The 288,358-nt window shown below is 43.8% G+C and overlaps 3 protein-coding genes across 7 annotated transcripts; 2 read left to right on the top strand and 1 right to left on the bottom strand.

Moving 5' to 3' along the window:
- The first annotated feature begins 28,175 nt into the window (after window positions 1–28,175).
- On the top strand, window positions 28,176–29,186 carry LOC140196988 (probable G-protein coupled receptor 160). The gene has a single exon (XM_072256921.1). The coding sequence runs from the start codon at window positions 28,176–28,178 to the stop codon at window positions 29,184–29,186; it is 1,011 nt and encodes a 336-aa protein (XP_072113022.1).
- An 8,996-nt stretch (window positions 29,187–38,182) lies between these two features.
- On the bottom strand, window positions 38,183–217,286 carry LOC140196163 (polyhomeotic-like protein 3). Of its 3 annotated transcripts, none has more exons than XM_072254914.1 (15): window positions 217,144–217,286; window positions 216,976–217,003; window positions 165,327–165,506; window positions 145,230–145,388; window positions 140,547–140,609; window positions 131,279–131,437; window positions 123,373–123,649; window positions 113,452–114,059; window positions 103,986–104,142; window positions 92,032–92,282; window positions 73,168–73,336; window positions 68,286–68,400; window positions 57,478–57,628; window positions 47,188–47,416; window positions 38,183–43,604 (listed from the first exon to the last, which is right to left on the bottom strand). In XM_072254914.1, the coding sequence occupies exons 3-15, from the start codon at window positions 165,441–165,443 to the stop codon at window positions 43,450–43,452; spliced, it is 2,610 nt and encodes an 869-aa protein (XP_072111015.1). In that variant the 5' UTR covers window positions 165,444–165,506; window positions 216,976–217,003; window positions 217,144–217,286; the 3' UTR covers window positions 38,183–43,449. The 3 variants fall into 3 exon arrangements, with proteins under 3 accessions (XP_072111015.1, XP_072111014.1, XP_072111016.1); XM_072254913.1 differs by having other exon boundaries at window positions 216,937–217,003; XM_072254915.1 differs by lacking the exon at window positions 216,976–217,003.
- A 9,241-nt stretch (window positions 217,287–226,527) lies between these two features.
- LOC140195839 (epithelial-stromal interaction protein 1) lies at window positions 226,528–256,972 on the top strand. Of its 3 annotated transcripts, XM_072254476.1 has the most exons (6): window positions 226,528–226,906; window positions 228,813–228,871; window positions 236,168–236,248; window positions 238,670–238,740; window positions 248,272–248,398; window positions 256,828–256,972. In XM_072254476.1, exons 1-5 carry the CDS (start codon window positions 226,569–226,571, stop codon window positions 248,395–248,397), a joined length of 675 nt encoding a protein of 224 aa, XP_072110577.1. In that variant the 5' UTR covers window positions 226,528–226,568; the 3' UTR covers window position 248,398; window positions 256,828–256,972. The 3 variants fall into 3 exon arrangements, 2 of the variants coding, with proteins under 2 accessions (XP_072110577.1, XP_072110578.1); XM_072254477.1 differs by lacking the exon at window positions 248,272–248,398; XR_011885552.1 differs by lacking the exons at window positions 236,168–236,248; window positions 238,670–238,740; window positions 248,272–248,398.
- Window positions 256,973–288,358: the final 31,386 nt, after the last annotated feature.

Here is a 288,358-nt window from a genome sequence, read left to right on the forward strand (position 1 = left end):
GTGGTACGAACAAACGTCACCAACTGGGGTCTTCCTTGTTGCAGTGGGTGATCATGGTGTCTTCTGTACCTTGTCATGCCCTTCGCTCTCGACGGAGTGTTGCAGTGCCATCTTGTGGCTGTTGGATCTCACTGCAGATTCCATTCACCCAGTCCACCGAAGCTGACTTTGTTTTCTCGGGTAGACTTGCCCCTATCTCAGCAGGGTATGAGGCCCCCAGCTACCTTTGCCTGTCGAAGTAGTGTACTGGGATGTGGCCACTGTTGCATGCAAACAGCGACTCCAAAGTTCGAAATAAATTTTTATTATCAAGTTACATATACGTCACCATATACAACCCTGAGATACATTTTCCTGAGGGCATACTCAGCAAATCTATAGAATAGTGACTATAACACGATCAATTGAATTATCTCATTGAAACGCTTTGAATGTTGAAAGGCCTAGACAGAGTAGATGTGGAAAGGATGTTTCCCATGGTGGGAGAGTCTAGGACAAGAGGGCACAGCCTCAGGATAGAGGGGTGTCCATTTAAAACAGAGACATGGAGAAATTACTTTAGCCAGATGGTGGTGAATTTGTGGAATTTATTATCACAGGCAGCTGCGCAGGCCAGGTCATCGGGTGTATTTAAGGCAGAGATTGATGGGTTCTTGATTGGACGTGGCGTCAAAGGTTATGAGGAGAAGGCGGGGAATGGGGTTGACGAGGGAAGAAAAGGATCAGTCATGATTGAATGTGCAGCAGACTCAATGGGACAAATGGCCTTGTTTTGCTCCAATGTCTTATGGTCTTTATGGTCAATGAAAGATCAAGCAGATGGCAGAAGACAATGTACTGTGCAAAAGCAAATATAATCCAGAATCCCAAAAACCTGCAAGTCAGTTGCATCCTCATCCCCCTCCTGTACTCCCTGTACACTCATGACTGTGTAGCCAGATTCTAGACTAACTCCATCCACATGTTTGCAGGTGATATCCCCATAGCGGAATGTATTCCAAGCAACAACAAGTTCAGGAAAGAGATAGAGAGCCTAGTGACATGGTGTCATAGCAACAACCTTTACCTCATTGTAAACAAAAACAAAAGAGCTGGTCATTGACTTCAGGAAGGGGGAAGTGCACGTGCTCTTGTTTACATCAACAGCTTTGAGGTTGAGAGGGTTGAGAGCTTCCTGTTCCCAGGTGTGAACATCACCGATAGGCTGCCCTGGTACAAACACGAGGAATTCTGCAGATGCTGGAATTTCAAGCAACACACGTCAAAGTTGCTGGTGAACGCAGCAGGCCAGGCAGCGTCTCTAGGAAGAGGTACCGTCGACGTTTCGGGCCGAGACCCTTCGTCAGGACTAACTGAAGGAAGAGCTAGTAAGAGATTTGAAAGTGGGAGGGGGAGGGGGAGAACCAAAATGATAGGAGAAGACAGGAGGGGGAGGGATGAAGCTAAGAGCTGGACAGCTGATTGGCAAAAGGGATATGAGAGGATCATGGGACAGGAGGCCCAGGGAGAAAGACAAGGGGGAGGGGGGGGAAAAAACAGAGGATGGGCAAGGGGTATAGTGAGAGGGACAGATGGAGAAAAAGGAGAGAGAGAAAAAGAATGTGTGTATATAAATAAATAACGGATGGGGTACGAGGGGGAGGTGGGGCATTAGCGGAAGTTTGAGAAGTCAATGCTCATGCCATCAGTTTGAGGCTACCCAGATGGAATATAAGGTGTTATTCCTCCAGCCTGAGTGTGGCTTCATCTTTACAGTAGAGGAGGCCGTGGATAGACATGTCAGAATGGGAATGGGATGTGGAATTAAAATGTGTGGCCACTGTAAAATGCGTAGCCTCCAACCTGATGGCATGAACTTTGACTTCTCAAACTTCCACTAATGCCCCACCTCCCCCTCGTACCCCATCCGTTATTTATTTATACCACATTGGTTTCATGGTTAAGAAAGCTCACCACTGCCTATACCTCCTCAGGAGGATAAAGAAATTTGGCATGTTCCTATCGACTTTTTCCAGTTTTTATCAAAGCATCCTGGCTGGATGCAGAACGGCAAATGCTCTGTCTGAGACTGGAAGAAAATGCAGACAGTTGTGGATGCAACTCAGAACATCACAGTAACCAGCCTCCCCTCTTCGGACTCTGTCCACACTTCTTACTGCATCAGCAAAGCAGGCAGACCCCTCTCTCCTCCAGCCCCCAACCTCCACACCTTCCTACGGGCCCACCCCCCCATAGACCCGGGCCCTCACCCCCCATAAACCCTAGTCCTGTCAGGCCCCACTTTCACTCTCCATCCCTCTCCCCTCCGAGCCCTCACCTCCATCTCCCAACCGTACCCATAACCTTAACCTCCATACCCCCACTCTCCTACAGACTCCCACCTTCTGTCCCTAACAGTAACCTCCATATGCCCACAAAACATAGCACACAACCCCATGAACCTTGGTCCACATCTCCACAAGCCCTGACTGACACCCCCAAAAGCCCTAGCCAACATCCCCCACAAACCTGCCCCAACAGGACCACCCCTCTCTCTTCCCACCATGCCCCAGGCTCTGGCCTCCATTCTCCAACCCTAGACAACCCTAACTCCACACCTTTCTATGACCCTGTCTCAGACATCTCACCCTGCAAAAACTCATTTCAGGGAGGTCTCAACTGGAAGTCTCAACCTCATAGCAGTCTTTGTCAACGAATTTGTTAATTTTGCAAGACATCAGTCACAAGTGTTTTGTCAGACAGCTGACTTCTGAATTCTGTCTTAATGTGCCATGTTCACAATAGCTGCTCTCTTGGTTGATGAGCAGACATAGTTTTTTGCTATTTCTGAATCAGGAAACATTTTCCTGAATAGCTTGCCTGTGTGCTTACACACCCGGAATGGCAGGTTATGCTCAATGATGAAAGATGTAAAGTACACCTCAGCTCTAGTGACCTTCTCTGTCAGACTTTGGTTTTCTGCTGAAAAGAACTGTGAAATACTTGAGCAGACTTCCTTGCGATTAGCCTCCCTAATATGTTGTGGTCCCTAAAGGAAATAAAAGCATAAGGTGTATCCTTATTACAGGTGTGCACTGCTTAACGTCCATCCAGACAACGTCTGATCGCATATACGTCCGTAGTCACACACACACACACACATATTGCCTGCAATAGTCGGGAACAGAACTTACTTTTTTACATTGAGATGGGGAATCTTAAATGAGTGATTTAGAAGTTCTGTATCTTCAAGTTTATTGTCACTTGGCTGATTGTCCACAAACAAAACAACCTCTGTCTGGACCACTGTGTAGCCACAATACATATAATCACACACACCACATAAAACAATATATTACCATGTTATTTAATAAAGTGTAATTCAAAATGCATATAAAGTGCGTAGCACAGGTAAACGGTTCGCTGTCCTAAAGACGAGACCTTGGTGGGGGCCGGGTATTTATTAAAATTGGTTTTTCTTCTGAAAACGGCTGCGCTTGAACCCAGCCCATCGCTGGCTTCAATGTACTTGTAAGTGGAAGTGTTTCAGGAGAAAACCCCAAAGAATTTGCTTGCTGTGAGCGCGTTTTTAAAGATGTTTTAGCGGACGATTTTGGAATTTCACTCCAATCTAAACCCCACTCTAATCCCCTTGAAGACGCCAACGCGCCCCACCCATATAGGACAGCCTCGCGTAGTCAGGTTGTCACCGCCAGCCTTGGGAATTTCTTCGCCAGGCTTTTGTACTTCATCACCGACAGTTGTCCGGATGATTTCAAAGTCATTACAGATGGCAGTAACTGAACTGATGGAATATGGAAGAGAGAGAGTGGTCGACTGTAAAACCCGCCCACAGAGAAAACTGATAGCACAAAGAGAGATCAAGCAGGATTCATTCATTTTCTTTCTTTCTTTTTTTTCCCCCTCTCCCTCTCCAAAAAATCGAGTTCCGGAATATTGTATATAATTTGCGGGCGTAAGGGAGCCGCTATCGATATGTGGGAGAGGTGGGATGTCTGCTGTCTGGTCCCACTTCCACTCCCCACCCCTCTCCCCTCCAGGCCCTGACCTCCACCCCGCCAACCCTACTCCTATACTTAACTGTAACCTCAACACTCTCACAAAACCTGGCACAGAACCCCACAAGCCCAGGCCCACACCTCCACAAACGCTGGCCCACAGCCCGTCAACCCTTGTCCCACATCCCCACAGACACATACTGACTCCCTACAATCCAACCCCCAACACTAACCATAAGCAATTACCCCAGCATCCTCAGCCACCACCCTCCCAAACACGTAGCATATTCATATCCCTAAATCTTAATAAGATAATCCTGTTTGGCATGGGTGACCAAAACAAGAGAAAAACCATAAGGCTGTGATTTCAGCCTGTATAGCTTCTGGGTCATACTTGTTCAGCGAATTTTCCAGTAATTACTGTACCATTCCTCCAAGAGCATCACAATCTTGTTGTAGTTTGGAGGCTCGCATACCTCACTGACCCAGAGAGCTATGTTGGCTGGAGTCAGGGCTTGCTCTTACTAGGGTAACACATGCCAAACAGGTCAAAGGGTAGAGGCCAAACTAAGAGTGGTCCACCAGTTCTCCAGCTTCAGGATTCAGCTCAGAGCTAACATTCCTGACTGGACAAACAAAATTGTTACGGAAACAGCGATGAAGAATCCCTCTACATCTGAGTGTGACGGTTTACCCGAGTCTCCGCCCGGTACTTGCATGACTGACAGTAGTGAAAACTGAGAGGATGCCTAGAAAACTGTCAGAGATGGAGGACCTTCGTTGCTGCCCTAAATGCCAATGGTGAAATAGGCAGTAAGGCAGTACAATTGCTTCTGTATTTTTCTGGAAACTTCATAGTTTTCAGTAGCAGTTGTCATGCCACACTCAGGTTGGAGGAACAACACCTTATATTCCATCTGGGCAGGCTCCAACCTGATGGCATGAACATTGACTTCTCTAACTTCCGTTAATACCCCACCTCCCCCTCGTACCCCATCCGTTATTTATTTATATTCACACATTCTTTCTCTCTCTCTCTCCTTTTTCTCCCTCTGTCCCTCTGACTATACCCCTTGCCCATCCTCTGGTTCCCCCCCCCCCACTTTTCTTTCTCCCTCGGCCTCCTGTCCCATGATCCTCTCATATCCCCTTTGCCAATCACCTGTCCAGCTCTTGGCTCCATCCCTCCCCCTCCTGTCTTCTCCTATCATTTCTGATCTCCCCCTCCCACTTTCAAATCTCTTACTCACTCTTCCTTCAGTTAGTCCTGACGAAGGGTCTTGGCCCAAAACGTTGACTGTACCTCTTCCTAGAGATGCTGCCTGGCCTGCTGCGTTCACCAGCAACTTTTATGTGTGTTGCTTGAAATTCCAGCATCTGCAGATTTCCTCGTGTTTGAGATAGAAATTTATAACATTATTAGATCTTCCAGGGTGGCAGGGAGAAGATGTACCTCTTTCCAAGGAGCTTTAAGGCACACTTTTCCTCTGCTAGCCTGCAGGTCACTCTTGGACAAGGTGTAGCACCTGCTTAACCCCCTCCCCTACCTCCAATCAGGGTCATGTGAAGCCATGGGAACAGGTGGTGGACGATCGTATGAGCAGCTGGTGTACATCACAAGCCCTAGTTTTGCAACCACTGATACAAGGCAGACAATCTCTGAAGAGTATTGATAATGGCTGAGGTCACCCATCTTGTAAAGCCACTGCCCAAAAGGTGGCAATGGAAGGCCACTTCTGTAGAAAAATATGCCAAGAACAATCATGGTCATGAAAAGACCATGATCACCCATGTCATATGACACGGCACATAATGAATGAACAATTTAATCCACAGATCGGTCAGACAGTCAGAATCTTTATACCTAGGGTAGAAATGTCAAATAATAGAGGGCATGTTTTTAAGGTGGGAGGAGAAAAATTTAAGGGAAGTGTATGGAGTGTGATTTATTTTTTTTTATTTTTTTTTACACAGACAATTGTAGGTGCCTGGAATAGCGTGATCAAATTTCAAGGTAAAATTTATTATAAGAGTATATATTTGTCACCACATCCAACACTGACATTCTTTTTCTGCAAGATGTGGGGGGTCGTGTTGGAAGCAGTTATGACAGTGGTGTTTAAGAGGCTTTCACTGAGATACATGATTATGTGGGGAATGGAGGGATATGGACCATGTACAGACAAGAAGGCATTTAGTTTAATGTGGCAAAATAAATAGCATAGACATCGTAGTTTGAAAGGCCTGCTCCTCCAATGTACCGTTTTCTGTTCTAGACTCAATGGCCACTTTATTAGATACCTCCTGTACCTAATTTAGTGGCCACTGGGTGTATGTTCATGGTCTTCTGCTGCTGTAGCCCATCCACCTCAAGGTTAGAGATGTTGTGCACTCAGAGATGCTCTTCCGCACACCACTGGTGCAACTGTCGCCTTCCTGTCAGCTTGAACAAGTCTGACTATTCTCCTCTGACCTCTCTTATTAAACAAGGCATTTTCAGCCGCAGAACTGCGGCTCGCTAGATGTTTTCTTTTGCTTTTCGCATGGATCGCTCTAAGCTCTAGAGACTGTTGTGGGTGAAAATCCCAGGAGATCAGTAGTCGCTGATATACTCATATCATCCCAACTATCACCAACAATCATTTCCCGGTCAAAGTCACTTAGATCACATTTCTTCCCCATTCTGATGTATGGTCTGAAGAACAACTGAACCTCCTGACCATACTGCATGCTTTTATGCATTGAGTTGGAGTTACATGATTGGCAGATTAGATATTTGCATTAATGAGCTGGCATACAGGTGTACCTAATAAACTGACCACTGAGTGTATAATTTGGCATTGATCACATAGTTAAACTTTGCCCGATGTGTTTTAAGTGTGGCTGCTAAGTTTTAGTCCTGGTTGGTCACTATAACTGAAGCAATTCAACCCACATAGAGCAAGGTCTCACAAACAGAGTTGAAATCATCATAGCTTCAATGATGTTAATTGTATGGCAGTGAACTTATCAACACAGACACACTGCTGATCTTTGATTTCATCGTGTTCAACATTGTCTCCAGGATGGCACTGGTGACCAACGGCGACATTTTGCTGGCAGCTCACAAAACTACTAGATACTCTAATAGATGTACTTCTGAACCGTGATTGCTGCAATTTTCCTTTAAGGGGTGTACTTTCAAGCCATCTGAATGAGCTGGTGTTTTTGCAGTCTTCTGGGAGATTCAGCAAACAATACTTTCGAGAGCACTGGTACATTGGGCCAGCCATTGCTGGGAGTGGACAGTGCGGCAAAGCCTGACGGCGGAAGACAAACCCATGCTGGGCTCCATTACAACACGCAGATTAGCGGTTCAAGCGAGATTAAAACCAGCGAGGCTGAGAGTAGAAAACGAGCAGGTGTTCAGTGCTGTCTGCCTGGATGTGACCGGTCTCTCTCTATTCCCACCACTACCATAGGGCGAGAGGTGCAAGAGTCTTGGATGCCACACAGCCAGGTTCGGGAGCAGTTGTTGGCCTGTGGCCCAATGCTGAACGGGCTCCGCAGCCATGAAATCACTTTCAGGAGCCCTGTAGTTCATGTCTCACATGTTATTTGTTTACCCTTTTTTTAAAACTTTACGATTTGTCTTCTTTTGCACATTGGATATGTGGTGGTTTTTGTTGTGTGTAGCTTCTTGTGAGTTCCATAGTGTTTATTTTGTTTTGTGGCTGACTGCAAGAAGATGAATCTCAAGATTGTAAATAGTATGCATACTTTGATGACAAATCTGAACTTTGATGTTTCTCTGTTAACATTTTCCTCTTGCGAACCATTTTAAATCTCAGACTCTTCTTTTCAGAGGATGTATTTACTTTTAACCCAAAAAAGCATTTTATGTTAAAAGTTTCAAAGATGCGAAGTAAATTTTATTATCAGAGTACACGTGTGTCACCACATACAACTGTGAGATTCATTTTCCTGTGGGCATACTCAGCAAATCTACAGAATAGTAACTATAACAGGATCAATGAAAGATCAAGTGGAGCATGGAAGAGTTGCAGGAAGTATGGGATACAGAGAGAGATGATGAGAATTAATCTAAGGGAATTGGGGGTGCAGGAATTCACATTAAAAGGGTTGCTGGGCATGGGTGAGAGAGCACAGGTCAGGGTATTTTTAGCTTTCTTAAGGGATACAGGGCTTTTTAAAAATATAGGATATGATGGATAAGCAGGAATAGGGTACTAGGATGGCCAAAGATGGGAGGATAAAGTGTAGGTTAGGGTGGGGGTGGGGGTGTGAGTGTGAGTGTGAGTGTGAGTGTGAGTGTGAGTGTGAGTGTGAGTGTGAGTGTGAGTGTGAGTGTGAGTGTGAGTGTGTGAGAGAGAGAGAGAGAGAGATTGGGTGAAGGGATTTAGAATGTAAATCCATTGCACACTCTGGAGCAGAAGGTGGCGGTAATGCACCATTAAACTGGGTGCCAACGGCCGTAAAATGAGACAGAAGAACAACAAACTGTGAAACTGCAACTATAAATAAATAGCAATAAATAACAAGTGCATGAAATAACAAGATAAAGAGACCTTAAAGTGAGAATATTGGCTGTGGGAACATCTCAATAGATAAGTGTAGTTATCCCATTTTGTTCAAGAGGCTGATTATTGAGGAGCAGTAACTGTTCCTGACCTTGATGAGGCGAGTCTTGACGCTCTTGTACCTTCTACCAGATGGCAGCAGCGAGAAAAAAGGGTGGTGAGGGTCTTTGCCTGGGTGGTGAGGATGTTTGATGATGGGTGCTGCTTTCCTATGACAGCATGTAGATGTGCTCAATGATTGGGAGGGCTTTGTCTGTGATGTACAGGGCCGAATCCGATACACTTTTTGTATTTTCCATTCAAAGGCATTGGTATGAGGCTGTGATGCAGCCAGTCAATACTTCCTCCTGTCATAACAGGGGCGTTGATGGTGGACCCATATGCAAGACACAGACAATGAAGTAAGAGGAACAGGACAGGACTAGAGTTAGGGACGTCACTGGATGCAGACTAGGAGCTGGGACAAGAACACAGACTTTGGCTAGGACATTGGCTAGGCAAGCAGGACCAGGACGAGGAACTGGGAACTAGGAGCCTAGGCTTGGACTCTGAGCCAGAGACTGGACAAGGACACAGAACCTGGATCTTGACTTGGGCTCGGACCCCAGAATTAGGCGATGACATGACGTGGCTACAGGACTGGACATGGCTTGGGGACTTCGAGGCAAGGACATGACGAGGCTTGGGTAAACATAGAAACATAGAAAATAGGCGCAGGAGTATGCCATTCGGCCCTTCGAGCCTGCACCGCCATTCAGTATGATCATGGCTGATCATCCAACTCAGAACCCTGTACCTGCCTTCTCTCCATACCCCCTGATCCCTTTAGTCACAAGGGCCATATCTATCTCCCTCTTAAATATAACCAATGAACTGGCCTCAACTGTTTCCTGTGGCAGAGAATTCCACAGATTCACCACTCTCTGTGTGAAAAAGTTTTTCCTCATCTCAGTCCTAATCCTGTGACCCCTCCTTCTAGACTTCCCCAACATCGGGAACAATCTTCCTGCATCTAGCCTGTCCAATCCCTTTAGGATTTTATACGTTTCAATAAGATCCCCCCTCAATCTTCTAAATTCCAGCGAGTATAGGCCTAGTTGATCCAATCTTTCATCATATGAAAGTCCTGCCATCCCAGGAATCAATCTGATGAACCTTCTTTGTACTCCCTCTATGGCAAGAATGTCTTTCCTCAGATTAGGGCACCAAAACTGCACACAATACTCCGGTGTGGTCTCACCAAGGCCTTGTACAACTGCAGTAGTACCTCCCTGCTCCTGTACTCGAATCCTCGCGCTATAAATGCCAGCACACCATTCGCCTTTTTCACCGCCTGCTGTACCTGCATGCCCACTTTCAATGACTAGTGTATAATGACACCCAGATCTCGCTGCACATCCCCTTTTCCTAATTGGCCACCATTCAGATAATAATCTGTTTTCCTGTTTTTGCCACCAAAGTGGATAACCTCACATTTATCCACATTAAATTGCATCTGCCTTGAATTTGCCCACTTATCTAACCTATCCATGTCACCCTGCATCCTCTAAGCATCCTCCTCACAGCTAACACTGCTGCCCAGCTTCGTGTCATCCGCAAACTTGGAGATGCTGCATTTAATTCCCTCATCTAAGTCATTAATATATATTGTAAACAACTGGGGTCCCAGCACTGAGCCTTGCAGTACCCCACTAGTCACTGCCAGCTATTCTGAAAAGGTCCCGTTTATTCCCACTCTTTGCTTCCTGTCTGCTAACCAATTCTCTATCCACATCAATACCATACCCCCAACACCATTTGCTTTAAGTTTGCACACTAATCTCCTGTGTGGGACCTTGTCAAAAGCCTTTTGAAAATCCAAATATACCACATCTACTAGTTCTTCCCTATCCACTCTACTAGTTACATCCACAAAAAATTCTATGAGATTCATCAGACGTGATTTTCCTTTCACAAATCCATGCTGACTTTGTCCGCTGATTTCACCACTTTCCAAATGTGCTGTTATCACATCTTTGATAACTGACTCTAGCATTTTCCCCACCACCGATGTTAAGCTAACCAGTCTATAATTCTCCGGTTTCTCTCTCCCTCCTGTTTTAAAAAGCGGGGTAACATTAGCCGCTCTCCAATCCTCAGGAACTAGTATGGGTACTTCAAGGCAAGGACATGATGAGGCTTGGGTTCAGACTCCAAGCCAGAGACTGAACTAGGACTAGGACCCAGAACCTTGGGCTCAGACTCCAGAACTAGGCAAAGACCTGACGTAGTCTTGGGAGACAGGACTAGGCAAGGCTACAGAACAGAACGAAAGACTCCTGGGCAAGATGAGGGAACTCCAGCACAGGACAAAGCACATGGACAGGACGAGAACACAAAGTCTTGACTTGGTACTCAGGAACAGCCGAGCCTTGGACTTAGGATGGCAGAAACCTCGGAACCTTGGACTTGGAACGACAGGAACCTCGGAACACAGAACCTTGGTCTTGGGGAGGACAGGAACACAGAGCTTTGGTCTAGAGCACGGGAACACAGAGCCTTTGACTTGAGAGACAGGAACACAGGGACATGGAACACAGAGCTGGGACCCCTCCTTGGGAACAGGACTTAGGGTCGGGACTTGTACATGGAACACAGAGCCAGCACCCCTCCTTGGGAACAGGACTTGGGGCCGGGGCTCTACACAGAATGCTGAACACAACAAGACAGTTCCCCACAATAGGTAGCGGCAAATGGCCAGACCTACCTAGCAAAGGTGTGGACTCAGAGACAGTTCCAACTCAACTGTAGACAGTTCCTTATCTTGACACAGCAATGCTCCAGTCTCACTCCAGTGGTAGAACTTGACAAGGTTGCAGGCAAGGCTCCAGAAGGAAAGGGAAGGGAACAGTCCAGCCTCAGGATAATGGCAAAGACAGCCTGGCTTACCCAATGGAGGCAAGGACAGGAAGGGACAGACCCAACCCACAGGGTAACGGCAAAGATGGCCTAACTTACCCCATGGAGGCAAGAACAGGATACTGACAAGACAAACCAGCCACCACACTCGAACCCAGGGCTACTTATTCTCCCAGCCCCAAGACGAGCATCAGGTGCCTATGACTAAGCCCAATTGAAACAGGGGACAGCTGGAAGACCCAGCATCCAGAATCCACGGACCGGACTGTGAACCGGAACGCGGATTTCATGGACTGGACCATGACACCTCCACTACAGCATCTATAGTATTCTGTCAAAGTTTTTGATGTCATGCCAAATCTTCGCAGACACCTAATGAAGTAGAGGCGCTATCGTGCTCTCTTTGTCATAGTTAACCCTGGTGGATGATGAGCTTAGCATGACATGATTACACTGCCAGTGAGCAGCGATAAGGGTTCATATTCTGCAGCTGTCTACCCACTCTCAGTACTGACGTAGGTTTGCAATGCTTAATGTCGATCCATTGAGTTTCTCCAGCAGATTTTTTGTGCTCCAGGTTCCAGTATTTGCAGCTGCTTGTCTATTAGAGAAGTCTCTCTAACAGAAGTCTCTATTTCTGTGATTGGCTAGCCATAATGCTTTTAACGTTGCAGCTGCTAATTGGAATGATCCAATTTACAACCAATTGACCATGAAAACCCATTTAAAAACATCCAATACATTTTATGTCTAGCTTGTTGCTTTTATATCAGATCAATAGTGCAGGGAGTATGCAGCCGTGTGGCAGAGGAAACTCAGAGTTTTTTGAAACCAAGACAAGCACAGAGCATGATCTACGGGAGGTTTAGTCACCTCCTGTGGATTCACACACTTGTCTGGCAGGACAGAGCTGAGAGATCACCACATCCTGCAAGGTTGGTAATTTGCCATTTCAAGTCTCTGTACTGAAGAAAATTCAGGAGGAAGATCATATGTGCAATTGCAAAATGTATGATGTTTCAGATTCAGGTTCAGATTTATTTAATTATCACAAGAAAGTGAAATGTGTCGTTTGCATTAAGTCAGGATGTGCTAGGGGCAGATATCGTCACAAATTCTGGCGCCAACATAGTATGCCCACAATATTCAGCAGAACAACACAAGCAACAACTTTTCTTATTATTTGAATAATTATCCTCATAAGCATTGCATTGTGCAAGTATAATGCACTTAACATTGTCAAGGATCCCTCCCATCCAACCAACAATCTCTTTGACCCCCTACCATCAGGCAGGAGGTACTGTAGCATTAGAGCAAGGGCTTTAGGATCAGCTTCTTCCCCCAGGCGTGATCCTGCCGAACTCCTCGCCATGACCCAGGTCTCATCACATATGAAGTGCCAGCAGCATCATCTGTTTACTTTTTAACTTGTGTTGTAAATGCCAGTTTTCTGGAATATATTTTATTATTTGTGGGAATATTACTTTATGTGTTGTATATGTGAGTTATACGTACTGTGTTGTACACCTTGGTCTGGAGGAACATTTGGAGGGATACATCTATGTCAATAAACTTGAACTTGGAGAAACAGGAGACTTACAGATTTTATTCAGATAAGTATCCTTTCCCTCTGCCTCCGATCAACAAACCACTTTTGCATCTTGTTACATACACCTGTTCGGGTGCATTCTCCAGTTACCTTATAAGGTAACTGTAGCCTTCAGCCAGGAGCAGATGTCATCAGGTGGTTCCCAATCTTTCGACCCTTAACCATGACACACTCCAGTTGGTGGGCCGGCAGTGGTGGCCAATCCCTGCCCATCTGCTCCTGGCTTCCAGCTCCCCTCCTCTCGCCTACTCCAAATCCAACACTCACCTTGGATCCATTGTGCCTTAATATTCGGGACTAGCTACCATGCAGGACCCACGTTGACTGTTTATTCTCTTTCGTAGATGCTGCCTGACTTGCTGACTTCCTCCGGCATTTTATGTGTGTTACTGTGAAGCATCTTTGAGGTATGCCTAGCCTGAAGAAGTTTAAATTTTCTCTTTGGTGGGAGTTCAGTTAAACCCTTTCACACTACTCCCTCTCTGTGATCTCTGCTACTATCTTCCCATCCCCTATTCTTTCCAGTCCTGATGTAGGGTCTCAGCCCAAAAGGTCAACTAATTATTCCTCTCCTTAGATGCTGACTGACCTGCTGAGTTCCTCCAGCATTTTGTGTGTGTTACTCTGGATTTCCAGCATCTGTAGAATTTCTTGTCTTTATGCAGGGCTTTGTCAAGTGCCTTACTAAAGTCCATATTGACAATGTCTAATACCTCATTCTCATCAGCCTTCTTAGTTGCTTCCTGAGAATCTCTTGCTGGGACTTTGAGGCCAATGAGGTGTAATAGCATTACTTTGTACATTCCAGTTTACGTATAGTACATGGTTAACTGACTATAGAATACAGTTTCTTGCCTATCCATTCTTTTGACAGGTTATTTCCCTGAAACCCAGTGTACAGGAATAAATTTTGTTCTTTGAATGACAGTGCTTGCTGAATCTCTGTTTATATCAACAACATAGAACAGTACAGGCCCTTCAGCCCAAGATGTTGGGCTGAACTTTTAACCTCCTCTAAATTCAATCTAACATTGCCCATACACCTCCATTTATCTTTCACACCATGTGCTTGTATAGGGTCTCTTAAATGTCCCTACAATATCTGCCTCTACCACCACCCCTGGCAGTGCATACTGGGCACTTACTATTCTCTGTGTGAAAAAACCTACCTCTGACATCTCCAGGGACACACAGGAACAGACGCAACTCTGGCAGATACTCTGGCAAAACCCTCAACTGTCTGCTGCCAGAGCCATGAATGGCCAGCATTGCCAGGCCCAGGAGCAAGTCGACCAGGAGATCCCCCAAAATGAGGTCATGATTTCTGTACTCTTTGTAATTCCATCAGATCTTATTTTCTTTTTGCATAGAGGGTGTGTATTTGGTCCATCAGGGTGTTCCCAGCTCTCAAATATATCTGATTAATCCCATTGGTCCACTGGTTTCCCCGGATTTTCTCTCAAAAGCTCTCTCAGCCACACTAGCGCCTCCCTACAGGGTCCCAGTAGGCCGAGCAGCATCTGTGCTGAATGGAGAGGATTGAAACCCTGCTTCAGGACAGAGGGTGGAGAGGGAGATGGCCAGTATTAAGACCACAAAACCATAAGACAGAGTGTTGTGTTTTGGAACTTCAAAACATAAAACTAATTAAAAGAAAGCATGAAGCTGGGAATAACTCGAGTATGAGTAGTTTTTTTACTTATAGTGAGGCGGGCAAATATGTATGACATGGTGGCAGGATGACGTATGCCATTCGCATACTTTTACATATAACCTTCAATTAATTATGTGAACAACAAAGAATTTTTAATCAAGTAATATATTTACAATATTACTGAAATATTAAATAAACTAAAATCCTCCCTGCTTAGCTATAAACTCCAACTCAATACAGAATGGCTACACCTAGATGACTGGCATGTAGCTCCTCCAACACTTTAGCTCTCAGCTTGCATGGGGCAACAACTCTCAATCCCCACATGAGGCAACCCCTGTCAAGGTAAAGTTCATCCCAGCGCTGGTAAATATGGGAGAACGTTCCAGCCATTTTGGCTTGCCACATAGTCCTGAGACAGTGTGGGGTCTTTTCTGGTTTCCCTTGGATCATTCCTGCCGTAATAGGGAAACTTCCGATTTGCATTCGGGAGAATATATCGAGTGTCCTTGTTCGTAAACTTTTCATGTGCCGTATTTCCTTTTTCCAGGGTAAATGGGACAATCGATCAGCATTTCCATGATTAGGTATCCCCTTGAATTTGATCTGGTCATTGTGTCCTCCAAGAAACAGCGTCCATCTGTGCATTCCATAAGACCATAAAACCATGAGATAGAGGAGCAGAATAAAGCCATCTGGCCCAATGAGTCTGCTCCACCATTTCATCATGGCCGATCCATTTTTCCTCTTGGCCCCAATCTCCTGCCTTCTCCCCGAATCACTTCTTGCCCTGACCAATCAAGGATCTATCAAACTTTGCCTTAAACTCTACCTGACTGTTGGGGAGGGTTTAAACTAGTTTGGCAGGGGGTTGGGAACCAGAGTGAAGGGACTCAGGATAGGATAGATGGTAAAAAAGCAAACACAGTGTGCAGTCAGACTGTCAGGAAGGGCAGGCAGATGATAGGACTTAATTGTAGCCTGCAGGGAGAGTACCAGTGCATCAGGGATGCAGAATCAAAATGGGTAGCAAATACAGTCTCAACGTGCTATATCTCAATGTACAGCGTATAAGACATAAGGTGGGTGCTCTTGTTCCACTATTACGGATTGTCAGGTATGATGTGGCCAACTCTTCTCTCTGAATCATGGCTGAAGGATGGTTGTAGTTAGGAACTGAATGTAAAAGGTTACACGCTGTATCAGAGGGATAGGAAGGTAGACAGACGGGGTGGCGAGGCTCTGCTGGTAAAGAATATCATCAGATCAGTAGAAAGATGTGACATGGGATTGGAAGATGTTCACTCCTTGAGAGTTGAGTTAGAAACTGCAAGGGTATGAGGACCCTGATGGCAGTTGTATTCAGGCCTCCCAACAGTGGCTGGGATGTGGACCACATATCACCACAGAAAACAGAAAAGACGTGTCAGAAGGTCAATGTTATGATAGTCATGGGAGATTTTAAAGTGCAGGTCAATTGGGAAAATCAAATTGGTAATGGATCTCAAGAAAGTGAGTTTGTTGAATGCCTACAAGATGGCTTTTTAGAGCAGTTTGTCGTTGGGCCTACTAGGGATCAGCTATACTGGATTGGGTGCTTTGTAATGAACTGGGGGTGATGAGAGAGCTTAAGGTAAGAGAACCCTTAGGAGTCAGTGATCACAATATGATTGAGATCAGCTTGAAATTTGATAGGGAGAAACTCTGACGTAGCAGTATTTCAGTGGAGTAAAGGAAATTATATTGATATGAGAGAGGAGTTGGCCAAAGTAAATTGGAAGGAGATGCTGGCAGGGATGACAGCAGAAAAGTCATGGTGTGAGTTTCTGAGAAAAATGAAGAAGATGCAAGATAGACGTATTCCAAAAACAAAGAAATACTCAAATGGCAAAATAGTACAACCGTGGCTGACGAGGGGAGTCAAAGTTAATGGAAAAGCAAAAGAGAGGGTATAAAACAAAGCAAAAATTAGTGGGAAGACCGAGGATTGGGAAGCTTTTAAAGACCTACAGAGGCAACTAAAAGAAACATTAGGAGGGAAAAGATGAAATATGAAAGTAAGCTAGCAAACAATATCAAAGTGGATAGTAAAAGCTTTTTCAAGTATGGGGAAAAAAAAGAGGAGAGATGAGAGTGGGTATAGGACCGCAAGAAAATGAGGCAGGAGGAATAATAATGGAGGACAAGGAGATGACAGGTGAACTAAATGAGTATTTTGCATTGTGGGAGACACTAGCAGTGTGCCAGATGTTGAAGGGTGCGAGGGAAGAGAAGTCAGTGCAGTTACTATTACAAGGGAGAAGGTGCTCAAAAAGCTGAAAGACCTAAGGGTACATAAGTCACCCAGACCAGATGAACTGTGCATCCTAGAGATTGTGGTGGCATTAGTAATGATCTTTCAAAAATCTTTGGATTCTGGCATAGTGCTAGAGGACTGGAAAATTGCAAGTGTCACTCCACTCTTTAAGGAAGGAGGAAGGTAGCAAAAAGGAAATTATAGACCACTCAGCTTGACCTCAGTGGTTGGAAGATGTTGGATTCAATTGTTAAGGATGAAGTTTTGGAGCACTTGGTGCCACAGGACAAGATAGTACAAAGTCAGCATGGTTTCCTTCAGGGAAAATCCTACCTGATGAGCCTGTTGGAATTCTTTGAGGGGATAACACATAGGATAGATAAAGGGGATGCAGTGGATATTGTATATTTGGACTTTCAGAAGACTTTTGACAAGGTGTCACAAGTAAGGCAACAAATTCCACAGATTCACCACCCTCTGGCTAATGAAATTCTTCCTCATGTCTGTTCGAAAAGGCCTCCCCTCTACTCTGAGGCTTTGTCCTCTGGTCTGCGCTGATGCTATTAGTGGAACACCCTTCTGTGGTTTGAAAATGGACACTGGGGGTCAACATCAGTAATGGGGGTAAACTCTGTCCCAGAAAAGCATGTAGACATGGTCAAGAGGTTCAGTTGTTGTTCAGTCTAAACATCAAATGGGGAAGAAATGTGATCTAAATGACTTTGACTTGGAATGATTATTGGTGCTAGTCAAGGTCAGTTGAGTATCTCAGAAATTGCCGATCTCCTGGGATTTTCATGCACAACAGTCTCTGGAGTTTACAGAGAATGGTGTGACAAACAAAAACCATCTAGTGAGCCTCATACTGCAGGTGAAAATGCCTGGCTAATGAGAGAGATCAGAGGAGAATGGCCAGACTGGTTCAAGCTGACAGGAAGGCAGCTGTAGCTCAAATAACGATGCATCACAACAGTGGTGTGCAGAGGAGCGCCTCTGAATGCACGTCGAACCTTGAAGTGGACGGGCTACAGCTGCAGAAGAATACGAACATACATGCATGTATACAGGAGTATATTTCTCCCTCAACCTATAATCTCTAGATAATTTTACCCAATGTCTGCAATAAAAACTTGCTTGCATTTACACTACCTATACCCTTCATAATTTGTATACCTCTATCATATCTCCCCTCATTCTCCTACGCTCTGGGGAATAAAATCCTAACCTATTCAATGTTTCCTCATCCTTCAGATTGTATCATCAGCATTGCAACAGGATTCCACATTTATAAAAAAAAATGTCTGCTCACTGGAAAATTGGATGTAATGTTTTTGAAATTATAATAATATACTTTCTAATTTAATTCAAAATAAGATCAGTTGTTTGAAAATTTCCTCCCCGGAATGCTTCATGCATTGTTCAATAAGACTGAGATTTTGAGACTTATTACATGATGTCATAGGTCAGAGGTCAATTGTGATTTATTTGGATCAACCGTGCAGTCAGGAGTGGTGACATTTAACAAAAACCTAATTGGTATTACTTATATTTGTTTGGACTTTCCAAGTGCCTATCGGTTTTCATTGTAGTGAATGCAGTTCAGCAAATATTTATACTAGTGATGGTTTCTGAAAGAACAATTACCCATCTCCATGGAAACCACAAAGTTCACTCAGTTTGAAACATTTCTTGGGGCTGCTGCAGACACCTCAAGCTTCTGGCAGTGGTAGGTGTACTTGGAGCTGGTGGAACACCTCCTCACCACCTCGTTTCCTTGGATAATGTGCCATACTACTCTCCTTTTCCTGAAGGTAATGGAAGGGATCTTTCCAGCCATCCTGCCCCTCGGCTGAGATGCTGAACCTAAAGTCCCCAGCTGCCTAAGTAGATTCCCAATGACATTCCTTCAAAGTTTTCCCTAACCTCAACCAACATCAACCAGGAGAAGGATAGAAGCTTTCGCTCTCCGTACAATCATTAAGTCATAAATGAATATAGCACAAGATGCAGGTCCTCTCGCCCCACCAGTCCCTGCTAACCAAAGAGTCAATTTTCTGCGTTCAGCTAATATCCCTTCCCCTCCATGTACCAAGTGCTTCTTAAATGATAGTATTGTACCTGCTTCAACCACTTCCTTCAGCAGCTCGTTCCATATACCCACCACCTCTGTATGAATATGTTGTCCCTCACTTCCCTTTAACCTTTCCCCTCTCTCCCTGAATCTATATGCCCTAACTTTGGTCTCCCTTACCCATGACCCTCATAATTTTAAACATTTCCTTAAGGTCACCCCTCATCCTCCTTCATTCTAAGCAATAAAGAGCAAGTCGGGCCAATCTCTCCCTATACAACAGAGAGAGAGTGTTTCCCTCAGGCCCTCTAGTCCAAGCAACATCCCTGTACGTCTTCTCTGCACTCTTTCCAGTTTAACTGCGTCATTCCTGTAACAGACATGATATCTAAAACTTTGATAAAGTTCTGTAGATGTGTGGTGGAGAGTATATTGACTGGTTGCATCAGAGCTTGGTCTGGAAACACCAATACCCTTGCATGGAAAATCCTACAAAAAAGTAATGGATATGTCCCAGTCCTGTACGAGTAAAGCTCTTCCCACCATTGAGCATGTCTACATGAAACAGTGTCGCAGGAAAGCAGCATCCACCATCAGAGACCCCCACCATCCAGACGTGCTCTCTTCTCACTGCTGCCATCAGGCAGGTCGCATGTTCCCACTGATGGGTGAGTCCAGAACCAGAGGCCACCGTTTAAGAATAAGGGGTTGGCCATTTAGAAAAGAGTTGAGGAAAAACTTTTTCACCCAGAGAGTAGTGGATATATGCAATGCTCTGCCCCAGAAGGCTGTGGAGGCCAAGTCTCTGGATGCTTTCAAGAAAGAGATGGATAGAGCTCTTAAAGATAGTGGAATCAAAGGTTATGGGGATAAGGCAGGAACTGGATACTGATTTGTGGATGATCAGCCATGATCACAGTGAATGGCGGTGCTGGCTCGAAGGGCCGAATGGCCTACTCCTGCACCTATTGTGTATTGTCTATTTTCTATAAGAAGGTATAGGAGCCTCAGGGCTCACGCCACCAGGTTCAGCAACAGTTATTACCTTTCAACCATCAGGGTCTTGAACGAAAGGGGATATCTTCACTGAACTTCACTTGCCCCATCATTGATATGTTCCCATAACCAATAGAATCATTTTCAAGGATGCTTCCATCTCATGTGGATATTTATTGCTTATTTATTTATTATTCCTTCCTTTTTGTATTTGCACAGTTCATTGTCTTTTGCACACTGATTGAACACCCAAGTTGTTGCGGTCTTTCATCGATTCTTTTCTGGTTATTATTCAATGGATTTATTGAGTATGCCCATAAGAAAATGAATCTTATGGTTGTATATGGTGACATGTATGTACTTTGATAATAAATTTACTTTGAACTTTGAAATGTGAACAGGATGACTTAAAAACTCTACACGGTCCTCCAAATGCAGCCTCACCAACGACTTGTACACCTCCCATGTTCCAACTAGCACTACCCAAAACCGATGAACTCAGATTCAAATTCTGATTCCGAAGGAGCAGAATGCTAAGTGCCTTCTTCACCAGCCTGTCCAGCTTTTGTGCTGCTTTCAATGAACTGTGCCTTTTGGGATCTTCAGCAACACACTCAAAAAGTTCAAGGAACTCAGCAAGTCAGGCAGCATCTATGGAGAGGAATGAATGGTTAACGTTTTGGGCCAAGACCTGGGCTGGAATGGAAGGGTGCACGAGACAGAACAGAAGGTGGGGATAGGGGAAGGAGTACAAGCTGGCAGGTGATAGGTGAGATCTGGTGAGGGAGAAGGTGGGTAGGTGGGGAAGGGGAAACAAAGTAAGAAGTTGTGAGGTGAGAGGTGGAACAGATAATGGAGCTGAAGAAGGAGGAACCTGATAAGAGAGGGACATAGAAGAACGGGAAGGAGGAAAGACACCAGAGGGAGGTGATGGGCAGGAGAGGAGAAGAGAAAGGGGAAGAGGTAAGAGAGAGTAGGAGCGGAGAGAAGGGGAACCAGAAAAGAAAAAAGAAAAGGAGAGAAGAAGGGAAGCAGAAGAGATGACTGGAAATGAGAGAAATCGATGTGTGTGTTACTCAAGGCTTCCAGCGTCTGCAGAATCTCTTGTTCTTGTATTCTGATCTCGTGGTGCATTCATTGTCCTCTATAGATGTGCATTTTTGGCTCTCAGCTGCTCAGGCAAGTCATGAAGTAATACATCGTGCAAACTTGAGGAATTCTGCAGATGCTGGAAATTCATGCAGCACACACAAAAAATGTTGGTGGAACGCAGCAGGCCAGGCAGCACCTATAGGAAGAGGTACAGTCGGCGTTACTACCTCTTCTTTCAGTTAGTCCTGACGAAGGGTCCCGGCCCGAAACATCGACTGTACCTCTTCCTATAGATGCTGCCTGGCCTGCTGCGTTCCACCAGCATTTTTCGTGTGTGTTGCTTACATTGTGCAAGCTCCTTACGACAAGAACCCTATGTTAAGGTTCTAGAACCTCCACAGCACAGATGTAGCAACGTCGCCACCCACAGACATGTCCCAGGACAGCAGTTTATTGCTGTCTTTTTTCTGGAACATTGTTGTGTTCATGATCGTATTGAGGGTGGACCAGGTTTGAAGTTCCAACTCAGAGAAATATAGAGGGATACAGCACAGAGGCAGGCCCTTCAGCCATTGTCCATCAGCCACCTTCTTGCATTAATCCCATTTTTAAAAATTCATTCCACATTCCCATCAATTTTCTCTGGATCCCCACCACTCACCAACCAGCAAGAGGCAGTTTACAGCTGCCAACTGACCTACCAATCTGCACGTCTTCAGGATGTGAGAGGAAACCCATGCAGTCACAGGAAAGAACATGCAAACTCCACGCAGGCAGCACCAGAGATCAGGACTGAACTTGATATGGCAGCACGGCAGTGGATGTCCCACTGTTGATGGTAGTATATCAGTTCGCATTACACGACAACAGCCTGGGGTTCTATTCCTATCCTGCCTGTAAAACGTTTGTATGCCTTTACTGTGAGCACGTGGGTTTCCTTTGGGTGCTCTGGTTTCCTCACACAGTCCAAAAGACGTACCAGTTAGTAGGTTAATTGGTCATTGCAGATTGTCCAGAGTTTAGGCTAGGGTTAAATAAGAGAGGTGGGTGTGCAGAATGTCTCACTGGGCCGAAAGGGTCTGCTGTGCACTGTATCTCTGAAAAAAGTGAATAAAATTAAATTAAATTAGTGGATAAGTGAGAAAGCCATTTCCCTGAGATGAGAAATCAATAATTGCCCATAGACTTAGAGTCATAGAATCAGCCCAACTCATTCAAGACGCCCACCTGAAATAGTCCTATTTGTCGCCTCAAACTGTCCAATTACCAAGTGAATGAGGAGTGACCTTATTCAGGTGCAGAATTTTATGTACCAAGTGCTTCCTAAATGATACTATCATACATGCCTCTACCACTTCCTCTGGAAGCTCATTCCATGGAGGTCCCACCCCTTGTGTGAAGAAATTACCCCTCAGGCTTCTTTTAAATCTTTCCTCCTCACCTTCAACTGATACAAGTAACCTCTTTAAGTAGGTAGGGAAAAGTATTAGCTGGGTGAGTTGAGAGTAAAACACAACAAGCTGCAGGAACTCAGCAGGTCCCACAGCCTCAATGGAGGGGAACAAACACTCAACATTTCTGGCTGACACATTTCCTTCCCTTGAGCGGCGGGATGGAGACACATCACTACCTGAGGAGGTGTGAGGCTCCTTCCCTCTGCTCACCTGCAGGTCACCCTTGGGCAAGGTGTAGCACTTGCTTAGCCCCACCCCCCCCCCCGATCAGGGTCATGTGAAGCCATGGGAGTTGGTCATACGAGCAGCTGGTGCTTATCACAAGAAGAAGGCAAAGGCAAAATCACTTCTGTAGAAATATTTCCCAAGAACAAGCACGGTTATGAGATGATGATCGCCGACATACAACACAGCATGTAATAATGATGATAATGATGACCCTTCACCAGGAATCTCCCTGAAACATTGACCTCCATAGACACCGGCTGGCCTGCTACTTCCTCCTGAACTTGTGTGTGTTGCTCTGGAATTCCAGCCTCTGCAGAATCTCTTGAGTTTGTACTCAGAAAGCTGTGGGGGTGTAGAACTCAGGTCCAGAAAAAGTGTGGGAGAGCTGTTACCACAAATAAACAGGACTTGGATGAGCACATGGAGGTCCACCTGCTGGTTTTGGTCGGCATAAATTCAATGGGCTGAACGATCTTAGCTTACAACTGTAATAACAGTTCAGTAAAATTCTGTTGTGCTTTTTCCTGAGTCCCTTCAGCCCACAATGCTGTGCTGGACATGTCCTTACTTAGAATAGAACTTTAAATAGAGGGCTAGAGTTACCCATAGCCCGCTATTTTTCTAAGCTCCATGTACCTGTCCAGGAGTCTCTTAAAAGATGCTATTGTACCTGCCTCCACCACCATTGCAGGCTGCCCATTTCACGCACTCACCACTTGCTTCATGAAAAACCTACCCTGACATCTCCTCTGTACCTATTTCCAAGCACCTTAAAACGGTGCCCTCTCATGTCAGCCATTTCAGCCTTGGGGAAAAAGTTTCTGACTATCCACATGATCAATGCCTCTCATCATCTTATACACCTCTATCAGGTTACCTCTTATCCTCTGCTGCTCCAAGAAGAAAAGGCCAAGTTCACTCAACCTATTGAGTGCTCCCCAGTCTATGCAACATCCTTGTCATTTGCCTCTGCACCCTTTCTATAGTTTCCACATCCTTCCTGTAGCGAGGTGACCACAACTGAGCACAGTACTCCAAGTGGGGTCTGACCTGTGTCCTATATAGTTGTAACATTACCTCTCAGCTCTTAAACTCAATCCCACAGTTGATGAAGGCCAATACACCGTATGCCTTCTTAACCACAGAGTCAACCGGTGTAGCAGCTTTGAATGTCCTATGGACCCGGACCCCAAGATCCCTCTGATCCTCCACACTGCCAAGAGTCTTATCATTAAGACTATATTCTGCCATCATATTTGCCCTGTCAAAATGAACCACCTCACACTTACCTGGGTTGAACTCCATCTGCCACTTCTCAGCCCAGTTTTGCATCCTATCGATGTCCCGCTGTAACCTCTGACAGCCCTCCACACTATCCACAACACCGCCAACCTTTGTGTCATCAGAAAATTTACTAACCCATCCCTCCACTTCCTCATCCATTTATAAAAAATCATGAAGAGTTAGGGGTCCTAGAACAGATCCCTGAGGCACATCACTGGTGACCGACCTCCATGCATAATATGACCCGTCTACAACCACTCTTTGCCTTCTGTGTGCAAGCCAGTTCTGGATCCACAAAGCAAGGTCCTCTTTGATCCCATGCTTCCTTACTTTCTCAATAAGCCTTGCATGGGGTACTTTATCGAATGCCTTGCTGTAATCAATATACACTACATCTACTGCTCTACCTTCATCAATGTGTTCAGTCACATCCTCAAAAAATTCAATCAGGCTCATAAAGCACAACCTGCCTTTGACAAAACCATGCTGACTATTCCTAATCATATGAAAATTTGGAGAGGCATAATAAATCCTGCCTCTCAGAATCTTTTCCATCAACTTACCAATCACTGAGGTAAGACTCACTGGTCTATAATTACCTGGGCTATCTCTACTCCCTTTTTTGAATAAGGGAACAACATCTGCAACCCTCCAATCCTCCGGAACCTCTCCCGTCCCCATTGATGATGCAAAGATCATTGCCAGAGGCTTAGCAATCTCCTCCCTTGCCTCTCACATTAGCCTGGGGTACATCTCATCCAGTCCGGGAGACTTATCCAACTTGATGCTTTCTAAATACTCCAGCACATCCTCTTTCTTAATGTCTATATGCTCAAGCTTTTCATAAGAACACAAGAAATAGGAGCAGGAGTAGGCCATCTGGCCCATTGACCCTGCCCTGCCATTCAATAAGATCATGGCTGATCTGTCCGTAAACTCAGCTCCATCTACCTGCCTTTTCCCCATAACCCTTAACCCCCCTACTATGTATAAATCTATCTAACTGTATCTTAAATGTATTTAGTGAAGAAGCCTTAACTGCTTCCCTGGGCAGTGAATCCCACAGATTCACCACTCTCTGGGGGGAGAAAGGTTTCTCCTCATCTCCGTCCTAAATCTTCTCCCCTGGATCTTGAGGTAATGCCCCCTAGTTCTAGTCTCACCTACCAATGGAAACAACTTTTCTACTTCTATCTTATTGATCCTTTTCAAATTTTTTTTAACGTTTCTATAAGATCCCCTCTCATTCTTCTGAATTCCAAAGAGTATAGCCCCAGGCGACTCAATCTTGCCTCATAGATTAACCCCTTCATCCCTGGAATCAACCTGGTGAACCTCCTTTGCACTGCCTCCAAAGCCAGTATATCCTTCCTCAAGTATGGAGACCAGAACTGCACACAGTACTCCAGGTGTGGCCTCAGCAATACCCTGTATAGTTGCAGCATGACCTCCCTGCTCTTAAATTCAATCCCTCCGGCAATGAAGGCCAACATTCCATTTCCCTTCTTAATAACCTGTTGTACCTGCAAGCCAACTTTTTGCGATTCATGAACAAGCACTCCCAAGTCCCTCTGCACAACAGCATGCTGCAATCTTTCACCATTTAAATAATAATCTGCTCTTCTATTATTCCTTCCAAAGTGGATGATCTCGCATTTACCAACGTTGATTTTCATCTGCCAGAGCTTAGCCCACTCACTAACCTATCTATATCCCCCTGCAGACTCTCCGCATCCTCTGTACAATTTGATTTTCCACTCAGTTTAGTGTCATCAGCAAATTTTGCTACGCTACACTCAGACCCCTCTTCCAAACCATCAATGTAAATGGTAAAAAGCTGCAGGCCCAGAACCGACCCCTGCCGTCTACTTTATGTCATCCCTACAATTGCCAAGATCCTTTTCCATAGTGAATACTGAAGCAAAGTATTCATTAAGTATCTCTGCTATCTCCTCTGGTTCCATACACACTTTTCCACTGTCACACTTGATTGGTCCTGTTCCTTCATGTTTTATCCTCTTGCTCTTCACATACTTGTAGAAGTCAGCTGGAAGAAGATTCTATGGTCTGATGAAACCAAAACTGTGCTTTTTGGCTATCAGACTAAACACTATGTTTGGCCTAAGTCAAACATCACACATCATCAAAAACACACCATCCGAACCGTGAAGCATGGTGGTGGCTGCATCATGCTGTGGGGATGCTTCACTGCAGCAGGCCCTGGAAGGCTTGTGAAGGTAGAGGGTAAAATGAATGCAGCAAAATACAGGGAAATCCTGGAGGAAAGCCTGATGCAGTCTTCAAGAGAACTGGGACTTGGGAGAGATTGTTTCTCAGCAAGAAAATGACCCCAAGCATGAAGCCAAAGCTACACAGGAATGGTTTAAAACAACAAAGATAATGTCCTGGCTAACTCAGATTCCAGACCTCAATCTAATGAAGAATTTGTAGCTGGACTTTAAAAGGGCTGTTCACTCATGATCCCCATGCAATCTGACAGAGCTTTATCAGTATTGTACAGCAGAATGAGGAAAAATTGCAGTGTCCAGATGAACAAAGCTGATAGAGACCTATCCACACAGACTCAAAGCTGTAATTGCTGCCAAAGGTGCATTTTTTACTCAGATTTATTCCCAAAGCCTTCCCCATGAGTGGGTACAGCCGCAAGGCAGCGGAGGTTTGAGATCGGAGTTTTCCCTCTCTCAGATGAGCTACCAACCACAGCTAATGAGCCCCATCTGCCTGAAGCGACTGGTTTTAAGGCACCAGTAACCTGCATTTTCCCCATCTCCTGTCATTAGAAATGGTTCCACCAGGCTTAGTAGCTAAGCCACACATGAAGGCCAGGAGCAGGACTTGGTTGTCAGAGGCTATTTGAAGTGCTCGCCATTGAGAGCAATTAATAGGTAGTGGGAGCTTGTCCCCATTACCACTCCCAGCTATAATAACCTTAAGGAACCACAGATAGGATAGACAAAGGAGAATTGTTGGATATCATGCACTTGGATTTTCAGAAGTCCTTGAGAAGGTGCCACACATGAGGCTGCTAAACAAGATAAGAGCCCAGGGAATTATAGGAAAGACACTAGCACGGATAGACCATTGGCTGATTGGCAGGAGGCAAAGAGTGGGAGTAAAGGGATCAGACATAACACATTAAAAAAAATGAGGTGCAAAGGGGTATGGAAGTCCTTATACAGGATTCCCTAAAGGTACATTTGCAGGTTGAATTGGTGGTGAGGAAGGTGAATGCAATGTTAGCATTCATTTCAAGAGGATGAGAATATAAAAGCAAGAATGTAATGCAGAGGCTATAGAAGGCACAAGGTCTCACTTGGAGTACTCGAACAGTTTTGGTCTCCTTATTTTTGAAAGGATATGCTGACTTTGGAGAAGTTTCAGAGGATGATTCTGGGTATGAAAGGGTTATCTTTTAAGCAGTAGTTGAAACCTCAGGGACTGTAGTTGCTGGGATTTAGAAAAAATGAGGAAAGATCTCATTGAAAACAGTCGAATGTTGGAAGGTTGAGATAGAGTGGATGTAAAGAGAATCTTTCCTTTGGGGGAGCCTAGGACTAGTGAGCACACCTCAGAATAGAAGGATGTCCATTTAGAACAGTGATGAGGAGGATTTTCTTTCATCTCAGGGTGGTAAATCTGTGGAATTCATTGACACAGGTGGCTATGGAATCCAGGTCACTGGGTACATTTAAGGTGGAGATTGATGGGTTTGTGATTAGTCCGGCCTGAAAGGGTATGGGGAGAAAGCACGAGAATGGGTTGAAGACAGAAATGGATCAGTTGTGATGAAATAGCAGACAAGATGATGGGCTAAATGGCTTGATTCTGCTCCTGTGTCATATGGTCTTGTGGTCTTTGATGAGAAATTTTCTTGATCATGGAACTTTAATATCTGAAGGACTAACTTTCTTTGTTTTTCTTTTAACTTCCAGAAGTTCTGACTACAGTGAGGAGTAGATCCCTTTTGAATTAATCCTGGAGAGAGATCATGAAAATGGACGATGGTTATGGCGACAACTGTATAAAAGTTGGCTGCAGAATGTATTTATTGCAGACCTTTGATACGAGGAAGATCCTGCTGGTCATTTTACTTGTGAAGGTTGTCCTCAACTGGCTCATTTTAAGTGTAAATCGAAAGGTGCTCCAGAGTTTAATTGGCTATTTCTGCATCTCCTTATCCCTGATGGACTTTGCTTTATTCACAAGCATGGTGATGGCTTCATTTCTGAATAACTACATCATAACTGGAGCTCAAAATCAGATCTGCCTGCATCTGCAGTTCTTCTCAGATATCTACGATGTCTTGCATGTTCCAATCTGTCTCCTGGCCGGTCTTGACTATTTTGTGAATTTGCACAATCTCTCCAAATCCTTAAATGAATCCCGGACTTTCACGTACCTCTTTACTGTGTTCTTATTATGGATTGGAGCCATAGTCTATGTTTGTATTGACTACAAGATCCACGTGGCATGGCAAGTGATATTAGACCCCCTATTGTACCAATGTGATATTCCTTTCAGTAACCAGAGCCTACTTCTGTCTCTCTTGATCCTTATAATTCTTGTCCTGGTCTCAATTTATTGCTGGTCTGATCTGACATCCCTTGTCAGATCCTTGAACGTGGATTCTTACTTGAAAGAAATAGTTTTGTGGAGCTCCCATCCAGCTGCCCAGCTACAGCCTCTGTCAAGCAAGAAACAGGTTCTGGCCAACATCATCCTGTGCTTTTCCCTGACCTGGATGCCATTTATTCTGCTCCAGTTGGCTATTGTGTTGATTTGGGCACCACTTCCAGCCTATATAGACTTGAATGTTCCTTGGCTTTGCTTCATAAACAGCTTCCTCATTGGCACTGTCTACTGGCTGAAACACAGAGACATCCCCCCTGATGTTATTTCTTTCATCCCTGATGGCTTCTGCCACTGGGATTGCTGTAAGCTTCAGAAAGCTCCCTTTGTGTGCAGTGGGAACTGGGTCCATGACAACAAGATCCTAATGGCCTGAACAAATGTCATTGCGGTGATCAGTTATCAATTGTTCCTCATTTTCCAGCCTCACAACTGCATAAGAACATTTGACAATCATCAGTCTGGATTATCTAAAAATTATGCATGAGTTGAATCATTAAATTGAATTTTATTAAATCTCTCTAATTGTGCAGCTACCAATTTTTTTTCCCCAAGGATGCTAATCAGTTTGTCATTGTTTCTACCTGTAACTTCCAAGATATCATTTAAGTGGTATTTTAATTAAATTAATTTATTTATTGAGGAAACAGAAGAAACACTTCTGGCCCTTCAAGCCTCACAGCCCAGCAATCGCCCGATTTATCCTAACCTAATCATGGAACAATTTACAATGACCAATTAACCTACCAACTGGTATATCTCTGGACTGTGGGACCTTAAAAACTTTAAAGAAAAATAATGATTTATGCTCAATTACTGGGATTATTCTCTGGGGACACGTGACTATTTGCAATAATACTTTAAATTAAAAGACTGCAGATGGTTGGCAGTTTGTCAAGGGCAGTTTGATCAGCCAGGAGGAAATGTGGAAGAATTAAAACCAGGAGCTGGGTGAGCAATAGGTGGAATAGTGGGGTTGGAACCCTTGAGAGCAAAGGCTGCCTCAAATCTGCGGAACCGGTGGAGTGCAAATTCCAGTCTCATATCCATCTTAATGAACTGTCCACCAACACCATCAGGAGTAGGGAACCTTGAAGATTCAACATCCTTGAACTGAACTGAAATATACCTTTGGATTTTGTGTTTTGCATTCTGCGTTGAAACTCTTTTTTTGTTGCAGTTTGCACAATTTTTTGCACGTGAGGGAGGGGGGTTTGATATTTGATATGTTTTTTTTTATTGGCTTTGTTCCATGGTTCTTTGATTCATGACTATCTGTGGGGAAGACTGGTCTCAGGGTTGCATACCGCATACACTGATTACAAAATAATTTGAATCTTTGAAGAAATTTCTACATATCTTGGGTGAAATTAGAACTAGAGATCATGGGTTAAAGGTGAAAGGTGAAATGTTTAAGGGGAACATGAGAGGGAGCCTTTTTACCCAGAGTGTGGTGAGAGTGTGGAACGAGCTGCCAGCAAAAAAGGCAGATGCAAGTTTGATTTCAACACTTAAGAGAAATTTGGATAGGTACATGGATGGGAAGGGTATGCACTGCTCAGGAAGTGCAGGTTGATGGAACTAGGCAGCACAACAGTTTAGCATGGACTAGATGGGCCAAAGAGTCTGATTCTGCGCTGTAGTGTTCTACGACTCTGACTCAAAATTTTAATGACTGGCCCCTTATCCTGTCACTCTGTGCAAAACTTTGAGACTTCTACGAGAGAAGTACATCATTGTCACATGTACTGAGCTACAGTGAAAAGCTTGTCTTGCACATTGTTCGTACAGATCAAATCATTACACGGTGCATTGAGCTAGAACAAGGTAAAACAATAACAATGCAGAATAAAGTGTAAGAACTACCAAGAGAGTGCAGTGCACAAAAATGATAAAGTGCAGGATCATAATAAGGTAAATTATGAAGCCATGAGTGCATTAATCAGAAGAGAGGTCTGTTTAAGAGTTTAATAACTGTGGGGTAGAAGCTGTCATTGAGCCAGCTGGTACGAGGTTTCAGATTTCTGTATCTTCCACCTGATCAGAGGGGTGAGAAGAGAGAACGTCCACGTGGATGGGGCCCTTGATTATGTTGGCTGTTTTACTGGGATTGTTAGAAGTATAGAGTGTCCATAAGACCACAAGAAATAGGAGTAGAATTGGCCGTTCAACCCACTGAGTCTGCTCTGCGATTCCATCATGGGGAATTTATTATCCCTCTCAATCTGATTCTTCTGTCTTCTCCCCATAATCCTTGATGCCCTGATTAATCAAAAACGTATCAAACTCTGCTTTAAAAATATCCAATGGCTCGGCCTCCACAGCTGTCTATGGCAATGAGTTCACTGCCCCCTAGATATTGAAATTCCTCATCATCTCCGTTCTAAATGGATGCCCTACTATTCTGAGGCTGTGCCTTCTGGTCCTAGACTCCCCCACTAAATGAAACATCCTCTCCACATCCATTCTATCTAATCCTTTCAACATTCCATAGGTTTCAAAGATCTTCTCCCTCATTCTTTTCAAATTCCAACAAGTACAGGCCCAGAGCCATCAAATGCTCCTCGTATATTAACCATTTCAGTCCTGGAATCATTCTTATGATTTCCATTAGACCGCCTCCAATGCCAGTACATTATTTTTCTTAGATAAGGGGCCCAGAACTGCTCACAATATTCCCAGAGTGGTTTAACCAATGCTTTCTAAAGCCTCAGCACTGCATCCTTGCTTGATATTCTGTGCCCGTGTGCGTAGGGGGAAGGCTGATTTCAATTACGTGCTGAGCTCTGTCCACAATACTGCATTTTCTTGCTGTCACATACAGAGCTGTTGCCGTTTCAAGCCATTAAGCATCCAGTCAAAATGGTTTCTATGGTACTGTAGCGGTGTGCTTCACACACAGCGCTAGAATAACGACACGTAGTCAGCGAGTTGGAGTTGCGATAAAAGAGATTTATTCAAACTTCGCGGCCTCCTTTTAAGACTTCCCGTTCCCACGCGTGGGATCTTCCCCCGCTGGTGAAGATAGCCTGGCACCCTTTTTGGGGCCGGCCTCTCTGCCGGCACGCGCCGGTTCGTGTGTGCTAGAAAGTGGGTCGCCACAGTACATCATTAAAAATTGGTAAAAGTTGATAGCAACTTGCCAAATTTCCTTAGCTTCCCGAGGAACCAGAGGTGTTGGCGAGCATTATTGAGCATACATCAATGTAGTTGGACCAATAAGTCTTTTCAGGCCTTGTATATTGTGGCAAGCATTCAGTCCATGATGACAGACGAGAAGAGCTTGTTTATCTCAATTGCTGTTTCTATTGCAACAAGCACATTAACAGACAGAGTCCCATCGCTCACTGAGAACCAACTCAGTCACATACGAACAGGGAAGGTGATTATTATACACCCCGGTTACAGTCAGGATCACCCACAAACACACAAGCAAACATTTATATAACCCAAGCTAAAATATAACAATATTTTAAACTGAACATTTCACCATAATTTCACAAATGCATTTTAAAACAAGTCAAAAATAAGTGAAAGTCAGCATGGTTTCTGTGAAGGGAAAACTTGCCTAACAAATTTGTTAGAATTCTTCGAGGAACTAACAAGCAGAGTGGATAAAGGAGAGGCAGTGGATGTCATTTACTTAGTTTTTCGGAAGGCATGTGAAAAGGTGCCACACATGAGGCTGCTCAATAAGATAAAATCCTATGCTGTGACGGGAAATATACTGGCATGGACAGAGGAATGGCTGACAGGAAGGAGGCAGCGTGTGGTGTGTGGCACTTTGGCTACTTGCAAGGATAAGTGTCAGGAGGGATGCGTGGACAGGGAAACTATGGGGGTAGAGACCCTTGCGGAAAGTGGTGGAGGGGAGGAAGTAAAGATATGTTTGGTGGTAGGATCCCTTTGGAGATGGCAAACATTGTGGAGAATGATGCAGAGACTCATGAGGTGGTAAGGACAAGAGGAAATCTATCACTGTTAAACTGGCAGGAAGATTTCTTCCCCATTCTGATGTTTCTTCTGAATAACAGCATTGCACTAATTGTTACATTACCATGACACCCATTATCCGTGTTGCAGATAGATACAGATATTGGTAAAGCCACACTTGGAATATTGTGTCGATCTGGCTTCGCTGCTATAGAAAAAAGTTATTAAACTCTAAAGAATACAGAAAAGATTTACCAGGATGTGCCTGGACATGGGGACCTGAGTTACAAGGACAGATTGTGTAGACTAGGACTTCAATCCCTGGAACATAGATTGAGGTTGACTTGTTAGAGCATAGACAGGATAAAAGCACACAGTCTTTTTCCCAGAGAGGGGGTGTTAAAACACAAGGGCATGGGTTTATGATTGGAGGGAAGAGATTTCAAAGGAACATGAGGATCAGATTCTTCACACAAAGGATGATGTGCATTTGGAATGAGCAGCTTGAAGATGGTGCCAGCCAACAATGCTACCGTGGGCAACATCCTCCAGATGGTTCACAAAACTGCTTCTTCACTTCTTTTACATCCTTTTCTTTCAAATATGGTTCTGATGCTGTTGAACTCTGTGATCGACAATTTGATGTGTGTCTTCAAGCCAATTGAACAATCTGGCACCTTGCTGTCTCAAAGAGGATTCTGGAGGTGAGCAGCCTCCTCGAAGCCACGAAGCTTGGAGACGGGGCACGAGCCCATTAGTGACTCCATTTCTCACTGATTAAGATGTAGACGAAGATCAAAAACATCAAGGCAAGTGTGGAAGAGTATATGTTCAGCACTCTATCTACCAACCTCTCACTCTCTGCTGCCAGAGATGTCTGTGTGTGACGGTTTCTCTCTCCCTCTCACTCGCTGCTCCTGAAGGAAGGTCCTTGTTTTCAGGTAATCTCTCTCCCTCCCTCGATGCTATCAGAGGGTGGTGCCAGAGCAAGGTTTAATTGACGCGGCTTGTGGATTGGACTGTTGTTCACATTATGATGTGTTTTCTGGATCTCGTTTTCCTTTACGGTTCTTGGGTGACTTTGAATGAGGACGGCCTGCAGATAATGAACACTGAGCTAAACTGAATATGGACTCTTGTGTTCTTGTTATATTCTGTGTTTTCGCTCATTCTTTTCTGCTGCTATTTGGGCGATTTGTTCTTTGTGCCGGGGTGGGGGGCGGTGGAGGTTGATTGTTTTTCTTTGAACAGATTCCATGGCTGTCTGTGGGGAAGACAAGCCTCAGGGTTGTATAGTGCATACACACTTTGAGAACAAATGTACTTTGAATCAATGTGGTCACATTAACATTCAAAAGCCATCTGGGTAAGTACGTGGTTAGGAGAAAGTTAGAGGGCTGTGGGCTAAATTTAAGCAGGTGGGACCAGCTCAATAAGCAAACACAAGCTGATCTGAGTGAGCTGAGCATGTTTCTGTGCTGTATGACACTTCACTATTATTGGAGAATTGAATATCTGATGCTACGTTAGTGTACCAGCATCACAAGGACTGCTGAAATTTGAACTGAATGTTTGGCCTGTTAGGGCATATCCTGGAGTTATGGTATATGGCAAATATTAATTTCAACAGCAACCAGTCTTCAGATCTGAATGGGGATTGTAGATTGAATTTAAAATGCAGCTCTCAATGTTGGTCTTCCTGAAGCTGTAGATTGGGGTTCATTGCAAATCAGAAAACACCCATTCACTTGAGATGTCTGCATATCCATGAATGCAGCTAGAGAGACAATGCTGTTCAACATTGTCTAGGGTGTCTGGAGTGTTACTGTGAAGATTTAGATGTTTGAAAATTATGTGTAATTTAAACGAAGCATTGTCCACCCAAATTATTTAAGTAAACAATTTCACTGTAACCAATGAAACTGTATTGAGTTACCATTGATCTTAAGTGTATAAAAATATGATGTACTTCGAGTTTAGGAGGCCTGTTCTTCCAAGAGTGTCTCTAGCTTGTGTGCTGAATAAAGACTGCTATATCGCCAGTTTCAGTGTCTCCCAGTGACTTCATTCACAGTCACAACAGGAAACTAAGATTAACCTGGGGCTAGTAAACATATGATGGATCAAATTGCCTCTTCCTATGTATGAATTTTTATGAAGACTTCAAATGACCAGCATCTTTATGTGAATTGTTGAAGATGTGAATTCGTGAAGATAAGATCTTTTCAGGTCATTTACCTGAAGCATTAATTCTGTTCCTCTCTCGACAGACTGAGTGTATCTGGAACTTCCCACTTTTATTTCAGACTTCCAGTACCTACACTGATTTGCTTATTGGTTAAGGATTATGGCGTATTTTTAACAACTTTAATAAACCAAACAGAAAACACTGGCACACATGGGAAATGGGAAAATCATTGGGCAAGACAGCACAAGACTCCTAAGATGGTTGCTTTTCACAGCATTTAATCATGAAATCTTTGTCACAGCTGTGGGTCAGCACAGCAACACTCAAGCAGATGCTTAAACAACTATTGCACATTCAACAGATAAAAAATACACCATTGTACAAAACAGTATATTGCAATTATTCATCTGAGGGGAAAAACTGATACATGATTTGGCAGGGATAGCACACAAACCAACTGGGATTACATCATCAAGGGTGGTATGTGGTCATACCAGCTCAAAGCAATAGAAAACAAATTCAAGGCTAGCAAGTTCCTTTGGCTGCTCCTGCACCAGATATTGGGCAGCTCTGCAGTGTTGGTGGTAGGCCAGTATTACGTCTCCAACTCTAAATCAAAATGTCTTCTCAAAACCATCAGAGACAATATTGGCAGCAGCACGACCGGCCTACAAGTGTTTAATGGAATTAAATGACACTATACATTAGAAGAAAAACACGTAGTTTGCAATAAAGACAGTAAAGCAGTTTCCAAAGGCTATTTTCCAATTGTTAAATAGTTCACTGTTTTTGCATCAGCTCCTGTGATGTAGTGACAGGGCCAACATCATCTTGGAAGGGAGCTGGAACATAATCCATCAAAATGCTGATGTCTAGGCCTATTCCACCCGCACGGTTTTTAAAATGGAAGTGGCTGTATCTGCAATTGGCCCAGGAGAGGTGGAACTGAATGCACCGTTTTGAAGAGCTGTCACTTTGTCAAGAATGGTGGACAAGGCCTATTAATCCTCTCCTCTTCGGGCCTGTGCTGAGCCACAGTTCAGAGGGCAATAGTGATGCTAAAGCAGGGGCTCTTCACCTTTAGACTAACCAGCGGACAGCAGTGGCCCCCACCACCACAGAGACTCAGCCTGAAATGTCGACTCTTTATTCCCTTCCACAGGTACTGCCTGACCTGCTGAGCTCCTCCAGCAGTTTCTGCATGCTGTTCAAGATTTCCAGCATTTGCAGAACCTCTTAATTTAATGTCGAGATACAGCATGGTAACAGGCCCTTCTGGCCTGATAAGACCGCGTCACTTAATTACACCCATGTGACCAATTAATTTACTAAACCACACATCTTTGGAAGTTGGGAGGAAACTGCTGCACCCAGAGGAGACCCATGCAGTCTTTGGGAAAAGCATAAACTCCTTACAGACAGTAGCAGGAATTGAATCCTGGTCACAGGCACTGTAACGCCATGCTATGCCACTGTGCATCGTGTTTATGATTTGCTGCTCCACTGTGAATCTTGTTCGAGATACGTCTACCCTGAAGAAGTTTAAATCTTCTGTTTGATGGGAGTTCAGTGAGACCTCTGTCACTTCTCACCAATCACCTGCCTTTCCAGTCCTGATGAAGAGTCTCGGCCTGAAACATCGACTGCTCTGTGTTTCAACCTGACCTGTTGAGTTCAGCTGCTTTGTGTTTTATTGAGATACAGCATGGAATAGGCCCTTTCTTCCCTTTGAGCCACGGCACCCAGCAATCTCCCAATTTAATCCCAGCCTGATTACAGGACAATTTACAATGACCAATTAATCGACCAACTGAAACCAGAGGACCCAGAAGAAATGTATGCAGTCACAGGGAGAAGATGCAAACTCCTTACAAGCAGCAACAGGATTGAATCTGGCTCGCCTGTACTGTAACCACTATGCTAACCACTATGCTACTATGCCGCCAGGCACACTTGCCAGTAAGTTCTCTGTTATGGCAGCATCAGCAGAGACCCTAACAGATATTCTAGCTGTTGAGGCCTCTTCTAAATATTCCACTCTATCGACAACACCAAAACCAGGCCGGGTACCTGTGGCTTGATATCATGTCATCACATGCATTTAACTTGGAGACCACCACCTTGAGAGTGAACTTCAGAAATACCCTGTCCTTGTCCAACGATGTAGATGCCACAGACCAGAAAGCTCACTAGTGCCCATATTCCTTGAGAGGCTAAAGAAAAGTGACCCTCACCAATTTTTATTGATGCACCATAGAAAGGATCTCATCCAGATGTATCACAGCAAATGCTCTGTCTGAGACTGGAAGGAACTACAGGGAGTTGTGGACACAGGTCAGCACATTGTGGAAACCATCCTCCCTTCCCTGGACCCTGTCTACGCTTTTCACTGCCTCAGTAAAGCAGGCAGCATAATCAAAGACCCCACCCACTCCGGACATTCTGTCTTCTCCCCTCTCCCATCAGGTGGAAGAGACAAAAGATCAAAAGCACATACCACCAGGCTTAAGGACAGCTCCTATCCCACTGTTAAAAGACAGTTCTCTGGCATAAGATAGACTCCTGATCTCACAGTCTACCTCTTTATGTCCTTGTAACTTACTGTCTACCTACACTGCACTTTCTCTGTAACTGTAACACTTCATTCTGCATTCTGTTGTTTAACCATATACTAACTGTATTGTAATAAAATGATTTGCATGGATGGCATACAAAGCACACTGTGATAGTAATAAGCCAATTTAGCACCTGCAATCCACTACATTTTCAGTGTAATTGTACTGAAAGGGACATTCAGTCTTAAAGGGAAAAACAGTAATTTTGAACAAAATTCTTGTGTCACGAACCATGTGACCCTTATAACATACCTCCACTGACAAACATCAAAGTATGGAGACGAGGGTGCGGAAACCATTAATTTTCCAAGTGCTCTATCAGTTAATGACGTGACGGAAAAGTTCTCATAGAACAGAACAGCATAGCACAGGGTCTTTGGCCCATTCTAAAGCTTCCATCCCGCACAGCCCTCCATTCCATGTGCTTATCTAAGACTAAATATCCCTAATATATCTGCCTCTACCACCACCCCTAGCAGAGTGTTCCATGCACCCACCACTGTGTAAAAAACCTACCTTTGACATCTCTCCTATACTTTCCTCCAATCACTTTATTCGCCATACTCACAACACACTGGAGGAACTCAGCAGGCCGGGCAGCATCTGTGGAAACGTCGACTCGTTTCCACGGATGCTGCCCGACCTGCTGAGTTCCTCCAGTGTGTTGTGATTGTTGCTTTGACCCCAGCATCTGCAGATTATTTAGTGTTTACTTTATTTGCCATTTCCGCCCTGGGAAAAAGTCTCTGGTTATCCACTCGATCTGTGCCTCTTATCACCATAAACACCTCTATCATGTCACCTCTCATCCTCCTTCTCAAGGTTCTGTTTTCAGTTCAGTGAACCAATTTTCTCTCAGACAGGGGTTCCCAAACTTTTTCATGCCATGGACCCTGACCATTAACTGGGATCCGTGGACCCTAGGTTGAGAACCTCTGCTCTAGGATAAAACTAAAACCTAACCCAGCCATGGCATTTGTAACTCACTACTAATCTTTCCTCTTACTCACTCGAGCCAATCCTGAACCATTTGTAGGGAATCACACTTATTGTGATGCCCAGTGTTGATGAAGGACAGATGGCATGAGCCAGTGATACTGAGCACACCATCCTGAGTTGACAGAACCAGCACAATACAGCCTTTGCATGTCCTGTCAAAATATATACCCAACTTGATCAGATAAAGGTTAAAGATTAGCTCTCAATTGTCACATGTACATTGAAACACACAGTGAAATGTGTCATTTGTGTCAACAATGAACACAATCCAAAATTGTGCTGGGGGCAGCTTTCACGTGTCACCACACTACTGGCGCCAACATAGCATGCCCATAACTTACCAATGTCTTTATAACACGGGAGAGATCTGGAGCACCCAGATGAAACCTACGCGGTCATGGGGAGAACAAGCCAAAACCTTGCAGACAGTGGTGGGGAATTGAACCCGGATCGCTAGCGCTGTAAAGCATTATGCTAAATGCTCTGCACACCTACGTACAGAACGGGAACAGGCCCTTTGAACCTCAATTTCCATGGCAACCATGATGTCAATTTGAACTGCACATCTGTTTGCACATATTATATAATCCCTCTACTCCGTAAGAGCATTCGACATAGGAGCACAGTTAAGCCATTTGGCCCATCAAGTCTACTCAACATCTGATCATAGCCGATTTATTATCCTTTTCAAACCCGTTCTCCTGCCTTCTCCCCACAGCCTTTTACGCCCTTACTAATCAAGAACCCATCGGCCTTTAAGTATACCCAATGACTTGGCCTCCACAGCCATCTATGGCAATGAATTCTACAAATATACCAGCCTCTGGCTAAAGAAATTCCTCCTCATCTCTGTTCTGAGGCTGTGCCCTCTGGCTCGAGACTCCCCCAATATATTTCCTGGCTGTCATGAGCCTGTCTAAATGCTTCTTAAACATGGCTTCCACCACTTCCCCGGAGTGGCTGTTCAAGGCACAACTCTCCGTGTAAGAAAAAATCTTACCATGCAAACCTCCATTAAGCTTTCTCCTTCTCACATTAAAGCTTTGCCTTCTACTAGATGATATTTCCACTGTGGGAAAAAGGCATTATTAACTGTGCGGCTGGCTCCCATTCCATTTGGATTAGGAACCAAGACGTTGGTACAGGGAGGCAAGGGGAAGCTACTGCAGATTCAAACAAGGATAAGTGATCCCTGTCCCTCTCAGCTCAAACTACCAAGAACAGGCAGCTGCTGGGTGTACCCACTGGGCTTCGTGCTCTTTATGTTCCAGGAAATGCTGCTGAACAGGTGACGTGCATGTTGCAGTGATGGTTAAATCAAAGCAGCAGAAAGCATGGAACTTATCAGTTAGTGCAACACTACTACAGCTCGGAGCATCAGAGTTTGGAGTTCTATTCCGACACCGTCTTTAACAAGTTTGTACATCCTTCCTGTGAGTTTCTTCTGGTGTTCTAGTTTCCTCCCATGTTACAAAGACGCACTGATTAATAGGTTAATTGGTCATTGTAAATTGTCCTGTGATTAGACTGTAAGATATGGGAGCAAAATGAGGCCATTTGGCCACTTGAGTCTGCTCCATTTCATCATAGCTGACCCCTATAGGCCCCAGTCTCCTGCCTTCTCCCTATAACTCTTCATGCCCTGACTAATCAAGAACGGATCAACCTCTGCCTTAAATGACTTGGCCTCTACAGCAGTCAGTGGCAACAAATTCCGCAGATTCACCAATCTCTGGCTAAAGAAATTTCTCCTCACCTCCATCCCTCTATTCTGAGGCTCTGCTCTCTGGTCTTAGACTCCTCCACCACAGGAAACATCCACTCTACTGAGGTCTTTCAATTTTCGATAGGTTTCAATGTGACCCCTCCGCCTCATTCTTCTGAATTCCAGTGAGTACAGGCTCAGAGCCATCAAACACTCCTCCTAAGATAAGCCTTTCTTTCATATGATTAGGCTAGTCTTAAAACAGATGGGTTGCTGGATCGTGCGGCTCACTGGGCAGGTAGGGCCTGTTCTGCACTGTGTCGTTATTTAAATAAATAACATGGATTGCAGACTTGCCTGACCCCCGGCTCTGTGGAATGAGAACCTATTATAGAAATGAGTCCAACTTTCATTCCACAGTTAAACACCTGAAGTTTACACGTAATTGAAAACATCAAGCTCTAACGATGAAGGAATGGGCTTCTGGAATGAATTGAGAATATATTAAAATTATTAACAGCTACTTCTCTTCAAACATTCGGTTCTAAAACCAACCAGCACCACCCTAATCAACACAGTTTAACAGCATTATGGCCTCTGTGACCAATCTGCATTAAAACAGTACCTCCTGTTTGAAATAGTATTCTTTCTTGTAACAATTGTCAAAATTATACTGAACTTGTGTTTTTCTGATGCAATGAGCCTGTGATGCTGCTTCAAATAAGATTTTCATTGCACCTGTGCACACATGGACTTATCTATGACAATGAACTAGACTTTGACTTTGATGAAGAAGCAGAAAAATAGTTAGGAACCCTAGGAACCCCAGTTCATAAGAAGACATTTCTTTCACCTCCCCTTCAGGATGGTAACCTACTGACTAGCTTTTTAAAGTGAGGTCATTTACAATGAAGAAAGTCTTCAGATATCTTGGACCCAGTACATCCCCGGATAATGAATTGGCCAGGTCAGGCTGCATCTACAAAAAGTATATCAGTTACAGTTTTAGGGCCAGGTCTGAATATTCAGATGAAGAGTTCTTGACCTGAAATGTTGCCTGTTTCTCTCCCCATGGATGCTGCCTGACCCGCTGAGTTCAGTTTAGTTTCGAGATACAGCACAGTAAGAGGCTCTTCCGGTCCAACAAGCTGCACCACCCAATTACACACGTGACCAATTAACCCACTAACCCATACATCTTTGGAAAGTGAAAGGAAACAGAGATGATAGGTTCTTGATTAGTAAAGGCATCAAAGATTACGGGGAGAAGGCAGGAAAATGGGGTTGAGAGGGATAATAAATCAGTCATGATGGAATGGCGGCGTAGACTTGATGGGCCAAATGTCTTATGGAAACTGGAGCACCTGGAGGTACAGGGAGTCCTCGCAGTCGCAGGGAGAACATACAAATCCTTATAGGCAGAACTGAACCCAAGTCGCTGGTGCTGTAATGGTGTTACACTAACCACTATGCTATCGTGCCACCTCCCATTTGTCACCATGTATTGCCAGCATTTTTAGGCTTTATTAGATTTTTAGATTTTCAGAAGCTAAAGTTTGTTTTTTGGATTATCAGTAAAGACTTGGCCACCTAGATTTAACAATGTTAAGATGGGGATAAATATAGGCAGATACCTTGGCCTGAAACAATGGCTGTGGGACCCACTCAGAGAGCAGACAGAGTCTCCTCCTGAACTGTATCCCTTCCACCAGTGCAGCACTCTCCAACACTTCCCAGGAGCATCACCAAAGTCTTTGGCACTTAGGAAAAAATAACACTGAGCCTTGGGAAAGGGTTTGGAAACTCCTCGAAAGGATTAACGTCCCATTCTGTGTTGTTGGACACTACTGTTCTCTAAGCCAGGCAACCTGACATGCCACAGCTAGATCAAAAGAGCAGAATTAGGCCATTCATCCCATCAAGTCTGCTCCCTCATGTCTGATGTATTATCCCCCTCAACCCCAATCTCCTGCTTTCTCCCTGTAACCTTTGACACCCTTACTAACCAAGAACCTATAAACCTCAGCTTTAAATATACCCAGCGACTTGGCCTCCACATCCAACCGTAGCAATGAATTCCACTACATACACTACTCTTTGGCTAAAGGAATTCATTCTCATCTCTGAAAGGGATGTCCCCAAGATTCATCAGGAGTGTTGGCCAGGGTTGGGTTCCAAACACCCGAAAATTGTAAGAGGAAAAGGAACGGAGGAAGTCCAGACTGTGGGACCTAGCATCACATGCTGGCGGGCTGTTTCGTTACTAGGCTCAAATCATCAATGAGTTCACCACAGTCAGCAAGGAAGGAGTCTGAAATCTCTATGTAAACCACTTCTCCCTGTCTAAGTGGAGTTTCCCTTTCACGTGCCTCTGAAACTACAACAGAACAATGTGAAACGCACACACAAACATGTGCGCCCATGTACCCACAAGCATGTATGTACATGCATACACACATGCACTCACATACTTTGGTGATTTTGGTGGGAGCCACTGTTGGTTCAGAATAAATAAATCTAGCATGCCCTCCTGATCTAAAAATCTGCCCTCCTGAACTTGGATGGGCACAGACCAGCTATGAAGCAAGCCTCAAAGACTTGGTAATTTGTATGGACTAGTTCAGGCCTGGGGAGGTCTTGGTGTTCAGACAGATTTTTTAGAGCCCAGTGAAGACAGAACAAGTTACCTAACTGTACTTCTTCCAAGGGTGGTACTGACATGATGGCTCACCAACTCAAGGGACAACCATGTTTCTTGTCACCAAATGAAATGGAGGAAAACAACAGGAGGTTGCGAACCAAGAAGTTGAATCAGAATGCCTTCTGATTCCAGTCAATAAAAAGCTGATGAACAGCAATGGCTGGAGGAGGAAGGTCCTGTTGGTTGGGATGACATCACAACTGGGTAACTAAAGCCGCTTTGGCAAAATGTGGGTAAGAACTGAACTGTTGGGTTTTAGCATTTGGCAAAGGCCTGTCAAGGGTAACTTCCCTTGAAGAGTCATGATGAGTTTGTGAAGATTTTGTATGTGAAGACAAGGAATCCTGAGGTAATATCCTAGGAATCCAAAACAAGGTCCTTGCAGGAATATATGGTATACAATCGTACCAAATTCGTTGCCCAGATCTTAATGTGTGTCCTCTTAAAAATCAGCAAAATGAAAGGGTTTAGCAGCTTTTACACTGGAGACGGGGAAGATTAGGACTCTTTCAGCATGTTGATGCGCGCACAGATCTTCAGTGCTGGACCCAACTTGATGTTCATGGCACTCATGAGATGGTCCTCCTTCAGCAGGAGCAGAGCCTGCCCATCAATCTCCTGCGATCGGAATTCTTCCGCAATGTCCTTACAACCTGCATGTGGAAACCACACACAAATATCCTCAGTTAAAACAGCAATCAAAGGTCAGAGCAACACACATAAAATTCTGGAGGAACGCAGGAAGTCAGGCATCACCGATGGAAATGAATAAACAGTCAATATTTCGGGCCGAGACCCTTCATCAGGGTTGGAAAGGAAGTGGCAATAAGCCAGAATAAGGTGTGAGGAGGGGAAGAAGAACAAGCTGGCAGGTGACAGGTGAAGCCAGGGGAGGGGTTAGGTAGCTATGAGGGGGTCACTCAAAATAAAATGGGTAATTATATATCACACCAACATACACACGACAGCGTCACACTATATTGAATCTGAATGGTGCAAGGTTAAATTTGTACCACAGTAGCAGCAAAGAGATAATGCAGAGATTGTTATGTTGACAATAATAGTTCTTTTTTCCAAGTCTGTGTATTAAATATATTCAAGCACACAAATTGTATCTGCAGTGAAAAGCCAGTGTACCAGGTGAATTAACACCAATAAAATTGAGAATTTTAGTTTCCAAATGTCTATTTATTCCTTTCTTTCAGTTTCAGGTATTTAGAGAAGTGATCAACATGTTGACGTTGTGTGGAGGCTTGCGTGCTTTAAAGACCCCATCAGGGGATGCCAACTCAGGGTTACCACTGTTGGAAGAGCTTTGGATGAGATGCCAGACGAATATTGATCCAATCCCAGCCCCAAACGGACAGACTCATGTCTGCCCCTCCCAGGCCACATTTTATCATGAATCGAGCCAACTTTTCAATCTATACTGGCTCAGTCGTCACCCAGAATGGAAAGGTCATGTTCACAGTGCCCAGAGTCCGCTGTGCTTGAAAAGTATACTAGACTCTACAAGCTCAACACCCAAAGATAACTTTTCTAACAACAAACCAGCATGAAGATCACTGGAAACTCAGATCAAAATATTATCACTCAATGTTGAAGGCATGTCAATGGTGAAATATGAATACCTCTCTAAAATTCTGACAGATAATGACATTGATGTAGTTGCCCTTCAAGAACCTCGTTACCGAGAACTCTGCCCCATCTGGAGACACAATATTGGGATATAATAGAGTGACAGCTGTATTCCACAAGAAATACGGGACAGCTATTTATGCTAAAAGCTCATTTACTTCCATTTCCATTACTGGCGCCACATAGTAATATCCACAACACTACTATTCAAACAGGTCAAAATCTAACTCTAGTAAATGTCCATAAACCTCCAAATGAGGATTGGCAAAATCCACTGTTACCAAAAATCAAACACCCAGCAATATTCCTCACAGACTTCAACAGCTATACAATCCTAAAGATAAAGGGACATTCATCTCAGCTTGATGGCAACAGGTTACACACCAGACCTCTGCTTTGTAACTCGGACCCCAACCAGCTACTCAAGAAATCCTTGGTGATTTTCCTCATAGTCAGCACAAGACCTGTGCTAATAAAGGAATAAATAGATATTTGGATCCCAAATACCCACTGATCTTGCACGTACCCGCCACTCTGTGTAAAAAAAAAACTACCTCTGACTTCCCCCCCCCGCTATACTTTCCTCCAATCACCTTAAAATTATGCCCCTTGGTATTAGCTATTTCTGTCCTGGGAAAAAGTCTCTGGCTTTCTACTGAATCTATGCCGCTTATTATCTTGTACACCCATATCAAGTAACCTCTCTCACCCTTCTTTGCTCCAAAGAGAAAAACCCTCGCTTGCTCAACCTATCCTCATAAGACAAGCTCTCAAATCCAGGCAACATTCTGGTAAATCTCCACTCCTCATTAAAGCTTCTACATCCTTCCTATAATGAGATGACTAGAACTCAACACAATATCTAACTAGGTTTAACCAGGGTTTTATAGAGGTTCTTGAACTCAATCTCCCGACTAATGAAGGCCAACACACTATATGTCTTCTTAACCAATCAACTTGCAAGGCAACTTTCAGGGATCTTGGGACGTCGGCCTCAAGGTCCCTGTTCCTCCACACTGTCAAGAATCATGCCAGTAACCCTATATTCTGCCTTCAAATTTGAAGGTGAATCACTTCACACCTCTCTGGGTTGAACTCCATCTGCCACTTCTCAGCCCAGCTCTGTCAATGTCCGTACGACAACCTTTTACGCTATCCACAACCCCTCCAACCTTCTACACTATCCACAACTCCACCAACCTTCCACACTACCCAAAACTCCACCAACCTCTGTGTCATCTGCAAACTTACTGACCCATCCTTCCACTTCCTTATCCAAGTCAGTTGTAAAGATCACAAAATGCAGGGGGTCACAAAAGAGATCCCTGCAGAACACCACTGGTCACCCACCTCCAAGCAGAATAGGCTCCATCTGCCTTCTATGGGCAAAACAATTCTGAATCTACGCAGCCAAGTCTCCCTGGATCCTATGCCTCCAAACTTTCTGACGGTGCCTACCATGGGGAACCTTGTTAAATGCCTTATTAAAATCCACATACACCACATCCACTGCTGTATCTTCATCAATATACTTCGCCATATCCTCAAAAAAAAATCAGTCAGGCTTTTAAGGCATGACCTGCCTCTTGCAAAAGCATATTGACTATCCCTAATTATATGCTTCCCCAAATGCTTTTAAGTTTGTCTCTAAGAAACTTCTCCAATAATTTCACCACCTCTGAAGTGAGTCTCGCTGGTCTATAATTCCCAGGGCTATCCCTACCCTTTCTCTTGAACAAATGAATAACTTTGCCACCCTTCAATCATCAGGTGCCATTCCTGTGGTCATTGAGGATACAAAGATCACTGCCAAGGGCGCAGCAATATCTCCCCTCACTTCACGTGGTAACCTAGGGTATACCATGTCTGGCCCCGGGGACCCATCAATCCTAATGCTTTTCTCTTTCTTAATGTCAACATGTTCTAGCACATCAGCCTGCTTTACACTGTCCTCATAATTGTCAAAGTCCTTCCCACTGGTGAATACTGAAGCAAAGTATTCATTAAGGACATCCTTCAACCACAGGTACATTTCCTCTGCTATCCCTGATCGGTCCTACCCTCAGTCCAGTCATCCTCCTGTTCTTCACATAAATGTAGAGCACTTTGGTGTTTTCCATAATCCTACTTGCCAACACCTTCTCATACCTTTTTCTAACTCTCCTAAATCCATTATTTAGCTTTTTCCTGGTTACCTTGTAACTCTCTGGAGCCCTATGTCCCTCCTCCCTCATCTGCCTGTCGTCACTCCTCACCTGAATCCACCTCTCACCCATCGGTTCTTGCTACATGCCATCCCCTCACTTTTCTATATTGGGTTTCCCTCCTCTCTCCCTCTCTTCCCTCCTCCCTTCCTCCTGTCTTTCCTTTCTGCCTTCCTCCCATTTTTCGTCCCTCCCTTCCTTTCTTCCTCTTTTCCTTTGTTTTGTTCTTTCTTTCTTTGTTTCCAGTTCTGCCGAGGATCTCAATCCAAACTGTTGACTGTCCATTTCCCTCTACAGATGCTGTCTGACCCTCTGAGCTCCTCCCAATCCTTTGTGTGTCTGTCATCAGCCCCTCCCTCAGGGCCAGGCCAAGCCTGCGGGTGAGGGCGCACACCTGGCAGCGAGTGTATGAACTCCCACACATGATCGACAGTCCAGGTCGTCGGGTCGGCGTGCAGCACATCACCATATTCTGAAGCCTCCCTCATCCTAAGCTCACGCATTTCCCGCTCCCGCTCATTCTGGCGCCGACGAGTCGTCATAGCGACACTCACAGCCTCCTCAGGCAGTGGTGGGTTGGATGTGGCCGAGGCCTCTTCTGCAGGAGGGAAAACAACTGGTGTCTGGGAGAAGTGAAAAAAAGAAATCGTTGGTAAGTTGACTAATAAAATCACAGAGCAGAACTTTACAACTGTATGGTTAGTTTACAATGAAATGTGATGATTCAAATCCTCTTATCTTTCCTTCTGATCTCACGCCACACTCCTTTAAACCTTTCCTATCCATCTGCCAGTCCAAATGCTTTTAAAATTACACCTGCCTTGACCACTTCCTGTGGCAGCTCATTCCACATTCTGACCACCCAATGCGAAAATCTTGCCCCTCAGGTCCTCTTTGAACCTTACCACCCTCATCATAAACCTATGACTTATAGTTCTGGACTACCTTACCCTGGGGAAAAAGGACTGTGACAACCCACCTGATCTATCACTCATAGTCTCCGCTATGGGAAGTGGAAACGGGCTCTGGTGAAACTGTGCAGGTCAATCCCCTGTACAGTGAATACACTGGATTACAGAAACATTGATAACGCCAACAGGTCATCCATGGCCTATGCTCCACTGGGAGATAAAAGCTCAAGAAGAAGAAGAATCCACCTTATTATACCCCTCATGATCTCAAAGTTCAATGAAAATCTATTATCAAAGTACATTCTGTAAATGTTACCATAGACAATCCTGAGATTCATTTATTTGAGGCCATAATAAATTCATAATAGAATCAATGAAAGACTGCACCAACTTTGGTGTTCAACCAGCTGTGCAAATATAAAAATAAAGCAATAATAATAAAAAATAAACAATAATATCTATTTTTATTAACCCATCTAAGGACCCTCCTCAGTCTCCTTTGCTTCCAGGAAAATAGCCTTGTCTATCTCTCCTTTAAACTCAAGCCCTCCAAAGCCAGCACGATCGTTATGAGTCTTTATTTTTTAATTTTTATTTAGATACAGCACAGTAACAGACCTTGCTGGCCCAACAAGTCCATGCTTCCCAATTACACCTAGGTGGCCAATTAACCTAGTAACCTGTACGCCTTTGGACTGCAGGAGGAAGCCGGAGCACCTGGAGGAAACCCACATGATCACAGGGAGAACGTACAAACTCCTCACAGGCAATGGCAGACCTTCTCAGGTGGGTCTACCAACAAGTGGCTCAAAAGATTTGTCCTGAACCCATTTAAAAAATCCAATTTCAATTTCACTCCATAAGCCCATCCAACAATGATGGAGCCCAAAGAGTTGTACAGCACGGAAGAGGCACTTCAGCCCAACTCACTTATGCTGACTAAGATGCCCACCATACGAGGCACGACTGCGCAGGCACGTGGACGTCAGCAAGTTAGACCGGCAGAAGAATTTTAAAAGATGACAGCATTATAGAACGGGCGTTGGAAGAGGGAGTCAGAGTCGGAGGGCTTTGGCACAACGGGGCTTTGGCGATAACGGGTTGAAGTGAGGTAAGTTACCTGTGAAGAATAGGAATAGGAAGTATGTCTGCGAGGCCGGTGTTCTGTACTGGGTGTCAGATGTGGGATGTCCAAGAGACTCCCAGCCTCCCAGATGGCCACATCTGCACCAGGAGCATCAAGCTGCAGCTCCTTAGGGACCAGAATAGGGAACTGGAGATGCAGCTTGATGACCTTCGTCTGGTCAGGGAGAGTGAGGAGGTGATAGAGAGGAGCTACAGGCATGTAGTCACACCGGGGCCTCGGGAGACAGTTAAGAGGGTAACAGTCAGGAGATGGAAGGGCAAGAGTCAGATACTAGAGAGTTCCCCTGTGGCTGTCCCACTTAACAAAAAGTACTCCTGTTTGAGTACTGTTGGGGGGGGAACGACCTACTTGGGGGAAGCAACAGTGGCCATGCCTCTGACATTGAGTCTTGCCCTGTGGCTCAGAAGGGTAGGGAAAGGAAGAGGATGGCAGCAGTGATAGGTGATTCTATAGTTAGGGGGTCAGACAGGCGATTCTGTGGATGTAGGAAAGAAACACAGATGGTAGTTTGCCTCCCAGGTGCCAGGGTCCGGGATGCTTCTGATCGCGTCCACGATATCCTGAAGTGGGAAGCTGAACAGCCAGAGGTCGTGTTACAAATTGGTACCAATGACATAGGTTGGAAAGGGAGGAGGTCCTGAAAACACACTGCAGGGAGTTGGGAAAGAAGCTGAGAAGCAGGACATCAGAGGTAGTAATCTCGGGTTTACTGCCTATGCCATGCAACATTTAGTATAGGAATAGAGTGAGGTGGAGGAATAATGCATGGTTGAGGGATTGGAGCAGGGGGCAGGGATTCAGATTTCTGGATCATTGGGACGTCTTTTGGATTACAAAAAGGACAGGCTGCACTTGAATCCCAAGGAGACCAATATTCTGGCAGGGAGTTTTGCGAAGGCTATTGGGGAGAGTTTAAACGAGAATTGATGAGGGGTGGGAACTGAACTGAAGAGACGGAGGAAGGGGTGGTTGGCTCATGAATAGAGAAAGCTTGAAGGCAGTGGGAGAGGGAGGATAGGCAGGTGATAGAGAAGGGATGCGCTCAGACTGATGGTTTGAGATGTGTCTATTTTAATGCAAGGAGTACCATGAACAAGGTGGGTGAGCTTAGAGCGTGGATTAGTACTTAGAGCTATCATGTTGTGGCCATTACAGAGACTTGGATGGCTCAAGGACAGGAATGGCTACTTAGAGTACCAGGCTTTAGATATTTCAGAAAGAACAGGGAGGGAGGCAAAAGAGGTGGATGCATGGCACTGCTGATCAGAGATCATGTCACGGCTGCAGTAAAGGAGGAAGTCATGGAGCGATTGTCTACTGAGTCTCTGTGCATACAAATTAGAAACAGGAAGGGGGCAATAACTCTACTGGGTGTTGTTATAGACCACCCAATAGTAACAGGGACATCGAGGAGCAGATAGGGAGACAGATTCTGTAATGGTGCAGTAATAACAGGGTTGTCATGATGGGGGATTTTAATTTCCCAGATATTGATTGACATCTCCCTGGTATTGACTGACATCTCCCTACAGCAAGGGATTTAAATGGGGTTAAGTTTGTTAGATGTGTTTAGGAAGGCTTCCTGACACAGTATGTAGATAAGCCTACAAGAGGAGAAGCTGTACTTGATCTGGTATTGGGAAATGAACCTGGTCAGGTGTCAGGTCTCTCAGTGGGAGAGCATATTGGAGATAGTGATCACAATTCTATCTCCTTTACCATAGCATTGGAGAGGGACAGGAACAGACAAGTTAGGAAACCGTTTAATTGGAGTAAGGGTTTAAACTAATGGTTCGGGAGGGTTTAAACTAATTTCAAGGGGGATGGGACCCAGAGCAATAGAGCAGTGAAAGAAGTGCATGGAGTAAAGCCAGATCTAACATACAGAGAGGCTTTGAGGAAAGAGAAGCAGATTAAAGGGTGTAAAGGTAGTAAGATAGAAGGGCTAAAGTGTGTGTACTTCAATGCAAGAAGCATCAGGAACAAAGGTGATGAACTGAGAGCTTGGATACATGCATGGAATTATGATGTAGTAGCCATTACAGAGACTTGGCTGGCACCAGGGCAGGAATGGATTCTCAATATTCCTGGATTTCAGTGCTTTAAAAGGGATGGGGGGGAGGGGAGGAGGGGGTGGCATTACTGGTCAGGGATACTATTACAGCTGCAGAAAGGGTGGGTAATGTAGCAGGATCCTCTTTTGAGTCAGTATGGGTGGAAGTCAGGAACAGGAAGGGAGCAGTTACTCTACTGGGGGTATTCTATAGGCCCCCTGGTAGCAGCAGAGATACCGAGGAGCAGACTGGGAAGCAGATTTTTGGAAAGGTGCAAAAATAACAGGGTTGTTATCATGGGTGACTTTAACTTCCCTAATATTGATTGGCACTTGATTAGTTCCAGGGGTTTAGATGGGGCAGAGTTTGTTAAGTGTGTCCAGGATGGATTCCTGTCACAGTATGTTGACAGGCTGACTAGGGGGAATGCCATACTAGATCTAGTATTAGGTAACGAACGGGGTCAGGTCACAGAACTCTCAGTGGGTGAGCATCTGGGGGACAGTGACCACCGCTCCCTGATCTTTAGCATTATCATGGAAAAGGATAGAATCAGAGAGGACAGGAAATTTTTTAATTGGGGAAGGGCAAATTATGAGGCTATAAGGCTAGAACTTGTGGGTGTGAATTGGGATGATGTTTTTGCAGGGAAATGTACTATGGACATGTGGTCGATGTTTAGAGATCTCTTGCAGGATGCTAGGGATAAATTTGTCCCGGTGAGGAAGATAAAGAATGGTAGGGTGAAGGAAACATGGGTGACAAGTGAGGTGGAAAATCTAGTCGGGTGGAAGAAGGCAGCATACATGAGGTTTAGGAAGCAAGGGTCAGATGGGTCTATTGAGGAATATAGGGTAGCAAGAAAGGAGCTTAAGAAGGGCTGAGGAGAGCAAGAAGGGGACACGAGAAGGCCTTAGCAAGTAGGGTACAGGAAAACCCCAAGGCATTCTTCAATTATGTGAAGAACAAGAGGATGACAGGAGTGAAGGTAGGACCGATTAGAGATAAAGGTGGGAAGATGTGCCTGGAGGCTGTGGAAGTGAGCGAGATCCTCAATGAATACTTCTCTTCGGTATTCACCAATGAGAGGGAACTTGATGATGGTGAGGACAATATGAGTGAAGTAGGTGTTCTGGCGCATGTTGATATTAAGGGGGAGGAGGTGTTGGAGTTGTTAAAGTACATTAGGATGGATAAGTCCCCGGGGCCTGACGGAATATTCCCCAGGCTGCTCCATGAGGCGAGGGAAGAGATTGCTGAGCCTCTGGCTAGGATCTTTAAGTCCTCGTTGTCCACAGGAATGGTACCGGAGGATTGGAGGGAGGCTATTATTGTCCCCATGTTCAAAAAAGGTAGTAGGGGAAGTCCGGGTAATTATAGACCAGTGAGCCTTACGTCTGTGGTGGGAAAGCTGTTGGAAGAGATTCTTAGAGATAGGATCTATGGGCATTTAGAGAATCATGGTCTGATCAGGGATAGTCAGCATGGCTTTGTGAAGGGCAGATCATATCTAACAAACCTGATAGAGTTCTTCGAGGAGGTGACCAGGCATATAGATGAGGGTAGTGCAGTGGATGTGATCCATATAGATTTTCGTAAGGCATTTGACAAGGTTCCTCATGGTAAGCTTATTCAGAAAGTCAGAAGGCATGGGATCCAGGGAGGTTTGGCCAGGTGGATTCAGAATTGGCTGCAGAAAGCAGAGGGTCGTGGTGGAGGGAGTACATTCGGATTGGAGGGTTGTGACTAGTGGTGTCCCACAAGGATCGGTTCTGGGACCTCTACTTTTCGTGATTTTTATTAACGATCTGGATGTGGGGTCGAAGGGTGAGTTGGCAAGTTTGCAGATGACACAAAGGTTAGTGGTGTTGTAGATAGTGTAGAGGATTGTCGAAGATTGCAGAGAGACATTGATAGGTTGCAGAAGTGGGCAGAGAAGTGGCAGATGGAGTTCAACCCGGAGAAGTGTGAAGTGGTACACCTTGGAAGGACAAACTCCAAGGCAGAGTACAAAGTAAATGGCAGGATACTTGGTAGTGTGGAGGAGCAGAGGGATCTGGGGGTACATGTCCAAAGATCCCTGAAAGTTGCTTCACAGGTAGATAGTGTAGTTAAGAAAGCTTATGTTGTGTTAGCTTTCATAAGTCGAGGGATAGAGTTTAAGAGCCACGAGGTAATGATGCAGCTCTATAAAACTCTGGTTAGGCCACACTTGGCGTACTGTGTCCACTTCTGGTTGCCTCACTGTAAGAAGGATGTGGAAGCATTGGAAAGAGTACAGAGGAGATTTACCAGGATGCTGCCTGGTTTACAGAGTATGGATTATGATCAGAGGTTAAGGGAGCTAGGGCTTTTCCCTTTGGAGAGAAGGAGGATGAGAGGAGACATGATAGAGGTATACAAGATATTAAGAGGAATAGATAGAGTGGATAGCCAGCACCTCTTCCCCAGGGCAGCACTGCTCAATACAAGAGAACATGGCTTTAAGATAAGGGGTGGGAAGTTCAAGAGGGATATTAGAGGAAAGTTTTTTACTCAGAGAGTGGTTGGTGCATGGAATGCACTGCGTGAGTCAGTGGTGGAGGCAGATACACTAGTGAAATTTAAGAGACTACTAGACAGGTATATGGAGGAATTTAAGGTGGGGGGTTATATGGAAGGCAGGGTTTGAGGGTCGGCACAACATTGTGGGCCAAAGGGCCTGTACTGTGCTGTACTACTCTATGTTCTATGTTCTCAGGGGAAATATGAAGTCGGAGCAGTGCTGCCAGGATAATCAAGGACATGACCCACCCAGCCAACACACGTTTGGTCCCTCTTCCCTCCGGGAGAAGGCTCAGGAGCTTGAAGACTCATACGGGCAGATTTGGGAACAGCTTCTTTCCAACTGTGATGAGACAGCTGAACGGATCCTGACCTGGATCTGGGCCGTACCCTCCAAATATCCCGAACTGCCTCTCAGTTTTTTTTTGCACTACCTTACCTTCCCTTTTCTATTTTCTATTTATGATTTATAATTTAAATTTTTAATATTTACTATAGATTTGTACTCCAGGGAGCACGAAGAGCAGAATCAAATATCACTGTGATGATTGTACGCTCTAGTATCAATTGTTTGGCGACAATAAAGTATAAAGTATAAAATTATAAAGCTATCAGGCAGGAACTTGGAAGCATAAATTGGGAGCAGATGTTCTCAGGGAAATGTACGGCAGAAATGTGGCAAATATTCAGGGGATATTTGTATGGCGTTCTGCGTAGGTATGTTCCAATGAGACAGGGAAAGGATGGTAGGGTACAGGAACCGTGGTGTACAAAGGCAGTTAAAAATCTAGTCAAGAAGAAAAGAAAAGCTTTCGAAGGGTTCAAAAAACTAGGTAATGATAGAGATCTAGAAAATTATAAGGCGAGCAGGAATGAGCTTAAGAATGTAATTAGGAGAGCCAGAAGGGGCAATCAGAAGGCCATGGCGAGCGGGATTAAGGAAAACCCCAAGGCATTCTGCAAGTATATGAAGAGCAAGAGGAAAAGATGTGAGAGGATAAGAGCAATCAAGCATGACAGTGGAAAAGTGTTTATGGAACTAGAGGAGGTAGCGGAGGTACTAAATGAATACTTTGCTTCAGTATTCATTACAGAAAAGGACCTTGGCGATTGTAGGGATGACTTACAGCAGACTGAAAGCTTGAGCATGTAGACATTAAGAAAGAGGATGTGCTGGAACTTTTGGAAACCATCAAGTTGGATAAATCACCGGGACCGGACGAGATATACCCTAGGCTACTGTGGGAAGTGAGGGAGGAGATTGCTGAGCCTCTGGCAATGATCTTTGCATCATCCATGGGGACAGGAGAGGTTCTGGAGGATTGGAGCGTTACAAATGTTGTTCCCTTATTCAAGAAAGGGAGTAGACATAGCCCAGGAAATTATAGACCAGTCTTAGTTCAGTGGCTGGTAAGTTGATGGAGAAGATCCTGAGATGCAGGATTTATGAACGTTTGGAGAGACATAATATGATTAGGAATAGTCAGCATGACTTTGTCAAAGGCAGGTCGTGCTTTACAAGCCTGATCGAATTTTTTGAGGATGTGACTAAACACATTGATGAAGGTAGAGCAGTAGATGTAGTGTATATGAATTTCAGCAAGGCATTTGATAAGGTACTGCATGTAAGGCTAATTGAGAAAGTAAGTAGGGATGAGATCCAAGGGGACCTTGCTTTGTGGATCCAGAACCCGCTTGCACAGAGAAGGCCAAGGGTGATTGTGGATGGGTCATATTCTGCATGGAGGTCTGTGACCAGTAGTGTGCCTCAGAGATCTATTCTGGTACTCTTCTCTTCATGATTTTTATAAATGACATGGATGAGGAAGTGGAGGGATGGGTTAGTAAATTTGCTGATGACACAAAGGTTGGGGGCGTTGTGATTATTGTGGAAGGCTGTCAGAGGATACAGCAGGATATCGATTAGGTGCAAAACTGGGCTGAGGAGAGGCAGATAGAGGCAGATAAGTGTGAGGTGGTTCATTTTGGTAGGTCAAATATGATGTCACAATATGGTATTAATGGTAAGACTCTTGGCAGTGTGGAGGATCAGAGGGATCTTGAGGTCCCAGTCCATAGGACACTCAAAGCCACTGCACAGGTTGACTGTGTGGTTAAGAAGGCGTACGGTACATCGGCCTTCATCAACCATGGGATTGAGTTCAAGAGCCAAGAGGTAATGTTACAGCTGTATCGGACACTGGTCAGACCCCACTTGGAGTACTATGCTCAGTTCTGGTCACCTCACTACAAGAAGGATGTGGAAACTATAGAAAGGGTGCAGAGGAGATTGACAAGGATGTTGCCTGGATTGGGGAGCATGCCTTATGAGAATAGGTTGAGTGAACTCGGCCTTTTCTCCTTGGGGCAACGGAGGATGAGGTGACCTGATAGAGGTGTACAAGTTGATGAGAGGCATTGATCATGTGGATAGTCAGAGGCTTTTTCCCAGGGCTGAAATGGCTAACACAAGAGGGCACATTTTTAAGGTGCTTGCAAGTAGGTACAGAGATGTCAGGGCTTAAGTTTTTTTACGCAGAGTGGTGAGTGCATGGAATGGGCTGCCGACAACGGTGGCGGAGGCAGATACCATAGGGTCTTTTAAGAGACTCCTAGATAGGTACATGGAGTTGTGAAAAATAGAGGGCTATGGGTATCCCAAGGTAATTTCTAAAGTAAGTACATGTTCAGCACAGCATTGTAGGCCGAAGGGCCTGTATTACGCTGCAGGTTTTCTATGTTTCTATGTCAATGTTTCACACTAGCCTCATTAACCACGGTTGGTCGGTGTCCCAATAATCCTTTCCTATCCATTGTTGTACTTGCCTTGAGCACCTCCTCTGGTGGCTCATTCCACGTACCTACCACCTTCTGTGTGAAGAAGTTGCCCCTCAGGTCCCTTTGAAATCATTTCCCTCTTGCCTTAAACCTACACCATCTATTTTTTGATTCTCTCTCCCTGGGCAAAGACTGAGTGTATTTATGCATGTATGACTTTGTGATCTATAAAGTTATAACAACCTTTTCAGGACAAAATTATCCTTTATGTTGTTATTGCTGGTAATCTCACAAGACCATAGGAGCAGAATTAGGCCATTCAGCCCATTGAGTCTGCTCCACTATTTGATCATAGCTGATTTATTATCCCCCTCAGCCCCATTCTCCCATCTTTTTCCCATAACCCTTGACGCTCTTACTCATCAAAAAATGATCAAAATCCACTTTAATTATACCCAACGGCTTGACCTCCACAGTGTCTGTGGCAATGAATTCCAGATTCACCACCCTCCAGCTAAAGAAATTCTTCCTCATCTCTGTTCTAAATGGACGTTCCTCTATTCTGGTTCCAGACTGTCATGAATGACTTATTATGAGCAGTTTTGCACCCCCTATCTAAGCACGGATATGCTGGCGTTGGAGAGGGGCCAGAGGAAGTTCACGAGAATGATTCCAAGAAGTGTTTGATGCTCTGGGCCTGTACTCCCTGGAGTTTAGAAGAATGAGGAGAGATTTCATTGAAACCTATTGAATATTGAAAGGCCTATATAGGGTGGACGTGGAGAGGGTGCTTCCTGTAGTGGGGAGACTAGGACCAGAGGGCACAAGCTTTGTTATATAAAAATGTCCCTTTAGAATAGAGATGAGAAATTTCTTCAGACAGAAGACAGTGAATCTGTGGAATTCATTGCCACAGATGGCTGTGGAGTCACTAGGTATAGTGGAGGTTGATAGCTTCCTGATTAGTAAGGGCTTCAAAGGTTAGGGGAAAAAGGCAGGAGAATGAGGGTCAATGGGGATAATAATCAGCTATGATGGAATAACAGAGCGTACTTAATGGGCCAAATGGCCTAATTCTGCTCCTACCTCTTATGGTGTTATAAGTAAAACCATATTGCAATATGTTCCCTTACAACTGGGCATGGATATTATTGATCCCCACTCGGCTTCGTACTCAAGCAACATTAAAATTAACCCAGAAGTGTAACAAAGCATTGAGCTGGCACTTGTGTGTCTCACATCCCCTGTACCTGTCTCATAAAGTGATCTCCTGATGCTCCTTCAAGGATGCTGGCTCTCCGCCCCCGTCGACTGAACACATGAGGCTCCGGCTTTCTACTCCACCGTGAGCTCTTGTCAGACTTAAAAAGCCCCATCCGCCTGCTGCAGCCTACATTATACCTGGAGGAGAGGGGGAGGTGGGAAATGATTGGTGAGAACTCCTTCAAACAGAGAAGGCAACACATTACTTCATAAGGGGCAGAAGAACAGGAAAGTGCAGAGAAATCCCTGTAGAACATGGTGAGAAGTCAAAGAGAGGACACAGAAACCACTTTTATAAATTGCTGCACAAGCTGAAGTCGAATGAGAAACACTGACAGCTGGTGGTGGAGGCAGACGTAGGAAGACTTAACAAATTCTTGGATAGGCATGTAGATGAAAGTGAAGTGGAAGGAAGGATTCAATTGAATTTGTATTAGGTTCAATGACTGGCTCAATATTCTATGAACATTGAAAGGAGTCCAGGTGTACAGCAAATTTAACAAAATAGTTTACTTTTAATTGCTTGAGTTTACTTAAATATTTTAATAGTTTTTAATTTACACTCAGTGGCCACTTTACTAGATACAGGAGGTAGCTAATAAAGTGGCCACTGAGTGAGTGTTTAGTCTGCTGCTGCAGCTCACCTATTTCATAGTTCAACATGTTGTGCATTCAGAGATGCTCTTCTGCACCCCACTGTTGAGCATTCTGCCTGTGGATCCTTTGTAGCATTGTACTGTTTACTTTTTAAGTTGTATCGTAACTGCATCTTGTTATTTGCTAATTTGTAGTAATACTACTTTATCTGTTGTGTGTGAGTTATACAGTATGTACTGTGTTGTGCACCTTGGTCTGAAGGAATGTTGTCTCATTTGGCGGTATAATAAACTTGAACTTTTCAGCATTTCCAATGTTTGACAATGATTTAGGCTGCTTCACCGAACTACTTGGACATAGAGTTGGGGGGGTTTCTTTGGAACAGTCGGCAGCTGCAGAGAGACAAACAAAATTGACGTTGAAGATGCAAAGTAGAGAGAAGTTCAGAAGAATAATTATAAATAAAAAGTACTTGAGATGTAAGTGGCGCTCAAGTTGCTTTTGGAGACACAAGAGACTGCAGATGCTGGCATCCGGAGCAACACATGATCTGCTGAGGAACTCAGCAGGTTGAGCACTGTTCAAGTTCAAAGTTCAATGAAAATTTATTGTCAAAATATGTATATGCCAGCAAATACTACCTTGAGATTCATTTTCTTGCAGACATCCACAGATATCCCCTTTTGTTATTCGACGCAAATCAATCAAATCTCCCATCATAATGTACGTCTATGTCAATCAATTAATAATTTACTTTTATCTCACAGTGGCCACTTTATTAGGTACAGGAGGTACTTAGTAAAATGGTCACTGAGTGTACTTCATATCTTCCTGAAGCACTTGCACATTCCAGCATGATTCCAATTTTCCATGAGGTCCTGATACTGATCCATACATGAGTTTATGCTCCTTTCTGGCTCCACCTCCACTCAGGGCAGACTAAGACTTTTGGAGAATTTTGTTCATTCATCACAGATGGAACAATCAAAAATAAATTAGAGGCGAAGCTTTTGATATAACATAGCACTCCAGATGTCAGGAGCTATCAAGTTCCAAGAAACTTTATTGAAAGTATAACTTTTGTTTTCTGACCACTAAACAGCCTTGCAATGGTTCCGGAATTCCACTGCATATTTCCATGTTTGTGCCTGATCATATTTCAGATCATAATGTTTGGTTTAGTTCAGTTTGTGATGGGATTTATACAGGGTAATATAGTTTGTCTTGGCAATGAATCAATAAAAGGGAACCTGTAATATCTACACCAGAACCGCTCCCTCTGTCTGACTGTATATTCTGTGCAGAGACGCCAAATGGAAAGAACTCCATCATAATTAACTTTGCACTCGATTTATTTTCTCCCCACAGAGCTTCAAAAGAAATGCTGGATGATTTTCAAGGTTCTGGGCATGTTGGAAAGCTTGGTAGATCTGCCAATCTGATAGAGATTGCTTTCATCACATCTTTTGGCAACATTTTGGACTCAGAATGATTGAGACTGACACATATAGGTCAGCCTGCAGATATTAAGCACAAGTTTGAAAACAAGCTATGCCTGTTTTATGTAGTCACCATTGCCAAGTGAGGAAATTATTTTCCTTTCAGTCTGTTCAATAATCCATGTATTTAAAACAAAAATCTGTTCCACTCCTGCACTCTGCCTCACAACTATATTCTCGTGTTGAAGCACAAAGTTAAAAATGTGCAATAGGCAGTTTGGACTCGGAGACAGGAATAACGATGTCTTTTCTGTGGCTGTATGTGCTCTTATGAAGGAATAATTATCCTCTACCTCTACAACACTATAAATCAACTAACTGAAAAGAAGCCAGCGCACATAAAGCAAGCTGATAACTCACTCTGAAAGTTCATGTAGTTAAACTTTGAAAATCTGCCCACTACAATTCCACCCCCTACAATTCACCTACCGACACAACCAATCAACAGACAACACAATAGCCACTGCTCTACATACCATCTTTAAACATCCAGAGAAGAAGAATTCTTATGTGAGAATGCTGTTCTTGGACTACAGTTCAGCATTCAACACCATAGTTCCTTCCAGACTCGACAAGAAGCACAGAGACCTTGGCCTTGACCCTGCCTTGTGCAGCTGGATCCTGGACTTCCTGTCAGATCGCCAGCAGGTGGTAAGAGTGGGGTCCCTCACCTCCACCCCTCTGTCTCTCAAAACAGGAGCCTCTCAGGGCTGTGTGCTGAGTCCCCTCCTTTACTCCATGTACACCCATGACTGTATCGCCACCCACAGCTCCAACCTGCTAAATAAATTTGCCGACGACACTACATTGATTGGCCTGATCTCAAACAATAACGAGGTGGCCCACAGGGAAGAAGTCACCTCTGACACAGTGGTGTCATGAAAACAACCTCTCCCCCAATGTCGCAAGAACAAAGGAGCTGGTTGTGGATTACAGGAGGAATGGAGACGGGTTAATCCCTATTGACATCAATGGATCTGGGGTTGACAGGGTAAACAGCTTTAAATTCCTCGGCATCCACATCACCAAGGACCTCACGTGGTCTGTACACACCAGCTGTGTGGTGAAAAAGGCACAACAGCACCTCTTTCACACCAGATGGTTGAGGAAGTTTGGTAAAGGCCCCCAAATCCCAGGAACTTTCTATAGGGGCACAATTGGGAGCATCCTGACTGGCCGCATCACTGCCTGGTATGGGAACTGTACCTCCCTTAATCACAGGACTCTGCAGAGAGTGGTGCGGACAGCCCAGCACATCTGTAGTTGTGCACTTCCCAAGATTCAGCACATTTACACGGACAGATGTATAAAAAGGTTCTGGGCATGTTAGAAAGCTTGGTAGATCTGCCAATCTGATAGAGATTGCTTTCATCACATCTTTTGGCAACACCGGGGACCCGAGTCACCCGAACCACAATCTATTACAGCTGCTATCATCCGGGAAACGGTACCGCAGCATAAAAGCCAGGACCAACAGGCTCCGGGAAGTTTCTTCCACCAGGCCGTCAGACTGATTAACTCATGCCGATTTGAGTGTACCTGTACTCTATATTATATTGACTGTTCTATTTATTATAAATTACTATGATTGCACATTGCACATTTAGATGGAGATGTAGCGTAAAGATTTTTACTCCTCATGTATGTGAAGGATGTAAGAATAAAGTCAGTTCAATTCATTAACTGAGCCGACTGCTACGATATGATGGCTTTCTCACACTGTTGCACTCTTCACCAGCTCCACCTTGTGTGTGTGTGTGTGTGTGTGTGTGTGTGTGTGTGTGTGTGTGTGTGAGAGAGAGAGAGAGAGTGGGGAGGGTTATACACTAAGTGGCCACTTTATTATATACCTCCTGTATCTAATAAAGTGGCCCCTGAGTGTATGTTCATGGTCTTCCGCTGCTGTAACCCATTCATTTCAGATTTTGGTGTGCTGTGCATTTATAGATGCTCTTCTGCATGTGTAACGTGGTTATCTGAGTTACTGTCGTCCTCCTGTCAGCTTGAACCATTCTCCTCTGAACTCTCCCATTAACAAGGTGTTTTCACCCACAGAACTGCCACTCACTGGATTTTTTTTTTGCTTTTCACTCCATTCTCTGTAAACTCTCGAGACTCTTGTGTGTAAAAAAAACCCAGTTCAGCAGTTTCTGTAATACTCAAATCACCCCGTCTATCACCAACAATCAGTCCACAGTTAAAGTCACTTAGATCACATTTCTTCCCTATTCTGGTGTCTGCCTGAACAACAACTGAATCTCTTAACCATGTCTGCATGCTTTTATGCATTGTGTTCCTGACAAATGATTGGCTGATTAGATATTTGCATTAATGAGCAGGTGTGCAGGTGTATCAAATAAACTTGTCACTGAGGCTATGTCCACACGAGACCGGATAATTTTGAAACAGGCCAGTTTCGCGTAAAAACGATAGGTGTCCACAACAGGCATTCTTAAAAATATCTCCGTCCACATTAGACGGATATTTGGGCGAATCTCCTCCTACTGGGCATGCGCAGGACACACAGAAAACAAGCGAAGAGGAAACGGTATACTTGGTGCGCGTTTGTCCAGTTCCAGACTAGAAAAACTTAAAAGGAATTGCTGTTGGCTCTCACGCAGGAGGACTTAAAACAAAAAAAAACAAATACTGGAGCGTATGGAGGCAACCGACAGGGAGTTCACGGACAGTATGACCCGGCTGACAATGAACACTGAAAAGCTGACTAACTCTGTTGCATTAATAAAGCACCTTGTTAAATGCATAAAACATGTCTGCATCAGTGTTATCTTGTATTTCCATACAATGTTATATTAGGCTGCTACAGATCTATTGTCAGAGAAGTACTTGCATAAATAAGTAAACCACCTTCATACAAGCAAGGACAAGAAATAGGGCAAAGTGAGTATACTTATTTATTCAGTAAGCTATGGGTCAAAGTATTTGGTGAGTACATTTCTGACTCTTCTGGCTTCAGTCTAGTTGCCGTCTGTTCTGAAATTGTTCGGCTGTGTTGGGGGTTGCATTCAAAAAAGCAATGAAATGTCGCGCTGTCGCCATCTGTTCCAACACGTCATGACAGCATTTTAAAAAATATCCTTTTACCCCATCTGCACTACTCTGCACAATCGGTGTTATCAAATTTACACACCCCGGAGGGTGTTTTAGCAAATCTCCGTTTTCGGGGGAGAAAAACGCCGTTTCAGTGTGGACGGGGGGTCAAAACAAAGAGAAAAAGCTTCGGGTATGGATTTATCCGGTCTAGTGTGGAAGTAGCCTCGGTGTATTTTGGAGAGAAGGGGGCAGTCAGTTAAAACTGAGGTGGTCAGGAATGTCTTGCCGAGGGTAATAAATCTCTGGAATTGTCTACCACAGTGGGGTGTGGAGGCTGGGTCACAGGGGAAAACAGACACACTTGTGAAGGAGGATGGAATTGAGGGTAGTGGGGAACTGGCAGAAGGAGTTGAGACTTGAAGCAGATCAGACACAATCCTATTGAATGTCTGAGAAGATCTCTTCTGCTATGTTCTTACACTATCATTCCAACATGGTCTGACATGTAAGAAGAGGAGAATTCGGCACTTGACCCCATGAGATTTACTTTCAATCATCAGGCTCCTGAACAAGCGTGCATGACTTAACTCACTTCAACAGTGAACTGATTCCACAACCTGTGGACTCCAAGGACTCTACAACTCATGTTGTCAATAAGATTTCTTGTTTGTTTGTTTGTTTATTTATTTTAGTAATCACACTGTTTGTTTTCTTTGGCACATCAATCGTTTCCTCTTAACACACACAAAATGGTGGCGGAACGCAGCAGGCCAGGCAGCATCTATAGGAAGAAGTACAGTCGACGTTTCGGGCCGAGACCCTTCGTCAGGACTAACTGAAGGAAGAGCTAGTAAGAGATTTGAAAGTGGGAGGGGGAGGGGGAGATCGGAAATGATAGGAGAAGACAGGAGGGGGAGGGATGGAGCCAAGAGCTGGACAGGTGATTGGCAAAAGGGATATGAGGCTGGAGAAGGGAGAGGATCATGGGGCGGGAGGCTTAGGGAGAGAGAAAGGGGGAGGGGAGCCCAGAGGAACATATAGTGAGAGGGACAGAGGGAGAAAAAAGAGAGAGAGAGAAAGAAAGGGGGAGAATTTAAAATAATAAATAAATAAATAAGGGATGGGGTAAGAAAGGGAGGAGGGGCATTAGCAGAGGTTTGAGAAGTCGATGTTCATGCCATCAGGTTGGAGGCTACCCAGTTGGAATATAAGGTGTTGTTCAACCTGAGTGTGGCTTCATCTGGACAGCAGAGGAGGCCATGGATGGATATATCAGAATGGGAATGGGACGTGGAATTAAAATGTGTGGCCACTGGGAGATCCTGCTTTCTCTGGTGGACAGAGCATAGATGTTCAGCAAAAAGGTCCCCCAGTCTGCGTCGGGTCTCGCCAATATATAGGCCACATCGGGAGCACCGGATGCAGTATATCACCCCAGCCGACTCACAGGTGAAGTGTCGCCTCACCTGGAAGGACTGTCTGGGGCCCTGAATGGTGGTGAGGGAGGAAGTGTAAGGGTATGTGTAGCACTTGTTCCGCTTACAAGGATAAGTGCCAGGAGGGAGATTTGTGGGAAGGAATGGGGGGGACGAATGGACAAGGGAGTTGCATAGGGAACGATCCCTGCGGAAAGCAGAAGGGGGGGGGAGGGACAATAGACAATAGGTGCAGGAGTAGGCCATTTGGCCCTTCGAGCCAGCACCACCATTCACTGTGATCATGGCTGATCATCCACAATCAGTACTCCGTTCCTGCCTTCTCTCCATATCCCTTGACTCCACTATCTTTAAGACCTTTACCTAACTCTTTCATGAAAGCATCCAGAGAACTGGCCTCCACTGCCTTCTGAGGCAGAGCATTCCACAGATCCACAACTCTCTGGGTGAAAAAGTTTTTCCTCAACTCCATTCTAAATGGCCTACCCCTTATTCTTAAACTGTGGCCTCTGGTTCTGGACTTCCCCAACATCGGGAACATGGTTCCTGCCTCTAGCATGTCCAATCCCTTAATAATCTTACATGTTTCAATCAGATCCCCTCTCATCCTTCTAAATTCCAGTGTATACGAGCCCAGTCGCTCCAATCTTTCAACATATGACAGTCCCGCCATCCCTGGAATTAACCTTGTGAACCTACGCTGCACTCCCTCAATTGCAAGAATGTCCTTCCTCAAATTTGGAGACCAAAACTGCACACAATACTCCAGGTGTGGTCTCACCAGGGCCCTGTACAACTGCAGAAGGACCTCTTTGCTCCTATACTCAACTCCCCTTATTATGAGGGCCAACATGCCATTAGCTTCCTTCCCTGCCTGCTGTACCTGCATGCTTACTTTCAGTGACTGATGAACAAGGACACCCAGATCTCGTTGTACTTCCCCTTTTCCTAACTTGACACCATTCAGATAGTAATCTGCCTTCCTGTTCTTGCCACCAAAGTGGATAATCTCACATTTGAACACATTAAACTGCATCTGCCATGCATCCGCCCACTCACCCCTGTCCAAGTCACCCTGCATTCTTATAACATCCCCCTCACATTTCACACTGCTACCCAACTTTGTGTCATCTGCAAATTTGCTAATGTTACTTTTAATCCCTTCATCTAAATCATTAATGTATATTGTAAATAGCTGCAGTCCCAGCACTGAGCCCTGCGGTACCCCACTAGTCACTGCCTGCTTGGTGGTGGGATCCTGTTGGAGGTGGCGGAAGTTACGGAGAATTATATGTTGGACCCAGAGGCTGGTGGGGTGGTAGGTAAGGACAAGGGGAACCCTATCCCTAGTGGGGTGGTGGGAGGATGGGGAGAGTGCAGATATGCCTGAAATGGGAGGAATGCGTTTGAGAGCAGAGTTGATGGTCGAGGAAGGGAAGCTTCTTTCTTTAAAAAAGGAAGACAACTCCTTCATCCTGAAATGAAAAGCCTCATCCTGAGAGCAGATGCAGCGGAGATGGAGGAATTGCGAGAAGGGGATGGCATCTTTGCAAGAGACAGGGTGGGAAGAGGAATAGCCCAGGTAGCTGTGAGAGTCCGTAGGCTTATAGTAGACATCAGTAGATAAGCTGTCTCCAGAGACAGAGACAGAAAGATCAAGGAAGGGGAGGGAGGTGTCAGAAATGAACCAGGTAAATTTGAGGGCAGGGTGAAAGTTGGAGACAAAGTTAATAAAGTCAACGAGCTCAGCATGCGTGCAAGAAGCAGCACCAATACAGTCATCGATGTAGCAAAGGAAAAGTGGGGGACAGATACCAGAATAGGCTTGGAACATGGACTGTTCCACAAAGCCAACAAAAAGGCAGGCATAGCTGGAACCCATACGGGCGCCCATGGCTACACCTTTAGTTTGGAGGAAGTGGGAGGAGCCAAATGAGAAATTATTAAGGGTAAGGAATAATTCCGCTAGACGGAGGAGAGTGGTGGTAGAGGGGAACTGGTTAGGTCTGGAATCCAAAAAGAAGCAGAGAACTTTGAAACCTTCCTGGTGGGGGATGGAGGTTTATAGGGACTGGACATCCATGGTGAAAATAAAGTGGTGGGGGCCAGGGAACTTAAAATCATTGAAAAAATTCAGAGCGTGACAAGTGTTACGAACACAGCTGGGAAGGGATTGGACAAGGGGGGATAAAACAGTGTCGAGGTATGCAGAAATGAGAATCTTCCTTTTTTAAAGAAAAATGGGACCATCAACTCTGCTCTCAAATGCATCTCTCCCATTTCACACACATCTGCTCTCACTCCATCCTCCCGCCACCCCACTAGGGATAAGGTTCCCCTTGTCCTCACCTACCACCCCACCAGCCTCCAGGTCCAACATATTATTCTCCGTAACCTCCGCCACCTCCAACGGGATCCCACCCCCAAGCACATCTTTCCCTCCCCCCCCTTTCTGCTTTCCACAGGGATCGCTCCCTACGCGACTCCCTTGTCCATTCGTTCCCCTCATCCCTCCCCAGCGATCTCCCTCCCGGCTCTTATCCTTGTAAGTGGAACAAGTGCTGCACATACCCTCACACTTCCTCCCTCACCACCATTCAGGGCCCCAGACAGACCTTCCAGGTGAGGCGACACTTCACCTGTGAGTTGGCTGGTGTGATATACTGCGTCCAGTGCTCCCGATGTGGCCTTTTATATATTGGCGAGACCCGACACAGACTGGGAGACTGTTTTGCTGAACACCTGCTAGAGAAAGCAGGATCTCCCAATGGCCACACATTTTATTTCCACATCCCATTCCCATTCTGATATATCCATCCATGACCTCCTCTATTGTCAAGATGAAGCCACACTCAGGTTGGAGGAACAATACCTGATATTTCGTCCGGGTAGCCTCCAACCTGATGGCATGAACATCGACTTCTCTAACTTCCGTTAATGCCCCTCCCTTCCTTACCCCATCATTTATTTATTTATTTATTTATTTATTTATTGCTTTATTTATTTATTGTTTTTCCCCCCTTTCTCCCTCTCTCTTTTCTCTCCCTCTGTCTCTCTCACTATATCTTCCTCCGGTGCTCCCCTCCCCCTTCTATCCCTTGAGGCCTCCTGTCCCATGATCCCTCCCTTCTCCAGCCTTGTATCCCTTTTGCCAATCAACTTTCCAGCTCTTAGCACCATCCCTTCCCCTCCTGTCTTCTCCTATCATTTTGGATCTCCCCCTCCCACTTTCAAATCTCTTCTTTCAGTTGTCCTGACGAAGGGTCTCGGCCCGAAACATCGACTGTACTTCTTCCTATAGATGCTGCCTGGCCTGCTGCATTCACCAGCATTTTGTAGCATTTTTTGTGTGTTGCTAAAATTTCCAGCATCTGCAGATTTCCTCCTGTAATAGTTTCCTCTTCATTGTTTGTGTGAGCTTTTTCATTGATTCTATTGTATTCCTTGTGAATGCCCACCAGAAAATGAATCTCAAGGTTGTATATGGTGACATATATGTACTTTGATCATTGTATTTATTTCTATTCATTTTGTTTTAAATTAATCCTTAAAGACAGAACAATCAAATAGCTGGTCGTCATGTTACCTGGTGGCCAAACATTTTAATTCCCATTCCCATTCCCGTTCCAACGTTTTGATCCATGGACTCCTCGTGCCAAGATGAGACCTATCTCAGGGTGGAGTAGCAACACCTTGGGAACCCTCCAACCTGGTGGCATGAATATGGATTCCTCCTTCCAGTAAACCAATTCCCACTGCCCCCCACTCTGACCTTTCACTTGTTCTCACCTGCCCATCGCCTCCCCCGGGGGCCTTCCTACTTCCCTTCCTTCAATGGTCTGCGCTCCTCTCCTCTCCTTTCAGAGTCTGTCCTCTCCAGCCTTGACATTTTCCACCCACTGGCTTCACCTATCACTTTCTAGCTAGCCTCCTTTCCTCCCCCTACCTTTTTATTCAGGCATCTCTCCATTTCCGTCTCAGTTCTGAAGAAGTGTCTCGGCCTGAAACGTCCACTGGAAAACTCTTTTCCATAGATGCTGCCTGACCTGCTGAGTTCTTCCATTTTGTGTGTGTAGCCAATTATCAAATGCTTACTGTATCTGATTTAGCAAATGTCCAGGAAATTTATCAAAACAGTTACTCATTTGCTTAAATATTAACTTTAACCAGCACATAGCAGCACTGAATACACAACCACTAAACTCGTACCTTTTGGCACAGGACATGGAGCAGAATCGCTTTGATCTTCTGAACTTGTGCGCATAATCCATTTTACCACAGAATTCGCACTTTAGCATATGTGGGTCGCCGCCCTCCATCCCCTCTGAAATTTCAATAACAAAAACACCATCATTCTGTGATGTGACTCACGGTTGCAGGGTGGGGCATGTTCTATTGAGCATGAACTACTGTGATCACCCGATTGCTGGCGTGGGTGAATTTCTGCAGTGTGCACCATCTTCAACTGTGGTTCTTGGCCTTTTGGAACAAATTGAACAGAGAAATTTACAGCACCATGCTGCTGAGAGGGAGGTCCAATTTCTTTTAATTTATTTTAGAGAAGTCGTGCAGAAAAGGCCCTTTGAGCCCAGCAATCCCCAATTAACCCCAATTTAACCTAATCACAGGATATTTTACAACGGCAAATTAACCTTCTAACTGGTATGTCTTTGGACTGAGGGGGGAAACTGGAGCACAGGGAGCATTGGCTTACAGAGGACACCCATAGAGAACTCCAAACTCCAATGCCCCGAGCTGCCTGTGGCTACGAATCCCACATACTCACCAACTTCTGGCTAAAGAAATTCCTTCTCATCTCTGTTCTAAAAGGACACCACCTCTATTTTGAGGCTGTGTCCTCTGGTCTTAGCCATCCCCACCATAGGAAGCATCCTCTCCACATCCACTCTATCCAAGACCTTTCACCATTCAACCAACACACATCAAAGTTGCTGGTGAACGCAGCAGGCCAGGCAGCATCTCTAGGAAGAGGTACAGTCGACGTTTCAGGCCGAGACCCTTCGTCAGGACTAACTGAAGGAAGAGTTAGTAAGAGATTTGAAAGTGGGAGGGGGAGGGGGAGACCCACCATTCGATAGGTTTCAATTAGTTCACTCCTCTTTCTTCTGAATCTAGTGAAACAGACCCAGAGTCATTAAACGCTCTTCATTTGACAAGCCATTTAATCCTGCAATCATTTTCATGATCTTCTTTGCACCCTCTCCAGTTTCAGTAGATCAAACTCAATTTTGGTTCAGAAGTTATGTTCATAAGTTATCATGTGTTATGTGAACTACTGTGCTTTACACTTTGGTTCAGAGAAACACTGTCCTGTTTCTATATCCATTACACGGTTATATATGTTATATACATGCATTTAGTTAAGTGATAGTAAGTTTCACTTGACTTCACTGGAATGCTGCTGTTGTTCACTTCAATTGTTTGCATGACTTAAAAAAATTCTTTCTCTTGCACATTGAGGTTTGGTCCTTTATTTTTATTTTTATTTTCATTCTTTCTTTTCTTGCTTTGTGGCTACTTGTGAGCAACAAATCTCAAGGTTGTATAATTCTTTGATAATAAATGAATCTTGAATCCTGAGAATTAATCTCATATGTACCTTGATAATAAATTTACTTTAACTCTTCCCACGTCCGCATGGGTTTCCTCTGGGTGCTCCAATTTTCTCCCAGGGTCCAGAGATGTACCAATTGGTAGGTTAATTGGCCATTGCAAATTTTCCCATGATTAGACAGGAGATTCTGGGTGGTACAGCTCCAAAGGCTGGAAGGGCCTGTTCTGTGCTGTATCTCTAAATAAATGAAAACTTTGAAACGCTGACAATTCCTTCCCCTCCCCACAGATGCTGCTTGACCCACTGAGTTTGTCCAGCTGATCGTTACTGCTGATACTAATCCTCCATCTGCACTCCATCCCTACCCTACCACTCTTGCTCCTCCTCTCCACCTTCAGTAACTCTCTAATGCTCCCCTGAACACTCGGGACCAGGGGTTCCCAAACTGGGGTCCACAGCCCCCTTGGTTAATGGTAGGGGTCAATGGATTAAAGATGGTTGGGAACCCCTGCTCAGGGCAACTGACCTACCTCATTGTGGCCCTTGCACTTCACTTGTCTACTGCACTACACCTTCCCTTTAACTGTAACACTCTGGTCTGTATTCTCTTTACAATCTTGATGATTTATGTATGGAATGATATATCTGAGTGGCATGCAGACAAAAAGCTTTTTCCTGTATCACGGAACACATGACAATCAGATTCAAGTTTATTATCACTGACACACGCGTGAACTTTTATCCTTTGTTTGTTACTGCATCAAAATGTTGCGTCCAGGATAGACCTTCAGAGACGTTGACACCCAGGAACTTGAAGCTGCTCAGCCTATCCACTGCTGATCACTCCATGAGGACTGGTGTGTGTTCCATCGACTTCCTCTTCCTGAAGTTCACAATCAACTCCTTGGTCTTACTGATGTTGGGTGCAAGGTTGTTGTAGTGACACCACTCACCCAGCCAGTCAATCTCACTCCTGTACGCCTCCTCATCACCATCTGAAATTCTGCTGACAACTGATGAGTCATCGGGGAATTTATAGATGGCATTTGAGCTGTGCCTAACCACACAGACATGGGTGTAGAGAGAGCAGAGCTGAAGGCTAAATATGCATCCAATAATAAACTTAACCTGACAGCAAGTCTTTGGGATGTTAATGGAAACTGGACCAGCCGGAGGAAACCCAAGTGGTCACAAAGAGAACATGCAAACTCCAGATAGACAACAGCAGAGGACAGGCTCAAATGCGTGTTGTTTATTGACTCATTTACTGGGAGGTCACAGGATGAAAAAAGGAAAAGATGAATATATTGATGGGATGTGGGGGTGGAGACTGAAGATACTTGTGGGCAGCCTCCAACACATCCTTAGGTATATAGGATGTTAACGCAAACAATACATTTCAATGTATGCTTTGATGTACTTGGAATATTCTGAGAAGTTTTGGGCCCCTTTTCTAACAAAGTGACTTCCCAGTCTATTATTAAGGATGAGGTTTCAGGGTACTTGGAGACTAATGATAAAATAAGTCAAAGTCTCTAAAAGGAAATTTTGCTTGACAAATCTGTTAAGAGTTCTTTGAAAAAGAAACAAGCAGGGCAGACAAAGGAGAGGTAGTGGATGTCATTTACTTGGATTTTCACAAGACATTTGATAAGTTGTACACATGAGACTGCTTAACAAGATAAAATTCTATGATGTTACAAAAAAGATACTGGCATGGATAGAGGAATGGCTGATAGGCAGGAGGCAGCGAGTGGGAATAAAGGGGGGATTTTTCTGATTGGCTGCCAATGACTAGTGGTGTTCCTCAGGGGTCAGTATTGGGACCACACTTTTCACATTGTTTGTCAGTGATTTGGATAATGGAGTTGATGGTTTTGCGGCAAAGTTTGCAGATGATATGAAGATAGGTGGAGGGGTAGGTAGTGCTGAAGAAGCAATGTGATTGCAGCAGGGCTTAGACAAATCGAAAGGATGGGCAAAAAAGTGGCAGATGGAATGCAGTGTTGGGAAACGTATGATAGTGCATTTTGGTAAAAGGAACAATAGTGCATAGCATTATCTAAATGAGGAGAAAATTCAAACATCAGAGGTGCAAAGAGACAGGAGCGCTTGTGTAAGACTCCCAGAAGGTTAATTTATGGGTTGAGTTGTGGTGAAGAAGGCAAATGCAATGTTGGCATTTATTTCAAGGGGAATTGAATGTGAAAACAAGGAGATAATACTGAGGCTTTATAAGATACTGGTCAGGCTACATTTCGAGCATCGTCAACAGTTTGGGCCCCATATCTCAGAAAGGATATGTTGTCATTGGAGAGAGTCCAGAGAAGGTTCACAAGGATGATTCTGAGAATGAAGGAGTTAACGTATGAGCAGCATTTGGCAGCTTTGGGCCTCTACTCACTGGAATTTAGAAGAATGCGGAGCGACCTCATTGAAACCTACCAAATGTTGAAATGATTCGATGGGGAGGATGTGGACAGGATGTTTCCTGTGGTGGGGACATCCAGAACCAGAGGGCACAGCCTCAAAACTGAGCGGCGATCTTTTAAAACAGAGTAAAGGAGGAATTTTTTTAGCCAGAGAGTAGTGAATCTGCCACAGACTGCGGTAGAGGCCAAATCCATGGGTATATTTAAGGCTGAAGTTGATAGTTTCCTGATTGGTCAGGGCATCAAAGGATATGGTGAGACGTCAGGTGTATGTGTTTGAGAGGGATCTGGGTCAGTCATGATGGAATGACAGAGCAGGCTCAATGGGCTGAATGGCCTAATTCTGCTCCTATGTCTTATGGTCTTACAGGATGTCCACAGGAGGTTCATGAGAATGATCCCAGCAATGAAAGGGTAACACATGAGGAGTGTTTGAAGACTCTGGGCCTGTACTTACTGGAGTTTAGATGAATGAGGAAGGCTCTGATGTGATAAATAAATCTGAATCTGAATCTTGTGGAGGGACCTCTGCGGAGGATTGGAAAAAGCTGCAGAATGGATAAAATGGCCCTTCTGTATAACGCAAAGTCATTCATAGTCATTGAAACAGGTCCTTCAGCCAAAATAGTTGGTACCAAACTATTAATATGCCTAGTCCCACCAACCTACACCTGGACCACAGCCCTCCATAACCCTCCCATCCATGTACTTATCCAAATTTCTCTCAGATGTTGAAATTGAACCTGTATCCACCACTTCCACTACAGGCTCTTCCACACTTGCAACACCCTCTGAATGAAGAAGTTCCCCTTAAACATTTTACCTTTCACCCTTTACCCATGACTTCTAGTATACTCTCACTCAACCTCAGTGGGAAAGGCCTGTTTGCATTTACCCTATCTACATCCTTCATAATTTTGTACACTTCTATCAAATTTTCCTTCATTCTCCTAGGCTCTAGGGAATTAAGTCCCAGAGCCATTCCCTTGTCAGCTTTTAATGTAATTAAACAAAGTTAAAAGGACCAGAGAAAATTCTGGCCCATTTGCATCTTTTCTCCCTCCACTCCCCAAGATTTACAAACCTTCGCCAGTGAGGTCATCCACATCGCTGTCGAGGGACTCTTCCAGCGATTTCCTACCGCTACTCTGGAGCTCGCCAACTGGCTGCACAGGGGCAGGGGGCGTGGCTGGATCCTCACATGGCACCTTCTGTTTGACGGGCTGATCGGTCAGCAGTGAAGAACGGCTCACCTGTGAGAGGGAGAGCCATCATCATGTTATCAACATCATTGCAATGAGTCTCAAACAAGCTGATTGACTGTGCATGGAAAGCGCTAATGCACGAGACCCGCCTCCACTGATCTGTAACCTCTTGAACACAGGATATCATCAGACTGAGGTATCACTGGATTTTGTGCGCCACGGTAGCACAGTGGTGAGCACGATGCTATTACAGCTTGCATTGTTCCAGAAATCAGAGTTCAATTCCAGTACCTTTCTGAAAAGAGTCTCTGTACGTCCTCCCCGTGGAACGCGTGGGTCTTCCCTGGATGGTCCAGGAGTCCAAAGACATATTGGGTACATTAAGTGGTCATCGCAACTTGTTCTGTGATTAGGGTAAAGTTAATCATGGTTATGGGGTTGCTGGGATGCCATGGTTCGAAGGACCGGAAAGGCCTACTGCTCACTGTATCTCTAAATAAATTGTACCTCTAAATAAATAGATTAAATAAAAATAATTAGTTAATTATTTCTTCTCCCCACCAGAGATGCTACTTGGCCTCCTGAATACCTCCAATATCAGAATAAATTCACCTAACTTCACCCATAGGAAGGAGCTTAAGAAGGAAATTAGGAGAGCCAGAAGGGGCCATGAGAAGGCCTTGGCGGGCAGGATTAAGGAAAACCCCAAGGCATTCTACAAGTATGTGAAGAGCAAGAGGATAAGACGTGAAAGAATAGGACCTATCAAGTGCGACAGTGGGAAAGTGTGTATGGAACCGGAGGAAATAGCAGAGGTACTTAATGAATACTTTACATCAGTATTCACTATGGAAAAGGATCTTGGTGATGGTAGTGATAACTTGCAGCAGACTGAAAAGCTTGAGCATGTAGATATTAAGGAAGAGGATGTGCTGGAGCTTTTGGAAAGCATCAAGTTGGATAAGTCGCCGGGACCGGATAAGATGTACCCTAGGCTACTGTGGGAGGCGAGGGAGGAGATTGCTGAGCCTCTGGCGATGATCTTTGCATCATCAATGGGGACAGGAGAGGATCCGGAGGATTGGAGGGTTGTGGATGTTGTTCCTTTATTCAAGAAAGGTCGTAGAGATAGCCCAGGAAATTATAGACCAGTGAGTCTTACCTCAGTAGTTGGTAAATTGATGGAGAAAATCCTGAGAGGCAGGATTTATGAACATTTAGATTAGGAATAGTCAGCATGGCTTTGTCAAGGGCAGGTCGTGCCTTACGAGCCTGATTGAATTTTTTGAGGATGCGATGAAACACATTGTTGAAGGAAGAGCAGTAAATATAGTGTATATGGATTTCAGCAAGGCATTGATAAGGTATCCCATGCAAGGCTTATTGAGAAATTAAGGAAGCATGGGATCCAAGGGGACATTGCTTTGTGGATCCAAAACTGGCTTGCCCACAGAAGGCAAAGAGTGGTTGTAGACGGGGTCATATTCTGCATTGAGGTTGGTCACCAGTGGAGTGCCTCAGAGATCTGTTCTGGGACCCGTACTTTTCGTGATTTTTATAAATGACCTGGATGAGGAAGTGGAGGGATGGGTTAGTAAGTTTGCTGATGACACAAAGGTTGGAGGTGTTGTGGATAGTGTGGAGGGCTTTCAGAGGTTACAGCAGGACATTGATAGAATGCAAAACTGGGCTGAGAAGTGGCAGATGGAGTTCAACCCAGATAAGTGTGAAGTGGTTCATTTTGGTAGGTCAAATATCATGGCAGAATATAGTATTAATGGTAAGACTCCTGGCAGTGTGGAGGATCAGAGGATCTTGGTTCTGAGTCCATAGGACGCTCAAAGCAACCGCGCAGGTTGACTCTGTGGTTAAGAAGGTGTCTTGGCCTTCATCAATTGTGGAATTCAATTTAGGAGCCGAGAGGTAATGTTGCAGCTATATAGGACCCTGGTCAGACCCCACTTGGATTACTGTGCTCAGTTCTGGTTGCCTCATTACAGGAAGGATGTGGAAGCCATAGAAAGGGTGCAGAGAAGATTTACAAGGATATTGCTGGGATTGGGGAGCATGCCTTGGAGGTGACCTGATAAAGGTGTATAAGATGATGAGGGGCATTGATCGTGTGGATAGGCAGAGGCCTTTTCCCTGGGCTGAAATGGCTGCCACAAGAGGGCACAGGTCTAAGGTGCTTGGAAGTAGGTACACAGGAGATGTCAAGGGTAAATTTTTTTACTCTGAGAGTGGTGAGTGCGTAGAATAGGCTGTTGGCAACGGTGGTGGAGGCGGATATGATAGGGTCTTTTAAGAGACCTTTGGATAGGTACATGGAGCTTAGAAAAATAGAGGGCTATAGGTAAGCCTGGTAATTTCTAAGGTAGGGTCATGTTCGGCACAACTTTGTGGGCCGAAGGGCCTGCATTGTGCTGTAGGTTTTCTATGTTTTCCCCCTTACCTGGCTTCACCTATCACCTGCCAGTTTGTACTCCTCCTCCCCCATCTTTTTATTCTGGTTTCTTCCCCCTTTCTTTCTAGTGCTGATGAAAGGTCTCAGCCTGAAACATCAATTCCTTTCCATGGACAAGCATGAGAAAATCTGCAGATGCTGGAAATCCAAACCAACACACGCAAAATGCTGGAGAACACAGCAGACCAGGAAGCATCTAAGAAAATCATAAAATGCTGGAAGGACAGTTCTGTCCTCAGTAAGGGCCACACCTTTGTCCCCTTGCGATCAAAGTCAGTGAGTTCCGCGCCCACCATTATGCCCACTCTCCTTCTGTCATCTCCATCTCTGTGCCTACTTCCTTCACAAGGACTCTCCAGCCCACATTGATGACCCCTTCTCCCATCTTCAGCCCTTCTCCTCTTCTTGGACAAACCACTCTAGACTTCTGCCTGCTCTTCATCTTTTTATTGCTAACTGCCGACATGACATCAACCGTCTCAACTTTCATATTCCTCTCTCCAAGTTAAATTTCACTCCCCCTAAACGCGCTGCTCTCCACTCTCTCTGCACTAATGTCAACCTCACCATCAAACCCTCAGTTAAGAGGAGTGCTGTAGTAGTCTGGCAGACTGACCTCTACCTTGCTGAGGTCAGACAGCAACTCTCAGAGACCTCCTCTTACTTACCTTTGAATAGGACCCCACTTAAGGAACACTGGGCCCTTGTTTCCCACACCATCACCGACCTCATCAACTTTGGGGGTCTCCCATCCACCGCCACCAACCTCATAGTTTCGCTACCCTGCAACTCTGTTTTTTTCTACTACCCAAGATCCACAAACCTGACTGTCCAAGTAGATCCATTGTTTCTGCCTTCTCCTGTCCCACTGAACTTGTGTCTGCATATCTTGACTCTGTTTTATCCCCTTGGTTCAGTCTGTTTCTACCTACATCTTCACAAACTCTCGATTTTTTCAATGACTTTTAAGTTACCGGGCTCAAATCATCTCATTATCACTGTGGATGTCCAGTCCCTATACACTTCTATCCCCCATCAGGAGGGCCTTAAAGCTCTTTGCTTCTTTCTGGACAACAGAACCAAACAGTTCCCCTCCACCACTCTCCTCCGTCTGGTGGAACTAGTTCTCATCCTCAACATTTTTCCATTTGGCTCCTTCCACTTCCTTCAAACCAAACCAAAGGGTCCCAACTATGCCTGCCTTTTTATTGGCTACGTGGAACAGTCTATACTCCAAGCCTACACCAGCATCACTTCCCAACTCTTCCGAAGCTACATCGATGATTGTATTGGTGCTGCTTCCTGCACCCATGCTGAGCTTGTCATCAACTTTGTCTCCAACTTCCACACTGCCCTCAAATTTACTTGGTCTGTTCTTGACACCTCTCTGCCCTTTCTCGATCTGTCTCAATCTCCAGAGACAGTCTATCTACTGATAACTTCTATAAACCCACTGACCCTCACAGCTATCTGGACCATACCTTTCCCCACCCTGTCATTTGTAAAAACGCCATTCCCCTCAGTTTCCACCGCATGTGCTCTAAGGATGAGGATCTTCATTCCAGAACTACTGTAATGTCCTATTTCTTCAAAGCAAGGGGCTTCCCTTCCTCCAACATCAACGCAGGCTTCACCCGCACTTTTTCCATTTTGCACACATCTGCCCTCAACCTATCTTCCTGTCACCACACTAGGGATAGGGTTCCTTTTGTCCTCATCTACCACCCCAAAAGCCTTCATGTCCAGCACATAATTCTCCGTAACTTCTGCCATCTCCAACGGGATCCCTCCACCAAGCACGTCTTTCCCTTTCCTCTACTTTCCACTATCCGCAGGGATTGCTCCCTCTACAACTCCCTTGTCCACTTGTCCCTTCCCAGTGATCTCCCTCCTGGTACTTATCCTTGTAAGTGAAACAACTGTCACACCTGCCCCTACACCTCCTCCCTCACTACCATTCAGGGCCCCAAACAGTCCTTCCAGGTGAAGCAACACTTCAGCGGCGAATCTGTTGGGGTTACCTATACTATCTGGCGCTCCTGATGTCGCCTCCTGTATATCAGTGAGACCTGACTTAGATTGGGAGACTGCTTCACCAAGTGAAATCTCCTGGTAGCCACCCACTTCAATCCTACTTCTGATTCCCATTCTGACATCCATGGCCTCCTCTACTGCCACAATGAGGCCACTCTCAGACCAGCGTCACCTTATATTCCATTTGGGTAGCCTCCAACCTGATGACATGAACATTGATTTCTTGAACTTCTGGTAATTGCCCACCCTCTTCTCCCTCACCATTCCCCATTCCTGTTTCCCTCTCACACCTTCGCTTCTTACCTGCTCATTACCTCCCTCCAGTGCTCCCACCTCCCTTCCCTTTCTTCCATGGTCCTATCAGATTCCCCTTCTCCAGCCCTTTATCTCTTTCACCAATCCACTTCCTAGCTCTTTACTTCACTGCTTCCCGCTCTGTCCGTTTCACCTATCACCTGCCACCTTGTACATCTTCCTCCCCCCCCCCCCCCCCACCGTCTTGATCTGGCTCCTTCCCCTTCCTTTTCAGTCCTGATGAAGAGTCTCAGCCTAAAATGTCAACTGTTTACTCCTTTCCATTGATGTTCCCTGACCTGCTGAGTTCCTCCAGCATTTTGAGCAAATACCTACAGTAGATTGATTGCGTGATCAAAGACCTCTCCTACCTCAGAAATTCTCTCTTCAACCTCTCCCATTGAGCAGAAGATACAAAGTTTGAAAGTATGTACCAGCAGGCTCAAGGGAAGCTTCTATCCCACTGTTATAATTGGCTCCAATATAAATAGGTTCCAATACACATGATCATAAGCGTCTGCCAAAGGTTGTAAACTCAGCCATCTCTATTTGGGCACAAGCCTCCCCACCATCAAGAGCATCTTCAAGAGACAGTGCCTCAAGAAAGCAGTATCCATCTTAAATGATGCCAACCATCTGTGATATACCATCTTCTCATTACTAGCATCAGGAAGGAGGTACAGGAGCCTGAAGACCCACAATCAATGCTTCAGGAACAGCTTCTTCTTCTCCGCCATCAGATTTCTAAATGGTCCATGAACCCATGAACATTACCTTGCTATTCCTTTTTATCACTATTTATTTATTTGTTAGTTTGTTTATTTATCAAAACCTATAACAATTTTTTATGCATTGCACTGTCCTGCTGCCACAAAATGACAAACTTCATGATATTTGTCGGTGATAGTAAGACTGAAAAAGGTACAGATGCCTTAGATTCAAAGCTTCACTTTATTATCAAAGTATGTACACAGAATACAACTCTGAAATTCATCTTCTCCAGATAGCCATAAAATACAGAAAAACCATGGAAGTCCTTAAGGCCCCCTCCTGCACAAAAAAAGAAAAAGAAAAACTCATAAACCCCAGATCCCCCCCAACCTCTGCCTTGCACAAAAACTTCAGATCGCTGACCTGGATACTCAGCTAAAACATCAAACCCTTAATCCTAAACTGCTCCCAGCAAAAAAAAACAGTGACAATAACATCAAACACCTACCCACTCCCTCACGCAAAAAAGTAACATATCACCCACCTGCCAATCGGCAACAAGAAAGAAAACACAGAAAAACTGAAAGAGACCAAAATAAACTACGGTCCACGCCGATAATCACATTTGTCTCGGAATTTCAAGAACATCCTCCGTCATCATTGATGAGACCAACAGTTTGAAAAGGAGCCTGAGGTGAACGTGGTAAAGGAGACTGAGGTGAAGGAGGTACAGGGGCCTAGGGTGAAGGAGGCACAGGGGCCTAGGGTGAAGGAGGCACAGGGGCCTAGGGTGAAGGAGGTACAGGGGCCTAGGGTGAAGGAGGTACAGGGGCCTAGGGTGAAGGAGGCACAGGGGCCTAGGGTGAAGGAGGTACATCAGCCTTAGGTGAAGGAGGTACAGGGTCATAGGGGCCTAGGGTGAAGGAGGCACAGGGACTGAGGGTAAAGGAGATACAGGGGCCTTGGATGTAGGAGGCACAGGGGCTTAGGGTGAAGGAGGTACAGGGGCCTAGGGTGAAGGAGGTACAGGGGCCTAGGGTGAAGGAGGTACAGGGGCCTTATGTGAAGGAAGTATAGGAGCTTTAGCCCCTTCCTGTTGCAGGAGCAGTGATCAAAGAAAGAGTTCAGGAACAGTTATTACCTCTCAACTATCAGGCTGCTGACCAGTGTGGATAACTTCACTCACCTCAATTCTAAACTGGTTCCACATCCTATGGACCCACATTCAAGTACGCTACTGCTCAAGTTCCTAATATTTTCTATCTACCTGTCAACCAACCTACCTGCCTATCTATCTACTTATTGTATTTGCATGGTTTTGCATATTGGCTGTTTGCTCATTTTTGTTTGTATGTAGTTCTCATTGATTCTATTCGCTTTTTTGTATCCACTGTAAATGCGTGCAAGAAAATGAATCTCAGGCTGGTATATGGTGACAGGTGTCAGGTCTCTCAGTGGGACAGCATTTCAGAGATAACGATCACAATTCTATCTCCTTTACCATAGCATTGGAGAGGGATAGGAACAGACAAGTTAAGAAAGCATTTAATTGGAGTAAGGGGAAATATGAAGCTATCAGGCAGGAACTTGCCGAGGCATAAATTGGAAACAGATGTTCTCAAGAAAATGTATGACAGAAATGTGGCAAATGTTCAGGAGATATTTGCGTGGTGTTCTGCATAGGTACGTTCCAATAAGACAGGGAAAGGATTGTAGGGTACGAGAACCATGGTGTACAAAGGCTGTTGAAAATCTGGTCAAGAAGAAAAGAAAAGCTTAGAGAGGTTAAAAAAACTAGGTAATGATAGAGATTTAGAAAATTATAAGGCTAGCAGGAAGGAGCTTAAGAATGAAATTAGCCAGTTATTAACTGTTATTTATTCTCCTTCCAACAAGGTATCGGAATGTGTGGTATCCCTAGATGCTGAGAAAGCTTTCGACAGAGTTGAATGGAATTATTTATTTAAAACTTAAGAAAAATTTACTTTTGGACCTGTTTTCATTCAATGGATTAAATTACTTTATTTAGCCCTTTCTGCTAGGGTTATCACTAATTTTCATAACTCCAAACCATTTAAGCTTCAATGTGGCACTAGACAAGGTTGTCCACTGAGCTCTTTGCTTTTTGATCTGGCCTCAGAACCTTTAGCCATTGCTTTTCAAGAATTTAATGATATCACCGGTATTTTAAGGAGAGACACTATTCATAAAGTCTCGTTGTATGCTGGTAATTTGCTGCTATTTATTTCTAATGTTGAGACTTCATTACCCCATGTGCTCTCTTTACTCTCCTGTTTTAGCCAGATTTTAGGTTATAAACTAAACCTACATAAAAGTGAACTTTTCCCTTTGAACAATTTGATACCAGCAAATTCTAACCTTCCTTTTAAAATTGTAAGAAACCAATTTACCTATTTAGGTGTAACGATCACTAAAAATTAGAAGTGTCTCTGCAAAGAAAATTTTCTTACTCTATTGAATCATATAAAAAGAATACTATTAAATAGGCTGTCTTTTGTTATCGCTAATTGGTCGGATTAACTCTATCAAAATGAATATATTACCAAAATTTATATATCTTTTTCAGGCACTGCCGGTCTTCATTCCTAAATCCTTTTTTGATTCTCTTGACTCTATAATATCTTCTTATATATGGAAGAATAAGCGTTCTAGATTAAATAAAATTCATCTTCGGAAAGATAAAAAGAATGGAGGATTAGCCTTACCAAACTTTAGATTTTATTATTGGGCAGTTAATATAAGAAATCTTACATTATGATGATATTATATAAATCGGGCAGATTGCCCGAAGTGGGTTTTACAGAAGCTAATTCTGTTAATAAATTCTCTATTATTTCTCTTCTTGGATCCTCACTTCCTTTGTCTTTGAGTAAGTTAACTGATAATCTGGTAGTTAAACACACTATGAGGATTTGGATACAATTCCGAAAATATTTTGGCTTATTGAGATTTTCTCTTTTGAGTCCCATTTTTTCTAATTATTTTTTCAAACCCTCTTTGATCAATGTGGCTTTTAAATAATGGGATAGATTAGGTATTAACTGCTTTCAGGACTTGTTTGTAGAGGAAAGTCTTTTCTCGTTTGAACAATTGTCAACTAAATATAGTTTATCCAAAACTCATTTTTTTTGATATCTATAAATAGGAGATTTTTTATGATCACAGATAAGTACATTTCCTAAAAGTCCTGATAAGAATCTACTAAACATAATCTTTAATCTGAAACCTTTTTATAATGGATCTATATCCAATACTTATAATATGCTGTTGGGAATGAGAAGTGTTCCTTTAGATAAAATTAAAAATATTTGGGAACAAGATTTACAGACTTCAATTTCTGAGGCAACTCGGAATCAAATTTTTAAATTGGTCAACACTTCATCGTTATGTGCCTGCCACTCTCTCCTTCAATTTAAAGTGGTCCATAGGGCCGATATGACCAAGGATAAGTTGTCTCATTTTTATTTAGATATATCTCCGTATTGTGATAAATGTAATAATGGAGAAGCTTCACTCATTCATATGTTTTGGACATGTCCGAGTCTTGGAAAATATTGGAAAGAAGTATTTCAAACTTTCTTGATACTTTTCAAAGTAAATTTCAAGACTAATCCTTTGACTGCTTTATTTGGTATTGTTGGAGGAAAGGATATTATTTTGGAGCCACCTGATTTGCACATTTTGGCTTTTATGTCTCTTATGGCCAGGAGGATGCTCTTGCTTAAATGGAAAGATGTGACCCCTCCTATTCACGCCCAATAGTTACGTGATGTGATATCATATTTAAATTTAGAGAAGATTTGATGTCAATCTTTGAATCTAATCAAGACTTTCAAACATTGTGGGACCTTTTCTGCATTATTTTCAAAACCTTTGATTTGCTGTTAAAGCACAGATGATGATTAACAATCTTTTTTCTTTATTAATCAGCTTCAGTCTTGGTAGTGGTACGAACTAATTGATTTGTACGAATATAGGGTAAGGAGCCTTTATATGCGATTTAGTTTAATGTATTGACATATATATTTTTTTCCTGTACTCTATATTCTTATATATAAATTAATAAAATTATTGGAAAGAAGAATGAAATTAGGAGAGCCAGAAGGGGCCATGAGAAGCCCTTGGCGAGCAGGATTAGGAAAACCCCAGGGCATTCTACAAGTATGTGAAGAACAAGAGGACAAGATGTGACAGAATAGGACCAATCAAGTGTGACAGTGGAAAAGTGTTTACGGAACCGGAGGAGATAGTGGAGATACTTAATGAATACTTTGCTTCAGTATTCACTACAGAGAAGGACTTGGCGATTGTAGGGATGACTTACAATGAACTGAAAAGCTTAAGCATAAAGACATTAAGAAAGAGGATGTGCTGGAGCTTTCGGAAAGCATCAAATTGGTAAGTTGAAATGTACCTCAGGCTACTGTGGGAGGTGAGGGGAGGAGATTGTTGAGCCTCTGGTAATGATCTTTGCATCATCAATGGGACGGGGAGAGGTTCAGGAGGATTGGAGGGTTACAGATGTTGTTCCCTTATTCAAGAAAGGGAGTAGAGATAGCCCAGGAAATTATAGACCATTGAGTCTTAACTCAGTGGTTGGTAAGTTGATGGAGAAGATCCTGAGAGGCAGGATTTATGAACATTGAGAGAGGCATAATATGATTAGGTATAGTCAGCATGGCTTTGTCAGAAAAAGGGCATGTCTCACGAGCCAGATTGTAATTTGTGAGGATGTGACTAAACACATTGATAAAGGGACAGCAATAGATGCAGTGTATATAGATTTCAGCAAGGCATTTGATAAGGTACCCCATGCAAGGCTTATTGAGAAAGTAAGCAGGCATGGGATCCAAGGGGACCTTGCATTGTGGATTCAGAATTGGCTTGCCCACGGAAGGCAAAGAGTGGTTGTAGACAGGTCATATTCTGTATGGAGGTTAGTGACCTGTGGTGTGCCTCAGGTATCTGTTCTGGTACCCCTTCTCTTCGTGATTTTTATAAATTACCTGGATGAGGAAGTGGAGGGATGGGTTAGTAAATTTGCTGATCACAGAAAGATTGGAGGTGTTGTGGATAGTTTGGAGGGCTGTCAGAGGTTACAGCGGGACATCGATAGAATGCTAAACTGGGCTGAGAAGTGGCAGATGGAGTTCAACCCAGATAAGTGTGAAGTGGTTCATTTTGGTAGGTCAAATATGATTGCAGAAGATAGTATTAATGCTAAGACTCTTGGCAGTGTGGAGGATCAGAGGGATCTTGAGGTCCCTGTCCATAGGGCACTCAAAGCTGCAGAGGAGATTTACAAGGATGTTGCCTGGATAGGGGAGCATGCGTTATTCATTCAAATAGGTTGAGTGAACTTGGCCTTTCCTCTTTGGAGTGACAGAGGATGAGAGGTGACCTGATAGAGGTGTATAAGATGATGAGAGGCATTGATTTGTGAATAGTCAGAGGCTTTTTCCCAGGGCTGAAATGGCTAACACGAGAGCATACAGTTTTAAGGTGCTTGGAAGTAGGTACAGAGGAGATGTCAGGGCTACGTTTTTTTACGCAGAGAGGGTTGAGTGTGTGGAAAAGGCTGCCAGTGACGGTGATGGAGGCAGATACAGTAGGGTCTTTTAAGAGACTCCTGGACAGGTACATGAAGCTTAGAAAAATAGAGGGCTATGGGTAATCCTAGGTAATTTCTAAAGTAAGTACATGTTTGGCACAGTATTGTGGGCCGAAGGGCCTGTATTGTGCTGTAGGTTTTCTATGTTTCTGTACACCAACTTTGACAAGAAATTTACTTTGAACTTTGACTCTAATTGCACAATGAACTCTTTATCTTTCAGTCTACACTGTCAAAGTTCAAAGTAGATCTATTCCAAGCCAAGCTAAGGCAGAGGATAGAATGGAGGGCAGAGCTTAGGACAATGGTGCCTAACAGCAACTCCTCTGCTTTCATCTTTGGAAGCAGCTCTATTTCTATCTTTAATATCCCTATTTTTCCTTTTCAGGGTTCTGTTGAAGATCCTGAGCTGGAGTTACACACTGACTTCGGTTCTTTGTGGAAATGGGATCTGTTCTCTGGCCCTCACAACCGGCTGCTTTTCGGACGCAGCCTGGAAGACTAGCGTGCCTTCAAGGTGCCAGATTTTCGTGGCTCTGGAGGCAGGCAGATTCGAGGTCGGTGCCACTGCCTGGTGTGTTGTGGGAGTACACGGAAAATCGAAAGCAGCGAGCTGGCTGCTGGCTGTGTGCCCAGAAACCCGAGATCTTTGGCCACAGAGCTTGGAAAAAGTGACTCAACAGACTTTTAACACCATAAATTAGTCAGTTGTTTTGTTATGTCTCCCCTCTTGCTGTGAAATGGGGACACATCTTTTTCCCTTATTAGGGAGGGAGAGCCTGTGGTATGTTGAATTACCAGGTAGCCTTTGGGGTACTGCAAGTCCGTGTCTTTATTGATGCTTTGCTGTACAGTTGAATGCTTGGTGGAGGGTGCAGATGCTTTTTTGCTGGTGGGAGAGGGCGGTCGTCACTTTGCTGCTGCTTGTGCATGGGAGGGGGAGCTGAGGGGCTTTGGGGTTCTAACATTTAACTGTCGTCTATCCTTTGGGGCACTCCTCTGTTTTTGTGGATATTTGCAAAGAAAAAGAATTTCAGGATGTATATTGTATACGTTTCTCTCTGACATTAAATGTACTTATTGAAACCTATTGAGATATGTCCCACAGAAGTTGTTCTCAAATGGCAAGAGTAGGCAACCGTGGCTGACAATGGTAATTAAGGACTGCATAAAAGTCAAGGAAAGGACATGTTACGTAGCAAAAGTGATTGGAAGTTGGAAGAATGAGAAGCTTTTAAAATCCAACGAAGGGCAACTAAGAAAGCTATAAGGGGAAAGATGAAATATGAGGGCAATAATATAAAGCAGGATACCAAACATTTTTTAAGTTATATAAAGGGTACAGTGGAGATGAGAGTTGATATTGTACCACTGGAAAATGATGCTAGTGAGGTATTAATGGGGACTAAGAAATAGCAGATGAACTTAATGGGTACTTTAGAACATAGAACAGTACAGCACAGTACAGGCCCTTCGACCCTTAAACCCTGCCTCCCATATAACCCCCACCTTAAATTCCTTCATATACCTGTCTAGTAGTCTCTTAAATTTTGCTAGTGTATCTACCTCCACCACTGAATCAGGCAGTGCATTCCACACACCAACCACTCTCTGAGTAAAAAACCTTCTTCTAATATCCCCCTTGAACTTCTTACCCCTTAACTTAAAGCCATGTCCTCTTGTATTGAGCAGTGGTGCCCTGGAGAAGAGGCGCTGGCTATCCACTCTATCTATTCCATACTTTGCATCTGTCTTCACTGTGGAAGACAGTAGCATTGGGCCAGAGCTCCGTAAGTGTCAGGGAGCAGGAGTGGGTGCCATTGCTATTACAATGGAAAAAGTGCCAGGGAAACTGAAAGGTCTTGAGGTGGATAAGTCACCTAGACCAGATGGACAACATCCCAGAGTCCTGAGAGAGGTTGCTGAAGAGATAACGGATGCATTGGTCATGATCTTTCAAGAACCCCTTGATTCTGGCATGGTCCTGGAGGATTAGAATATTGCAAATGTCACTCCACTCTTTATGAAAGGAGGAAGACAAAGAAAGGAATTTATAGGCCAGTTAGCCTAACCTCAGTGGTTGGAAAGTGTTGGAGTCTATTCTTAACAATGAGGCTTTGGGGTATTTGGAGACTAATGATAAAATAAGTCAAAGTCAGCATGGTTTCTTTAAAGGGAAATCTTGTCTGACAAATCTGTTGGAGTTCTTCAAGGAAGTAACAAGCAGGGTGGACAAAGGGAGGTAGTGATGTAATTTACTAAGATTTTCTGAAGGTATTTGATAAGGAGTAGACATGAGACTGCTTAACAGGATAAAATGTTACAGGAAAGATACTGGCATGAATAGAGGAATGTCTGACAGGCAGGAGGCAGCGAGTGGAAATAAAAGGGGCCTTTCCTGGTTGTCTGCCAGTGACTAGTGGTGTTGCTCAGGGATCAGTATTGAGACCGCTACTTTTCACATAGTTTGTCAATGATTTGGATTATGGAATTGATGGCTTTGTGGCAAGTTTGTGGATGATACGAAGATAGTTGGAAGGCTAGATAGTGCTGGGGAAGCAATGTGAATGCAGCAAAACTTAGACAAATTGGAAAAATGGGCAAAAAAGTGGCAGATGGTATACAGTGTTGGGAAATGTATTATAAACATCAGACATGCGAGGAATTTAGCAGTCCTCGTGAAATAGTCCCAGAAGGTTAATTTATAGGTTGAGTCTGTGGTAAAGAAGGCAAATGCAATGTTGGCATTTATTTCAAGGGGAATAGAATATAAAAACAAGGAGATAATGCTAAGCCTTTATAAGACATTAGTCAGGCGGCATGGAGTATTGTTAAGAATTTTGTGCCCCATATGTCAGAAAGGATGTGTTGTCATTAGAGGAGGTTCACGAGGATGATTCCGGTAATGAAGGAGTTAACACATGAGGAGTGTTTGGCAGCTTTGGGCCTATACTCACTGGAATTTAGAAGAATGTGGAGGGATCTCATTGAGACCCACCAAATGTTGAAAGGACTAGATAGGGTGGATGTCGAAATGATGTTTCCTATGGTGGGAGCGTCCAGAACCAAAGGGCGCAGCCTCAAAATTGAGGGGTGACCTTTTAGAACAGGAGGATTTTTTTTTAGCTAGACAGTAGTGAATCTGTGGAATGCTCTGCCACAGACTGCAATGGAGGCCAAGTCTGTGGGTATATTTAGGGCGGATGTTGATAGTTTCCCTGAGCAGTCAGGGCATGAAAGAATATGGCGAGAAGGCAGGTGCATGGGGTTCAGTGGAATGGCAGAGTAGACTCGATGGGCTGAATGACCTAATTCTGCTCCCATGTCTTATGGTCTACTACCCTGAGATTTGTTTTCTAGCAGACATTCACTGTAAATCCAAGAAGCATAATAGAATCAACAAAAGACTGCACTCGACAGAACGGATGAACAACCTATGTGAAAAAGGCAACAAACTATGCAAACATAAAAGAAAAAAAAAGAAATAATCATAATAAATAAAAAAGCAATAAACATCAACAAGATCAGTGAAGAGTCCTTAAAAGTGAGTCCATATTTTGTGGGAACAATTCAGTGATGGAACACGTGAAGTTGAGTGAAGTTATCCTACTGATTCAAGAGCCTGGTGGTTGAGGCGTATTAACTGTTCCTGAACCTGGTGGTGGGAACCCTGAGGCTCCTGTACCTTCTTCCTGACAGCAGCAGCAAGAAGGAAGCTTGACCTGGGTGGTGGGGGTCCTGATGATGGATGCTGCTGTCCTGTGATAACACTCCCTGTAGAGGTGCTCAATGGTGGAGAGGTCTTTACCTGTGATGGACTCTGATCCACTACTTTTTATAGGATTTCTTGTTCAGGGGCAGTGATGTTACCGTACCAGGCTGAGATACAACTGGACAATATACTCTCCACTACACATCTATAGACGTTTGTCGAAGCTTTAGATATCCTGCCGAACCTTCATAAACTTTTAAGGAAATGGAGGTGCTGCCATGCTTTCTTTATAATTGTATTTACCTGACTCTTGCATCTTATTGTCAAGCTGCAGTGCGCTTTCTCCTTTCCCATCAAGTGGAAGATACAAAAGCCTAAAAGCACCAACTCAAGGACAGATTCTACCAGCTGTTATAAAACTACTGGCCAGTTCCCCGGAATGATAAATTGGACTCCTGATCTCACAATCTACCTTGCAATCAATCCACGAAAAGCGGGAGGTCCTGACAACATCCCTGGACGTGTGCTCAAGGAATGTGCTGATGTACTACCAAAAGTCCTGACAGACATTTTCAACATCTCCCTTAGTCAAACCATTGTCCCCAGATGCTTCAAAACCTCCACAATCATCCCTGTAGCAAAGAAATCAGTTGTAGCCTGTCTGAATGATTACCGTCCCGTTGCCCTGACCCCCCATAGTGATGAAATGTTTTGAACGGCTTGTCAAGCCTCATATCACAGCCAGCCTCCCCTCATCACTGGACCCTCTACAGTTTGCTTATCGTCCAAATCACTCTACTGAGGACACAATATCCACCACACTGCACACAGTTCTCTCTCACTTGGACAACAAAGACACTTATGCCAGAATCCTGTACATTGATTTCAGTTCAGCGTTCAATACCATCATCCCGCAGAGACTAGTGGAGAAACTGTCGCTGCTTGGCCTTAGCACTGCCATGTGTCGCTGGATTCTGGATTTCTTGACAGAGAGACCACAGTCAGTCCCTGTTGGCAGGAACATCTCTGACTCCATCACACTGAGCACTGGATCCCCACAAGGCTGTGTGCTTAGCCCATTGCTGTTTACACTGCTAACACATGACTGTGCAGCCAGATTCAAGGAGAACCTGATCATTAAATTTGCTGATGATATCACAGTGGTGGGGCTCATCAGCAAAAATGATGAAACTATGTACAGGGAGGAGGTCAAACACCTAGAGAGCTGGTGCAGGGATAACAACTTGATGCTTAATGTCACCAAAACCAAGGAGATGATCGTCGATTTCAGACGGTCTCAGCCTGAGCACACACCCCTCAGCATCAGCGGCTCCACAGTGGAGAGAGTGGAAAACATCAAGTTCCTTGGGGTGCAGATCTTGGACAATCTCACCTGGTCCAGGAACACCACTGGCATTGTGAAACGGGCCCAGCAGGGATTGCACTTTCTAAGGAAGCTTAAGCAAGCATCACTCCCCACTAACATCTTAACTACATTCTACAGAGGCGTGGTTGAGAGTGTGCTGACCTTTTGCATCACAACCTGGTACTGCAGCTGCAGTGCTGTCGACAAAAAAGCTTTGCAGAGGGTGGTTAGGGGAGCAGAGAAGGTTATTGGGGTCTCCTTACCTTCTGTCCAAGACCTCTTTCAGAGTCGATGCCTCCAGAAGACATGGTACATCATTAAAGACTCCTCACACCCTCTCCATGAACTGTTTGTTCTTCTGCCATCAGGCAAACGTTACAGGAGCATCAAAACTAAAACCAAAAAGGCTACTAAACAGCTTCCTCCCACAGGAAAACATGAGGAATTCTGCAGATGCTGGAAATTCAAGCAACACACATCAAAGTTGCTGGTGAACGCAACAGGACAGGCAGCATCTCTAGGAAGAGGTACAGTCGACGCTTCGGGCCGAGACCCTAAGTCTGCTCTGCCGTTTCATCATGGCTGATCCATTTTTTCTCTCAGCCCCAAACTCCTGCCTTCCCCCACCAACTGCGCAACCCCCCCCCCCCGTATCCCTGCATGCCCTGACCACTCAATAATCTATCGACCCCTGCCTTAAATACACACAAAGACTTGGCCCCTTAAAGCTGACTGTGGCTATGAACAGATTCACCACTCTCTGGCTAAAGAAATTCCTCCTCATCTTCATTCTAAAAAGGACACCGCTCTATGCTGAGGCTGTGTCCTCTGGTCTTAGACACTCCCACCATAGGAAACATCCTCCCCACATCCATTCTATCAAGGTCTTTTACCGTTCAATAGGTTTCAATTAGGTCACCTCTCATCCTTCTGGATCCAATGAACATAGGCCCAGAGCAATCAAACAGTCTTTATATGACAGGCTACTAAATCCTGGAATCATTCTCATGAACCTCCTTGCTAGGAGTCTCACTACATATCGCCTCAGTTTGTAAACCAAGTATCTCATCTTCAGCACTATCACTCCAGTCCCATTCCCCTGCCAAATTAGTTTAAACCCACCTGAGCAACTCTAGCTCTTGTTCTCTGATCCCTGGTCCTGAACATCTTAATATTGGGAACATCCTTCCTACATCAAATGTATCCTAAACACAAGAAATGCTGCGGATTTTAGAAATCCTGAGCAACACACACAAAATGCTGGAGGAACTCAGCAGGTCGGGCAGCATCTAAAGAGGGGAATAAACAGTCGACCTTTGACTATTTATGTCAAGACTCTTCTTCAAGATGGAAAAGGGAGAAGAAGCCATAACATGAAGGTGGAAGGAGGGGGAGTACAAAATAGCAGGTGCCAGGAGAGACCAGGTGATGGGGAAGGTGGCTGGGGGAAGGAGGAATGAAGTAAGAATCTGGGAAGTGATTAGTAGAAGAAGTAAAGGGCTGAAGAAGAAGAAATCTGATAGGAGAGGACAATAAACCATGGAAAAAGGGGAAGGAGGTTGGGTACCAGAGGAAGATGAGGAGAAGAGAAAGGGTGAGATGATAAACAGAATGGGGAATGGCAAGAGAGAGAAGGATGTGGGGGAATAAATTTCCAGCTCGAGAGACTAATAGTAATGTCATTAGATTGAAGGCTACCCTGGCAGAATATGAAGTGTTCCTCGTCCAACCTGAGTTTAGCCTCATCAGTAGAGAAGGTTATGGACATATAAGAATGGGAATGGGAAGTAGATTGAAATGGCAGGCCACCTGGAGATCCTGCCTTCTGCAGTGGTAAAAGGCAGGATCCTTCCTATCCTGTCTATCCAAGCCTGTTCACATTCTGTAAAATTCAATGAGCTCGCTTAGCCCCTTTCATTCTTCTTTGCAAATCAACCAAATTGTTATATACTCAGTGGCTACTTTATTAGGTCCACCAGTACACCTGTTCTTTGATGCAAATATCTAATCAGCCAATCATGTGACTGCACCTCAATGCATAAAAGCATGGTCAAGAGGTTCAGTGGTTGTTCAAACCAAACATCAGAATGGGAAAGAAATGTATTCGAAACAACTTTAACTGTAGAATGATTGTTGGTGCCAGATGGAGTGGTTTGAGTATGTCAGAAACTGCTGATCTCCTGGGATTTTTACACAGTCTCTAAAGTTTACAGAGAATGGTGTGAAAAACAAGAAACATCTGGCAAGCGGCAGTTCTGGTAATGAGAGAGGTCAGAGGAGAATGGCCAGACTGGTTCAAGCTGACAGGAAGGTGACAGTAACTCAAATAACCACACATTACAACAGTAGTATGCAGAAGAGCATCTCTGAATATGCAACATGTTGAACCTTGAAGTGGATGGGCTACAGCAACAGAAGACAATGAACATGCACTTAGTGGCCACTTTTTTTTTGGCACAGGAGGTACCTCATGAAGTGGCTACTGAGTGTATGAGGTGGACATAATTTATAAAGATCAAGCTCTACTCACGGGAAATGGCTCCAGTCCTTCCTGGATCACAAATCCCTCGATGACGTGTGTCAGGATCTGCGGTTTGACGATCGCCTGGGGTGGCTTGTTGTCGGCTCCCGGCAAGCTAGTCGGGGTGGGAGTGGCTCCGCTGGGTTTCAGCTTGGCAGGCGGGCTGGCGGGACAGGTGGTGCTGGACAGCTGCAGAGAGTCAGCAGAGGACCTGATGACTGAGGCACTCGCCGGGGTTATGACCGGCGTCCCCACTCGTTCTGCAAGTCAAAGGTGGATGCAGCCATGAAGTCCTCCTTTAATAGGAACTGCATTTATGTGGCACCCTTTGGCACCTCTCAGCCCTAAAACAGCAGGGGAATTTGTACACAGCAAGTTCCCACAGCCAGCAATTTACACTCAGTGGCCACTCTATTAGGTACACCTGCTCGTTAATGCAAATATCTGATCGGTTCATCGTTGAGCAGCAACTCAATGCAAAAACATGCAGACATAGTTAAGAGGTTCAATTGTTGTTCAAACCAAACATTAGAATGGAGAAGAAATGTGATCTAAGTGACTTTGACTGTGGAATGATTGCTGGTGCCAGAAAGGGTGGCTTAAGTATTTCAGCAACTGCTGATCTCCTGGGATTTTCACACACAACTGTCTCTGTCTAGTGTTTACAGAGAATGGTGCAAAACAAAAATATCCAGAGAGCAACAGTTCTGTGGGGAAATGTGCCTTGTTAATGAGAGAGGTCAGAGGAGGATGGCCAAACTGGTTCAAGCTGACAATAAATCAAATAAACATGCATTACAACAGTGGTGTGAAGAAGAACATCTCTGAATGCACAACATGTCAAACTCTGAAGTGGATGGGCTACAGCAGCAGAAGACCACAGGCATGCACTCAGTGGCCACTTTATTAGGTACCGAAAGTATGAAGACCAATTCATGTTCTGCACTCAGTGACCCTTCAATAAGCATGCGGAGAACTGACCTGAAACACTGACCCCGTTTCTCTCTCCACAGATACTACCTGACCTGCTGTGTGTATCTGACGTTTTCTTCTCATGTTTATGGTTTCCAGCAACTGCCTTGTCTTTAATCTCAGGAGAGAGAATGATTCCACCCATCCTGCCCAGGAACTGCATGTCTCACTCCATCAGGAAAGGGGTCATGCAATACCCATGCCAGGACCACCAAACCCAAAACAGTTACTTCCCATAAGCTGTCAGGCTGATCACCTCCTCCAGCCATAAACCCAGCCTACTACCTCTTCTTGTCAGAGTCACTTTATGAACAGAGTCAGCTCCTGCACCATCACTTTATGTACTGTAGTCAGTCTATGTAATATGTACATATACAGTATTTAGTGTGTTCCTTCAGTTTATTGTGTTTTTTATGCTGCATTGCATCCAGTGAAGCAGCCATTTCCTTCTATACACTCACGTACTGATGAGTGACAATAAACAATCTTGATCATTGAAAAGATATTCTGGAGGAAATATGAGTCTAAATTGAAAACTTAAGAGAGAAAGTTTTGAAGTTAAAATTTATTTGTTTTTTATGCATGTGGGGGAGAAAGGGGGTTGATACTTGATTTTTTTTTTGAATGGGTTAGTTCCATGGTTCTTCTTTGTTTCATGACAGTCTGTAGGGAAGACAAATCTCAGAGTTGTAAACCCCCACCCCATTTCAAAGCAGTGCCAGAACATCTGGTTTATCCAGCTCAGTGGGTACAGGCTGTGATTCATTGTTGAATCTGAGAAGTGGCACCTCTAAAAGTGCAGCACTCTGTAGCAGCTGACGTCTCCAAGTCTCTACATGGGGTTCGAACCCACAGCCTTCCAACTCAGAATGTATCCCAGGGGAAAGTTCCGTTATCATACCTTGTATGAGTGTCGACAAAAATCAACACCAGTGTAAATACTTCTAATATACACTTTGTTCCCCACCAACAAATGGCGGTATCGTGTGTGTGTGTATATATATATATATATATACACATATACATATATTTATATATATATATATATGTGTGTGTGTGTGTGTGTGTGTGTGTGTATGTATGTATATGTGTGTGTGTGTGTGTATGTATGTATATATATATATAAACCCTGCCCCCAAAACGTAGTAACGTACAATGTAACATGTAACATACACAGCAAATTTAACCTTAACAGTCTAGCTGAATTCTGCCTAATAAAATTAAGGAGCGCCCCCTCCCCCCCCCAGAATTCAACCTAGCAGGCAAAGTTAAAAGAGTTGGGTCCCACAAAACTCCACCAAACCTCCTCCTGCCTTCATGAGTAGGTGCTGGGGAGAAAGAACAGTCAATATCAGAGGTCTGGAGGTGGGAGGCTGGCCCCTCCACAGGGGCTGTTCCACTTCCACTGGACAGTCTAGGTCCAAATCGGCAGGCTTGAGATGATCCACAGAAACACTATCCAGGATACCTCCGAAGTCCAGCGTAAAAAACTTATCCCACACTTTCAACACGTGAAACAGGCCATCATAAGGTGGCTGCAGGAGATCCCATTGTCCATCATGATGCACAAACACATATTTCGACTCCCACAGACCTGGAAACAGGTGTGACCACCGCAGGCCGTGCTGTGCAGTGGGCACCGGAGCAAAAGTTTTGTTGTTGTCCGTAAAAGACGACCGATGCTGCGAAGTGGACCATGGGATCATGGATATTGGGAGAAACTCTCCTGGTACCTGCAGGGGTTTCCTGAAAACGTGCTCCACAGAAGAGAACTGGAAGACTGCCTTAGGGGCCATCCTCAGGCTCAGCATGACCCAAGCCAGTCTGTCTACCAAACAACCATCACTGAGACAAGCACAGAGAGCGGCTTTCATTGAACGGTAGAACTACTTGCACAGACCATTGGCCTGAGGGTGATAAGCCGTAGTCCAGTGCAGTTTGACCCCCAGATCATGGACAACTGCACACCAAAGCTCAGACGTAAACTGCATCCCTCGGACTGAAGCCATGTCCCATGGGATGTCGAACTGAGCAATCCACAAGCCAACTAACACTCGGGTGGCTGAAATGGACAACAGCAGCACTGTCTCCAACCAAGGTGTGGTCCTATCAGCTATGGTGACGAGGTGAATAAACTTGCATGACGGGGACAATGTGTCAACCAAATCCACAGTCACATGGCCGAAACACCACACAGGGATCGTGAAAGGAGCCAAATGAGCCAACCTTTACGTATTGGCACGTCAAACAAGCATGAGCCCAGTCCCTGACATCATTTATAAGCCCATGCCACACAAACTTCTCTGCCCGCAGTTTCTGCAATGCCCTCCAGCCCAGGTGAGAAAGCCTGGCGACCGCATCAAAAACGTGCCACCACCAGCTCACTGACACAACTGTCCTGGGTCACCCCATTGACACATCACAGCAGTGAAATGCCACTGACACCAAAAGTAATGTCTGCCAATTTCAGCCCTGTGTCTGCCTGCATGCTGAGGTCCGAAATCTGGTCTGCCGCTATTTGTGCGTAGTCCACACCCAAATGGACAGCACCAGTGAAGGACTGGGAAAGGCAGTCAGCCACGAGGTTATGCTTTCCTGTGACATGCTGGATATCCGTGGTGAACTCTCAAATAAAAGAGAGATGGCGCTGCTGTCGAGCAGACCACAGTTCAGAGACCTTAGCCGCGAAAGGACAGCCCTCCAGGAGAAAACGAAAATGCCGCACTGCCAAATACAGGCTGAGAAGCTCACAGTTGAATGTGCTGTACTTGCACTTGCAGGGGCGAAGCTGACGGCTAAAAAAGGCGAGAGGCTGCCAAACGCCATTGACCAACTGCTCATGCACCACTCCGACCATGCAATCCAACACGTCCGTGGTAAGAGAGATTGGCACTTCTGGGAGAGAATGCACCAGCAGTGTTGCATTAGACAATGCCTGTTTAATGTCTGAGAATGCCCCGGACCTTTCCTATATCCAGTCCACGTGCTTGGCCGCTTTGCCCTAAAGGCCTCATAGAGGGCTGCATGAGCTGAGCTGCTTTGGGGATAAAATGGTGACAAAGGTTCATCATGCCCAAAAACTCCTGCAGGGCCATAACAGTGACTGTCCGAGGGAAGTGCTTAATGGCCTCCTCAACCTTAGCTGGCAGGAGAACTGCCCCTGCTGTATCGATACGGTGTCCGAGGAAATTGACCACAGACAGTCCAAACTGGCACTTCACCTGGTTGACGATAAGACTGTGCTGACGAAGGCGTTTGAAAAGGGTTCTCAAGTGTATGAGATGTTCGTCCCTAGAAGAGCTGGCTAGCAAAATGTCATCTAGGTAAACAAACAGGTATGGTAAATCCCTGAGAACACTGTCCATGAGGCATTGAAAGGTCTGCGCCGTGTTCTTCAGCCCGAACGGTATCCAAAGGAACTCAAACAAACTAAATGGTGTAATAACAGTGGTGTTAGGAATGACAGAGGACAGAGACCTGGTGATAACTGCGAACGAGGTCCACCTTCGAGAAAATAATTTTCCCTGCCAGGCGGGCAGAAAAATCCTGGATGTATGGAATCAGATATCAGTCAGGGGTTGTGGCGTCATTGAGGCAATGGTACCTGCCGTGTGACCACCCACCCCACTTCCCCCCGTCCCGGTTTTTGCACAGAAGCCCATGGACTGTGGGACCACCTGTCGATGCCCAGGTGCTCCATGGCATCACACTCAGCCTTAGTGATGGCTAGCTCCTCTGGGTTGAGGCGCCTGGCACGGGAGTAAACGGGTCGGTTGGTGGTGAAGATGTGCTGTTCCACCCCGTGTCTGGTGACGGAGGAGGAGAAGGTGGGCTTGGTCAGGTTCGGGAACTCAGAGCGGAGGCGGAGGAAGTCGTTGGAGGTGGGAAGGGCACTGGACAACTTTGAAGTGCCGTTGACGCTGCGTGTGCCGGAGAGGGAGTGGGAAGTCTCTGCATTGACAAAGCGTCGGCTCTGGACATCAACGAGAAGGCTGTTGGTGCAGAGGAAGTTGGCCTCCAGCAGGGGTGTAGACACCGCCACCCACACAACGTTCCAGCAGAACTTCTGCCCGCCAAAGCACACCACCATCTCACGCTTACCAAAAGTCTGGATGGTGTTGCCCAGCACAGCCTCGAGAGACAGTCCATATTCCTCAGTTCCTAAGTCCAATTTAGACGCCGGCAGGATGCTCACCTGAGCACCCATGTCACAGAAGGAACAGCACCCAGAAACTGTCTGTAGTGAACAACAAACTGTCTGACCTGCCAATGCCCATAGCAGCTAACAGGCACTGGCCATTCCGTTTCCCGACTCCTTGAACACACAGGGTGGGCGGCACTTCTTAGCTCTCAGCCCAAACCTCACGGGGTAGAAACACAGGGTAGGAGACTACCACTGAGCCGCAATGATTGTCTCATGTTTAGGTGGCGGCGAGGCGGTGAAGTCGTCCAGCCGCATGGTCACACAGGCCCTCTTGGTGACGGAATACACCTTGTCAGCCTCTCCCGGTAGAGCCTAGAGGTCTTTCAGGGGAGGGCCAGCCAGGGCCGATCGCACCTCGCCTGGTAGTTGTTGCAGGAAAAGCTCTCTGAAGATGAAACACGGCTGATGCCCACCAAGGAGGGACAACATGTGGTCCATCAACTCCGACGGCTTGGAGTCGCCTAAGCCGGGCAGTGAGAGGAGCCGACGGGTGCGCTCAGACCCGGAAGTTCAAAAGTCTCCAGAAGGAGATGCTTAAGGGTCTCGTACCTGCCAGCTTCTGGGGGGTGCTGTCACGACGCTCGTCACCCTGGTCGCCGTAGAGCTGTCTAACGCTGCGACACATAGTAATATTTCGAGTCATCTTGCAAGATTCCCCGTACTGCGAACTGGGCCTCTACCTAAGCGAACCAAACTGAGGCATGTTTCTGCCAGAATTCAGGGAGCTTGAGAGCAATGGCATTTGCAGTCATGATTGTGAAGCAAGTGAAATCACTCCGGAATCATCCAGAGGAGTGTTGGGGTCACCAGTGCAGGAGTGCCAACAAAAATTAACACGAGTGTAATTACTTCTAACATACAGTTTATTCCCCCACCAACAAATGGCAACGTCGTCTATATTTATAGGAATGTAATAACGTACAACGTAACACATAACATACACAGTGAACTTAACCCTTAACAGTCTGGGTGAATTCTGCCTCATGAAATTCAGGATCCCCCACAACCTGGTGTTTATCCTTGAACTGATAACAACACAATGAATGATGGGGCTCTGAGGGGTGTGGTAGAACAAAGGGATCTGGGAATATAGATAAAGAATTCCTTGATAGTGGCAAGGGTTGTAAAGAGAGCTTTTGACACGTTGGCGTTCTAAAAGCGTGTTGGCTAGAAAGAACTACAGTCTACAAGTCAGTGAAACTGGATGAATCAAGGACAATGGAAGTAGTCAAACCAATTGCCTTTATCCTTGCTTTGTGCTTGGAGATGGAGGCGGCGGATTTGTGGGACTATCCTTAAGGCTGATTTATACTTGTGCAAGCTAACTTACGCCATAGCCTATGCAAGTGGGCTACGCTGTTGTGAGCATTTATACTTGTGCGCTGGTGTGTCTGCGTTGCTCTGCAATTCACCGCCAAAACACCAGTTGGCGGTGGGGTTTCTAGGCCATTGTGTTGAGTTTCTTCATGTTGAAGCTCAACACGAAGAAACTCAAACTTCAAACAATGGTGACTGAAACTGAAGGGGGGCGAATTTTCTGTGCTTGTCCGGCCACTGAGAGACATGGACGAGGAAAGACATTTCAAATATTTTCAGATGTTGGCAGGTAGATTTGACGATTTGGTTCATCATCTCCAATCATTTATTTTGCATCAGTGTACGCACAGTATACTCAGAGACTGGCATTCACCATTCGAGTTTCAGCTTCAGGTGGAAGTCAACAGGCTGTGGCAGCTAGCTACAAACTGACATCAAGCACAGGGTCCTCCATATTTTCGGAGGTCTGTAAAGCTTTATGGAAAGCATCGCAGCCAGAGTTCCTTTTCTGCCCTTCAGTTGCCCAATGGGAAGCTATTGCAGCGTAGGAGGAAACGCAATGCTACCAAGTGGACCAATCACAGTTGTTTTGGTCTGCGTCGCCGCGACGCATAGTTACATTTCGGGAGAGGTGCGCGTTAGGCTACAGCGTAGGGTTCGGCGTAGAGTACAGCGTAGGGTATGCAGCTACACCGAACCTACAGCGTACATTTGAACAGCGTAAAAGTATAAATCTACCTTTACAGCTGTCCATTTTGTGAACGCTTTGATGAACTATTCCTTGCTCTGGGATAACTTAATCAGAGCAATTGTATGTGGACAGAAGGAATTTCAGATAATGACCTGCCAAACTTCAGACCATTCTCAGGCAAGTAGTTATGTATCATGTAAATTGGCAGGCTTGCCGGAGGAGGCTCAGTGCCTGGGTCACGTAGTTTGAATGAGTCAAAGTTGAAAAGAACAAAGGCCCGAGACAAGGCAGAGACCGTAGAACAACCCTGGCCATAGCCCTGGACCAGAGCCAATAAGAAGGTGACCCAGGTAGGTCAGGGGTGAGGAACACTGTAAGAGTTAGGAGCTTCAAATGCAACTCTCCAGAGACCAACCATCACGATGTGGAGGACCCCATGGACACATGGAAATCAGAGTAGGACCACAAGGAACATACAGCCAGCATAGACTCCTTTCCCAGGTAATAGCTTTTGTCTTTATTGACTGTTCACGGAGGGTCAGGGAATCCTAGTAGGTGTGTACACAGGTATTTAGTTATGTAAGTTAACGTGCTCTTCATTTGAGACAATAAAGGTACTTGCAGGTAAAAACAGATACTCGTTGTGCCTCTCTGATCATTATTACTAAAGGGTTAATCCTTGTAACAAGAGTATTGAGCACAAGGATTGGGATGTTATGGCAAATGAAAGCAGAGCAACGTGATGATGGCGCTAAACGGCAACTCCTTTGCTTGCATCTTTGGAAACAGCTCTATTTCCATCTTAAATATCTTTATTTTTCCCTTTCAGGGCTCTTTTGAAGACCCTGACCTGGAATTACTTGCTGACAATGGTTCTTTGCAGGAATGGGACCTGCTCTCGGGCTTTCATAACTGGCCGTTGTTCGGCACACCAAGGGCTCGGCCTTGGAGGCCTAGGATCTCAGGGCTCTGGAGACAGGCAGATCAAAGGTCAGTGTCACGACAGGAGACCAATATGTCATCAGGGGAGTTGGAATATCTACAGCTGTGTGCCTGGATCTTTGGGCAGAGAGCTCGAAAAAAGCGATGTAATGGACTTTTAACATCGTAAACCAGTTTGTTCTGTCTCCCCTCTTGCTGTGAAAACAGAGACATCTCTTTCTCCCTTATTAGGGAGACAGGGAGAGCCTGTGGTATGTTGAATACCGGGTGAAACGCTAAGTCTTCGGGGTAACTGCAAGTTTGTGTCTCTGTCGTTGCTTTGCTCATGCTTGAGTGCTCAGTGTTGAGCGCCGATGCCTTTTTTTCGTTGGTGGGGGAGGGAGGATTGTTGCTTGCTGCTGCTGCTTATGCACAGGAGGGAGGGGAGCTGGGGGGGGCACTTTGAGGTTCTAACATTTAATTGTTGTTCATTCTTTGGGGCACTCCTCTGTTTTTGGGATGGTTATGAAGTAAAAGCATTTCAGGATGTATATTGTATACGTTTCTCTGACATTAATGTACCTTTGAAACCTTTGAAGTTGAATAAGATGTTGGTGGGGTCTAATTTGGAGTATTGTGTGGAGTTCTTGTCACCTACCCATGGGAAAGATATTGGTAAGGTTCAAAGAATACAAAGGACATTGACAAGGATGTTGTCAGGACCCGAGGACCTGAGTAACAAGGAAAGGTTAAGTAGGTTAGGACTTCATTCCCTGAAGTGTTAAGAGAATGAGGGAAGATTTTATAGAGGTATACAAAATTATGAGGGATATAGATAAAGTAAATGCAAGCAGGCCTTTTCCACTGAAGCTGTGTGAGATTAGAACTGGAGGTCATGGGTTAAGGGTGAAAGGTGAAATATTTAAAGCAGAAGTTCTCAACTTTTTTTATGCCATTGACTAATACCATTAAGCAAGTGGCCTGTGGATCCCAGTTTGGGTACCTCTGATTTAAGAGGCACTTTGTTACTCAAAGGGTGGTGAGAGTGTGGAACGAGCTGCCAGTGGAGGTGGTAGATGCAGGTTTGGTTTCAACATTTAAGATGTGTCTGGATGGGTACATGGATGTAAAGGGTGTGGATAACTCTGGTCCAGGTGTGGGTCGATGGGACTAGGCAGAAAACCAGGCTGGCATGGACTAGATAGGCTGAAGGGCTTGTTTCTGTGCTGCAGTGCTCTGTGACTCTCTGAAATGACCTTGAGACACGAGAGGCTGCAGATAGCAGAGAAACAAACAACCTGCTGCAGGAACTTGGTGGCTCTAGCAGTGTCTGTGGGGAGAGAAGAAATTGATTTCATTTGAGGTTGAGAACACATATCAAGACCTTTACAGGATTTTGATCCTTTCCTCCTACAGACGCAGCTCAAGCCATTAAGTTCCTCCAGCAGATCTATCACACAGACGATCTGGCTGTTGTGGGATCTTGCTGTGCTGTTGTGGCATTCCTGCAGTGCCTAAACCTACAAAGATATAATATAGCACTCTGTACATCCTGGGGCTCGGAGTTCCATAGACACAACCTGTTCTTTCAAGGGGACAATTTTTCACTTGCTTTTATAAGAACGCAAGAATTTGGCAGATCCTGTATCTGAACTTCACAGCAGAATCAAGGATCAACCTTATTCACCATACACATTTATATTTATTAGGAATTTGCTGTGTCGTGCTCGTCAGCCAGTGGCATGCAACAAAAAGCATTCATTTTCAGAGGACTAGAACATACTGTAAAAGCAAGGATGTAACACTGAGGCCTTATAGGGCATCGGTCTGACAGCACAGAATATTGTGAGCAGTTCTGGGCCCCTTATTTCAGAAAGAATGTGCTGGCATTGGAGAGGGTCCAGAGGAGTTTCATAAGAATGATGCTAGGAATGATAGGGCTAACATATGAGGAGTGTTTGATGGCTCTGGGTCTGAACTCGCTGGAGTTTTTAAGAATGAGAGGGAATCTCATTGAAACCTAACAAATATTGAACAACCCAGATGGAATGGATGTGGAGAGGATGTTTCCTATAGTGGGGGAGTCTAGGACCAGAAGGCACATCCTCAGAATACCAGGACGACTCTTAAGAAAAGAGGTTGTGAGAAGTTTCTTTATCTAAAGGGTACTGAATCTGTGGAATTCACTACAGCAAACAGCTGAGGAGGCCAAGTCATTCAATATATTTTAGGCGGAGGTTGATAGGTTCTTGATTATTAAGGGTGTCAAAAGTTATTGCGCTAAGGCAGGAGAATGGAGTAGAGGGGGATAACAAATCAACCATATTGGAATGGTGGAGCAGACTCAATGATCGAAATGGCCCAATTCTGCTCCTATGTCTTATGGCTTAACATTCAACGATTATAAAGAATAAAGGTTAAAGTACTGATAGGGATTAAAATGTGCACAAATACGTAAATACCAGCATGTATTTACAATGTAAGCGGTATTATAAAAAATGGTTTAAAGTGTTTATAGTGCAGTGCAGTAACTGAGATAACAGATAGAGGGGTGCGCGGGAGTAGAATGATTGCACTGATTGAAGAAATTTCTAATATGGCGTGACATTTTTGTTTAATTACCCCTATATAACTTTCCAGAAAGGAGATTTAGGAAAAGCTAGTTTGCAGGGATTAGCCCTCCGATATACCCAATCCCCATAGAACCCAAATTCCTATTGAACTGAGTCTTGAATATATTCAGTCACTCAGCATCCTCAGTCCCACAGTGTGAAGAGTAACAGATATACAACCCTTCAAGTCATCTGAACTCATCTCAGTCCCCCAATTCAACACAATTTCCTTACTTAACCCTGACCACCCTTTTTCCACCCACCACAAAGGCTCTGACTGGTTTAAATAATCACCAATCCTGTGCTAGTTTTGACACACGTGAAGAGGGATCACCAGTAGGAATACAAAAAGTCATTTCATGCTGGGATCCTTAGCTGGGGAAGAGTAAACCTTCTGTTACACAGAACAGTACAGGCCTTATGGCCCACGATGTGCCAACCTTTTAATCAACTCCAAGATAAATCTAACCCTTCTCTCCTACATGGCCTTCCATTTTTCTTTCATCCACGTGCCTATCTAATGTTTCTTATGTATCTGCCTCTGCCACCACCCCTCGCAGTGTGTTCCACGCACCTACCATTCTCTATGTAAACAGCGTACCTCTGATTACTTCTCCCCTCCCCATACTCTCCTCCATTAAAATTATACCCCCTTGTATTAGCCATTTCCTCTTTGGGAATAGGTCCCTGCTTGTCCAGTCTATCTGTGCCTCTTATCATCTTTTACATCTCTATCAAGTCACCTCATCCTTCTTCACTCCAAAGAGACAGATCCTAGCTTTAAACCTTTCCTCATAAGACATGCTCTCTTGTCCAGGCAGTGTCCTGGTAAATCTCCTCAGCACCTTCTCTAAAGCTTCCATACCTTTCCTATAATGAGGTGACCAGAACTGAACACAATATTCCAAAGTGGTCTAACCAAAGTTATTATAGAGCTGCTACATTACCTCGATACTTTGAAACTCAATCCCCCAACTAAAGAAGGCCAGCACAACATACACCTTCTCAAAAACCCTATCAACTTGCACAGCAACTTTGAAGGATGCTCTCCAGTGCAGGTAGCATCTTGGTGAATCTCCTCTGCACCCTCATTAAAGCTTCCATAGCCTTCCTATAACGAGGTGACCAGAACAGAACACAATATCCAGGACAGCACTAAGCCCTGTTTCTAGTGAGCTATTTAGTAGCTTCACTTGCCAAACCATTTTCTCAAGTTTGCATTTCTTCTCTTGACTAGGTGCCTGACCTTGGCAAACGTCCTCGGCTGTCTGCGCTTCCCCTTCAGCCGCCGAGATGGAGGATTCGGAGTGGGAGGTGGGTGGCGAGGAAGCTCTCTGCACCGCGAAGCACTCGTCCTGCTCCTCCCTCATCTCCTGGTCGCAGGTGTCTTCTACCGAGCACACCTGATGGAGGCACAAGGACTCACTGTTAAAGCACAGGACCCAATGCGGAAAGGTCCTGTCTCTAGTTACACCTGAAACAGGCAGAGTTCAGTTATCACAGACCACTTCACTGGATCCACATGGCACATGCACAGTCTCACATACAATCTAACCCTTTGACAGGCAATGAAAGGAGATGTCAGCAGACAGGTAACAAGATCAAGAACACTCTAATCATCAGTAGATACTCCTCAAAATTACTGTTCCACTTTTTTTTATTGTTCCCGTTCTCAGTTCCAAGTGATCTTCACCTCCATATATTTTGGAGTCTAACTCCTTAAACCCCTCATCATTATCTTAGATCTGTGAATACAAGTTTGTTTAGTGTTCCTAGAGGCAATCAAAAAAGAACTGGTGAGGTGCCCCTTTGTTCTTATACACCAAAAACCTGGAATCCTCTACCGATTGAGATACTTCAGACTACTACTATGGATAATGGCTCTGATCACCGAACTTGTAAAGACACTACCCAGAAGAATGCAATGGCAAACCACTTCTGTAGAAAAATTTGCCAAGAAAAATCATGATCACGAGACCAGGATCACCCATGTCATACAACACAGTACGTAACAATGTTGATGACAAGTACCACTACATTTCAAAACACTTCTAAAAACCTACTTTTTAAAATTTGGCCTATAGAATTACTTAATGCCTGTTGATGTTGATACATTTATATAATTTAATATATTCAATTACATTTTATTCTATATAATATTGTCTTTACTTATGATTTTTAATTTTGTCACATATTTTTATGACTAAATTGATTTATCTTCACAATTTATGTAAAGCACTTTGAGCCTGCATCTTAATGTATGAAAGGTGCTATATAAATCAAGTTATTAGTAATATTATTATTCTTATTAAGTAGTGTAGTGGTTAGCTCATTGTTTTACAGCACCAATGGTCAATGATTGGCCTATTCCTGTGAAGATTTTGTACATTCTCCCCATATCTAAGTGAGTTTCCACAGGATGATCTGGTTTCCTCCCACATTCTAAAGACATACAGGCGAGGGCCAGTGAGTGGTGGGCACGCTATGTTGGCACCAGAAGCATGGCAACACTTGAGTGCTGCCCTCAGCATATTCTCAGACTGTGCTGGTGTTGACACAAATGACACATGTCACTGTATGTTCCAATGTACATGTGAGAAATAAAGCTAATCTTTAACACATTTTACCTTTTAACTTTTAAGCTTTATAAAGCTCAGGTCAGGCCATATCTGAAGTACGGCATTCAGCGCTCCAGTCACCCCCATTATAGGAAGAACGTGGAGACTTTGTACAGAAGAAGTTTACCAGGATGCTACCTAGATTAGAGGGTTTCCTCAGAGCCATTGGGCACAGTGGTGATCTACAGTGGTTATAAGGAGATACGCTACAAGGAGAGGTTGGACAAATTTGGGTTGTTTTCACTGGATTAGCTGAGGCTGAGGGGAGATCCGACAGAAGTTTATAAGATTATGAAAGGTATAGATACTGTAAAGTAGATAGCTGGTATCTTTCTCGTGGATTTGAAATTACTTATATTAGAGGACATGCACTTAAGTGAGGGGGGAAAGTTCAAAGGAGATATGCAGGACAAGTATTTTTTACACAGGACGTGACGCATGCCTGGAAGGCACTGCCAGGGGTGGTGGTGAAGGCAGATATGACACAAGCATATGAGAGGCTCTTAGATGGGCACATGAATGTGCAGGAAATAAGATATGGAGAGATATGGAACTAGTTTAGTTAAGCATTTGATTACTGTGCTATACTGTTCTATTTTCTATGTTCTATGACCACCCTAGACCAGGATTCCCAATCTTCTTTATGCCATGGACCAATACTATTAAGCAAGGGATCTGTGGACCCCAGGTTGGGAACTCCTACTCTAAAACCTGTTCGAACATTGAGCACAAGAGTCAAGAAATCATGTTGCAACTGTATAAAGGTTTCATTATTCTATATTTGGAATATCATGTACAGTTCTGGTCACCCCACTACAGGAAGGATGTGGGAGCTTTTCAGAGGTGATAGTATGCTACCTAGATTGGAGGGTATGAACATTAAAGAGAGTTTGGACAAATTTGATTGATTTCTCTGGAGCTTTGGTGACCTGATAGTTTATAAAATTGAGAGGCATGCACAAATCAGATGTTCAGTCTTCTCACCAAAATGAAAACATCGAATACAAAAGGGCTTAGGTCTAAGGTGAGAAGAGTCAGAAAATTTAGAAGAGATTGGTGAGGAAAGTTATTTTTATTTGGAGAGTGTGGTTGCCTGGAACGTGCTGCCAGGGGAAGTGGTGGAAGCAGATGCATAAGCAAAGATTACGAGGCATCTAGATAGGCACAGGAACAGGAAGGGGATGGAAGAGTATGAACTGTGATGGAGGAATATAGATCAGATTAGTTACTCTCGGAGGCCATTTTATTAGGTATACCTGTGCACCTACTCATTCGTGCAAATATCTAATCAGCCAATCATGTGGCAGCAACTCAATACATAAAAGCATGCAGACATGGTCAAGAGGTTCAGCTGTTGTTCAGACTGAACATCAGAATGGGGAAGAAATGTGATTTAAGTGACTTTAACTGTGAAATGATAGTAGGTGCCAGATGAGTTGGTTTGAGTATCTCAAAAACTGCTGATATCCTGGGATTTTCACACACAACAGTTTCCAGAGTTTACAGAGTATGGTGCAAAAAACAAAAAAAAAACATCCAGTGAGCAGAAGTTTCGTGGTTGAAAATGCCTTGTTAATGAGGGAGGTCAGAGGAGAATGGCCAGACTGGTTCAAGCTGTCAGGAATGTGACAGTAACTCAAATAACCACACATTACAACAGTGGTGTGCAGAAGAGCAGCTCTAAATGCTCACTACATCAAACCTTGAAGTAGATGGTCTAGGGCAGCAGAAGACCATGAAGATACACTCAGTGTCCACTTAATTAGGTACAGGAGATACCTAATAAAGTGGCCACTGAGTGTAGTCTGTCAGAGCAGAAAATTTTTAAAATATTGATATTATTTTAATTTGGAGAGTGGTGGGAGCCTGGAACATACTGCTAGGGGAAGTGGTGGAAGAGATGGAGAGATCTGGACTAGGATGGAGAGATCTGGACCAGGATGGAGAGATCTGGACTAGGATGGAGAGATCTGGACCAGGATGGAGAGATCTGGATCAGGATGGAGAAATATAGATGAGATTAGTCGGACTAATTGAACTACGCAACATGAAAACAAGACCCTTTGGCCCAAATGGTCCATGCCAACCAAGAATAACTTGTCCACTTACGGTCCACAGCTTTCTTAGTCTTTCCAATGTATGCACCTGTCCAACTGATTTTAAAAGTTGCTATTGTACCTACAGCAAGTAATGTCTAATACTAGAGGACATGCATTCTAAATGAGAGGAGTAAATTTAAAAGTGAGGTGCAGGACAAGTTTTCTTAAACAGAGTGATGGGTGTCTGGAACGTGCTGCCAGGGGTGATGGTGAAGTCAAATATGATAGAGGTACTTAAGGATCTCTTAGGTATGCACATGGATGTGTTGTGAATGGAGAGATATGGACATGGTGTAAGCAGAAAGAATTAGGTTAGTTGGACGTTTAATCTATCTTAATTAGTTCGGCACAACATTGGGCCAAAGGGCCTGTTCCTGTCCTATATTATTAGTTCCTGGTTCAACCACTTCCTCTGGCAGTTTGTTTCATATAAGCATTGCCGTCAGTGTAAAAAAAGTTGCCCCTCAAGTGTTTATTAAACCTTTCCCCTCTTAAGTTAAACCTACAATACCATGCAAAAGTCTTAGGCACATATAAATAATTAGAGTGCCTAAGACTTTTGCACAGGACTTCTATGTATTGCACTGCACTGCTGCCACAGAAAAAACATATTTCATGACATATGTGAGTGATGATAAACCTGATTCTGATACGGGTCTCTATTGTGGACTGACAGTGGGAAGGGGCAGGGAGAGGGGAATCATGGCTGGGAAGAAGGGAAAAGACAGGGGAGGGAGTGGAAATCCAAAGGGACAATCTGTAATAATCAATAAACCAATTGTTTGGAATCAAATGACATTGGCTGATGTCTCAGTGCTGGGTGTGTCTGCACCCACTCCACTTTCCCCCACCCCCCGCCCCTGGCACTGCTTCTCTGTCAACTGTCCCACACATCTCCCGTGGCACTCCACCCTCACCATTCCCAACACCCTGTGCTCCTGTCAGATGTACAAACTCGCTGTCCACTTCGCATTGACAAATGTAATACTGTGCAAAAGTCTTCGGCACCCCAGCTATATATAGGTGCCCAAGACATTTGCATAGTACTATATGCCCAACTGTTCTTGATTACTCAATCCTGGGAAAAGAATGTGAGTTCATCTTTTTCCCTCTCTAATCACCTCTCGGTCTCCTATGCTCAAGATAAATTGTACCATGTTTGGCATAGAGACACAGGACAGTACAGCACAGGAACAGGCTCTTCAGCCCACTAGTGACAAAATTAATTAAACTAGTAATTAGATGCCTAACAAATCTAATGCTACTTAATGACTGTGTGAAAGCTGCAGCAAGGTAAGGGTTAAGATGAGGAGCTGACAGAGGCATTGCGCAGAAATTGTTGTGACTCCAGTGGAGCAAGGCTACCAAGCAAAACCCAAACTTTGAGAGTCTGGTTCCTCTTTGCACAGCTTCTTTGCTCAAAGCCTGACAACCAAGGGCACCGGACACACCCACAGCAGATAAGATGTTCACAGAAGCTTTGTAGCATTTTCTAGCTATTTGGACAGTGAGCTACTCATTTTCAAAGATTAGTGGCTTTTAATGCGTGGACTTCATTGGTTATTAACACCTGAAATATGTATTAGAACATAAAACGTGAAACAGTACAGGCCCATCAGCCCACAATACGGTGGAACTATACAGCACAATACAGGCCCTTTGGCCCAAAGTTGTGGCTCTTTTTTGGTTGGGATTGAGCACGGAGGTTGCATCCCAGCTGTCTATGTGATACGCAAGCCAAGGTAGTATGAATGGAGGGCAAGCTGTTGCCCATGTAGCACACTCTTCATGCAATGATGAATCCAAAGGAATGGCAGACACTGATACAGTTAGCCACCAGCAGCGTCGCAGTGCCAGTCAGCGTTGAACTCGATGTAAGACTGCCTTAGGGACTCCAGCATGGGTATCACAGTTCTTCTTCTCCTAGATCAGCTGACAAGCCCCATCCGCCCAAGTGAGGTGCCAGTAACCTGTCTTAACCCTTTCTTCTGTCAGTAGAAATGGTTCCGCCGGGCTGAAGCTTAGCAACATGTGAAGGTCAGGTGCTAGACTTGGTTGTCAAAGATTATTTGAGATGCACGGCATAAGAAGCCTGTGGGAACTTATCCCCACTACCACCCCCCTGCTGTAACAACGTTGAAGAACCATGACCCACCATCCGCCCTCTCAAATTATCATTTCCACCCTAGAATAAAAGGAGTAACTCTGACTATTTATGATAAATATGCTAAATATGCAAATAATTGGATCAAAGGTGCACCAATTTTATAAGTGCATAAGACCATGAGCAGAATTAGGCTATTTGGCCCATCGAGTCTACTCCGTCATTTAATCATGGCTGATCCTTTTTTTCTCCTCTTCCCAGCCTTCTCCCTGTAACCTTTGATGCTGCTTCCATTCAAGAACCTATCAAGCTCTGCCTTAAATACACCCAATGACCTGGCCTCCACAGATGCACGAAGCAACAAATTCCACAAATTCACCACCCTTTGGCTAAAGAAATTTCTCCGTATCTCTGTTTTGAAAGGGTGCCCCTCTATCCTGAGGCTATGCCCTATTGCCCTAGATTCTCCCACCATGGGAAACATCCCTTCCACATCTACTCTGTTTAGGCCTTTCGACATTTGACAGGTTTCAACGAGATCCCCCCTCATCCTTCTAAATTCCAGTGAGTACAGACAACCCTTTGAAAGGTATGATAACTCTTTCATTCCTGGAATCATCCTTGTGAACCTTCTCTGGACTCTCTCCAATGCTAGTCCATCTCTTCTATGATGAGGAGCCCAAAACTGTACACAGTACTCAAGGTGAGACCTCACCAGCACCTTGGCATCACATCCCTGCTCTTGTATTCTACACCTCTTGAAATGAATGCTCACATTGCATTTGCATTCCTCACCACTGACTTAACCTGCAAGTTAACCTTACCTTCAGGGTGTTCTACACAAGGACTCCCAAGTCCCTTTGCATCTCAGATTTTTGGATTTTCTCCCCATTTAGAAAATAGTCCACACATTAAGTTCTTCTACCAAAAGTGCATGATCATGCATTTTCCAACATTATATTTCATTTTCAAATTTCTTGTCCATTCTCCTAATCTGTCTGTCCTTCTGCATCCTACCTGTTTCCTCAACACTACCTGCCCCTCCACCAATCTTCATATCATCTGCAAACTTGGCAACAAAGCCATCTATTCCATCATCTAAATCATTGATATACAGTATAAAAAGAAGCGGTCCCAAAACCAACCCATTTGGAACACCACTAGTCACTGGCAGCCACCTAGACAAGGATCCTTTTATTCCCACTCGTTGCCTACTTCCAATCAGCCAATGCTCTAACCATGTTCGTAACTTTTCTGTAATACCATGGGCTCTTAACTTGGTGAGCAGCCTCATGTGTGGCACCTTGTCAAAGGCCTTCCGAAGTCCAAATATACAACATCCACTGCATCCCCTTTTATCTACCCTACTTGTAATCTCCTCAAAGAATTCCACCAGGTTCGTTAGGTAGGATTTTCCCTGAAGGAAACCATGTTGGCTTTGTCCCATCTTGTTCTATGTCACCAAGTACTCCATCACCTCTTTAACAATTGATTCTAACATCTTCCCAACCACTGAGGTCAAGCTAACTGGTCTATAATTTCTTTTCTGCTGCCTTCCTCCTTTCTTAAAGAGTGGAGTGATATTTGCAATTTTCCAGTCCTCTGCACCATGCCAGAGTCCAATGATGTTTGAAAGATCATTTCTAATGCTGCCACAATTTCAAATGCCATCTCTTTCAGAACCTTAGGGTGCAGTTCATCTGGTCCAGGTGACTTATGTACTTTTAGGTCTTTCAGCTTGTTGAGCACCTTCTCCCTTGTAATTGTAACTGCACCCATTTCTCTTCCTTCACACACTACAACATCTGGCACACTGTTAGTGTCTGCCACAGTGAAAAACGATACAAAATACTCATCTAGTTCACCTGCTAGCTCCTTGTCCCTCGTTATTATTTCTCCTGCTTCATCCCTCTTTTTTTTATACTTGTAAAAGCTTTTACTATCCACTTTGATATTATTTGCTAGCTTGCTATCATATTTCATCTTTTCCCTTCTAATGATTCTTTTAGTTGCTCTCTGTAGGTTTTGAAAACTTCCCAATCCTCTACCTTCCCACTAATTTTTGCTTTGTTGTATGCCCTCACTTCTGTTTTCACATTAGCTTTGACTTCCCTTGTCAGCCACAGTTGTACTATTTTGCCATTGGAGTATTTCTTTGTTTTTGGAATACACATGTCCTGCACCTTCCTCATATTTCTCAGAAACGTACACCATTGCTGCTCTGCTGACATCCCTGCTAGGAGCTCCTTCCAATTTACTGTGGCCAACTCCTCTCTCTTTCTTTCTTTTTAAATCTTTTTATTGAATTAGTACACAAAAGGTAAACCATATAGGCACTAATATACTGTTAGAATATATTACAGGAAATATTAATACAGAAAAAATTAATACAAACAGTGCAGTTTAAACTTAAAATAACAAGGTAGTATAATAATATACTAATTTTTATATATATCAATAAGGAAAAAAAACCCCAAAAAACCCCCCAAAAAAAACCCACCGTGCGACTAATCTAAAAAGCAAAGCAAAGCAATGGGCTAACTAGAAATCAAGTAGAGTTAAACAACTTAAAACAATCACGTCCTCAAACCCGACCTCCATTAAAAACAGTTAAAAAGCAAGAAGGGAAGCTCCTCTCTCATACTACTGTAATTTTCCTTACTCCACTGAAATACTGCAATGTCAGACTTTACTTTCTCCCTATCAAATTTCAAGCTGAACTCAATCATATTGTGATCACTGGTTCCTAATGGTTCTTTTATTTTAATGGTTCACTCAACAGAAGATAAGCTGTATTGTGTTTGACTGTAGACTGCTGAAACATTGATGGACTCAGGGGCTTGGACTACATTTGCTCGTGTGACTGTATTTTACTCCTAGCTTATATTTGCTTGCTATCTTATATATGCCTGCTATCTATATGTGCTACATGTACCATGTGCCGTGTATGACTGTTGTTACTGCGTTTTGTGCCTTGGCCCCAGAGTAATGCTGTTTCATTTGGATGTATTCACAGGTATTCATGTATTGTTGAATGATAACTAAATTTGAACTTGAAATTGAAAGGCAGAGCAGACTCAAAGGGCCAAATGGTCTAATTCTGCTCCTACGGTCTTATGGCCTTTATTTATTGATTTATTTATTTATTGAGATACATGTGGAACAGGCCCTGCAACCCCCAATTTAACCCTAGCCTAATCGAGGGACAATTTACAATGACCAATTAGCCTACCAACCGGTACGCCTTTGGACTGTGGGAGGAAACCGGAACACCCGGAGTAAACACATGCGATCACAGGGAGAATGTACAAACTCCTTACATACAGTGGTGGGAACTGAACCCAGGTAGGCTCGATGGCGCAAATGGCCTAACTCTGCTCCTATGTCTTATAATCTTAAATCAGCCATGATGGAATGGTGCAGCAGACTTGATGGGATGAATGGCTTAATTCTGCTCCTACAGTATGTCTCATGTCTTATCATACTCCAGAGACTCAAGGACATAGGAGAGGCTGCGTGAGTGCTGCAGTGATAGAGGTGACGTCTCTCAGATGCCACATATGCCTCTATTTTATTTAATGTTTACTTATTTAGAGATACAGCATGGTAACAGGCCCCTTGCCCCATCGAGCCTGGACCACTCAATTAATCTATGAACCTGTACGCCTTTGTAATGTGGAAAGAAACTGCAGCATCCAAATGAAACCCATGTGGTCACAGGAGAATATATAAACTGCTGACAGGTAGTGGCAGGAATTGAACCTGGGTTTCCGGTGCTGTGATAGTGTTATGCGAACCACTATGCTGCTGTGCCATTCCCATACTTTATTAGCAACAACATCACCGCTTCAGTTTTTCACGTGACACGGAGAGACGCTGAACGATTCCTACCAGGGGTACGTCCACCGGCGGCGATGCATGGACCTGTAGGTTGACGGCGATGGTCTGAGGTGGAGGTAGGGCCTGGAAGGGCATCTGGACCAGGGCCTGGGCAGCGGGCATCTGCTCCCTGCAGTGCAGCACCGTCTGTGGCAGGACCTGGGTGGGCGAGACGATCTCGGGGGCCACAGCCAGCGCACGCACAGGCTGCAGCGGGAGGCGCTGGAGGGGGGTGGGGGGCCGGGTCTGCCTCAGGGGTCCAATCTGGGCCACGGGCGAGCGGTGGGCGGGAGGCTGCACAATGATGCCGGCCTGGGCTGGGACGGGGGGAGGGGGAGGGGGAGGGGGTGGGGGAGAGCGAGGCAGCGCCGGCGATACCACCACCGTGTGCTGCTGGCCCTGGGGGTGGGAGCTCAGTGGCTGACTGTGCGCCTGGGTGGAAACACAGTGAGGCGGCTGGACAGGAGCCTGCGGTGGGCATGGCTGAACGGGGTCGGCCTCGGAAGCCTGCACCTGGAGCGCTGGGGGCAGACGGTGAGGTGCCTTGGGCGGGGAGGGCTGCTGCTGTGTCAACGGTGGCTGCTTGATCAGCTGGTGAGGCTGCATCGGGGTATACGGGGCTGTGGAGGATAAACACACCGAATTAGTACATGGCTCACTCCATCCCTCCCTCCATACAGAACAGAGTTCAGAGTTCAAAATAAATTTATTATCAAACTACAAATGCACATTTATGCCACCATAAGCTGCTCACTTTGTATCCAAACAGAACACAGAACACAGAATGGTACGGTACAGGAACAGGTTAGTTGGCCTATGACGACTGTACTGGAATATTTTAAGTTCACGGCACTAAATCCTCTCAGCCTGCATGTTAGGTACAGGAGTAGAGTGAGGTCAATTGGCCCATCGAGTCTGCTCCACCTTTCAATTGGGGTTGTTTTTTAAAAAATTTTCAGTCCCTATCTCCCGTCTTGTCCCTGTAACCAGGAGCTGGAGGAACTCAGCTAGTCAGTCAGCATCTCTGGAGAGAGATGGACAGTCTCAGCAAGATGAATAGTTTCAGCCTGAAACTTCAAATGTTCATTTCTCTCTAGAGATGCTGTCCCATTCACTGAGAATCTCCAGCTCCTTTGTCTGTTGATCCATATTTCCAGCGACTTTACTCTTTTGTGTCCCTGTAATTCCTCATCCCTCACCAATCAAGAACTTCTCAATCTCTGCCTTAAATAACACAAAGGTTGGAGGTGTTGTGGATAGTGTGGAGGGCTGTCAGAGCTTACAGCAGGATACTGATAGGATGCAAAACTGGGCTGAGAAGTGGCAGATGGAGTTCAACCCAGGTAAGTGTGAAGTGGTTCATTTTGGTAGGTCAAATATGATGGCAGAATATAGTATTACTGGTAAGACACTTGGCAGTGTGGAGGATCAGAGGGATCTTGGGGTCCGAGTCCAGAGGACGCTCAAAGCAGCTGCGCAGGTTGACTCTGTGGTTAAGGCGGTGTACAGTGTATTGGTTTTCATCAATCGTGGAATTGAATTTAAGAGCCGAGAGGTAATGTTGCAGCTATATAGGACTCTAGTCAAGCCCCACTTGGAGTACTGTGCTCAGTTCTGGTCACCTCACTACAGGAAGGATGTGGAAGCTATAGAAAGGGTGCAGAGGATATTTACAAGGATGTTGCCTGGATTGGGGAGAATGCCTTATGAGAATAGGTTGAGTGAACTTGGCCTTTTCTCCTTGGAGCGACGAAGGATGAGAAGTGACCTGATAGAGGTGTACAAGATGATGACAGGCATTGACCGTGTGGATAGTCAGAGGCTTTTTCCCAGGGCTGAAATGGTTGCCACAAGAGGACACAGGTTTAAGGTGCTGGGGAGTAGGTACAGAGGAGATGTCAGGAGTAAGTTTTTCACTCAGAGTGGTGAGTGCGTGAAATGGGCTGCCGGCAGACGGTGGTGGAGGCAGATACGATAGGGTCTTTTAAGAGATTTTTGGATAGGTACGTGGATCTTAGTAAAATAGAGGGCTATAGGTAAGCCTAGTAATTTCTAAGGTAGGGACAAGTTCGGCACAACTTTGCGGGCCGAAGGGCCTGCATTGTGCTGTAGGTTTTCTATGTTTCTAAATAGACCCAATGTCATGACCTACACAGTCCTTTGGAAAGGGTCCAGAGGACGTTCCTGAGAACGATTCCAAGAATGTAAGGGTTAATGTATGAGGAGCATTTGATGGTTCTGGGCCTGTACTCACTGGAGTTCAGAAGAATGAAGGGGTTCTCATTGAAATCTATTTATTATTAAAAGGCCTAGATAGAGTAGCAGTGGGGAGGACGTTTGAAGTAGTGGAGGAGTCTTGGACCAGAGGGCAAAGTCTCAGAATAGAAGAACATTAACTTACAACCAAGATGAGGAGAAATTTCTTTAGCTAGAGGGTGGTGAATCAGTGGAATTTATTGCTACAGACAGCTGTTGGGGCCAAGTCACTGAGTGTATTTAAAATGGAATTTGATAAGTTTTTGATTAGTCAGGGCATCCAATGTTACAGAGAAAAGGCAGGAGAATGGAGTTGAGAGGGATAATAAATCAGCCATGATGGAATGGCAGAACAGACTCGATGGGCTGAATGACCTAATTCTGCTCCAATGTCTTATGGTCTTCTAGCTGAAGAAATTCCTCTTAATCTCAGTTTTGAAGGAACTTCCCCATTGTCAGGCTCTTGGTGATGGATTCCCAACCTGCTGTCCATGGGCCCCTAGGTTAATGGTAGGGGTCCATGGCATAAAAAAGACTGGGAACCCCTGCTCTAGATCATGACCCTAGACTTGCCAACTAACGAAAACATTGTCTGGACATCCACTCTATCCAGACCTTTCAATATCCTCGTCCCTCCATTCTCTGTATATTCATGTGCCTGTCTAAGAGCCAACTGGTCCTGGCAGCACATTCTAGGCACCCACAGCTCCCCACATAAAACTACCTGCCTCACACATCTCCATTAAATTTACTCCTCTCACCGTCAATGCATGCCCTCTAGTATTAGATATTTTAGGTTTTGGAAAAACACACTGGCTGTCTGGTCTTACAGTTTATCAAACTGAAGGTTATAATCTCTATTAAGACTCCCTTCAGCCTCCAGAGGAAACAACCCTAGTTTGCCCAAACACTCTGTATAGCACGTGCCCTCTAATCCAAGCAGCATCCTGGTGAACCTCTCCTGCATCTTCTCCAAAGCCTCAACATACTTCCTACAATAGGGTGACTGGAGTTTTATAAAGCTGCAACATAACTTCCTGACCCTTTAACTCAATGCCTTGACTAATAAAGCAAGCATCCCATATGACTTCTTAACCACTCTACTGACTGTGTAGCCACCTTCAACAAGCTAAGGGCTTAGTCCCCAAGATCTCTCTGTACGTCAGTTAAAGGTCCTGCTATTAACTGTATCTTCCAAGAAGCCCACAACCTTGGCGTGGTTTGGAGGTTTGCATGCCTCAATGAGAGCTATGCTGGCTGGCGTCAAAGCTTTATGCTTTGGTTCTTAGTAGGGTTACCCATGCCAAACAGGTCAAAGGGTAGAGGCCAGACTAAGAGTGATCCACCAGTCCTCCAGGTTTGGGAGGTTCTGCTCAGGGCTAACAACCCTGACTGGTAAAACAAAACTGTTACAGAAACAGCAATAAAGAATCCTTCTACATCAGAGTGCGATGCTATTCCTGACAGTAGTGAAAACCAAGAGGAAGTTACAGACACGATGAAGGAAGCCCTGAACACTGCCAGAGACGGAGAACCTTCACTGCTGTCCTAAACGTCAGCAGCATCACTGGCAGTGAGTAAGTAAATAATTAACTGTGTACTTTCCCTTTACATTTGACCTGCTAAAGTGCAATAACTCACATTTGCCTGGATTAAGCTCCAACTACCAGTTCTCCGATCATATCTGCAAATGATCTATATCCTGCTGGTGTCCATTGGCAGCCTTCTACACTATCCACAACACCACCAAACTCTGTCATTTGAAACATATCCACATTTTCGTCGAAGTGATTTATATACACCAGAAACTGAAGAGGTCTCAGTATTGATCCCTGCGGAACACCACTAGTCACAGACTTCCAACCAGAACAAGCCTCATTGAGCAAGCCAAGTCTGAATCCAGGTGGCATAGTTGTTCCATATTATCATAAAGACTGTAAATCAAGCAAAGTCAAAACAAACCCATAAACATTAACTAGTGCAGAGAGTAGAGCTGCTGCCACACTGGTCTGGAGACCCAAGTTCAATCCTGATCTGTGGTGCTGTTAGCTTGTTTGGGATTGGCATGTTCCCCTTGAGAGGCCATTTTCTCCAGGTGCTCTGGCTTTGCGGCAGCAGTACAATGCAAAACATAATAACAGGAAAAACTGTGTATATATATTCACCGATGTTGCCCAAGGGAAGGGCACTAGGGCCAATACAGCTTGGCACTGGTGTCGTCGCAGAGCAATGTGTGGTTAAGTGCCTTGCTCAAGGACACAACCTGCTGCCTCAGTTGAGGCTCCAACTAGCGATCTAGTGTGCATGTAACACACACACACACACGCACACGGGGTGATTGATAAGTTCGTGGCCTAAGGTGGGAGGAGTCAATTTTAGAAAACCTAGCACATTTATTTTTCCTACATTCACACACTTATTCCACGGTCGTGGAGTATACAGATCCCTTCTTTGTAGAAGTCAGCATCTTGGACCTCCAGAAGTGGTTCACAGCAAGGGTGATTGGTAAATTCGTAGCCTAAAGTAGAAGGAGAGGAGGAGAAACTTCAAACTTTCTGAAGTTTTATTCAGAGTTGAACTGCACATGCATGTAACGAGAGCTGTATAACTCATCTCCTTCTACCTTAAGCCACCAGCTTATCAATTACCCCTGCTGTGGACCACCTGGAGGTCCAAGACACTCTCGTTACATGCACGTGCAGTTCAACTCTGAGTGATAACGCAGAAAGTTTGAAGTTAATAACTCATTCCCTTTACCTTGGGCCATGAACTTATCAATCACCCCTGCTGTGGACCACTTCTACAAAGAAGGGATCCGTATGCTCCACGACCACTGGACTAAGTGTGTAAATGTAGGAGGGTGCTATGTTGAAAAGCAAATGTGCTAGGTTTTCTAAAATTGACTCCTTCTACCTTAGGCCACGAACTTATCAATCACCCCTCGTATATCTGTGTGTGTGTATAAAAATAGTTAAATCAAAAAAGTAGTGTGGTATTGTTCATGGGTTCAATGCCCATTCAGAAATCGGATGGCAGAGGGGAAGAAGCTATCCCTGAATCACTGAGTGTGTGCCTTCACGCTTCAGTACCTCATTCCTGATGGTAGCAATGAGAAGAAGCCATGCCTTTGGTGATGGAGGTCCTTAATGAGTTGATGGAAATGTTGGGAGAATAAAATGAGCAAGACAACAAGACATAGGAGCAGAATTAGGCCATTTGGCCTAACAAGTCTGCTCAGCCATTCAATCATGGCTGATTCTTTTTTCCCCTCCTCAGTCCCACTGCCCATAACCTTTAATGCCATGTCCAATCAAGAACCTATCAATCTCTGCCTTAAATACATCCAACGACCTGGCCTCCACAGCTGCCGGTGGTAACAAATTCCACAAATTCACCATCCTCTGGCTAAAGAAATTTCTCTGCATCGCTATTTAAATGGATGCCCCTCTATTCAGTGCAGGTGGACGTGCCTGACGCCGGCCCCCTAGGCCTGAGTCGACGTAGTAGTAGTAGTAGTAGTAGTAGGACGTGGACTCGGAAGGCACAAGGCTGTGTGACTTTCAAAGCTGTAGCCCCTGGAGGAAATGCTGAAACCTGAAAGAAAGGATGTAATGCTGAGGTTTTGAAAGGCATTGGTCAGACCGCAGTCAGCCCTCTGTTCTACAACACTTCCCAGGGCCCTACTGTTCACTGTAAATATCCTACCTTGAATTGACCTGGAAGTATGGAATGCTGAGGCTTTATGAAGCATTGCTCAGACCGCACTTGAAGTATTGTGAGCAGTTTTGGGCCCCTTACCTAAGAAAAAATATGATTGCATTCGAGAGCATCCAGAGGAGCTGTGTTGGGGCTGTGAGCCTCACATCATGAATTCAAAAACTTCATTAAAACAATAACCAACATCCAGCTGAATCCAAAGGACATAATAGTCAGTTTCGACTTGGTGTCCCTTTTCACGAGCGTTCCTGTTAAGGTCAGTTTGGTCCTCCTGCGGTCAAGGTTTGATAAGGGTTCCATTAACCTGCTTGAACACACCCTTACATCGACGTACTTCCTCTATAAGGGGAGCTACTATGAACAAATGGACAGAGTGGCCGTGGGATCGCCCTTGTCACCAGCTATTGCTGGTTTCCACATGGGACTATGAGGAGAGGGCTCTGATTTTATTGCCCTTACGCCTCAAATGCTTCTTCAGATACGTTGATGACACACTTGTAGTGAGGCCTCATGGACTCCAGGTACTCCAATAGTTCCATGACTATCTGAACAGTATACATCCAAACATTCAATTTTTGGAGAAGAACGTTGCCTCCCATTCTTGTACATTCTAATACGATGGAAACTGGATAACAGCCTCAGACATGGCATCTATCAGAAACCTAATCACATGGACTTATACCTCAACAATAACAGCCCGCATCATGCCTCCCCATGTAGAGTGGTTCCCTCCACTTTGACTAACCATGCAAAAACTATTTTGGACCCAGAGTCTCTCCCCGAGAAAATAAGATGAATACGTATGACATTCCTGCAGAATTCCTCCATTGGAAAATGAAGTCACCTCTTTTCCCCCTTATTAGGAGAGAGAGCATGTTGAATTATTGGGTGAACAATGTAGTCTTTGGGGTAACTGCGCGTCTGTGTCTTTGTTATTGCTTTGCTCACATTTGAGTGCTGGTAGCAGGTGCACTTTATTTTTGCCGGTGGGGGAGGAGGATTGTTGTATGCTGCCACTCACATGCGGGGGGGAGGGAAGCTGTGGGGGGTGACTTTGGGGCTCTAACATTTAACTGTCGTTCACTCTTGGGGCATTCCTCTGTTTTCGTGGATGGTTGCAAAGAAACAGCATTTCAGGATGTATATTGAAAACATTTCTCTGACATTAAATTGTACCTTTGAACCTTTGAATGGCTACAAGGTGAAGGAAATCAATCAGGCCCTTAAAAGGGCTGACTGAAAAACCAGGAAACCTAAGAACGAGGAGAAACCTGTCACCACCGCATATCTTCCCTATATTTCCATGGTTTCTGGAAGGAATGCCAGGATCCTGAAGAAATACCATTCACAAACCCGTAAGGAAGTTCAAATCTCAGCTTCTCTGGGTCAAAGATGACCTGGGACTCAGGTCGACTGGCGTTTACAGGATACCCTGTGAATTCAGAGCAGCGCATATCAGTCAGATGGAACACATGGTGGAAACCCGCATCAAGGAGCACAAGAGGTGTATCTGTTTGGGTTACCCAGAGAAATCAGCGATAGCAAAACATTGCATTCACAATGGCCACAGGATTGACTTCAACAGCACAAAACTACTGTGCTGTGCCAATGGCTTTTGGGACCGCTTGGCAAAGGAAGCCATTGAAATAAACTGAAAATAATTTTAACAAAGGTCTCGCTCTAAGTAAAAACTGGAATTCAATTGTAAGTAACGTGGGAGAGTGGAAACCTGCTGGATGAGAACTAACCAGTCGGGAGGGAGAGACTACAGGGATATAAATACGACTGGACTAGACATGCGCAGGTATCATCCTTGATGAAGGTGGCAGAGTTTGTCATCGAAACTTTGGTTATAATCGATACCTGTACCAGGCTACAAGCCCAAGAAGAATTTATTTGTTATATAGGCCAGGAAAGCACCAGATCCTTTGTCCAGAGGAGGTTCATGAGAATGATTTTGGGAATGAAAGAGTTAACATATGAGGAGCATTTGATGGCTTTGGGCCTGTACCTCTTCGAGTTTAGAAGAATGAGGGGGGAATCACATTGAAACCTATCAAATATTGAAAGACCTAGATAGTGTGGATGTGGAGAGAATGTTTCCTATAGTGGGAGAGTCTAGGACAAGAGAGAACAGCCTCAGAATAGAGGGAAATACCTTTAGAACAAAGATGAGGAGGAATTTCTTTAGCCAGATGGTGGCGAATCTGTGAAATTCATTGCCATGGGTGGCTGTGGAGGCCAAGTCTGGGTATATTTAAAGCCAAGGTGGGTAGGTTCCTGATTAGCAAGGGTATCAAAGATTACAGGGAGAAGGCAGGAGAATGGAATTGAAAGGGATAAAAAATCAGCCATAATGGAATAATGGAGCAGATTCTGTGGGCTAAATGGCATAAATCTGCTTCTGTGTCTTATGGTCTTAAATGCAGGGAGCGCGTGCAAACTCTACCTGCAGACAAGTGTCAGAGGTCAAGGTCGGACCCAGATTCACTAGAGCTGAGAGAAGCAACTCTGTAAGTTATGCTCATGTGAACCAAACCCCACAGTTACCTGAGGTCAACCTGTAAGCCCGTTCACCAACACTTGGCCTGTAGCCATCTGTAAAGATCAAAAATAACCACAGATGGTGAAAAAAATGAAATAAAATTAAAAACTGCTGGAAACACTCAGCTTATCAGGCAGCATCTGTGCAGAGAGGACCCTCTGTCTCAGGCCTGACATATCAACTGTTTCTACTTAAACAGATTCTGCCCAGACTAGTGAGTATTTCCTGCAGTTCCACAGCCTCTTAAGGCTTGATCATTCATTGTGTTGAGAGATTATCTACCCCCTCCCCTGTAATAAACTTTGCCGGTGTGTTAGGTTAATGAAAATGCGTTAGTACTTTCCCCATCACTAGTCTGAACCACTCGGGGAGAAAGCAGGATTTCCCGGTGGCCAAGTATTTTAATTCCGATACCCATTCCCATTCCGACATGTCAGTCCATGGCCTCCTCTTCTGCCATGATGAGACCACTCTCAAGGTGGAGAAGTCAAAGTAGCCTCTAATCTAATGGCTTAAACCCTCTTTTACAATTCCCCACTCTGGCCCCCTTCTTACTTTTTTCTCCTCACCTGCCTATCATGTCCTCTTGGTGCCCCTTCTCCAATGGTCAACTCTCCTCTTCTATCAGGCTCCTTCTTCTTCATCTCTTTACATTTTACACCTATCACCTTCCAGCTTCTTTCTTCATCCTCCCCCTCCCCCACCCACCTGGATTCACTTATCACCTCCAAGCTTGTCCTCCTTCTCCCCATGCCTTCTTATTCTGGCAAATTCCCACTTCCTTTCCAGCCCTGTTGAAGAGTTTCAGCCCGAAACCTCAACTGTTTATTCCTCTCCATGGGTGTTCCCTGACCTGATGAGTTTCTCCCATGTTTTTTGTGCGTTTCCCAGGAATTTTGTGATTGCTTACTGTTCAGGTGTCGGCTGCATGTTCTCCGATTACCTTCACCCCTCCCTCCTCTCTCAAGCCCACCCTCCTTCCAGTGGTGTGAGGAATTTGAAACATAATGTTATCGTCAAAAGAAATGAGAGGCAATTAGGCCATTCATTCCTGTGCTAGCCATTTGAAAGACTTTTTCCTTCCCACTACTGTAACATTTTTAATTTAAATGTAAATTCACTTCTCCTTTAGGAAGTCACAATTGAAACTGCTGCATTCACACAGTACAAACCAGATTATATCAACATATTAGCAAGAGATACTTTGTTGAAAATAAATATAATTTACTAAGTCTTTGACCTGGAAGGCCCCAACCTTCACCAATGTTTTAAGAAGCTGTTCATTACCACTGTTGAAGCAGATTGTTTGGTATCCAAGCTGGCAAAAGGGAACCTCACTTGAAGGGTGGTGTTGCAATCTGTGCCACAAGATGTCTCAGCCCAGTTTTCCCTTCTTACACCCCGCTGCTGCTTACCAGGAGCTATAAGCTGCTGCGTGCTTGCCGGTATCGGCAGCCGGGTGACCGCAGAGACACGTAGCTCAGGGCTGGTAGGAGTCACGCTCTCCCCTTTCTTGGAGCTCTCGGAGCCCGAGTCGGTCACGCTGGCCTTGGATGAGGCGCCCTGCCCCGCTGCTTTTGGATGACTCATTGGGAGCGGCTGGGTCTGACAGGTGCTCTTCAGTGGGACGCTCTGGGGAGACACAGTGGGCAATGCACCCATCTGCTGGCTCCGAACCGCTAGATTCTGAACCTAGCATCCAGGAGAGAGAAGACAAACAGCCACAAGGTCAGAGGAGGCAATGAGCTGGATTTTAAATTAAGAAATTGAATCACTTTACTAATGCAATAGAATGTAGCATAATGGCTAGCGTAATGATCTAGCAATCCGGGTTCAATTCCCACCACTGTCTGTAAAGAGTTTGTATGCTCTCCATGTGACTGCATGGGTTTCCTGTGAGTGCTCTGGTTTCCCACCACATTTCAAAAATTAATTATGATTGTGGGCATGTAATGTTAGCACCAGAGGCATGGCAATACTTGTGGGCTGCACAGCACATTTATTTATTTATTCATTTATTCATCAATTTACTGAGATGCAGCTTGGCATAGGCCACCCAGCAATCCCCTGATTTAATCCTAGCCTAATCACGGAACAATTTACAATGACCAATTAACCAACCAATCGGTGTGTCTTTGTACTGTGGGAGGAAACCAGATCACACGGAGCAAACCTACAAAGTCACAGGGAGAACGTGCAAACTCCTTACAGTCAGCAGTGGGCATTGAACCCAAGCTAACCAGTACACTACCATACTGCCCCAATCCTCGGACAGTGTTGGTCGTTGAGGCAAACAACGCGTTTCACTGTATGTTTTGATGTAAACACATGTGACAAATAAAGCTAATCTTTAATTTTTATCATTAAATCGAATCAGCATCTTGTACTTTATTAGCGTGAGGGTTTTCAATACAACAAATAAGAAACTAGATCCTCATTAGAAGAGGGTTTAAGATTGATGGCTACTAATATGACAGCAGACCAAAGATTAGGAAGATCTTCTACTAGTCTTTGAGTTGCTGTGAAGGGCAGTGGATACAGATTCAATGGGAAGTCACGTCTTAACATCTGCAGAATAACAAAGCAGTAAATGAGACCTTCTTTGCAACAAGCCAGTGTTAGCTTTTTAGTGGAACTATCCAATTCATTCTGTATCCATCCCTACTCACCTAATTGTTCCCCTCCTCCTTTCCATTCTCCCATGGTCCACTCTCCTTTCCTATCAGATTCTTTGGTCTTCCAGCCTATCACTTCCCACCTTCTTATTTCATGTCCCCTCCCCCACCTACTATCACCTACCAGCTTGTACCCTTTATCTTTCCCCCCCAATCTTCTTATTCTGCACTCTTCTTTCTAAACCCTGCTGAAAGGTCTTGGCCCAAAATGTCAGCTATTTCCCTCCACAGATACTACCTGATCTGCTGAGTTACTCCGCTTTTTTGCGTGTGTAGTTCTACTCCACTACACCTTCCTCATAATCTTGCAATTTTTATCCCCACCCTTAAATTATCCAGTCGCTCTTTATAGTTGCTATGGACCCTGCATCTCCATCTCTGCCTAAGATCACAGGAAACTGCAGTTGTGGACACAGCCACACACATCATGCAGACCAGCCTGCTCTCTATGACTCTGTCTACACTTCCCATCACTTTGGGAAAGTAGCCAACATGCTCACAGGTTCCTACTGGCCTGTTCGTTCTCTCCCTTACCCCCTCCTGTCAGCAGAAAACTCAAAAGCTTGACAGCACATTGCACTAGGTTCAAGGACAGCTTCTAACTTGCTGCTACCACACTCTGGAACAGACCTTTCGTGTGCCAAGGGTTAATCTAAACAATCCTTGAAAGATACTTGGCAGCTCAGCTCTTTTGAACTATGCTACTAAACTGTGGAATCCAGTATCTAAAACTACTAAGGATGCAGACTCAGTTGCCACTTTTAACTGCTACATGAAAACCTATTTATTTAACCTTGCTCTTAACTATACTGTCTTTTATTTTTATGTTTATTTTTATTTTTTATTTTCATGTTTGCACTTTATCCTATTGAAAAACACTTTGAACTATACTATCAAAGCAGGTTGTTTAATATCCAGGTTGGCAAAAGGTCCTCAGTTGAAAATTGGTGTGGGGATCTCTGCAACAAGTTGTCACAGCCCAGTCTTCACTTCTTGCACCGCACTACTTCTTAACAGAGCTGTGAGCTGCTGCGTGCCTGTCAGTATCGGCAGCCGAGTAACTGCGGAGACACACAGCTTGGGGTCATTGGAGTCTGTACAAAGAGTGGTCTATAAATGTTATTAAGTTGAATTAGAGAAGATCTCTTGATCTCCTGTTCTACCTTGTCATTACCTTTGTACTTTATTTGTCTATGTGCACTGCATTTTCTCTGTAACTGCAACACACTATTCTGCATTCGGTTCTCTTTAGACTACCTTGTTGTATGTAGAAATAAGTGCACGATCAGTTCGAATAAATAAATCACATTAGACCAAGTATGTGCTTTTAAAAGTGACATTCTTAGATGACTCTCTAATACAATAAGATGGACTTTTGAGCTCATTACACCAGAGAAAGCATGGTACAAGTAAACAATAAGGTGTATTGTCTTTCTCTGTACCTGTTTCAGTCTATTCTGCATTGTTATTGTTTTACCTCATTATACCTTAATGCACCTCCTCCAAGAAGACCACAACCTTGTTGTGGTTTGGAGACTTCCGTGACTCAATGACCCGGGGAGCTCTGCTGGCTGGAGTCAGGGCTTTAAGCTTTCGCTCTTGGTAGGATCACCCATGCCAAACAGGTCAAAGGTTAAAGGCCAGACTCAGAGTGGTCCACCAGTCCTCCAGGTTCAGGGGTTCAGTACAGGTTAACAACCCTGACTGATCAAACAAAACTATTAAAGAAACAACAATAAAGAATTCTTCTACATCTGAGTGCGACTGTAGTCCTGAGTCTCCACCAGGCCTTTTATGACTGACGGTAGTCCAAGAGGAAGCTACTGGTATGATGAAGGGAGCCCCGAACACCACCAGAGATGAAGGACCATTACTGCTGTCCTAAACGCCAGCAGTATAATGGACAGTGAAAAAAACCTTAATGTACTGTTTAATTATCAGATCATTATGAACAGCATGCAAGACATGTCTTTCTCTGTATGTCAGTACAAATGGAATTGGAATAACTAAGTACAGTTGACATTTTGGGCCAAAACATCGGCTGTACTTTTTCCCATAGATGCTGCCCAGCCTGCTGAGTTCCTCCAGCATTTTGTGTGTTGCTCAGATTACCAGCATCTGCAGATTTTCTCTTGTTTGGAATAACAAATTTCAATTCCAAAGCTATCAACACTAACACCGACTATGAAAACATTGGAGATTGTTCTTTACATAGTATATTTGTCCTCAGAATATGCATTGTCGTGGCCTTGCACCTTATTATCTCCCTCCACTTTCTCTGTCACTTAATTTTTTACTTACTCAGAGATACAGTGTGGAACAGGCCCTTCCAGCCCAACAAGCTGCGCTGCCCAGCAACCCACATGCTTAACCCTAGCTTAAAAATGGAACAATTTACAATGACCAATTAACCTACTAATGTGTACTTTTTTGGACTGTGAGCAGAAACCAGAGCAGCCAAAGGAAACACACGTGCTCACAGTTAGTCCTTCCAGAGGACGCCAGAATTGAACTCTGAATTCTGATGCCCCAAGCTGTAATAGTGCTGTGCTAACAACTACGTTACCGTGGGGCCCACATTTTATTTTGGACTCTGTTGTGGCTTTTGATTGCACTACCTCAATGCACTGATGTGATGAAATGATCAGTATGGACGGTACACAGTGTAAGGTTTGTCACTGTACCTCATTATTCCCCTTTCACACTTTTTAAGTGATTTTATCATAACTTTTAGGAATTTGTTATGACTACACTTGTACTGCTGCCTCAAAATACTAGATTTCACAACCAATGTCAGTGACAATAAATTCTGATTTTGATTCTAACTTGGTCCAGCAGCATAGGAGAAAGAGCAGAATTAGGCCATTCGGCCCATTGAGTATGCTCCACCATTCCATCACAATTGATTTATTTTCTCTCTCAAGCCCCATTCTCCAGCTTTCTCACTGTAATCTTTAAACACTCCATAACTAATCAAGAACCTATCAACCTCAGCTTTAAATATACCCAATGACTTGTCCATGGCTTACATGAGACGATAATAAACCAATTTAGTTTACCTGAGAGGGTGCAGACACCGAGGAAGAGGAAGAAGCAACAGGAATATCGGGCTGGACAGTGGCTACAGTAGCAGTGGGGGTGAAAATCAGCTGTAGAGATAGAGAGAAAATCGGGAAAGAGCAGGAACAAATATGAGTGTCAGAAACAAGCAGAATATGCTGCTTCCTACAGGCTAACTTTCTTTGAATGGTCGATCAGGCAGCGCAGATGCCTTTTGGGCCCCTATCACTGAGGTCAGCTCATGGTTTGAATCCCACGCAAGAGACACGAGCACAAAAAATTCAGTATTGCAAAAAGCATGGTTCTGATGGAGGTGCTATCTTTGAGAAGGATGTTCCAATGCCCTGGTACTACTGGAAAGTCACTCTATTACAGTGTGCAGTGTCTCCCTCCACCTCCAATCCAACACCAATGTACAGCAGGAGTCTCCATTCACTTCAAAGTGGATTCCAGGAGACCATCAGACATTGGAGCAGAATTAGTCCAAGTCTTATCTGACACTTGATGATGGCTGATCAATTTCCTTATTTCCTTCTCAACCCCATTGTCTTGCCTGCTTCCCATAACCTTTCATGCCCTGACTTATCAAGAATCTATCTGCCTCCACCTTAAATATACCCAGTAAGTTGGCCTCCACAGCTGCGTTTGGCAATGAATTCCACAGACTCACCAGCCTCTGGATAAAGAAATTCCTCCTCATCTCTGTTCTAAAGGGACGATCCTTTATTCTGAGGATGTGCTCTCTGGTCCCAAACTTGCCTGCTATAGAAAACATTCTCCACATCCACTCTATCTAGGCCTTTAATTTTCTTTTTCTACATAATCTAGAAGATTATGAAGAAAAAGGAAACATTTATTTCTTACTAAATTTCCTTTAATATTCTTAGTTATTTAATCATAGAGGGTGAGGAATTCTTGGCCCAGAAGGTTGAGAAGACTGGATCACTAGAGGAAGAAGACATTTTTGAAAGATCAGGGAACTGAAGGCAATGGGGAACTGTCACAAAAGAGGAGATGAGGACTGGGCAAATCAACTATAATTTACTAAAATGTGTGGCAGCCTTGAGGGGCCAAGTGGCCTATCCCTGCACAATTTTCTTAGTTTCTTATACATTCTGTGGCAACTTTACACCTGCTCATCTATACAAATATCTGGCGTGGCAGTAACTCAATGCACAAAAGCCTGCAGACTCGGACGAGGTTCAGGTGTTGCTCAGACCGAATATCAGAATGGGGAAGAAATGCAATCTAAGTGACTTTGACTGTGGAATGACTGGGGTGATTTGAGTGTCTCAGAATCTGCTGGTCTCCCAGGATTTTCATGAGAATAGTGCGAGAAACAACAAAAAAAAAGATCCAGATAGCGGCAGTTCTGTGGGTGAAAGTGACTTATTAATGAGAGAGATCAGAGGAGAATGGCAATACTGGTTCAAGCTGACAGGAGGGCAACAGTAATTCAAATAATCACATGTTACTTTACTGGTGTGCAGAAGAACATTTCTGAACGCACGTGTCGAACCTTGGAGTGGATGGGCTAGAGCAGCAAAAGACCATGAGCATACAGTACACTGTGGCCACTTTATTAGGAACAGGAGATAACTAATAAAGCAGCCACCTGCTGTGTGTTCATCTGTTCTACTTCCTTGTGTTTCAGTGTCATTTTTTATAAATATTTAAAATTCGTATTAATCTTTTACATTTTTGCTGCAATCCCTTGAATCTCTGAATATGACAGGCACATAGATACTCCTAAAGCCCGAACAGCAGCGACAAGCAACAAGACTGAGAGACCGGGTTAGCACTCGGTCAGACGGTGAGGGCGGACAGGACTTAGCCATAGAGTCTTAGAGCTGTGCAGCGCAGAAACAGGTTCTTCGGGCGTTCTGTTCATGCTGACCTTCAAACTAGTCCAGATCAGCAGATGCATTTAAGGTGAGAGGGGGCCAAGTTTAGACCACAAGACCATAGACATAGAAACAGATTTAGGCCATTTGCTCCATTAATTCTGCTCTGCCATTCTTTCATGGCTAAAATTCATCCCCCACAACCCCATTCTCCTGTCCTCTCCATGTAATCTTTGAAATTCTTACAAATCAAGATCCTATCATGCTCCACTTTAAAGTATACCCAGTGAATTGACCTCCACAGCAGCTCGTGGCAATTAATTGCACAGGTTTACCATCCTTTTAAAGGGAATGTGCAGGACAAGGTTTTTGGCACAGAGAGCGGTGGGTGCCTGGTATGTATTGGCAGGAGAGACAGTAGTGGCAGATAAAATAGAAGCATTTAGGGCACATTCAGTTGCAAGAAATGAAAGGATGTAGGTCATGTGTAGAGATTTAGTTTAATTTGGCATTGTCTTTGACCCAAACGTTGTGGCTAAAGGACCTGTACTTTACTGTTCTATCTACCAGCACTCCTTTGCCTTGGTAACTCAAGTGCAACATTTGATGTTTAAATATAGTGACAGAGGGATCTGGGAATACAGATCCGTAATTCCTTGTAAGTGATGTCACAGGTAGATGGAATCATAAAGACTATCAGCTCATCTTTTTTTTCTCCAGTCCTGATAAAGGGTCTCAGCCCACAACATCGACTATGTTCTTTTTTATAGAAGCTGCCTGGCCTGCTGAGTTCCTCCAGCATTTTGTGTGTGTTGCTTACAGTCACAAAGAAAAGTTTTGGCACATTGGCCTTCATAAATAAATGTATTGAGTACAGGAGTTGGGATGTTATGTTGAAGTTGAAGATGTTGGTGAGGCCTAATTTGGAGTATTGTGTGCAGTTTTGGTCACCTACCTACAGGAAAAACGTCAATAAGATTGAAAGAGTGCAGAAGAAACATACAAGGATGCTGCCACGTCTTGAGGACCTGAGTTACTTGGAAAGGTTAAATAGGTTAGGACTATATTCCTCAGGGCATGGGAGAATGAGGGGAGATTTGATAGAGGTATACAAAATTATGAGGAGTATGGACAGGGTTTATGCAAACAGGCTTTTTCCACTGAGGTTGAGGGAGACTACAACTGGAGATCACGGTCTAAGGGTGAAAAGTGAAATGTTTAAGGAGAACATGAAGGGGAACTTCTTCACTCAGAGGAAATTTAGAGCATGGAACATGCTGCCAGCAGATGTGAGATCAATTTTAACATTAAGAGAAATTTGGATAGGTACATGAATAGGAGGGATATGGAGGCCTAAGGTCTGGATGCAAGACAACGGGACTGGTCAGAATAATAGTTGGACAAGATGGGCTGAAGGGCCTGTTTCTGTGCTGTAGTGTTCTACGACAGCATCTCTCTCCACCACCTCCTCAGGCAGTATATTCCAGATTCCAACCTCTCTTTTTGTAGTAGTACCTATTTTCGATATATTATGGTAATTTAAAGTAATTTTAACGGCTCGCACTGTACTACTGTCACAAAACAACAGATTTCACAACCGATGTCAGGGGTAATAAACCTGATTTTGACTCTGGGTTGCTAGACCAATGGAGATCAAGGATTAAAAAGGCTACGAACTCTTGCCACTTCTTTTTGCAGATGGGTGGTTTTCACGGGTGTCTGCGTTGTCACATGCCACTCACCATCTGGGCCCGGAGGTACATCTGGGCCTGGCTCGCTGTCAAGGTTGGGGTGGTGTTGCCAAGCAACATGGCCTGCTGGGTAATCCCACTGGCCGAGGTGTTGGCGCTCTGGCTGCGGCTCATCAGCTGAGGAGCGGCGGAGGAGGGAGAGAGATTAATCTGCGTGAAAGAACCCCGAGAAATGCATTAGAATCGAGCATCTCACTGAACCAGTAAAGAACATCAAATTTATTTTTTAATTTATTTGGAGGTACAGCATGGTAACAGGCTCTTCCAGCTCAATGAGCATAAGTTGCCAAATTAGACCATAAGACATAGGAGCAGAAATAGCCATTCAGCCCACCGAGTCTGCCCTGCCATTCCATCATGGCAGACTTATTATCCCCCTCAACCCCCTTCTCCTGCCTTCTCCACATAAACTTTGACATCCTGATGAATCAATCTCTGCTTTATATATATGAATTCCACAGATTCACTACTCTCTGACTAAAGAAATTCCTCCTGATCTCTGCTCTGAATGGATGTCCCTCTATCTGAAGCTCTGCCCTCTGGTCCTAGACTCCCCCACCAGAGGAAACATCCTCTCCACATCCACTCTATCTAGGCCTTTCAATATTCAGTAAGTTTCAATGAGATCCCCCCTCATTCTTCTAATCTCCAGAGAGTACAGACCCAGAGCCATCAAGCAATTGCATCCATGTGACCAATTAACCTACTAACCTGTATGTCTTTGGAACGTGAAAAGAGACTTGAGACTCAAATAAAATCCATGGGGGTCGCAGGGTGATTGTACAATGTCCTTACAGACAGCAGCAGATTTAAACTTGGGTCGCTGGTGCTGTAAAAGTGCTCTATTAACTGCTATGCCACCATGCTGACCAAAATGTATGGTTCCTGATGTCCCACAGGTTAGAACTTAGTCATGCCACATACTGATTTACAGCAATCTTGATGGTCACAGCCCATGCTATTGGAATTGGTTTACTATTATCAATGTACGAGATATAGTGAAAAGCTTGTCTTGCCTACTGTTCATACAGTTCATTCATCATCGTCATCATGTGTCATGGGTGATCATGGTCTCATGACTATGATTGTTCTTGGCAAATTCTACAGAAGTGGTTTACTATTGCCTTCCTCTGGACAGGTGATGCCAGCCATTATTAATCCTCTTCAGAGATTGTCTGCATGACATAAGTGGTCTCATAATCAGGACCTGTAACATGTACCTGCTGCTCATACGACCATCCACCATCTGCACCAATGACTTCACGTGACCCTGATCGGGGGGGGGGGGGGGTTGCTGAGCTGGTGCTGTACCTTGCCCAACGGTGACCTGCAAGCTAGCGGAGGGAAGTAGCACCTTACACCTCCTTTGGTAGAGATGTAGCAGATGGAAAACAATGTAGGGGACTGTATGGTCATGCACTTTGGTGGAAAGAATAAAGGCATAAACTATTTTATAAATGGGAAGAAAATTCAAAAATCAGAGGTGTAAAAGGACCTGGGTGACCTCATGCAGGATTCTCTAAAGGTTAATTTGCAGGTTGAGTCAGTGGTAAGGAAGGCAAATGCGACGTCAATGTGCATTTCAATAGGACTAGAATACAAAAGTAAGGATGTAATGCTGAGACTTTATAAGGCACTGGTGAGTATTGTCAAACAGGAGGAAATCTACAGATGCTCTCTCTGGTGCTCCTCCCCCTTCACTTCCATGGCCTCATCCAGCTGACATGCACCACTCACACTGGCAGCTATTTCACCACTCTCTCAACCCTCCGGGTGAATACGTTTCCTCTCCTGTTTCCCTTAAATTTTTCAACTTTCACCCTTAACACATGACCTCCACTTGTAGTCCCACCCAATCTCAGTGCACAAAGCTGCTTGCATTTACTATATCTATACCCCTCATAATTTTGTATACCTCTATCAAATCTCCTCTCAACCTTCAATGTTCCAAGGAATGAAGTCCTAACCTATTGAATTTTTCCTTATAACTCAGGTCCTCCAGTCCCGACAGCATCTTTCTTAATTTTCTCTGCACTCTTTCAACCTTGCTGCAGGTAGATGACCAAAACTGCACACACTACTCCAAATTAGGACTCTGCAACATCTTATACAGGATAGACTACATTTTAAATGGAGAGAAAATTCAAAAATCTGAGGTGCAATGTGTCTTGGGAGGCTTTCTGCAGGATTCACTAAGGGTTAATTTGCAGGTTGAGTCGGTGGTGAGGAGGACAAATAACGATGTTTGCATTCATTTCAAGAGAATTAGACTATAAAAGCAAGGATGTAATGTCAAGGCTTTATAAAGCACTGGTGAGGCCTTGCATGGAGTATTGTGAGCAGTTTTGGGCCCCTTATTTAAGAATGGATGTGCTAACATTGGACAGGGTTCAAAGGAGGTTCATGAAAATGACTCTGGGGTTGAAAGGCTTGTTATACAAACAGCATTTGATGGCTCTAGGCCTGTACTGGAGTTCAGAAGAATGAGGGATGACCTCATTGAAACCTATCGAGTGTCGAAAGGCCTTGATAGAGTGCATGTGGAAAGGTTGTTTCCTACGGTGGGGGAGTCCAAGACCAGAGGACTCAGCCTCAGAATAGAGGGGCATCCTTGTAGAACGGAGATTAGGAGGAACTTCTTTAGCCAGAGAGTGACGAATCTCTGAAATCTGCTGCTCAGGCGGCTGTGGGTGCCATGTCATTGGGTATATTTAAGGCAGAGGGTGATAGATTCTTGATTAGTCAGGGCATGATGGAATAGTGGAGAAGTCAGGAGATTGGGGCTGAGAGAGAAAACGGATCAGCCATGATGAAATGGCAGAGTAAACTTGATGGGCTGAATGGCCTAGTTCTGCTCCTACATTTTATGGCCTTATCCCTCAATGCACCTCCTTTTATTTCTTAACCAGGGCCCCAATACTGCTTGAAAACCAAGGTTCTCTACAACTATTATCTTTACTTTTTATTCTGACACGCACATACAAGCTTTGTACTGTCAAATTTTTTGTCCTCCCATTTACCAAGTACCCCTTTGCCAGAAAACAGCCTGTCCCAATCCACACTTGCCAGATCCTTTCTGGAACCATTAAAATTGACCATTCTCCAATGTAGAACCTCAACTTTCGGGCCGGACCTATATTTCTGTGTATATATTTCCTTTGAAGCTAATGGCATTGTGATCACTAGATGCAAAGTGTTCACCTACACAAACCTGCCCTGTCTCATTCTCTAATAGCAGATCCAGCATCACAGGCGTTCTCGTAGGGACTTCTGGTTGGAACTTTCCTGAACATATTTGACAAACTCTATCCTATCTAGTCCTTTTACTAAGAAAGTCAAAATCGCCTACCATAACAAACTTATGTTTCTTGTAATAGTCTGCGATCTCTCTGCTCTTCCTGAAGCTGGTGGTGTGGGTCCTGAAGCTCCTGTATCTCCTTCCTGATGGCAGCAGCGAGAAGAGACCATGCCTGGATGGTGGGGGTCCTTGATGATGGATGCTGCTTTCTTGTGACAGTGCTCCCTAACTAGGAACCTAAAGCGTTTCAGTCTTTGGGCCTACCCAAAGCAGCAAGTCTTTGAGGTGTCAGAAGGAACCAGAGCATTCAAATAATACACACATGGTGTCAGGGAGAAGGTGCAAACTCCACATAGACAGCAATGAATGATCAAACCCAAGGTCCCTGGTGCTGTAAGGCAGCATCACTACTTGCTGCTGTAGTGCACTGTCCACTGTGGCTGGGTTTGCTATGTATTACCAGAACTCCGAACTGTACAGCTTTCCCACACTCCATTAAATGACTGCAGGGTAGGAATACTATGTTGAACTCAGTGCAGCAAGTTTCTGAGGGACACTCTACAAATAGAAGCTTTTCATCTGATAAACAGACAAAGTGAAAAAAAAACTAAGTGATAAGTAATAACCTTTAAAAACGAAGAAATCCTCCTGTAAATGGGAATAATATATGGCAATATATTTAAGAACGTAGTACGGCTTTCCTGTGAAGTACGGGGGGGGGGGGGGCACAGTAGTGTAGCAGTGCTCCAAAGGGAAACAGATCCTTTGGCCCATCGAGTTCCTACTATTTGAGTGAGCTAGGGCTTTTCTCTTTGGAACAAAGGAGGATAAGAAGCAGATAATAGTGTATATGATTATAAGAGGAATAGACCAGGTGGCGTGGTAGCAAAGTGGTTAGTGTAACACCTTTACAGCATCAGTGATTCCGGTTCAATTCCTGCCGCTGTCCGTAAGGAGTTTGTACTTTCTCCCCGTGACCACATGGGTTTCCTCCAGGTGCTCCAGTTTTCTCCCACAGTCCAAAGACATAAGGGCTAGTAGGTTAATTGATCGTATGTGGGTAGCGTGAGCTTGTTAAGCCGAAAGGGCCTCTTACTGTGCTGATTCTCTAAACTAAATAACATAAATTTTAAAATAAATATATAAATAAGAGGTAAAGTTTATTTGTGGAGCAGAGAGTTAGGACACCTGCAGGGAAGCAGCAGCTACTGAGAGTTCAGGATAAAGTTGCCCTGAGCAGCATCTTTATTTGAGTCCCAGAAGCTGTACCAGGACATTTCAGTATCCAACCTAACCAGTGATTCTGTGATCCATCTGTCCTCACGAAGTGATTAACGCAATTTCCCATCAGATGGCAGCACAAGAGTTTGGAGCAGCCACTTAAAGATTTCCCATGAAAAGGCAATCACATTAGAATACGAGGTAACAATGAACTGGCCATGTGGCTGTGGCTTGCAGTCACTGGGATCCCGGAGTGGCCTCATTCACCTCAGTGCTGAACTGGCTGTGTGGCTGTGGCCTGCATCCATCAGGTTTGTGGACTGGCTTCACTCACCTCAACGCCGGACTGGCTCTCTGGCTGTGGCCTGTTGCCATCGGGCTCCCGGACTGGCTGCAGCGCTGAACTGGCTCTGTGGCTGTGAACTCACTGTGGCTGGGGACTTTGCAGTTCATGATCTGTGCGTTATTTGTTTTTTTTTAATGGTTTGCACGATTTGTTCTTTTTTCACACTTTGGGTGTTTGATGGTCTTTGTTGTGCGTGTTTTTTAGTGGGTTCCATTGTGTTTATTTTGTTTTCTGGCTGCCTGCAAGAAGGTGAATCTCAAGGTTGTATATGGTATACATACTTTGATAATAAATATACCTTGAACATGAACTTCGATTATGTTAAAACCACAGGCAAGGTCACTTCCTATGAACCGTTCAATTTGGTGGCGAACATCTCCTGTCCATTTCACTCCAGAAATACTGCTCCTATAAAATCCTTAGTTGTACTAAGCACAGGTCCAATGCCATGTTTAAGTTTGCTGACGACACCACTGTCATTGGCCAAATCAAAGGTGGCGATGAATTAGCACATTGGAGGAAGATTGAAAATTTGGCTGAATGGTGCTCTAACAACTCAATGACATCAAAATCAAAGAGCTATTTATTAACTATAGGAGTAGGAAACCAGAGGTCCATGATATAGGAGACCAGAGGCGGAGAGGATCAGTAACCTTAAATTCCTCAGTGTAATCATTTCAGAGGCTCTGTCCATGGCCAAGTGGTTAAGGCATTGGACTAGCAATCTGAAGGTCGTGAGTTCAAGCCCCAGCCGAGACAGCGTGTTGTGTCCTTGAGCAAGGCACTTAACCACACAGTACTCTGAGACAACACCGGTGCCAAGCTGTATTGGCCTTTGCCCTTCCCTTGGACAACATCAGTGTCGTGGAGAGGGGAGACTTGAAGCATGGGCAACTGCCAGTCTTCCATAAAACCTTGCCCAGGCCTGCGCCCTGGAGAGTGAAGACTTTCCAGGCGCAGATCCATGGTCTTGCAAGACTAATGGATGCCTTAATTGTCCATGGCCCAGCGTGTAAATTCCATCACAAATAAGGTACTGCAGCACTGCTACTTTCTTTGAAGCTTGTGAAGGTTTGGAACATCATCTAAAACTTTGACAAACTTCTGAACTGATTCTATAACCTGTGAAATCACTTTCAAGGACTCGTGTTCTCAATATGTTTTATTTACTTATTTATTATTATTGTATTTTTTTCCTTTGTATTTTGCACAATTTCTTGTCTTCTGAATATTGGTTGATTGTCTGCCTTTGTGTTTTTCATTGATTCTATTGTGTTTCTTTCTATTTACTGTGAATGCCTGCAAGAAAATGAATGTCAGGTTTGTATTAAGTCAATCATCAAGAAATCAAAAGAATATGGCACAGCTATAAACCTGCCAAGAGCAGACCGTCCTCAAAATCTGACTGACAGTGCAAGAGGACTAGCGAGGGAAGCCACTAAGAGACCTATGACAATTCTGGAGGAGTTACAAGCTTCAGTGGCTGAGATGGGAGAGACTGCACATATAATAACTGTTGCTTGGGTGCTTCAATAGTCACAGCTTAATGGGAGAGTGGCAAAACTTACATGAAATCTCAGTTAGAATTTGCCAGAAGGCATTTTGGAGATGCTCAAGTCAGCTGGAAGAAGATTCTATGGTTTGATGAAAACAAAATTGAACTTTTTGTTCATAGAAAACATAGAAAATAGGTGCAGGAGTAGGCCGTTCGGCCCTTCGAGCCTGCACCACCATTTAGAAACATAGAAACATAGAAAATAGGTGGAGTAGGCCATTCGGCCCTTTGAGCCTGCACCGCCATTTATTATGATCATGGCTGATCATCCAACTCAGAACCCTGCACCAGCCTTCCCTCCATACCCTCTGATCCCCGTAGCCACAAGGGCCATATCTAACTCCCTCTTAAATATAGCCAATGAACTGGCCTCAACTGTTTCCTGTGGCAGAGAATTCCACAGATTCACCACTCTCTGTGTGAAGAAGTTTTTCCTAATCTCGGTCCTAAAAGGCTTCCCCTCTATCCTCAAACTGTGACCCCTCGTTCTGGACTTCCCCAACATCGGGAACGATCTTCCTGCATCTAGCCTGTCCAATCCCTTTAGGATTTTATACGTTTCAATCAGATCCCCCCTCAATCTTCTAAATTCCAACCAGTACAAGCCTAGTTCATCCAGTCTTTCTTCATATGAAAGTCCTGCCATCCCAGGAATCAATCTGGTGAACCTTCTTTGTACTCCCTCTATGGCAAGGATGTCTTTCCTCAGATTAGGGGATCAAAATTGCACACAATACTCCAGGTGTGGTCTCACCAAGGCCTTGTACAACTGCAGTAGTACCTCCCTGCTCCTGTACTCGAACTCTCTCGCTATAAATGCCAGCATACCATTCGCCTTTTTCACCGCCTGCTGTACCTGCATGCCCACTTTCAATGACTGGTGTATAATGACACCCAGGTCTCGTTGCACCTCCCATTAGACTTAACGCTATGTTCGGCATAAGCCAAACACTGCACATCATCAAAAACACACTATTCCTACTCTGAAGCATGGTGGTGGCTGCATCGTGCTGTGGGGAGGCTTCACTGCAGCAGGCCCTGGGAAGTTTGTGAAGGTAGAAAGAAACCTGATGCAGTCTGCAGGAGAACTGCGACTTGGGAGAAGAACTGTTTTCCAGCAAGGCAGTGACCTAACCATAAAGCCAAAGCGACACAGGAATGGCTTACAAACAACAAAGTTAATGTCCTGGAGTGGCTAAGTCAGAGTCCAGACCTCAATCCAATCCAGAATTCGAGACTGGACTTGAAAAGGGTTGTTCACTCTCGGTCCCCATGCAATCAGAGCAGTTTTGCAAAGAGGAAAAATTGCAGTGTCCAGATGTGTAAAACTGATAGAGACCTATCGACACAGACTCGAGCTGTAATTGCTGCCAGAGGTGCAGCTACTAAATACTGACTTGAAGTGGGTGAATACTTATGCAAACAATTATTTTGTGTTTTATATTTGTAATTAATTTAGATCACTTTGTAGAGATCTGTTTTCACGAAAGAGACTTTTTCTGTAGATCAGTGTCAAAAAAGCCACACTAAATCCATTGTAATTCAATGCTGTAAAACAATAAAACATGAAAACTTCTAAGGGAGGTAAATATTTTTTTATAGGCACTATAAGAGGCCCTAGGAGTGAAAGTTCATTAGAGTTCTTGGAAGGTCTCGGACATAAAGCTTTAACTGTTTCTCCATCACAGGTAAAACTCTCCCCTCACTGTGCAATATGAAGGACCCCACGCACCGCTCATACAAACTCTTCTCCCTCCTGCCATCTGGCAAAAGGCACCGAAGCATCCAGGCTCTCACGACCAGACTATGTAACAGTTTCTTCCCCCAAGCCATCAGACTCCTCAATACCCAGAGCCTGGACTGACACCAACCTACTGCCCTCTACTGTGCCTATTGTTTATTATTTATTGTAATGCCTGCACTGTTTTGTGCACTTTATGCAGTCCTGGGTAGGTCTGTAGTCTAGTGTAGTTTTTGTATTGTTTCATGTAGCACCAAGGTCCTGAAAAACATTGTCTCGTTTTTACTGTGTACTGTTCCAGCAGTTATGGTCGAAATGACAATAAAAAGTGACTTGACTTGACTTGACTTGATTTACATGGAGCGTTGTCACAGGAGTACAGTATCCATCATCAGGGACCCCTACCACCTTGGACACGCTCTTTTCTCGCTGCTACCGTCAGGAGGAAGGTAAAGCAGCCTCAGGACTCATGCCACCAGGTTTTGGCTCTTCAGCCAGAGGAATAACTTCCCTCAACTTTACTCACCCCAACACCGAACTGATTCCACAACCTATGGACTTACTTTCAAAGACTCTACAACTCATGTTCTCAATATTTATTGCTTATTTATTTATTTGTCTATTTATTATTGTTATTTTGTGTTTTCTCTCTTTTTGTATTTGCAGTTTGTTGTCTTTTGCACATTGGCTGTTTGTCTGTCTCGTGTGCGGCTCTCCATCGATTTTATTGTATTTCTTTGTGGTTACTGAGAATACCCACATGAAAATTAATCCCATGGCAGTATATGTCGACATATGTGTACTTTGGTAATAAATTTACTTTGAACTTTGAAAGGAATTGTCAATGTTTCAGGATGAAAGCGTGTGCATTCACTGTTTGCCAAGGGAGTGACTGATTTTTTAAAATGCTCTGGTTGCCAAGGCAACAGACCTTCTTCGAGCCTGGCTTTCCACACAGATTTGCATCAGCACTCGATAAGGGTCAGAGCGTCAAGGTAACCAAGTTCCAACCAGCTACAGTTTCCTCAAAGAGTGCAGGTGAGGATGAAAAGTGCCAGTATCCATACTATCACATCGAGAGGATTCTCTGTAACTTACAGAAGTCTGTGACACACTTGATTGCTGGCTCCCTGTAGGAGAAGACGACTGGCGTCCGGTGGCCTAAAAACACAGTATGAAGAATCATTAGAAACAGACAAGAGTGGGGAAAAGCTCTCTGGTAGCTTACACTGGTTATGAGAGCGTTGCATCTGACGTCCAAGACTTCATTATGAATACATTTTCAAAGTTCAGCTGGAATATATACTGTATAACCAACAAGACTGAACACAATTTAATTATCTTGATCAGCTGAGAAAGTTGGATGAATATTAGCAAATGGAGTTTAATACAGATTAGTGCGAGGTGCTGCGTTTTGGAAAGGCCATAAGACCATGAAACATAGGAGCAGAATTAGGCCATTTGAGTCTGCTCCACCATTCCATCATGGCTGATTTATTATCCCCCTCAATCCCATTCTCCTGCCTTCTCCCCATAACCTTTGACGCCCTCACTAATCAAGAACCTATCAATCTCCACTTTAAATATACCCAATAACTTGGCCTCCACAGCCGTCTGTGGCTAAGAATTCCACAGATACTTCACCCTCTGGCTAAACACATTCTTCCACATCTCTGTTCTAAAAGGAACATCTCTATATTTTGACCACTGTGCCCTCTGGTCCTAGACTTCCCCTCCATATGGAGAAGAGGCATCCATATAAGCACAAGCGCAGAGACATCAAACTCCTCATACGTTAAGCTTTTTATTCCTGGGATCTTTCTTGTAAACCTCTTCTGGAACCCCCTCCAATGCTAGCACATATTTTCTTACGAAAGGGGCCCCAAAACTGCTCGCAATACTTGGTGTGGTCTGACCAATGCCTTATAAAGCCTCAGCATTGCATACTTTCAAGTCAATTCAAGATAGGATGTTCACAGTGAACAGTAGGGCCCTTGGTGTTCAGGTACATGGTTCTCTGAAAGTTGAAACAGACTGACAGGGTGGTGAGGGAGGCTTTTGGCATGCTGGCCTTCATGAGACAAGGCACTGGCTATAGAAGTTGGGAAGTTATGTTTCAGTTCTGCAATACACTTGGAAGTATTATGTTTGGTCTTGGTCACCCTGCAATAAGAAGGTAAACTAGAAAGGGTGCAGAAAAGATTTACAAGGATACTGCCGGGATGAGAGGGTTTGCGCTAGAGAAAGAGATCGGACAGGCTAGGACATTTTTCCTGGGAGCATGGAAGACCGAGCAGTGGTCTTAAGGAGGTGTACAAAATTGTTAGGGGAATAGATAGGGTGAATGCAGACAATCATTCTCCAAGATTGGGGAGTCAAGAACTAGAGGATATAGGTTTAAGGCGAGATGGGAAAGATTGAAAGGGAACTTGTAGGACATCTTTCTTTATTACATAGAGGATGGTACCTACATGGAATAAGCTGCCAGCGGAAGTAGTAGAGCCAGGTACAACAACACCCTGTACTTGCCTCTACAACTACGCTGCTGTGGAGTGGCAGAATAGCACAGTGGCTAGCACAACGCTTCCACAGTCCAAGGACATCCTGGTTGGTAGGTTAATTGGTGATTGTAAATTTTCCCATGATTAGGCTGGGATTAAATGATGGGATTGCTGGATGGCGTGGATCGAGGGACTGGAAGGGCCTATTCCACACAGATCTCATTAAATAAATATTAAAAACTTTTGAAAGGCATATACCTGGATAGGAAAGATTCAAAAAAGGATATTGGACAAACACGGGCAAATGGGTCTCACTTAGGTGGGCATCTTGGTTGGCACGGATTAGTTTGGCTCAAAGGTCACGTTTCTGTTCTCCGTGGCCATCCATCTCCTTTCTTCACATTACTATATCACTGTTATTATCTTAATTGGCACAACATCGATAGACACAGTGTCATAGAAAAGTACAGCACAAAAACAGGCCCTTCGCCCCAGATAGCCCATGCCGAGCTAGTTAAACTGCCTACTCCCATCCACCTGCACCCAAGCATCTTAATCAATCCCTCCCTCCACACCAGTGCCCAACATGACTCTGGTGGGGGGGGGGGGGAATAAAATGAAATACATGTAAGTGGGTTCTTGATGGTTGGTGTGGATTCAGTAGGCTGAAAGGTCTGTTCCTCTATGACCCTACAAGACCACTACAGTAACATCACCAAGATCTCCCAGTCATCACCTCACAAACCCCATACCCAAGCTATGTCAAAGAGCAAGCAAGACAATCACGTGCAAGGGAATGACACTGACTACCATCTCTCTGCCAATTCCAACACAGTCCTGAATTAGAAACAGATCCTTCCTAGCTGCTGGAAATCTAATCCAGGGTGGATGGGCTGAGGATATTTCTTATAGTGGGGGAGTCCAGAAGCAGATGGTACAGCCTCAGAATAGAAAGGTGCTCCTTTTAAACAGAGATGAGGAGGAATTTATTTAGCCAGTGGGTGGTGAAACTGTAGAATTTATTGCTATAGAGAGCAGAGGAGGCCAACCCATTGGGTATACTTAAAGCAGAGATTGACAGGTTCTTGATTAACCAGGACATCAAAGGTAATGGGGAGAAGGCAGGAGAATAGGACTGAGAGGAATAATTCCATGATGGAATGGTGGAGCAGACTCGATGGGCCAAATGGCCTAATAGTGCCCCTCCGTCTTATGGTCTTAAATCAGTCAAGATGAAATGATGGAGCAGACTCAATGGACCAAATAGCCTACTTAAGTATCTCATGGTCTAATCCTGGAATTCCCTTCCCACCAGATGCTCTGAGGGATGGGCAATAATTTTACTTTTTTAGAGATACATCATGATAACAGGCCCTTCCAGCCCAACGAGGCCACACAATCCAATTACAACCATGTGACCAATAAGTCCACTAACCAATGTGTCTTTGGAATGTGAGAGGAAACCAGAGCCCTAGAGGAAACTCATGTGATCACTGGGAGAATGTACAAACTCCTTACAGACAGCAGCAGAATTGAAACCAGGTCGCCAGCATGTATTATTGTTACACTAACCGCTATGCTACCATGCCACTCATAGTCTTCCTACCGATGTAAGTATATTTTTCAAAGAGAAGCATTCCTCTGCTTGGATGTCTCAATAGATTGCTCCCTTAACACGCTCAAAACATTGGTCATCCCAAGGACAATTAGGGATAGATCATAAATTCTATCCTTGCCAGTGTAGAGGGGAAGAGTAAGTTATTAAAAAGGAGGATTGGCCAGGATTGTATTGAATGGCAGAGCAGAGAAGACTATTCACTGAAAAGACTATTCCCATTCCTCCTTCCTATGCTTCTCTGTAACAAATTCATCCTTTGAATTCCCTTTTAAAAATACTTCATACCTCCAGAACATTTGACATCTCTGGACCGATACTCGATGGATCTCAGAAGGAAGAGGGGATCTTGTCAAAAGCTACCAATTACTGACAGGCCTTGATAGAGTGGATGTGGAAAAGATATTTCCTATAGTGGGAGAATCTCGAACCAGAGGACACAGCCTCAGAATAGAGGGGATGTCCTTATAATAGAGATGAGGAGGAATTTGTTTAACCAGAGAGTGGTGAATCTGTGGAATCCATTGTCATGGAGGGCTCTGGAGGCCAAGTCATTTAAGGTAGAGACATTTAAGCTCTGAATTGGTAAAGGGGGTGGGGGGGTTTAAAGGGTTACGAGGATGAGAACCAGCCATGATTGAAGGGTAGAGCAGACTCAATGGGCACTATAGCCTAATTCTGCTCCTGTGCCTTATGGACTAATGTATATTAAACCCATTTTTACTAGTCATCTCTAAAAACAAGACTGTTTAGCCCCTCGCTAACAAGCCAATGGTATAGTGGTGAGAAAACCACCTTTCCCGAACTCCGGGCATCTAGGATCGATATGACTTGGGTCCCACCAGACCAAGTGAGCCATAATGTCTCGACCACCTGCACTCCAACCTGAGCGAATACTGTGTAAATGCTGCCCACTTGCAATTAATCTTCGATAAGAAATAACAGATTGAACATTGCAAATTTCAGCTTTATCAAACAGTTAGTAGGAAAAAGAAAGGAAAAAATATAAAAAGGGCCCATTACAGTTAACCCAGTCCAAACGTACGCATAAGCTGGAGCTCATCTTGAAGTTGTTTTTAACTCATTCGCTGGGTCCACAGTCTGCATGAAAGCATATACCAGCTTCCAAGTGTCGCTTGAAATCCACCTTGAACAAACAGACTCCCCCACAGGAGTACTAGTCCTTCCTCCTTGAAGCCATTCATCTGCACAAAGCACCTTGTGTAACAGGGACGGCATCTTCAGCCATCTTCCATCCTGTCTTCTCCCAGCTCCCACCAAAAGGACTTCGTCCCACAACAGTGTCCGTCACCAAAACCTCTCCGCCCAGCATTCTCTAGAACACTCTCCCAATTCCACCATCCTGATTAGCTGACACAACATTCCTAAGTTGAACAACATAGTCCCTTATCTGTAGCTCAAAGCCAAAGATGCCAAAAGCAGGACAGACTGCTCTTACAGAACTGCTAAAATGAAATACCTAGAGCACGGCAGTAAAAAATCTTAACCTGGGTGTTACATATGTCTCAATGAATATGCTTGCACAGGGGCTGTCTAACTGCTGTCTGCCCAAGACATCTGACCATATCCTCCACCCCCAGAAGGGGAGTCCCCTCTCCCACCATCCCTTCGACTATGTTGGCCCCTGATCTGGGGGTGCCTCACCTGCTGGACGGCTGCCAGGCTCTGGAGCTGGGTGCTGCTGAGGTGCTGCTGCTGCAATGCTGCCGTCTGAAGCATTAAGTGCTGCTGCTGTGCTGCGTACATCTGCTGTAAGTACTGCGCTGCAGTGCTGGGCTGTCGATGAAGAGCTTGCTGGATCACCTGCAGTGGGTGAGACACAGTCAGACTTTAAATGGAAAGCTCCATCCTAGATCACATTATCTTAAAGATATCCTCGATGGTGGGGAGGGTTGTATGTGCGATGGAGCTGGCTGTATCTGCAACGCTCTTTAGTCTCTTGCAATGCTGTTTGTTTGTTTGTTTGTTTATTTATTTATTCGGATACAGTGTGGAATAGGCCCTTCCAGCCCTTTGTTCCGCACAGCCCAGCAATCCCCTGATTTAATTCTAGCCAAATCACAGGACTATTTATAATGACTAATTAACCTATCAACTGGTACATCTTTGAACTGTGGATGGAACTACAGCACCCAGTGGAAACCCACATGGTCAATGGGAGAACGTACAAACTCCTTACAGGCAACAGCAGGAATTGAACCCGGGTTGCTGGTGCTAACCACTACACTACCATGCCACCTCATCAGGAGCTTCCATATCAGGGCAGAGATGCAAAATGCCACCATACATGTACAGAAATTTGCAAGAATCTTTGGTAACATATGCTATATGGGGGGGAGGGGGGCTTAACAATACTGATCTATTTTCCTTAACAGAAAGTGCAAGAACCAAGCCAGAGGTCTGTAGTAATTTCAAAGACTTAACAAAATCTTCATTTATTTTGTTCTATGTAATGGTAAAAAGATTAGAGTCAGAGTCATAGAGCAATACAGCAGTAATGCAGGCTCTTTGGCCCCTCCATTCCATGCCAAAAATGGTGCCCACTCAGGTCGTTCCAGTCAAGGAGATGATGAATGTTTTACATGAAGGTGAGATAGATGAAGAACACACTAGCCAATTGAGTCAAACATTCAGTGCACTGAAAGTGTACAAACCCTCTAGGCAATGGACCCAGAGTGTGAGAGTGAGATTGTAGGCCCTTTTTATTTGGCCAACACATGTGAAATGGGCTAGAAACAAACCACAGGGCAGGCAGCATCTATGGAGGCAAAGGATTGATTGTAGTTGTGCAGAGACACAACAAATTGGTGACAAGTAAAAACCTGAATGCAGAAAATACCACAAACTGCACCAACAGTTATGGCATGAAACGGTGAGAGTTAAGCAGTACAGAGAAGGCCTTCATAGACGCTAACAAAGGCGTGAGTACAGTGTATAGTAACAGTAAAAGATACCTGAATATAAAGTGAAAACGTGGCACTGGCTTCAGTCGGGAAAGTTGACAAATTTGATAGCGCTAATGAAGGCTGGGAATCGTATACTGAGAGGGTTGAACTGTATTATGATGTGAACAATGTGGAGGAGCAAAAGAAAACCCCTACACTTCTTAGCTTGTGTCATGAGACTGCAGCAAAGGGTACAGCAGAACTACAGAAAAAGAGGTTAGAATGTGAAATACACAAAATGTCCCTGAATGATGCAAAAAGCCAAAAATGTGATCAATATGGGAAATCCTCCCATAATGCAAATAACTGTAAGTTCAAAAAAAAGTCTGCAGAAAGTGTCACAGACAAGGTCGCAGAGAGAATGGGCAAGGCAGACAAAAAGCACAGCCCACTGAAATCTCAAATACAAAACTAAGCAAATGCATAAGGTTACCAAATGTACAACAGAATCAGACAACACAGGTCTGACAAAGGTGAACTGTCATGCCTTGAATTGCATAGTATTACTGAAGAAAATCACAAAATCGTATGGCTCAGAATAGATGTGGCTGGTATAAAACTGAAAATGCAACTGGGCACAGAGTCAACTTTATCTATAATTTCAGCGGCTGACTACAATTACTCTGTTTTCATTACAGAAGACCTCAATGATGCTAAAGACCTATACAGATAAAAAGTGTCTCCCAAGGTCAAACTGAAGGTAAATGTGATGCTTGGAGTACAAACTCAGTAGTTACAGCTTTATATATTTAAAGTGGAGGACCTGCACCTTTCAGACGTGGATTGTTGAGAAAAATCCAACTAGCTCGGCACTCAACCAAAGCTCTCAGTGTGACATCAACAGGTTAACGACAGCCCAAATGGAAGCACTAACCAGAGACTGTCACAGCTGCTTAATGCCAATGAGAAGGTGTTCCAGAGGGGATTGGAAAACTCAAAGGCAGCAACACCAAAATTCCATAAAGCACATCCAGTGCTTTACGCACTAAGTCCTAAAGTGGGTGCTGAGCTTCAGAGCTCAGAGACACCTGAAATTCTCTCCAAAGTTGAGCAGAGCGATTGGGCCACACCCGTTGTCCCAGTGATCAAGAAAGGGAAGGCCAGAGCCGTTCGCAAATGTGGGGATTACAAGGTGAGCATCAACCCAGTGCTATGTACTGTGTAGTATCCCCTGCCACGAAGAGATGACATTTTTGCGTCTTTGTCAGGCGGGAAGAGGTTTTCAAAGATTGATTTGTCACAAGCCTATCTGCAAATGGAGTTTGAGGAGTCAAGCGGGAAGTTCCTCATAGTCAACACTCACAAGGAACTGCTCCAGTATTATCATCTCTTCTTCCGCATCGCATCAGCTCCAGCAATTTGGCAAAGACCAATGGACCAAGTGCTCCAAGGTAGCCCAGGAACACAATATTATTTTGATGACATCATCGTGACTGGCAAAAATGATGAAGAGTACCTCCAGAACTTTGGTAAAGTGTTTACCAGGCTGAGTGAGTACGGTCTGCGTGCAAAGAGAGAGAAATGTGAGCTTTTCAAGAATGAAATCTCAAATTGTGGACATGTCACTGACAAGCATGGCTTACATAAGTCACAAGAGAAGATCGAAGCAGTGCTGCAGGCACCCAAACCGGAAAATGTGTTACAATTCAGATCATACTTGGGCCTTGTAAACTACTACCACCAGTTTCTCCCAAACATTGTTTCAGTGCTGCATCCAACGAAAGCATTGTTACAGACAGGAGCAAAGTGGGAATGGACAGAAAGATGTGAAAAAGCATTCAAGGAAACAAAGACACTAATAACATCCGATGAACTGCTCACCCATTATGACCCATCCCTGCCCATCAGACTGGCATGCAATGCATCCCCTTATGGCATTGGAGCTGTTTTGTCACACACTATGAAAGATAGATCTGAGTGCCCAGTTGTGTTTGCTTTGAGATCATTGATGAGCGCAGAACGCAACTATGCACAAATCAACTGAGAGGCCCTTAGTCTAGTATGGGGAAGAAAGAAGTTCCACCACTATCTCTGTGGATAAATATTTATACTAGTGACAGATCACCAGCCTCTTGTGTCCATTTTCAATCCCTGGAAGGGAATTCTGGTGATGACTGCAACCCGGTTACACCAGTGGGCACTATTCCTAGGAGCCCACTCTTATGACATAGAGTTTAAGGGTACAAAACAACACAGCAACTCTGTGGCTTGACACATCTTCCATTTTTGGCAACTGAAGAAGAAAAGTCTTCATACTGTGTTCCACCCCACATTGGTGGACCAGTTGCAGGTAACAAATTTCGAAATACAAAGGGAAACAAGGAATGATCCAACATTGTCAAAAGTCTATGAAGTCACCATGCAAGGATGGCTAGCTCATGGTAACCCTATGTTTCCAGAGTTCTCAGTGAGACAAGACCAACTGTCGATATGTCAAAGAACACTGATGTGTGGATCTCATGTTGTGGTTTCCTCCAAATTGCACATTACAGTGTCAGAAAATCTGCATGAAGGACACTTAGGTACTGTCAAGATGAAGAGTTTCAACCAGGGCTACATGTGGTAGCCAGGAATAGATAAACAGATTGAGGCTTGACCAAAAGCTGTTCAGGTTGCCAAAAAATTCAAAGTGCACCCCATGGGCACTGTTACACCCACGGGAGTGGCTATCATCACCATGGCAAAGAGTATAGATTGACTTTGCTAGGCCATTTATGGACTCCATGTTTCTGATTGTTGTAGATACTTATTTGAAGTGAACGGAGGTTATACCAATGAAGTCAACCACCTCAGTGAAGACTGCCTCTGCTCTGAGAACAATCTTCATCACAAACGACTTAGCAGAACAAATTATGAGTGACAATGGACCACAATACATGTCAGAAGAATTCCGAATGTTCATGAAGAAAAATAGCATCATTTCAAGTCAGCTCCTCGCCACCCAGCAATGAATGGGGTAGCTGAAAGATTTATTCAAGCCTTCAAGAAGTCCATTGAAGTGATGGACAAGCAGGACATTTCTCTACAGCACAAGGCGGACAACTTCCTTTTTGTGTCTCAGAACACTGTTCAAGCGATGACAAATAAAACACCTGAAATGCTGTTTATAAGATCTCGCATAGACCTTCTGGAATCAGATATCCAGAAGGAAGTACAGAATAAACATTCCAGCCAGTTGCCAAGTGAAGCAGCAAGGAGATTCAAGATTCAACAGAAAGTCTAGCATGTGATTACCGAGAGCACCCAGCTGGATAGCTATAAGAACTGGACCACTGATGTACACAGTGGATGTTGGAGATCAGACATGGAGACATCATGTGGACCAGATATTGAATGCTCAACCGAAGAACACACCTGAGGCAATTGCATCCAACAAGACGGACACACAGTCACCGGACCTGCCTCTCAGTCGTGATCATCTCACTGACAGCAATGTGACATGGGAAACTGAGAATGTTGTCTTAGACAAGACACCTATCAAACCCAAAGCCACTCCAAAGGTCCAGACGCACGACGAGAATGTTATCATTGACAAGACACCTGCCAAACCTGATGCCACTCCACAGGTCCAGAGGTGCCTGGAAGAAACAGAGCGCCACCCAAAAGACTGAACCTTCAGAACTGGTAAGTTAGCTACGGACCGTTATTGTGAAAGTATGTTTATTTGGAATATGGGTTTATGAAAGGGAACTTGAATGTTTTGTACATGTACAGTTTTATGTTGCATTAATTGGGGGGTGGGGAATGTAATGTATGGATCTATTTCGTTTAGGGCAATGACCCCTCCAGCACTACATATTGATCTGTTGTCTACGCATGTACAGTGTTCTCGCTCTCTCTCGCTGCAATGTGAATACACCAGTTAAAGCCATCTCCTGCGTGCATACTTTTATTTAATTGATATGTAGTTGTGCAGACACAACATCCACTATCCCTTTCTCCTATGGTCCACATTCCTCTCCAATCAGATTCCTTCCTCTCCAGCCCTTTCCCATCCACCTGGCTTCACCTATCACCTTCTAACTAGTCCCCCTTCCCCTCACTCCACCTTTTTATTCCAGTGTCTTCCCCCTTTCCAGTCCTGAAGAATAGTATCAGCCTGAAATGCTGTCTGTTTATTTATTTCCTTGGATGCTGCCTGACATGCTGAATTCCTCCATTATTTTGTGCGTATTGTTTTGGATTTCCAGCATCTGCAGAATCTCGTGTTTAAAATATGTCTATAGTTGTATGGGTTGAGCAGGTCGGTCAAGATAGTACCGAGCTGCATTCTCCTTTGGGGTTGTAGCTCAGACATAGTTGTGTTTTTAGGTTCATAGGAGTGGATTTGGTAACATCACGGGATGCTGCAGCAGACTTAATGGGCCAAATGGCCAAATTCTGCTCCTATGTCTTATAGCGGGCTGGCTGGTGGTGGTGTAGTGGCATCAGCACTGAACTTCAAGGCAGATGGTCCTGAGTTCAAACCCAGCCAGGTCCCAAAATGGGCAGCAGCAGTATCTGCATGGAAGTAAGGCCTGGCAATCTACTTCCATATCTTGCCATGAAAACCCTATGGACCTTCTGGTCCATGAGGTCACGAAGAATTGGACTCGACTTAACGACTGAACAATAACATGTCTTAGAGTCTTATAGAAATTGGTGCAACACAGAAGATGGTATTACAAGATTTCCATAGGCAGCTGTGGAGGCCAGATCCTTGGGCGTATTTAAAGCAGAGGTTGACAGGTTCTTGATTGGCCAGGTTATAGAGAGAAGGCAGGAGAATGGGGTTGAGATGACAACTGGATCAGCCATGATGAATAGGCAAAGCAGACTCAAAGGGCGGAATGACCTAATTCTGATCCTATCTCTTGTAGTCTTATGGTGTAGAAAGTTAGCTCATCAGTCAGTATCTATGGAGAGAAATCGATAGTCGACGTTTCAGCTCAATAGGCAATAAAACAATGCAGGACCTATAGCCCACGAAGTTGTGCCAACCTTTTAACCTACTTAAGTCAAATTATATATTTAAAAGAAAAACAGAACAAATTAGAACACCATCAATACTACTACAGTACACTATGTATTAGTGCCTAATAGTTATTGACAGAAGAATTCACCTAGTGTATGCTACTGTTTACTTTTTATTGACTGTAAATGAACAAAATCAGTGCAGACACCTAGTGTAGATGACAGACTGTCTCTGTACAATGACTTTGATGACTGCGTCCTCCAAATCTTCATGTTCATTGTAACATTGAAGATGATAAGATGATTAGTGATGCCTTAATATTCTTCATAGTTCCTAACTTGCTGAACCTCCAGCCATTTCTGGCATCTCCAAGCCTGAATGTTTGAAACCACGGTGAGCAAAACAGTTCTGAACCATCTTCTTGCTTATTTCTAGTCAGCTATCAGCGACAAAAATCACTGCCTTTTAAGTAGGAATACATGTATATGACCCTATTTGAAAACTTTTCACTGTAAGCATAGTGTAGCGTCTAACAGCCGCATAAATTCATGTGACTGATGCTACTTAGAAACTGTTTGACAAGTTTCTTTTCCCAATTAAGCAGCATAGTGGCCCAAATAAATAAAGGGAACTCTGTCCATTTTCTCAATTAGTTTTTGTTCTTTAAGAGCTGTCCCAAATAAGTGGCTGTCCTGATTAACCATTGGCCCAATTAACCAGAGTCAACCATATATATACACACTATATATATGTATGTCACCAGATATCACCCCAGGATTTATTTTCTTGAAAACAATCACAGTGTATGTTGAGAAACACAGTAGAATCAATGATAAACTACACACAAAGACGGACAAGCAAAATATGTGCAAAAGAATACAAAAGAAAAACAAATAATATTCAGCAGCCTGATGGTTAAGGGGTAATAACTGTTCCTGAACTCTTTTTTCTCTCTCGTACATCAGAGAACAGAAGCAACTGTGCTCCTACTGCAGGGAGGAACAGAAAAGACAAGAACCTAAAGGCTCAAAATGGTGAGAATTCAAACTTTATTTTCTTTGTTTAGAGATACAGTGCAGAAGAGGCCTTTCTGGCCCAATGAGCCATGCAGCCCAGCAACCCATCTATTTAACATGAGCCAAATCACAGGATAATTCACAATGACCCATTAACCTGTGAAGCAGTATGTCTGTGGACTGTGGGAGGAAACAGGAGCATGCAGAGAAAACCCACACAGTCATGGAAGGACATACACACTCCTCACAGATAACACTGGAACTGAACATCAACTCTGTTGCCCCAAGCTCTAATAGCATCACATTAACTGCTATACTACCATCACGTCCAATGGTTTTACAACGATTTCCTCCAGTTGGATTCATCACTCCCCCACCCGCCCCCACAGACACCATTTCCACTGTAGAGGTGCCACGGAAGATGAAGTACTTTCAAGACACTGTTCATTTCCCACAGGGGGAGTGAGCAACTGCTTCTGAGAGGTAAGACAGAAACCAGCCCCATTAACAGTGGCAGCAGCGTAATGACGGAGACACTGTCATGGAAACAGGTACTGCAATTCTTTCATTGCAAGCCAAGCCCAATGACCTAGATATTAATTTACCTTTTTCTATTTTCCTTTCAGGAGAACATTTAACTTCCACTCCAGAACAAAGTAGGATTATTTCCCCATTTGCTGCCTGAAACTGTTTATTATTTTACATTTTTCCTGCACCCTTTCCTTTCACTTAAAACATATCAAACCATGGTGCATGTTACCATGCAATAAGCTTAGTATTGAAGCTTTGCACTACAATGAGCTTAGTAATTTTGATCTAATTTCAAGTCAGAGTCAAAGTAAATTTATGATGAAAGTACATATACACTCAGTGGCCACTTTATTAGATACACTTGTACACCTGCTTGTTGATGCAAATATCTAATCAGCCAATCACATGGCAGCAACTCAGTGCACAAAACCATGCAGATACAGCCAAGAGGTTCAGTTGCTGTTCAGACCAAACATCACAATGGGGAGGAAATGTGATTTGACCATGGAATGATTGTTGGTGCCAGACGGGGTGGTTTTAATATCTCAGAAACTGCTGAGCTTCTGGGATTTTCACGCACAACAGTCTCTAGAGTTTACAGAGGACAGCGAAAAAAAGCATAAAACATCCTGCGAGTGACAGTTCTGTGGGTGAAAATGCCTTGTTATTGAGGGAGGTCAGAGGAAAATGGCCAGACCGATTAAAGCTGATAGGAAAGCAACAAAAAACTCGAATAACCATGCATTACAACCTCGAAGTGGATAAGCTACAGCAGCAGAAAACCATAACTTTATTAGGCGGCCACTGAATAATGACTGACAAACAACCAATGTGGAAAAGAAGACAAAGTGTGCAAATAAAGTAAAAATAACTAAAACTGAGAACATGAGTTGTAGAGAACTTGAAAGTGAGTTCAAAGGTTGTGGAATCAGTTGATTGTTGAGGTGAGTAAAGTTACCTACACTGGTTCAGAAGCCTTACGGTTGTAGGGTGAGAACTGTTCCTAAATGGTGGAGCAGACTCGATGGGCCAAATGGCCTAATTCTGCTCTTATACCTTATGGTCTTATGAACATAGTGGTGTGGAACCTAAGGCTCCTGTCTGTACTGTCTAAAGGCAGTAGCGAAGTTAGCATGGCCTGGATGGTGGGGATCCTTTATGATAGATGCTGCTTCCTTGTAGGTGTACTCAATGGTGGAGAGGGCTTTGCCTGTGATGACTAAGCTGTATCCACCTCTTACTGTAGCCTTTTCCATTTGTGTGTATTAATGTTCCCATACTAGGCAGTGATGCAACCGGTTAGAATACTCTCCACTGTGCATTTGCAGAAGTTTATTCTTTTCTATATAATTTATATTAATTTATGGTTTTCTTCTGAATGTTGTTTACCTAATGGTTCCTTAAGGCTGTCATAGCCAGGGGCAGTGGTGGTGATAAGCTCCCACTGCCTTTTTAATGTTCCTAGTGGTGTGCATCTCAACTAGCCTCTGACAACCAAGAACAGTTCCTGGCCTTCCCATGTGTCTTAGCTACTAAGCCTGGTGTAAATATTTCTACTGACAGTAGAAGGGGCAAAGGCAGATTACTGGTGCCTTAAAACGAGTTGCTTTGAGTAGACAGGGCTCATCAGCTGTGGTTGGTAGCTCACTTAGGAGAAGTGAAACTCTGATCTTAAACCTCTGCTGCCTTGTGACTATATTGTTGGGGAAGGCTTCAGGAGTCCAGCCCAGGAAAAATTTGGAGCTGTAGTCCCACAGTCCAGGCCTGTACCAAATAACGAGGAATGATTTGCAGGGGGTTCTTTCAAGGGCGAAGAGACAATTTCAGACGAGTTTGAAGGTGACATCAGATGCACGGCAACTCTGGCAGGGTTTTCAAGACATTACTTCCTACAAAGCAAAACTCAATAGCATGAATGGCAGTGATGCTTCACTACCAGATGAACTCAATGCCTTCTATGCCTGCTTTGAAAGGGAGAACACAACTACAGCTGTGAAGATCCCTGCTGCACCTGATGACCTTGTGATCTCTGTCTCAGAGGCCGATGTTAGGCTGTCTTTAAAGAGAGTGAACCCTTGCAAGGCAGAAGGTCCCGATGGAGTACCCGGTAAGGCTCTGAAAACCTGTGCCAACTAATTAGCGGGAGTATTCAAGGACATTTTCAACCTCTCACTGCTGCGGGCAGATGTTCCCACTTGCTTCAAAAAGTCAACAACTATACCAATGCCTAAGAGGAATAATGTGAGCTGCCTTAATGACTACCGCCCAGCAGCACTCACACTGACAGTAATGAAATGCTTTGAGAGGCTGGTCATGACTAGACTGAACTCCTGCCTCAGCAAGGACCTTACAATGTGCCTATTGCCACAATAGGTCAATGGCAGATGCAATCTTAACGGCTCTCCACACAGCTTTATCCCACCTGCACAACACAAACAACTATGTCAGGATGCTGTTTGACTATAGATCAGCATTTAATACCACCATTCCCACAATCCTGATTGAGAAGTTGCAGAACCTGGCCTCTGTACCTCCCTCTGCAATTGGATCCTTGACTTCCTAACCAGAAGATCATAATCTGTGCGAATTGGTGATAACATATCCTCCTTGCTGACGATCAACACTGGCGCACCTCAGGGGTGTGTGCTTAGCCCACTGCTCTACTCTCTATGTACACATGACTGTGTGGCTAGGCACAGCTCAAATACCATCTACAAATTTGCTGACGATACAACAATTGTTGGTAAAACCTCAGGTGGTGACGAGAGGGCATACAGGAGTGAGATATGCCAACTAGTGGAGTGGTGCCACAGCCACGACCTGGCACTCAACGTCTGTAATACTAAAGAGCTGATGGTGGACTTCAGGAAGGGTAAGACGAAGGAACACAAACCAATCCTCATAGAGGGATCAGAAGTGGAGAGAGTGAACAGTTTCAAGTTCCTGGGTGTCAAGATCTCTGACGATCTAACCTGGTCCCAACATACCGATGTAGTTATAAAGAAGGCAAGACAGTGACTATACTTCATTAGGAGTGTGAAGAGATTTGGCATGTCAAGAAATACACTCAAAAACTTCTATAGATGTACCGTGGACAGCATCACTCTCTGGTATGGGGGTGGGGGTGGGGGCTACTGCACAGGACCAAAAGAAGCTGCAGAAGGTTGTAAATCTAGTCAGCTCGATCTCGGGTAGTAGCCTACAAAGTACCCAGGACATCTTCAGGGAGCGGTGTCTCGGAAAGGCAGCGCCCATTATTAAGGACCTCCAGCACCCAGGGCATGCCCTTTTCTCACTGTTACCATCAGGTAGGAGGCACAGAAGCCTGAAGGCACACACTCAGCGATTCAGGAACAGCTTCTTCCCCTCTGTCATCCGATTCCTAAAAGGACTTTGAAGCTTTGGACACTACCTCACTTTTCTTAATATATAGCATTTCTGCTTTTTTGCACTTTTTTAATCTATTCAATTTACTTATTTATTATTATCTTTTAAATTTTATTTATTTTTTTCTCTTTTGTACTATGTATTACATTGAACTGCTGCTGCTAAGTTAACAAATTTCACGTCATATGCCAGTGATAATAAACCTGATTCTGATTCTGACATTGAGTTCAATGCTGACTGGCAATTCCTGCGATGCCCCTAGTGCAAAATGTTGTCTCTGCCGTTCCTTTGGATTCATCGGCTACATAGAGAGAGGGAGCCTGTTGCATGGGCAACAGCATGTTCTCTATATTCCATTGCCCTGGCTTGCATACTTGGTAGCATATCACACAGGCAGCTAGGAATTGAATTGATCTGACTTTATTTCTTACATCCTTCACATACATGAGGAGTAAAAATCTTTACATTACGTCTCCATCTAAATGTGCAATGTGCAATTTGTAGTAATTGGTAATAAATAGTATGTATAACAGGACAGACAATATAGCATAGAAATACAATTGTATCAGTGTAAATTAATCAGTCTGATGGCCTGGTGGAAGAAGCTGTCCTGGAGCCTGTTGGTCCTGGCTTTAATGCTGCGGTACCGTTTCCTGGATGATAGCAGCTGGAACAGTTTGTGGTTGGGGTGACTCAGGTCCCCAATGATCCTTTGGGCTCTTTTTTCACACCTGTCTTTGTAAATGTCCTGAATCATGGGAAGTTCACAACTACAGATGGTTGGGCTGTCCGCACCACTATCTGCAGAGTGCTGCGATTGAGGGAAATACACTTCCCATACCAGGCAGTGATGCAGCCAGTCAAGGTGCTCTCAATTGTGCCCCTGTAGAGAGTCCTTGGGATTTGGGGACTCATGCCAAACTTTTTCAACCGTCTGAGGTGAAAGAAGCACTGCTGTGCTTTTTTCACCGTACAACCGATATGTACAGACAACGTAAGACCATGTATATGCCACAGAACTTAAAGCTGTTCACCCTCTCAACCGTAGATCCATTGATGTCAATAGGGGTTAGCCTGTCTCCGTTCCTCCTGTAGTCCACAACCAGCTCCTTTGTTTTTGTGACATTGAGGGAGAGGTTGTTTTCTTGACACCACTGTGTCAGAGAGATGACTTCTTCCCTGTAGGCTGCCTCATTTTTATTTGAGATTAAGCCAATCAATGTAGTATCGTCAGCAAATTTAATTAGCAGATTGGAGCTGTAAGCGGTAACAAAGTCATTGCTATACAGAGAGTAAAGGAGGGGGCTTAGGACAGCCCTGAGGGGCTCCTGTGTTGAGGGGCAGAGGGGCAGAGGTGAGGGAGCCCACTCTTAGCACCTGCTGGCAATCTGACAGAAAGTCCAGAATCCAGCTGCACAAGGTAGGGTGAAGGCCGAGGTGTCTGAACTTCTTGTCAAGCCTGGAGGGAATTATGGTGTTGAATGCTGAACTGTATTCCAAGAACAGCATTCTCACATAAGCATCCTTCTTCTCCAGACGTGTAAGGATGGTGTGTAGAGCTGTGGCTATTGCGTCATCTATCGATCAGTTGCGTCGGTAGGCGATTTGTAGGGGATCCAGTGTGGGTGGTAGCATGCTGCAGCCTCTCAAAGCATTTGCTTATTATTGAGGTGAGTGCAACAGGACGCCAGTCGTTCAGACATGTTGCCTTGATTTTGGACACAACATCCATGGTCGATCATGACCAGCAGAGGCAGGGTCTCAAGTGTGTGACTAATGCTATGTGCCTACAATGCTACTGCAAGTTTGTTTTGCATTGCACTTGCGCTTACATGCAATTGGCATTTTACAATAAACTCAATTTTGGTATGGATGGTGCTTGGTAATCCTGTTACAAATGGAATTCGGTATACATGTCCAAGGACCTCTGAAGGCAGCAGCACAGGTAGATAATGCAGTTAAAAGGCATACACAATGCTCATCTCCATTAACCACAGGATAGGAAGTAAGGGCAGGGTGTAGCCAGAGAATAGTGAATCTGTGGAATGCTCCGCCACAGACTGAAGTGGAGGCCAAGTCTGTGGGTATGTTTAAAGGAGAAGTTGATAGTTTCCTGATCAGTCAAGGCATCAAAGGATATTGTGAGAAGGCAAGTGTATGGGATTGTGTGGGCTCCAGGATCAGCCAGGATGGAATGGCGGAGCAGAATTAGGCTGAATGGCTTAATTCTGCTCCTATATCTTATGGTCTTATCATACAACAATAAGAACCTCAGTTACAACACAACTGGAGTTTTGTGTGCAGCTCTGGTCACCACATTGCAATTGCACTGGAGAGGTCCAAGGGAGATTCACCAGATTATTGCCCGAGATGGAGAACAAAGAACATAGAACAGTACAGCACAGTACAGGTGCTTTGGCCTGCAGTATTGTGATGACAATTTAACCTACAATCTAACACTTCCCTCCCCATAACCCTCCATTTTTTCTTCCGTCCACATGCCTATCTACTCTATTAAATTTCCCTAATGGATCTGCTTCTACCACCACCCCTGTCAGTGTAGGAAACCGATCTCTGACCTCCTTCTTCTCCTTTCCTCCTATCAGTTTAAAATTCTGCCTTCTCCTATCTGCCACTGCTGCCCTAGGAGTAAAAGCACTGGCTGTCCACTCTGTCTATGCCTCTTATCTTCTTATACACATCTATCAAGTCATCTCTCATCATACTCTGTTTCAAAGGAAAAAGTCCTAGTTCACTCAATCTATCCTCTCTAATCCAGGCAGCATTCTGGTAAACCACCTCTGCACCAAGAATCCAATAGGTCAAATAGGCTAATCCTATGCTGACCTCTCTGAAGATCTATCCTGGTCCAACATATTGATGCAATTACAAAAAAGGCATAACTGCAGCTATATTTCATTAGGAGTTTGAGGAGACTAGGCATTAGATTAGATTTGATCTAATTACAGGCGGGGGACCAGCATTCTGGCAGGCAGGTTTGCCACTGCTACAGGGGGTATGTTTAAACTGAGTAGTGGCGGGGGGGCGAGGAGAAGAACTGGAAATATAAGGATGGAGTTAAAGGGAAAGAGAGAATAAGAAAAGTTAAGAAAGACAACAGAATTAATGGGGCAGAAAGCTCAGGAAGGGATCAGAGAGTATGGCCAAGTGCAATAGGAACCAATGTGAAAGGTGAGGAGAGTAACGGATTAGAAGTATTATATACCAATGCACGAAGTATAAGAAATAAAGTGGATGAGCTTGAGGCTCAGTTGGAAATTGGCAAGTATGATGTTGTAGGAATTACAGAGACATGGCTGCAAGAGGACCAGGGCTGGGAAATGAATATTCAAGGCATACGTCCTATCGAAAGGACAGACAGGTGGGCAGAGGGGGTGGGGTGGCTCTGTTGGTAAGGAATGAAATTCAGTCCCTTGCGAGGGGTGACATAGAATCAGGAGATGTCGAGTCAGTATGGATAGAACTGAGAAAATGTAAGGGCAAAAAGACCCTAATGAGAGTTATCTACAGGCCCCCGAACAGTAGCCTGGATATAGGGTGCAAGTTGAATCAAGAGTTAAAATTGGCATGTCGCAAAGGTAATGCTACAGTTGTTATGGGGGATTTCAACATGCAGGTAGACTGGGAAAATCAGGTTGGTACTGGACCCCAAGAAAGAGAGTTTGTGGAGTGATTCCAGATGGATTCTTAGAGCAGCTTGTACTGGAGCCTACCAGGGAGAAGGCAATTCTGGATCTACTGTTGTGTAATGAACCGAGTTTGATAAGGGAACTCGAGGTAAAGGAGCCATTAGGAGGTAGTGACCATAATATGATAAGTTTTAATCTACAATTTGAGAGGGAGAAGGGAAAATCGGAAGAGTCAGTATTGTTCAACTGACAGTGTCCCCTTTGTCAGTTGAACAAAGGGGACAATGGAGCCATGAGGGAGGAGCTGGCCAAAGTTGACTGGAAAGATACCCTAGCAGGGATGACAGTGGAACAACAATGGCAGATATTTCTGGGAATAATACAGAAGGTGTAGGATCAGTTCATTCCAAAGAGGAAGAAAGATTCTAAGGGGAGTAAGGGGTGACCGTGGCTGACAAGGGAAGTCAGGGACAGTGTAAAAATAAAAGAGAAGAAGTATAACATAGCAAAGATGAGCGGGAAGCCAGAGGATTGGGAAACTTTTAAACAGCAAAAGAAGATAACAAAAAAGGCAATACGGGGAGAAAAGATGAGGTACGAAGGTAAGCTAGCCAAGAATATAAAGGAGGATAGTAAAAGCTTCTTTAGGTATGTGAAGAGAAAAATTAGTTAAGACTAAAGTTGGGCCCTTGAAGACAGAAACTGGTGAATTTATTATGGGGAACAAAAAAATGGCAGACAACTTGAACAGGTACTTTGGATCTGTCTTCACTAGGGAAGACACAAACAATCTCCCAGGTATAATAGTGGCCAGAGGACCTAGGGTAACGGAGGAACGGAAGGAAATTCACAATAGGCAGAAAATGGTGTTGGATAGACTGATGGGACTGAAGGCTGATAAATCCCCAGGGCCTGATGGTCTGCATCCCAGGGTACTTAAAGAGGTGGATTTAGAAATCGTGGACGCATTGGTAATCATTTTCCAATGTTTTATAGATTCAGGATCAGTTCCTGTGGATTGAAGGGTAGCTAATGTTATCCCACTTTTTAAGAAAGGAGGCAGAGAGAAAACAGGGAATTATAAACCAGTTAGCCTGACATCAGTGGTGGGGAAGATGCTGGAGTCAATTATAAAAGATGAAATAGCGGCACATTTGGTTAGCAGAAACAGGATCGGTCCGAGTCAGCATGGATTTACGAAGGGAAAATCATGCTTGACTAATCTTCTGGAATTTTTTGAGAATGTAACTATGAAAATGGACAAGGGAGAGCCAGTGGATGTAGTGTACCTGGACTTTCAGAAAGCCTTTGATAAAGTCCCACATAGGAGATTAGTGGGCAAAATTGGAGCACATGGTATTGGGGGTAGGGTGCTGACATGGATAGAAAATTGGTTGTCAGACAGGAAACAAAGGGTAGGGATTAACAGGTCCCTTTCAGAATGGCAGGCAGTGACTAGTGGGGTACTGCAAGGCTCGGTGCTGGGACCGCAGCTATTTACAATATACATTAATGATTTAGATGAAGGGATTAAAAGTAACATTAATAATTTTTTAGATGACACAAAGCTGGGTGGCAGTGTTAAATGTGAGGAAGATGTTATGAGAACACAGGGTGACTTAGACAGGTTAGGTGAGTGGGAAGATGCATGGCAGATGCAGTTTAATGTGGATAAATGTGAGGTTATCCACTTTGGTGGCAAGAACAGGAAGGCAGATTACTATCTGAATGGTGTCAAGTTAGGAAAAGGGGAAGTACAACGAGATCTAGGTGTCCTTGTTCATCAGTCACTGAAAGTAAGCATGCAGGTACAGCAGGCAGTGAAGAAAGCTAATGGCATGTTGGCCTTCATAACAAGGGGAGTTGAGTATAGAAGCAAAGAGGTCCTTCTGTAGTTGTACAGGGCCCTGGTGAGACTACACCTGGAGTATTGCGTGCAGTTTTGGTCTCCAAATTTGAGGAAGGGCATTCTTGCAATTGAGGGAGTGCAGCATAGGTTAACAAGGTTAATTCCCGGGATGGCGGGACTGTCATATGTTGAAAGATTGGAGCGACTGGGCTTGTATACACTGGAATTTAGAAGGATGAGAGGGGATCTGATTGAAACATATAAGATTATTAAGGAATTGGACATGCTAGAGGCAGGAAACATGTTCCCGATGTTGGGGGAGTCCAGAACCAGAGGCCACAGTTTAAGAATAAGGGGTAGGCCGTTTAGAACGGAGTTGAGGAAAAATTTTTTCACCCAGAGAGTTGTGGATCTGTGGAATGCTCTGCCTCAGAAGGCAGTGGAGGCCAATTCTCTGGATGCTTTCAAGAAAGAGTTAGATAGAGCTCTTAAAGGTAGTGGAGTCAAGGGATATGGCGAGAAGGCAAGAACAGGATACTGATGGTGGATGATCAGCTATGATCACAGTGAATGGCGGTGCTGGCTCGAAGGGCTGAATGGCCTACTCCTGCACCTATTGTCTATTGTCTATCGATTAGATTCAACTTTATTGTCATTGTGCCGAGTACAGATACAAAGCCAATAAAATGCAATTAGCATCTGACCAGAAGTGCAAAAGAATAGTGTTATTTACAAAATAACTGCGAATAAAAAGTGCTACAGCATACAAATATAAAAGTACTGAGACAGTCCAATATGAGTGCAATACTGCTTAGCGCTGTGATATGAGGTTCAGCAGGGTCACAGCCTCAGGGAAGAAGCTCTTCCTGAGCCTGCTGGTGCAGCAGCCTACCGGATGGGAGGAGAGTTAAAAAGTCCATGGTTAGGGTGAAATGCATCCTTGATAATGCTTTTTGCCCTGCCCAGGCAGCATTTATGGTAGATGTTCTCAATGGTGGGCAATTGGGTGCCGATAATCCATTGGGCAGTCTTCACCACACACTGGAGTGCTTTGTGGTCTGATACGGGATAATTTCCATACCACACTGAGATGCATTTGGTGAGTCTGCTCTCAATGGTACAGCGATAAAAGTCTGTCAGTATCCTGGGACAGAGGTGAGCTTTCTTGATGCTCCGCAGGAAATAAAGGCGCTGTTGCACCTTTTGGATCAGGTTGTAGGAGTTCAGGGACCAAGTGAGATCATCCAAAATGTGGACACCAAAGAATTTGAAGCTTGATACACGCTCCTCTACAGCTCTGTTGATGTAGATGGGGACATAAGTGTGGCTCCTAGCATGCCTGAAGTCCACAATAATCTCCTTGGTCTTCTGGGTGTTATGTCACCAAAGACTCTTGCAAATTTGTACAAATATACCATGCAAAGCATTCTAACTGGTTGCATCACCATGTGGTACGGAGGGGCCGCTGTACGGGTTCAGAAAAAGCTGCAGAAAGTTGTAAACTCAGCCAGCTCCATCATGGGCCCCAGCCACCTACACACCACCCCCCAAACACACACAATCAAGGACATTTTCAAAAGGCGATGCCTCAATAAGGCAGCAACCATCATTAAGGACTCCCATCACCCAGGTCATGTTGTCATCTCATTGCTACCAGGGAGATACAGGTGCCTAAAGACAAACATTCAGGAAAACATACGCGCACGAAATGCTGTACAAACTCAGTAGGCCAGGCAGCACCTATGGAAAAGAGTATAGTCAACGTTTCAGGATGAGTCCCTTCATCAGGGACTTATCCATAGATATTGCCTGGCCTGCTGAGTTCCTCCAGCATTGTGTGTGTGTTACTTGGATTTCCAGCATCTGCAGATTTTCTCTTGTTTTCAGTATTTTTCTCCTCTGCCATCAGATTTCTGAATGGATAATGAACCCATGTACACTACCTCAGTATTTCTTTTACTTTTTACTTTCTTTTCGCACTATTCACTTAATTTTATATATATATTATTGTAATTTATTGTTATTTTTATTACTGTATATTGCACTGCATTCAGCTGTAAAACAAATTTCATGACAAATTCTAATGATATTAAACCTGATTATGAATCTGACTCTGAAATTGGATAATAAGAAATCTTACACAATTAAATAAGCAATTGAAAAATTTCTTGTGCTGAAAGTAAGAGGGGAAAACTAACGGGAGAAGTGTAAGACAAGTTCTTTTTTTACACAGAGCCTGGATGGTGCCTGGAATGGTACCTGCAGGATTGGAGACAGATGCGTAGAAGATTTTTGAAAAGGCATATGAGTTCAGGGAAGGAAGGGATATGGATCATGTGCAGGCAGAAGAGATTTAGTTTAACTTGGCAATATATGTTCCGCACAGACGTTGTGGGCCAAACAGCCTGGTTTTCTGCTGCACTGTTCTATCTTATGTAGGTTAGTCAATTTGAGGAATGGGACCAGAAGAAGCTGATGGAGCTAATATTGCTGTGTCTAGTTCTTTGGGTCACAGGGTGGCAGGCTTGGGCAAGGAGAAATGTTTGGGGTGGTGAAGAAGAAAAGCAGAATCTTTGGGTCATTCAAGATAATAAAAAGAAAACATGGATGCCTCAGATTCTCTGTGCAAGTTGGTAGGGTGGTTAAGATGGCATATGGTGTGTTGGCCTTCATTTGTCAGGGGGTGGAGTTCATAAGCCACGAGGTAATGCTGCAGCTCTATAAAGCTCTGGATCCAGCACACTTGGAGGACCATATTCATTTCTGGTCACCTCAGTACAAGAATGATGTGGAAGGTTTAGACAGGATGCAGAGAAGGTTTACCAGGATGCTGCCTGGATTAAAGAGTATGTCTTTGTTGGACAGGTTAAGCAGGATAGGGCTTTTCTCTTTGGAGAGGAGGAGAAGGATGAAAGATGACTTAATAGAGGTACACAAAATGATAAAATGCATCGATAGAATGGGCAGCCAGAGACTTTTTCTCAAAGTGGAAGTGGCTAATACAAGGGGCATAACTTTAAGGTGCTTGATGGAAATAATAAGGGGGATGTCAGAATCAATTTTTTTTTACAGGGAGAGTAGTGAGTGTGTGGAACATACTACCAAGGCTGGGAGTAAAGGCAGATACATTACAGACATTTAATAGACTCTTAGATAGGCACATGGATGAAAGAAAACATGTAGGGTTATGTGATACGTGGGAAGGAAGAGTTAGATTGATCTTGGAGTAGGTTAAAGGGTCAATATAACATTGTGGGCTGCAGGGCCTATGCTGTACTATGTTCTACCTCTGGGTATCTAATGCTAGATTCTCCAAGTCAGGTAGCACCTTCAGACATAATGCCACAATATGTAATTCAGGACCTTTGAAAGAGGGCAGGAGAAGCTAAGCTGTATCACAGCTACATACCTGAACAGCTTGTCGGTCCGAGCTGCTGTAGACAGAGATTTGTGGCGCCTGTGATCTAGGAGATGTACTGACGGTAGTGGTTGTGGTTGACGTAGTTACGCTTTGATCGTTTTCCATGGCCACACACTTCTTGACAATCAACACGTCAGAGGCAACAATTGGTGATGTGAGGCTTCAAAGCTGCAAGATCAACAAGCAGGAATGAACTTAGCATTCACATCCTTAACGCTGTCATTGAGGGTTACTGTGGCAGTCTCTATATTGGGCACACATTACTGACTACTTGCCAAGTCAGTTCCAATGAGAGTTGCTTATATAAAGCACATTGGATATCTTAGGCACTGCACTGACCTATTGAAATAAATATCAAGAAAAATGAGGTTCTACTTCACTTACACCATTTGCACTGTCACATAATGTTAAAATTCACCATAATGCCATTCCATACATGTAATATGATTTCACTCTGAAGGTTTGTAAGACCTGCCTGGCATGATTCATAGCCTAACTGGAATTTCCTCACCGTGTCGAAAGGGTTCCAGAAATTTCCTTTGGCAAATGGGTTCCAAACATATTCAACCAGCAGCAACACTGGCTGACAACTCAATACAGCCAACCAGCTGAAGCACTGAGGACTTGGACCAAAATCAGGAACAACTCAGGGATTGGAAACTATTCTCTACGGATTGCAATGTGCCCAGACTGTGATAATTAAGTTCAATGAGAAAAATAATGATGATTAGTGATGCAGTTAGCAATCACAATCCACCAGAACATATTTATGAGCTGACACACAGCACCACAGCATCATTGCTAATGTGTTGCTGAAGCCACTTTAGTTGTGAGAAGGTGAAACTCCTGCATGCGCAGATTATCTGACGGGAAAGAAATTTGGTAATATATTCTTACCCAGCACATTGAGGCCCTCCATTGGTCAGGGTTGCCCGTGGAAGTTGCTTCCTAGCTGTCTACGTGATATGCAAGTCCTTGCAGTAGGATATGAAGGGCAAGTTGATGCCCATGCAGCAGGCTCCCTGCTCTCCATGCAGCTCATGGATCCAAAGGAATGGCAGAGACTCCTACAGTTTGGCACTAGTGGCATTGCAGGAGCTGCCAGTCAGCATTGAACCCAATGTTGGATTGCTTTAGCGTCTCCAGCTCCAGATTTTTTCTTCGGGTTTACTCTTGAAGCCTTCCCTATGAGTGGGTATAGCCGCAAGGCAGCTGAAGTTTGAGATCAGAGTTTTTTTTTCTCCTAGATAAGTTGCCAACCACGGCTGACGAGCCCCGTCTGCCTGAGGTGACTGGTTTAAAGGCACCAGTAACCCAGCCTTGACCCTTTTCCTGTCAGTAGGAACTGTTCTACCGGGTTAGTAGCTAAACCACATGTGGAGCTGGACATGTTTGTCAGAGGCTAATTCAGACCCACACCATTTGGAACATTTATTATGTAGTGGGGGCTTTCCCCTTCCACCCTGCCTCCCCACCCACCCCACCCTCCCCACCTTAACAGCCCTTATGGAACTCTGTACATTATGCTCTAAATAAGTATCAATAAAACTGACAGGAAGACAGCAAAATTCAACAGGGTGGCATGATAGTGTAGCTGTTGGCGTAATGCACTACAGTGCAAATGATCATTAGACAATAAGACATACAAGCAGAATTAGGTCACTTGGGCCATCGAATCTGCTCCCCAATTCAATCATGGCTGATCCGTGGCTCATCCCTCTGCTAGCTGTGCCACCGATTAGTCCTTTTATGCTTTACTGAAGGACGTCCAGTGGTCAAGTTCTTCAGAGTTTTAGAAAGCCTAGGTTTGCATTCCTCTGGGCTGAGACAGTTGTTGCACCAACCAGGACCCCATGGCGCAGGGTCGCCTGTTACACCACCCAAGGGAGGAGGTGCGAGAGGTGGTGTGGGAGAGAACAGATGTGTGGAGGCGTGCTGGGTTGGGGCCTGGGCCCATGCAGGCCAGCTTTCCCATCAGTGCTGCTCTCCAGTGTTCAATCCCTGGAAGACAATTTGGATTGCCTTCATCTGTGACTAACCCAGCGTGGGATGAGTAACTGCTGTGTGCTTGTTCTTGCCGAAGCGTAGCTCCAGGACAATATCCCATGCACCATCAATCTTCAGGCCATGACACTCAAGGACTTGTGCTAATATTATTTGTGACTGTATGTGCTATCGTTACCATATATGCTGTGTGCCGTGTGTTGTGTGGTTTGCACCCTGGCCTCCTTTAGCTGTATACATGTGTGTGATTGACTGATAATTAAACTTGAACCTGAACTTAATGAAGAGGTTAAAATTCTGATTGATCTCAAAAGAATAAATCATGAATAAGGTAGCAGAAATGTATTCAAATCAGGCAGCCACACATTTACACAAACCCCAGTTTATTCTTCTAATATTCCCATCAACCCTTCAATAGGAGTTAGCAAAATGTGGCTAATAACAGTCTTCAATCATAAGAGCTGTTGGAACAATGATAACTGGCTTCACATCACTTCCGGTATGAAATCCTGCATTTATATGATAATTGACATGCTGTAGATTCTGGAGATCCAAAATAAAAACACTGCTGGAGAAACTCAACGCAATAGGCAGCACCTGTAGAAGTTCAAGTTTATTGTCATCCAACCATACGCATTTGCACTGCCAAATAAAACAACATTCATCCGGACCAAAGTACTGAACACAATACATAAAGTATTACAAAGACAAATAAATTAACAAATATTAAAATACTATATTCTGGAAGATTGACATTTAGCACAAGGTGCATTTACAACACAAGTTTAAAGTAAACAGTATAATGCTAGTGGCACTTCATACGTGGTGAGACCTGGGTGGTGGCAGTGAGTGCAGTAGTCTCACAGTTTGGGGAAAGAAGCCATTTCCCATCCTAACAGTTCTTGTCCTAAAACTACACTACTCCTGCCTGACGGTTGGACTCTTAACACTAAGGGCCCTGCGTATGCAGTACTCATGATAAACATCTCAAATGTGCTGAAGGAGTCCTCACAGTCTTTTGTAGGGTTGTACGGGCAGATGCCTTGCAATTCCCGTACCAGACCGTGATCAGCGGGTCAAGACATTCACAGAAAAGCGAAGAGTTAAACGTTTATAGATTAACGGCAAGGATCCTACGTCAGAACTGAGAAACAAGAAGAAACCAGATCATTCTCAGTAGCAGAGATGGCAGGGAGAGTAATGGGTAGAACAGAGGGAGTATCTCTGTTAGGACGAGACCAAATTTAAGTTGCATTTTTGCCATATTAAGAGCAACACAGAGGCTACACAAGCATAATCTGACTATCAAGATACTTGTAAGTATGTTAAGACTGAGAAGCAAGATCTTAGTGAAAGCAAGGAATGGAGAAGGCTAAAGAAGTATCCAAATTTCTGAAGATCAGGGTGTGGCTGCTGGTGATGAAAATCCAAGATATGCAGAGGTCAGAATTGCTGGAATACAGATGTGCAGTGATAAGAACAAAATAAAACTGCCCTCACAAAAGCATCGTCTGCTAAGCCATGTTTCAGAATGAGAACACGAGAAATTCTGCAGATGCTGGAAATTCAAGCAACACACATCAAAGTTGCTGGTGAACGCAGCAGGCCAGGCAGCATCTCTAGGAAGAGGTACAGTCGACGTTTCGGGGAACAACACCTTATATTCCATCTGGGTAGCCTCCAACCTGATGGCACGAACATTGGCTTCTCTAACTTCCGCTAATGCCCCACCTCCCCCTCGTACCCCATCCGTTATTTATTTATATACACACATTCTTTCTCTCTCTCTCCTTTTTCTCCCTCTGTCCCTCTGACTATACCCCTTGCCCATCCTCTGGGTTTTTTGCCCCCCTCCCCCTTTTCCTTCTCCCCGGACCTCCTGTCCTATGATTCTCTCATATCCCTTTTGCCAATCACCTGTCCAGCTCTTGGCTCCATCCCTCCCCCTCCTGTCTTCTCCTATCATTTTGGATCTCCCCCTCCCCCTCCTACTTTCAAATCTCTTATTAGCTCTTCCTTCAGTTAGTCCTGACGAAGGGTCTCGGCCTGAAACGTCGACTGTACCTCTTCCTAGAGATGCTGCCTGGCCTGCTGCGTTCACCAGCAACTTTGATGTGTGTTGCTCTTCAGAATGAGAGGTGACCTGATAGAGGTGTATAAGACGATGAGAGGCATTGATCGTGTGGATAGTCAGAGGCTTTTTCCCAGGGCTGAAATGGCTGACATGAGAGGGCACAGTTTTAAGGTGCTTGGAAGTAGGTACAGAGGAGATGTCAGGGGTAAGTTTTTTTTAAACGCAGAGGGTGGTGAGTGTGTGGAATGAGCTGCTGGCGACGGCGGTGGAGGCGGATACAATAGGGTCTTTTGACAGATTTCTGGATAGGTACATGAAGCTTAGAAAAATAGAGGGCTATGGGTAACCCGAGGTAATTTCTAAAGTAAGTACATGTTCAGTACAGCATTGTGGGCCGAAGGGCCTGTATTGTGCTGTAAGTTTTCTATGTTTCTATGTTAGAATCTGTTCTTGCTCAGGATACAAATGTAGTCATGATCTCAGCGAGTAAGATTCCAAGTGTGCAACTGCACTACGTTGGCTGTATTAATTTAATCCCTGCCAAAAAGCTAGCCAGGGCTGCTCTGATCTCTGATGTCATCTGTACACAAACAGAAGCTCAGATTTCAGGCACCACAATTGCTGAAGTATGTTTATTTACCAGCAAGAGGAGATAACCGTAGTTCTGAGTGTGAATAAGCTCCTCAGGCTCTGATCAATAATGGACTGCAAAGATTGGCAGAGTTGAATTAAATAGAAAGGCCAGAGTTTCTGTGCCACAGTGCCAATTGACAGCCTTATTAAATTGTGTGCTAAAACCAGAAAATGCTGGGAACACCCAGCAGGCAAAGTAGAACAAGTGGAAAGTTAATGTTTCAGGTCTGAGACTCTTTATGGTTCTAAACAAAGCTCCTCATATTTCAGGCTTCATTTTCCTGAAGTAAGAACTCTTTCTCTTCAAGGATCAAGGATCCACTTTATTTACTATACAGGTTGATCACCCCTTATCTGACATGCTTGTGACTGGAAGTGTTTCAGATTTCAAATTTATTTGGATTTTGGAATATTTGCATCCACATGTAGATTCAAAGGTTCAAAGTATACTTATTATCAAAGTATGTATACAGTATACAAGCCTGCGATTCGTCCTTCCACAGGGCAGCCACGAAACAAAGAAACACCATTCAAAGAATACATCAAACACCCAATGTGTGAAAAAAAGAACAAATCATGTAAACAACAAAAAGCAAGCGAATAACACACAGAATATTAAACATCAAACCACAGAGCCTTTGGAACAGTCCAGGAGTGTTCAGTTCGGTTTAGCGCCGTGTCATGCATTGACCTCAGGCAACACAGCCAGTCCATAAATGTCCATATAATGAGATACCTTGGGGATGGGACTGGTCTAAACATGAAATCCATTTACATTACATATACAGTTTATATATACTGTATACCCTGAAGGTATTTATGTAGAATTTTTAACAATTTTGTGCATGAAACAATGTGTATATTAAACAATCAGAAAGGTAAGCTATTACTACCTTGGCCACCCAGGTGGACAGTCAGTGGCTATTTGGCATTGTCATCATTTCCAACTCGGAACTTAAGTGCTACCAGTAATCAGTCTTTGTCCTACTCTTGTTCATCACACATGTACTAAAGCAGCCGTTCAGAATGTTAGATTTTCAACAGCAACAATCTTGGCAAACTCAATGAATCTCTCTTGTGCTTCGTGACTGAAGATGCTTATCACCACAAATCTTTAAAAATTTAATGCCATGCCTTTTCTTAATACTCCGCCACCAGCTTGCTGAATGTTTACCACCTTCAATTTTCAGTCCGTTGGGATAGATCTTTGCTTGTTTCATGATCAGCTTACTGTTGAGTGGCACATGTTTACTTGCTGACAAGTCCATTTTTTCAATACAAAATCAAGAACTTTATTTTTACGCCTTACATATGTGAGGTCACTTATCAAACTTGTCTGTTGTGCACAGAGACCTGCACACCACAGACAGACAGAAGGAGTGGATACAGCCTAGTCCATCACAGGTAAAGCCCTCTCCACTACTCAGCACATCTACATGAAGCATTGTCACAGGAAGGCAGCATCAATCATTAGGAATCCCCAACACCCTGGTCATGCTCTCTTCTTGCTGCTGCTATCAGCAAGAAGGTACTGGTGCCTCAGGACTCACACCACCAGGTTCAGGAACAGATATTACCCCCCAGCCATCAAACTCTTGAACCAAAGGGAATAACTTCATTCAACATTTCATCATTAAAATGTTCCCACGCAACCTATGGACTCACTTTAAAGGACTTTTCATTTCATGTTCTTGATATTTATTGTTTATTTATTTATTTTTTCTTTCTTTTTGCAATTTGCAGAGTTTGTTGTCTTTTGCACGCTGGTTGAACACCCAAATTGGTGCAGTCTTTCATTGATTCTATTATGGTTATTATTCTATTATGAGTCTATTGAGCATGCCTGCAAGAAAATAAACCTCAGGGTTGTATATGGTGACAATTACATATACTTTGATAATGACCTTACTTTGAACATTGCCCAGGAACCTTCTCAGCGTATTGTGGAATTTTTGTGACACCATGTCTGCGCTCAAAAACATTTTGGAATTCAGAGGTTTTTGGATTATGGAATTTCAGTTGGGGGTGTGCAACCTGCATACATTTAGACACGACTTTATAAGGTACACCTGCCCATTAATGCAAATATCTAATATCTTAATGCATAAAATCATGCAGACATGGTCAAACGATTCAGTTGTTCAGACCAAATACCAGAATAGGGTAGAAATCTGATCTAAGTGACCTTGACCATGGAATGATTGTTGGTGCCAGATAGGATAGTTTGAGTATCGCAAAAACTGCTGATCTCCCTGAATTTTCACATACAACAATCTCAAGAGTTTATAAAGAATGATGCTAAAAACAAAAAAAAAACATCCAGTGAGCAGCAGTTTTATAGGCAAAAATGCCTTGCTGATAAGAGAGGTCAGAGTGAAATGGCCAGACTGGTTCAAGCTGACGGGAAGGTGACTCAACTAAACACACATTACAACTGTGGTGTGCAAAAGAGCATCTATAAACACACAATGTGCCAAACCTTGAAGTGGATGGACTACAGCAGCCAAACAGCACGAACATACATTGTGGATTCCAGTTTATTGGGCCATCAGTTAATGAGAGCTTATTTGGGATAACTCTTAAAGACCAAAACCTAATTGAGAAAATTGTCAGGATTCCCTTCATTTCTTTGGACAATATGCCACTTAATTGGGGTAGGAGACTGTTGCTGAACAGTTTCTAAATGGCATCAGTCACATGCACTTGTCTGGGCATTAAGACACTACAACGTGCTTTGAACAACTGATTTTTAAATAGTGTTCATTGCGTGGGTTCGTATTCAAAATGCAGTGATTTTTGTCACTGAGAGCTGGTGAGAAATAAGCGGTAAGACAATTCACAACTGTTTTGCTCACCACAGTTTCAAACATTCAGGCATTGAGATGCCAGAAACAGCTGGGAGTGAAAATGGAATGATTCACTACTTCAACAAGTTAGGAGCTATGAAGATTTTGAAAGCATCAAGAATCATCTTGAATGTTACAATGAAAATGAAGATTTGGAGGATACAATCCTCGAAAACATTGTACAAAGGCAGTCCATTATCTACACTAAGCATCCATGTTGATTTTGGTCATTTGCAGTCAATCAAAAGAACATAGCAGTGAGCACTACATGAACTCCCCGGTTGATAAGACCATAAGATCTTAAGACATAGAGGCGTAACTAGGCCATCTGGTCCATCGAGTCTGCTCCACCATTCAATCATGGCTGATCCTTTTTTTTTCTATCTTCTCCTCAACCCCAGTTCCCGGCCTTGATAATTATTAGGAACTAATATAGAGTTTTATATTACTGTGGTATTATTGGTGGTGTTCTACTTTGTTCCATATTTCATTTAAATATGTAATTAGCTACTCAGTTTGTTTTTTTTAACATTTTAAGTTATTTTAATTACTTCAGCAAATTGGGACAGCAGTTTAATTGGGCCTGATCCCGACGTGTCCCAATTAATCGGTTTCCACACTATTAGGAATTTGCTGTGGTGTGTTGGTCAGGGTATAATATGCAACAAGAAACAAAAACATTCAACAATTATAAAGAATAAAGAATTATATTAAAAAAATGAAGCTAGAGGTTAAAGTATGGATATGGAAAAAATGTACATAAATACATAAATATCTACATGTCTTTACAATGGAAACATCATAAAAGGTGTTCTGAAGTGTTTACAGTGCAGTGACAGTGTTTATAGATAGAGGGGAATGGGTTGGGAACAACTAGAAAGGTTGATCAGATTAAATGTCTAGGGAAAGAGATGTTTAAGATGGTGTGAAGTTTTTTTTGCTTTAACAGCCCTATATCGTTTTTCAGATGGGAAACATTTGGAAAAGACGGTTTGCAGGGTGGGTGGTGTCCACAATGATTTTTCATAACCGCTTCGCTGTCCTGGACACATACAAGTGCTGCAGTGATGGTAGACTGCAGACAATGATCTTTCTGCTGACCTGACAGTTCTCTGTAGATTTTGTATATTGTGGGAGGATGCTGCACCAAACCAGACATAACAGCTGGTGTGAGGATGCTCTCCAGAAAGGCAGAATAGAATTGTAGTAGTACGTTCTAGAGAAGGTGAAATTATACCAAATGTCACAAGACGTATTTCCTCTGCCAAGTCTTTTTATTAATGAAAGAGATATGAATTTCCCATGAAGTCTTATGAAATAACGATGCCCAGGGACCTGAATGTTGTAACAGAGCTAACTGTAGAGTTGTTGATGATGAGTGGGTGGAGATGTTTCCACAAATGCTCCACTTACTGTTCCGGTTACTGATAGAATCAGAATCAGGTTTATTATCACTGACATTGTTGTTTTGTGGCAGCAGGTCAGTACAATACACAAAAAGAACTATAAAATACAATAATAAATAGATATAATATTCTGCAAAAGTCTTGGGCACATATACTGTATATAGCAAGGATACCTATGACTTTTGTGCAGTACTGTAGTACTTTAAAGTATTACACTGTACTACCGCCATAAAAAGTCAAATTTCATTATACATGTGAGTGATGATAAACCTAAATCTGATATGGGTCCCTATTGTGGACTGAGAGTGGGAAGGAGGCAAGAAGATGGGCATTATGGTTGGGTAAGCAGAAGGGAGAGGGGAGGGAGCAGGCAGCGCCACAAAGACATTCTGTAATGATCAATAAACCAATAAATTACCTTGCCTGGTGTATCAGGGCCGGGTGTGTCTGCACACACGCCATCCCCCACCCCTGGCACCCCTCCTCTGCCACCTGTCCCACTCCCTTCCCGCAGCAGTCCACACTCAGCATTCGCAAAATCCTTTGCACCTGCCAGATTTACAAACTCAGCCTCCACTCCGCATTGACAAATCCAGTACTGTGCAAAAGTCTGAGGGACCCTAGCTATATACAGTATATGTGCCTAGGATGTCTGAACAGTAATGTAATTAAACATTAAATAAAATAAATAGGGCATAAAGAGGGCAAAAATAGTTCATTGTCCAACCCAAGGGTTGAATGGTTAGATTCAGAAATACGATGGCAGTGAGGAAAAAACTGTTTCTAAAATGTTGAGTGTATGTCTTCAGGCTTCTACATCTCCTGCTTTATGGCAGCAATGAGAAGAGGGTGTGTCCTGAGTGATGGTGAGTCCTTAATCATGGATGCTGCCTTTTTGACGCATTGCCTTTCCAATATGTTCTTGACGCTGGTGCACCTCAGGAGTGTGTGTTCAGCCCACTGCTCGACTCTCTGTATACACATGACTGTGTGGCTAGGCATAGCTCAAATACCATCTATAAATTTGCTGATGATACAACCATTGTTGATAGAATCTCGGGTGGTGACAAGAGGGCGCACAGGAGTGAGATATGCCAACTAGTGGAGTGATGCCGCAGCAACAACCTGGCACTCAACGTCAGTAAGACGAAAGAGCTGATTGTGAACTTCAGGAAGGGTAAGATGAAGGGACACACACCAATCCTCACAGAGGGATGAGAAGTGATGAGAGTGAGCAGCTTCAAGTTCCTCAGTGTCAAGATCCCTGAGGATCTAACCCGGTCCCAACATATCGATGTAGTTATAAAGAAGGCAAGACAGCCACTATACTTTATTCGGAGTTTGAAGAGATTTGGCATGTCAACAAATACACTCAAAAACTTCTATAGTTGTACCGTGGAGAGCATTCTGACAGGCTGCATCACTGTCTGGTATGGAGGGGCTACTGCACAGGACAGCAAGAAGCTGCAGAAGGTTGTAAATCTAGTCAGCTCCATCTTGGGCACTAGCCTACAGAGTACCCAGGACATCTTTAGAGCGCAGTGTCTCAGAAAGGCAGCGTCCATTATTAAGGACCTCCAGCACCCAGGGCATGCCCTTTTCTCACTGTTACCATCAAGTAGGAGGTACAGAAGCCTGAAGGCACAGACTCAGCGATTCAGGAACAGCTTCTTCCCCTCTGCCACCTGATTCCTAAATGGACATTGAAGCTTTAGACACTATCTCACTTTTTAAAAAAAATACAGTATTTCTGGTTGCACATTTTTAAAACCTATTCAATATACATAATTGGTTTACTTGTTTATTTATTATTCATTTTATTTTATTTATTATTATTATTATTTTCTCTCTCTGCTAGTTTATGTATTGCATTGAACTACTGCTGCTAAGTTAATAGATTTCACGTCACATGCCGGTGATAATAAACCTGATTCTGATACTGGGGAGACTACTGTCCCTGATGGAGCTGGCTGAGTTGCAACTTTCTGCAGTTTTTCCGATCTTGTGCAGTGGCCCCTCCATGCCAGGTGGTGATACAGCCAGTTAGAATGCTCTCCATGCTATTTTCGCTAGAACCCTTGGTGACATACCAAACCTCCTCAAACTCCTAATGAAACACAGCTGCTGGTGTGCCTTCTTTGTGATTGCTTCAACATGTTGGACCCAGGATAGAGCTTCAGAGATGTTGACACCCAGGAACCTGAAACTGTTCACTCTTTCCATTGCTAATCCATCACTGAAAACTGCTGTGTGTTCCCTTGGCTTCTCCTTCCTGAAGTCCACATCAACACCTTGGTCTTACTGACACTGAGTGTATGATTGCTGTTGTGGCACCACTCAACCAGCTGATTTATCTCGCTCCTGTATGCCTCCTCGTCATCATTGCGTCCTCACTATTGTATTGGTGTTAGTTTATTAATGTGACATACATAAGATGCCGTGAAAAGGTTTTGTATGTGTAATCAGATGATGACCTCCATCCAGGACATTCTCACTCCTCCCTCGCCCATCAGGCAAAAGATACCAAAGCCTGAAATCCCATATCGCCAGGCTCAAAAACAGCTTCTACCCCACTGAATCAATCTCTTGTACGATCAGTTGGACTCCTGCCCTTATAGTCCTGACCTTGTAATCTACCTTGCCACACACTTGGACCTTACTGGCTGCCTGCATTGCTCTTTCTCTGCAGCTGTAACACTTTATTCTGCATTTTTTCATTGATTTTTCCCTTCGGTTGCCTTGATGTAACAACTAATGAAATTATCTATATGGATAGCTTCCAAAGAATGTACATTGCTACATATGACAATAATAAACCAATTTACAATTAAGACTAAACCAGCATGTGTTATAATGTAAACAGCATTATAAAAAATGTTTACAGTGCAGTACAGTGACAGGTAATAGTTAGAGGGAGTTATTTCCTTAATAGAGAATGCCTGTGCATGACTTTGTTTAATATGGGGAGGCCGATGCATGGGCAGCCACCGCAGAGTCCTTGTCAGATTGGGGTCAGAGTCCAGTGGCATGGAATGCAAGACGACCGGGGACCCTTCCTTGTTGCAGCCTTTTTCTGCATTCACTGCCGTTATGATGTGTCATTATCAATCGCCAGCTCCACCGTTGAGGTCTCGGTTAGATCGCTCTTTGTCTGAGTCCTCCCCTTTGACCTTACTGCCATGGGTGACAGAAGTAATTTGGTGTCCTAACCAACATAGAGAGCTATAGTCCCAGTGTAGGTCAATATTACGCAGTATAAATGGCTTGGTACAGACTATATAGGCCAAATAGCCTGTTTAAATACTGATTTTTCTATGACTCTTCTATTTAAAAACGTATTTTTTTTATGGAGGAGGAGGAGGAGAAAAAGATTGCGATGCAACGCAGCACGCGCGGCCACTACGGTGGTGATGTCTGTTATTTGTCAAGTAGGTACAATGCACAATTCTGATTTGATGCAGACAGAAGTAAGAGTACAGAGGAACATCTGGAAAACTTCTGAAATGCCCGCTTCGCTGCCACTGCTACTGTGTGGTAACCGGAATCTCCGGAGGAGAAGGCCCCGAATCCTCGGCTTTGCTTGTTTCGGCGGCCAGGGCGAGGTCAAAGGTGCTCAGCACAGGATGGCGCTCAGGAGGCTGTATCGGAGGGGCTGGTCGGAGGCTCGAAGTTTTCGGACAGACGGACTCAGTGTTGGCTGTGGTTGGGTGCTTACAATGCATCGGCAGTTGTAGGTGCCTGGAGGTTTATGGCAGGGAGTTTCTCCCTTTGCCGCCTGCTGTCGGGGACTCGGGAGTCAATTGGGACTTCGAGACTTTTTTTTCTGCGCCAATAGTCTGTTCTTTATCAAATTATGGTATTGCTTTGCACTGCTGTAACTATATGTTATAATTATGTGGTTCTGTCAGTGTTAGTCTTTGGTTTGTCCTGTTTTCTGTGATATCACTCCGGAGGAACATTGTATCATTTCGTAATGCATGCATGCATTTCTAAATGACAATAAAGGAAGACTGAGTGCTCTCATAATCTAATCATAGAAAACGTACAGCACAATACTGGCCCTTCAGCCCACCATGCTGTGCCGAACATGTACTTACTTTAGAAATTACTGAGGGTTACCCATAATCCTCTATTTTTCTAAGTTCCATGTACCATATTTCTATGTAATTAGCTTAATTACGTTCAGCACAATATTGTGGGCCGAAGGGCATGTTCCTGTACCTTCCTGCAGCATGGTAGCATAGTGTTATTACAGTGCAAGTGTATTACAGTTCAATTCCCACCACTGTCTGTAAGGAGTTTATATGTTCTCCCCGTGATCCCCATTTCCTCCTGGTGCTCCCATTTACTCCCACATTCCAAAGATGTACAGGTTAGGGCTAGCAAGTTGAGGGCAAGCTATGTCAGCATAGGAAGCATGATTCAAGATTCAAGATTGAAGATCGTCATTTCCAGTAAACAAGTGTAAAGGAGAACGTAATAATTGTTACTCCAGATCAAATGTAGCTCAAAAAAAAGTAATAAAAAATTACAACAAAAATAAATACATAGATAGCTTATATACATAGATCGATTAAAGTGACACAAGGTACAGGAGTGTCTGTACATAAGGTGACCCTGACAGGACAAGATAAAGCAGTGGTGAAGATATTGATCAGCCTCACTGCTTGGAGAAAATAACTATTTTTGTGTCTGGTGGTACTGTCAGGCTCCCCGCACCCCCCCCCCCCCAGTAAATTGTTGGACTGTGTTGGTTGTTAATGCAAGCAGACAACAAACTTCACTGTATATTTCGATGTACTGTACATGTGACAATAAATGTAATCCTTAATTGTTCCTGTTTTACCTGTAGCTCACCCATATCACAAGCTTACAGTTGCTCTTTGCCCCAGATCTATGGAGAACACTTCTTCAATGAACAATGGAAGAATAGGGAACTGCTGCCAAATTTGCTCAGAAACATGTATCATTCCCAATTATGACCGGTTCAGCCACATTCTCAGGTTCAGAGCCTGTATCTTCTCCTGTCAGAGGCTCCAAACAATATTTACTGAAAGACCAACATAAACTGTGACATGTTATACAAAAACATACATTTTCCCCACAGTACACCTGTACAAGATTTTATTTTATTTTTTATTTAGAGATGCAGTGCAGAACAAGCCCTTCTAGCCCAACAAGCCTCACCGCCCAGCAAACCACTGATTTACACAGAAACATAGAAAACCTACAGCACAATACAGGCCCTTCAGCCCACTTTAGAATTTACCTTGGGCTCACAATCTGAAGGTCGTGGGTTCGAGTCTTGGCCAAGGCAGTGTATTGTGTCTTTGAGCAAGGCACTTAACCACACACTGCTCCGGTCCACCCAGCTGAAAATGGGCACCGGCAAATGCTGGGGGTTAACTTCGCGATAGACTGGCGTCCGGGGGGGGGGAGTCTCGTACTCTCAGTCGCTTCACGCCACAGAAACCGGCATAAGCACCAGCCTGATGGGCCACAAGGCTCCGGACAGACTTTAACTTTTTTTTTTAACCCACAGCCCTCTATTTTTCTAAGCTCCATGTACCTATCCAGGAGCATCTTAAAAGACCCTATCGTATCTGCTTCCACCACCGTTTTCCCCGCAGCCCATTCCACGCACTCACCACTCTGCGTAAAAAACTTACCCTTGACATCTCCTCTGTACCTACTTCCAAGCACCTTAAAACTGTGCCCTCTCGTGTTAGCCATTTCAGTCCTGGGAAAAAGCCTCTGACTATCCACATGATCAATGCCCCATTTAACCTTAGCCTAGGCCCAGAACAATTTATAATAAACAATTAACCTACTAACCGTACATCTTTGAAATATGCAAGTGTAGGGTTCTCAGTAATATTAACTGTAATGTTAACTGTTAACTGCTAATTATAAAATGGCTCCTCTTTACTGTAATAATGAAATGGCTTCTTTGCAATATTAACTATGAGGCAATGTTCTCTGTAGCTGAAATGTTTGGGTTATAGTTATAGATATTCTTGCAGGTAGGTTTGCAAGAGAGGCTCCAGTGGATTTAAACTAGGTACAAGGAGGGAGGGGAACCAGAGTGTAGGAACAGATGTAGGGGAGAAGGAAGAAAAATAGTAAAGTTATTTCCACCGTTAGTGATAAACAGAGAGTAAGAGGTGGAAAATTTCTTAAATGCATTTATTTTAATGCTAGGAGCATTATAAGAAAGGTGGATGAGCTTAAAGCATGGATTGATACCTGGAAGTATGATGTGGTAGCTATTAGTGAAACATGGTTACAGGAGGGGTGTGACTGGCAACTAAATATTCTTGGATTTAATTGCTTCAGGTGTGATAGAATCAGAGGGACAAGAGGGGGAGGTGTTACATTGCTTGTCAGAGAAAATATTACAGCAGTGCTCTGGCAGGATAGATTAGAGGTCTCGTCTAGGGAGGCTGTTTGGGTGGAATTGAGGAATGGAAAAGGTGTAGTAACACTTATGGGGGTGTATTATAGACCACCAAATGGGGAGCGAGAATTGAACAAATTTGCAAGGAGATAACAGATATTTGTAGTAAGCACAAGGTTGTGATTGTGGGAGATTTTAATTTTCCACACATAGACTGGGAAGCCCATACTGTAAAAGGGCTGGATGGTTTGGAGTTTGTAAAATGTGTGCAAGATAGTTTTTTGCAGCAATACATAGAGGTACCAACCAGAGAAGGGGCAATGTTGGTCCTGTTAGGGAATGAGATAGGTCAGGTGATGGAGGTTTGTGTTGGGGAGCACTTCGGGTCCAGTGATCACAATGCTATTAGTTTCAGTGTAATTATGGAGAAGAATAAGACTGGACCCAGGGTTGAGATTTTTCATTGGAGAAAGGCTAACTTTGAGGAGATAGAAAAGGATTTAGAAGGAGTGGATTGGGACAATTTGTTTTATGGGAAGGATGTAATAGAGAAATGGAGGTAATTTAAAGGTGAAATTTTGTGGGTACAGAATCTTTATGTTCCTGTTAGGTTGAAAGGAAAGATTAAAAGTTTGAGAGGGCCATGGTTTTCAAGGGATATTGGAAACTTCGTTCGGAAAAAGAGAGATACCGACAATAAATATAGGCAGCATGGAGTAAATGAGGTGCTCGAGGAATATAAAGGATGTAAAAAGAATCTTAAGAAATAAATTAGAAAAGCTAAAAGATATGAGGTTGCTTTGGCAAGTAAGGTGAAAATAAATCCCAAGGGTTTCTACAGTTATATTAATAGTAAAAGGATAGTGAGGGATAAAATTGGTCCCTTAGAGAATCAGAGTGGACAGCTATGTGTAGAGCCAAAAGCAATGGGGGAGATTTTGAACAATTTCTTTTCTTTGGTACTCACTAAGGAGAAGGATATTGAATTGTGTAAGATAAGGGAAACAGGTAGGGAAGATATGGAAACTACAATGACTGAAGTAGAGGAAGTACTGGCGCTTTTAAGGAACATAAAAGTGGATAAGTCTCCGGGTCCTGACAAGACATTCCCTAGGACCTTGAGGGAAGTTAGTGTGGAAATAGCAGGGGTTCTGACAGAAAGATTTCAAATGTCATTAGAAACAGGGATGGTGCGGGAGGATTGGCATATTGCTCATGTTGTTCCATTGCTTAAAAAGGGTTCTAAGAGTAAACCTAGCAATTATCGGCCCGTGAGTTTGACGTCAGTGGTGGGTAAATTGATGGAAAGTATTCTTAGAGATGGTATATATAATTATCTGGATAGGCAGGGTCTGATTAGGAACAATCAACATGGACTTGTGCGTGGAAGGTCATGTTTGACAAATCTTATTGAATTTTTTGAAGAGAATACAAGGAAAATTGACGAGGGTAAAGCGGTGGATGTTGTCTATATGGACTTCAGTAAGGCCTTTGATAAGGTTCCACACGGAAGGTTAGTTAGGAAGGTTCAATCATTAGGTATTAATATTGAAGTAGTAAAATGGATTCAGCAGTGGCTGGATGAAGACGCCAGAGAGTAGTGGTGGATAACTGTTTGTCAGATTGGAGGCTAGTGACTAGTGGTGTGCCTCAGGGATCTGTACTGGGTCCAATGCTGTTTGTCATATACATTAACAATCTGGATGATGGGGTGGTAAATTGGATTAGTAAGTACGCAGATGATGCTAAGATAGGTGGGGCTGTGGATAATGAAGTAGGTTTTCAAGGCTTGCAGAGAGATTTAGGCCAGTTAGAAGAGTGGGCTGAAAGATGGCAGATGGAGTTTAATGCTGATAAATGTGAGGTGCTACATTTTGGTAGGAGTAATCAAAATAGGACATGCATGGTAAATGTTAGGGCATTGAAGAATGCAGTAGAACAGAGGGATCTAGGAATAATGGTGCATAGTTCCCTGAAGGTAGAATCTCATGTGGATAGGGTGGTGAAGAAAGCTTTTGGTATGCTGGCCTTTATAAATCAGAGCATTGAGTATAGGAATTGGGATGTAATGTTGGAATTGTACAAGGCATTGGTAAGGCCAAATTTGGAGTATTGTGTACAGTTCTGGTCACCGAATTATAGGAAAGATGTCAACAAAACAGAGAGAGTACAGAGGAGATTTACTAGAATGTCACCTAAGTTACAGAGAAAGGTTGAACAAGTTGGGTCTTTATCTTTTGGAGCGTAGAAGGTTGAGGGGGACTTGACAGAGGTATTTAAAATTATGAGGGGGATAGATAGAGTTGACGTGGATAGGCTTTTTCCATTGAGATTGGGGGAGATTCAAACAAGAGGACATGAGTTGAGAGTTAAAGGGCAAAAGTTTAGGGGTAATATGAGGGGGAACTTCTTTACTCAGAGAGTGGTAGCTGTGTGGAACGAGCTTCCAGCAGAAGTGGCTGAGGCAGGTTCGATGTTGTCATTTAAAGTTAAATTGGATAGCTATATGGACAGGAAAGGAATGGAGGGTTATGGACTGAGTGCAGGTCGGTTGGACTAGGTGAGATTAAGAGTTTGGCACGGACTAGAAGGGCCAAGATGGCCTGTTTCCGAGCTGTAATAGTTATATGGTTATATGGTGACATAACGGAGGAACTAACCAATGGAAGCTATGTTATTCTATCTGTATGTGTGGGAATCTGGGTGAGTGTGCAGGATTTTCGGGAGGAGAACCGAAGAGGAAGGACGTGCTGGACGCGCCCTGGTCGACCACCGTGGTTGGTCCCAGGTGGCAGGTTGAGGAGGTCAGAGGAGATCCAATGGTGGAAAGAAGACCCCGTTAATTGAGCTCCAATGGTTGTGCACGAAGTGGTTGAACTCTGAGGAGATTGGCACCTTTTACTTTCCTTTTATATTGCATCTCTATTAATTACATAATTCTAGTAAGATCTATAAAGTGTAATTTGTAAATCATACATCGTGTGCTGTCTGATCCTTGATGTGTGAGTTTGTACCAGGTGGCATTACACAGCAACTATGCAAACATGAGACATGGTTTGGTGGGCAGACAGGGTTTCTCTAGATAAACACGAGCCGATAGCCCTGAGCATTACACCAGGACACCAGGAGGAAACCCACACAATCACATGGAGGATGTATAAACTCCTTGCAGACGATGCTGGAACTGAACTCGCGAACTTTGATGCCCCAAGCTATAATAGTGTCCTGCTAACAGCTATAATACTGTGATGCCCTCTCCGAGATGTTGCTAAGGCCACAAATGAAGCACTATGTACAGTTCTGGTCACCCTGCTGTGGGAAGGATGGCAATAAAGGGTGCAAAAATGATTTATGAGGATGTTACCAGAACTGGAGGGTTTAAGTTATAAGGAGAAGTTGGCTTAGCAGGGAGTTGTTTTCTCTGGAGGTCAGGAAGCTGAGGTTTGATGACACAGAGGTTTATACAATCATGAAGGGTGTAGATAAGGTGAGTAGCCACACTCATTTCTTCAGGGTAGGGATTTTTTAAATTGGAAGGCCTAAGCTTAAAGTGAGTGGAGAAAGATTTGAAAGGGTTAATAAAGGGGCCTTAGGCCCCCACACCACCAGGTTTAGAAACACTTACTACCCTTCCACCATCAGGCTCCTGATCCAGTGTGGATAACTTCACTCACCTCAACACTGAACCAGACATCCCACCTCTCCCGGAAGTTCCGGGAGTCTCCCGCATATTAATAGCAGCTCTCTAACGCCCGCAAATTATATACAATATCCCGGAAATGAGCGGGAGCGGGAGCGAGCATCCTGATTGGTCTCTCTTTATGCCCAGTAGACCTATCAGTTTTCCCTGTGGGCGGGCTTTACAATCGACCTCTGTCTCCCCATCAGTTCAGTTTCGTGTCCTGCACCGCCATGGCAAAGTGTTTCAAAAAAAGTAAATATAAAACACACTTCACCCCAGACTACACTAAAGTGTACCCCTGCCTAATAGGAGTCAAAAATAATGACAGTGTTGCTCGCTGCACTGTTTGCAACTGACTTTCCTATTGCCCATGGTGGGTTAGGACTGTAAAAGACATGTTGAGGTGAGTTTAACATGTGTCATCATTCATTAGGATAGCTAACATTATTTAAACCAGCTGGCTAGCTGCTAAGGAGCTACTCTATTGATGTCCTACGTGATGAGGCCAAACTCCCTGTAGACGAGCTTAAAGTTGTAATAGAATTAAAAATGACTCCATGTTAATATATAAGTACATACTTTAATGTCACATTTTCTGCATATGTTTTTTCTTCATATGCATTTTCTGCATATACCTTATGCTTTTATTTCTTTTAGGGACCACAATATATTAGGGAGGCTAATCGCAGGGAAGGCTGCTCAAGGATTTCACAGTTCCTTTCAGCAGAGCCACATCACAGTACAAAGGAAGTTTGCAAAAGAGATAGAAAAGCTATTTGCGTTAGCATTGAGATTGCCAACAAAATACTCAACAAGGAATATATATATATATATATATACATATGTGTGTGTGTGTGTGTGTGTGTGTGTGTGTGTGTGTGAATGAGAGAGAGAGAGTGCAAATAGTTTCAATATGTGTCAAATGAATTGTTGTGTTCTTTCATAATCAAATGTCCCATATACATGCACCCTTGGAGGTCGACTGGGGGGGGGGGGGGGGGGCTATCTCCCTGAAATGAGTTTTTGCAGGGTGGGATGTCTGCTGAACTGATCACTTAACACAACCTATGGACTCACTTTCAAGGACTCTACAGCTTATATTTTGAGTATTGTTTATTTAATTATTATTTTTGTTACTATTTGTTTTTGTTTGTATTTGCACAGTTTCTCTTCTAACATTGGTTGCTTATCAGTCTTTTATTTGTGTGTAGATATTCATTGATTTGATTGTATTTTTTTTGTTCTACTCTGAGTGCCCACATAAGAAAATGAATTTCAGGGTACTATATATGGTGAGATACAGCACAAAAATGGCCATTCTGGTCCAGCGATCCTGAGATTTAATCCTAGCCGAATCATGGGACAAATTACAATGACCAATTAACCTACCAACCTGGTACGTCTTTGGACTGTGGCAGGAAAGCAAAGAACCTGGAGGAAACCCATGCAGTCACGGGGAGAACATTCAAACCCCTTACAGGCAATGGCAGAAATTGAACCCGGGTCACTGGGACTATAAAGCATTGTCCTAACCACTATGCTGCCATGTACTTTAATAATAAATTTACTTTGAACATTTTCACAGAGAGGGTGGTGGGTAAACAGAATGACTTGCCAGAGGAGATGTTAGAAATGGGTACAATTAAAAGGCATTTAGACAGATAAATGGATAAGGAAGGGACATGGGCCAAATACAGGCAAACAGGACTAGCGAGGTTAGGCAACTTGGTCGACATGAGCAAATTGGGCTGAAGGGCCTGTTTCTGTGTTATATAATTTTATGAATTTCTGTATATCTCTACTTCCATCCATGTGGGAGTGAACTCTACCTTTTCCAGCAGCTCCCTCACTATGACCTACAGTACAAGTCACCAAATACAATTCCATGAATGACTGCATGGAAATGAACCTCAGGGTAGTATTTGGTAACTTCCGGTTTGGTCACCAGCCGCTCAACCATGGTTTTCCGTCGGGCGCCAGACGCTCAGAGAGATCCGGCCGGGGGGCGACTTGGGTGGGCTCCCCCACCAGACTTAGTCTGGTGAGGAGGGTGGGAGGACACCCAGCAGGACTAAAAAAAACAAGACCTGACAAAGGGCGGATGAGCTCCTTGTGAGCCAACGGCCATCTTCCGTGGAAGAGATTAAAGCCTCACCACGTATCTATGAATCGTATGCTATGCACCTGGTTAGAAGAGACATGATGAGCTTGGACGCTGCACCCTGTGCCTGGACCTGCCCAGGGCCTCCGCCTAAGGAAGGGCCGAGCTCGAAGAAGCAGCCGCGGCTGGAGGCCGACACGGCCTCGGGCTCGCGTTCGGCGGGGGCGGCGGCAGGCGGTGCCAAGGCAGCCAGTGAGAACAAACTGGAGGAGAGGCTGTACTCGGTACTGTCACAAGATGGAAGAAGATGGAGGTGCATAGCCGCCAACCCCGGATTCGGGACGGCACCCACTGACTGACTGACTGACACGTAGTGGCCACTTCATTAGATACACCTGTACACCTGCTCGGTAATGCAAATATCTAAACAGCCTATCATGTGGCAGCAACTCAATGCATAAAAGAAGGCATACATGGTCAAGAGGTCCAGTTATTGTTCAGATAAAGCAGCAGAATAGGGAAGGCCTAGATTGAATGGACGTGCAGGGGATGTTTCCTATAGTGGGGGAGTCTAGGAGCGGAAGACACAACCTCAGAATAGAGAGGTGTCCATTTAGAACAGAGATAAAGAGGAATTTCTTTAGCCAAACGGTGGTGAATCTGTGGAATTCATTGCCACAGATGGCTGTAGAAGCCAAGTCATTAGGTATACTTAAAGCAGAGGCTGATGGCTCTTGATTAGTGAGATGGAAGGAGAATAAGGTTGAGGGGGGTAATTCATCAGCCCTGGTAGAATGTCAGAGCAGAGTCCATGGGCTGAATGGCCTAGTCCTGCTCCAATGTCTTCTGAACTTGTGATTTAACACTGAACAAAGGCTTCAAACTTCAAAGTTCAAAGTAAATTCATTATCAAAATACATATAAGTCACCACAGGCAAGCCTGAGATGCATTTTCTTGTGGGCATACCCAATACATGTATAGAATAACCATAACAGAACCATTGAAAGACCCACCAACTTGGGTGTTCAGCAGAGTGCAGAAGACAACAAACTGTGCAAATACAAAAAGAAAGAAATAGATATAATAAATAAGTAAGCAATAACTATTGAGAACATGAGATGAACAGTCCTTGACAGTGAATTCAAGTGGGAACATTTCAGTGATGGGGCAAGTGAAGTTGAGTGAAGTTATCCCCTTTGGTTCAAGAGCCAATGGACAAGGGGTAGTAACTGTTCCCGATCGTGGTGGTGTGTGTCCTGAGGCTCCTGTACCTCTATAGTCAGGGGAGCAGACAGGAGATTTTGTGGACGTGAGAAGGACACCCACGTGGTTTGTTGCTTCCCAGGTGCCAGGGTCCAGGATGCCCCTGACCGGGTGCACGACATCTTGGTACGAGAGGGAAAGCAACCAGAAGTCGTGATACATGTTGGTACCAATGACATAGGCAGGAACAGGGATGAGGTCCTGAAGTGTGAGTTTCGGGAACTAGGCAGAAGGCTGAAGAACAGGACCTCAAGGGTGGCGTTCTCAGGATTGCTGCCAGTGCTACGTGACAGAGATGGTAAGAATTGGAGGAGATGGCATGAATGCGTAGCTGAGGAGTTGGTGCAGGGGGCAGGGTTTTAGATTTTTGGATCATTGGGATCTCTTCTGGGGAAGGTGGGACCTGTACGGATTGGATGGGTTGCACCTGAACTCGAGGGGGAGCAATATCCTTGCAGGTAGGTTTGCTAGCATGGTTCGGGAGGGTTTAAACTAATTTGCAAGTGGGATGGGACCCGGAGCGATAGAGCAGTGAAAGAAGTGCATGGAGTAAAGCCAGATCCAACATATAGAGAGGCTTTGAGGAAAGAGAAACAGAATAAAGGGTGTAAAGGTAATAAGGTAGAAGGGCTAAAGTGCTTAATTAGGAAGGGGAAAAAAGATTATGAGAGAAAACTGGCAGGGAACATAAAAACGGACTGTAAAAGCTTTTATAGATATGTAAAAAGGAAAAGACTGGTAAAGACAAATGTAGGTCCCCTGCAGACAGAAACAGGTGAATTGATTATGGGGAGCAAGGACAGGGCAGACCAATTGAATAATTACTTTGGTTCTGTCTTCACTAAGGAGGACATAAATAATCTTCCAGAAATAGTAGGGGACAGAGGGTCCAGTGAGATGGAGGAACTGAGCGAAATACATGTTAGTAGGGAAGTGGTGTTAGGTAAATTGAAGGGATTGAAGGCAGATAAATCCCCAGGGCCAGATGGTCTGCATCCTAGAGTGCTTAAGGAAGTAGCCCAAGAAATAGTGGATGCATTAGTGATAATTTTTCAAAACTCGTTAGATTCTGGACTAGTTCCTGAGGATTGGAGGGTGGCTAATGTAACTCCACTTTTTAAAAAAGGAGGGAGAGAGAAACCGGGGAATTATAGACCAGTTAGCCTAACGTCGGTGGTGGGGAAACTGCTGGAGTCAGTTATCAAGGATGTGATAACAGCACATTTGGAAAGCAGTGAAATGATCGGACAAAGTCAGCATGGATTTGTGAAAGGAAAATCATGTCTGATGAATCTCATAGAATCTTTTGAGGATGTAACTAGTAGAGTGGATAGGGGAGAACCAGTGGATGTGGTATATTTGGATTTTCAAAAGGCTTTTGACAAGGTCCCACACAGGAGATTAGTGTGCAAACTTAAAGCACACGGTATTGGGGGTAAGGTATTGGTGTGGGTGGAGAATTGGTTAGTAGACAGGAAGCAAAGAGTGGGAATAAACGGGACCGTTTCAGAATGGCAGGCGGTGATCAGTGGGGTACCGCAAGGCTCAGTGCTGGGACCCCAGTTGTTTACAATATATATTAATGACTTGGATGAGGGAATTAAATGCAGCATCTCCAAGTTTGCGGATGACACGAAGCTGGGTGGCAGTGTTAGCTGTGAGGAGGATGCTAAAAGGATGCAGGGTGACTTGGATATGTTAGGTGAGTGGGCAAATTCATGGCAGATGCAATTTAATGTGGATAAATGTGAAGTTATCCACTTTGGTGGCAAAAATAGGAAAACAGATTATTATCTGAATGGTGGCCGATTAGGAAAAGGGGAGGTGCAACGAGACCTGGATGTCATTATACACCAGTCATTGTGGCGAATGGTATGCTGGCATTTATAGCGAGAGGATTTGAGTACAGGAGCAGGGAGGTACTACTGCAGTTGTACAAGGCCTTGGTGAGACCACACCTGGAGTATTGTGTGCAGTTTTGGTCCCCTAATCTGAGGAAAGACATCCTTGCCATAGAGGGAGTACAAAGAAGGTTCACCAGATTGATTCCTGGGATGGCAGGACTTTCATATGAAGAAAGACTGGATGAACTGGGCTTGTACTCGTTGGAATTTAGAAGATTGAGGGGGGATCTGATTGAAACGTATAAGATCCTAAAGGGATTGGACAGGCTAGATGCAGGAAGATTGTTCTCGATGTTGGGGAAGTCCAGAACAAGGGGCCACAGTTTGAGGATAGAGGGGAAGCCTTTTAGGACTGAGATTAGGAAAAATTTCTTCACACAGAGAGTGGTGAATCTGTGGAATTCTCTGCCACAGGAAACAGTTGAGGCCAGTTCATTGGCTATATTTAAGAGGGAGTTAGATATGGCCCTTGTGGCTACGGGGGTCAGGGGGTATGGAGGGAAGGCTGGGGCGGGGTTCTGAGTTGGATGATCAGCCATGATCATAATAAATGGCGGTGCAGGCTCGAAGGGCCGAATGGCCTACTCCTGCACCTATTTTCTATGTTTTCTATGTATGTACTTCAATGCAAGAAGCATCAGGAACAAAAGTGATGAACTGAGAGCTTGGATACATACATGGAATTAGGATGTAGTGGCCATTACAGAGACTTGGCTGGCACCAGGGCAGGAATAGATTCTCAACATTCCTGGATTTCAGTGCTTTAAAAGGACTGAGCGTTCTCATAATCTAAAAAAATTCCTTAATAATCTTATATATTTCAATCAGATCCCCTCTCATCCTTCTAAATTCCAGTGTATACAAGCCCAGTCGCTCCAATCTTTCAACATATGACAGTCCCGCCATCCCGGGAATTAACCTCGTGAACCTAAGCTGCACTCCCTCAATAGCTAGACTGTCCTTCCTCAAATTTGGAGACCAAAACTGTACACAATACTCCAGGTGTGGTCTCACCAGGGCCCTTTACCCATGATGGACTGGGCCATATCCATGACTTTTGGTACGATTTTCCATTCAAGGGCATTGGTGTTTGCATACCAGGCCGTGATGCAACCAGTCAATATATTCTCCACCACACACCTACAGAAGTTTGTCAAAGTATTAGATGTCATGCCAAATCTCCGCAATCTCCTAAGGAAGTAGAGGCAGTACCAGGCTTCCTTTGTAATTGCACTTACATGTTGTGCCAGGACAGGTCATCCAAAATAATAACACAACGGAATTTAAAGTTGCTGACTCCTTGGTCTTGCTGACATTGCTGTTATAGATCCACTCAGCCGGATTTTCAATCTCCCTCCTCTACGCTGGTTCTTCACCACACAACAGTGGTGTCATCAGCAAAATTAAATGTAGCATTGGAGCTGTGCTTAGCCTCACAGTCTTAAGTATAAAGTGAGCAGAGCTGGGGATAAGCACATGGCCTTGTGGTGCACCTGTACTAATGGAGATCATGGAGGAGATGTTATTGCCATCCCAAACTGACTGGTAGGCACTTGTAGTAAGGAAATCTAGATCTAACTGCACAAAGTGATATTGAGGACAAGGTTTTGGAGCTTATTAAGTTTGAGGGGATAAAAGTATTGAATGCTGAGCTGTAGTTGATAAGGAGCATCCTGATGTATGCATCTTTTCTGTCCTGATGTTCCATGAGATGGAATCTACTGTGAACCTGTTGTTCCAGTAGGCAAAATGGAGTGGATCTAAGTCACTTCTCAGGCAAGATATGTTTCATCACCAAGTTTTCAGAATACTTCATCATTGTGGATGGAAGGTCTGCGTGTTTTAATGCTAAAATATTGTTGGGATTTCACTTGCACTGACACATGAAGCAAACCTGATTTATAACTCACATATTCACACTGCACATAAACTCTGTTCTGTAAATACATTTGCTCCAGCCAATTTAGCATTGTGATCTTGTGATGTTGTTACTGGACACCGTTTATCATCAGGCACCTGATTAAGCGTGTTTTTGGAACCACTGTAGTCGGTGAGTGATCCCATCACTGTGATCTGCATAATCTAACCTTCCTAATTTATAAAGGTCCTATTGAACCTGACTCAGATTCAGATTAGATTAGATTATTGTCATAGGGAGCAATGAAATTCCTTGCTCCTCTGAAGTTAGAGTCATAGAGCACTACAGCACAGAAGTTTGCCCTTCAGCCCATTTAGTCCAGGTAGGTCTTAACCTGCCTGGTTCCATCCATCCACACCCAGACTCCAGCCTTCCATACCCCTACCATCCATGTACTCACCCAATTTCCCTTAACTGTTGAAATCGAACCCACATTCACCACTTCCTCTGGCAGCTCGTCCCACACTCTCATCATCCTCTGAGTGAAGAAATTCCCCCTCAGGTTCCCCTTAGTATTTCGTCTTTCACACTTAAATCAATTGATTCAGTCACAGCTTGTAAAAACAAGTCTCATTTCTGGTTTAATGTGCATACCAGTCTGTTCACAAGACTGGGCATCATTGGAAATGCTAGTACTTTTTTGTCCGTTCCTAAATACCTCTAAGCGCCGGTTTGCCTGCGGAGTCCCATATACGTGAGATGGGATGACAGATTTCTTTCACTAAAGTGAACCAGATGGGGTTTTTATAACAATTCTGCGGTTTCACTGCTTAATCTTTCAATGCAAGATTTACTTTGTTACTTGAAACCACAGGGGAATTTGAACTTGCTATGATGGGATTTGAATTCATTTGATAAATTGTCCAGGACTTTGGTTGCCAGTCCAGTAACTTAACCATTATCCCACCATCGTCTTTGATACCATTCTATCTTGGATACCATTCACCTGTCATACCCCATAACCCTTAACCATCAGTAACCTATCAATCTTTGCCTTAAATACACCCACAAATAATACAAAACCTGCAGATGCTGGAAAACCAAGGCAATACACACAAAATAATGGAGGATGCAGCAGGCCAGCCAGTATCTATAGAAAGGAATGAACAGTCAATGTTTTGTGCTGAGACTCTTCATCAAGACTGGTGAAGGGTCTCAGACAGAAACATTGACTGCTAATTCCTTTCCACAGATGCTGCCTGGCCTGCTGAGTTCCACTACCATTTTGCGTGTCTTTCCTTTAATACACCTAATGACTTGGCCTCCAGAGCCCTCTATACTTTGTACTTTATTGTCGCCAAACAATTGATACTAGAACGTACAATCATCACAGCGATATTTGATTCTGCGCTTCTCGCTCCCTGGATTACAAATCAATAGTAAATATTAAAAATTTAAATTATAAATCATAAATAGAAAATAGAAAAATGGAAAGTAAGGTAGTGCAAAGAAACCGAGAGGCAGGTCCGGATATTTGGAGGGTACGGCCCAGATCCAGGTCAGGATCCGTTCAGCAGTCCTATCACAGTTGGAAAGAAGCTGTTTCCAAATCTGGCCGTACAAGTCTTCAAGCTCCTGAGCCTTCTCCCGGAGGGAAGAGGGAGGAAAAGTGTGTTGGCTGGGTGGGTCGTGTCCTTGATTATCCTGGCAGCATTGCTCCGACAACATGCGGTGTAAAGGCCAATAGCAACTAATTCCACAGATTCACCACCCTCTGACAAAAGAAATTCCTCCTCCTCAGTTTTAAAGGGATTTTCCTAAATCCTGAGACTGCGCTGTCGGATACTAGACTCTCCCATTAATGGAAACATCATCTTCATCCACTCTATCCAGACCTTTCAGAATCAGAATCAGAATCAGGAATCACCAGCATATTGTTGTCCTTGTGGCTGCAGTACAAATAGCTGGTATCGATTACATTTCAATCAGAGCTCCCCTCATCATCTGAACCCCTTCCACTACAGGGTGTTTGAACATTCAGAAGTGTTTCCCATTTAGATATGCAACTCAAAAAAGCATTCATAAACACAGTGAGATTCTGCAGATGCTGGAAACCTTGAGCAACACACACACTCCTTTAATATTATTTCTGTTTTGCACTATTTTAATTTAAATATTATATATATTATATATATACTCACTGTAAATTATTGACTTTTTTTTCTATATTATCATGTATCGTCTGGCACTGTGGCTCAGAGGGGTAGGGAACTGAAGAGGGTGGCAGCAGTTATAGGGGATTCTATAGTCGGGGGGATGGACAGTAGTTTGCCCCCCAGGTGCCAGGGTCCTAGATGTTTCTCAATGCATCCACGATATCATGAAAGGGAGTGTGTGCAGCCAAAAGTCATGGTACATATTGGTACCAATGACATAGGAAGAAAAAGTGAGGAGATCCTGAAAAATTAATATAGGGAGTTAGGACGGAAGCTGAGAAGCAGGATCTCAAGGGTACTAATCTCAAGATTGTACCACACAACAATGAGGATAGGAATAGAATGAGGTGACAGATAAATGCATGGCCAGAGAGTTGGAGTAGGGGGCAGGGATTCAGATTTCTGGATAATTGGGACCTCTTCTGGGGCAGGTGGGATCTGTACAAAAGGGAAGGGCTGTATTTGAATCTGAGGTGGACCAATATTCTTGTGGGCAGATTCCCTAGAGCTGTTGGGAGTGGTTTAAACTAAGATGGCAGGGTGATGGGAACCCAGATGATAGAGCTGAGGATGAGCCACCAAGTTTACAAGTAGATGATAGGTTTATCCTGGATGTAAGAAAGGACAATCCAAAGACTGGAGACAAACGCAGACAGCGCAAAGAGTTAAATTGTACCACAGAGGCAAAATTCAAAATAGTGTAGAATGTGGTGCTGTATTTAAATGTGTGTAGCATTCAGAATAAGGTGGACAAACTCGTGGCGCAATTAGAGATTGGTAGGTATGATACTGTGGGCATTACTAAGTCGTGACTGAAGGACAGCCAAACCTAGGAGCTTAACATCAAAGGATATACTTTGTATTGAAAATACAAGCAGGAAGGCATAGGTGGTGGTGTGACTCTGTTGGTAAGAGATGGAATTACATCTTTAGAAAGAAGTGACATAGGGTCAAAGAATGCTGAATCTTTCTGAGTGGAGTTAAAAAATTGCAAGTGCAAGTGGCAGATAGAATTCAGTGTTAGGAAATGTATGATAATCTACTTTGGTGAAAGGAACAATAGTGCAGACTAGTATCGAAATGGGGAGAAAATTCAAATATCAGTGCTGCAGAGGGACTAAGGAGTCTTTGTGCAAGACTCCCAGAAGATTAATTTACAGGTTGAGTCTGTGGTAAAGAAGGCAAATACAATTTTAGCATTTATTTCAAGGGGAACAGAATATAAAAACAAGGAGATAATGCTGAGCCTTTGTAAGACACCAGTCAGGTTACACTTAGAGCATTGTCAACAGTTTTGGGCCCCTTATCTCAGAGAGGATGTGTTATCATTGGAGACAGTCCAGAGGAGGTTCACATGGTTGCTTCCGGGACTGAAGGGGTTAACATATGAGGAGCATTTGGCAGCTTTGGGCCTGTACCCTCTGGAATTTAGAAGAATGCGAGGGGGAGGGGAGCTCACTGAAACCTACTGAATTTTGAAGACTAGGATGGAAGTTTTTCAGGATGTTTCCTATGGTGGGAGTATCCAGAACTGGAGGGCACAGTCTCAAAATTGAGGGGCAATCTTTTAGAACAAGTAAGGAGGATTTTTTTTCTTTTAGCCAGAGAGCAGTAAATCTGCGGAATGCTCTGCCAACTCCGTGCATATATTTAAGGCAGAAGTTGATCATTTCCTGATCAGTCAGGACATCAAAGATATGGTGAAAAGGCAGGTGAAGGTAGTTGAGTGGGATCCGGGATCAGTCATGATGGAATGGCAGAGCAGACTCGATAGGCTGAATGGCCTAATTCTGCTCCTATGTCGTATAGTCTTATGGTACTGCATTGTACTACTGCTGCCTATTTAACAAATTTCATAACATACAGTATGCTGGTGATATTAACCCGATTCTGATTCTGACAAAATGCTGGAGGAACTCAGCAAGTCACACAGTATCTATGGAGGGGAATAGGACTGAGGCCCGATATGTCAACTGTTCATTCCTCTCTATAGATGCTACCTGACTTGCTGAGTTCCTCCAGCATTTTGTGTATTTTGTTCAAAGTAAATATTGTCAGACTCAGAACATTGAAGTAAATAACGTCATTGTAACAATGGAAATTGTATTGAATATTCTGCTGTTACCTTTGATCTTAAGGGTATAAAATGTGATGTACTTTTAAGTTTGAGAGATTCTACCAAGAGGGTCTACTTATCATGGAGTATGAAGACCTTTATATCACCAGTTTCAGTGTCTTTCCAATGACTCAGATCATAGTCATAAGGTCACTGAGTCCCTCAAGTCTGTCCTACTGTTTAAAATGCCTCAATTCTTCTTCTGTGCCAGTTCCCTATCTCCCTCATTTCCACGATCCTTCACTCAGGATGATTTACTGTGAAGTCATTACAAGGTAGATCGTTCAGTACAGAATCCATCTTATTTTACTGGGGAACCATTCAATGGTCTTGTATCAGCAAGATACACCTCTCTTTCTAATATGTGCAATTCTCATCTTTTTTTGTCCCTTAAGGTTATTATAGCCAGGGGTGGTGTTGGGGATAAGCTCCCAATGGCGAGCGTCTGAAATAACCTCTGACAACCAAGTCCAACTTCTGGCATTCACGTCTGGCTTAGCTATTAAACCTGGCGGAACCGTTTCTACTGACAAAGGCACTTTACTGGTGCATTAAAACCAATCACTTTGGGCAGATGAGGCTCATCAGCCATGGTTTGCAGCTCATCTAGGAAAAGGAAAACTCTGATCTCAAACCTCTGCTGCCTTGCAACTATACCCACTCATGGGGATGGCTTTGTGAGTTAACGCCTAGGAAGAATCTGGAGCTGGAATTCCTAAGGCAGTCCTATGTTGAGTTCAACACTGGCTGGCAACTCCTGCGACGCTACTGGTGCCAAACTATATCTGTCTCGTCTGAACCTTTGGGTTCATCAGGTGTGTGGAGAGGGGGAGCTTGCTACGTGGGCAATAGCTTGCCCTCCATATTAGACTATCCAGGCTTGTGTACCTAAACAGCTAGGGCACAACATCCACGGTTGACCCTGATCGATGAAGGCTTCATTCAAACTTCTGCTCTGTACCAATCTTACTCAATTCCTCCTGTGGAATGCTACTTCCTATCAAGAACCAAACTACAGATTCAACTCAGTGTAAGAAGCAGTGGATAAGCTAGGCAATGGAGAGAACTTAAAAGATTAAAGATTAACTTTATTTGTCACATAGCCATCAAAACAAAAAGTGAAATGTGTCGTTTGCTTCAAAGATCAACACTGTCCAAGGATGTACAGATTATGCCTGCAAGTATTGCCGTGCTTCTGGCACCAACAAAGCATGCCCACAACTTACTAACCAAACAGGAAACCAAAGCACCCAGAGAAAATCCATGTGGTGATGTGGAGAACATAAAGACTTCTTACAGACAGTGGCAAGAATTAACCATGTAAAGCATCATGCTAACTGTGATGCTAACGTGCGCGAGGCAGAGAATGAAACTTATGGAGGGATGGAATGGGATATCATTGTCAATCCCATTTTTAATGGAAGATCTTACTGAAACCTACTGAAAGGCCATTATGGAGTGGACGCAAAAAGATGCCTCCTATAGTAGGGGAGTCTAGGACCAGAGGGCACAGCCTCAGAATACAAAGATGCCCCTTTAAAACAAAGATGAGGAGGAATTTCTTTAGCTAGAGGTTGGTGAAATTGTGAAATTCATTGCCACATGGCTATGCGGGCCAAGTCATTGGGTATATTTAAAGTGGAGGTTAATAGGTTCTTGATTAGTAAGGGCGAAGGCGAGGGAATGCCAAATGACCTAATTGTGCTCTTATGTCTTATTGTCTCAGAGAATCCAGTGATGAAAACAACTCTCTGGACAAGCCATGTTGAAGTATTACCACAAAACCATAAGATAAAGGATGAGTATTAAGAAATCCAGTCCATCTAGCTGCTCTCTGATTACCATTGCTGATTTATTATCCCTTTCAACACCGTTCTCCTGCTTCTCACCATAAACCTATTGCCTCAGTGCTCAGAAAAGGAACGTGGAAGTTATCTGTAACTTTAACTTTAGAGTTTGCAAAGCACCTTGTACAAAGGAATCTCTGGTCATGTGCCACTGCATTTCCCTGTGTCAAATCTTGACATTACAGTACAAAAAGGCAATTCTGGACACTGTGCTAAGCCAAGCAGTGATTGATCATAACCTTACTCATATGGACACAAAACCCTCTCTTTCAACTGTTTGTCACTAATTTCTCCTTCTCTCCAAACTGCAAAATGCCTTACCTCTTGCAAAGCAGAATGCAATCCAGTAAACTTCAAAGTCTACTTCCCAGATTGCACTGAGTCCAATGCAGATTGCATGGTTTATGTTCCCTGGAGTTCAATAAAATGATGGGGTGCTGGATATAATTGAAATACTTAAAATTATAGATGGGCATGATAGATTGCCTGATAAGGTGTACAAAATTGGAATTGGCTGTATTAAGTCGTCAACTGATAGGTTCTTGACTGGTATAGGTTTAAGAGTTATAGGGAGAAGGCGGGAGAACTGAATAAAGGAAAAACAGAGTCATTGGAAAGTACAGTACAGAAACAGGCCCTTCAGCCCATCTAGTCTGTGCCAAACCATTTAAATTGTCCAGTCCCATTGACCTGCACCTGGACGATAGCTCTCCATACCCTGCCATTCAGGATAGCTATCCAAACTTCTTTTAAACTTTGAAATTGAGTTCGCATGCACCACTTGCGCTGGCAGCTTGTTCCACACTCTCACGACTCTCTGGGTGAGACTTATGTTCCCCTTAATCTTTCACCTTGCACCCTTAGTTGTGGTTCCACCAAGCCTCAGTGGAAAAAGCCTGCTTGCATTTATCTATACCTCTCATATTTTTGTATACCTCTGTCAAATCTCCCCTCAAACTTCTACGTTCTAAGGAATAAAGTCTTAACTATTCAAACTTTCCTTATAACATTGTAATAATTGAATGGTAGATCAGACACAACGGGCCTAATTCCGCTCCTCTTGCTGTCAGCACAATCTCATCAGTCCCATTACATTAGACCACAAGACATAGGAGCAGAATCAGGCCACTTGACCCCATTAAGTCTATCCCTACTCATTTCTTTGCAGTTTATTCTGTCTCTCCCTCTCTCTCACACACACACAAAAATTTTTCACCCTCATTCTCCTACCATGAAACCACATCAATGAATGAGGTGGTGCCTACCAGGACACAATATACCTCATTATGGTCTTTAAGATTGCTTCACGTCATTTCCAGTACACAAGCGTAAAGGAGACTGTAGTAATTGTGACTCCGAATCCAATGCAGCACAAAAAAAACACACAATAAGATAAAGAACACAATAAATATAAATACATAAGATAGCTTATATACATAGATTTACTGTTTGTCCATAAAATGATGTTAGGCTCAGTATTATCATACGTTAGGTGACTCTGAGAGGAAATGCTAAAGTAGTGCTGGTGAGGTGTGTTAGTGAGTAGAGGTGTTGATCAGTCTTACTGCTTGGGGAAAGTAACTGTTTTTGGTCCTGATGTGGATGCTACATAGTTCCCTGATGGGAGTGGGACAAATAGTCCATGAATCTTTGTGTCTGCCTGCACTATATTTCCTCTGTGTACTTTATTCTGCATTCAACCTTGCATTATCTCAATGCACTGTTGTAATAAATTGATCTATATGGATGGTAAACCAGACAAGTTTTTCACTGTACCCCAGCACCTGACCATAATAAACCAATTCTATTTCCACGGGACCACTCATTTAAAATTGGACAGAAATCAGGGGAAAAAAAGGTCACAGGAGCTCTCCTGCAATATTCGACGCCACAAATAAAAATGCCAAAATGAGATTGATGGATTTCAGTTGCACAAACTTAAGAATATATGAAATTGAAACAGGAGTCCCCAAAATGGCCTCTCAAACCTGCTCTGCCATTCAATAAGAAGATGTCTGATTTGATTTGGGTCTCAATTTCCCTTCAATGGCAGTATTGAATCCTCAAGAGGCAGTGCCTCAAGGAAGCGGCGTCCATTATTAAGGACCCTCACCATAACAAACATGCCCACTTCTCATTACATACTCCAGAGAGGAGGAGGTACCAACACTCAATGATTCACAAACAGCTTCTTCCCCTCTAGATTTTTGAACAGTCCACAAATCCATGGACTACTGCATTATTCCATTTGTTGCACCGTTTGTTCTGTAATTTATAGTAATTTTATGTCCTCGAACTGTACTGCTGCCACAAAGCAATACAATTTATATGATATAGAATTTTCTCTATTTCTGCATAAATATGACCAAAAATGTGATCGGATCTTCATGCAAGTCTTAAAATTAGATAAAGAGATCCCAATTAAATACATAACACAAAAAATATTATACTTGTTCATTTATTTATTGAGAAAAATGATCCAATATTACGTGTACTTGTCGGAAAAAGTATCTGAACCTCTGGGGTAATACCTTCTACAAAAGTTATTTAGAGTTAGGTGTTCCAGTCAATAGGATGAGATTGGAGGTGGGGGTTGTAGAGATGCCCTGCTCTATAAAGACACACAAAGTCAGTTTCCTGACAGAGCCTGCTCTTCTCAAGAAATATCTGTTTATGTGCATCATGCCTTGATCTAAACAACTTTCAGAAACGCTTAGAAGAATTGTAGAGATGCATGAGGCTGGAAAAGGCTACAAAAGTATTTCTAAAGACCTGAGTCTTCATCAATCCACAGTAAGAGAAATTGTTTACAAATGGAGGAAACTCGGTACTGTTGCTATTCTCCTTAGCAGTGGACATTCTGCAAAGATCACACCAAGAACACAATGTGAAATGCTGAAGGAGGTCAAACAGAACCCAAGGGTAACAGCCAAAGACCTGCAGAAATCTCTAGAACATGCTAAAGTCTCTGTTCATGTGTCCACTTTAAGAAAAGCACTGAACAAGAATGGTGTTCATGGAAGGACACCACAGAGGAAACCACTGCTCTCCAAAAGAAAAAATGGCTGGACATCTAAATTTGCAAAAGACCACCAGGATGTTCTACAACACTTCTGCGACAATGTTCTGTGGATAGGTGAGACAAAAGTTGAACTTTTTGGCAGAAATGCACATTGCTATATTTGGAGGAAAATGGGCACTGCGCACTAACACCGAAACCTCATCCCAACTGTGAAGCATGTTGGAAGGAGCATCATGGTTTGGGGCTGCTTTGCTGCCTCAGGGCCTGGACAGCTCGCAATTGTTGAGGGAACAATGAATTCAAAATTGTATCAAGACATTTTACAGGAGAATGTCGGGGTAGCAGTCCATCACCTGAAGCTTAATAGAAGTTGGATAATGCAACAATGACCCGAAAGACAAGAGTAAATCAACAACAGAATGGTCTAAAAAGAAAAAAAACTTTGTGTTTTGGAATGACCGACTCAAAGTCCTGACCTTAATCCTTTAGAAATATTGTGGAAGAACCTGAAGCAAGCAGTTCGTGCAAGGAAGCCCACCGACATCCCAGAGTTGAAGCAGTTTTGTAAGGAGGAATGGCCTAAAATTCCTCCAAGCCAATGTGCAAGACTGATTTACAGTTACTGGAAACGTTAGGTTGAAGTTATTGCTGTACTAGGGGTCACACCAGTTACTGAAAGCAAAGGTTCACATACTTTTTCGAACAAATACATGTAATATTGGATCATTTTTCTCAGTAAATAAATGAACAAGTATAATGTTTTTGTGTTTTTTTTAAATTGAGTTCTTTTTATCTAGTTTTAGGAATTAGGTGAAGATCTGATCACATTTTAGGTCATATTTATGCGGAAACAGAGAAAATTCTGCAGAGTTCACAAACTTTCAAGCTGTAACTCTTCCCTCCCATATAACCCCTCATTTTCCTAACATCCATATGCCTATCTGAAAGTTACTTAAATGTCTCTAATGTACCTGCCTCTACACCAGCACTGGCTATGCAATCCATGCGCCCACCACTCTCCGCAAAAAAACCCATCTCTGACACCCCCCAATACATTCTTCCAATCTTTAAATTATGCCTTCTTGTATTAGTCATTTCTACTCTGGGAAAAAGGAGCTGGCTGTCCACTCTATGCCTCTTATCATCTTCTACACCTCTATCAAGTTGCCTCTCATCCTCTTTTGCTGCAAGAAATAAATCCCTAGATAGCTCAAACTTTCCTCATAAGAAAGTTTTCCAAATTTTCCGTCCATCCACGTCAAGGTTTGACATATTGTGCATTCAGAGATGTTCTCTAATCCAACCAGTATCCCGGTGATCTCTTCTACACCCTCTCTAAAGCTTCCACATCCTGCTTATAATGAGGCGACCAGCCTCTAAGTAAGAATTTGTTCAATGAATTCTTGCCTGCATAAAAGCTACAGCAATCAATGTGCCACTACAAAGAGATCTTTTATTCATTCATGGGATTTAGATGCTCACATAACTCAGTATCCAACTCTGATCACCCCTTGAACAGAAGGTAAAATAAATTCAGTGCCCACTTTATTATATATTTCCTATGCCTCATAAAGTAGCCACTAAGTGTATGTTCGTGGTCTTCTGCTGCTATAGTCCATCCAATTCACGATTCAACATGCTGTATATTCAGAGATGCTCTTCTCCACCACTGTTGTAACACTTGGTTATTTGAGTTACTGTCATCCTCCTGTCAGCTCAAACTGGTCCTCGGACCTCTCTCATTAACAAGGCCTTTTCACCCACAGGACTGCCTCTCAATGGATTTTATCACTTAGATCAAATTTCTTCCCCTTTCTGATATCTGGTCTGAACAACAACTGAGCTTGTTGCTATTACACATTGAGTTGCTGTCGTATGATTAGGTGATCAGATAATTGCATTAATGAGCAGTACCACTGAATGTAAGTTTTACTTGGTAGGCTGGATTCACAGATGAAGAACACTGGGTAAGAAAGGCAAAATTCCTGTCTGAAGGACATTAGGAACCAGATACATAATGCTCACAATTACAGATGGCAGCTTTTCCTAAAAATTTCAGATTTAGAACATAGAGAACATTCAGCAGTATGGCCTTGTTGTGTCAAAATAATTAAACTAATAAATAATCTAATCTAATCTAAAAAAAATGCTTCATTGATTCCGCAGGCATGTGGTCCATACCCCTCTATTCTCTGCACATTCAGGTGCCTGTCTAAAGTACTTCTATCATATCTGCCTCTACCACCAATCCTGGCACAGCATTTACGCACCGACAACTACGTAAACAAAACGTGCCCAGGTTACCTCCTTTAAGCTTATGCCCTCTCACCTCAAATGTATGCCCAGTAGCATTTGACATCTCTCTATTCAGGAAAAAAGATTCGGACTATCTATTCTATCTCTGTCTCTCATAATATTATTAATTTCTAATCAGTACTCCCCTCTGCCACTCCAGAGAAAGCAACCCATTTGTCCAACCACTTCTAGCATGGTAGCGTAAAGTTGGCAAGGTAGCATAACACTATAACAACGCCAGTGATCACTGATCGGGATTTAACCCCTGCTGCTTTCACAAGGAGTTTGTACATTCTCCCGGTGACTGTGTGTGTTTCCTGTGGATGCTCCAGTATACTCCCACATTCCATTGGTTAGTGAGTTATGGGCCTGATATGTTGGCACCAGAAAAATGGCAACACTTGCAGGTTTCCTAGCACAACCCTCGCTGATTTAACCTGATGCAAACAAAATATTTCTTGAAATGTTTCAAAGTTTCGAATCAATCTAACCTTAGCCAGAGCCTCCATAGCCTTCCTATAAGGTGGCTATCAGAAACAAATGCAATACTCCATACCTGGCCAAGCTTGATTATATAAAGACAGTACATAACTTCCATTTATTTCAGTACTGGAATTTAACCACAAACTGTCATAGTGGAATTCAACCACTCTAGATTAATGGTCCAACTCTTCCGATACCAGTTCAGAGGTTTAGTCACCATGGCTCTGCACTCTCATGAGTATACTATCCAGGAAAACACTTCAAAGTACATTGAGAAAGTGTGACCTTCTTTCTGACAAAGTGTTCAATCAACTCCCCATCTTTCCTCAGCAGCATGTGTAAGTTCACATGGTTTACTTGTTCAAAGCCCAAAGTATATTTATCATCAGAATATGTATATGTTACCATATATTACATTTATTTTCCTGCAGGCATTTACAAGATAAATACAACAGAATTTTACAAAAATATATAAACAAAGACTGACAAACAACTAGTGTGCAAAAGAAGCCAAACTGTGGAAATAAAGATAATACTGATGTAATGCCCTGAGAAAGGTTTCACTGCTAATGTAATGGTTTCTCTGTACCAGCAGTGCTTGGGTTATGACTAGAGATAACGAGGGCTTTGGAATGTGTGGCATCCAATGAGGGGAGTGTTTTTCTTTCGTGTGTGCCTGAGAGCAAGGTACTTGTGGGCTTTTGTTCGGCGGAAGATGGAGAGAGAAGATGCCAGAACAGAGAGGTCATAGACTGTAGGACTGAGTGGACATAGAATGGGGTTGGGAGTCGACGACGCCCGGGAGAAATCAATGGAGAACGAATGGATGGGAAAATCGTGAGCTCCAACGTGCATATTAGACTGTTTCATTAAAATAGGCCCTTTTCTTTTTGTTTTTTTTACTAACCCTCTAGTCGAATTAAGAATTATAATGCTAAATTGTTTAATTGTATATGGTGTACTGTTTGTTATTTTGTGGTACTGATTTGTAACAGGGGAAAACATCACACAGCATCCACACAAACGAGATTTCACAAGTTTGGTGGGCCTGAGAGTGTCTTGCCCTAGAATAATGCTGCCGACCGAACCTGAGGGTTACAATTGTGGGGGCTCATCCGGGATTGATTGATTTCGTTGGATGCTGTGTGATTGTCCTGAGTATTGAACCGGTGGGTTGTGTGTTTTAAGTCTGTGCTAGTATGGATTCTGCCAGAGCGGAGAGGTGGTGTTCATCCACGAGAGTTACTGGTGACTAATGTGTGCGTGTTGAGTGGGGTAGATAGTCGTACTCCAGATGAATTGTTAATTCACCTGTTAAGTACTGTTAAAGTTGTCAGCAAAGTTACAATTGTGGGGCAGAGGTTTGACAAAATGACGAGAACGGACCTCGTTTTACTGCAGACTAGTGCTGATGTAAAGGCAGCAGAGCGGGTCAAATCACAAGTCGAATTTCCCGTAGCTGGGGGCAGAGACTTCAAAGGCAGGGTTCTATCATTTCTGAGGAGTGAGGGGAAAGAGTGGTCAGATTTGGAATGTCTAATTAGTCCCCATCCCCCAGGGAAGATTGAGAATTCTGAGTTAGTATTCGTCCTTACCACTCCGGTGAATAAATGAAAAAAATGCCTAGGTCCAAAGTCCCAGCTATGGTAGGCTCTGCCTATTCTCTGCAATAACGCCCACCCCTAAGGGGGAAGAGGAGTATGAGACTTGGGTGGAGAAGACCTCTCAGTTGTCAGATGAGTGGCAGTGCTCTGATGATGTAAAGATTGGCTGGAAGTTTGAGTGGGCGTGTTTGATGAGGTGAGAGCCGTGAAATTCCGGTACCCCCTAGCCAAGGCTGGTGATTGCATGGGAGCACTGGAAAATGCATTTGGCACGACAGGGAGCCCAATGGAGCTCACGGCAGGGTTTCAGAACATGTGTCAGGAGAACGGGGAGAAGCTTTCTGCCAAAATCTTTCGGCTAGGGAGGCAGCTAAATTGCTTTTGGCGCAGAGGGCCCATTCAGGTGGTTGAGGTGGATCAGTTAAGAACGGACCAGATAGCAAAAGGCGCCCAGTCCCAGGACCTGATCACTTAGGGTCTCAGAATGTCTCGTAAGACACATCCCCTTCCCTCATTTGTTGAGCTAATCAGAGAAGTACGAGAGGAGGAGAATGCGTTGGAAGCACGGGAGGCCTCCGTCAGCAGGGTACAGTCCTCAGTAGTAGTCACCTGCAGTGAGGTTACCACAGATAACCTGTCCCTGGGAGTAGTAGAGGAGATTGTGGCAGAGTTGAGAACTGAGGTGTCCAACTTGTTATCAACAGGTGTGACCCACTCCCCCATATGATAGAGCTGATAGGGAGGCGGATCCTCTAAGGCGACGGACTATGCGGAGGGCTGCTAGCAGCCGGTGTCACATGAGAAGGGGAGCGGCCGGTATCATCTGTTATAACTGTGGTGAAGAGAAACACTTCAGGTGGGAGTGTAAATGATGGGAAACCCTTTGGAGAGTGAGTCCCCAGGTATCTAAGCAGAAAGAGTCATGGGGAAAACTTAAAAGAGACCCAGTGAGGGGTCAGCCTGGCATATTGGGGATGGGGGGGGACACATTCCCAGCCATATATCAAGGAACACCTTAAAGCAAAGAACCATATTCCTGAAGGCTTAGTGGGGCCAAGCTCCAGCGTATCGCTACAGATAGAGGGTAGTTATGCTAGAGCCATACCTGACACAGGATCGCAGGTCATTTGCCGTACTGTTCATTTTACAACCAGTATTTGACACATTTACCATTGACGCCACTCAGTGCACTAGAGATCTGAGGTCTCAGTGCGGGTGATTATCCATATGATGGTTACTTTTCATAAGCTGGAGCTTTCGGAGGCTGCTGTGGGAGTGGCTAAGGCACTTGATACATTAGTGCTAGTTTGTCCAGACCCGGAGAGGGGCGGCATTTCAATTCCTGTGGGGACCAACACTCCTACTGTGAGGGGGCTCATGGGAGCCTGCAAGGAGAAAGCTGGAGAGAGCTTCCTGAGAACATTGTCCGTTCACCCGGTGTTCCGAACTGCTTTTGAGGAAGTGCATGGCTGCATTGGGCCAGAAAACAAGTTCAGAGGAGGGACTGTGTGGTTCACCCAGTCCAAGCCAATTGTGTTATGACCCAGGGAAGTAGCGAGAGTACAGGTTTCCCTCGCTATCTGAAGGTAGAGCGTTCCTATGAAACGGTTCGTAAGCCGGAATGTTGTAAAGTGAATAAGCAATTACCATTTATTCACATGGGAAAAATTTTTGAGCGTTCCCAGACCCAAAAAATAACCTACAAAATCATGCCAAATAACACATAAAACCTAAAACAACAGTAACATATAGTAAAAGCAGGAATGATACGATAAATACACAGCCTATGTAAAGTAGAAATACTTTCCTGCAGCACTGTCTAGTGCAGCGAAAATCTCGCGGAAGCGCTCTCGGCAAAAACACGGCGCAAACGCTCTCAGCAGAAACACTCTCTCCAGTAACCTTTAAGCTGTGAAGCTGCCAAATCATACCAAATATCGCATAAAAAATACCCAGCCTATGTAAAGTAGAAATAATGTATGTACAGTGAAGTTTCACTTACCAGAATCGGGAAGACTCCAATAAATTGCAGTTTCATCACAGTTAAACACTTGCTTATATGAATAAGCACCTGACGCAATCGGCAATCGCCTCTGATCTGGGCCGACATTTACGTGCCGGGCAGCACCTAATTAATTAGCTTGTTTATTTTGGCTTTTTTCTTAAAGATGTGCTGTGTGCGTCCCAACTACTGCTGCACCACTGCATTCTTCGCGGCAATGTATTGGTCGGTGGCCTGGAGGTTGGGGACCACTGCTTAAACTATGAAGCTGCCCTCGCCTCAGAAACCAATCAAACCACCCATGACTACCTTTAAATTCCACTTTCATCACCATCGTCCAGTGCTTTCTGTTTCAGATTGTTAAAAAGACTGATTGATTTCTCCTCAGATATAAGAAAACTTAATGGAACACCACGCTTTGTACACCCATTAATCCACTCAAGCAATAGACTTTCCATTTTATCCATTATTGAACGCCGACTAAGAGAGACCACTTTGCTACGAGCAGAACCAACAGTAATATCGGCAGCTTTCAAAATTCTTTCTCTCTGCGTATAAATAGTGTGAATGGTGGACGCAGGCAAGTTCAACGTGTGGACAATGTCCTTACTTCGTTCACCACGATCAAAACGCTTAATTATGGCTAGTTTTACGCTAAGAGTATCACACTTACGAGCTCTTTTAGGCTTTTCGGATACCTTAGAACTCATCTTGCTAACGGATGCACAAAATAAATCGATATAAAGCACGTGTTTAAGCAATACCGGCTAGAATGCAGTTCCGGGGGAGGAGCTTGGCTGTTCCGGCGCGCGCTGCTTTTCTCGTGCGCTGCCTTTTTTCATACGCTGCCTTTTCTCGTAACAGTGAAAACACATTCTGTTGGCAAAAACAGGTAAATAATGTAGGTCTTTCATAACAGCAAGGTTTCAGAAAGCGAATGTTCGGAAAACAGGGGCCACCTGTAATGGGAAACCCCAAATTTCCCGAGATGGCCCAATGACGAAGCCATCTTAGTGGATGCTCCGGAAGACCACAAGGAGGAATCTGGATTACCTGCTGGGATACTGGTGAAACTCAAACTGCAGAAACCCTCGGTTGTACAGGTGAACAGGATGGCAGTGATTGTCAGGAACACTATGAAGAGGGAGGTCACCTTTAAGCGGGGGATGCCCCTGGCGCATCTTTTCCCAGTGACGGTAATGTCTAGTGTCCCTGTGAGACAAGCCGGGGAGAAACTATTGGAAAAAGAGAGAGCGTTGACTGCTGAGTCATTCAACTTCGGGGACCCCCCCGGTTCCTGCAGTTTGGAAGAGAAGGTTGATAGAGAAGATGTTGAAGCTGGAAGGTGTCTTTCCCAGTTGTTCCAGGAGCACCCATCATACTACCCAGGTGACTGAGGACATCCCATTCAGAGAGAGGTTGCAGCAACTGGCCTCTGCAGAGGAGGAAGACATTCAGCAGCATTTGTGTAAGTTGAATGAAGCTGGGATCATTACCGAAACCTGAAGACCCTATGTGACCCCAATAGCAGTGCCAGAAAGAAGAATGGGAAGGTACGGATGTGTGTGAACTATAAGACTTTGAACAGGCGTACCGTCCCCGACCAGCATACGGTCCCAAGGATCGAAGACATGCTGCCCTGTCTGAGGAGTGGATATTACCAGGTCCCCATGAGTGAGGCTGGCAAAGAGAAGACGGCATTTATATGTCCACTGGGATTCTTCCAGTTCAAAAGGATGCCCCAGGGCATATCAGGAGCCCTTACAACCTTCTAGCGTGTCATGGAGAAAATGGTGGGGGGTATGAACTTGCTTGAGGTAGTAGTGTATCTGGATGACCTCATAGTGTTTGGGTCCACCTTGGAAGAGCATGAAGAGAGGCTACTGAAAGTGCTGGGCCACCTGAAAGCTGAAGGGTTAAAACTTTCACTGGACAAGTGCCAGTTCTGCAAGACGTCTGTCAGCTATGTTGGGCACAGTCTCACAGGACGGAGTAGCTATGGATCCGGCTTAGACAGAGACTGTGACCACCTGGCCAAGGTCCCAGACTGTGAGTGCTTTGTGCTCGTTCCTTGGGTTCTGTGGTTACTACAGGAGGTTTGTGAAGGGCTACTATAGGAGGTTCGTGAGGAGGAGAAGATGGCGGCGCGACGCAGCTTGCGCAGCCACTCCAGTGAATGATATCTGTTATCTGTCAAGTAGGGTGCCGTGCACAATCCTGATTTGATGGAAACAGACGTGAGAGAACAGAGGAACATCTGGAGAAACTTCTGAAATGCCTGTTTCGCTGCCGCTGCTACGGTGTGACCCAGAACCTCCAGAGGGGAAGGCCCCAATTCCTTGGCTTTGCTTGTTGCTCGGCAGCTGGGGCGGGGTCAAAGCGCTCGGCAGAGATGGTGCTCGGTGCTCGGTGTCGAAGGGCTGGTCAGAGGCTCAAAGTTTTCAGACAGACTCACCAGCTGTGGTCGGGTGCTTCCAATGCATCAACAGTTGTCGGCGTCTGGAGCTTTATGGCAGGGAGAGTTTCTCCCTTCTGCCGCCTATTATCAGGGACTATCGGGAGTCGACTGGAACTTTGAGACTGCTCTTTATCAAATTATGGTATTGCTTTGGACTGCTGTAACTATATGTTATAATTATGTGGTCTTATCAGTGCTTTCTCAATAAGCCATGCCCCTACCTCAGAAATACCGAGGCTTTACCCATAGCCCTCTATTTTTCTAAGCTTCATGTAGTCATCCAGGAGTCTCTTAAAAGATCCTATCATTTCCGCCTCCACCACGCTGCCAGCAGCCCATTCCATGCACTCACCACTCTCTGTGTAAAAAACCTACCCCTGACATCTCCTCTGTACCTACTTCCAAGCACCATAAACCTGTGCCCTCTTGTGGCAGCCATTTCAGCCTGGGAAAAAGCCTCTGACTATCCACGCCATCAATGCCTCTCATCATCTTATACACTTCTATCAGGTCACTTCTCATCCTCCGTCGCTCCAAGGAGAAAAGGCTGAGTTCACTCAACCTGTTTTCATAAGGCATGCTCTCCAATCCAGGCAACATCCTTGTAAACCTCCTCTGCACCCTTTCTATAGTTTCCACATCCTTCCTGTAGTGAGGTGACCAGAAATGAGCACAGTACTCCAAGTGGGGTCTGACCAGGGTCCTATATAGCTGCAACATTACCTCTCGGCTCCTAAATTCAATTCCACGATTGATGAAGGCAAATACAATGTACGCCTTCTTAACCAGAGTCAAACTGCGCAGCTGCTTTGAGCGTCCTATGGACTCGGACCCCAAGATCCATCTTATCCTCCACACTGCCAAGAGTCTTACCATTAATACTATATTCTGCCATCATATTTGACATACCAAAATGAACCACTTCACACTTATCTGGGTTGAACTCCATCTGCCACTTCTCAGCCCAGTTTTGCATCTTTCAATGTCCTGCTGTAACCTCTGACAGCCCTCCACACTATCCACAACACCCCTCCACACTGTCCACAACACCCCCAACCTTTGTGTCATCAGCAAATTTATTAACCCATCCCTCCACTTCCTCATCCAGGTCATTTATAAAAATCACAAAGAGTAAGGGTCCCAGAACAGTTCACTCAGGCACACCACCGGTCATCGACCTCCACGTAGAATATGACCTGTCTACAACCACTCTTTGCCTTCTGTGGACACGCCAGTTCTGGATCCACAAAGCAATGTCCCCTTGGATCCCATGCCTCCTTGCTTTCTCAATAAGCCTTGCAATGGAGTACCTTATCAAATGCCTTGCTGGAATCCATATACACTACATCCACTGCTCTTCCTTCATCAATGTGTTTAGTTACATCCTCAAAAAATTCAATCAGGCTCATAAGGCACGACCTACTCTTGACAAAGCCATGCTGACTATTCCTAATCATATTATACCTGTCCAAAAGTTCATAAATCCTGCCTCTCAGGGTCTTCTCCATCACCTTACCAACCACTAAAGTAAGACTCACTGGTCTATAATTTCCTGGGCTATCTCTACTCCCTTTCTTGAATAAGGGAACAACATCCACAACCCTCCAATCCTCCGGAACCTCTCCCATCCCCATTGATGAAGCAAAGATCATCGCCAGAGGCTCAGCAATCTCCTCCCTCGCCTCCCACAGTAGCCTGGGTTACATCTCATCCAGTTCCGGCGACTTATCCAACTTGATGGTTTCCAAAAGCTCCAGCACATCCTCTTTCTTAATATCTACATGCTCAAGCTTTTCAGTCTGTTGCAAGTCATCACTACAATCACCAAGATCCTTTTCCACAGTGAATACTGAAGTAAAGTATTCATTAAGCACCTCTGCTATTTCCTCTGGTTCCATACGCACTTTCCCACTGTCACACTTTATAGGTCCTTTTCTTTTAGGTCTTATCCTCTTGCTCTTCACAGACTTGTAGAATGCCTTGGGGTTTTCCTTAATCCTGCCCACCAAGGCCTTCTCATGGCCCCTTCTGGCTCTCCTAATTTCCTTCTTAAGCTCCTTCCTGTTAGCCTTGTAATCTTCTAGATCTCTAACATTATCTAGCTCTCTGAACCTTAGATAAGCTTTTCTTTTCTTCTTGACTAGATTTGCTACAGCCTTTGTACACCACGGTTCCTGTACCCTACCATAACTTCCCTGTTTCATTGGAATGTACCTATGCAGAACTCCACACAAATATCCCCTGAACATTTGCCACATTTCTTCCGTACCTTTCCCTGAGAACATCTGTTCCCAATTTAAGCTTCCAAGTTCCTGCCTGATAGCCTCACAATTCCCCTTACTCCAATTAAACGCTTTTCTAACTTGTCTGTTCCTATCTCTCTCCATTGTTATTGTAAAGGAGATAGAATTATGATCACCATCTCCAAAATGCTCTCCCACTGAGAGAGCTGACACCTGACCAGGTTCATTTCCCAATACCAGATCAAGTACAGCCTCTCCTCTTGTAGGCTTATCTATGTATTGTGTCAAGAAATCTTCCTGAACACACTTAACAAACTCCACCCTATCTAAACCTCTTGCTCTAGGGAGATGCCAATCGATATTTGGGAAATTAAAATCTCCCACCATGACAACTCTGTTATTATTACACCTTTCCAGGATCTGCTTCCCTATTGACCACTTCCTGTTCCTAACCTCCACCCACAGAGACTCCGTAGACAATCCCTCCATGACGTCCACCTTTTCTGCAGCCGTGACACTATCTCTGCCACAACCCCACCTCTTTTGCCTCCCTCCCTGTCCTTTCTGAAACATCTAAACCCCAATGCGAAATGTGAAGAGGCCTTTCAGTCGCTGAAGGAGATGCTGACCCAGGCACCTGCACCGGCTTTTGCAGACCCCCCCGATTGCTGTATGTACTGCATATGGATGCCAGCAGAGAGGGCTTAGCGGGTGCCATGCATCAGGATCAGGGCACTGGGTTGAGAACTGTTGCGATTGTCAGCCTGAGACTGTCACCCTGAGAAAAACTATCACACATATAAGTTGGAGCTTCTGGCGTTGAAATGGGCTGTGTGGATAGGTTGTGTGACTACCTCTATGGTGCCAAGTTTGAGGTGAGGATGGACAGCAAACCCCTAACTTATATCCTGACCTTGGTGAAATTGGATGCCACAGGCACAGGTGGTTGGCGGTGTTGCCTGCCTATGATTTCAGCCTGAAGTACCGGCCGGGAAGCAGGAACGTTGATGCTGATGCTTTGTCCTGACGTGCGCACGAAGGACTGGACAGGGACGAAGAGTAGGAGAGCATTCCTGCCTCGGGGGTGAAAGCCATGTGTCAGTTTGCCATCATGGTGAAGGCGGATGGAAGGCAAGGGCAGGATTGAGCGGTAGATCAATTGGGAGCTTCTGATGACGCCATTCCACAAGTTTACTGTAACCTGACTGCTCTGAAGACAAATCAGCTGCCAGAATTGAATCCTGGGGAAGTGACAGCTGCTCAGCAAGATGACCCGGGCATCGGTACCATTCGGTCAGTGGTCAAAGAGGGAGACCCAGCCCAAGCAGAGAGGACGAAACACACTGCGGTTCTTCCATTACTGAGAGAAAGGCCCAGATTGAAGTTGAGGAACCGGATCCTATACTGGGATCACGTCACCGCCAGACCGACCTAGGCATTCTCAGCTGGTTCTGCCTGAGAAGTATCAGAGGATTATGTTGAAGTCATTTCATGATGATTCTGGACATTTGAGGGTTCAAAATACCTAAGGAATGCTCAGAGGTCAAATTCACTGGCCCCGAATGAAGCCAGAGGTCAAAGAGTACTGCAAGTCGTGCATTCGATGCATACGGAGGAAGAAGCTGCCTACGAGGGCAGTTCCCTTGTCCCACTTGCAGAGTGTGGGGCCTCTGGACCTGGTGTGTTTGGATTTGCTGTCAATAGAGCCAGATGCTAGCAACATGGCAAATGTCTTAGTCATCACGGATCACTACACCAGATATGCGCGGGCTTTCCCTACCAAGGACCAGAGGGCGTTCACGGTGCCAAAGTGTTAGGGGAGAAGATTTCATTTATTATGGCCTCCCCAAGCGGATACATCGTGATCAGGGACAGGATTGCGAAAGTAGGCTCATCCATGAGTTACTGAGCATGCTCAGAGTCGAGATGCCAAGGACTAATCCTTATCACCCCCAGGGTGATCCTCAGCCCAAAAAGTTTAGTCGGACCTTGCCAGACATGCTCGGAACCTTGGAGATCAGCAAAAGGAGTGGATGAAGTCTACATATTGAACATCTGGTCCATTGCTACAACTGCACCCAAAATGAAGCTGCTGGGTACTCACCATCTTATCTGATGTTTGGGCGCCAGGCGAGGTTGCCCATCGAGCATTTTTTTGGGACTGACAAGGGCGACCTACCACCGAAGACTCATTTGAAGTGTGTGTCTGATATGAGAAGGGAGCTGAAAAAGGCTTATGAATTAGCTGAGGTTGCGGCTGCCAAGCAGAATCAAGGAAATAAGACGAGGTATGATCAAAAGGTTAGGTTCTCACAACTCATGCCAGGAGACCGAGTCCTCATAAGGAATTTGGGGCCACCTGGGAGCATAAGTTGGCTGACCGCTGGGTGGCTATGCCCTATGTCGATGAGAGTTTGATGTCAAACATACCAGTTTTCCGGGTGAAACCAGTGGATGAGAGTAGGTCTGTCAAGATTCTCCATCGGAACCACCTCCTGCCTCTGGGACAAGAGGTGCAGGTTGACCCAGAGCCCAACCTCGTAAGAGGACTCTGCGGTGACGTAGGGTGACTGCAGGACCAACAGCAGAGAGATTAGACCGGCTCCTGCCCCTGAGTGCGATACTGATTCAGAGGATGAGGACATGCTGCCATTTGCTAACTCCCCACTGATTGAGGAAGAGACTCCCAACCCTTCTCATGCTGAGTCAGGTGATATTGGGGGGGGGGGCTATCTGCGGACGGCCTGGGTTGTAGTGGGACCCTGCATGGGATGAAGCGGGGCTCAAGCCAAGGGACAAAGGGGTCTGAGTTGCAGGTGGGCACAAGTGATAGGCCGGGGGAGGCCTTGCCAGGTAGACCAGAAATATCCCCAGTAGTGTCAGAACATGAGGAGGTAGATGAAGGGGTACGAACATCTCACAGAATCAGGAGACCACCGGATAGGCTGGCCTATGTTACACCAGGGGAGCAGAGTGTGGCCCCTACTGCTTTGGGGAGCCATGTCACTGCCTCTTACACCTGAGTTGGACTTTGTTTTGCAGGAAGGGTTGGCAAATTATCTCATATCTCAAAGTCATGAGGACATGACTAAAATAGGTGGAGGGAAGAGAGTAGTGCCCTGGGAAAGGTTTCACTGCTAATGTAATGGTTGTTCTGTAGCAGCAGTGTTTGGGTTATGAATGGAGATAAAGGGAGCTTTGGAATGTGTGGCATCCAATGAGGGGAGTGTTTTTACTTGTGTGCCTGAGAGCGAGGAACTCGCGGGCTTTTGTTTGGCAGAAGATGGAGAGAGAAGATGTCAGAACAGAGAGATTGCAGAGTGCAGGACTGCATGGATGTGGAATGGGAATCCGGAGTCGACGACACCCAGGAGAGATCGATGGGGAACGAATGGACGGGAAAATCGTGAGCTCCAACACGCACATTAGACTGTTTCACTAAAATGGGCCCTTTTCTTTTTGTTTTCTTTACTAACCCTCTAGTCAAATTAAGAATTATAAAGCTCAATCATCTAATTGCATATAGTGTACTGTTTGTTATTTTGTGGTACTGATTTGTAACGGGGAAAACATCACGCAGCATCCACACAAATGAGATTTCACAAGTTTGACGGGCTGGAGAGTGAGTGTCTTCCCCTAGACTAACGCCGCCGACCGAACCTGATGGTTACACTGAGAACGTGAGTTGTAAAGAGTTGTTGAATATGAGTCTATCACTCATACAATCAGTTCTAAGTTGTAGTGAGTGACATTATCCACACCAGTTCAGGAAGCTGATGGTTATAGAGTAATAACTGTTCCTAAAGCTAGTAGTGTGGAACCTGAGGTTCCTGTACCTCCATCCCAACGGTAGCTGCAAGATGAGAGCATAGCCTCCAAGATGGTGGGAGTCTTTAATGATGGATGCTGCTTTCCTACACTCCTTGTAAATGTGCTCAATGGTGAGGAGGGCTTTGCCAATGATGGACTGGGCTGTATCCACCACTTCCTGCAGCTGGGTTAGCTCACGCATGCATCCTGGCGAGAAGAGAGCATGGCCCGGATGGCCCAATGATTTGGCATCTACAGCCGTCTGTAGCAATGAATTCAACAGATTCAACACCCTTTTAGTGCAGTGAAAATCCTTGTTTGAAATGAGGGGGGCCATCCACCTTCATTGAATGCCTCTTCCAATACATCCTAGGACAGACCTTTTGTTATCGCTTCTCCTCTCCCCCTCTCTCTGCTCCTTTAAATCTGTTTTTCATCTCTCACTATTCCCAGTTTTGAGAATCATCGACGTGATTCCTAAACTTTATTTCCTTTCCTTTCCTGACTGACCTGTTAGGTATTTCCAACATCTTTTTCATTAACTGTCTTTATTCATTTAAGAATTAAAAAAAAAGAAAATATTGAATTAAATAATTCCGATAGTCGCACGCATTATTATAACGAAAACTGCAACACTAAAACTACTCTTCAAGAATATATTTAAAAAAAGAACTACAAATCCCGGCAAACACTGCACGCGGCGCGCAATCTCAGTTTCTCCTGTCGATATTAAGATACGTCACATCTTGCATTTATTCAATAATGGTATTTTTCCTCGCGTGACATAAAATGCATCATTAAAACCTTAAACGTAGTCGTGCATTTGCGGAATAATTGAGATGCGTGGAATCAATATCGCTCCTCATACATTGCTACAGCCCTCTACCCTAATCCATCCACCCCCTTCCCCGTTTCACCAAGGTGCTAATACCACCAAAGGATCAGCGTTAAGTCCGCTAAACAAAGCTGACCAATAAGAGGTGGGCTCTTGCACCACAGCTCTGACAGGCTGTGTGCTAAAAGGATTATTAAAAATGTGCAATTAAAATGCATTTTTTTCTGACTGCATTGTGCGATTCGCATTCGTGAATCACAACTCAAGCCTGCAGCTTCCGCTACTCGCGGGGGTGTCTCCAATTCGGAACAATCCTATTAGTGAAACCCTCATCAATATTCCAGACGTCTTAATGTATATTTTTATTATGTTCATCCCACGGCCGAATTTTCCACGGGAAAGATCTTAGATGGGAGCCAGCCCCAACAGAGACACATACACAAACTACTGCATCAGTAAATCGAAAATCCAATTATTTAAAACAATTTGAGTTCATACCATTATTTTTTTCTTGACAGATTATCAGGCAGAAGTTACCTGGAATTTCTTCGGGATGAAGAATCGGCTGCAATTATAAGCAAGAATATGCACCAGCTTAATTAGTTAATATAATAATTACTCGCAATAGATTGTTTGATACATGAAGCGTGGCAAAGATGAAAATGACTTCATGCATTGCATTGCGATTAGAGTGCATGGGCTTACCTGCATCGGACCGGTGTTACGGTTCTTGCATATCTCTATCTCTCTCTCTCTCTCTCTCTGTCTCTTCCCCCTCTATTTAATGAGAGCAGACGAAGGTTCCGAATACATTATCCGAAGCGCAGTCACGTATTGCAGTGCGCAGAGTCTGAAGCGAGCACAGGGAAGGGGAGGGGTCGGAGTTTGGTGATCTACACATTAACAAGAAAGTTGGGTTTTGAAATGTTAACGCACAGCACCACGCAGAGCACAGGAGGAAGTAGAACAAGTCCGACAACAGTAACTACTAACACACACACACACACACACTCGGTGGCCACTTCATTACGTAACTCCTATACCTAATAAAGTGGCCACTGTATACTTTCGTGGGCTTCCGCTGCTGAAGCCCACCCATCCACTTCAAGGTTCTATGTGTAATGAGTTCAGAGATGCTCTTCAGCACACCACTGTTGTAAAGTTGGAGAGGGTCAGCAACTTAAATTTAAGGACCTGTCCTGGGTCCTGTAAGCACGATCAGGAAGAAAGCTCGACACGACTCCACTTCCTTAAAAGTTTTCAAAGATTTGTCATGACATGTAAAACTTTGACAACCTTCTATATATGTCTGGCTGAGTGTTTATTGACTAGTTGCATCACAGCCTGGTATGGAAGTACCAAGGTCCTTGAATAGAAAATCCTAGAATAAGTAGTAGATATGTCCCAGTCCATCACTGGTAAAGCCCTCCCCACCATTGAGCACATCTAGATGGAGTGTTGTCACAGGAAAGCAACATCTATCATCAAGGATCCCCACCATCCAGGATATGCTCTCTTCTCACTGTTGCCATCAAGAAGAAGACACAGTAGCCTCAGGACTCACACCACCAGGTTTGGGAACACTTATTACCTCTCAACCATCAGGTTCTTGAACCAATGTGGATAACTTCACTCAATTTCACTTGCCCCATCACTGAACTGTTCCCACAACCTAGGGACTCACTTTCAGGGACTCACTTTCAAGGACTCTTCATTTCATGTTCTCGATATTTATTGCTTATTTGTTGTTATCATTATTTCAGTTATCCTTTGTATTTGCACAGTTGTTGTCTTTTGCACATTGGTTGTTTTTCTGCCCTATTCAGTGCACACTTTCATTGATTCTATTACGATTCTTGCACTTACTGGGTATGCCCACAAGAAGACAAACCTCAGGGTTGTATATTGTAACAACAATGTACTTGGATAATAAAATTACTTTGAACTGTGAACATTGAAATTGTGGTTATTTCAGTTACTGCCGCCTTCCTGTCAGCTTGAAACAGTCTTGCCATTATTCTCTGACCTCTCTCATTAACGAGGTGTTTTCGCCCACAGAACTGATATTCATTGGATTTTTTTTTTTGCACCATTCTCTGTACACTAGAGATTGTTGTGGGTGAAAATCCCAGGAGATCAGCAGTTTCTGAGACACTCAAACCACCCTGTCTGCCACCAACAATCATTCCACGGTCAAAGTCACTTAGAACACAGTTCTAACCCATTTTTATCTTAGGTCTGAACAACAACTGAACCTCAACCACGTCTGTGTGCTTTTATTAATTGAGTTGCTGCCACATGACTGGCTGGTTAGATATTTGCATTATCGAGTGGGTGTGCAGTACCTAATAAAGTGACCACTGAGTGCATCTCAAACCAGTAATATCCTCAACAACTTAACAGGAGTGGATCAACAAAAAACTGACACCAAGTCACATAGGAATCAAGTTTGAAAAGAGCTTCTTCCCCTCCACTGACAGTTTTCTGAACAGTCCATGAACCCATGAACACTACCTCGCTATTTTGGTCTCATTTTGCGCTCTTTATTTTTTACATAAATTTCTCATTGTAACTTACAGTAAGTTTTAGGTATTGCACTGTATGACAGCCATATGACATATCAAAGTTCAAAGTAAGCTTATTATCAAAGTATGTTTATGTCACCATGTACCAACCTGGGAATCATTTTCTTGCAGGTATTCAGCGTGGAACAAAGAAATACAACAGAAACAAGAAAAACTACACTCAAACAAAAACTGGCAGGCAATGTTCAAAAGAAGACAAACTGCAAATACATAATAAATAGATTAATAAGTAAGTAAGTAAATAGGTAGGTAGTAATATTAGGAACGAGTTGTAAAGTCCTTGAAAAGGCGTCCATAGGTTGTGTTCAGTGATCTGTTCAGTGTTGTGGTGAGTGACATCCATGCTGATTCAGGAGCCTAAATGTTCCTGATTCTGGTAGTGTGAATGTCGGGGCTCCTGTACCTCATTCCTGATGGTAGAAGCGAGAAGGGAGCATGGCCTGGGTCATGGGGGTCTTTGATGATGGATGCTGTTTTCTTGTGGCAGCGCTCTTTGTAAATGTGCCCAATGGTGGGAGGGCTTATCCTGTACAAACAAGAGAAGATCTGCCAGTGCTGGAAAACTGAGCAGGACTGCCAAAGAGTCTTGGCTCAAAATGTCGACTGTACCCTTCTCCATGGATGCTGTCTGGCCTGTTGAGTTCCTCCAGCATCGTGCACGTGTTGCTCGGATTTCCAGCATCTGCAGATTTTCTCTTGTTTGTGATTGGGCTGTATCCACCACTTTTTTGTAGGCTTTTCTGTTCTTGGGCATCGGTGTTTCCATACCAGGCTGTGACACTACCAGTCAGGATAATCTCCAGGATAGATCCTCTGATTTGATCAGTTAATGTTACTGACCCTCTCCACCTCCGACCCCCTAGTGAACATTGATTCATGGACAACTGATTTCTTCCTCCTGAAGTTGATAACAAATCTGTCAGTGATAATAATTCTGATTCTGATCAAGGTATCAGAGCAGGTAAATAAAAGTTGAGTCTCCAGGTCAATAAATATCAACCTGTACCTTGGTACTGATTTACTATTGGCTAATTATTATCATCACATGTACCAAGACACAAAGAAAAATGTTTCCATGCCACTCAGTCAGATCACGCCATACCTAAATACATCAAGGTAGTAAGAAGAAAACAGAATGTAGAATATAGTAAATACAAGAGATTCTGCAAATGTTGGAAAACCAGAGCAACACACACAAGATTCTGGAGGAACTCAGCAGGTCAGGAAGCCTCTGTGGAACTAAATAAACAGTCGCCGTTTTGGGCTGAAGACTTTCATCAGGACTTTATCAGAATATAGTGTTGCAGTTACAAACTGCAGCGTAGGTAAACAAACAAGATGCGACGACAAGGTAGATTGAGGGAGTATACCTACGTACCTATGAGACTTCTGTTCGAGAGTCTTATAACAGTTGGATAGAAGCTGTTCTTGAGCCAGGTGGTCCGCACTTTCTGGATTTTGTATCTTCTGGGAGAGAGAAGAGAATGACCGAGGTGGAAGGGGTCCATTGTTACATTGGCTGCTTTTCTGAGGCATCAGGAAGTGTGGACAGAGTCAGTGGAGAAGGAGGTTGCTTTGTGTGATGGACTGGGCTGTGCTCACATTTTGCTGCAATTTCACGCTGTCTTCGGCAGAGCAGTTGCCGGACCAGGCTGTGACGCACCCAAATAAGATGCTCTCTGAAAAGAAAGGATAAACGTGAAGAGTCACTGCGGACATGTTGAAATTCCTTCCCTTCTGAGGAAGCACAGGGATTGGTGTGCTTTCTATGGCCATGACATATACACTCTGAGGCCACTGAGGGATACAAATTGACAATAAACTGGACTGGTCAAAGAACACTGAGGCTGTCTACAAGAAGGGTCAGAGCCATCTCTATTTCCTGAGGAGACTGAGGTCCTTTAACATCTGCCGGACGTTGCTGAGGATGTTCTACGAGTCTGTGGTGGCCAGTGCGATCATGTTTGCTGGTGTGTGCTGGGGCAGCAGGCTGAGGGTAGCAGACACCAACAGAATCAACAAACTCATTCGTAAGGCCAGTGATGTTGTGGGGATGGAACTGGACTCTCTGACGGTGGTGTCTGAAAAGAGGATGCTGTCCAAGTTGCATGCCATCTTGGACAATGTCTCCCATCCACTACATAATATACTGGTTGGGCACAGGAGTACATTCAGCCAGAGACTCATTCCACCGAGATGCAACACAGAGCGTCATAGGAAGTCATTCCTGCCTGTGGCCATCAAACTTTACAAATCCTCCCTTGGAGGGTCAGACACCCTGAGCCAATAGGCTGATCCTGGACTTATTTCCTGGCATAATTTACATATTACTATTTAATTATTTATGGTGCAACTGTAATGAAAACCAATTTCCCCCGGGATCAATAAAGTATGACTATGACTTTACTAGACATACCTGTACATCTGCTTGTTAATGCAACTATTAAATCAGCCAAACATGCAGCAGAAAATCAATGCATAAAGTCAAGAAGACATGGTCAAGGGGTTCAGCTGTTGTTCAGATCAAATATCAGACTGGGAAAGAAATATGATCTAAATGACTTTGACCGTGGAATGATTGCTGGTGCCAGATGGGGAGGTTAGAGTATCCCAGAAACTACTGATCTCCTGGGATTTTCATGTACAATAATCTCTAGAATTTAGAGAGAATGGTGCAAAAAAACAAAAGAAAGCATCCAGAGAGCAGCAGCTCTGTGGGTGAAAATGCTTAATTAACAAGAGAAGTTAGAGGAGAATGGCCAGATTGGTTCAAGCTGACAGGAAGATGACAGTAATTCAAATAGCCACAGTGGTGTGCAGAAGGGCATTTCTGAATACACAACACATCGAAATGTGAAGTGGGTGGGCTAGAACAGCAGAAGACAATGAAGTCCTGAAGTTAATGACCAGCTCCTTTATTTTGCTGGCATTGAGGGAAAGGAACAGAGGTTTATGATAGGAATTTCAGAGTATAGAGGCCCAGAGTATGAAAGGTGGCCCGGTGGGATAGGGATTAAAATTGGGTTGCAGGAATTGGTAGAGTGCCAAGATCTCGTGGCATATTGGGCCTTGAGCAGATTTCAAAGGCAGAGGTCCTGTGGTGTGAAATATAGGTATATGCATTATCTCTTTCTTTAAAGCATTTTGTTTTGATGAAGGCAAAGTATTGTGGCTGCTGGGAATCTGAAATACAGATTCAAATTTATTGACATAAACATCAGGGTGCATGAAGTACCTTGTTCATATCAGCAACAATGTACACAGTGAAAATAAATATAGCAATAAACAAGGTGATGAGTGCAGGACAACGGGGTTTCCCAGTGGCCAACCATAGCAATTCCAATATTGCAACCTCTTCGCTCAGAGGGTATTGAGAGAGTGGAATGAGCTGCCAGCGGCTCATAGATGTGGGTTCAATTGCAACACTTTTGAGCCATGGTAGTATGTGGTTAGCACAACGTTATAACAGCTCAAGGTGCTCCAGCATTCCGACTTTAATTCTGGTGCCGTTTTGTAAGGAGTCTCTGTATGTCCTTCCCATGGGACGCATGGGTTTTTCGCAGGTGCTCCGGTTTCCACCCACAGTCCAAAAGATGTACCAGTTAATAGGTTAATTAGCCATTGTAAATAGTCCCATGATTAAGATAGGACTAATTCGGTTTCTCAGGGGTTGCTGGGAGGGTGTGACTCAAAGGGCCAGAAGGCCCAACTCTGTGCTGTATTGCTCACAAATAAAATTAAAAATGGATGGGAGGGGTGTGAAATGCTATAGTGACAATAATTAAAAGTCGAGGGGCAGAGTTGAGAGTCTGAAAACATGGCAGCATCAGATATTAAAGGGGTGACTTAGAAGGATCAAAGTTTGTTTCATCATGTCCAACCCTGAGATTCATTTTCTTGTGGGCATAATAAATCCATAATGGAATAATAACCATTTTTGAATCAGTGAAAAACCGCACAAACCGGGGTGTTCAACCACTGTGCAAAAGACCCAGACTGTGCAAATACAAAAAGAAAGCAAGAATAATAAATAAATAAATAAATAAATAATCAATAAATATCAAGAATTTGAGATGAAGCATCTTGAAAGTGAGTCCATAGGTTGTGGGAACATTTCAATGATGAAGTAAAGTTGAGTGAAGTTATCTCCTTTGGTTCTAGAGCATGATGGTTGAGGGCTAGTAACTGTTCCAGAACCTGAGGATGTGAGTCCTGAGGCTCCTATACCTCCTTCCTGATGGCAGCAGTGAGAAAACAGCATGTTCTGCGTGGTGGGGGTCCCTGATGAATCAGCTGAAATGTCAACTCTGTTTTATTCTCTTTGATGCTGTCATACTCAACACCTTATTTTGTATGATGGCATAAACTTTGATTTCTCCGACTTCCAGTAATTACACCCCACTCCCCTTTCACTTTTTTCTATCCCCCTTTCTGGTTACTCTCTCCACCCTTTCTCTTCTCCTCACTGCCTTATTCCACTCATCCTCTCCTTTCTTCTATGGTCCACTGTCCTCTCCTATCAGACTCCTTGTTCTTCAGCCATTCACCTCCTTCACCAATCACCTTCCAGCTTCTTACATCGACTCCCCCACCTGTTCACCAGTTTTCCCTTCACCTACCACTTGCCAGCTTGTACTCCTTCCCCTATTCTCTCTCCACCCCTCCACCTTCTTATTCTGGCTTCTTCCCCCTTCCTTTCCAATCCCGATGAAGGATTTTGGTCCAAAATGTTGACTGCTTATTCCCCCAGAATTTTTGTGTGTTACTCAAGATTTCCGGCATCTGCAGAATTTCTTACTTCAGCAGACCCTTCGTTGGAACTGGATAAATGATGAGTCAAGTGTGTTTAAAGTTATACACAGGAGGAAGCGGAGAGAACAGAGGGGCCAGATAGTCTGTGATAGGAAGCAGACCAATGTTGTCAAGGTAACAATTACATTAAGAACTGGATGTTGGAACAAGATGACAGACCACAAATATTCTCTATGTCCTCTTCATTTCCTCTCTGCTACTTAACTCTATTGCTTTCTCGCTGTGGTGGCCAGTGCGATCATGCTTGCTGTTGTGTGCTGGGGCAGCAGGCTGAGGGTAGCAGACACCAACAGAATCAACAAACTCATTCATAAGGCCAGTGATGTTGTGGGGATGGAACTGGACTCTCTGACGGTGGTGTCTGAAAAGAGGATGCTGTCCAAGTTGCATGCCATCTTGGACAATGTCTCCCATCCACTACATAATGTACTGGGTTGGGCACAGGAGTACATTCAGCCAGAGACTCATTCCACCGAGATGCAGCACAGAGCGTCATAGAAAGTCATTCCTGCCTGTGGCCATCAAACTTTACAACTCCTCCCTTGGAGGATCAGACACCCTAAGCCAATAGGCTGGTCCTGGACTTATTTCCTGCATAAATAATTTACATATTACTATTTAACTATTTATGGTTTTATTACTATTTATTATTTATGGTGCAACTGTAACGAAAACCAGTTTCCCCCGGGATCAATAAAGTATGACTATGACTATTTTCCAGTCCTGATGAAATATCCCAGATTCTATTTCTCATTGCAATGTTCTGCCTGACCAGCTGAGCTTCCATCATTCCCCATCTTTGTTTCTGATCTCCCAACAAATTCAAAACCACAAAGGGAGGCATAGTAGCATAGTGGTTACCACAACACCTTATAGTGCTAACAATAGGGTTGCAATTCCTGCTGCTGTCTGTTAGTAGTTTGTACATTCTCCCCATAACCATGAGGTTTTCCTCTCGGTGTTTCACTCTCCTCCAGCATTACAAAGACATAGTGACTGGTGTTAATAAGTTGTGGCATTCTATGTCAGTGCTGGAAGCATGGCAACACTTGCTCAGAATGTGTTGATCATTGATAGAAATGACATGTTTCACTGTATGTTGTGATGTTTTGATGTACGTGTGACAAACTAAAGCTAGTCTTAAATAAAGGTAATCTCTTGTCTTGCCTTTGGCTCTGAAAATTGACCTCAGTCTCTATTGAAGCATTTTTAAGTGAACCTGAGCATTTAAAAAAAAAATCTGACTCCCTTAATCCTGTTGCAAAGAAAGTTGCATTTATGGGGAAGCTCTAAACTCATAAAACTGCCACAAAGGCATCTGAAGGCGTGGATTCAAAAGAAGATTTGGCAACAATCCCCACATTTTAGGAGAAGCCCTCATGCGAAGACATTAGACTAGATAAGCAAAAGAAGTAGGTTTTGAGTACAGTATCTTGATAATAGAAAGTGAAACAAAAAGATGGAAAGGTTCAGTCAGAAATTTCTGGAGGTTGATGAGCCCAAGGATCCAATTTCTGGTACTGTATATTCCTGACTTGTATGCCTGCAACTTGTAAGTTTTCATGATGAAGTGCCCTTAGATCCCAGATATACTGAAGTCATCACTGGAGGAAAACAAAGGCCTCAGAGACTAGCAAAACTCTAGGTATTCTCAAACAAGGGCAAAGATTTTGCACAAAAGTATAGGCCCACAGAAAATGAGTGGAAGTAAGACATTGTCCATCTAAGTGACTTCCTAAGATGGAACACATGTGACTCCAGATATATTGATGTGCTTGACTCTTAGGCAAGGGACAAATTCAGGGACTCTTAGTTCAGGGACAAATAAAGAAAAAATGTTTATAGTCCTGGAGTTATACATCACAGAAGAATATTTGAGCAAGACTGTGGTTGGCCCATATCCCTCCAGACTCTGTCTAACCATAAACTTGTCCAAATGTCTTTTAAGCGTTGTAATTATACTCACATCTGTCACTTCCTCTCAGAGATACCCATCACCTTCTGTGTGAAAAACCTATCCCTCGGGTCCCCATTAAGACTTTTTCCCTCTCACCTTAAACTTACACCCTCTAGATTTTGACTCCTCTGCTCTAGGAAAAAAAATTGTGACCATCCATCTAATTTATTCCCAGTATAATTTTCCAAACCACTTTTAGCTCACCTTTCAGTCTCCTTTACTTCAAGTGGAAAAAAAGTACAAGCCTACCCAACTTTTCCTTATAACTGAAGCCCTTCCGTCCCGACAACATCCGCATTAATCTTCTTTTTCCACCCTCTCTTGCCTAATTACGTCTGAGCAGAGAAGTAGAACTGCATAAACCACTCTACAAGGGCTGGACATGGACTTGATGGGTCAACTTGAACCACAATATTTATATAAAATTCTACAATCTATTAAAAATATTATTGCCTGACCGATAATGAAGACAAGATATGCCCAAAATACAGAATCTTAAACACTCAGGCTAACCTTCAGGTGTTTTCAAAGAAAGTAAATTAGCGCTTTAATAATAGCGCTAATCCTGTTGCTATGGTTACCATGCTGCTCGGTTCCTCTCACCGGAAAATACGACTGGAATTTTGGGTATTGTCGTTCCAACCTCTGGTTCTGCGTAAGGATAGACAAGAGCACGTGATCACATATACTACATCTCCCAAAGAGCTCTGAGCGGCGTTGTCTGGGTGTATTGGAGAGACGCACATTACATTGGGTTTTGCAGTTTCTTTCCAGACATGTCTTATTCCGTCGTGAGCAGAGTCAAGTCGGTTACGAGGGCGGGTCAGGAGGATCGGGGTAGGGATGAAACAACAAATAGAGATGGGATGGGAAAGGCTCCTCGGAGAGGCAGAGATGCAAAGACAGGTACAGGTTTAGGTGCTGGTACAGGACTAGGTAGAAGTTCACTCACAGATACCGGTATTGGGAAAAGTTCAAGTAAAGCAAAAGTTTCAGGTGAAATTTCAAGCACAAGCCAGCGTGGGAATAAGGACAACTCTATGGTACTACAAAAACGTAGAGCCACTAATCAAAATGCATCTCCACCCAAATCTGGTCAAAAAACAACTTACTGGTAAGAGATCCGTGGATTAAGTCCCTTGCTCCCGTGTGAATCAGAAAAGCAAACTTGTTATGGTATAGCCCCTGCAATGCAGCACAATGGTTTCAATTTCTAATACTTAAGAAACTGAAAACTAACGTAATGGCTTGCACAAAATGTGTGTAGGTGTATTGGTTAAGCTATAAATAGATGCCTACAGTATTTGAATTTATTTGCAAAAAAGACAAGCTATCTGGTGCAAACGGCGACTTGTGCCAGCTACAGCCCAATGGTTTTAGAGATAAAGCATTGCAATTGGCCCTTCTAGCCCAACGAGTCTGTGTTCCCAATTACATTCATGTGACCAAATAACTTGTATCTACCATATGGGAGGAAACCGGAACACCTGATGGGAACCCTCACAGTCACTAGGGGAACGTGCAGACAGTGACAGAATTGAATCCAGCACTGTAACAGCATTGCTCTAAGTGTGCAGCCCCTCAGTGTCTTAATGAAGAGCTTGTTCAGAAATGTTCCCTTTTAGATGATGCATTAAACTCGCGTTTCATTTATTCTCTTGAATAAATGTAGATGTGTTATGGCACAGTATAAAAGAAAAATGGGAGAAATTATCATGGGTTTCCTCTAAACTATAATTTTAATATAACTAAAATTGGTAATCTGGTCACTTTCTCATTCTTGTTTATCAGATTTCACTGTGTCCAAAGCAGATTAGTTGCAGTACTTTCTTTGTTAGGATGGGTAACAGCTTCTCTCCACCCCCCACCCCAACCAGGCCATGAAACTACTGAACACCCTGCCACCACCAGGTCTCATCACATCCGAAACGCCAGTTACACTTTTTACTGTTACTTTTTAACTTGCGTTGTAAATGCAATTTGTTATTTGTGGTAATATTACTTCATGTGTAGCGTGTGAGTTATGTGCCCTATGTTTATGCATCTTGGTTCGGAGGAGTATTGTTGCATTTGGCAGGATGTATGTGTGTGGTTGAAGGGCAATAAATTTGAACTTGATCTATGATGGACTTCAGGATGCCTTCAAATCAGGAGGGGCATTATAGAACTGCAAATCTCTTCTTGAATTTGGGATTTTATATACAGTGTAGAGTTTGTATCACATAAAGAATCAAATTTAATAGGTGTCTTTTGTTTTCTGCAATGTTGCTTTCCCAGACTAGGCAAGTAGAGCACCCAAATGTGTACAGTTAGTTCTCACAGGAGCATGATAGTAACTTAAATCATCAGGTTCAGTGATGTTGAATTTTAATCAGAGAATTGGAAATAAATTACCAGTCTGCTGATGGTGGTTTCTAACACTGACCATTAATCTAAGCTTTTAACTAACTGAATCCAAACTCTTTAACTGTAACTCTATTTCCTTTCCTTCCATAAGATCACAAAACACAGGAGCTGGATTAGGCCATTTGGCCCATCAAATCTGTTCTGCCTTTCCATCATGGCTGGTTATCCTTCTCAACCCCATTCTCCTGCCTTCACCCCATAACCTTTGACACCATGACTAACGAAGAACCTATCAACCTCCTCTTTAGATATACAGTACCCAATGACTTGGCCTCCACAGCCATCTGTGGCAGCGATTTCCACAGATTAACCACCCTTTGATTAGAGAAATTCCTCTTTATCTTTGTTCTAAAGGTACATCTCTCTGTTCTGAGGCTGAGCCCTCAGGTCCAAGACTCGCCCCACTACAGGAAACATTTTTGTCATGTCCACCCTACCCAGCCTTTCCTTTCTCCCTTCACATTGAAACGTATAATTCAAATTTTGGGATGCCAATAGCACAATGCTTGTGGTATCAGTAGTCATCGTGATGCCTTTGAATCAGTTGACACTGATTTCTGATGGTCAAAACTGTTACTTTTTTACAGCCTTTAATAAATCTTTCTTTTTTCCAGTCATGGTGCATATTCTGTAACTGTACCAGATCCGAAGAAGAGGAGTGACTTACAGAAAAGTAAGCATTTTATTTCTATGAAGATTTTACTGGTTTTTTTTCTCCCTTTTATGCGTTTGGAATTTGTTACTGTGCCTGGTTAGTTTCATGTTAAATTCCTGGCTGAGGCCAAGTTATCAACTTGCTTCTGAATGCTGAGCAACTGATCGTCAGTAGGAAGTATGCAAAGGCAAGTAAGAGTGAGTGGTTACCTTCTGTTCCTGTATTACTGTGGGGAATTCCTGAATTGTTTTTTTTTGTGGGTGGCACTATCCTTTTACAGTGCCAACAAATCACAAATCGAGGTTTGATTCCTGCCACTGCCTGTATGGAGTTGGTGTTTTCTCCCACAAAATGCTGGAGGAACTCAGCAGGCCAGGCAGCATCTATGGAAAAAAAGTACAGTCCACGTTTCAGGCCAAAACCCTCCGGCCACCATCCCTCCCCCTCCCAAGATTCACCTATCGCCTGGCGCTTCTCTCTTCCCCTCCCCCCACCTTTCAAATCTACTCCAGTCCTGCAAAGGGTTTCGGCCTGAAACATCAACTGTAATTTTTTTTCCATAGATGCTGCCTGACCTGCTGAGTTCCCCCAGCATTTTGTGTGTGTTGCTCGGCTTTCCAGCATCTGCAGATTTTCTCTTGTTTGTATCTTCTCCCTGTGACCGTGTGGGTTTCCTCCAGGTTTTCTGGTTTCATCCCACATTGCAAAGACACATGGTTAGGTCTGGCCAGTTGTGGGCGTGCTATGTTGGCAACAGAAGTGTGGCAACACTTGGAGTCTGTTCCCAGAATATCCTTGGACTGTGTTAGTCATTGACACAAAGCAGTATGTTTCACTGTGTATGTTGATGTACATGTGATAAATAAAGCTAATCAATCTTTAATTCTTATCTCTTTGATTAATAACATGTGGACTATTATGAATTCACAGAATCAGGTTTATTATCACTGTCATCAAATTTATTGTTTTGAGGCAGCAGCAAAGTGCAATATATAAAATTACTGTAAACTACAATGAAAATATGTAAAAATTAGTGCAAAACACAAGCAAAATAGTGAGGTGCTGTCATGGACTGTTCAAAACTCTGATGGTAGAGGAGGAAAAAGCTGTTCCTAAAACCTTGGAAGAAAAATTATGCATAAGATTTACTTAAATTTCTGCTTAACTATTGCAATCTTTTAAAATTATGCATGGTGATTCAAGATTACACTTCTACAATGATGGATTGGACCCATTGCAGTAAGATAACAGTAAAATCAGGGAGAACACTCAAACTCCTTACAAACAGTGCTGGAATTGAACTCTAAAGTCCAATGACCCCAGCTGTAATCAGCAAGAATGAACAGAATTTCCTTTTAGTCTTTCTACAAGGTTAGAATTATTTTCTATAGTGCCTCTCACAACCTAGGTATGTTGTAAAATGTAATGCAGCCAATGAAAATGAAGCAGTCGCTTGCATTAACCGCTACAGTACCATGGTACCCAACGTGAGTTGATTGCATTGCTCTGAGATCTGGCACATGGCTTTCTATAATCATAAAAAATACAGTGGAAAGACCATGAAAATTGTATACTCATTATCATCCTGATATTTGTGGGAGTTTTTGTAGAAATTAATCGCTGCATTTCTTTCATTATAGTTGTGACATTTAAAATGTCCTTTATTTTCATTGGCTGCATTATATTCTTCAACATACCTAGGTTGTGAGAGGCACTATGGATAGAAATTATAACGTTGTAGAAAAATTAAAAGGAAATTCTGTTCGTTCTTGCTGATTTCCTAGTATAGTCCACTGGCATTGATAAAACCAAACCAAAATACACTGTAGTGTCACAGGTGCTTTAATTTCGACTGATTTGGTCTTTTTACATGTGCTTGATGCATACACTCCCAAGCAGTAAGGCGGATCAACACATCCACCCACTTACCAACCCCATCACAACTCCCCCCGCCACTATTTTATCAGAGATACCTTTTGTATAGACATTTCTGTGCTTATAGTCACTTTATGGGCATACAATCAATCTATGTATATAAGCTATTTATATTTATTTTGTTTTTTTTATTATTGTGTTCTTTATCTTAATGCTTTTTGTGCTGCATCATATCTGGAATAACAATTATTCTGTTCTCCTTTAGCCAGAGGGTGGTGAATCTGTGGAATTTGTTGCCCAGACAGCTATAAAGGGCAAGTCATTGGGTATCTTTAAAACAGAAGTTGACTGGTTCTTGATTACTAAGGGCAGTGGTCCCCAACCACCAGACTGCAAAGCATGTGCTACCGGGCCGCGAGGAAATGATATGATTTGACGATATGAAACGATATGAGTCAGCTGCACCTTTCCTCATTCCCTGTCACGCACTGTTGAACTTGAAATAACCTACCAAATCATACCAAATAACACATAAAACCTAAAATAACACTAACATACAGTAAAAGCAGGAATGATATGATAAATACACAGCCTATATAAAGTAGAAATAATGTATGTATAGTGTACTTTCACTTAACAGAATCGGGAAGATTAAGCCAAAACCAATTTGTAAAAGAAAAAAATCAGGTGCCCGCGCAAGGCTTCATGGTCATGGTAGTGTTTCTCGGGGTAAACACAAGTGTCCCGTATTTGACTGCTACTTTTGTCCCTTATTTGGGAGTGAGAAAGTTGGCAACCCTACTTGAACATCCCCCTCCCACCCCCCCCCCCCCCCGGCCGCAAGAATATTATCAATATTAAACCGGTACATGGTGCAAAAAAGGTTGGGGACCCCTGACTAAGGGCATCAAAGGTTGCAGGGAGAAAGCAGAAGAATGGGGTTGGGAGGCAATGTTCCCTCTGATTTGTAATGACCAGTGTGCGTAAAAATAGTGCTGTCCAATTTTTTGCCCAATGATAACAATATGTGAGCACTGAATTTTTAAGTAGAAGTAAACCTGAAGTTATTCTTAGGATAATAAACTACCAAGTCCAGTTTGTTGTTTATTGTTTGCTGTAGCAGTTTCTACTGTTTCAGTAAGTCATTCTGCTTTAAATGAACTAGCAGTTCTTTTGAGTTTCACGCCCTTTGTTTCTTTGGAATTCCACAGAGTGAATCAATAACTTATTAAATAAAACCAGTATAAAGAAGCCAGTTCTAAAATCTGCAGAAAAATCATTGCAAACTCCATGTTGTCAACACCATCTGAATCAGAAACGGGAAAAGGAAATGTGATTGTGAAATATGCTTAACATGCCAACGAGGTAGAGGGTAACAACCTTTTGTGCGTAGTTTAAATTCCTTTGTGCACTAGCAGCAAAAGATGAGTACGTGTGCACACACGTACACCTCAGAGGGAACATTGTTGAGGGGGTAGTAAATCAGCCATGATAGAATAATGGGGCAAACTCATTGGGCTGAATGGCCTAATTCTGCTCCTATGTCTTATGGTCATTACACTTGTGTACTGGAAATGACATTAAACCATCCTGAACATGTACTTGCACTTTGACGATAAACTCGACTTTGACTTTGATTTACCAATTTTGCTTATACAGAATTAGTCATTAAATGCTACCCTTTTTCTTTTTTTTTTGCTTAGTATAACAAAACTTTCAATTTCCAGGTACATTTACATTTCTTCCCCTCACAGCTATTAGCTATCAAAATACTTCCACCAAAGTATAGACATCACCACCACATCCTATACAAAAGCCCTTATTAGTATAGCAAACACGAGGAAATCTGCAGATGCTGGAAATTCAAGCAACACACACAAAATGCTGGTGTAATGCAGCAGGCCAGGCAGCGTCCATAGGAAGAAGCACAGTCGATGTTTCATTGCCAAGAAGGCCCACCAGCGCCTTTACTTCCTGAGAAAACTAAAGGAATTTGGCCTTTCCCCTAAAACCCTCACTAATTTTTATAGATACACCGTAGAAAGCATTCTTCTAGGGTGCATCACAACCTGGTATGTATGTTGTCCTGTCCAAGACCGGAAGAAGCTGCAGAAGATCGTGAACACAGCGCAGCACATCACACAATCCAATCTTCCGTCCTTGCACTCACTTTACACCACACGCTGTCAGAGCAGTGCTGCCAGGATAATCAAGGACACTACCCACCCAGCCAACACACTTTTCGTCCCTGTTCCCTCTGGAAGAAGGATCAGGAGCTTGAAGACTCATATGGCCAGATTTGGGAACAACTTCTTTCCAACTGTGATAAGACTGCTGAACGGATCCTGACCCAGATTTGGGCCGTACCCTCCAAATATCCAGACCTGCCTCTTGGTTTTTTTGCACTACCTTACTTTCCCTTTTCTATTTTCTATTTATGATTTATAATTTAAATTTTTAATATTTACTGTCGATTTGTACTCCAGGGAGCACGAAGAGCAGAATCAAATATCGCTGTGATGGTTGTATGCTCTAGTATCAATTGTTTGGCGACAATAAAGTATAAAGTATAAAATATCACTCCAGTATGCCTGAAGTTTGGACAAGTCCAAAAACAATGGGTGAGAGTTCCAGTATTTCCTTTACATTTAGAGCACCTTGGAGAAACCCCCATCTTAAATTTCGAGAGACGATCTGGAGTCAGATGGGCTCTATGCAAAATTCTGAGTTGCAATGCTTTAGTTCTTTTACAAACTGAAATTTTCTTTGCATTATCACAAATGTCTTCCCATGTTTCAGCTGTAAATTCTACTCCCAGCTCTCCCTCCCAGACCCTTCTCAGCTGCTCAGCCTCTCCACAAGAACATTCCCTCAGGATGCTGTAAAAAAGTACTGATGGAGACTTCACCTTTAGAACAAAACACCCTCTTTTCTATGTCAGAACTATAGAAGTCAATTAACAATGATCTTTTTTTCTGTATATAATCTCTTGTCTGAAAGAAATGAAAAAGATCCTTGCTGGGTATGTTGAATTTCTGTGCTATTTGACTAAAAGACATCATCGTTCCTTCATCAAACAAGTCTCCTAGATGGAAAATACCCTTAGAAATCCAAAGTTTAAATCCAGGATCCAGTATGCCAGGCTGAAAATCTGGGCTGCCGGTTATTGGAGTGAAGGGTGATATTTTTGCTGCGTTGCCCTCAATTTGTTGCACCGCCCTTCAAGAAATGCTTCCCTTTTTAAAGAAGCCTCAGTGCAGAATTATTTGAGAAGTCCGATTAATAGTTTTGGACTTAAAAGTGCTTTTGTGTTGGTGGTAACCTGGAATTGGGTGTTGCTTGCTTCACCATCTCTAGGTTGCTGTCTATATACGATATGTCTGGACAGGGTTCTTTGGCAGAAAGTGATGCCCTGAAGGTAAATGAACTAAAATCTCAAGATGGCTGCATAAATCAAAATGGAAAATGCTAGTATGTGAGCTATTGCTGTTCACAGTTGGTGGTGATGCTGCTGGCTGTATCCCAGCCTCCTGTAAGTCTGCATTAGAATAGGAGGAAACCATTTACAAGCAGTCCCCAGGTGACAAAAGGGTTCTGTTCCTGGGATAAAGTCTCTGGCTGCCTACTCTATGTCTCTAATCATCTTGGACACCTCTATCAAATCACCTCTCAGTGTCCTATGCTCCAAAGAGAAAAGCCCCAGCCCGCTCAACCTATCTTAATAAAACATGCTGTCTAATCTAGACAGCATTCTGGTAAATGTCCTCCATAAGTCCATAAGACATAGGAGCAGAACTAAGCCATTCGGGTCATTGAGTCTGCTCTACTGTTTCATCATGGCTGATCCATTTCCCTCTTAGTTCCATTCCCCTGCCTTCTCCCCATAACCTTTGACACTTTGACTAATCAAGACGCTATCAATCTCCTCATATACACCCAATGACCTGGCCTCCATGGCCACCTATAGCAACAAATTCCACCACCCTCTCTCTAAGGAAATTCTTCCTCATCTCTGCTCTAAGGTGATGTCTGTCTATTCTGGGGCTGTGCCCTCTGGTCGTAAAATCCCCCACTATAGGAAACATCCTCTTTACATCCATTCTATCTAGACCTTTCAACATTTGATAGGTTTCAATGAGGTCCCCTTCCCCCAACCCCCCGCCCCCATCATTTTTCTAAGCTCGAGTGAGTACAGCGCCAGTGCCTTCAATTGCACCTCATACGGTAACCCTTTCATTCCCAGAATCATTTTCATGAACCTCCTCTGAACCCTCTTCAATGTCAGCGCATCTTGCACACTTTCAAAAGCTTCCAAGCAGCGTGGTGCCTGCAGCGGCTGGCAAGTCCATCCCAATAGTTTCTCAAACACTCATTCATATGTACAGCTGTCCATAAGTTGGATGTTCATAACCCAGAGAGAACCTGTCCCTCCCAGCTTGTTTCACTATTTGATGGCTGATCTGTGACCGAAGTTGCAGTTGGTGGTGGAGGCAGATACACTAGAGACTTTGAAGTTTCATGATCCCAGGAATGAAAGGGTTATCATACGAGGAACACTTGATGGCTCTTGGTCTGTACTCGCTGGAATTCAGAAGAGTGAGAGGGGATCTCATTGAATCCTTTTGAATGTTGAAAGGCCTAGACAGAGTAGATGTGGAAAGGATGGATCCTGTGGTGGGAGAGTCTAGGATAAGGGGGCATATCCTCAGGATAGAGGGGCGCCCTTTCAAAACAGAGATGCGGAGAAATTTCTTTAGCCAAAAGGTAGTGAATTTGTGGAATTTGTTGCCGCATGCAGCTGTGGAGGCCAAGTCGTTGGGTGTATTTAAAGCAGAAACTGATAGGTTCTTGATTGGATATGGCATCAAAGGTTATGGGGAGGAGGCCAGGAACTGGAGTTGAGGAGGAGACAGAAAAAAAGTATCAGCCATGATTGAATGCCGGAAGAGACTGGATGGGCCAGATGGCCTAATTCTGCTCCTATGTCGTATGGTCTAAATATGGACATTGTGTGGCATAAGGTATTGGTTTAGTTGGCCATTAGATTATTAGTTTATTTCGTTCGGCACAACATTGTGGGATAAAGGGCCTGTTCCTGTGCTGTAGTGCTCTGTGTTTTATGATTGTAGTGGGTTGCCATGTTTCCAGCACCACTATAACATGCCAACATCTTAACAACTCTAACCGTATGTCTTTGGAACAGAAAGAAAAGGAGACTTAAAACCTGTACATTTCATCGATGTCTTCATTCCACAGACAGTTGCAAGCTAGCAATGCACAGAGAACAGAGCTGCTTTCTCCTGATTATTTGAACTGTAGCGTAGTTTTGGCCGAGTGGTTAAACTGCAGGTGACTGGGAATGCTTCAAGCAGGTTGTGGAATGAGATGTTCAGAATGAATGCTGTCATCTAATATGTGATTAATGTGGCTTCAACCTAGAAGCAGCTGCAGAGTTGGCTGCCTTGGAAAAGCTGAAACGTCGAAATATCAGTCAAGTTTCTATCATTCCAAGCAGTGTTGGTGAGTAAGATAATATTTCTTCAAGGCTAATTTAACACCCTGCACAAGATGAGCATTGAAGTAATGGGGGGACTCAGCAGGTCAGGCAGCATCTATGAAGTGGTACAAAGGGTAGATATTTTGGGCTGAGACCCTTCATCAGGACTGGAAAGGAAGTGGGAGGAATTCGGAATAAGGAGGGGTTGGGAGGGGAGGAGAAGCTGTACACGGTGACTGGTGAGATCAGGTCAGGTGGAAGATGGGTGGGTGGGGGAGGGGGTGAAGTGAGAAGTTGGGGGGTGATAGGTGGAAAGGGAAAGGAGTGAAGAAGAAGGAATCCGATAGAAGAGTGGACCACGGGGGAAAGGGAAGTAAGGGGGTCACCAGGTCATGGGCAGGTGGGGAGAAGAGAAGGGGTGAGCGGGGAGCCAGAGTAGGAAATGGATAAGGGGAGAGAAAGGGAGAGGGAGAAACAATCCTTTGGGTGTCGTATTGTTGGAAAGTGGGTGGCAGCGTGGAGATGTGTCTCCACCGAAGGGGGTGAAAACTGGTCCTTCCATCTGCTAGCCTGCAGGTCACCCTTGGACAAGGTGTAACACCTTCTTACCCCCCCCCCCCGCCTGCCCCCGATCAGGGTCACGAGAAGCCATGGGAGCAGGAGGAAGATGGTCGTATGAGCAACTGATGTATATCACAGGTCCTGATTACGTGATCATTGACGGCAGGCTGACTATCTCTGAAGAGTAATTGATAATGGTTGGGGTCATCCGTCTCGTAAAGACACTGCCCAGAACAAGGCAAGAACAATCATGATGATGGGACCGTGATTGCCTACGTCATACAACATGGCACAGGTTGATGATGGTGATTGTTGGAAAGCTGTTCCACCACCTTTGATGGCGTTAGTCCTTGTGTGACTTCATTGTAGCAGTTAAACATCACTTTTGTTGCTTGGGACACCAAGAACCAAACAGATAGGATACAAACATTAGTGAAATAAATAATTTGTCATTTTACAACATGGACTGCTTCCCTGAACACAAACACAAAACCTTGATTTATAATTTGCAGCTTTCAGAAATTCACATTCTTTCATAGAGGGACTATGACTTTACATCCCTGAGTATAAAAATCCGTTGGTTCAGAAATCCAGTAGTGTCAGCACCATACTCATAATGAAACGCACTGGGTTTAATAGTGGGCTGGAACGAAACATAAGGATGTGTGCAATTTATTCAAATAACTGAAGTAATGTCCATGAGTACTTGAGCAGAGAACAAACGTGAAAAGAGATTCTGCAAAACAACACACACACACAAAATACTGGAGGTTCTCAGCAGGTCAGGTAGCGTCCGTGGAAATGAATGAACAAACAATCAACATTTTAGGATGAGTTTTTACCTAAATCAGGACATGTGATATCAGAATCAGGTTTAATATCACTGGCAGATGTCGTAAAATCTGTTGAAATTACCCTATATTTTCTGATAACAGCAAAGAAAATGATAGCATTGGGCAGGCCATTGGCGCACAATGTTGTGCCACTCTTGATGCCAATTTATAGTAAATGTCCTCTTCCTGTGTGTCATCCATATCCATATCCCTCCATTCCCTTCATACGTTTATCTAAAAGCCTCTTAAACTCCTCAAAACTACCTGCTTCCATGACTACCACTCAGTATCCCATTCCAGACATCTCTTTACACATTTTCTGTGTAAAAAACATTATTTGCCCTTCACATCACCTTTATATTTCACCCATCTAAGCTTAAAGACATGTCTTATGGTGTTTGACATCTCATGCTGAGGAAAAGAAAAATTTACACTCAGAGAGTACTTTATTTTGTCCGTCTGTACACCTGCTTGTTCATGCAAATATCTAATCAGCCAATCATGTGGCAGCAACTCATTGCATAAAAGCATGCAGACGTGGTCAAGAGGTTCAGTTGTTGTTCAGACCAAATATCAGAATGGGGAAGAAATGTAGTCTAAGTGATTTTGATTGTGAAACAATTGTTGCTGCCTTACGGGATGGGTTTGAGTATCTCAGGCTGCTCATCTTCTGGGATTTTCAGACAAATCAGAGCTGTAGTTCTGTGCACGAAAATGCATTAATGAGAGAGGTCAGAGGAGAAGGGCCAGACTGGTTCAAGCTGACAGAAAGTTGACAGCCACTCAAATAACCACGCATTACTACAAAAGTGTGCAGAAAAACACATCTGAACGCACAACACGTCAACAGTGAAGTGGATGAGTTACAGCAAAGGTAGGCTATGAGCATACAATCAGCAGCCACTTCATAGCCACTGAGTGTATATAATACTTTTCATAATTTTTTAAAACAACTTTAAATGGATTTTGAAATTAGTCAGTGCTTTGATGTGAGGCACTACTCTCAGTTTACCCTCAGCAAATACCTACAAGTGGAATTTATTGTTTTAGGGGGTACTCTGACGCAAGAGGAAGTGAGAAGGAAACAGCAGCTGGCCTTTGATAAAACTAAAGCAGAGCAGGTAAAGAGAATTTATGTATTCGTTACATACCACATCAAGTTCAAGTTTATCGTCATTCAACTATGCACATATATACAGCTAATTTTTTTTCAAGTATGTAAAAAATAAAAGTGAGATGAGAGTAGATATAGGACTGCCAGAAAATGAGGCTGGAGAAATAATAATTAATGGAGGACAAGGAGATGGCAGATGAACTAAATGAGTATTTTGCATCAGTCTTCACTGTGGAAGAGATTAACAGTGTGCCAGATGTTGCAGTATGTGAAGGAAGAGAAGTGGGTGCAGTTACTATTACAAGGGAGAAGGTGCTCAGAAAGTTGAAAGGTACATAAGTCACCCAGACCAGATGAACTGCACCCTAGGGTTCTAAAAGAGGTAGCATTAGAGATTGTGGAAGCGTTAACAAAGATCTTTCAAAAATCTTAGGAGTTTGGCATGGTGCCAGAGGAATGGAAAATTGCACATGTCACTCCACTCTTTAAAAAAGGAGGAAGGCAGCAGAAAGGAAATCGTAGACCAGTTAGCCTGACCACAGTAGTTGGGAAGATGTTGGAGTCAATTGTTAAGAATGAGGTTATGGAATACTTAGTGACACAGGACAAGATAGGACAAAGTCAGCGTGGTTTCCTTCAGGGAAAATCTTGCCTGACGAAGTTGTTGTAATTCTTTGAGGGGATTACTGGTAGGATAGATAAAGGGGATACAGTAGATGTTGTATATTTGGACTTTCAAAAAGCCTTTGACAAGGTGCCACACATGAGGCTGCTTACCAAGTTAAGAACCCCAGGTATTACAAGAAAGTTACTAACATGGTTAAAGCATTGGCTGATTGGTAGAAGGCAGTGAGTAGGAATAAAAGGATCCTTATCTGGTTGGCTGCCAGTAATTACTGGTGTTCCACAGGGGTCGGTGTTGAGAACGCTTATTTTTATGCTGTATATCAATGATTTAAACGCTGGACTAGATGGCTTTGTTGCAAAGATTGGTGGGGGGGCAGGTAGTGTTGAAGAAACAGGTAGGTTGAAGAAGGACTTGGACAGATGAGGAGAATGGGCAAGAAAGTGGCGATGAAATACAATGTTGGAAAATGCATGGCCATGTACTTTGGTAGTAGAAATAAATGTGCAGGCTATTTTCTAAACGGGAAGGAAATCCAAAAATCTGACATGCAAAGGAACTTGCGAGTCCTTATGCAGAACACCTTAAAGATTAACTTGCAGGTTGAGTCAATGGGTGAGGAAGACAAATGCAATTTTAGCATTCATTTCAAGAGGGCTTGAATGCAAGAGCAGGGATGTGATGCTGAGGCTTTTTAAGGCACTGGTGAGGCCTCACCTTGAGTATCGTGAACAGTTTTGGGCTCTTCATCTTCATGTCCTTAGGCAGTTCACAAGGATGATTCCAGGAATGAAAGGGTTATCATATTGTCAACAGTGATCAACCCGATGTAATGAAACAAGTACCACAGTTGATTCTTTTCCAACTTTACAAGTAGTAAGCTATGAGAGAGAACCTTCCATCTGCACTCAGAGTCAGCCACGGAAGTCTCTCTGTCTAAGCACAGAGGTACAGAATTTTTTATACTATCTTTGTCACAAAAGCTTAGCAACAGTGATAGTCCGAGACAAAAGGCCACTTAATCACCTAAAACAGAGGTAAACGTACTTGACAAAGAATACTTAATCACATCAGGCAGAGGTAAACAGAGAACAGAGTATAATTAATTCTCACATCCTGCATGTCCTTGTCTGGACACTCAGCATTTACATGTTAGCAGGACAGATTGATCGTTTAACAACTCAATACAAAAGAACAGTGAGATCAATAGACATTCCGGCTACTCAAATAGAGCAGAACTTAATAATTTAGATAAGAGACTCTACCAAAATTAAGAAAGGAATGTAAGAAAGGTCCTGCCTTATCTCCACCCTTTGTCGAAACCAAAAGATATGGAAAAACCAGGAGACATCCTCTTGTGGGTCTGTGTGAGCTTTTAAACCTTATCTTCACTCAAAAGAAGCAGCTGCTCAAACACTGAAGCTATTCTCAAACCAGAATACACAGACTCAACCTTAACCATTATTTACAAGAATCTGAGAATCCCCTTAAAACTTTATCATTCCCTCCTTTTATCATTTCATGATAACCTAAAGTAATCCATCACGTTTACAGCAAGCTATAAGAAGGGGACTAACATATCGTATAAGAATTACTATGGTTATAATTAAAACTATTATCATAGCTACATGCAGAAGCATTCCCCAGAAGTCTTCAAAAATGTTAAAAGGCCATTGCCAGGTTCCCTTACCATCGGCAAACACATGCATCTTTTCTCCAATTCCCTTAATTTTCTGCATTTCCTGAGTGATATGCTGAGATAGATGAGATTAGAAGCCTCATCTGAAATATAAGTACAGCACTCCTTTCCTATAACAACACATGTTCCTGCTTTCTTGGCTAGCAATAAATCCAATGCCATCCTATTCTGTAAAACTACCATCCTCAGAGCTACTATTTCAGTAGTTAAATCCTTAATCTGGGTCTGGCCACCAGTTCAAACCTTAGCAGTACTATTTGCCAACTCTTCCAGTGCGGCTGCCAACTTGATTATTTCTCGTGAATTTCAGGCTGTCCCATAGAAAGGAAAAGCTATCATCCAAAATCTCTTGCTTTCTATAATTCCTCTTCTATTTCAGTCTAGCTGAGTATGATGAGAAATGTTGGCTAATGAATATATAGAGGGTACTGCGTAAGCTAAGTAGCAACATTCCGTCCAATTTCTCGCTGTGATAGTTCCCTTGTCATCATAAGACCCTGAGAGCCATGGATATGCCTTCTTACCACATACCCAATAGGTTCCATTAACAGCGTATGGAGGGGTGTCAGTCCTAATTTCTGTACAAGAGCTATTTCCCAAAAAACGTTTCCTCTATTCCTCCAGTAGGGCAATAACGGGTCCCATTTACCTTACTCAGAGTATGGGCAATTTCTATAGAAGGTCTCTCAGCCACTTCTGTAGGTATTCGTAAATGCCATCCCTTAAAGCAAGGCACCCACAATTCTGGGTTGTTTTACATCCTGATATCCACCATCATCCAAAAATGGGTCTGAGGATTTACTCAAAGAATTCATAAATCTCACAAGATAACATCTCACTACTATTCAAAAGTACTCCTTCCAAAGGCATTCCTGATTCCACATGCTGGGGTAACCTGGCACATACCCAACAAGCCGACTGCCTTATTTGTTCTGCATATGTGTGGCATAGAGAAAGGGAAATATTTGTTTGGAGACTTGGGGAACATAGTACAAAAAGTAACATTAGAACAGTCATCATGATATTATTCCCCCTTTGTTTCTCCTACTTCCTTAATGTCAGTTCAATGAATCCACCTTGGTTGCTCTTCCACCTTCACGGCCGTTGGTGTGGTCCAATTTCTTTCTGTCCCAATTCTTTATCAAGACAAAGTCTCCAGGATTAACAGTGGGATAGTCCCTTTTAGCTTGATCCTTGTCCTCTTGGTGGGCATGGCGAACCTGTGAATGCAAACTTTGGAAAATTTTTGGTTAGCTTACACAAATTTTTTTTCCCATTTCTTCCCCTAGAGTATGCATATCTATTTTATCAGGGAGGGGACGAGTTAACCCCGGTGCCCATGGGGTACACATAGGCTTTCCATAGATGATTTCTGCTGGGGATAATCCAGTTTTAGTCGAGGGTGTAACTCTCATATGGAACAATGCCAGAGGTAAAACCTTAAACCAGGTTAATCCAGTTTCTTGCATAAATTTAGTTAGCTTATTCTTTAAGGTTCCATTTGCTCGTTCCCCTATACCAGCTGCTCTTGGATGGTGAGCACAGTGAAATTGCTGTTTTATTGCCAGTTCTCTACAGATTTTCTCATTTATCTTAGCAATAAAATGAGGTCCATTGTCTGAGCTTGTTGATTCAGGTAACTCATCACCGGGAATCACTTCTCTTAGTAATATTTTTTACAACAGTATTATCAGTAGTGGGTATAGCGTCTATCTATCTGCTAAATACATCTACTATTACCAAGCAAGATTTACAACAAGGTACTCTAGGTAGTTCTATAAAATGAAGTTGTAAACAAGAAAAAAGTCTACCAGGCAAGGGGTTGGTTCCAGAACCACAGGGCATCCCTTTCCAGCATTCGTGTTTTTTTTTACATGCTGCAGCTCACTTTTCAGCTGCTTCTTGGAAATCAGGGCGCCACCAAGATATTAACCATTCCCTCCCTGCCCAAGTGTGTACAATTATTTACATAATCTATCAATAATCACAGAGGGAACACAAACCTGTCCCTCAGGGGTCACCCATAAATTGGTCTGAGGTTCAAGGTGGTAACCCATTTGGGACCGTAGTTTGTGCTCTCCTTCAGGGGCGTCCCCCTTGGAACTTATATATTTCCTCTATGTTAGTTAAGTATTTCCCCCATGTCTGGCATGCCCGTCCTGAGGTTTTGTCTAATAGGCGCTTGCTGGGCTCCCGAGGGGACTAAAAGTGTGGGGTCCAAGGCTGTCTGTTTAGCTGCTGCATCAGCCCTAGCATTGCCCTTAGATATCTCATCAGGTTCCCCAGTCTAGGCTGCACAACTAATAATAGCCAAAACTCGAGGTAGCTGTGGAGCAGTGAGTAAGTTGTTTACAATGGTAGCATTACTAATGGAGAGGGGGCAGAGGAAGTCAGGAATCCCTGAAGATCCATAGTCAGTGCATAACAGGAGTCTATGTAAAAGTTTGCACTTTAATTTGTTTGAGATTTCTTTTGCACAGGCTTTTTCATTTTAAAATTCGAAACGTTAATCAAAGAGGATTCCAGCTTAGGCTTGTACTTTTGGCTTCTCCACTGAAGCCCTCATTCAGGCCCTTTTTATTTTGTTCCAAATAGTTGTGGACTCCCTCTTCAAAGTCACCTTCATTTATGACTTTGCGTTTTTTTAAGGTCATTTACGAAGAATTGGTTCTGTGGTGGATTGTTCAAAATCAGAACTAAGTACGTTGTTAGACTGCACTTTAGTCTGTTGCTAGGATACAGGCACGAGTCAGAGCAAGTAGCTCAGCTTTCTGGGCGGAGACAGCTGCTGCAAAGGAGACTTGCTCAATTACTTCACTGTCATCACATCGCATAGCCAGAACATGGTTTTCCTGCTGGATCCACAAAAGAGAAATTTCCCAGAGATGTGGTACAGCATCTTGGGTTCGGTCAATATTAAAAGAGTGTCTTACCAGATGTCCCATCTTCACCTTTGACTCCTTCCAGTATCGGAGTTGGCCCGCAGACAAGTCTTGCCAGTCTCCCTCGGTGCTGGAGGCTTGTTTCGTCAGGGTGTAGGCAAGGAACCCAGACTCTGGCTTGAAACCAGGGCCCAGCCTAATGGTGGTATGGGGAACCACCAGTCCTGTCTGTCACCAAAGGAAATCCGGAACTTCAGCCAGTAATGCACTGCCCTCTCTTCCTTTAACCTCTCCAATCACCGTGACTGGGAACCTCTGTCCTTCGAGGGGTGCATAATACTGGCTTTCCTCAGTTGAGCACTCTGTAGGATCATAGAGTCACATGAGGGTCTGCCTCTGGCAGAGGGGTTTCAAACGAAATGGAGAACAAATTAAGTGCCCACCACTGTGGCGGGGGGGGGGGCACGGGGGGAGGGTCGGTAACTGGGGAGGCTGTTGGTTTTTCGCTAGTCCCAGGGTGATGCCCTTGCAAGTGCATAGAATCTCGACTTTCAACGGACAGAGCAAGTCTCATTCTGCTAGATTACACCCCAGTGGCTGGAGACGTGAATACGTGCGTTCCTTGCTTCGGTTCCCATTTCTCATCCCCCAGATGTAGCCCACTCGTGTCCTTCTTCCCGCTGAACATTTTCACCTTTAATATTAGTTCTCTCTGGGGTTGATCGGGATTTGAAAACTGGGTCTGAACAATATGTCAAAGCTCATTGTATTCAATTTTGATCATTGTCAGGCCAATCCATAGCATTTGTTTTAATTGTGTTGGCTAACTTAACTGGTAAGCATTGGAGCAGTAAGGCATTAAACTGGTTGGGGGGGGGGGGAACGTATTCCCGTTATTAGAGGCTTGGTCTCCTGTGAAAGTGCCATTGCAGGCCACCAATCGCTCCCGATTGTCTGTAATCTGGTCTGTCTGTTCGTTCTCATTATGGATTCCCGCCTGTAACTCCTGATAGATTTGGTATCTTGATTCTGCCTTCCATTTCTGCCCCTCATCACGCAGCAGAGACTGAATAAATTTTACAGGGTTGCATTAGGCATTTGTATAGTACTGCAGACCTACTAAGCAAACTGTGTTGGTTTTTCTTTTCTACCTGGGACCTGGTTCATGATCATTATCATTTCCTAAGGCTTCCAGGTTGCATACACAGGAATTACTGGGGGCTGCCCCTCCTCAGCTGCTCGTGGATTGGGCCACATTCGGGTGGGCAATCGTCTCTGTGGAGCCATTAGCTCTGGGGTCTTATTGGATTCTTCCCTCCCTGTCTCAGAATAATCCTCGGTATTCCCTTACTGGGTCTCAGGGTATAGAGAGCCTCCCCTTCCCTGCTGCTGCTGGTTTGCCTGCGTGGCCACCATATCTGAGTACTGGCAGGATTGGGGTTCAGGAGCTCTGGGTGCACTCAGCCCCTGATTAGGTGGGGGATACAGTGGGTGTCCAATCCTCATCATGGTCACTATCCTCCAACAGGGTTGGTATGCCAGACATGGATTCGGATCCCGTATTTGCCCGAGATCTCGCGCACGGCACTGCCGATCTAAGCCTTCTTGTCCATACCTGTCTTTGCCTATTTTCTTTGTTTCTCTATCTGACCAGTAAAGTATTATTTCATTATCTTTGTCTTTCCATTCTTTAATCAGGAATTTCCATTTCTTTCTGCAGTTCTTTTTTGTTCACATGACTCTATATCCCAAGTTCCTCCCAAAGGCCAAATCTCGTTACCCAATTTCTTATTTAAGCATGCTGATAACCTACGATAGTTGTTTTCTTCTTCCTGATCATCTTTACTTAATTTAAATAACGGTGTGTTATTTCCCAATTTATCTAAGGTCTGGCCCATCGTTTCGTACGATTTTATATATTCCTTGTCTGGACACTCAGCATTTACATGTTAGCAGGACAGATTGATCCCTTAACACCTCAATACAAAAGAACAGTCAGATCAATAGATATTCCGGCTACTCAAATAGAGCAGAACTTAATAATTTAGATAAGAGACTCTACCAAAATTAAGAAAAGAATGTAAGGAAGGTCCTGCCTTATCTCCACCCTTTGTCGAAACCAAAAGGTGTAAAAAATCAGGAGACATCCTCTTGTGGGTCTGTGTGAGCTTTTAATCCTTATCTTCACTCAAAAGAAGCAGCCGCTCAGACACTGAAGCCATTCTTAAACCAGAGTACACAGACTCAACCTTAACCACTATTTACAGGAATCTGAGAATCCCCTTAAAACTTTATCAATATGAGAACATTTGATGGCTCTGTGTCTACACTCACTGGAACTTAGAAGGATGATGAGTGATCCCATTGAAGCCTTTCAAATATTGAATGGCCTAGACAGAAAGGATGTTTCCCATGGTGGGGCAGTCTAGGACAAGAGGGCACATCATCAGAATAGAGGGCCATCCATTTAAAAAAGAAATTTCCTTAGCCAGAGGATGGTGAATTTGTTACCACAGACAGCTGTGGAGGCCAGGTCATTCGGTGTATTTAAGGCAGAGGTTGATAGGTTTTTGGTTGGACATGACATCACAGGTTATGGGGGAGAAGGCTGGGGAATGGGGTTGTGGAGGGAAAAAAAGGATCAGTCATGATTGAATGGCGGAGCAGACTTGATAGGCCAAATAGTCTAATTCTGCTGTTATGTCTTACGGACTAAATGAAGCAATGTTCCTCTGGAGTCAAGGTACAAAACACAGTATATACAGTCGGACACAGTACATATAATTACAATAGCACATGCAGTCACAAAATAATATTAGCACAAGTTCCATAGTGGCAGGTCCTGAATATTGACTGTGCATGGAGTGTTGACCTGGAGCCACATTTCTGCAAGGCCAAGCACACAGCAGTTCTTCATCTCACACCACTCAACCACAGATGAAAGCAATCCAGCTTGTCTCGCGCTGTCTGCTACAGATGAAGGTGTATCAGCTTCTATCCCACTGGAAAAATGCAGCGATCTCTACCCCCTTTATGATTTTATATATGTCTCTGAGATAAAGACCCAACTTTTTAAACCTCTCCTTTTATATCATGATCTTTGCATCATCAATGAGGACGGGAGAGGTTCCGGAGGACTGGAGGGTTGCGGATGTTGTCCTCTATTCAAGAAAGGGAGTAGGGGTAGCCCTGGAAATTATAGACCAGTGAGACTTGCTTCAGTGGTTGTAAGTTGATGGAGAAGATCCTGAGAGGCAGGATTTATGAACATGTGGAGAGTCATAATAAGATTAGGAATAGTCAGCATGGCTTTGTCAAAGGCCGTGCCTTACGAGCCTGATTGAATTTTTTGAGAATGTGACTAAACACATTGATGAAGGTAGAGCCATAGATGTAGTGTATAATGGATTTTAGCAAGGCATTTGATAAGGTACCCCATGCAAGGCTTATTGAGAAAATAAGGAGGCATGGGATCCAAGGGAACATTGCTTTGTGGATCCAGAACTGGCTTGCCCACAGAAGGCAAAGAGTGGTTGTAGACAGGTCATATTCTGCATGGAGGCTGGTGACTGGTGGTGTGCATCAGGGATCTGTTCTGGGACCCCTATTCTTTGTGATTTTTATAAATGACTTGGATGAGGAAGTGGAGGGATGGGTTAGTAAATTTGCTGATGACACTATGTGGATAGTGTAGAGGGCTGTCAGAGGATACAGTGGGACATTAATAGGATACAAAACTGGGCTGAGAAGTTGCAGATGGAGTTCAACCAAGATAAGAGTGAGGTGGTTCATTTTGGTAGGTCAAATATGATGGTAGAATATAGTATTAATGGTAAGACTGTTGGCAGTGTGGAGGATCAAAGGAATCTTGGGGTCCAAGTCCATCGGACACTCAAAGCTGCTACACAGGGTGACTCTCTGGTTAAGAAGGCCTTCATCAATCGTGGGATTGAGTTTAAGAGCCGAGAGGTAATGTTGCAGCTATATAGTACGCTGGTCTGACCCCACTTGGAGTTATGTGCTCAATTCTGGTCACCTCACTACAGGAAGGACGTGAAAACCATAGAAAGGGTGCAGAGGAGATTTACGAGGATGTTGCCTGAATTGGGGAGCGTGCCTTATGAGAATAGGTTGAGTGAACGCGGCCTTTTCTCCTTGGAGCGACGAAGGATGAGAGGTGACCTGATGGAGGTGTACAAGATAACGATAGGCATTGATCGTGTGGATCGTCAGAGGCTTTTTCCCCCTGAAATGGCTAGCACAAGAAGGCATAGTTTTAAGGTGCTTGGAAGTAGGTACAGAGGAGATGTCATGTGTAAATTTTTTACGCAGAGAGTGGTGAGTGCGTGGAATGGGCTGCTGGCAGCGGTGATGGAGGCAGAAACAATAGGGTCTTTTAAGAGACCCCTGGATGGGTACATGGAGCTTCAAAAAATAGAGAACTATGGGTTGTTCTAAGGTAAGGACATGTTCGGCACAGCTTTGTGGACCAAAGGGCTTGTATTGTGCTGTAGGTTTTCTATGTTTCTATCAGTCCTTTGAATCTGGGCAATATTCTTGCAAATCATTGTTGCACTCTTTCCAGTTTAATCACAAACTAGGAAAACCCTAAGGCAAATAAATCATAGCTAATTGTAGGCTGCCCAGCACGATCCTCACTGATTTGAAACAAATGATGCATTTCACTGTACGTTTTGAAGTGACAGATAAAGCTCATCTTTAATTTGCAGTTTCATAAAATGGAAGGAAGGTCATTTGAGCTTCACTTAGAAAATGTCGTTAGAATTAAGAATTCCAAAGGGAAAATAATTCTGATTCCTTTTAGAACAGTGAATGTACATGCAGTGAAATGCGTCATTTTGCATCAACGACCAACACAGTCTGTGGGTTGTGCTGGGGGTAGCTCGCAAATGTTGTCATGCTTCTGGCGCCAACATAGAATACACACAACTCACTAAACCTAACCCTAACTGTATGTTTTTGTAATGTAGGAGGAAACCCATACAGTCACTGGGCGAATGCTTAGACTCCTTACAGACAGTTGCGGTGATTAAAGCCCGATCGATGATTGTTGGTGCTGCAAAGCAACTGTGCGAACCGCTCCAATACTGTGCCGCCATCAAAAGCACAATTGTGCTAACCACTTCGATACAGTGCTGTCGATCAAGTGCGTAATCGTGCTAACTGATCTGACACTGCTGTCAATCAAATGCACAACTGAACTATTCACTTCTGTCCACACAATGTCTATATGCTTTTATTTCTAGCACATTTATGTTCCTTTCTAAGAGCCTCTGGAATGCCCCCATCATATCAGCTACCCTTTACCACTCTTGGCAGTGTATTCCAAGCATCCATCACCTGCCCTGCCCTGCACATCATCTTTGAAATTGCCCCCTCTCACCTTAAATCCATGCCTTCTGGTATTAGACATCTTAACCCTTGGAGAAAGCTACGAGCTGTCAACCGATCTGTGCCTCTCACAATCTTAATATGCCTCTGTCAACTCTCCCGTAAGCATCCAATGCTGAAGAGTAAACATCCCAAGCTCAGCAGAAGGGAAAACCAGAGGACTTGAGTTAGAAGGAGGAATCTGAGGGAAGACCTTTTCACCCGGAGATCATTGAGAGCTAGGATGCACTACCTGAGCAAGTGGCAGAGGCAGGGTTACAAACTGTTTAGATGATTACATTAAAAACCATGACATTTTTAGGAAACTGGAGCACCCAGAGAAAACCCATGCATTCTACAGGGAGAATGTACAGAGACTCCTTACAGAACATCGCCAGATTTGAACTTTGGAATACTCCAAGCTGTAGTAGTGTGGCACTAACCACAAGTTAGGTCTGAACTCTAACTTGGCTAGTCCAGGGCATTAACTTCAATGTTCTTAAGCCATTCCTGTGTAGCTTTGGCTTTTTGAGGTCATTATCTTGCTGGAAAACAAATCTTCTCCCAAATCGCATTTCTCTTGTAGGTTCTAGGATTTCGCTGTATTTTGTTGCATTTATTTTACCCTCTACCTTCACAAGCCTTCCAGGGCCTGCTGCAGTGAAGCACCCCCACAGCATGATGCAGCCACCACCAGGCTTCACAGTAGGGATGGTGTGTTTTTGATGATGTGTGGTGTTACGCCAAACATAGCATTTAGTCTGATGGACGAAAAGCTCAATTTTGGTTTCATTAGACCAGAGAACATACTTGCAACTGACTTCAGAGTCTCCACGTGCCTTCTGAAAAACTCTAGCTGAGATTTCATGTGAATTTTTTTCAACAGTGGCTTTCTCTTTGCCACTCTTCCATCTCAGCCATTGAAGCCTCCAGTGTTGTCATAGGTCTCTTGGTGGCCTCCCTCACTAGTCCCCTTCTTGCACGGCCACTCAGTTTTTGAGGACGGCCTGCTCCACACAGATTTACAGCTGTGTCATATTCTTTCTATTTCATAGTGATTGACTTTATTCCGAGCGATATTCAATGACTTGGAAATTTTCTTGTATCCGTCTCCTGATTTGTGCTTTTCAGTAACCTTTTTGCTGAATTGCTTGGAGAGTTCTTTTGTCTTCATGGTGTAGTTTTTGCCAGGATACTGACTTGCCAGAAGTTGGACCTTCCAGATACAGGTGTATCTCTACTACAATCAACAGAAACACCTCGACAGCACAAAGGTCTCCGAAAACAGATATCCTGTTAACTAATTATGTGACTTCTAAAACCAATTGGCTGCACCAGTGATGATTTGGTGTGTCATATTAAAGGGGGTGAATACTTGTGCAATCAATTATTTTGTGTTTTATATTTGTAATTAACTTAAATAGCTGTAGAGATCTGTTTTCACTTTGACATCAAAGAGTCTTTTTCAGTTGATCAGTGTCAAAGAAAGCCAAATTAAATCTACTGTGATTCAATTGTGTAAAACAATAGAACATGAAAACTTCCAGGGGGTTGGGGGGGGGGGATGAATACTTTTTATATGTACTGTATGTTGGTGAGTATTCAAGTGAAGGCCTCCCATTCCCCATTACACAGGAATTCACTATAGAAGCTCGTGTTGATCAAATTAATAATAAGACTCCTCTGGAATTTGGTGGAAAAGCAAAGGCTTGGAGAGCTGTACGTCTGCAGGATACAACAAATGGGACAGAACTGTGGAAAAAGTTTGAACATGGGGTTTATAGTCATTTGCAGCTGCTATCAGAATTTTTTTTTTGGCAGAAATTGATCCCCTTAATTTGTATGGCTTTTGGAGGAGGGGTTTGACACGGATTTCAAACCAATCAGAAGTTTGGAAGGCTACAGTCACCAGCAAGCCTTTTTCCTTCTTTATGGACAGCAAGTGTTGTGTATTTAATTTACCAGAGATATTTGAGCAATATTGTAAATAGATAGTTTGATTAATCATTCTTAGTTGTTGAAATAATTCACTATGGCTATACATACAAAATATGTGAATGGCATACGTCAACATGCCACCGTATCATACATGCACACCTCGCTTAAAGTAAAAACAAAAATAGAGTACACAGGTTATTCCTGGCTGCATGTTTCCCTTGAATTAGTTTTGTGGTTTGAAGTTACAAAACATAACAGCAGGGTTTTCCAAATAATTGGTCCAAATAAATTAATATTACCAATTGGAAAGATCATTTCATTGTAAATTTAACCACTTTCTGTCATTCATTCCCCACACTGGATGTTATTTCATTCGTATATTTTAAGAAAAATTGTCATGTTGCTAATACATGTTTACTCACCTCAGTAATCCATGCAATCAGTCAATATAAATTCAGAGTAGTATAATGGTCAAGAATAACAATATTGCAGCACCAGCAACCTGGGTTCATTTCCTGCCATTGTCGATAAGAAGTGTACTTTCTCCCTGTGACCAGATAGGTTTCCTCCGGGTGCTCTGGTTTTCTCCCACATTCCAAAAATTGGTCACATGGATGCAAATAGGTGGTGCGGGATTGTTGGGCTGTCTCTCTAAACGGAAGAATAATGCTTGTAGCTATTTCCTCACGTGGTGGTGGTTTCTTTTTCCATCAGAGGATGTGGGCATGGTGGGCAAATCCAGCATTATCTCCCTCATTTACTTGCCCTTGGATTGGGTGTTTTGCTGAGCCATTTTGCCTCATAACTGTGGCTCTGAGTAAAGACGAGCCTTTCCCTCCCTGAAGGCAATTCAGATGTGAATATGATAGCTGTTAATGATGTTCACTTTTAAATCCCAGATTATTCAATTAACTGGATTGTATTTCCCCGGCTGAATGGGTGCAGTTTGAGCACCAGTACTCGAGCAACATCCCTATGTGCTCCTGTATCTTCTAATATCAAAGTTCAAAGTAAATTTATTATTAAAGTACAGTCAGTGGCCTCTTTATTAGCTACACTTGTACACCTGCTCATTAGTACAAATACCTAATCAGCCAATTGTGGCAGCAACTTAACGCGTAAAAGGATGCAAACATGGTTAAGAGGTACAGTCGTTGTTCAGACCAAACATCAGAATGGGGAAGACGTGATCTAAGTGACCTTGACCGTGAGATAATTGTTTAAGCAGACAAAATGGTTTGAGTATCTCAGAAACTTCTGATTTCCTGGGATTTTCATGCACGACAGTTTCTAGAGTTTTTAGAGAATGGTGTGAAAAACGAAAATCTTCCAGTAAGCACCAGTTCTGTGGGTGAAAATACCTCGTTAATGAAGGACGGCAGAGGAGAATGGATAGACTGGTTCAAGCTGACGGGAAGGTGACAATAACCCAAATAACCACATGTTAGAACAGTGGTGTGCAGAAGAGCATCTCTGAATGCACAATACGTCGAACTTTGAGGTGCAAAGGCTACAGCAGCAGAAGACCATGAACGTATTCTCGGTGGCCTCTATTCAGTACAGGAGGTACCTAACAAAGTGGCTACTGAGTGTATGTTTGCCATATACAACACTGAGATCCATTTTCTTGTAGGCACCCACAGGAAAATAAAGAAATAGAATAGAATCCATAACAAACCACACACAATAAAGACTGACAAACAACCAGTGTGCAAAAGAGGACAAATTGTGCAAGTAGTTAAAAAAAAACAAGTAATAGAGAACATGAACGACAGTCCCCCAAGGTGAGTTCACAGGCTACGGAGTCAGTTCAGGTCTGAGGTGAGTGAAGCCATCCACACCAGTCCAGGAACCCAGTAACTGTTCCTGAGCCTGTTGAACCTCCCACCCGATAATAGTAGCCAGAAGAGAGGGAGATGAGGCAGATCTGGCGGGTTCAGGTGAGGATCTGGACTGGCACGGAGAGGTGGGGCTGAACTCGTTTGTTTTCTTCTCTCAGGCTTCAGTGCTTTAGTCTGCCACTCTCTCTCTAGGTGGATTGTATATGAGAATCATGCAACAGGCAAACAGGCCCTTCGGCCCGACTCGTCCATGCCAACTGTTTTGCACAGTTTGCCTGGATTTGGCCCATAGCCCTCTAAATCTCTCCTATCCATTTATTGTGTACAGTAGATGTCTTTTAAATGTTGCTAATGTGCCCACCTCAACCACAATTTCTGGCAACTTATTCCATATATGAATCACTCTTTGCATGTAGAAGCTGTCCCTGATGTCCCTTTAAAATCTCTCGCTCCTGATCTTAAACGTACAGTATGTCCTCGTGTTTTTAACACACCTTCCTGGGAAAGAGCCTGTGCTTTCACCCTGACTAGGCCCTTCATGATTTTATATACCTCCATAAGAATCCGTCCTCAAATCCCCCATGTTCCGGAGAGTGAAGTCCTAGGCTATGCAACCCGTCACTGTAACTCAGGCCCCCAAAAATGGCAACATCTTGGTAAATCTTTTCTGCACTCTAAATTTAGAGTTTAATAACACCTTTCCTATAATGGTGACCAAAACTACTGTATACAATACTCCAAATCAGGCCTCACCAATGTCTTATAACATTGCAACATAACTTCCCAAATCCAATGCTCAATGTCCTGACTGATAAAGGCCAACATGCCAAATGCTGCCTTAGTTCCTCCAGCATTTTGTGTGTGTTGCTCAAGATTTCCAGCATCTGCAGAATCTCAAGTGTGTTTGATTTACCACCCTATCTACATATGACACCCCTTCAGCGAACGATGTACTTGCCCTCCTTTGTCCACAACACATCCCAGGGCCCTACCATTCACTGCATCTCTTAAAAAGCAATACGTTACATTTATCTGGATTGAAAACCATTTGCCAGTCCTCATCTTGCATATTATATTTGATACATTTCACAGGCTGGTGTACATTTGTAAGAAACCTCTTTTTTGATGTGTTTGTTGAGCAACCATTTTACTGAACATGCATCTGAATTCTCACTTAACCATGCTTGGAATGCAAAATGTGATGGTGTGATTAGTTGTCAATTTTTAACACAGTCAGTGGGTGATTATTTAAAGTTTAGAAAGCTATTTTAATCTGCTTTCTGTGCTTTGTTCTTGCTTATCATCAAAGACTTGACTGCTATATCTAAAGATTTTCTCCCATTCGGCAATCATTTGAAGGCCTGCAGTGATGCAGCCCAGATGAAGAAAGATGAATGTTGGCACAGAATGCTTTTATTGTTTTCAATACTCTTAAGTAGTTTTTAAAAAAGTCTAATGATTATAAGTCAAAGTCGAGTTTATTGTGATATGCACAAGTACTCTACTCCCTGTATAGTGTGGCCAAATTCCGAATAACACCATCTACAAATCTGCCGATGATATCACTGCAGTGGGTTGCATCTCAAGTACGGATGAGTTGGAGTACAGGAAGGAGATAGAGAGCTTCGTAACACTGTGTCATAATAACAACAACCTTTCCGTCAATGTCAGCAAAATAACAGGCCTTTGACTTCAGAAACAAGGTGAACATGTTTACATCAATAATGTTGTACTTGAGAGGGTGGAGAGATTCAAGTTCTTGGGTCTGACCATCATCAATAGCCTGTCCTGGTCGAACCATGTTGATGTTACAGCCAAGAATACTCAACAACACCTCTACTTCCTCAGAATGTAAAGAAATTCAACCATGCCCCTGTCGTCTCTTACCAACTTCTGTCAATTCACCATAGAAAGCATTCTGTCTGGATGCGTAATAGATTGGTGTGGCAACTGCTCTGCACCTGACTGCAAGAAACTGCAGAGTTGTGGACACAACCCAGCACATCACAGGAAGCAGCCTGTAGTTCAAAGGACTCTATATTTCTTGTAGCCAGAGTAAAACAGCCATCATAATCAAAGACCCCACCCTCTCTATTTTCTGTCCTCTCCCAACAAGCAGACGAAACAAAAGCCTGAAAGCACATGTAAGGTTCAAGGGCAGCATCTATTTCAATGTTATTGGACTGTTGAACAAACCTCGTATGATAAGATAGACTCTTGACCTCATCACAATCTTCCTCATTACAATTTCGCACTTTTATTGCTACCCGCACTGCATTCTTTCAGTACCTTCCACACTTTATTCTGCATTGTAGCTCAATGCACAGTGTAATAATTTGATATATACAAACAGTAGATATCATGGCCGGATGATGGGGATCTTTGGTGATAGCGACTGAGGCAGCACTTCATTTAGAAAGGGAAATGGCCCTAATGTACTGGGTATTACTCTCTACAAGAGATTCTTACATTCCGGTGCACTCATAGTACCAAAATCTACTACTGTTTCATGTCGTTCACTTGTATTTTGCTCTTTGGTAGTCACTGATTTGTAGTCTAAGCCACAACCCCTTACACTTACAAGGAGCACTGCGACAAGAGAGCGACGTCTGTCTTCAAGGACCACCACCCTCCAGGCCATGCTCTCTTCTCACTACCTCCATCAGGCAGGTGGGACAGAAACCTTTTTTTCTTGAAACTCACTTTCTATAACTCATGTTCTCTGTATTATTTATTCGTCCAATTTGTCTTCTTATGCACATTGGTTGTTTGTTCGTCTTTGTTTATGCATAGTTTTACATAAATTCCATTGTATTTCTTTAATTTCCTCTAAGTACCTGCAAGAAAATGAATCTCAGGGTAGTATATGGTAGCATATATGTACTTTGATAATATATTTACTTTGACTTTTGATTTTGACAGACTAATCTTTCCACAATTGAGGGACTATGCAGCTGGATGTTTTAAGTTAATTGAGCTGGAGTTTTCTGTTAGATGAGCACATTCTGACTTCAGGGTGATATCCAATGTTAAACTAGAGGGGAACATCTTGAATAAAAATTCAAAGTTGCAGCTGGTTCCAAAGAAATAAGACCGTAAGATATAGGAGCATAATTATGCCCTTCAACCAAGTGAGTCTGCTTTGCCTTTCCATCATGGCTGATTTATTATCCCTCTCAACCCCATTCTCCTGCCTTTTCCCTGTAAACTTTGACGCCATAATTAATCAAGAACCTATCAACCTCTGCTTTAACCTGGCCTCCACAGCCATCTGTGGCAGTGAATTCCACAGATTTATCACCCTCTGGCTAAAGAAATTCTTCCTAATCTGTGTTCTAAAGGGGCGTCCTTGTATTCTGAGACTGTGCCCTCTGGTCCTATACTCCCCCACTTTTAGAAACATCCCCTCCACATCTGCTCTTTCTCGGACTTTCAATATTTGATAGATCTCAATGAGATCTCCCTTCATTCTTCTAAACTCCAGGGAGTCCAGGCCTAAAGTCATTAAATGCTCCTTATGTGTTAACCCTTTCATTCCTGGGATCGTTCGCGTGTGAACCTCCTCTGGACTCTCTCTAATGCCACCACGTCCAAAAGCAAGAAAGGAATGTGCTAAATGTGGAGCTTCTCATCCACCAGCCTTGCCTGCTAGCTTGAATTTTACAATTTAGTAATTCCACTGCATTGCTAAAGTATGAAATTATTTTGTTCTCAACAGGCTGAATGAAGACAACAAAAACAGACAATGAACCCTGCACTGAACCAACGTATCTGGCATTACAACAGCAAGAAGATAACTTACTGCATGCAAATAGGGTCTCCTATCCATTCAAAAATAAAGGCTCAACCATTGTTGTACCTTAGGGTAATGCTCCTTTTTTCATTATTGAATGTCTCTGGTTGCCCTTCACCATCTCTCACAGAATTTCAGAGAATAGAAAATACAAAAAAAAAAGGAAGTGTACAAGATGATAGGCATGGATTGAGTGAACAACTGGAAATTTTTTTTCCCAGGGCGGAAAAGGCTAGTACGAGGGAACATAACATTAAGGTGATTGAAGTAAAGTATGGGGGTATGTCAGAGGTAGGCTTTTACACAAAGAGTGTTAGGTGTGTGGAACGTGCTGCCGGGGTAATGATAGAGGCAGATATATTACGGACATCCAAGAGACTTTTTGATAAGTGCATGGATGAAGGAGAATGGAGGAATATGTGAGAGGGAAGGGGTAGATTGATATCAGAGTAGGTTATAGGGTCATCACAACATTGTGGGCAGAAGGGCCTGTACTGTGCTGTACTGTTCTATGTCCTTCATACTGTTTATACTTCAAACCTTGACAGATAGAAAACAGCAATATATCTTCATATACCGATAGTTTCTGTACTTCTGTTAACGCTCCTTGAGGAAACTGCTTTAATTATGAATACTAATGTCCAAAATTCCTCTTGCAAGAATATTGAATGTATTTTCTTTATGTTTGTGCTTCACAAATGGCTGCTTTGAGTGGTTTATCTAGACAAGTAGACTAAACATAATCCAAGCCTAGAGCACAGAATTTGCTAAATCATTTCAGCAACACAACCTCCAAGGTTTGTAGTGACCCACACCAGCAGTAGATCAAATTAAAGTGAACAGTGAAAAATTCTAATTAAATTTCAAGTTTATTGTCATTCAACTGTACACATACACTAAATGAGACAATATTCCTTTTGTGCAAGGTGCACAACACAGTACATATAACTTAGACACATAACACATAAAGTTATATTTAATTGCCACATAATAACACATAATTGCCACAAATAAATGAACAAATAATAATGCATATATGCTGCAAGTTAAAAAGTAAACAGTATCGTACTACTGGCACTTCATATGTGATGAAACCAGGTTGGTGGCAGGGCGTTCAGTAGTCTTACAGACTGGGGGAAGAAGCTGTTTCCCATCCTAACAGTTCTTGTCCTAATGCTCCTGCCTGATGGCAGGGAATCAAAGAGATTGTTGCACCAAATGGGAGGGATGATCGACAAGGTTAATTGCCCTGTGCATGCAACGTTCCTGATAAATATCTTTAATGATGATCCTCTCAGCAGTCCTTACAATCCTGTCTAGGGACCTTGCAACTCTTGTGCCTGATGCTGATGTAGCTTGTCAGGGCATACTCATTGGTGCTCCTGTAAAAATTGGTTTCTATGGGGGAAGGGAGCCTCACTCACCTCATTCTCTTCAAGACGTGAACTGCTGTGCTTTCTTGTCCAAAAAGGGACTGGGTGATATTGTCTGTTTTGTGCACTACCAGAAACTTGGTGCTCCTGAGTTTCTCAGCAGAGGTGCCATGTATGTGCAGTGAGGAGTGGTCAGCCTTCACCTTCTTACAATCTAATATCATCTCTCCGGTCTTGTTCATGTTGAGACTCAAGTCGTTGCGCTTGCACCATTCTGCCAGCTGCTCTGCCTACTCTCTGTACCCTGACTCGTCACTGTTGTGTCATCAGCGAACCTGATGATTCGGTTTGACCTGGATCTGGCCGTACAGTCAAGCATTATCGGCAGCAGGCTGATAATGAGCACGCTCAGCACGATGGGGTTATAGATGGAGTTTCTGCCAATACGTACTGACTGTGGCCTTTCTGTCAAGAAGTCCGGGATCCAATTACAGAGAAAGGTGCTGATACTCAAGGAGGGAAATTTACCCACCAGCATCCTAGCATATAAGGATCCATTTTCCGGGTGGGACAGGACAGATGGAGTGCAGATGCTATAGCATAATCAGGGGACCAATTTGAGTGATAATCAAACTGCAAAGGGTGCAATGCAGCAGAAGGGTGGGATGTAATGTGATCCACAACTAGCTGCTCAAAGCACTTCATTATTGTTGAGGTCCAGAGTTAACCAGAGTTACATTTTATTAGAAATGCAAGTGCTATCTTGGATACTTTCTTTTTTGTCCTTTGTTCTGTTGTACTGCTGATAATAGAAGTATTCCAAAATAACTGATTGTACATTGTGTAGGAATAATACATCTTCGTACGCGCCACTCCTTGTACTCATTGGCCGATAGTTGATCCCGTTGACCTCAGTGGAACAATATACAATATTCAGCCTATTATTCACTGTAGGCAGTCAAGATCAAAGGTGAATCTCTCTCCCCAGCGTTTCTTCTATCTTCCAGAAAATGGCTAATATGAGAGGGCATAATTTTAACGTGATTGGAGGAAAGTATAGGAGGGAGATGTCACAGGTAGGTTTTTTTACACAGAGAGTGGTGAATGAGTGGAATACACTGCCAAGGTTGGTGGAGGCAGATACATTAGGGGTATTTAAGAGACGAAGACATATGGATGAAACAAAACAGAGGACTATGTGGATAGAAAGGATTTGATTGGTCTTGGAGTAGGTTCTGTTGATTCTGTTGTGTTTCTCTGTATTTACTGTGAATGCAAGAATAGTATATGGTGACATATAGATACTTTTGACAATAAATTTACTTTGAACTTTTTAAAGATTGGCAAAACATCGTGGGCTGAAGGGTTTGTACTGTGCTGTACAGTTCTGTGTTCTGTATAAAACGATTCACTTGGTCAAATGTGTTCTGTAAATTCCGATCGCATATACATGGCATGTGATTTTTAACAGTGTGTTTGTCCATTAACATCATTGAATGCATTGACTGTATCACTTTATACTGGATTACCATGCATGGGTATCATTGAATTTGTTGAGCCAATTGTTTGGTAGTGATAGTTCAAGTGATATCAAAGTTCAAAGTATATTTATTACACTGGACAACAAAGATTTTGCTTCCTGAATACCTTTAGGTGTATCTGATGAATTTTGGGCTACTGATCATGAAAATCACCATGAAATTTCCCTATCACGCACTATTTTTAAAATAAACTTATGTTTATTATTTCAATTCATAATTCAAGTCAATTAAAATGTTGCCTACTATGTAAGCTGGAACGATTCCTATCTTGTCCAGGCATGCTTAGGCTACGCGGCTGCTGCATGGCAGGACAGGTTTTAGTAATAATTATTGAGTTCAGGACTGTAAGGACGGAATTTGCTATCACCAGGCACAAAAATTTCTATGAAGGATTTTGATATTTGAGACAGATGCTTCATAGAATGACTGATGCCAAGATTAAGGAATGTATTTTTGTTGGTCCACAAATCAAACAGTTCATCAATGACAGGCAATTTGAAGAATTTCTAGTGGGACCAGAGAAAATCACATGGAAGGCATTCAAGGAAGTTGTTGAAAGTTTTCTCAGCATCTACGGTTCACCAAACTACATGCAGCTGTTTGAAAGCATGTTTCAAGCATATAAAACCATGAAATGCAACATGTCACTAAAGATTCATTTTCTGCATTCCGATTTAGACTTCCCTGCAAACCTTGGTGCTGTTAGTGACGAGCACGGTGAAAGGTTTCACCAGGACATTGCAGTCATGGAGAAGAGGTACCAGGGCAACTGGAATCCGTCAATGCTGGCGAATTATTGTTGGGCACTTAAGCGAGAAGCCTCAGACACTGAATACAAATGAAAATCATTAACAAAATATTTTTAACTTAGTTGAACTATTGCAAAGCATCAGCACTGTTACGTACATGCAACAGTTTAAATGAACCAGCAGCAATAGAACACACCTGGAGTCTGGTTTTGCTGTTAAAGCCACTATTTATTAGTAACTACTTAATATAGTAACTTAAACCAGGTAAATCCAAAGTTAACAGTGTTATGTGTGTGTATATATAATATGTAAATATAATTCCCAAACTCGTTCAAGCTCGGGTGGCAAGATTTAAAGTCTTACAATGGTAATGTAAGGAAGTTCAGTTCAATGCACGGAGTTGGTGGGGGAGAGAGATGTGTTTGTAAGCCGAGGTGAAATCCACAATAGGAGAAGAACGGACTCCGAATCCACTCTCGAGTTAGCTAAACGTAGCTTATCACAAAGGGGACTGTCTTTGAGAGAAAACTACCACCCAGGCAAGGGTAGACACACCGGTAGCCTCCACAGGGTCAGCCCTTCCACACACCGTGATAGCCACTGATCGATTCTCCTGATCGATCCTCAACCCACCCTTGTGGGCACTGGAACATTCCACCCAGTGACTCTTCTGTCACTGGCTTCCTTTCGTTGACCGGTCACCTTAACCGGTGTTCCACTCTGTGTCTGTGAGAGTCATCTGACCTTGCTTAAATAAACACGCTGCGAAGCAACTGTAAACATTGAACTGTCCATCACATAACTCACATAACTGTCTCTCACCATAGCAACCCAGAAGCAGGTAGCAGTACTGTAGTCAGATTCTCTCTCTCACTTTTAAAGGCACAGTCCATGTCCGTCACAGCACCATTATGCAATCAAACACATTATATTCAATAAAAGTTAATTTGTTGTTTCTCCAAATTTGTACGTGATACAAGTAGTCTGAAATTATATATGTGTTCATCTTTAAGCAGTCTATCATAAACAAAAAAAATTCTGAGGAAGCAACACTTTTGAAAAAAATTGTTGTCCAGTGTTATCAAAGTACGTATAAATTATACAACCTTGAGATTCATCTGCTTACAGGCAGCCACAAAACAAGAAACCCGAAAGAACCCATTAAAAAAGACCAACACCCAATGCGCATACGGAGGAAAAGAAAGATTCGTGCAAAGAATAAAAGCAAGCACCGAAATCAGAATTGAAGTTCAAAGAACATACATAAAAGTTGCTGGTGAATGCAGCAGGTCAGGCAGCATCTCTAGGAAGAGGTACAGTTGACGTTTCAGGCCGAGACCCTTCGTCAGGACTAACTGAAAGAAGAGCTAGTAAGAGATTTGAAAGTGGGAGGGAGAGGGAGAGATCTGAAATGATAGGAGAAGACAGGAGGAGGAGAGGTGGAGCCAAGAGCTGACAGGTGATTGGCAAAAGGGATATGAGAGAATCATGGGACAGGAGGCCCAGGGAGAAGGAAAGGGGGAGGGGGGAACCAGAGGATGGGCAAGGGGTATAGTGAGGGGGACAGAGGGAGAAAAAGGAGAGAGAGACCTTGCTGATGGGGGATGGAAGTATATAGGGACTGGACATCCATGGTGAAAATAAAGCAGTGGGGGCCAGGAAACTTAAAATCATCGAAAAGTTTCAGTGCGTAAGAAGTGTCATGAACATAGATAGGAAGGGATTGAACAAGGGGGGATAAAACAGTGTCGAGGTATGCAGAAATTAGTTTGGTGGGGCAGGAACAAGCTGAGAGAATACGTCTACCAGGACAGGCAGGTTTGTGGATCTTGGGTAGGAGGTAGAAACGGGAAATGCAGGGTGTGGGAACTATAAGGTTGGTAGCAGTGGATGGGAGATCCCCTGAGCGGATAAAGTCAGTGATGGTGTGGGAGACAATGGCCTGGTGCTCCTTAGTGGAGTCACAATCGAGGGGTAAATAAGAGGAGGTATCCGCGAGTTGTCGCTGTGCCTCAGCAAGGTAGAGGTCAGTACGCCAGACTACAACAGCACCCCCCTTATCGGCGGGTTTTATAGTAAGGTTAGGATTAGTGCGGAGGGAGTGGAGAGCAGAGCGTTCGGAAGGAGTGTGGTTGAAATGGGAACAAGGTGCGGTGAAGTGGAGATGGTTGATGTCCCGTCGGCCGTTAGCAATGAAGAGATCCAGAGCAGGCAGAAGACCAGAGCCGGGTGTCCATGAAGAGGAGGAGGGTTGAAGACGGGAGAAGGGGTCATCGGTGGGGGTGGCCGGAAACGTCGACTGTACCTCTTCCTAGAGATGCTGCCTGGCCTGCTGCGTTCACCAGGAACTTTTATGTGTGTTGCTTGAAATTCCAGCATCTGCAGATTTCCTCGTGTTTGCCCAAAGAGTCCTTCCAGGTGAGGCAACACTTCACTTGTGAGTCTGTTGGGGTCATCCATTGCATCTGGTGCTCCCGATGCGGCCTCCTCTACATCGGTGAAACCCGACGCAGATTGGGGGACCGCTTCGTCGAGCACCTCTGCTCCGTCCGCCACAACAGACAGGATCTCCCGGTTGCCACCCACTTCAACTCTGCTTCACATTCCCATGTGGATATACATACATGGCCTCCTCTACTGCCATGATGAGGCTAAACTCAGGTTGGAGGAGCAACACCTCAAATACCGTCTGGGTAGTCTCCAGCCCCTTGGTATGAACATCGAATTCTCCAACTTCCGGTAATTCCCTCCCCCTCCCTTCCCTTATCCCAATTTCACTCTGCCCTCTCCCCCAGCTGCCTGCTTCCGCTAATGCCCCACCTCCCCCCTCATACCCAATCCATTATTTATTTATTTACGCATATTCTTTTTCTCTCTCTCCTTTGTCTCCCTCTGTCCCTCTCACTATACCCCTTGCCCATCCTCTGGGGTTTCCCCCCCTCCCCCTTTTCTTTCTCCCTAGGCCTCTTGTCCCATGATCCTCTCGTATCCCTTTTGCCAATCAACTGTCCAGCTCTTGGCTCCATCCCTCCCCCTCCTGTCTTCTCCTATCGTTTCGGATCTCTCCCTCCCCCTCCCACTTTCAAATCTCTTACTAGCTCTTCTTTCTGTTCATCCTGACGAAGGGTCTCGGTCCAAAACGTCGACTGTACCCCTTCCCTGAGGTGCTGCTTGGCCTGCTGCGTTCACCAGCAACTTTGATGTGTGTTACTACCTCCCTTATGGTTCCGCCTCCTTCTACTACCCATTGTGTTTTCCCCTATTCCTTCTTCACCTTTCCCGCCTATCACCTCCCTGCTTCCCCTCCCCCACCCCATTATCTTTCCCCTTACTGGTTTTTCACCTGGAACCTACCAGCCTTCTCCTTCCCACCCTCCCCCAACTTCTTTATAGGGCCTCTGCCCCTTCCCTCTACAGTCCTGACGAAGGGTTCCGGACCGAAACGTTGACTGTACCTCTTCCTAGAGATGCTGCCTGGCCTGCTGCGTTCACCAGCAACTTTGATGTCTGTTGCTTGAAATTCCAGCATCTGCAGATTTAGTCATAGACATACTTTATTGATCCCGGGGGAAATTGGTTTTCATTACAGTTGCACCATAAATAATAAATAGTAATAGAACCATAAATAGTTAAATAGTAATATGTAAATTATGCCAGTAAGTTATGAAATAAGTCCAGGACCAGCCTATTGGCTCAGGGTGTTTGAACCTCTAAGGGAGGAGTTGTAAAGTTTGATGACCACAGGCAAGAATGACTTCCTATGACGCTCAGTGTTGCATCTCGGTGGAATGAGTCTCTGGCTGAATGTACTCCTGTGCCCACCCAGTACATTATGTAGTGGATGGGAGACATTGTCCAAGATGGCATGCAACTTGGACAGCATCCTCTTTTCAGACACCACCGTTGTGTTGAAGTTCAAAGGTTCATTTTATTGTCAAAGTATGCATGTATAATACAACTTTGATATTTGTCTTCTCCAGATAGCTATTAAATACACAGAGACCATGGGAGTTGATGAAAGAAAAGACATCAACTCCACCCACCTCCCCACCCACAACTGGCATGAGAAAGAAACAAAACTCACAGACTCCAAAATCCCCTGCTCAGTTGCAGAAAAAAAACAGCCACAATAACCATCAGTGACCTACACATAATAATCCCTGACCCCCTCACTCACAGGGAGGACCACCAACCCCCCCCACACACAAAAAATTAACGGATCACCCACCTGCAACCGTCCACAATAAAACAATGAAAACCTGAAGGAAACCAATATAAAGTAGAATCCAGTAATCACTTAATAATTATTTCCCACTCAGGATCAATAAAATACTTACTATTATTATCATTATTATAAATCTCAAAATATGGGAATCTTCGTTTTGCTGCATATGTGGAGAGCAGCTGCATGAACTCAGTCCTTCCTTAAAGAGTGACTGCCAACCTGGGTCCAAATACTGCCGATCTGGGGCCAAACGTACCAAACTGGGTCTGAGCGTCAATCCGGGGCTGAATCTGCCAATCTGGCTGCTGGCCGTCTTGCGCTGAGCCATCGCTGACACCCTTCACATTCACCTCAATGCCTCGATTTTCCTTGCCACTTCAAGATGGAGTCATTCATGACCCCCGCGCCTCATCTCTGCTCTTTTCCACAAGTCAGCTTGCGTTCTCGGACCTTTTTGGTTCCCCCCCCCCCCCACACCTCTCTGATCTCCATGAGGTAGCTCCCTGGACACAGCACAGATCTGGATCCTTCGACTCAGATTCAAATATAGCCTCCAACAGTTTCCATAACACAAACAAGACCAAAAGAATCAACCTAAGGCATGGAAAGAGTGAAATAATTGGAAAGATTTGCTATCTGAAAGATGTCGCCTGAGGAATCGTTGTTTGCTTGTGGCATCTTGACCGGAAGTCATCAGAGTCCCTTGAACAGTTGGAGCAGGCCTATAGCCTCAGACTCAGTTCATCACACAGCGGGGAAAATCGTCGTGAAGCTTGCAGACATGGAGCCCATAGCAGCCGTGGAGAGTGGAATAAATGTTGTGGAGCAGCGAGCGGAACCTGCCCAACCCTCACCTCTGGTCACGACACCTCGTCTTTTCAGTCCACCTGGCCTACTTTAAATTGTGCAAACACTGAGTTGTCCCTAACACTAGGACCTGGGTCCTACTGTATTGATACACTCTGGGCCTGGACCCCACTGCCACATTCCGGCCCATACCCTACCTTTCCAAATTGGCCCGGCGCTTATGTCAATTGAACCTCACTCTTGGTTGAGGTGGACAGGCTTTGAAACTCCTTCACTCCATCTTGAACATACCTCAACCTCACTCTGACTGCATCGTTCCCACATGTCTCAACCTTGCTTTCACTTGCCTCTTCTTTGCTTGTTTGATAGTTTACCATAACAGATAAAGTGTTATTAGTAAAGTATTTAGTTGTATTTCTTGCTTTATACAGTGCCAGTAAGCTATCGCCCATCTTCATTAGTGCTATCTTAAACTGGAAGAACTGGACTGAAGTCTGTAAAACATATTTACAGTAAGATTATCAGTCCACCAATAATATTCCTGGTGTGATGTACTATATGTGACGCAGGTGGGCAGACAACGCAGCTGTGGAGCAGGCAGTGCATTCTCTGAAGATGCGAGATATCATCTGCAACCCGTGCGTCGGGTGGCAAGGCTTCAGCTCAGTTCACTTCCAGCAGTGGGAAACGCAAGCATAAGGAACAGGTGAGATATGATAGAGGCAGAAGTACGGATCCATGAGGAAGAGAAGTGGATGGCAAAGGTAGTGGAACCAGGGTGCCTGGACAAAATGGGATCTGCCTAAGTGCAGGATCTCATGGGCAGAGTTATGGAGACTGGAGCCCTTCCATATTTCCTTCCTCTTGCAATCCGTGTATGACACCCTTCCTTTGCCATTACACCTGTACACATGGGGGATGAGAGAGGACCCAAACTGTGAGTCTGTGGTCAAAAGGGGACACTGGCTCATATACTGTCTGGGTGTAAAACAGCTCTAACTCAAGGATGGTATAGGTGGCACCATGATAAGGTGCTTCTGGCTCTTGCTGACACACTAGAGCGGGAGAGATGCAAGAGGAGGATGGCTGACACAGATTTGAGGAAGGCCATCACCTTCATCAAAGAGGGAGCCAGGCCTTTCGTAACCAAACAACCAAAGCCCAATCTGCTGCTAACGGCCAGGTCCTGGGAGATGAGGGTTGATGTGGGAAGGAGGTTGCAGTTCCCAGATGTGGTGCACAAAACCCTATGCCCGGACATTGTACTGTGGTCAACTGAAGATGGGAAAATAATTCTGGTTGAGCTAACTGGGCCGTGGGAGGAGGGATGGAAAGAGGTCCACAAGAAAAAGGCCTTGAAGTACCAGCCCTTAGTGCAGGAGTGCAAAGACAAGGGATGGCAGGCATGGTTGTTCCCTGTGGAGATCGGCTGCAGAGGTTTCCCAGCCAAATCAGCATGGCGGTTGTTGTCAGATCTGGGCCTGGACAAAAGGAGCAAAAAAGCAAGCAGCTCATATGATGGGGGAACGAGCCTCTTGTTGGATTTGGAGTAGGCGAGAGGAGGGGAGCTGGAAGCCAGGAGCAGATGGGCAGTGATTTGGCCACCACTGCCGGCCCACCAACTGGAGAGTGTCGTGGTTAAGGGTCGAAACACTCTGTGAAGGTTGGGAACCACCTGATAACATCTGCTCTTGGCTGAATGCTACAAAGGTATCTGGAGAATGCACCCTAACAGGTGTATGTAACAAGTAAGGAGACAAGTGCTGCAAGTAAGTTTGGCATTGCACCTATACATATGCGAGCTTGTGCATGTGACAGTAAACTCGACAGCATCCTTATTGGATATACTAGTGCTCAATTTATTTAATGCTGCAAATGATCCACAAAGATTTAATACTCGTGCGGTATAATAAATATGGCATCTTTTGAGAGAATTCAAAATTTCAGTGTAGGAGACAGACCGCATTTCCGCAGCTTTGCAATAGTAAGGCCAATGTACAGTTTTCCCCCCTTAGATATGTCTATTCACTTCACATTTAATCTGATTCTGTGCCTCATGTTTCAATTCATTTTGAATCAAAGATAGGACTATTGTACGGAAAGTCCCCAACGGAAGCCCACATAGCCACAGGGAGAATGTGTGGACTCACAGTGATAGCTCCCAGGATCAGATAGCCATTGGTGCTGAGGATGCAGTTCTACTTGCTGTACCACTGAAGGGATACACGATCTTGGCAATTTCCCCACTCTGGGAACTTGTGATTGGCACTTAAGCACCATGCTATTTGTCATACAGAACAAATACTAATGCTTTTGAGGTTCTTCAGAAATTAAGAATGCAGCATAAAATTATTGCTTATGATAATTTATTAAATACTAAGAACAAAGGGGTTAGGAAAGGAGAGTAGCAAAAGCAGAGCCTAGTAGCAAAAGAAGGTGAAGGTGGAAAAGGGATTGATGCAACATGGTCTAATTTTCTTAGACTAATTTCTTAGCTGCAATAAATTCCATTCAAATTCTGCTCTTTGAATCAACCAAAATGTTCAAAGTTCAAAGTAAATATTATTATCAAAGTACATATATGTCACCATATACAACCCTGAGATTCATTTTCTTGTGCCATACTCAATAAATCTACAGAAAAATAACAATAACAGAATCAATGAAAGACTGCCCAAATAGTGTGTTCAACCAGAGTGCAGGAGACAATAAACTGTGTAAATATATGTAGAAATGCTCGATGTTTAGGAGAGCTTTACCCTCCTAAACATTGATGGACTGGGCCATATGCTCTACTTAGAGTCGTAGAGAAGTACAGCACAGAAACAGGCCTCTACTCCATGTCAAAACCATTTAAACAGCCTACTCCCAACGACCTGCACCGGAACTATAGTGCTTCACATCCCTACTATCCATGTACCAATCCAAGCTTCCCTTAAACATTGAAGTGGAACTCACATGGACCACTTGGGCTGGCACCTCATTCCACACCCTCACTTCGCTCTGAGTGAAGAAGTTTTCCCTCATGTTCCCCTTAAACATCTCATCTTTCACCCTTAAGCCATGACCTCTGGTGGTAGTTCCACCCAACCTCAGTGGAAAATCCCTGCTTGTGTTTACCCTATCTGTACCACTCATAATTTGTATACCACTATCAAATCTCCTCTCAATCTTCTATGTTCTAAAGAATACATTCCTAACCTATTCAATCTTTCCTTATAAGTCAGGTCCTCCAGACCCAGCAACATCCTTGTGAATTTTCTCTGCACTCTTTCAACCTTGTATACATCTCTTCTGTAGTTAGGTGACCAAAACTGCACACAATACTCCAAAATTAGGCCTCACCAATGTCTCATACAACTTCAACATAACATCCCACCTTCTGTACTCAATACATTGATCTATGAATGCCAAGCTTTCTTTACGACCCTATCTACCTGTGATGCCATTTCCAATTAATTATATACCTGTATTCCAGATCCCTTTGTTCTACAACACTCCTCAGTGCCCTACCATTCATTGTGTAAAATCTACCCTGGTTGATCCTACCGAAATGCAAAACATCACACTTGTCTGCATTAAGTTCCATCTGCCATTTTTCTGCCCATTTTTCCAGCTGATGCAGATCCCTCTGCAAGCCATGATGGCCTCTCTCACTGTCCACTACACCCCCAATCATGGTGTCATCTGCAAATTTGCTGATCCAGTTAACCGCATTATCATCCAGAGCATTGATATAGATGACAAACCACAATGGACTTAGCACTGATCCATGCGGCACACCACTACTCACAGTCCTCCGGTCAGAAAGGCAACCCTATACTACCACTCCCTGGCTTCTCCCGCAAAGCCAATGTCTAATCAAATTTATTACTTCATCCTGAATGCCAAGCAACTGAACCTTCTTGATCAGTCTCCCGTGTGGGACTTTGTTATTTTTGTAGGATTTTCCATTTAAAGACATTGGTGTTTCCATACCAGGCTGTGATTCAGCCAGTCAATGTACTCTCCACTACACATCTAAAAAAGATACCCAAGAAGCTTCCAGAAAGATGCAAAAGATCTGTAACCACAAGGAAACAGACTGAACAATTATATATACATAAGTAATTATATAAAAATACAAAGAAAGCATAAGAAATGTAAACTACAATTCAAGAGCGGAGATGCTCACTCACTCACCCAGTCTAAAACAAAAATCCCCTTTGGTTTGGGTACGGCCCATGAATATCTGATTTGCTATCGCATTCAAATCTCTCCATGATATCCACCCTCACATTCTCCACAATCATAGGACTCTGAATCTCAGCAATCACTCTGGTCCTCTACAATTTCCAGCTTCCTACTTTATGTTACACCACTGATTCCCATGTCCTTAGCTGTGTTTATTCTTAAGCTCCAAAACTTCCTCTAAACCTCCATTTTTAGACAATACTTTCAAAAGATAAATTGAAATGTATTTATCATCTTATTACATGCCGTGTTCTATGACATGGGTGATCATGGTCTCCCATCTGCCTTTAGTGACCATGATTGTTCTTGACAAATTTTTGTTCAGAAGTGGTTTGCCATTGCCTTCTTCTGGACAGTGTCTTTACAAGACAAGTGACCACAGCCGTTATCAATACTCTGCAGAGATTGTCTGCCTGGTGTCAGTGGTCACATAACCAGGACGTGATAGGCACCAGCTGCTCCCATGGCTTCACATGACCCTGGTTGGGGGGCTAAGCACTTTGCCTAAGAGTGACCTGCAGGCTAGCAGAAGGAAGGAGCACTTTACACCTTTTTAAAGATGCATCTCCACCCCGCCACCCCATATTAGTGCCTCATTAAAAGATAAAAATAGAGGAAGATATAGGCTGCTCATGATTGCTCCAATTCAGTGCAATTCCTTTGTCCCCGTGCCATTTTTCAATACAAGCCTTAGATCCCTGGAGTCACTTAGTGTTCATTATTGTATTTGACAACTGAGTCTCCACCCCCGCCCATCCCGCTTAGGTAGACAACTCCGAAGATTTGCAGTCGACTGGGTGAAGAAATTTCTTCTTCATTCATTCCACTCCCTCATTTTGAGACAGTGACCCCTTATTGTACATATCAGAGCCAGAGAAAGCATTAACTCCAAACCCACCATGTCAAACTCTGTAGGAATATTGTATATTTCAGTGCAAACACCTCTCAGTCTACTGAACTTGAAAATAGGTGCATGTCCAAGTTCAAAACTTCAAAATGAATTTATATCAAGGGACGTATATGTCACCATTTACAGTACAACCCTGAGATTCATTTTCTCACGTGCATTCACAGTAAGTACAAAGAAGCACAGTAGAATCAATGAAAGGCTGCACAAAACACAGAAAACAAATGTGCAAAAGACAACAAACTGCAAATACAAAAAGATGAAAGAAAACAAAGCAATGATAAATAAGGAATGAATTTTGAGAACATGAAATGAAGAGTTCTTGAAAGTGAGTCATTACGTAATGGTAACAGTTCAGGGATGGGATGAATGAAGTTATCCCCTCTGGTTCAGGAGCCTGATGGTTGAGGTGTAATAGCTGTTCTTGAACCTGGTGATGTGGGTCCCGAGGCTTCACTACACCTCCATACAGAGACTGCTCGGTGCTAGAATGTGCTATCATGGACAGTGACAGAAGCACGCACGGTAGTAGTGATTAAGAGGGATTTAGACAGGCACTTGAACAGGCAGGTAACAGAGGGATACAAGCCCTCTAGAGAAGAATGAGGGTGGAGATTTCATTAAAACCTATTGAATATTAAAAGGCCTAGATTGAGTAAATGTTGCGAGGATGTTTCCTATAGTTAGTGTCTCTGACCATAGGGCACAGCCTCAGATCAGAAGGACATCCCTTTAAAACAGAGATGAGGATGGATTTGTTCAGCCAGAGAGTGGTGAATCTGTGAAATTAGTTATGGCTGTGGAGGCCAAGTCATTGGGTATTTTTAAAATGGATGTTGATAGGTTTTAACACAAACAAGAGAACATCTGCAGATGCTGGAAATCCAAGCAACTCACACAAAATGCTGGAAGAACTCAGCAGGCCATGCAGCATCTAAGGAAAAGAGTACAGTCGAAGTTTTGGACCGAGTGCCTTCAGCAGGACTGGAGGAAAAAAGATGAGTAGATTCAAAAGGTGGGGGGAGGGGAGGGAAAACACAAGGTGATAGGTGAAACCGGGAGGGGGAGAGGTGAAGTAAGGAGCTGGGAAGTTGATTGGTGACAGAGATACAGGACTAGGGAAGGGGGATCTAATAGGAGAGGACATGGAAGAAAGAAAAGGGGGGGAGGAGTGCCAGAGGATGGGCAGGCAAGGAGATCAGATTGGAGAGGGATAGGGGGATAGGAAATGGTGAAGTGGTGGGGGGGGGTGGGGCATTACTGCAAGTTCGAGAAATCGATGTGCATGCCATCAGGTTGGAGGCTACCTGCACCCATTGTTTCAGCTTGTTCCTGTCCCATCTATATACCTTGACTCTATCTTATCCCCCCTAATTCAGTCTCTTCCTACCTACATCTGTGACACTTCACACCCTCTGGGTCTTTTCAATGATTTCAAGTTGCCTTGCCTCATCATCTTATTTTCACTATGGATGTTCAGACCCTATACACCTCCAACCCTCATGAGGAAGGCCTCAAAACTTTCTGTTTTTTTCTAGACACCAGACTCAACCAGTTCCCCTCCACCATCACTCTCTTCTGTCTAGTGTAACTTGTCCAGCCTCTTCATAATTTCTCCTTTGGCTCTTCCCACTTCCTTCAAACAAAAAGTGTAGCCACGGGCATTCGCATAGGTCCCAGCTATGCCTGCCTTTTTGTCAGCTACATGTTCACCCACTTTTCCTACGCTACATCAATGAATGCATTGGTGCTGCTTCCTGCACCCATGCAGAGCTCATTGACTTCATCAACTTTGCCTCTAACTTCCACCCTGTCCCCAAATTTACCCAGTCCATTTCCAACAGCTCCCTCCCCTTTCTCAATCTCTCTATCTCTATCTCGGGAGGCAGCTCATATAATGATGTCTGTTATAAACCTGCGGACTCTCAGACCTACCTGAAATATAACTCTTCCCACACTGTTACTTGTAAAAGCATCATCCCCTTCTCTCAATTCCTCAGTCTCTGCCACATCTGCTCTCAGGGTGAGGCTTTTCATTCCAGAATAAAGAAGATGTCCTCCTTTTTCAAAGAAAGGGGCTTCCCTTCCTCCACCATCAACACTGCCCTCAACTGCATCTCACCCATTTCCCGCACATCTCGCCTCACCCCATCCTCCCGCCACCCTATCAGGGATAGGGTTCCTCTTGTCCTCATCTACCACCCACCAGCCTCTGCATCCATCACATAATTCTCCGTAACTTATGCCATCTCCAACTGGATCCCACCACCAAGGACATCTTTCCCTCCCCCCTACTTTCTGCTTTCCACAGAGATTGCTCCCTACGCAACTCTCTTGTCCATTCATCCCTCCCCACTCATCTCCCTCCTGGCATTTACCTTGCAAGTGGAACAAGTGCTACACCTGCCCCTACACCTCCTCCCTCACTACCATTAAGGGCCCCAAACGGTCTTTTCAGGCGAGGCGACACTTCACCTGTGAGTCTGTTGGGGTCATATACTGTGTCCGGTGTGACTTCCTGTATATCGGTGACACCCAGCGTAGATTGGGAGACCACTACACCAAGCACCTACGCTTTGTCTGCCAGAAGAAGCAGGATCTCCCAATGGCCAACCCACTTTAATTCCCTTTCCCATTCCAACTCCAATATGTCAATTCATGGCTTCCTCTACTGTTACAATGAGGCCACAGTCAGGTTGGAGGAACAACACCTTATATTCCATCTGGGTAGCCTCCAACCTGTTAGCATGAACATTGATTTCTCGAACCTCTGGTAATGCCCTCCCCTCCTCCTTCACCATCCCCTATCCCCTTTACTTTTCTTACCTTACTTCCTTGCCTGCCTATCTCCTCCCTCTGGTACTCCTCCCACCTTTTCTTTTTTCCATGGTCTTCTGTCCTCCCCTATTAGATTCCCCCTTCTCCAGCCCTGTATCTCTTTCACCAATCAACTTCCCAGCTCTTTACTTCACCCTCCCTCCTCTCAGTTTCACCTATCACCACGTGTTTCTCCCTCCCCTCCCCCTCCTTTTAAATCTACTCCTCATCTTCTTCTTCTCCAGCCCTGCTTAAGGTTCTCAGTCCCAAATGTCGACCGTGCTATTTTCCATAGGTGCTGCCTGGCCTGCTGAGTTCCTCCAGCATTTTGTGTGTGTTGAATATGCAGAAGTCTTGATCAGTCAGGGTGTTAAAGGTTATGGGGAGAAGGTAAGAGAATGGGGTTGCAAAAGATAATGCAGTAAATCAGCCATGATTCAATAGGATGAATGGCATAATTCTGCTCCTATGTCTTATAGTCTAAACCATGTTCAGGCAGATGGCCTTAGTTAGATTGGCATCATGGACATAGTAGACGGAAAGGTCTGTTTCTGTGCTGTACTCTTCTAGATCAATATGGCAAATGTGCCATCCCCGGTATTAGTCTGGTGCAACCTCACTCCCTTTATATCCTTCCTTACAGAGGGTGACCAGACCCGCACAATATTCTCAATGTTGCTTCACAAAATGCCATGTACACTCAGTGGCCACTTTATTAGGTACCTCCTTGCCTAATAAAGTGGCCACTAAGTCATGGTTTTCTGCTTCTGTAGCCCACCCACTTCAAAGTTTGACGAGTTATGCGTTCAGAAATGCTCTTCGGCACACCACGGTTGGAACGTGTGTTTATCTGAGTTGCTGTCGCCTTCCTGTCAGCTTGAATCAGTCTACCATTCTCTTCTGACCTCGCAATAACAAGGCGTTTTCACCCACAGAATTGCCACCACTGGATTTTTTTTTGTTTTTCACACCATTCTCTGTAAACTCCAGACACTGTTGTGCACAAAAATCCCAGGAGGTAAGCAGTTTCCAAGATACTCAAACCACCCCATCTGGTGTCAATAATCATTCCATGGTCAAAGTCACTTAGATCACATTTCTTCCCCATTCTGATGTTTGGTCTGAACAACAACTGAGCCTCTTGACCATATCAGCATGCTTCCATGCATAGTGTTGCTGCCACATGATTGGCTGATAAAATATTTGCATTAATGAGCAGGTGTACAGATGTATCTAATTGTTACGTAACCAGCAACAATGAATATCAATCGAGACAGGTTATATAAAAACAACCAAACATTTATTAAACACAGATAAACAATAAAAAAAACAAACGAGAACTTTAACCAGAAGTCAACTGTTATGCAGCCATTCAACAAATCATCACTCGGCACTGATTCTTAAAGTGTTAAATGCGAAAACAGTTCTTAAAGCGATAAAGTCAGATATAGTTCTTAAAATGGTAAATTCGAAAGTCCAACAGATTTATATGTTCAATTGGGAGAGGCTTCTCTGGAGAAGGTTTCTTCATAGAGGCAACTTTCCTGCTGGTTCTGTCCAAAGGATTCACGATGCAGTAAATAAACAGTTTAAGACAACTGACCTTAAATTCTAGAGAGAGCAAACCTTTGCATGAACCCTTTGCTCTTTTGACAAGAGTTATCTTTGATGCAGGTCGCTACTACTTCAACGAAGACTCAATAAGGTCGATCCTTTGTTAAACTGCCGAATGATACCGACACCTCTTAATCCTTCGGGTCCTGTACTTCGATAAAGTCTTCACTCTCCCGTACTACTGCTAGAATAAGGTACATCAACACATCTAGCAAAAGTTTCGGTCCAGCAATGTTATTCCTTGCAAAAGAACGTAACAACTATTTAAAAAAATGAAACTGCGTCATAAAAACAAATACGCAACAGAAACGGAGACACAGTATGTTCTACCTGGAAATCTAAAAACTAAAAACTAACTGCGTCATCTGGGGTCTTGCCTTATATACCCGTGGTGCACATGTCGTCATGTGACCTCACATCGGCAAGGAAATTACATCAGGTGACCTCCAAAAGACCATTACATCATTCTCACAAAAAAATCACAGATCTCCTTGAGGCATGTAACGCTAATAAAGTAGCCACTGAGTGTATCTCCTTCCATAAGGAGAGTGACTAGACCTGCACAATATTCCAGTTGCTGTTTCACAAAAGGACGAGTGTATAATTGGAGATGTCTGCATACTTGTTCTCAACTCCTCTTGCTTGTTCAGTTTTCCCAATTAGATAGTGTAAATTGAGTCCAAGTCCAGCAGTAATGTTATTAAGTCAGAGCCAATTGGCCAGCTCAAATAAACATGCCAAAGCTTTGGTAGGAAGAATACTCTCAGAACTCAATCCAGTAACATTTTGAAACAGTGGAGCCAAACAGCATTTAATTACAGACCGAGACTTCATTGTCCTTCATGCTATAAATGGAGCACAAGGATTTCTCATCAAATATCTGAAAATGTCTGAAATTTGCAACGGATATAGGACTAACTTAGGCTGCACAAAACTACTGTGCCGCGCCAATGGCTTTTTGAACTGCTTGGTAAAGAAAGCCATTGAAATAAAACTAGGGGAAAACAATTTTATCAAAGATGAAGGTCTCGCTCTAAGCAAGAGCTGGAATTCGATTGTAAACAAGGTGGGACAGCGGAAACCTGATTGGATAAGAACTAACCCATCAGGATGGACTGACAACTGGGGTATAAATACCACTGGACTAGATGTGCCCAGGCATCACTCCTGTTGTAGATGGCAGAGTTTGTCATTGAAATGTTGGTTAAAGTTGATATTTGTACCCGGCTGGAAGCCCAAGAAGAAGTCATACATTCGCTTCGTGGCTACTTTATTTGGTACCTAAGGAGTGTCTCTTCTCCTTTTCCTTTGGTAACCTTCCTTGCTTCACCAATTCTTGTGTCATCTGACCACCTACATTTTTCATTCAAATCATGACCCTTGTGGAACAGCACTGGTTACAGACCCCCAGTCAAAAAATCACCCCTCTACCACCACTTTCTGCCTGCAATGACCAAGCCAATGCAGGATCAAGCTTACCAACTCAGCATGAATCTCAAACTTTAATCTTCTGGACCAGCCCATCATGGAGGATCTTGTCAAGTATTATGGGAAGAAGACAGGAGATTGGCCTTGATAATGGTTGAGCAGACTATATGTATTATGGTCTTATGATCTTATAATTAATTCTAGCTCTGGTCGGAATGATATCTGTCTCTCCCTTGTTAGTGAGAGAGAGAGTGCCTGTGGGATATTGAAAATGTTGGAATGAACAGTTAGTTTTTGATGTTCTGCAGATCATGATTTCTCTTTGGGGGCTTTGCTGTTGCTTGCATGGTAGGTGGTGGGAATGCTGATGCTTTCTACCCACTACGAAGTGGGGGGAGGGTTGATGCTGCTTGCTGTTGCTTGTGCGTGGGAAGGGGGCAGGGGGCTTTGGGTTTTTTACTTTTTTTCTGTGTAGATTAAATAAAAATATTTTTACCGCATTCCTACAAGACCTGAGTTCCTGATCTCAGAAGCAGGGTACAATGTAGAGGAGAAATAATAAGGAACACATTTTAAGGTGAACAGTAAACATTATGGAGAAAATATCAAGATGGCACTTCCTATAGTTTCACTGTAGAAACCAGTTTTAAACATTTGTAAAACTAATGAATTTTGTAATATGCACATTATACTGTAAATACTTTGATTATTAATACAAATAATTATTATATCAAATAAAAGTAAAAACTGTTCTTTTGAAATGATAGTGTGGTGCAGATTATGACTGAACACATCAGGTTGAGGGTTAAAAAAGCTCCCTAATCACAAGCCTTTGAGAAAGGAATCTGCTCACAGTACGTTCCAGAAAATGATTAAAATTCCATAATATGTTGGCACAAGAGTAATGTCAGTGGTTTATCTAATTCCATTTCTCATTCTGTCTTGCATACTTTACATTGTTAGACCATAAGACAAAGGTGCAGAATTAGGCCATTTGGCCCATTGAGTTTGCTCTGCCATATCATCATGGCCGATCCATTATCCCTCCCTTCTGCCTTCTCCATGTAACCTTTGATGCCCTTACTAATCAAGAACCTATTATCCTCCACATCTCTGTGCTTTTTGAATGTCTCACCACTGTAGCTTTGTGTGTACTGTGAGAATGAAAGACTATGGAAACAACCAAGGGAACATGAAAGTTGGGTGAACCTGGGATGGAACTCATGAAGAGGGGTGACAAATGACGATTAGTTCTGAATTTGGTGGGTTGAGCTGGTGCTATGTATTGGTCTTCATAACAGTGGAATGAATAGAGATAAAAATAGAGCATTTAGAGAGCTTGGGGGCAGTTCTTCGAGACCTCAGTGACACACTGCTGTGAACAGCACTGCTGATTGAGTGCTGCAGTGAGAGGGGCTCTTGCATGCCTAGATAAGTGTTTTCCTGCTTGCTGTAGTGCCCTAATAAACAAAGCTTTGTAGTTTTTAGTAGGTAATTTGAGTTTATGTCTTTCTGCCTGAACTAGCCGACTCCAAGAACCTTTTGTTGTAACATAACCATAATCTCTCTTGTATGTACAGTTCTCCATGAAAACAAATTCTTGATCCTTGTGGTGCTTACAACCTGACGTGCATTGTGGTAATGCTCCATGCTGGAAATGAATGCTTGCAAAATTATCAGAGAAATTTGCCATTGCATTCTTTAGAAAGAATATAATCATCTGCTCTCTTTGTACCGTAAAATGTTTGTTTTAAATGAAATCAAATGAAAGCATTTTATAGTTTTTGATCATTGAAACAACATATGATGAAGTGAGTTTCATTTACCAACATATTTAAAATCATGGGGAAGGAAGAACATTGGTTGTGGATGAATGAAATGCAAAGTTAAACAGATTAGTTCTAATTGTCACATGAACAACGAAACATACAGTGAAATGTGTCATTTGTGTCAACAACTAACACAGTTCAAGATGTGCTGGGCAGACCCCAAGTGTTGCCATACTTCCAATGCTGATGTAGCATGTACACAACTTACTAACCCCTGCAGTACAGAACATCTTTGGAATATGGCAGGAAACTGGAGCACCCAGAGGAAACCCACATGATCACATGGAGAACGTAGGAACTACTTCCTGACAGTAATCCCACAATCATCCAGCTGCTGTTGTAAAAGTGTTGCGCTAACCGCTATGCTGCCACGCCACCCCATTGTGACATAACTTTTAAATCAATTAATTGGCTGTAAAGTGTCATAGAACTCGCTGACATAGTGGAAATTACAGTGTAAATGAAAATCTTTAAAACAATGTGCATCCTCTGTAAACCTTGTCATTTCAAAAAGGATTAACTGAAAGCGGAGAAGCAACATGTTTTGAAGGTAATCACTGTGACGACAAGGAATGTGACAGGGAATTTTGTTCAGAACGTTCTCAAAAATGAAGAGTATGATAACAAGTAGACAATCTCTTTCAACAACATATTATTCAGGAACTGTTCAACAAATGAACTTTTACATCTATTTCTGAAATGTAGCAAAATGGAGACACGAGTGATCACAGATGCTGGAATCTGGGGTAACTATCTGCTGGAGGAACTCAGGGGATCAAGCAGCATCTGTGGGAGGAAAGGAGTTACATAGAAAGATTGAAAAACTACAGCACAATCCAGGCCCTTTGGGCCACAATGCTGTGCCAAACATGTACTTAATTTAGAAATTACCTAGGGTTACCCATAGCCCTCTATTTTTCTAAGCTCCATGTACCCATCCAGGAGTCTCTTAAGAGACCCTCTTGTATCCACTTCCACCACTATTACCGGCAGCCTATTCCACGCGCTCACCACTATCTGCGTAAAAACGTACCCCTGACATCTCCTCTGTACCTACTTCTAAGCACCTTAAAACTGTGCCCTCTCGTGCTAGCCATTTCAACCCTGGGATAAAGCCTCTGACTATCCACACGATCAATGCCTCTCATCATTTTGTACACCTCTATCAAGTGACTCCTCATCCTCCGTAGCTCTAACGAGAATAGGCTGGCTTCACTCAACCTATTCTCATAAGGCATGCAACATCCAGGCAACATCCTTGTAAATCTCCTCTGCATCCTTTCTATGGTGTAAGGGCATGTGTAGCACTTGTTCTGCTTACAAGGATAAGTGCCAGGAGGGAGATCAGTGGGGAGGGATGGGGGGGGACGAGTGGACAAGGGAGTCGCGTAGGGAGCGATCCAGGAACTGATGTTGTTGTGACAGTGAGGTCATCCATAAAGGCTCTGATCAGGGGCTGCTGAACACCAGACTTGGTCAGTGAGCCTCTACACTCTGCCTCAGCTGCCTTGACCATCATATTCATGGCAAAGGGCAAAGAGAATAACAGAGATTGTGCACCCAGTTATAACCCCCTTCTCCAGCCTATGCCAGTCTGATGTCATAGTTCCAGAAGTGTCTCTCAATCTGAAGTTCCCGTAGTAGTTCATGATGAGGTCCTTGATCTTTCTGAGAACATGGTGTTGGTCCAGTATAAACTCCACCAGTTTGTGGGGTATTGACCCTTACGCATTGGCAGGATCTAGTCGAAGCACCACCAGGACTCCCTTCCCCATGTGCGCCTCCCTGATCAGCTGGCTGACTACTCCACTGTGTTCCAGGCGCCCAGGCGCTCCCTGAATTCTAACCTTCTGCACTGAAGTGTCGATGTAAACATTTTTGAGGAGAAAGTCTGTCATCCAGCAGGACAAGACACTAAAGAAGATTTTCCCTTCCACACTAAGCAGCGAGATGGATCTGAACTGCTCCAGGTTTGATGAATTTTCCTCCTTGGGGATCCAGACCCCTGTTGCGTACCTCCACTGGTCTGCCACTGTCTCCCTGCGCCAGATCACGCGCAGGATCTTCCAAAGAATCTTAAGGAGCTCCGGGCAGTGCTTGTACACCTTGTAGGGTCCTCCACTGGGTCCTGGCGCAGAACTGGCTCTGGTAAAGACACAACCTCCTGGACTTCCTTCCAGGTGAGCTCCCTCACATCGAATTCCACTATGGGGAGTGGTTGACTTGTAAGGGCTCTGTGGAGGCCCAGCTCTTGCTCCCTTGCAGGGTCGCTCAGGATGTTATGAAGGAAATGGTCTACTTCTTCTTTAGAGCACACATGGTTGCTGCTGTGTTTCTGCCCGAGGAGCTGTTTCGTAAAATCAAACGGATTGGCTATGAAGGCAGTGCGCTTCCTGGCTCTTTCTCTCCCTCGCCTCCTGTGCCATTCTGCTCTGCGCAGGGTCATTAGCTTCTTCCTGCAGATGTTCCGGAGCTCAACCGGGGGAGGTTTCTCCTCATCCGTTGCTACCCTGAATTGCCGTGCCAGGGACCGGAGCTCTTGGTGCAGTTGGTGGATCTGGGCTGCCCTGTAGTTCATCGTGTACTGGGATCTGGTGGTCTTTCCCTCCTCCATTCCAAACCTCTCTGAGGCAAAGCTGACAATGATGGTGGCCATTGTCTGAAGCCCTCTGTCAACATCTCCGTTGGCTGTCAACTGGATGATCCTTGCTACATCCCCATCGAACTGGAGCCACTCTTTCTTGTTGCTGGCTGGGGGCCACTTGATCCGGCACTGTTGAACTATGTTGCTTGGCACAGAAGCTTCTGGCGCTTGGAGGTTCTGGGCTCTGTGGGATGACTCCCGGCCGGGCTCCTCCTGAGTCTCACCAGGTGTAAATCCTGTGTGCTACACAGCATTCTCCTGCTCCAAGCACTTCATTCTAGCCTGATGGATCTTTAGGCCATGCTTCCGGGCTCTTTCTCTCTCTTTCTCAAACCATCGTTGATAATCCATTTGCCTTGGTCGTTGTTATTAGGTCCGTCCTACTGGTGTGCTCATTCTTCCCCCCCCAACTCCCACCGGGCTCCCCTGGGGGTGTCTTTCATTGGGTTTATCTGTATCTTTCTTAGGTTCTTCTTCACAGAAGATACAGGTTGGGCTGCTACCCCTCCCTGCCCCGCTTGCCGTCTTTCCGAGCTGTCACCCATCTCTCCAGTCATCACCAATCTGTTCTTGGTGATCACCCAGCCTGTTCCTGGGAGTCACTGGCTCAGCCAGCTTATGTAATTCTGAGATACACCCTGCGGATGCGCTGGGACACATCATCAGCGATGTAACCTGGGGTCGTCGGGTGTTTCGGGTCTTTCAATGTCATACACCCTTGCCCAGGCGACCCACCCCATTCCAACAAGGCGTCCTGCCACCCCATCTAAACCCCTTGCTCTAGGGAGATGCCTATCAATATTTGTGAAATTGAAAACTCCCACCACGACAACTCTCTTATTATTACACCTTTCCAGGATCTGTCTCCTCGATGTCCGTTACTATTGGGTGGTCTATAAAAAACACCCAGTAGAGTTATTGACCCCTTCCTGTATCTAACTTCCACCCACAGAGACTCTGTAGACAGTTCCTCCATGACATCCTCCTTTTCTGCAGCCATGACACTATCGCCACACCCAATTAAATCCAATTCCCCTCCCTTCTCCCTGTAATCTTCGACACCCCTAATAATCAACAATCTATCAACCTCCACTTTAACTATACCTAATGACTTGGCCTGCACAGAGATCTGCAACAATGAATTCCACAGCTTCACTACTCTCTGGTTAAAAAATATCATTCTCATCTCGGTTCTTAAGGGACGTCCTTTGTCTCGGTCTTTCAATATTAAATAGGTTTCAATGAGATCCCCCTTATTCTTCTAAATTCCAGCAAGCACAAGCCCAGATCCATCAAATGATCCTCATACGTTAACCCTTTCATTCCCAGAATAATTCTCGTGAGCCTCCTGTGCACCCCCTCCTATGTCCAGACATCTTTTTCTGCCTGTAGTGTTTTAAACTCTAATCAATGACTGGGTCATGCTACATATACTATACACAGAGTGGCCACTTTATTAAGTACAGGAATGGAATCTGGTATGCTCTTACGCTATTGCAGGCCATCAGTTCAAGTTTCGGCATTCAGGCATGCTTTTCTGCACACCAGTGTTGAAATATGGCCTTCATGTCAGCTTGAACCAGTCTGGCCATTCTCCTCTGATCTCACTCATTAACACTGGATTTTTTTTTGTTTATTATGCACAATTCTTTGTAAATTCTAGAGACTGTTGTGCATGGAAATCCTAGGATATCAGCAGCTTCTGAGATACTCAAACCTCTCAGTCTGTCACCAACAATTACTCCACACTCAAAGTGTGACGGGGTCCTGAAGTACCCCTATGAACTGTGCTTTTGAAAAGAGAGAGAGAGAGAGTTGTGGAACACAGACACCTTGTTAAAAAGAGAGAGAGAGAGAGAGAGAGAGAGAGGCGAAGACTGCTTGGAGATGGTGTTATGGTTTCTCTGCAGCATGTTTACACTTTGCAAGGACACTGGCAGCTTCTGTGTTCTTACAGAGAGGGAAGGGAGGAGCTACTTGATGGACAGCTGGTGTTCAGCACGGTGAGATAAATAGAAGGTCAGCTGATAGATTGACGGACACATGCTTTTGGACACTGAATGAGTTTTGTTGTGCACAGAAAAGATGGGTTTTGGAGGATCGATCAGCGGCTCTGTTAGTGTGAAAAGGGTGTGATGGGTGGGGAGTTCTTTGTGTGTCCAACCCTCACCTGGGTTGATAATTCCACCATAGAAGAACATTCCCCTTTGTTATGGTCACAGTCGGTGACTTCTGAAAGATTTTGAGGATTTCGGAGGACAACGGGAAGATTGACGACATCAGCTCACCTGAAGACTCAAATCTCTCCCTCTTTCTCTCTCCATCACTGCTCAACTCAATACCACGAACTGGACTGAACTTTACTCATCATCGTAAGACTATCTATTTACCCCTAGGCATGAAGAAGCTTGGTTTTCACATATTTCCACACTTACTTATATGTAGTCATTGCTAACCTGTTTGATATACTGCATTTATATTACTGTATTGCGTAGTTACTAATAAATACCTTTAGTTAATAGCAATACTGGACTTCAAAGTGTTTTCCATTTCTGCTGGTTCTTTAACCCGTCACGGAGTACGTGACAAAAGTCACTTAGATCACATTTCTTCCCATTCTGATGTTTGGTCTGAACAACAACTGAACCTCTTGGTCATGTCTGCATTGAGTTGCTGCCACATGATTAGCCGATTAGATATTTGCAAAAGAACTTTTGAATTAAGTAAGGCAGTATAGTTCATACACCCTAATTTAGAGGGAGTTAGCTTGTTCTTTCAAATTTATGTATTTTAAAAACATTTGGATGTTGAGTATTCTTAAATCATGTTGGGTAGTTAATATTAAATTATCCAGTGATGTTAAATGCAGCATCACATAAACCTTGGTGTACATGTCAAAAATCTTTGTATATAAAGATTGGTAAGATAATTTTACCGTGTGTATACAAAGGTTGGTCAAATAACTTTTATTGTGTGTGGGCTAAATGAATGTCAAACAGTTGGAGAAGGCATTTTTTGGCAATTAACTATTAACTAAAGTAACTATTTACGAGTGGCAATGAACTATTAATTAAAATATTAGTTAATATTTAACCAGCTAAAATATTGTCTCAATTTTTATCCAGTGGTACCGAGGGCTGTACAGGAATGAGATAGATCAGCTGGTTGAGTGGTGTTGTAACAACAACCTTACACTGAATATCCATAAGACCAAGGAACTGATTGTGGAATTCAGGAAGGGAAAACTGAGAAAACACACACCATTCCTTATGGAGGGGTCAGCAGTGGAAAGGTGAGCAACTTCAAGTTCCTGGGCATTAACATCTCATTGGATCTATCCTGGATCTAAGATATTGATGCAATCATGAGGAAGGCACCAGTGACTACACTTCATTAGGAGTTTGAGGAGATTTAGTACATCACCAAAGATTCTGGCAAACTTCTACAGATGTAAGCATTCTGATTGACTGCATCACCATCTGGTATGGAGGCGCCAATCCACAGAATTAGAAAAAGCTGGTGAGGGTTGTAGATTCAGCTAGTTCCGTCGTGGACACTAACCTCCCCACGATCGAGGACTTCTATAAAAGGCAATACTTCCAGAAGGCGACATGCATCATTAAGGACACTTGCCATCCAGCACCTGCCTTCTTCTCATTGCTACCAACAGCAAGGAAGACCCACACTTGACATTCTCTACCATCAGACTTCTGAGCAGTCGAACCCAAGAGCACTACTGCACTACTTGGCTATGTTTGTACTATTTCAGTTTTTAAACGTATTTCTTATTGTAAATTAATATAATTTTAGTCATTGCACTATACTGCTGTCATAAAGCAACATATTTCACAACATATGTCAGTGATAATAAACCTGATTCTGCTTCAGATTCTGCTGTCAGAGTCCTTACAAAGTTTAAAATTCAATGTAACATTACTATCAAAGTTCATATAAATCAACATATAATATGCTAAGATTAATTTTCATTGTTCCCCAAAAACAAGTTTTAAAACATTCATTTGAATCAGTGACGTTTTTTACTCTTTGCAAAGCTAAGCATTGAATCTTACTGAAGTAACTTGATGTTACAACACAAAATAGATTATTTTTGCCTTCAGAGATCTGGTTTAGCAGACAGACTGCAACAGGCAGCAACTTCCAGATTAACTCCTATTGTGAAATGCCTGTGCGAAGTCAGGATAGGGATTGGGGGATGGAGAATGGCAAATTAAGTGAGTTTTGAAAGCATCACTCCCACAAAGAGCTCCTTGCCCTGCAGTTGGTGCCTGTTTCATGTCTGAACCTTTTGTTTCCAATCTCCTCCATTCTTTTTCCATTAAAGAACTGCATTCAAAAACATGAGCAATGAAATTATTGCATCTCTATTAGGATTTTAACTGGGACTGGCAGGACGCCTTGTTGGAATGGAAGTTAGCAAGAGTCTGAGATAAGTTATCCTTTAAACTATTACATACTTCCCTGCTGCGAAGTAAATACCTCACGTTCTTGCTGAGTTATGCATCGATGTTTTTCTGATTTAAGGTATGTGTTACTGAATCAAACAATGAGTAAGACACTAATACTCAATTAAATTGCAATCAATTGACAGAAGAATGTCTGGCTGATCATCAAAATAACATCCAGCTAATGAAAGCCTAGCTGGGAGATTGTACATCGAAATAAATCTAAAATGATTTTGAATTAATTGTACTTTTGGTTTCCTTCTTCTGTCTCCAGTAGCTAACAAAATTGCTGGCACAACAGTAGCATTGCAGTTAACATGACGCTAATACAGCTTGAGGTGTCAGAGTTCAGAGTTCAATTCTGGTGCTGTCTGTAAGGATTTGTACGTTCTCCCTGTGACTGTGTGTGTTTGTTACAGGTACTCCAGTTTCCTCCCACATTCCAAAAATGTATTGGTTCATAGGTTAACTGGTCATTGTAAATTGTCCTCTGACTAGGCTAAGGGTAAATAGGTGGTTGCTCGTTAGGCTGGAAGGGCCAGTTCCATGCTATGTAAAAATTTTAAAAAAACAAAATAAATGGATGGTTATGGAATTATTTTCAAATACTTGTTCTGCAAGTTCTATTTGTCTTTAAGAATAAGGACCAGGATTATTATCACTAACAAATATGATGTAAAATTTATTCTTTTGCTGTAGCAGTACAGTACAAAGTCAAAAATGACTATAAATTGTAAAATAAATAGTGCTTAGAAAAAGGAATAATGAGATAATGTTCATGCACTGTTCAGAAATCTGACAGTGGTAATGTTGCAGCTATATAGGACCCTGGTCAGACTCTACTTGGAGTACTGTGCTCAGTTCTGCTTGCCTCACTACAGGAAGGATGTGGAAACCATAGAAAGGGTTCAGAGGAGATTTACAAGGATGTTGCCTGGATCAGGGAGCATGCCTTTTGAGAATAGGTTGAGTGAACTCGGCCTTTTCTCCTTGGAGCGACGGAGGATGAGAGGTGACCTGATAGCAGTGTACAAGATGATGAGAGGCATTGATCGTGTGGATAGTCAGAGGCTTTTACCCAGGGCTGAAATGGCTAGCACGAGAGGGCATAGTTTTAAGGTGCTTGGAAGTAGGTACAGAGGAGATGGCAGGAGTAAGTTTTTTACGCAGAGAGTGGTGAGTGTGTGGAATGGGCTGCCAGCGGCGGTGGAGGAGGCAGAAATGATAGAGTCTTTTAAGAGACTCCTGGATGGATACATGCAGCTTGGAAAAATAGAGGGTTATGGGTAAGCCTAGGTAGTTCTGAGGTAAGGACAAGTTCGGCACAGCTTTGTGGGCCAAAGGGCCAGTATTGTGCCGGTTTTCTATGCTCCTATGTTCTCTCCAATGTCAACTCATCTTTTCTAAGGGACACAAAATTACTGATAATACTCCAAATTAGATATAATCGGCACCTTATAAAGACTTAACATTACATCCTTGTGTTGATATGCTAACCCTCTTGAAATGAATGATAACATTGCATTTGTCTTCCTCACTACCAACACAACCTGCAAATTAACATTTAGGGAATCCTGTACGAGGAGTTCCAAATCGCTTTGCAACTCAGATATAGCTCCCATCAGGGTCTTTTTACATTTCTTAGTCCAACCCATAACGGTTCTGCCCTTCCCATCTTACATCACTTCTTTGTAATGAAGTGATTTCATTTCTTCCGAACACAGCCACCCCAACCCCTTTGCCTACCTGCCTGTCCTTTCAATACAACTCAGATTTTGCTCCATTTAGAAAATAATCCATGCTTTTCTTTCTTCCGCAAAGTGCATGGCCATACACACCCCCCCCAACACTGTATTCCATCTGCCACTTCTTTGTCCATTCTCCTAATCTGACTAAGACCTTCTGTAGCCTCTCCGTTTCCTCAAAACTACCTGCCCCTCCACCTATCTTTGTATTGTCTGCAATTTGACCATCAATTCATTCATCCAAATAATTGACATATAATATGGAAAGAAGAGGTCCCAGCGCAGACTCCTGAGGAACACCGCTGGTCCCGAGCTCATCAGGCCAGTGCTTATGTCGGTTTCCGTGGCGTGAAGCAACTGAGAGTACAAGACTCCCTCCACGCCCCCCCCCCGGATAGGACGCCAGTCTATTGCGCCAACCAGAAAAGACTCCCTTTAGTTCCAGTCTTTGCTTCCTGCCAGTCAGCTAATGCTCTGTCCACGTTGGTACCATTCCTGTAATACTACGGGCTCTTAATTTTTTTAGCGGCCTTATGTATGGCATCTTGCCAAGTGCCTTCTGAAAATCCAAGTACACAACATCCACTGATCCTCCTTTGTCTATCTTGCTTATCATTTCTACAAAGAATTCCAACAGACTTGTCAGGCGAGATTTTCCCTTTAGGAAACCATGCTGACCTCGGCCTATTTTAACATATACCTCCAAGTACCCTGAATCCACATCCTTAACAATCGACTCCAACATCTTCCCAACCACTGAGGTCAGACTAACTGGCCTATAATTTCCTTCAATCTGCCTCTCTGCCTTCTTGATGAGTGGAATGACATTTGAAATTTTCCATTCCTCTGGAATCATGCCAGAATTCATTGATTGTTTGCCATCCCAATCTCTTCAGCCACCCCATTCAGAACCCTGAGGTGTACACCATTTAGTCCAAGTGACTTATCCACCAATTCACTTCTGCCCCGATACTCTCGAACTTCTGACATACAGCTAGTGAGGACTAATGTAAAATACTTATTCAGTTTGTCCGTCATTTCCTTGTCCCCCATTACAACCTCTCCAGCATCATTTTCTAGC

Source organism: Mobula birostris, chromosome 4 (genome assembly GCF_030028105.1).
Source record: "Mobula birostris isolate sMobBir1 chromosome 4, sMobBir1.hap1, whole genome shotgun sequence".
NCBI classification, from domain to species: Eukaryota; Metazoa; Chordata; class Chondrichthyes; order Myliobatiformes; family Myliobatidae; genus Mobula; species Mobula birostris.

Coding starts and splice junctions, on each gene's coding strand:
- LOC140196988 (XM_072256921.1), top strand. CDS start 28,176: ATGGACGATGGTTATGGCGACAACTGTATAAAAGTTGGCTGCAGAATG.
- LOC140196163 (XM_072254915.1), bottom strand. CDS start 165,443: ATGGAAAACGATCAAAGCGTAACTACGTCAACCACAACCACTACCGTC. Junction 114,060..123,372: donor GCAGCAGCTTATAGCTCCTG/GTAAGCAGCAGC, acceptor TATCCTCCACAG/CCCCGTATACCCCGATGCAG. Junction 43,605..47,187: donor GTTCATACACTCGCTGCCAG/GTGTGCGCCCTC, acceptor TTCCACATGCAG/GTTGTAAGGACATTGCGGAA.
- LOC140195839 (XM_072254476.1), top strand. CDS start 226,569: ATGTCTTATTCCGTCGTGAGCAGAGTCAAGTCGGTTACGAGGGCGGGT. Junction 228,872..236,167: donor GAGGAGTGACTTACAGAAAA/GTAAGCATTTTA, acceptor GCTTCAACCTAG/AAGCAGCTGCAGAGTTGGCT. Junction 236,249..238,669: donor TATCATTCCAAGCAGTGTTG/GTGAGTAAGATA, acceptor TTATTGTTTTAG/GGGGTACTCTGACGCAAGAG.